Raw genomic sequence first — 288,358 nt, 5'->3', positions numbered from 1 at the left:
AAGTCACAGCAGAGGTAATTGGAGCATAGACAGTGATGGTCCCTTTGGGCAAAGAAAAGAGTGAATGGCATTTGTGTTTACTGAAGTGGTTGGAGTTATCATTTGACTTATTATTATAAATATAGTAACATATAAGTATATGAAACAACACTAATATATTATAAGATTTGATATATATTAAACATAAGCAAAATTTTATTAGAAATGTATTTCTAAATGAAATGAAAATTTTTTTCAATGATTTATAAGTAGAATCATTCCTCTGCCTACTTTTAAGTTTTATGAGCTGTAAGTTAAAAAAATAAAAATCTAATTTAAACAATAAAAATCTAGAATTCGAAGACTTTTTAAAAATTTCAATGCCATTTATTTTATTTTATTTTTTTATTTTTTTATTTTTTTAACGTTTATTTATTTTTTTTGGGACAGAGAGAGACAGAGCATGAACGGGGGAGGGTCAGAGAGAGAGGGAGACACAGAATCGGAAACAGGCTCCAGGCTCTGAGCCATCAGCCCAGAGCCTGACGCGGGGCTCGAACTCACGGACCGCGAGATCGTGACCTGGCTGAAGTCGGACGCTTAACCGACTGCGCCACCCAGGCGCCCCAATGCCATTTATTTTAACCTACATTCTAGACATTACATAGTGATCCATCACAAAAATATTTATTAATGATCTCAGCTGATGAGTGGTATGTGGAAAACAAGTGATTTTTATATATTAATCTTATATCCATCCACTTTCTAAACTTTCCTATTATTTCTAATAATTTATCCATAGTTTATTTGGATTTTCTATGTAAAGTGTTATATCATCAGCCAATTATGACAATTTTATTTTCACCTTTTCAATCCTTAAATATTAATGCTCTTGTCTTCTCCATTTTGAGCTCAAATACAATATTGAACAAAATTGATAATAGGAGTACTTTGTTTGTTTTAACTTTAAATGGAGTGCTACTTAAATTTCCCTATTTGGAATCATATTTGCTGTAAGTTTTTCATAACTTATTTTTATTAAGTTGAAGAAGTTGCCTCTTATTCCTAATTTATAAAAAAAATTATTTTAAATTTTAAGTGTACTTTTACGTATCAAATGCCTTTTGTATTTGTTGTTATGATTTAAACTATTAATGTTAATATGGAGCAATGTTTACATACCTGAGACAAACTGAAATTACCCATAATGTATTTTTTTACTATGCTGCTACATAAATAGAAAAAAAACTTACTAGATTAGCAAATATTTTCTTTAAGAGTTCTGCATCTATAATCACTAGATAAATAGATCTGTGAAGTTCCTTTTTTGTATTATCTCCTGATTGTTTTAAAGATTATACTGACCTCTTAGAATAAGGTGAGTAGTGTTCCTTCTTTCACCATTAATGAAAGAGTTTACATCTATGTTAGAACATCAGACCATCACTCAATGCCTCTAACAAAAAAGCTTACTTTACGCCTTATTGAAGTAACAGAGAAATATGTGACTACTACAGTGGTCAGATATCACATTAAAAAAAACCAAATGGCTGATTACATATGGCCTTTGGAGGAAGATCTGCTTTGGGTTATGATGGATATAGGGACAGGACAGGGGTGATATCAACATTACAGAAGCATGTTTTGTGTTGGTTACAGATGTGAGAGTGGGATAATAATGGTCTTAAAAGCATAGTTTGGAGTGCACTGAAAATTAGCTGTCTTTCACAAGGTGAGGCTGTCATTGGTTAGCTTTCAAAGGTATGGTCACAGAAATTGTCATTGATTAATTAAGCAGGTTTAAAAACCACTTCTTGTATCAATTCTCTGACACCAACTGGGTGGCCGACAATTCAATTCAATTCTAACACTAACTACTCAGAGGTGGCACAGATCACACAGGTGAAAGGGTTCAATCCCATAAGACTGCTTCCACTTCAGACACCAGTTCAAAGCCCTAGTTCCTTAAGCTACCTGCACTCCTGTCTGACTTGCTACAAATTTGGGAGATCCCACGACCCTCCTACCTTCAGATTTGATAATTTTCTAGAAAAACTCACAGAACTCAGGAAAGCTCTATACTTAAGATTGCAGTTTTGTTATAAAGGATACAGTTCAGGAGTTTCCAAATGGAAGTGAATCATAAGACAAGGTTGGGTAGGGGAAGGAAGATGAAGAATTTTCATGCTCTCTGTTCCTGGAATACAGACACACCACCCTCCCCAAATATCAATGTGTTCACCAACCTAGAAGCCCCATGAACCTCTTTATTCAAGAGTTTTTATTGAGGCCTCATTACATGGGTATGGATTAAATTATTGGCCATGTCATTACATTCAATCTCCAGTTCCTCTTCTCTCCTCGGAGGTTGGGAGGTGGGACTGAAAGTTCCAACCCTCTTATTATATGTTTGGCCAGAACCTCTGTTGAAACTTTCTATGTGCCCAACATGAGTCACCTTGCTGGGATAAACTCATTGTCAAGATGGGCTTGCTAAGAGTTAGAAAAGATACTTCCATCACTCAGGAAATTCCAAAGGTTTTTGAAGCTCTGTACCAGCTCTGTACAGGGCAAAACCCAAATATACATATTTTATTCCACACATGGCTATAGAAAAATCATCCATTTCTTAGTAGAGTGGGAGCTTATAAAATTCTCAGAGTCCCTCCCCCTCTTTTTTTCATCAACCAAAGCTGCCTATGAGACTATTGAAGACTCCAGCTTTCTACCACTTTTGTTGATTCCTCTTGAAAAATGCTCTTTTGTTTGGAGAAGTCTGATTGGATCTGGAGAAGTCAGCATGATTTTGTTCTGTTTTTGGCTTTGAGTCATTTGTTGTATCATCTATTGGGACAAAGGTTATGTAGAATCATTTAATATGCTGGACAATAGTTATTAGATAACATTAGACGACTATGAGGAAACAGGTATGTATAATTAAAATAATATTAAAAGGGATAGGGAGGCTCTCTGGAATATTTCCCAGGCCTGGTCATGGAAATAAAGTTACAGATGAGACATTAATTGGTCATATCCTTTGCTATCCTAGAAAAGATGTCTTTTTAGTGCTTGTTTACTAAAAAGGCCAATGTATCCTGAATATGATGGGTTGCTTCATGGAAGAGTTTGTCAAGTGCCAATTTGGAACTATCTAGTGTTATCTTAATCTCATGCATTTTACAACTTGGTTGTTTCCACAGTCTTTTCAGAATTTGGGGCCAAATCCTGAATATCTCCGTGGATTTTTTTTTTTTTTTTCCTCTATGAGGAGACCTTTCTTGAAGACTTCAGTCACTACGGCCTATTAAGATTAATGATCTGCTAGCATGTTTTTCCTAGCTCCCCTATGAAGCACTGTCTTATATGTTCAACACAAGACAATCCAGGGCAAAATAAAAACACATGAGACTAGACTTTGTACAAAGAGTCAAACAAAAGGGAAGAAAAGACAATCAGATTAACTGAAAAATAATTATCGGATGTTACAACAGAAAAATCTAATGACTTTGTACAAAGGCTTATATCTAATTTTCTTTACTATATGATGTCCCTCCAAACCAAAAAGCCTGTCATATACTATGACTTGGACCTTTGCCTGACATAAAAATCCATTGCTTATAAATGCTACTTTAAAAAAAAAAATGTTAGGAACAACAATGCTACAAAAAAAGGGAATGTTCATTTTTCATCAGGCTCACCTGGCAGCACATTTGAAGGACAAATGGTATTTGATCACAGTGTATCTGGTCAATATGCTTATTGGTTTGAGGGTCCCACAGAATGTTGCAAACTGAAGGGCTGTGGGAGTCACACATTGTCTAGTTGAGAAGAGTAAACTGCTGCCTACATAAGGTTCTGGCAAAGAGTTTGTTTTGTATTGTGTTGGGCGTAGGGGCAGAAGTGGATTGTTGTCGTTCTTAGAGCATGGTTTGTATTGGTTACAGAGACAGGAATGTGTTGCTATCAATCGTAGAAGTGTGTTTTCTATTAGTTACCTAAGTGTGCATTTTGTTGTTGCTGATCATTCAGGTAGAAGCAGATTAATGTGAGTTTTGGACCCATGACTTGTAGTGAGTTTGTTGCCAACTGACTGATATTCAAAGTGTAAGGCAGTCACTTACTGGTTAGCTTTCTGACAGATTGACTGGAGCTGTCATTGATCAACTAAATCCGGTTAAAGCCACTTTTGATGTTTACTTGTTATCATAGCTATACAACAGGCACTTTTATTCTAGGAGTATGGTCTTATAATTTTTACAAATTAGTGATTATCCAGGTTTTGAAAGTTTAATAAAATAGCCAATGAGATTAGTTATGCCTGAAGTTTTACTGGGGAGACATTTTTGTTTAACTACTACTTTTATTCTTTAGTAGTTCCAAGGTGATTCAAATTTTTAATTTCTTCTTAAATCTGATTTGGTAAGACATAGTTTGCAAAGTATTTGTACACTTTAAATAAATTTTCAAAATTGATATCCCATATTTGTTGAGGAATTGGTCTACGTATGGTGAAATTGCTTTCTCTGTGGGATGAAGGAAGGTCTGGGGCTTCCTACTCTGCCGTCTTGCTCACATGACCCCTACCCAATTGTAGTTTTTATCCTTTGTTGTATCTTTGCTTTAGATTTTATAATTTATGCTGTTTTCACTTTCTTTTTCTTTATACTATACTTATGCATATTTTGTTACTCATTTTCTAGGTTCATAAGTGAGATACTTAGCTCATTCATTTACAGCCTTTCTTATTTTTGAATATATACATTTGAAAGAATAATATTCCCTTAAATCATGGCTTATGCAGCCCTTTACATTTTGGGATGTGGTGTTTTATTATCATATACTTCCAGCTCTTTTAAATTTTCCATTTTTATTTCTTTCTAACTTCTGAGTTATTTGGCAATTTAAAAAAATTTCCAAGTACAAGTTAATTTTATTTATATTTTTTTATTATTAACTTCTAAATTTATTGCTTTGTGGTCAGAGCATATGTTCTCTATCATATCTGGAAAATAGAATAGAAAAAAGTAGAAAAGAGGTTTCAGTTCCAATTTCTACCGAAATGCTGAGCCAGCAGGGACTCCAGGATCCACTTCCCTTCCCCCTTATGCATTTCCAGATAGATTATCCAATAACCCCAGGGGAATATGATCTCACAGGCACACACAAAGAAGGAGAGAAGGATAAAAAGATTTGCAGATCACAACCATTTCAAAACTACAAGTAAATTGGGACTCATATTCCAGTGGAAGGAGAGAAAATAGAATAAATGACCAAATAAAGTAGCTTAGCATAATAACTAGAAGAGATAAGGAAAGTTATTTAAAATATGCAACATGGATAAGAAATCATAAGGAGAACCAAGAAGAAATGTGTGTGAAAGGTGTAATACATTAAACTAAGAATGTAATAATTGGTATAAATAAATAATGCATAAAGTACAGAAGTGGTAGTTTAGTTTTAGGAACATTCCAGAAGGAGTCAGAAAAGGATAAATAAATAGAAACTAAAAGAAGAGTTGAGTGATATGTGGGAGAAAAACATCAACGAAGCATTCTAAATAATATGTTTGGAAAGAAAGACAAAAATTGAGAAGAGAAAATACTTGAAGAATAATGAAGAAACATTTCTTAGAATTAATACAAGAATAAAATACAAGAACTAATATAAGAATACAAGAGAAATGGGTGGCTCAGTTGGTTGAGCGTCCGACTCTCAGTTTCAGCTCAGGTCGTGATCTCACATTTTGTGAGTTTGAGCCTCACGTGAGGCTCTAAACTGGCAGCATGGAGCCTGCTTGGGTTTCTTTCTCCCTGTCTCTCTGGCCCTCCCCTGCTTGTACTGTCTCTGTCTCTCTCAAAATAAGTAAATAAACTTAACAAAATTAAAAAAAAAATAAAAGAATAAAAACCTTAGATTGGAAGTGTCTATAATATGCCAAAGAGGAAAGATAAGGAAGAAAACCCGTGTCTGGATACTGTATAGTGAAATTTAAGAATATCAAAGTAAAAAAGAAAATTCTAAAAGCTTAGAAGAGAATATAGCGCTTACAAAGGAGTTAGAATATAGTTCACACTAACTCCAGAAACTCCACAGAGCTAGCAGAAGCCTTCCAGGTGAGTCTTCAAAATATTTAGAACTTCATTAAGAGTAGAAGTAAGAAGGGATAATAACTTTTCAGTGAGCTCGGAAAAGAGAGGTTTGTATCTGTATCTGTAACTAAACAACTTAGATAAAGTTAAACCCTTGAAATTGTTTTCATTTTAATAAATATATTTCAACTACTGATAGGATTTGTTTGTGATTTGGCCCTAACCTTTCCAATTTGCCAGAGGTTCTCACAACACCCTACCTTAGACCTCAGACTTTGTCAGTGCGACTTACACTCCTGTTATTAGCTGCCTAACCCCTCTAGGCCTTTCCATTTAAACCCCTACAATGATTATGATCACGGATGCTGAAGTCAGGCGCTTCGATTCTAACCCATGTTCTGTCACTCACTGTGTAATTTAAGACAAATAACTTAACTCCCCTTATGTTTTGGTCTTCATATCCATAAAATGAGACAACTACAGTACCTGCCCCCTGGTGTTGTTAGAAGGTGATGTTGAGTGTATGTGAAGCACATTGAACAGTGTCTGGCATACAGTAAGCCAGATATTGGCTACTGTTACTATTATTATTGATATCAGACAATCCAAGGAAGACTAAATTGCAGTGTTCTACTACTGAAAGAAGACACCTGCAAGAACCAAAGAGTCAAAGCATTCTGCCTGAGGTCAGAGACACATCAGATCTTGAATAGCATTCGAAACCGGCAGAAGTGATATCCTGATGAAATCTCCTCAGAAGTTGTGCCACACTCCCTCACGTGGTGCTGCGCCTGCCCCATAGCACAGCTTTCTGAGGTTCCATCAGAGACTGATGTGTGATTCTTGTTCCGCTTGGCTCCCTCTCCTCTCATCTTGTCCCAGAGTAAAGAGCTTCCGCAGACTACTGCTTCGAGTTCTTTCTCTGATGTGCTCTCCCATGAGTTTTATTCATCTCAGCCTCCCTGTACTGCTGAAAACCAAGCAGAGCAGACATCTGAGCAACCTCTTTGAACATAATAAATTCACTTCCAAGTGAGTGGTAAAAGATTTAGCATGGTAAAAACAATATGGCACAAAGTGAACTTTGAAATGTCTGTTTGAAATGTTTGAAACTTTGGCTTCTTACCATCTTCTCTTGTTTTTCATTATAGGACTATCAAGAGAGGGCCTGAGGGAAAAACAAATTCTGCTGAATTGCTGAATCCTTAAGTCTGGATTGTTACTTCAAAAAATTTCCTATTGATAAATAGATAAGCAAGGTAGTGAATATGGGAGGAGTTCTTAAGGATATCCAGAAATGGATTAAATGTGTATGTGAGAGAAAAGAATCATGACTGACTACTAGATATTTTTTTTTAAATGTTTATTTATTTATTTTGAGAGAGAGAGAGAGAGAGAGAGAGAGAGAAAGAGAGAGAGATGTGGGGGAGGGGCAGAGAGCGAGAGGGAGAGAGAGAATCCCAAGCAGGCTCCGCACTGTGACACTGTCAGCACAAAGCATGACCCCGGGTTCAAACTCAGGAACTGTGAGATCATGACCTGAGTGGAAATCAAGAGTCTGATGCTTAACTGACTGAGTCACCCAAGCACCCTGACTACTACATTTTTAATTTAGCAACCAGAAGAAATGAATGATAGTGTTACTTAATAAGATGGCATAAACTTGTGAGGGGAACTAGCCAGGCCCATATAATGATTATTCTAAACTAGTAGACAAATGCTTGAGTTTTTAATTTACTGAATAATAATAACATTAAAAAGTACTCATTCTCTGTACTAGTATCAATTAAATTCATATCAAGAAATATTGATGTTTACTACAGCATTATTTACAATAACCAAGATATGGAAGCAACCCAAGTGTCCCAAGATGAATGGATAAAGAGGATGTGTGTGAATTTAAGAAACAAATCACATGAACAAACAAAGAAAAAAAGAAAGAAATGAAAAAAAAAAAACAGCCTCTTAAATACAGAAAATAAACTAGTGGTTACCAGAGGAGAGGTGGGTGGGGGGGATGGGTGAAATATGGGAAGGGGATTAAGAGTGCATTTATCGGGGCGCCTGGGTGGCGCAGTCGGTTAAGCGTCCGACTTCAGCCAGGTCACGATCTCGCGGTCCGGGAGTTCGAGCCCCACGTCAGGCTCTGGGCTGATGGCTCAGAGCCTGGAGCCTGCTTCCGATTCTGTGTCTCCCTCTCTCTCTGCCCCTCCCCCGTTCATGCTCTGTCTCTCTCTGTCCCAAAAATAAATAAACGTTTGAAAAAAAAAAAAAAATTAAAAAAAAAAAAAAGAGTGCATTTATCTTGATGAGCACTGAGTCATGTATAGAATTGTTGAATCATTATATTGTACACCTGAAACTAATAAAACACTGTATACTAATTGTACTTCAATTAAAAAAAATTAAAAGTACAAAAAATATCGGAAATCGAACTGGACCTGCATCTATAGTTGTCTACACTTGGGTGGCCTGGGTGGCTCAGTCGGTTAAGCATCCGACTTCAGCTCAGGTCATGATCTCACGGTTCAGGAGTTCGCGCCCCGCATCGGGCTCTGGGCTGACAGCTGAGAGCCTGGAGCCTGCTTCAGATTCTGTGTCTCCCTCTCTCTGCCCCTCCCCCCACTCACACTCTGTCTTTCTCTGTCTCTCCAAAATAAATAAATGTTAAAAAACAATTTATAGGGGCGCCTGGGTGGCACAGTCGGTTAAGCGTCCGACTTCAGCTCAGGTCACGATCTCGCGGTCCGTGAGTTCGAGCCCCGCGTCAGGCTCTGGGCTGATGGCTCGGAGCCTGGATCCTGTTTCGATTCTGTGTCTCCCTCTCTCTCTGCCCCTCCCCCATTCATGCTCTGTCTCTCTCCGTCCCAAAAATAAATAAACGTTGGAAAAAAAAAAAACAAAACAATTTATAGTTGTCTACCCTTAAATCTAATAACTGCAAATTAATTTATGTAAAACATCTCACTTGTCAAGTTAAATTAATGACCATTTATATAATGATGGTTTTATAGTTATATAGCACTAGAGTTCTTTTCACTTTTAGTTTTATACAAGTGAAGTATATAAAAAGAAATATCTATTTTAATTTGCAATTTGTAAGTAATTTTTTTTTAGAGTTAACATTTTTAGTATCCTATTAAACAAATAGTAGCCTACAAGTTGACTTATAAGGTCACTAAGATGTTATCCTATGTTTCATCTAAAAGAGCACTATGCAATAGAACTTTCTGTGATGATTAAAATGTCCTATTTCTGCACTGACAAATATAGTAGTTACTACCCACATATACTTATGCCGAGCTCTTGAACCGTTACTTGTGTGACTAAGGAATTGATTCTGAAAATTGTTTTTCAAAAATTGATGGCTAGTAGTTATTATGGGACAGCAACACTCTAAAAAGTAAGTACGTTTTCCTTTTCACATTTACATCTTTTGTCCACCTGGCACTGGCTTTTTTGTGTGTGACATGAAGTAAATGTCAAGATCCTTTTTCTGTTTGTAAATATTCAATTGGTGAAGCACATATTTTATAAGATCTTATGTTTCTCTACCCACTTACTACAAAGTTGTTGTTGTTATAAAGCAGAGGACTTTCATACGTGGGCTTTTATAGATTCTCTATTTTGTTTCTGCTAACACTCAGCTCTTTTTATAGTCGGTAAGGAGATAAATCTCCTGGTAGTTCTTACTGTAAATAGCCAGTTTTCACCAGTGCATGTTCCATTTTGTCATATTTTTGATTGCCTCAAACACTTTATTACATTATGTTTTCAATGTTTTCTTGATCAGTAAGGATAGAAATAATAAAAAGCCTGAAATACAAGCAATATCATTAATAAAATGACATCATTGATGTCATTAAGAAAGAATATCATTAACAAAAAAGACATATTTTGCTCAGGATTATAGAATTGTTTTGGTATGGGGAAAGGAGATATCAGACTTGGTAGAGAAATTCCCTAGTAAAAAGAAGAGATTGGAAGTTTTTGGAAGTTATGGTAATCCAAGAAATCTTCGATTTGACCTGGGTAATGTAGGTACCAGTGATTATGAAATGGGAACATTTATTTCTTTAAATATTCAATTAAATTCTTTGAAAATATTTAGCTATGATAACACCTGTTACAAGTCCTTTTTTAAATTTTAAAATGAAACCTCTGTGTAAGGGAGAGTTTGAAACAATAATCTCTATTAAGCTGAACCGCATAGAGAAGGCAAGTAAAATCCTAAGTTATTGGCAAAAGTACAAATTACTGATGTTCTGGACCATGGCAAAATTTTTGCCATTTTTGTTGTTTTGTTGTTGGCTATTTTCTTTTGGAGAGAAGTGTGAGGAATTAGATTTTTTCTTTATTTTTTTAAATATTCATTTATTTATTTTGAGAGAGAGAGGGAGTGGGTGATGGGCAGAGAAAGAGGGTGACAGAGAATCCCAAGCAGTCTCCACACTGTCAGCACAGAACCTGTTGCAGGGCCCAAACCTACAAACCGTGAGATCTGACCTGAGCTGAAATCAAGACTCAGACGCTTAACCGACTGAGCCCCTCAGGCGCCCCATATTGTTTCTTTAAATAAAAGTCACTTTGGAAAAGAGAGCTCTCTCTTATTTTCAGCAGACTGATTTCCTTTTGGGGACAGGCAGTATGCATATGTGAGAAAGTTTTATCAACAAGATCCTATACTTGATGAATAGTGACTAGAAATGCCAACAATGCACATTCCAGGAATGAAGCTGATAGGTAAATATTGATATATTCATCAATATTTTCCTTTTGTAATTAACATCATTACTGTTTTGATGGGTGCTATTTGAGTAAACCTACTAAAAAGATGACTGTATTTTCTTTATAAATTAATTTCTGCTTTAACATGCTTATTCATATCCAAAGTGGAGGTTTTGTAATGTTTCTTAGCAAATAAGCCATGCACAGCAGTGAGTCTTCCATCCAGTTGTTTAGGTTCTCATTTTTGGAAGGTATCAAGTAATTAAAAAACATAAATATAACCTTTTAAAATTATTTTTACCTAATGAGTTCTCATCATGTTTCTGGCTTCATTGCAAAAGAGGTAAAGTGCTTACACCATAGACTAAAAATAACCCACACTGTATTCATTTCCATAAAATGCCATGAGGGATGTGTATGCCTGTTTTCTTGGGTGTTTAAACACGCTGTAGTGGGAAAATACAGGACGAGGAGGCAGTAGACCTGGGTTTATCTCTATGGAGCCAGTATAAATTTGACACCAAAACACTTGAGTAAACAAATGCCACCTTCGTTTACTTCTCTAAATCAAATTAATGGTGCCAAAAGGTTTTCTACCCATCCGGCTATTAGGTGGTCTGATCTTAGTCATTAACAGGGCCCACACAGAGCCAAAACCCAGGGACAGACCGGGTCCCTGTGTCCTCAGGGCCACTGTGCGACTTGCCCAGTTAATTCCTCCCAAACAACTGTACTCCTTGTATCTTGGGTACCAGGATAACAGCAGCATTTTTTTTTCCAAAAAAAAAAAAAAATTAACCTGTGGTATACTTGATAAGGTCCAGAAAACTAACTTCTATTGGTTTGGTTTTCTTTTGTAAACATAGGTGTAAGGGCATGTCAGAATACGACCCTTCCTTTTCAATTGCACTGAGGTCCCATATATCACCTATCAATGTGTGAGGTAAATCTGCATATGAAAATTTTCATAAGAAATAACCAGGAAACTGACTCTCTTTACCTACTAGAAAATATCAGAAAGTCCAGAGTGTGAGTGAGACAGACAGAGACTCTGAACTAGATCCATCTCTTGTCCAGGAAATCTTGAGAACAATTGAAAGGCTGACAAACTGTGTGGAAAGACCTATGTGCAGGGGAAGGCTATATTCCCAGAATTTAATCCAGTTTCACTGGGCAAGCAATTCACAAGTATCTTCTCTATTCAGAAGTGAGCTATGCAAAGTGGAGGGGTAATTTGGGGTCCTGTTCAATAGGGCTGGAAGAGGAAAGAAATCTCAGCAGAAAGAGACTGGTTACTTCTAGATACCCAGGGATAACAAAGGAGTCCCAGTAGGCCAGTTAGGGGGGAAATAGACAAGTCTGTCAGGATGAGTAGGATCCTTCTAGATTCAGAAAAGAGTCTGTGGAAGCTCCACCAGAGAGAATCCATTGTAATACCTTCCAGGTTTAGAGAGTAGAAAGTCCCTCGGTGGGGAGTAAGACGTGTCCTACTACCCTTAACCTCCTTCTCTTCCCGACAACTTCAGATCCTGATATAAATGGAACAGTACAGTGGTGTGACAGAGCAGGTGAGGAAGGAGAAATCAGAAGCAGAAGGCTCATTCTTCTTTGTTGGCTGCTGGCAGAAGGCTGGCTTCAGCTGCAAAAGAGATTAAATGCTAGGTTAAATGTGGAGTGGCACTATTTACTAAACTGAGGCTGTACTTGCCACTTGTGGCCATGAGGCATCTTATTAAGTAGAAATGACCGGAAAAGCCTTGCAACTAACTCAAGTTTTCATTCTGGGATAGAGGAGCATTATTATCCACTGAATAAAATGTAAGGATCAAAGTGAGACAAAAGTATAATGCAGTTAAGCACATTGAGTATTCCAGTCATACAAATGATAACTTTCCGCCTATTTTGCATGGTTATTTTCATTTAAATAAGTTATTTGTGAAGGCTTTTTAAAAAATATCAAGCTCACTGTAAACTTGCTACCATTTGGAATGATTATTTGGGCTTACTGAAGATATTACTTTGTTGAATACCTATAACATGCAAGGGATTGACCAGTTTGTTTGTGTAGCTCACAGATTGTATGAGAGAAGGAAAAGGAAAATAAGACTGCAGTAGCAAGCTGAACAAGAATGGAGAGGAACTTTAAGTAGGATATCCAATGTAGGGAATAAAATAGGTGCTGAAATCAGAAAGAGCATGGTTAGAACTGTTTTAGGAAGATTATTCTGACAACAATTTGTAGAAATAATTGGAGCAAAGGAGATCCCAGAAATTTATATTCTTTTCAAGCTTACATTTTTTAAAATTTATTTTGAGAGTGTGTGCGCGCACACACACACACACACACACACACACACACACACACGAGCAAGTGGAAGAGGGGCAGAGAGAGAGGGAGAGAGAGAATCCCAAACAGGCTCTGTGATGCTGGTGCAGAGCCGGACTCGGAGCTCAGTCTCACAAACCGTGAAATCATGACCTGAGCCGAAATCAAGAGTCAAATGCTTACCCAACAAGCCACCTAGGCACCCCTCAAGTTCACATTTAATTAAATTTTTCTTTGAAACTTTTTCTGATTTTACCCCCATGGAGTGATTATTGATTTTTTTTTCATTCATCGTTTTAGATTAGTGGTTTAATGCATGTATATCTTTGCATTGTATTGCAAGTGGGTGTTTTCCAGTTTTCAACCGCAAGTTTTATAGAATTCTCTTTCTGTGAGTTTTGCCTTCAAAGAGGTTTGAAATAATATACACTAGATCCATCTGTTGAAGAATCCCCATACATAGTAAATTTCTCAATGTTCTCAGAAGTGCAGTTAAGAAAACCATTGATTTAAAGTTATCCAAATTTATTTTTTTTTGTATAGATTCATCTATTTTTTCCTCAGATTAGGAGACTTATGAAGACCGAGGCAACATTTTATTTAATCTATATGCCAGTTAAATATGAGAAGATAAAACTGTAACTTAATTCACAATTACATTCCAGAATGAATAGATAATATTAAAGGATAAGATGGCATTGTTCATCAGAGAATTCTGGAAGTTGGGATAAGCAAAGGTGAATGTCAAGCTGAGTTTGGAACAAGATTTTGGAAAGAGTTGAATTGCTCTAATAGAGTGATGGGTAATAGTGCTTCCTAGTGACAACTCATAAAGGGTGGTTCGAAGGAGGGGTGAATAACAGGCGGAGAAGTGAGAACTTGTGTGGGCAGAAGTAAAAACGGAAATGTTTAAGAGAAGAGATATGTAATACATTCTTTAAACACAATTATAGCCACTGTGATGTCAACCCCTCTACCTTTCTAAATTACCAAAACACATATAAAGTTCTGTGTGACTGTGGGGATTGTTGTGTGAGCAAAAAGGGAAAAGGACAAGTCTATTGCCTTTGCAGCTCCAAATTTGTTGATATATTAATGATATATGATGTGTTATTATAGTATAATGGGCTTATGCTACATATCCCAAGAAGATGTGAGTCAAAGGTTCACATGGGAAGTCAGCCCTATAAATTTGCATGCTAGGGCTTAGAGAGAGGGTTAGCTGTTCTGCAGAATTCAGAGTAGGACCTTAAGCTACCATTATCCAACATATTATATTGAGGGGCAGATTGACTTCAGCTGACATCTACTAACAGCAAAACCTAATCTTTTACTGGCATGATTATGTATAATTTATACAATATATACAAATAAATGTAAGTGAGGATTTAAAATATTAAAAGTTGGGGGAGGGAAATCACATATCTAATAACTTCTGTTTTCACAACAAATGAATGCACTCTCATTGGAAAAAAATTAATTACCTAAAGTTTCTCTCATATCAACATTTCTAACTGGGTACTTGTGGAAAAACCTTTTTATTTCTTATTTCTTTATACAGTTTGAGCCGTATGAAATTGCCTTCTTTGTCAATTAAAAGCAGATGAATATGGCTCAAACTACCATATTAATTTTGAGATTTTTTTATACTATTTATTCTACTATACTTATCTAAGGGAAATTGAGTTTTTCATCACTCAAATGTCTTTAAAAAACCTTTCTGTTATAGCTCATAAAAGATGTTTTGAAAGTAATGACTGAAATTCTGTAGTACAGAATTATTTCACCAGTCTCTCAATAATGACCTTTTAGGTCATGCTACTTTTATTGCTGTAGCTTTTTGTACATAATTCTTAGAACAAATGAGTGTTTCTAGGTAAATCCTAGAAGTAAATTGCTGGGTCTAAAAGAATGAGCATATTTTTACTAGATACTGCCAAATGTCAGTATTTGCTTACAATCCCAGAAAAACACGATTTCTCGAAATCTTAACACTTGATATTTTCACATTAATTTTTTTGTCATTTTTGAAACCAAAGAACTCTTTAATCGTTGTAATTTATGTTGCCCTTCTTACTAGTGAGAATAGGCATCTATACTGGCTATTTGAAATGAGTCTCCTGTAAATTGTTCAGGCTTTTCATATACATCAGAAATCTAATACTTTTAAATATGAGCATTTCCTAAATATCCAAAACACTTATGTGTAAGAAGGAAATGACTCTTATATGTAATGCCTTTACTTTTACAGATGATTTGAACTGCTAAATTTTTGGCAAAGGCTATTTCTAACCTTCCCTTCCCCCTTCTTCAAATCAGATCAGTTATAATTTATTAACTCAATAAGCAGTTGAGGTCTTAAATGTGTTTCCTAAAAATGAATGATTTCTCTTTTAAATCAGATATTTTCATCCTCATTCAGAATTTAATCATTGAATTTCACATCTGCCTAGCATTCATTTTAAAATAAGCCTTTTATGAATTTTGATAACTTCCTTAGAAATACGTTAATGTGGGAATGTAACACAAACCGTCTGTTTTGAAACCTCTGACTTTCACAGGCAGGTTTTCTTCTTCCTGAACTGGATGGGTGTGCTAACTAGTACCTCTTGGCTTCCCAAAAACTCTATCCTAAATGCATCTTTTTCTTGTGCAAAAATGGGTGTTTCATAGATTTTAATACCTGGGCTAAGGTTTCAAAACTAGACTAAGAAAATGGAGTAAGAGTGACCTTTAGTGGCCACTCAGAGTAATCACAAAGGGATGAAATTCCTGTCTCAAGAGGATAGATGGACAATCTGTTTGCAGGACTATTTAAAGCAGCAACATAGTAAGTTAGAAGCGGCTAACCATGACACTTCTTACATTATTACATTTTAACAGATCAAAACCCCATGAGTCACTGTTCAGACAGCTGAAAAGGTGCATTTTTATTGTAAATGGAAATCCAGTCACACCTATTAGTGTCAGTCAGGAACTTCAATGCCTAAATCCCCCATACAAATAAATTGGAAAAGTACCATTTAATTGAGGCAAAAATCCTTTGCTTTCCATACATTGGTAAAAGCCATCTGGTAATCTTTTGAACCTCAGAACTAAGCAGCAGGAGGAAGAGTTACTCATTAGCACCACCTTTGATCTTGGAAAACAGAGCCCTCTCCCACTTAGAATTAAATTACTACTTGATGACAATTAAATGCTCAAAATATACATGTTGTTGTTGTTGCTGCTGTTGTTATTGTTGAGGGACATAGTGTCTACTTCTATAATTCCACCATTAAATAGAATGTCTCCGTAATTAAGACGTTTTACTCATTTTCTACTTAGGTATGCTTTCTTAATAACTTGGTGTTTTTTTTTCCAATAGAAGTCTTCTTCTTCTTCTTTTTTTTTTTTTTGTCATAGATACATTTAAAAATTTTTGGTATACTTCTATTAAGATAATGTTGTAGTCTTTTTTTCCAAATGAGGACTTTCAGCATTATAAATAATATGCATAGGGGCACCTGGGTGGCTCAGTCTGTTAAGCATGTGACTCTTGATTTTGGCTCAGGTCATGATCTCACAGTCATGAGATTGAGCCCATGTTAGGCTCTGCACTGAGTGTGGAGCTTGCTTGGGGTTCTCTCTCTCTCTCTGTCTCTCTCTCTCTCTCTCTCTGTCCCTCCCTGTGTGCACGCAGCAACATGCACACACTCTCAAAATAAAGAAATAAAATTTAAAAAAATTTTAGAAAAATTTTAGAAAAAAATTTTATATATCCATATAAATGCTTTGCCAAACATTGATTTATTTAAATGAATTGTAATACTGCTTATGTTACTAAAATTAGTTTTTTCAAAAAGTTTTTTTCTGATAAAACGTCGTTTATGATGATAGATTTTTTTTAATAAGAAAGGGAAACCAAAAATGGTTAGTACTTTAAGACAGAATCAAGGTTTCTGAATCAGTGTCTTAGATTGGCCCATTCTAAAAATGCATGGCATTTATAAAACACAAAAGATGGGTAAAGCAATGAAGTTCAATAGAAAGGCCATCATATCAAGCATCAAGCATTGGGAGGCCAATTTTTTCTTTAATCTTAGTTGGCATACCGGTTTGATTCCAGGTATTTGCCAAATGAGAATACTGAGTAATTAAATATATAGCATGAGAGTGTCAGACTGCTTATATTGGTAGCTCAGGGTTCCAAGATGGAATGTTCCAAAAGATACATCTGTCATCAAAAAATTCTAGATTTGTAGTGAAGAGCAATGTGTTAAAAATATCTTTGGTTATTTTTAACCGACTACAAAGAGAAAACATTTATCTTTGACAAATTTTAGCTTTCCACAAAGCTGGAATGCCAAGAGCCTACTTCTACCTTTCTGTCAGAATTTACAAACTGGATAATGAACCAATTGACTATTTCCATTACTGCCAGAGACATTAAGACAGTGTGATGATAGAATGCAGTAAGATAAACCCATAGATAGTTGAAAAGTATAATTGGTCTTCAGGTATCTTTCTCATTATCTTTCCCCTGGATTCCAGATCTTCCAGGACCAAGCATCATTATATTACCCCCTGCCTTTTATGAGCTTCAAAAACCAAAGGCCAAAAAGCAACCATGCACTTTTGCTGCCATTTTTATGGCCATCATTAAATTCTTGCAACCAGTTAATTGAGCAATAGCATTGGAAATGTAACAATAGTAATACATGTTCCTTTATTGCCATAAGAGGAATTTTTGGGATTTGAGGAGCCAAAGAAATAATAACAATACTTTTTTTCCTCACCAATTGTGGAATGACTTATGATACAAATGTAAGAGTGGTACCGAGAAGATAAAAATTTTAGTTTTACTACTAATAAACCTAAGTTTAAAATGTGGCTAAGTTAAGCAAACAAATCAGGTTTCTCTCCTACATCCTTCTGAGTTGAGCTAATCTCTGGAACTTCAGGTCTTCTTGCTAAACTTGTTGCCTGCCAGAACCAACAGCAGTATGACCAAAGGACAGATATCAAAACTGGAGAAGGGCTGAGCCATGCAGTCCCCTCTCATTCATCAAGCGGGAAAATCACTCTGAGGAAAAATGAATGAGGTCCTAAAAATAAGTCACAAGTGTCAGTTTGGGGAATGGGTTTTCCTTCTAAGTTATTACTGGCAACTAAAATCTAAAACAACAGACACAGTTTACAAGTATCCAGTTTTAAGTTTCTCTCTTCATAGCGCACATTTGTTTTAAAAAGTAATTACTGTTGTATTCACTGTTAACTTGGAATCTTTATTCAAAAGACTTCACAACTGAGGTCAGAAAATTGGGAACGCATATCTTTTTTAAAAGTGTGTAATTCATTTTTAGATACTCATATCTCATAAAACGAGTGTAAGAGAAGAAATTATAAACAGGTAAATGTGGTCTTCATACACTGGTAAAAGAAACAATATTGGAAGAAGATATAATGGTTCATCATGATGACATATACCATAATACGGCTTCAAAATACAGAAAGCTACAAGTAAGAGAGATGGAAAAGAATTTGGAACACATTCCAAAACGTAAATGGCATACAGACCATGTTATTTGCCCATAATATAATAAAATTGGAACATAATAACAAAAAGGTAGCTAACAAAAATTAACATTTATGAAAATAAAAATCGTATATCCTTTAGATCAAAGGGGAAAAAATTTGGAAAATTGTGAAATATTTAGAACTGAAGGTAAAATGTGTATGACAGCTAAATGGTACTCAGAAGAAAATTTTTACCTGTACAAACATAAATATTTTTCAAGAAATAGGAATTAACTCAAAGAAATATAGAAAAAGGAGATAATAAAGAGTATTGTGAACAAGAACTTGTTAATAAATTTGGATTCTTAATTAAAGGGAATACATTATGGGGGGAAATATAAAATCCCCAAAAGGTACAAAAGAGAATAAAAAACCTAGGTTGAAACTGAAATGGTAATTACAGTCTTAGCCTCCCACCACTTCTCAAATTCAGATTGTTTTACATGTAATATTTCTCAACCTTTTAAGGAATAGGTATTTTCTGTATTACATATGTGTATCTAGACGATAGAGAACAGCAAAGCTTAGCTTATTCTCTAGGATTAGCATGATTTCGATTCTACAGCTAAGCAAGCAAGAACAGAAAAAGAGATAAGGACAGGTACTGAATCATTTATCTTAGAAATGTGAAGGAGAATATCCTAAACAAGATATTAACTAAGCAAACCAGTCAATATATCACAAAATAAACCCTAACGGAGTGTCATTTTTCATTCAAGTGAAAAGATGGTGAATAGCAAAAACCCTTTCAGTGCAAATATCTTAATAAACTGAGAGAGAAAATTCATATAAGTATCTTGAAAGGTGGAAAAATAACTTGAAAAACTGATAAAGTTTAACACATGTTTATAAAATATAATTGAAAAATCTAGGGAAAAAGGAAATCTTTCTTACTTTTGAAAAGTGCTCATATACTAAAGCATCGGTAACTATTATTCTTGGTGGGAAAACTTACGATGTATATCTTTTGACATTAGGGCTATGTATAAAACAAAGATGTCCCCTACCATTGGAGTGCTGAATGATTAATCTCATTGGAGTGCTTAACATTGGAGTGTTTACCAGAGGCAGAGGTTTCGGTCAATATTCAAACAACAACAAAAGAAATGAAAATAAAATCAGAGGTGTAAGTCTTGGAAGAAAAATAATTGTATCATGTTCATACATATGATCATCTATAATAAAGAAAAGCCGAAAAGAATCATTAGAAATAACTTAAAATAAGAGAATTCAATAAAGTTTCTAGGCCCAAGATAGACATAGGAAAAAACAAACAATAGCACTTACCTATTCCAGAAATAGGCAACTTAGAGATATAAAGTATTCTGGAATTTACCTAATAAAGAACATAAAAACTTTTATGAACAATTTTTTTTTAGTTTTAATATAATAATGGGCAATTGGTTTAAGAGACAATTTACAGATGAAGATTATAAAAGGTTAAAAAACTTGTGAAATATATCTTCAAACTCATTAGTAGTAACAAGTTATAGATATAAAATCATATTTATAGAAATAATCTATGTATCATTATATAGATGCAATATGTAAATATATATGTACAGATTATATTTATTTGTACCATCAGTTCAGCAAAATCTTAAATATTTTTAATGTTTATTTATTTTTTGAGAGAGAGAGAGAGACAGAGCGGAGAGGAGGAAGACAGAGAGAGAGAGAGAGACACAGACAGAATCTGAAGCAGGCTCCAGGCTCTGAGCTGTCAGCACAGAGCCCAATGCAGGGCTCGAACTCACAAACCATAAAATCATGACCAGAGTCCAAGTCGGACGTTTAACCAACTGAGCCACGCACATGCCCCATTTCAGCAAAATCTTGAAAGCTAAAAATATCAGTAGCTATGTAGGATTATAGGTACAGTCCATGCATTGCTGCTAGGAGTTTAGACTCCCACCTCTTACACAGCCATCCTGGAGAATAATCTACCATAGTTAGTTAAATGCAGAAAATGCATATTCTATGACACATCAATGTTACTTCCAGATTTATATTCAAGAGAACATGAAGGTAATATGTACAAATGGTCATATGTGCAAAAATTTCCAGAATTGTCAGAAATAATTTAGATATCCTTTACTTATAGAATGGTTAAGTAAAATATGGTGGGTATACACTTTAGAAAACTATAGCAGCACTTAGAGGCCTCAGGTTGCATATACAATTAGAATTTTAAAAAAAGTTGGGGGAGCCTGCATACAACTAGAAGCAAACATGTATAAATCCTAAAAGCACAGTGATGGGTGAAATAGGTAGAAAACATACATATATATATATATACATATACATATATATACACACATATATATGTATGTATTTATATAAATTAAAATATATGAACACAAAATAGTAATATATATTTTATGAGCACTTAAAAAACATGCTACATTAATAGGGTTAGAATTGCTGTTTATGATAGATAATAGGGCATAGAGATAAAAAGGTAAATAAATAATGTAAAATAGGGGACATCTTTCGACCAATGACAATTGTATCACAGAAGAGTGTGATTAACTCAAAGCTATGCAATGGAGGTCTAAGAGGGAAAAAAAAAAACTTTAGATAAGCAGTGAACCTCGATATGGTTAAATAACTACAATACTCTGAAAGCAATGAATGGAGACTGCCTATCTACCTCTGTAGGGTATGGATCCCCCGTTTTCTCTCGGGTGTGACATGTAACTATCTGGCACTCTGATAGAGTGAGGGCACCTGCATCAACCACATATTAAATATTACAACACTTTAGTACTTTATTATAATTCTGACACTCCAGTAGATCATCTTATTCACCCCTCACTTTGAAGACTACAGTTCTGAATAAATATCAGATAATATGAAGAAGTAATTTCCAAGATTTTGTTAAATGATTTTATATGTGGCTGTCTTAGGTGAATGTGTGTAAAACAATCATCTGCTGAATAATTTCATATTATAATTTTTAAAAGACATATTTAAAAAGTAATTCATAATTTTTTTGCAAATGTTATCTTAAAATATACAGTTATTGAGAAGTGTTTCAGAGATTCATAATGTGAAGGGGTATGTGAGAGACAGAGCCTGGATCAGTGAATCCAAGTTGTGATGGCCAGAACATTCTGGTGCTTTGTTTTGAAAGACAGACTTTCAGCTTGGACCATGCTATGAGGATAATTAAATTAGCATATTTATTTGGGAGGTTTTTGTATTATGGTGCTTTCCTTTTTGCTTAATGTCTTTTCTTTTTACTTTCAGAATTTTATAATAAGTTCAGGTTATCAACAAGATTAAAAAAAGATTCAGAAAGGCCTACAGGCACATGTATGCATGTGAACACACACACACGTATGAGATAATGTCTTGAAATATTTACCTTTGCATTATTTTTTTTATTTCTGCATCTTGCCAATCAGAACAAACACACTGCTTTGAATAGAATTAGGACTGTCATAGTAGAAATGGAAAACAAAAACAGTTAAAACACATTTTTTCTTCCAAAGCAGGCTCTTGAATCTCCAAAAGGTTGAACCTGAGCAGGGCAGGGCATGCGAAGAGGTTTTGCTTTAGCAAAAGATTTAAAAATGTATAGTGGGAGAAACAATCAATATTTGCATGAGACTTCACCAAGCTGTATCTAAACTGCTCCAAATGACATCCACATTTAGAGAACGAAGACAATTATAAGCCAACCCCGCTGAAATCCAGATGGGTGGGTGGTAGTGGTATAGGGACATGATTTTCTTCGTCCCTGTAATTGCATGGGACCTCACAGTTGTAAAAATCTGCCCTAGTGATATACTTAATTCATACTGATATGTGGACGAATATGTGTGTGTGGTGGTGGTGGGGGGGTCTGTGTGGTGCACAAGTAGCCCAACCTCCTTAAGGGGAGACCCCTTGATGGAACATTGTTTGGAGGAGACTTCAAGTAGATGCAGAGACTACATGGACTGCTCTCTCTTTCCCATCCTGATATGTCCTCCTGGGCTCCAGACTGATAATTAGGATCAACTCTCAGCATTAACCAACAGGGGAAGTACTGACCTGTCAAGTGAGGAGAGAGACCATACACCATGGACCTGAGTGTCATATATGCTTAGAAGGTCATCCTGAGGGTACTGAATTGAGGAGAGAAGAGTATAAAGCTAGAAAGTGAAAGTTTGGCCAATATATGGGCAGTTTCATAATTCAGAATTAACACTCTGGCAAAGGCCACAAAGGACAACAACTCATGTTGCCATAAGCGCCCAATACATACTAGGAGGCTTTGGGAAGCTTGGGAAAAGTAATGACCCACATTCAACAGAGGAGAGATGCCAGAATTATTGTGCTAAACTATGGAAGAAAGGACCCAAAGGCTCAAAGGAGTGGGCATGCTAGAAAGTACCTACTATAACACACCAGAATATCCACTAGCTGATTATGTTCCTTAGATGCCAGGAAGATTACTGTGTTTATCAAGTTAATAATTGAATGGGTTAGTGAGGAGGGCATTAGCTCAGAATCGGTTCTCCAGAATGGACAGTGGGAGACACTGTTAACAAAACTGTGCTCCTGAATAGTAGTAGGGGATGAGATCAAAGTACAGAAGAATCCACGCAGCAGCAGTTTGCAGAAGAAACAGGATGGAATTAAGTCACTATCTCACAGTTCCTGGGATCCAACCCTATGGTGGGCTTTGCACTGAATGTGGAGCCTACTTGAGATTCTCTCTCTCTCCCTCTGCCCCTCTCCCCTGCCATTGTACTCTCTCTTTCTCTGTCTCTCTCTCTCTCCCTCTCAAATTAAAAAAAAAATGGGTAGACAGAGGACTGAGGTCATCGATCCCAGGGGAAAAATCACAGTCGTTAGCCCAGTTGCCAGACTTTAGGTAGTTCTCAGACACATAAACTATCAACTATGAGAAAAGCCAGATATCCTTGAGGAAGGACGCTGTAACATCATACTATGTCCATATAATAGTGATTATGACAGCCTTTTATGAAAGAATCTCTGGTCATTTACTCAAGTAAATGCATAATAAAGCAAGGAGAGCCTAAATCTTTTGAGAACTGGTGGATTTCTGGGTTCGAGCTGCTGCTGATACTCGGCACTCCAATGTACTGTAGTGACATCTCTGTTAGAGGAGAGATATATGAGGGCCAGGTAATAAATGAAATTGTTATGCAGGTGCATCTTACACTGGAACTGTTGGGTTCACAGACCCACCTGCTGTACCTTCCCTGCTTTCTGAATGCATAATTGGAATGAATGTGCAAGGCCGATAGCAGAACCCTTACATTGCTCCCTTGACCTATATGGGAAGAGCCATTGTAATGGAAGAGGCCAAGTAGAAGCCCCCTGAAGCAGTTCGTCTTCTCTCACCAAGATAATAAATTAAAACCAGTAGCTCATTCCAGGAGAGAATGCCCAAACCAGTACCTCCTTCAAAAATTTAAAGGACTCAAAAGTTCCAGATCTTAAAGCATTTTGATTGGAGTGATTACTCAAGCAAAATACATTTGTCAAATCTCGTTGACTTGAGGTGTGTACATTTTATTGTATGTCAAATTTACGTTAGTAAAGTTGATTTTAAATAAAACAAAAACTCGGGTGCCTGGGTGACTCAGTTAAGCATCCCACCTCAGCTCAGGTCATGATCTTGTGGTTCACGAGTTCGAGCCCTGCCTCGGGCTCTGTACTGACAACTCAGAGCCTGGAGCCTGCTTCGGATTCTGTGTCTCTCTCTCGCTCTCTGCCCCTGCCTCACTCACGCTCTGTCTCTCTCTGTTTCTGAGAAATGAATAAATATTAAAAAAATAAAAAATAAATAAAACAAAAACTAACTCTATCCACTTGGTCAGCCTCTGTGAAATAAATCTCCCCTTCCAACACCCACTTTACATTAAACTGTTCTGTTCTGTTGCAATATTTTGTGTTTGTTCAATGTGCTTCAATAACTGTCACATTTTACAGAATTAAGCTATCTGTGGAAGCTGGCAGTATAAAGGAGGAGCTATGAAGGCATTCCCCGGGTTTAAAAAAAATCAAATGATCCAAAAATCTACCTCTCAGATCAGATTTTTAGTTTTTAGTAATACTGACCTCAATAAATGTCTTCCAGTAGCCACATCTACAAGGAAAAATCACAAATTCAGAGTTTAAGAATGCAAAAATCAACTGTGGACTTGGTTCTGGTTGCAAATATTTGTGGAGACTTATCTGTTCTGGTGTAATTACTGAGATTGTCGTTGTTGTTCAGTAATCATTTTACAACCTTATAGAGATTTGAGTGGTTTGCTTCCAACTTTAGTGCACATTAACTCTGTTAATTTTAGTGCAGTGTTTTGTTCAATGCAAATTTGTTTGTTTTTTTTTTTTTTTTAGGGATGTACATAGAGTTTGTAGCACAAAGATCTCTCTAAGATCTTTCAACATTTTTTTCTCCTCTTTCAGCACTAATCAATAGATCTTTAGTAGTGCTTAGTTTTAGTTTTGGTTGAGCAATTTATTAGTAGGTAAGTATTTTATAAAGTCATAGACATGCACTAATAAATATTTTAGTTGAATAAGCAAACTGAGAAAATCCGAGTCTCTATCAGTATCTGATCATCAGATGTCCTTCCGTAATAGTCAAAGAAAGATACTTATCCTGTGCTGATAACATGAGACTTTACATTTCTTTGCTCAGGGTCAGTATGGACTATAGCCATTTTATAATGCAGTGAAATTACACATGTGTTTTTCTGCACTTTGGTTTTTTTTTTTTTTTTAAATTAGGTTACTGCCTTCATAGTGATAGTATAATCTTTGAAAATTTTAAAGAGCAGAAAACTATATTAAAATATATGTTATTAAATATGCATTAAATGTGTATTAAAATATACAATGAATAAAGAACATGGTATATTCTATCCTTATTTTACTTATCACTGGTGTCTTTCAAGCAGGCAGGACTAAAATTAAAGAGCCACAATTAGGTTTTGTGTATAATCTTTTCACTATGGACTATCTTATTTTATTTCGTAGGCCTAATTTTTTTCCTAGTTGTAGACTGCATTGTGTACTGAGAATGAAAGGCAGCCTTGTGCTAGCAAGTTTTGTTCTCATGTCCTTTCACAATATGATGGATTTACACTGAATAGAAATGGAGCCAGGTGCTTCCCCCCACGCCCCACCATGCTTTCTTCCTCACAGTATAACCTGTTTTAACACAAGTCACAATTTGGGCCTACTGTGCGTCACAGTATTCCTTGATGTCAGCTCTTCACCACCAATAAAATGGTAGATCTTCTTTATGTCAGTAATTTTATTCTTTTTCTTCCATGAATTTTTGAAGTTTTGTCTAAAGAGCTGAGACACCCAACTTGCCACTGTTACACTGGTAGCATCTGGTCAAAAAAGTTCTCCCAAAAGAACAATACTTTTTAAAATATTTTTTGAAAGTTTATTTATTTATTTTGAGAGAGACAGAGACAGCGTGAGTGGGGGAGGGGCAGATAGAGAGGGAGAGAGAGAGAATCCCAAGCAGGTCCCATGCTGTCAGCGCAGAGCCTAACATGGGGCATGAACCCACAAAACTGTGAGATCATTACCTGAGCCGAAAGCAAGAGTCAGACGCAACCAAATGAGCCACTGAGCCACCCAGGCGCCCTATTAAAAGAAGAATATTGATGAAACCTAGCCTTTACCCCAAGACACAGCTCTAGTCTAGGACTTTTTTTTTCACAGACACACCCAACTTTACCACTTCTTTTCTTTCTTTAAATTTTTTTTTAACATTTTTTATTTATTTTTGAGAGACAGAGATGGAGCGTGTGTGGGAGAGGAACAGAAAGAGAGACGGAGACCCAGAATCTAAAGTAAGCTCCAGTCTCTGAGCTGTCAGCACAGAGTCTGACAAGGAGCTTGAACCCACGAACTGTGAGATCATGACCTAAGCCAATGTCGATGCTCAACCAGCTGAGCAACCCAAGCACTGAACCCCCCCCGCCAACTTTACCATTTCTTATTTGATACTTACATGCATTTTCTGGACACACTTTTGATGAAATATCCATTTGATTATTCGAAAGAAGTAAAGACTTAAAATGATTCTGGTAGCTCCATCATTCCATCATCATTTTTGCTCATCAGAGCTAATGCCCATTTTGAATTCAATAAATGCTGGTTTTGCAAAGACGTTTAATAAAGAGAACAAGTTTCAACTTTATTTCCTCCTTTAATGCAACCAGAGGTTATGTTTGTTTAGAGAACTAACATCCTATCCAGATTATGCACTCTCACCAGTGCCAGGCCAAAACACACAGGCCCCAAACCACTCATTCCCGAACTCCCTCATTTTCTGACCTATGGCTGTTATTGTAGGAACAGGATCTATTAAGAAATTGCCTCTGGTGCAGTCAGAGAATATCATGGCACCTTGTGCAATAATTTGCAAACAGTGGCTTGAGAGAAGCGGTATGCAAAAGAATACATCCCAAACCTTGACCTTTCTACATTGTCACAACGAATGTTTGGCTGGGCTTGCTTCCAAAAAAATACAAAAAGTATATCTGAGACCTAGGTGAGGTTGGAAAAACATGCTCAGCAGCTAAAGATGGCATCATGGGAGGCCGTGAGGGGCTTTACCTTTGGTCTCAGGCATCAAGAACACTTGAGGTTGGGGCGCCTGGGTCGCTCAGTCGGTTGAGCGTCCGACTTTGGCTCAGGTTATAGTCTCACAGTTCGTGGGTTTGAGCCCCGTGTTGGACTCTGTGTTGACAGCTCAGAGCCTGGAGCCTGGTTAGGATTCTATGTCTCCCTCTCTCTCTGCCCCTCCCCCACTTGTGCTCTGTCTCTTTCTCTCTCTCAAATATAAATAAGCGTTAAAAATTTTTAAAGAAAAAAAAGAACACTTGAGGTTAAGGCCTACTTCATATTTAGCATGTGACCTTATGCAAAATATTATACTCTTTAAAACTCAGTGTCTCCATCCATACAATGAGAAAAACAATAGTAATTGTCTCATTACGTCCTCAGTAAGTGTTTGTTTTCTTGCTGAATAATGTTTTAATAATGAAAGAGTTTATATAGTGTACATATACGAACTAGCAAAGTGCTTGACACATGCTTAATTTTTTTTTATTGTTTTTATTGTTATTGATTTTTGTGAAGTTTTACGTGGTCTCAGGGCAAAACGACCAAGAAGTGGAGATCTTATTTCAGCGACAGTCAGTTCTTCACAGTAGAAGTAGCCATTGTTACTTAAACTAAAAATCAGGATGTAAGAAAATATCTTCTTAGATCATTCAGAAGATTCTCTCAAAGTTCAAATGGCTGGGGAAACTCACCCTAGTTTTGATCTTCCTCCTGGAACAGTCAACTAGAAGATGAGGATTGGTTCACATGAGTTTATTTTAACTTGAGGTCCTCTGAAGGACATTTAAGAAAACGAGACATAAACTTCCATAGAGTGTCCATGTTAGCCTGCTCAGCAAAGATTTTAATATGACCAAGCACTTGCATGGTAGATGTCCTGATGGTCCCTGAAGGACTGTATATATGTGGGACTTATGGTTGCTAATAAAATATTCAACATATTCAACTATATTTAATATTTTCATAAAATATGTGACATTGTTTTCAAAAAGGGCATCCAAAAGTCTAAGCAAAAGTCTTAGATATCATAGGCCATAAAAATAGATTAACTGTGCAAATTTTGAAGACATAGCCCTTTGAGATTATTGCATATGTGTATATATATATGTGTGTATATATATATCAGAGTCTTTAAATGACAAGACATTGTAATAAAATGAAAATAAGAATAAAAATGAAAGCAATAATAATTATAATGGACTGAATTTTTATTATAAGACATTTGATTAACCCAATTCAAATACTCAAATTCATCTTTAAAATTTTTTTATAAGACATGCAAAATAAAGCATTTTTATTACAGATAGCCTAATGAGATAGAGGATGAGTTTCTTATCTTCTTTGACAAAATACCTTCTTGATTTGTTTCTGTTACAGTTCAAAGATATATTTATGTAAAGTTTTTTCCTGACTTAGTTCTATGGATTTCATCAACATTATTTGCTCAGGGTGGAAGAGGCAAAAGCAGAGGCAGTGTCACTTGGTAAACTCACTTTCCGAGTTCATTGGCAAGTCAAATGGGATTTCAGCCCGAGGACATTGACTCCTGTTCTTCTGTGTAACCACTAGATCATTCTTTTCTCTTTAAAACATTTAAAAAATATATACTCATGCCCACAACACTTGACTACCTTAATATTGTTTTATTGCTTCGTTTCTCTTCCCACGCTCTCCTCTCTCTTAACAATCATTCATGATATTTGGAAAATGATTCAAAGAGAACACTTCAAAGTTTTGTTTTGTGGCTCAGCAGAACAATGTCTCCCTGTCTTTTCATCTTTGGCTATCTTTGACATAAGTGCCAGACAATGTAGAGATTCACATACACATAATTACCTTTACGATAATCTTTAAGACCTCATTTATTCTTCCTTTCCATAAAAACATTTAAATTTACCTAAACATGACAGAAGTATTTTTTTTTTCTGTCTTTAGCCTTCATCTTTAATGAAAAGGAAAGAAACATTAAAGATTTTAAATATTGTGATGGTAAGAAACAGATGACATTTCATTTTCATAAAAACTTGACTTCAGCCAAGCTTTTTAGAAATAAGACAGAAGAGTACCTCAGTATTACTGCTTATGAGATATTTTGAAGGCAATCCACACACACACACTAAATGTATGCACAGGTAGTTTTCAGACTTTTACTTTTGAACTGAATCTTGTATGAAACAAAGTTGATAGATACCAAATAGAAGTTAAGTATACATGACATATAAATAGGCTATTACAACAGCAGAAGAAAGAATATGCTAGAATCATTTGAGAGTGCTATGGGATTTGAGTATTCAGAATGGATTTATGGATGTCAAAACTTGTCAAGATTAGAGGTAAAATATCTTGGGTCTGGTAAAAATTTTTTTACTTAATGACAACATAGATGAATTGGATGTGGAGAATAGAAGAAGAGATACAAGGACTCACTAAATTCAAGTGAAGAGTAACAGCTACCAGATCTTTTATGCCAGAAATAACCTGGTGGGTTTTTTTTTTTTTTTTTTTTGAGGGGAGGTTGACTTTTTAGTAAAGTTGTGCTCTTATGTTTATATAGAATCCATGTGGATATACTCAAAACACAGAATTCCTAAAATGATCTGCTTCGGTTTTCCTTCCATTCTGTATAAAAATTTCCATTCTTCATATAATTCATAGAGCATTATCTTCTCTTCTGTACTGATTTTCTGCAGAAGAGTAGATAATGCTCTATGAATTATATGAAGAATTGGAACAAACTGGCACATCTGAGAAACAAGGAGCTCAGTGTGGTTCGTGCTGAGTGAGGAAAAGAAGGAGTGGAAGAAAACAAAATTGAGGAGTAGCCCTGTTGAAAGGCCAAGGGGGAATCTTAGAAGCCATGGAAAGCTTACTTTTTTATTTGGAGTAGGATAGAAAGCCTTAAGATGTGTTGAGAAAAGTGTGTAACAAGACCTAATATATAATTTTAAATTATTACTTCATCTACCACATGGAAGATTTATTGAAGGATGGAGGGTAGGAGAAAGGAGGCCTGTGAGAGGCTATTTTAATAGTCTAGTGAGAAATGAGGGATGGCTTGGATTAGAGTATGTGATTATGGAGATAATTCACTGATAACTCCCACAATTTTAGTTGGTTGTGTACACTAAGATAGGGAAGTCTAGGGACAGGAGTTTGTCTAAGGGGAGTTCAAGATTTTGAATTAAAACAGGTTTTATACTGGTACATGTATTATGATTAAAACATGCTTAGTCCCGGTAATACAGGTGTATTACAGAGAATGTAGATTTAGTAGACAAGAATATATGGAAACTATCCTTTGTGAAGGATTCATCTAAATTATTAGGGAAAAGATACATTACTTAATTGGTTTCAGAAGAGCTTACTAGTTAAAGTGTCATCTCTAACACATCCATTATGACACAAGAAATTACGGATCAAACATACAAACAGATACAATAAAACCATAAAAGTACTTGAGAAAACATAGGTGATTTTTTTTAACCTGTGGCAGAGTGTCAGCAAAAATGGCTGCTAATTATTCTTACCATCCCTGTATTTTGCATACCCCCTTGCCATCCAGAGGTGGAATATCCTTCCTCTCCCTTTAATTCTGGACTGGTCTTGTGGCTTTCTTTGATCAATATGATGGGGGTGAGTGAAGCTATGCCAGTTCTGACTTAGTCCTCAAGAGTCTAGGAGCTTAAGGTTTCTATCCTCTCGATGTTCTGGGAATCACATAAGAAGTCGGGTCACTTTGCAAGGGAGAATGGCTCTGCCAATCTTTAGACATTCTGACCATCCCAAATGAAGCAGCAGAAATAAGAACGAGGATTGGATATTCCCGCCCTCAGTGAGCTCCTAGTGGAATTTAACCAAGTAATTCCATGGAGGCAATGCAGGGAGGTCATTATGGATGCTACACGCACAGTGGGTTTATAAAATCTCAAAATCTCAATCTTAGAGAATTCAAATCTTTTATACTTAGCTGCAAGAAAAATCTGACCTTTCCTATGTAAGGAGATGTTACCTTTATCATTGAGACTGTAATTGAATCTTCCCTCTGCCTGGTAAAAATTCACAATTTCTAATTCCAAAGCTATTTACTATGCAAACACCCTTGAAAAGACAGTCTGGGACCAAAGCAGCCAATGCGTCTGTTCACAAACTACCCAGCAACACAAGACAACTATGGGGAATTGCTTCTCATCAAATTCAGGATCTGGAACTAAATAATTCCACCTATGCTACCTCTGCTATCCTGTATCTTGTGTGAATTAATGAATCCCTTTGCCTCTCAGTTTTCTCATATATAAAATGATTTTAATAATAGTACTATTAAGGATTGAATTGGGGTGCTGGCTGGCTCACTTGCTAGAGAATGTGACTATTGATTTCAGGGTTGTGAATTCAAGCCCCACTCTGAATGTAGAGATTACTTCAAAATAAAATATTAAAAAAAAAAGAGTTGGTTAAAACATTAAATCAATGCCAATGCCAGAGTGAAACTAAGTGGTAAAAAGTATTGGCTACTATTATAATTGTGATATATTTATAAAACTGACTCTTCTTTATCCATTATAAGTGAATGAAACAATGAAACACTTCTGTGGAATGATAGCCAAGATATGTTTTAAGATATATATGTATATGTATATATATATATATATATATATATATATATATATATAAATATATATATATATATATATATATACATATATATATACACACACATATACACATATACAGAACCACATACATAAATACTTGTTGGATATTCCAGGCTATCCTTAAAATATTCAAGTACTGGTAATTGGGATTGTTTCCAATGAGAAGAGCCATGACTAGGCAAGAGTGTGGAAGGAAAGCATATTTTTCTCTTTATACTGTTTGGCAACTTTAGAACATTGTATTATGTGACTGTATTAACTATTTCCAAAGAATTAACAAAATAATTTAACTGAGTTGAATATGTGCTTGTTTATGAAGAAAACTCATAATGAGTCTCTCTCTCTCTCTCTCTCTCTCTATATATATATATATTAACACAGATATACTTTATTAAAACACTAAGTTATCGTTTTAACTTTTTTAATGTTTATTTTTGAAGAGAGAGAGAGAGAAAGCATGGGTGAGAAGGAGCAGAGAGAGAGGGAGACACAGAACCCCAGGTAGTCTCCAGGCTCAGAGCTGTCAGCACAGAACCCAACGCAGGGCTTGAACTCACGAACAGTGAGATCATGATCTGAGCAGAAGTTGGACACTTAACCAACTGAGCCACCCAGGTATCCCAATGCTAAGTTATTTTAATAATGTAGCATTTTTAATTGGCTATATAATGGTTAAATAAAGATCTTTAACATCAGGGGAATGCAAATCAAAACTACAATGAGCTATCACCTGTTAGAATAGCTCTTTTCAAAAAGATAAGAGATAAAAATTTTGGTGAGAATGTGTACAAAAGGGAACCCTTATGCACTGTTGGTGCGATTACATTTGGTGGAGGCACTGTGAAAAACAGTGTGGAGATTCCTCAAAAAATTACAAATAGAACTGCCATATGATCCAGCAATCCCACTTGGTTATGTATCCAGAGGAAATTAAATCACTATCTAAAAGAGATAGATGTTTATTGCAGCATTATTTATAATAAAGACATGGAACCAACCTTGTGTCCATCAACAGGTGAATGGATAAAGAAAATATAGTCTGTATAGAAAGTGGAATATTATTTAAGCGCAAAGAAGAAGGAAATCCTGTCATTTGTGACAACATGGATGAACGTTGAGGGCGTTATGCTAAGTGAAATGAGTCAGACAGAGAAAGACAAATACCGTATGATGTTACTTACATATGGAATCTAAAAGAACTGAACTCATAGAAATGGAGTGCAGATTGGTGGTTTCCGGAGCTGGGGGTGGCAGGGGGAGATGTTGGTCAAAGGTCACAAACTTTCAGTTAAGAGGAATAAATTTTGGGATGTAATAAACAGCATGGTGGCTATAGTTAACAATAATGTACACCTGAAAGTTGCTAAGAGAATAAATCTTAAATGTTCTCACAACAACAGAAAGCAATTATGTGAGGTGATGGATATGTTAACTAACCTTATCATGGTGGTCATTTTTCAATATATATGTGCATCAAATCATCACATTGCACATCTTAAACTTACACAATGTTATGTGTCAATTATATCTCAATAAAGCTAAAAATAAAAGATGATCTTCAATATCAATACCAGTGAAAAGTAGAATCATGATTGTGTTTGGTAATTTCAAGTTGGATGAATGTGGTTGAATTGATTCAGTAATTTTGCCTTCTTGTGGATTTAACTCATTAAGCTTCCTTTGAAATTTCAGTTTTGCACTACTCCAGACTGCAAAATCTATATGCCAAAAGAAAAAAGAAAAAAGAAAAAAGAAAAAAAAAAGAACCAGAACCTTTTTTTAAAGCTCTATTGAATTTTTCTGTGCACTTCTGAAGGTCTGTGGTTTTTATCATCAAACCACAAAAAAAGCAGGATTAAGACATGTGGGCCTTACAGTGATGGTGAAAACTTCACATTAATTATGGATGAAAGTTTCAGCAGAGCCAAACAAGTTCAGATTAAGTTTGGCAAATTTATTGTTATTTTCCAGAAAACTAGCCAAGTATTACAGGGGGGAATACCCATCCTCTCTCCCTCCACCACCACATGTTCCCTTTTGTATCAATTGTGACATTGAGATTTTGGCAATTTTGCTCTGGATTTATGAGAATTGGAAAGAAGTCTAACAAGCAGCAAACTCTCGGGCTTTCTTTGTGGACATCCATCCCAAAGAAGTTCACATTTGGAAATCTGCTATTGCTGATATCTGCCTCTTGTACTAAATCTCACCCTTAAAATGTCCCAGATCTTCTTGTGATATGGCTAGCTCTCAGAAAAATATTGCTGTTGCCAGACAGCTGAGAACCCTTAATACTGATATAATACTTTCTTAACAATCATTGCTTATTCTCAAATATTGTAAAAATACATTTTGTTATATGTAGGTTTTCAATATCAAGTATCCACTCTAGGTCAATCTTTCTCTACCGACTTACATGGTGGCATCTATGGATATTGGCATTTGAAAACTTGGGTTCAGATCTGAATTTTACCCTCCCTTACATGCTGTGCAAGCTTGAAAAATGACTTCACCTCTGAACATCCCTTTCTCTAGAAGAAATAGGGCTTTTAATCCAGTATAATGCATTTCCCATGCCCATAATGGACCTGGAAGGAAAAAAAGTTGGCACATTCAATGGGGTTGATGGAAGAGAGTTTAATGAAGGGACTATAGACTTGTGGGTGGGGTTAATGGGAAACCAGCAAGGGGGTGAAAAAGCACCACCTGGAAACTATTACTATCTTTACACTTGAAGGGGTGAGGAGAGGGAGTGGTTACCAGAAGCCCCAAGAACTGCAGCTATAGGTCAAGGCTACCCAGTAGGAGCTGGAGATGTAAAGTGTCTAGGGGAAAAAGAAAAAAAAAAAAAAACTAGCATAGGACCATCTATATTTACTTTAAAAATAAATAAAATAGTTATAGATGGAAAGAGTGAGTTTTGTGAACATATCAACAGTTGGAAACTGGTGATAATACTCACAGCTTTTTTCCTTACTAAGAAGAAATAACAAAAGACACATTCCCTGGGATTTATTAAAATAGAAATTTCAAATTTACAAAAAGTGTGATATGACAAACCAATGGAAAAGAATTGATAATTCTGAAACAAAGCTAAATACATAAAAGGAGTCCCAATATGAGAAAAAACTATCAGGGGGAAGATGGTTTCTCAGTAAATATTGATTGGAAATTGGTCAATAGCTTTGAAAAAAATTGGATGCTTGTCCTTCTTTTTTTTTTTTTTTGGAGGGGTTTCTTATAAATACTGATGGGATTGTGTTAAAAATCTCTGAGTAAGATGAGAAATCAGTTAGTTTCTTCTTGAAAGTCTGCCTTCAAGATGTATATTTATTCAGCTTTAATAATCAAGATGTGTATCAACCAATTTTTTTTGTCCTTCCAGTGTATCCGAGGTAAGAGGTTTCCCCTTTATAGTTGATTGGAAAGAAGAGGATGTGGAACACAGCCATACACAACCCATGAAAGGTATAAGTGAGAGAGAGAATTAATCATTTGTTGTTGTAACTTGTTATTGCTGTGTATTTTAGTGTAAACTATCTGATCTAGTTTATAAATTTTAACAAATATTTTTAGAAAACCTAAAAGCTGCTCAACATCTTTACCATCCTACAAATAATACAAAAATTTAGAATGATCTATATGCCACTTTTTTTTTTTTTTTTCAACGTTTATTTATTTTTGGGACAGAGAGAGACAGAGCATGAACGGGGGAGGAGCAGAGAGAGAGGGAGACACAGAATCGGAAACAGGCTCCAGGCTCCGAGCCATCAGCCCAGAGCCCGACGCGGGGCTCGAACTCACGGACCGCGAGATCGTGACCTGGCTGAAGTCGGACGCTTAACCGACTGCGCCACCCAGGCGCCCCATATATGCCACTTTTTACTTTTACTTTAGTTTTTTTAATCCTCAAAGGAAAAAAAAGATTATTTTACACCATTAGTATTTTTTAAATCCATAATAATTTTTTATTGAAGTAGAAATATAATTAACATGCCATGTTATATTAGTTTCAAGGGTACAATATAATGATTCAATAGTTCCAGACATTGCAGTTTCCATCAAGATAAGTGTACTCTTAATCCCCTTTATCTATTTCACCCATCCCCGCAACTACCTCCCCTCTGGCAACCACCACTTTGTTCTCTGTATTTAAGAGTCTGTTTTTTGTTGTTGTTGTTTGTTTCTTTGTCTCTTTTTTGTTTGTTTGTTTGCTTTGTTTCTCAAATTCCATATAGCTGAAATCATTTGCTATTCATCTTTCTCAGTCTGTCTTATTTTACTTAGGTAATCCGTCTATATTGTTACATGAAAAGATCTCATTCTTTTTTTATGGCTCTATATACTACATCTTCTTCATTAATGTTTGTTTAAATTTACTCACATATGTAATCTTTTATCTACTCACCATTGCTTTTTTTTCATCTTAGTCTTCCGGGATTGTTCTCCTACTACCTCAAGTGCATTATTTAAATTCTAGAGTCTAGAGGTTCCTTTAGAGAAGTGTGTGCTGATAAACTTGCACAGCTTTAACTTCTTTGAATATGTCTTTATATAACTTTCATGTTAATAAATAGTTCCACTGTCCACACCATTTCAGTTTCACAGTCTTTCTATATTGTACATTGAAAATGTACCACAGGGAGTTTTATTGTTTTTTGCTGAAGAATCAGCAGTTAGTCCAATAGATGTTCTTTCACAGTTGATCTCTTTTTTGCCCTAGCTGCTTTTAAGTTCCAGTCTTTGTTTTTCTTCTATTATTTAATTATGATATGCTTGGGTGCATCTTATTTATTATGTTGGAAGTCATTGTGCTTCCTGACTTTGAGGTCGTAATTCTTTCATAATTTTTGGAAAATTATCAACCGTTAGGTCTGAATACTTTGTTTCCCTAATCTCTGTATCATCTCCTTCTGGTAGTCCAATAATCATTTATTAGAACTTTTCAGTCTTCCTTCCATGTGTCTTCATAGATATTTTTTTTTTAATAACTTTCATTACAGAGGGAAAACAATGGTAATTTTTCCTACTTATGTCCTGCTTCTAATTATACTGAGTGAGTCATAGATGATAAACCTGTTAGATGACAGCCATCTAGTTTAGGGACTAGAAAATCCTTTTTACATTCAGAATTAACTTATAAAATTCCTTCTTTTAAACTATTTATAAAAAATTAATTTTTATTCAATTAACCTATTCAAGAGAGAGTAAGCTCACTGCAAAAATTTTCAGAAACTACAAGGAAAACTATCAACAAAATGAAAAGGCAAACTACTGAATGAGAGAAAATACTTGCAAATATTTACAAATCATATATCTATTATATATTTACATATATACACACACATATATGAAAATTCATACAACTCAATAGCAAAAAAAATTATGTGATTTATAAATGTGCAGAGAATCTAAATGGACATTTTCCCGAAGAAGACAAACAGGTGGCTAATAGGTACATGAAAAGATGCTCAACATCACTAATCATCAGGGACTGCAAATCAAAACCACAAGAGATATCACTTCACACCTGTTAGAATAGCTATTTTCAAAAAAAGGTGTGTGATAACAAGTGTTGGTGAGGATGTGCAGAAAAGTGAACCCTTGTGCACTGTTGGTGAGAATGTAAATTGGTGTGGCCACTGTGGAAAACAGTATTGGGATTCCTCAAAAAATTAAAAATTGAACTACCATATGACTCAGCAATTAGCAAGTTCTGGAAATTTACCCAAAGGAAATGAAAACAGGTGGAATGTTATTCAGACATTAAAAAAAAGAATGAAATATTATCATTTGTGACAGCATAGATGAATCTTGAGGTGTTATGTTAAATTAAACAAATCAGACAGAGAAGGACAAGTACCATATAATTTCACTTCTACGTGAAATCTAAAAAGCAAAACCAACCTCACAGATATAGAGAATAGACTGGTGATCAGCAGGGGCTGGGAGTAAGGGTTGAGTTAAATAAATGAAGAGTCAAAAGGTGTAAGTTTTCATTTATAAAATAAATAAATCATGGAGATATAAGGTAGAGCATGGTGACTATAGTTAATAATGCTGTATTGCATATTTGAAAAATTTTTAATGTTTATTTATTTTTGAGAGAGAGAGACAGAGACAGAGACAGAGACAGAGCATGAGTGGAGAAGAGGCAGAGAGAAAGGGAGACACAGAATTCGAAGCAGGCTGTAGGCTCCGAGGTGTCAGCACAGAGCCCATCGTGGGGCTCGAACTCATGAACCTGGAGATCATGACTTGAGCCCAAGTTGGCCGCTTAACAGACTGAGCCACCCAGGTGCCCCTATATTGCATATTTGCAAGTTGATAAGAGAATAGATCTTAGAAGTTCTCATCACAAGAAAAAAAAAGATCTGTGACTCTGTATGATGACAGATGTTGACTAGAATCATTGTGGTGGTCATTTACAAGATATACAAATATGAAACATGTACGGCTGAAACTAACATAATGTTGTATGTCAATTATACTTCAAAGATAATTCATAGGAATTATATTTGCCTTCAAATGTTTTAATGAACCTCAGGATTTGACATGATTTATTTACTATCTTGAACTACGTCTTTCACAATTGCTGTTCCGTATTTGGATTCATGTAATTTTTTTTTTTTTTATTCTAGATAATTTAACTTATTAGAAAGGAGTTGGGGCACCTGGGTGGCTCAGTCATTTAAATGTCTGACTTCGGCTCAGGTCATGATCTCGTGGTTTATGGGTTCAAGCCTGTGTCAGGCTCCGTGCTGACAGCTCAGAGGCTGGAGCCTGCTTCAGATACTGTGTCTCCCTCTCTCTCTGCTTCTCCCTGACTCATGCTCTGTCTCTGTCTCTCTCAAAAATACATGAATATAAAAAAAATTATAAAAAAACAAATGAGTTAATGATTAAAACCCCTACTGTAAATATATTTAAGGTTTGATTTCTTAATTTTAGTATTATCAATATTTGATCAGAAAACACACAACACAGGATGGGGAGAGTACTGAGACTGGCATATAGTTCTTTCCAAAGGTATATTGTCTTTTAAAAGCCCTAAATAATATTTTTAATGTATCAGGTTATTCCTTTTAATAGAATAAATGAAATTTCCAAGTCATTTTTACTAACATATGCAAAATCCAGAAATAGACTAAAATTCAAACCTCAAAAGATAATTATGGGATAAGTATCTGGAGAACTTTCTGACCATAAATTCAGTAATGAATAATTTCAGGACTGTATATTATACAGGTGTTGGAGAATTAGGGAAGTAATGATACAGAGATTTAAAGAATTTAAAGATAACTGATATTTAAGTGTGTTAGTTCAGAGGAGAATGAATCAATAATTTTGAGAAGAGTCATAGTAACACATAAAATTCAAAAGACCAGCATATTTATTTCAAAATAATATTTTGAGAAGCTGAGAGTAAATAAATTTTCAAGTGTATGAATTACTTGCTCTTTGAAGTTAAAGGCTTGACAAGGTTTATATGGGATTTGACCAATTAAAAATCATAGAAAACCAGTATTTGAGATGAGAGACATAAAAATGTGACCTACTTTAGTCAGGGGACATTGTATAGTTGAAGATAAGTTGCAAATATTTATAAAATAATTTAGGAAAAGAAAAACAGTAAAGAAACTATATAAAACTAAAACAGTGTAGTACTTAATATAAGCTTTAAAAGAAGATTTCCTGGATTCAAATTTCTGGTTCCACCACAGCTAATACTGTTAGACTTTGACTTTGGGAAACTTATGCTCTCTTTGTTTCATTTTACTAAAAATTGGAGATAATGGGATCTACCTTATAAGATTTTTTTTTTTAAACAAATAGATAATTCCAAAATGCTTAGTACAGTGACTAGCACATAAAGTGCTGAATGCATGTGAGATATTATTGGCATATAATATTGCTATTATAATAATGGTTAGGAAACACTTCCATGACATTACCTTATTATCCTGCCCTTCCCTAAAGCTGATTATATACATATACATATGTATATGTATATGCATATATATATATATATATATATATATGCAAATAAGGATCATGTGTGTGTCTGCGGGTGTTAATTTTCACTAACTTGTGATTCAATGAAGTCAATAAGCAAATTTGTATTTTGAGGTCCAGTTATAAATCAATACTAAGAAGTCAATATAGCCGAATGGTTAAGAAGACAGATGCCTCTTGAAAGTAGACTGCCATTGGGGCGCCTAGGTGGCTCAGCAGCATGGAGCCTGCTTGGGATTCTCTCTCTCCCTCTCTCTCAACTCCTCCCCTGCTTATGCTCTCTCTCTCTCTCTCTCTCTCTCAAAGTAAATAAATAAACATAAAAAAAGTAAACTGCCATTTACTAGCTGTATGACCCATGGAAAGTTACTTTATCTTTACTGGTTTTAGCTTTGTCATCTATAAAATGGTAATAATAATAGTATTTTATTCCTGGGTTTCTTCTGAGTATTAAGTGAGTTAATATGTGTAAAATACTTAGAATAGTGTTGACACAGTAATCATTTAGTTATATTGCTATGTATTATTTAATGATTGTTTATTTTAATTACATTCATGCCCTCTTTAATATTTTATTGTACAAACAAAATGATAATGTAGTCACATGTACTCATGGGTATATTTAAAATGTCAGAAAACTAAACTCTGCTTTATGTATTAGGACTTATGTATAATTAGGACTCAGTTAAGCTCAATTGATTAGCTTTTGAAATAGATGAAGAAACCACATGGGTAGATTTTCTATGTTCTTACCCACTGCAAATGCCTCCCAGTTATAATATTTAGTCATTTCTCTTTTTCCTTTCCTTCTTCTGCCTTCTTCTAAATCCAAGTGAAATATATATACTGTTCTTTTTAAAACAATGGTCATTTCAACCATAAATAAATTATGTACTTAGTATAGTTTTGAAATGTTACCCATTAAATCTTTTTCAACTACATTCCCACATCAATTTTTAACTTTGAGATTTGGAAGACATATATATAAATAAAAGAGAGCAAAATTGAATTATTTCTTTAAAAATGTTTCCTTAAAGTATGCCAAAGTTATAAATGGCAACTTGTCAGATTATGTTTTGCTTGACAAAATATAAAAAAATTTCAGCTATGAGTTTCGAGACTGCCTGTGGGTAATGAACATACCATTAAAATATGATTTGTCCATAGCAAACTGTTAATTAGTAACAAGGTTTTAAAACTTTGTATGCAATGACTAAAATTAGCTATATTCTTAGATAGAAGACTCATAGCAAAATAATAGAATTTGATAAACAAAGTAAGGAATAGTTTTGTGTATGCATTGCTACAACTCAAGTACCTATCTGTATAATCAACTGACCAAAAATCAAAGAAAATTTTAATGTGATATTTAGAGTTAAAAATATTTTATAATGTCTTCAGGTGAAAAATGCTTTTTCCAAAAAAAAGCCTCTTTGCTCATAGAGTAAATATAATAGCAAACTTAACTGTTTAAAACATGTTTTTACACATACTATTTCTTCTGATGGAGAACAATCCTGTAATGCTTATTTTCATTGACAGGTGACAGATGAGGGATATGAGCTTAAGATTAAGCATTTCAGTGTACAATTTCTGACTTTAAGTCTGGGGTCTTTAAGACCCCAGACTTAAAGTTGTTGTTGTTGTTGTTGTTGTTGTTGTTGTTGTTGTTGTTTACTTATTTATTTTGAGAGAGAGCAATAGAGCACAAGCAGGGGAGGGGCTGAGAGAGGAGGAGAGAGAATCCCAAGTAGGCTCTACTCTGTCAGCCCAGAGCCTGCTGTGAGGCTTGATCCAATGACCTGTGAGATCATGACCTGAGTTGAAACCAAGAGTCAGATGCTTAACCAACTGTGCCACCCAGATGCCTCTAAGTCCTGGGTCTTTTGACTTCACTCCTCTGAATATTGAGAAGAGGTCAATGCTTTGAAATGTGGAAATTATAAACCATTCTTTCAAATCAACTTAAGCACATCCTTTTTTTTCTTTTTGTCTGTAGTGCATGAATAAACTTTTAGAATTTTGTTATGCTACAGTATATAGCAATGACAAATATTTGGTGGGTACTTTAAGAGATGATGACTATAAAGTTACTACATTTCCTTAAGTATTCATAGTCACAGGAATCTTTGCCATGGTGAAAAGGGAAGAAGGGAAGATTGACTTGAAGACAACCTCTCTGACCAAGGCAATAGTGAGGCTCAAAAGGCAAATGCCCCCAAATTTTACAAGCAAGCAAAAACGACAAAACCATTTAAGTAAGTCCTGTCTTCAGTTCACAAGTGGTTGGTTACATGGGAACTTGGTTGGGCCCATTACTGAGCATTTAGTGAACTGCTGCATTGACAGGATACAGCCTCAGTTTTGCCATCAAGATTTTTTTTTTCTGATTTTGATCAGTTTTCCCAGAGGCAGTAGCTCAGGTTCCTTTTTAGAAGGTTCTATTTTTTTTTATGTTTATTTATTTTTGAGAGAGAGAGTGAGACAGAGTACAAGTGGGGGAGGGGCAGAGAGAAAGAGGGAGACACAGATTCTGAAACAGGCTCTAGGCTCTGAGCTGTCAGCACAGAGCCTGATGCGGGCTCCAACTCAGGAACAGGGAACTCAGGAACACGGAGATCATGACCTAGGCCGAAGTCGGATGCTCAACCAACTGAGCCACCCAGGCACCCCAGAAGGCTCTGACTATTTGATTTCTACACTCTCTAGGCTAAAAGCCATTTCAAGCTCAAATACGTTGGCTCAAGTCTCAGTAGAAATGTTATTTACCAAAGAGAGTAAGATTGCCTGATTGTTTTATCCATCCTCTATCAAATAATGCATGTGCTCAGATGATGACCTACTGGTGGTAAGAGCTGGGTTGATCTTAATGATTCATAATGTAAATCACAAATGTAGAGACAAAGGGACGCTGTCAGCTTTACTCTAGTGACAGTTGGTAATGCCAGAAAGAAAGAGGGCAAAACTTAAAAATTATTTACATTTGTTTCAGGGAAGAAGATGGGGGAATGACAAATCTGTATTATTACATCATTGGAAAAAAATGCAAATAAAGATTGAATGACAGTGAAATCATCTCTTTTCTTGTGCTTTTTGCCAAATTGCCACCAGAAGATTGTTTTCATATTAAAAAGAAAAAAACTAAAGTATGGGGAGTTAAAGATCTTGCTGCTCTGGTACAAATGACAAGAGAGAATACACAATTGGGTAAAACTTAAACGGCTGTATACAAAATGCCTTGTAACGATTAACAAAATAATGTTAATTATGAGTGCATTCAAGAGATGTGCGATTGTGTTTTGTCAGTCCCTATGAATACTTGCCCTCATTCAGTAAAATGAAGTTATATAAATAAATTTCACTCATTGCTGGCTGTGGAAAAAGAAAGCAAAATAAATAAATAAACACATACATACATACATACATAGTTTTAAGGTATTCTTCCCCAAATACACATCTTGCTGAATGATTTGAGAGATAATAATGTTTAAGGAAACAGTCTCATTTTTGCCTTTGGGAAATGTCAGGGGTATAGAAATTTTTCCAAGAAAGAATGGGGAGGGTCTATTTGCCTCAGGCCAATAGAGCGTATTTGATTAGAGGTAAAAGAAACCAACAACAAAAACAGACTTTAGATAGATTTCCTGGAGTGTTGACTACCCTTACTAATCATCAACACCTCACTGCACACCATTGCTGGGAGAGGAGAAAACATCCCTCTCTTTCATTTTTTTTTTTTTTTTTTCCTTTAAAAGGCCAAACATGCTGTCTTTGGATAGATTTCAATCCTGCTTTAATTCATTAAAAAGTGAAACAAAATCACCATTTACATCCCTGACAGCTGGCAGGTGTTGTGTGTTCTTGCTACTCCTGCCAAGTTGCAAAGGTTTCATTCAACTCAGTCACGGGTCCTTGGAGAGCCGCGAATGTGGAGCCCATCAAAACACCCTGGTAACAATGGGGCTGGGACCTGCAGGCATGGGGGTATTGTGCCAATGCACCGGTGTGTAGGAAGTCATAACTTCTCAAAACTTCAAAAAGAAGCCTGCAACAAAAGCTTTGAGAGGGTTCAGATCATGGGACGTTTCAGTGCCACTTGGGGTAGAAATGTATCAAAATGTTGTCCATTATCTTTAATATTCTTTCTAGATATCTGCAGTAAGAAATGTATTTTTAAGAGAACATAAATAGTAAAAAAAAATTGGGAATTTAACTACCTTCCATTAAAAAAAATATAGAACAGTGGAACTTGTCGTGGGTGAATGCAAATACAACTAAATTTGGGAACATAGCAGCATTCTTGGAAATTAAAACACACATTTTCTTTGATTAAAAAAATACAAATTTCCTATGAGGATGGGGTGTGTTATGAGTAGGGTGGTGATAAAATAATGAATTATGAGCTTCTTTATGTGATTTACTTGTAGAAACAAAAAAAAATACTGAATTAAAACATGGCCATAAGAAATGGCTAGTTGTAAATTAATTAATTATGGTAAAGTTTAGATTTCTCTAATTGTAATTTTCTGTCGGCTTGGTTGATTATAATTATCACTAGCCTGGCAGTGAGAGATAATGCAGGAATAAAGTAACTAAGTGTTAATTGCATTTCTTGACCAAGATTAATTTATAAAGATACCACAAGATACCATAGGAGTCCATGTAGACTAGTGTTTTCAAATCTACTTTTGAAGTCTGAGTCCCTGAATTCCTACCATTTTTGCCATAGATGTGTGACTTTGGGCAAGTTACTTAATCTTTCTAATCTTCAATACCTTTACTTATAAGGAATAAAATAACAGTATCTACTTTAGAGAATAAAGAAAAAATAAGAGATTAAGATGAAATGTTTAATCAAGTTACATTATAATCACATTATAAGCATTCAAAATGTTAATTCTAGTTATTACTATAATTTAAGATATATATTTAATTTGATAGTTTCCAGAAGTACCAGCATAAATAATGTATTCAAACACTATACTAATGAAGTAGGACTGTCATCTTGGACATGAAAGTCAAATGATTTGCAGACTGGACATGGATGTGACTGCTCAGTTTTGTTCTTAGCGCTTTAAAGTAGAATCAGAATTTTAATATAGATCCCTAATTTTGATTTATAATCAAGACTTTCTGACCAAATGAAGGGGGGGGGGAATAAACCTAGAATAAAATGGAGAGAGCATATATTTTGCTTATATTGTGATTCATGCATTTATATTTTAACACTGTAAATAAATGTTTTCTTTAATCAATTAACATGAACATGTGTGTGTGTGTGTGTGTCTGTGTGTGTGTGTGTGTGTGTGTGTGTGTGTGTGTGTGTAAGTATTCAACCTTTGAGGACATCATCACATTACCACGGGCACCTGGAAAAGATCCAGAGCCACTTTCATAACTGAGTCTCAATACAGCCCAGGAGTATGGATAAATAAATATGACTGGATTTATTAAATTAAACAACAGCTTTAGGCATAAGAAACTATTTATCAATCTTCAATGTATTATAAAAAATAGCTGTTTTGTCAATCATAGATTGTTTCTATAACTTGGCTGGGTCAGTTTCATGTTGTTTCAGTTAGTTATATTTATATGCCTGTTATTTTCTGATCTCTACTCCTTATCTCTGGTAGGAAGAATGACTCAGAGCTGCAACTACAGACCAGAAAGAGGATTACTTTTGGCTCTAAAACAAAAAACCCAGAGGCACTGACTTTTCCGGCAAAATGTAATCATTATGGCATGTGTTCAGCCTTAGGTTGTTTCATTTATTAAGCCAAAAAATTCTTAAAACAAGGACTTGCTTTTAGAAAACCATCTTGTTGCTTTTTGCCTGTGCAAGATTTTTTTTTTTTTTTTTTTTTTGCAGATTTAAAAAAATCTAATCCCTAGGCTAATGCCTGACACTGAAATTAATTTGCAGAATAACATGAAGTAACTTCCGGTCATTATTATTTTCTTTCTTTCAGTGTGGGAAGCTGAGAGACATGTTTGTTCCAACCAGACCTTATAGTGAGAAGTGTACTTGGTAATGAGCTTTGGAATACATTTTTAGATAGCAGGCAAGACCAAGAACTTTTTATCTACAGGTCTATAGGGCTTCTACTATATAAGTACTGAAGTTTCTGGACTAGTATAGAATTACAAACTTCAACATATGTGGAAGATATTGGAAAGACAGAGTTACAAATATGTCATAGCAATTCTTTTTTGGTGAACTGTTAAATTTCTGTAATAAATTTAGCTACAATTTTAAAGTCCATTAATTTGAGGGCAAGCATGCTTCAAGCAAAAGAGAAGAGTTATGATGAAGACTTTTGTTCCAAAAGAAAAATATTTTCTTTCTTTAATGTTTATTTATTTATTTTGAGAGAGAGAGAGAGGGAGTGCTAACAGGGGAGGAGCAGGGACTGATAGAGAATCCCAGGCAGGCTCCGCGATGTCAGCACTCAGCTGGATGCAGGCCTTGAACTCACGAACCGTGAGATCATAACCTGAGCCAAAACCAAGGGTGGAATGCTTAACCAACTGAACCACCCAGGTGCCCCAAGAAAATTATTTTCGACATCTCAAAGGCACAATATTTAAAGGTGAAATTTTACTGCATGAAATATTCCTTCTTTGTAATGACACCATTTTTTATAAGCTATTACAGTATAATTCCTAAAATGTAAAATAAGACTCTTATACAAACATAAAATGAGCACATATCAACAACTGTATTCAATTCATTAATTAACAGTAGAACCAGTCAGATGCTAAGACTAGTTCAAAGGGCTTCTTAGAAGCTGAGTATCTAAAAAAATTTAATAAGGACAGTTTGAATAAGACTGCAATGTTAGATGCAATGCTAGTGAATCTCCTAAAAGGCAAAGAAACATAATCTTTGGGGTTATCTCTTATTTGGACACAAATTATTTGCGTATCTACCAGACAAAATCTACAGGTGAACATGTAACTTCCGCAAGTCTGAGACTTTAATCAGTTACAAACAGGGAGTTGGAGAAAAGCGTATATTCTCAAAAGTACTTAAGTCATTTTTGGATGGATCTGTGCTACTCTCATCTGTCATTGACAAGACATACCACTTCCTTTTTTTTTTTTTTTCATCTTTTAGATAATTTTCAACTTTTAATTTTTCTTAACAAAATAAAAAACATGACTTTCCATGGCTAAGAATATTGTACTTCTCTACTCTCACTCAGGTTGTTTACTGAATCCTGTTGATACTTTTTTCACAGTATCTCCAACATTATATTCCTAAAGCACATTCCATGAGACATGTGGGATCCATGGGCAAACACATTTAGAGATATTGACATATTCTTTTTCCCATTACCAATGGAGTTACAACTGGATATCGGATAAAATTAGAATTAGTATGGAATAGTGGAAAGTCACCTGTTCCATGTACAGTCTTAGAAAAAGCTATGATACAAGTAAAGAACAAGAAGAGCCACCATGTTGGAATGGAATTTCACTTATAGACAGCTGAGAGAGTAAAGTTCCCTTCTTTTGCAAAAGGTGTTATGTATGTATGTGTGTAATGTCTTTTTTTTAAGCTTATTTATTTATTTTGAGAGATGGATAATGAACACATAAGCAGGGGAGTGGCAGAGACAGAAGAGGAGAGAAAGAATCCCAAGCAGGCTCTGCATTGCCAGTGCAGAGCCCAACATGGGGCTCAAACGCATGAGCAGTGATATCATGACCCACACTGAAGTCAAGAGTGGGGCGCATAATGGTCTGAGCCACCCAGGCACCCCTTTAATGTCTTTCTTTCTTTGACATTAGAGAGCAATAAAATGGATAGATTCAATCATACTTGGAAGTAGGAGATACTTTTTAACTCCAGTCTCTTACAAGGTGGAGCTGAAATCAGGAGAAAGCCTGAGGATAAAGAAAACAACTGTAAAGATATCTCAGCTTATGTTAATTTATGGATCAAAATATGAATCTAGGTCTTCCAAATTTACCCAAAAGTCTTTTCATGTAACATTAGAGAAGAAATTCTGGTGACCAAAAACCAAACAACTAGGACAACCTCAGCATTTCCTTGAATATGTGGGAGTAATTCTTTGATGTATCTGGACCAGAATAAGCTATTAATCAACTTCAGAGTAGCTTTGTTATTAAATACAAATAATAATGAGCACCTGGTATGTGTGAGGATTTCTATCCACTCATTCATTATAACTATTTTTCTGTATCTCAGCTTTGATTCATAAACCTGTCATATGTAGCTGTTTGATTTTTCTTAGGAAAAAGTTCTCATAAAAAAATTGGATTCATTTTCCCACAGATTGCATGTAAGTGTTGATGATTTTGCAATTGTTTGAGTTGGCTATTAATAAAGCTTTTGAAAATCAGTTATGTCTCAAGAGTTCCATCCTTGGGAAAATAAACCAATAAAAGCTGAAATTGCATGAAGAAAGTATAACATTGAAACACTAAGAAAATTTATTTCTAACTTCTGAAATGTATTTCAAACAGGAGAAGTGCTGGAAAACTCACTTTTAGTAATACTTTATGTGGTATATGCTTAATCACCAAGGTAATATGTTCCTGTCCTTTTAGATGATTTGGTCTTGTCAAAATCACAAATCGACCATGTCTTTAGATTCTTGTGATATCGATCCTGCATCAGTTTTCTAGGGCTATCCTCACAAAATACCACTGACTGAGTGACATAAACAATAGTAATTTATTTTCTCACAATTTTGGGGGCTAGAAATCTGAGCTCAAGATGCCAGCAACGTTAGTTTCTTCTGAGGCCTCGCTCTTTGGCTTGTAGCTTTGGCCTTCTCCCTGTGTCTTCATATGGTCTTCTTTCTGTACATGTCTGTGTCCTAATTTTCTTTTATTATAAGGGTACCAGTCAGATCAAATTAGGACCCACTCTAATGACCTCATTATACCTAGTTACCTTTGTTTTTTTCTTGTTTATTTACTTATTTTGAGAGAGAGAGAGAGCGCAAGCAGGGGAGGAACAGAGATGGAGGGAGACAGAAAGAATCACAAGCAGGCCCCCAAGCTGTCAGTGCAGAGCCTGATGCGGGGCTCAAACTCACAATTGATGAGATCAAGACCTGAGCTGAAATCTAGAGTCTGATGCTAGACCTACTGACACACCCAGTTGTCCCTGACTTAGTTAGCTTTTTTTTTTTAAATATGAAATTTATTGTCAAATTGTTTTCCATACAACACTCAGTGTTCATCCCAACAGGTGCCCTCCTCAATACCCATCACCCACCCTCCCCTCCCTCCCACCTCCCATCAACCCTCAGTTTGTTCTCAGTTTTTAAGAGTCTCTTATGGTTTGGCTCCCTCCCTCTCTAAACTTTTTTTTTTTCCTTCCCCTCCCCCATGGTCTTCTGTTAAGTTTCTCAGGATCCACATAAGAGTGAAAACATATGGTATCTGTCTTTCTATGACTTATTTCACTTAGCATAACACTCTCCAGTTCCATCCACGTTGCTACAAAAGGCCATATTTCATTCTTTCTCATTGTCACGTAGTATTCCATTGTGTATATAAACCACAATTTCTTTATCCATTCATCAGTTGATGGACATTTAGGCTCTTTCCATAATTTGGCTATTGTTGAAAGTGCTGCTATAAACATTGGGGTACAAGTGCCCCTATTGTACCCCAATATTTAGTTACCTTTTTAAAGACGTGATCTGGGGGCGCCTGGCTGGCTCAGTCGGTTGAGCGTCCAACTTCGGCTCAGGTCATGATCTCACGGTGTGTGGGTTCGAGCCTCATGTCGGGCTCTGTGCTGACAGCTTTATTTATTACAAGTGGGGCGCCTGGGTGGCTCAGTAAGTTAAGTATCCAACTTCAGCTCAGGTCATGATCTCACAGTCTGTGAGTTTGAGCCCCGCATCGGGCTCTGTGCTGACAGCTCAGAGCCTGGAGCCTGCTTCGGATTCTGTGTCTCCCTCTCTCTCTGCCCCTCCCCTGCTCATGCTCTCTCTCTCTCTCTCTCTCTCTCTCTCTCTCTCTCTCTGTCAAAAATAAATAAACATTAAAAAAAATTTAAAGACACTTGATCTAATAGAAAAAATATATATGTTGGTCCCTTCCCTGTCCTCCCCCTTGTAATTTCCTGGGTGATAGGAGTGTGTTTTGTTCTAATGAGGTGATTCTGGGTGGGCTTCTGGATGGTTCTGGTCATCTCTGGTCCCCAGAGAGAGCAAGCCATAATTGGAAGCTTGGGATTTTCAGCCCGCCTCTCAATTGTCTTGAGAAGGAAGAAGGGCTGGAAATGGAGTTTATGATCAATTATGCTTACGTGATGAAGACTCCATAAAAATCCCAAAAGTGCAGGGTTCAGAGAGCTTTTAGGTGGGTGAAAACACCATCTCCAGGTAGATAGAGTCAGCACTGAGTTAAGTTGTAGAACACTCAGCAAGTGTCTGAGAATTGCTTGATGGGGGAATCCTCACACACCTGGAGTCAGAAGTGTTGTGAGTGCGAGGTAGTGGTGTGAGATCAGAGGAGACACGCAGGAAGAAGGACGGGGTTTTCCCTATTCACAAACAAAAAATTGTTTTGTCTTTTTTTTTTTCTACTTAAGACACTGTCTTCAAATGTAGTCACAATCTGAAATCTTGGGAATCAGGACTTCAACATATGGTAAGCTATATAATTCAGCCTATAGCTGACCTCAACCCTGCCCAGTAACAAATTTCATTCTTAAATAGTTGCGACTGAACCAGATTTGGCAAGAAAGAACCCAATTCATATTTTCCAGGCACCTAAGTGTTTAAATATGTCTTGCATATGTGTTCCTGATCACCTGTTCTCTTTCCCTGGTATGCGTTAGTTTTAGATGTCCCTTTTTTGATTTCCAAAAATTCTCTACCCAGTTCCGACATTAACTCTAATGAAGAAGTTAAAAAAAATCATCCTTGTTAATGCCTCTCTGTTTAGAATTTAACCACTGAATTTGCACAAGATTATTTGAATATTTTTTTATCTAAATATACTGAAACACATAGAAATCAGTGAGTATTAACAAAAATGTCAATTTTTCTGTTTACTGTTGATTTTCTTGGTGAAAGAAGACACAGGATAATGAATTTTCAGGAACAGAGGCCTCAGTCTGATAAATACAGGATACAGAATTTGACCCTTTAAGAAGGTGTATGAAACCCTAAGTGGAGCAAACAAAAAGTCAGAAGCCAAAAGTTCTAAGTATCTCATAATCTAAAGTTAGTTGTTGATAAACTGATGACATTCTTTTCCCTCCCCTATTACTGGCCAGTTCTAAAGTAGGAAGGGAGCCCGGCCGGTTCTTTTACTTCCCTTTCCTGCCCTTTACCTTAGAGCATGGGTGTATGTGTGCAGAGCACAACTTAGTTACATGGTACTTGGCTCCCTGTACCTTGTGTGAAATTTGTTTCCTGTTGTCTAGGGTCAGGGAGAAGGAGTTCAAGAAAAGGGCATGTGATTCATGTCTATTCTGTGGCTGTGCTGAAATTCTGGATTCCTCTTGGGGAGGATGTGTGAGTTCAGAGAACCCAGTAAGAAATTCCGTCTTCCAGACACACACGCACACACACACACACACACACACACACACACACACAGCACAATTCCCAGACAAGGGAAATCAGCCTTCAGCTTAGATGCCTTTCAGCTCCTATAAGCACATGATCCTGCTGGTAGATTCATCTGTTCTTTCTTCTTAATTTCTTTTGCCCTCGCAAAGAATACCCTAGCATCCTTCTTAGAGTTCAGGTAAGATGGCTAAAATCCATCCACCTTCTACAGTATTTGCCTATCCCACTGAAAATGCATGCATTTTTGCCATGGCAAATGGTGGGGGTGCATAGCATTCTGCTTCTGCCTGCTTTCTCCACCATAAAATCAGTCTAATTTATAAGATTTTAAGAAAATTTTGGAGTAACCCCTCAGCTTCGTTTAGTGATCTCTCTACAGGCTGAATCATTCTTCCAACGCTTCCTACAGGTGATGGTGATATAAACAAAGAAAAGGGGAGTGGAGTTTGATCTGCTGACTTGTGGCCAGGGAGGAGGGAAGTTTCGTGTGGCTTTCTTTATCTTGTGGGGTACTTAGAAAATTTTGTCTCCAGTTCATTTCTAACTCAGGTACTCAATACTTGATTATCTTAGCACAAGATTCATTCACCTAGAAAGCAACAATAGTGAAAATGATCAAGCTGCAAGACACTGAATTCTGACCAACTGCCTTGGGATTTCCTTGGGAATCTAATTTTTTAAAAAATAGGAAAGAGAGTTGAAGAGTGATCATTCAAAACATATTTTCTCAATTCTTGGAAGTTCTAAACATAAGCTTATTTGTATGGCAGATCTACATAGATTTTTATGACACACAGTACGCTAGGCTTATATCCTTGTTCTTAAATATAATTTGTGTACTATAATTATTTTCTATTTATATCATAGCATTTTTAAATTAAAAAAGGCAAAATGGGTATATAATTGTTTAATAAACTGAAAAATGCTAAAAAAATATGGAGTAGTATTTTGGCAGGGTGGTCCTACTTATTTTGAAACTCATTTGGGTATAAAACTGACTCTGCAAGGGAGAAGAGAGACTTTGGGAGGAATAAAAGCAAATCACCCAACCCCACTCTTTTTTCTCTTAGAACTGTTCACTGAAACAATAATGACCATCACTTAGACCCTAAATGGGAGGGGAGCAGACTCCTTTGTTGTGGCCTCAAGCCACCTGATGTAAATGGGAGGAGCTACTAGCTTCTGAGCTGGAACTAAGATCTGATCTGCAGGTCGATTTCCTGCAGGAGGTAGTGGTTCAGAATAATAAATCTATATTTGGATAGTACTCAGTTGCCTTTTCACTCACATACAGTGTGATCTTGGTCAAGTTGCTTACATGTAAGTGAGAATAATGATATTACTACGTTGGGTAGATGAAAAAACTTGTAGTATGTTGGCCAACAATATTGTCCACACTATTACACATTATTAGCTCTTGCTGTGCATTAGCATTACCTGAAGTGCTTTACATACATCATGTCTGTAGTTCTAAGTGCTTTAAAAATGTAATGTGAATTACGTGTACTGTATACTTTTTTAGCTATAAATAGTTGTTCGGTGCAAGACAGGCTAGCAAAAGCAACATTTTTCTAGTTCTCCAGAAAACTTCTGTGCTTCCAACCATGCAGTTGGAAAGCCTGGCAGTATTGGGGCAGTAAGCAGAGAGCGGGAAGGGCTGTAGACCACAGAATCAGGGTTTTCCCTCTGGCCACATAATTACTGGTATCTAGAGGCACAGTCTTTTGTGTGGGTACCTTGGATGCATGCTGCATTACTATTTCAACTGATCCCTTTTCAATATTCTTCTACTGGACATGAAGTGTGCTCATTTCACTCTCAATATCTAATTTCAAGATGGAAGAGCCACAATCTCGTGGACAGAATGGAAGATATACTTGCTGTCTCTGAACAGATTATGTAAGAATGTCTCTTGATGAACTTCTTTAAACCTCATATTTTTAACATGCTAGACCTTGAAAAGATATTAGGCATAACTGAGACTTGTATTTTTCAGAGTGTTCTGCGGAATCTAAATATATATGTTCTGAGCAAAAAAAGGTTCTGTGGTCAGAATAATTTGTAATATATTGGTATACATAAATCAAACATGTTTCTTTACCCAAAAAACTTTTTAGAATCTGTACTACTCTAATGTGCTTTCTAAATCTGCAAGAAGGGTACAGTCCTGGGTTTCCTTCGTACCGTGGTCTTACTTACGTGTGTATTAGCATAATGGTACTGGTACATTGGGTGGATGAAGAAACGTGCAGTATGTTGGTGCACAATATTATCCACAGTATATATCCATATCATAGAGAATGTAATGTGTGCCTACTTGCTGAAGAACAGTTTTTCATAAAGACTCGCTTAGGAATAATATGCCCTGGAACATACTCTGGGAAGTGATTATCTAAGCCCACCATCCTCATTTTTCAGATGAGACAACTGAGGCTTGGAAAGATGACCCTGAAAGCAACTGGAGGCTTAATTTGAGCCTGCCTGAAAATTGCTCCCCTCCCCTCACCACATCAAAGCAAACCTCGAAGTGTCCCATTTGAAACATAACTGGCAGTTCCAATTTGAGTAGGTGGACCAGTTCATGAGACGTCCTTTCAGAGTAAACCACCGTCTCTCATGCCCTCAGTTTTTCCTTATTTTTTCACTGTGGTGAGAAAATCACATTTCAATGTTTTTGTCTGATGTTGTATTTCTAAACTTAATATAGATGTTATCTGCTCTGTAGATAGAAGCCTTTTATTCCTAAATTCGTCCATCTGGCACCCAGCCGCAAAATTCATTTTAAAAGCCATCTATGAATCTAAGAAATAGAATCTCTTTTGAATGTCATTTGGTTTAGTTTAGCCAAATCAAAGATTAATGGCTGGGGGTGGGAGGTGGGGTAGAGCATTTCTAATAATTAGATCTCAACCAAGGGGTGCAGTTCTGCTCAAAGGGAGTATTTGGTCTGAATTAGCAGTGTCTGTTACAAATAGCTTGCCACAGCTCCCTATCACTTTTGAAGTCTGATAGTCTAGTTTGCTTCTTTCTCTGAGTATAACTCCTTTTGGGCACTTGTCTCCCTTTGTGTATGTTTCTTCCTCACACTCTTGACTTTGAGGGAATGTGACTAACACGGAGACTAAGAAACAAATTTTACATACTATTTATTTATCCCCTAACACTCTTTCTCAAAATACCATCCAAGTTATTCTGGTATTGAAATGATATCAAGGATTCATCATCTATGGAGGGTTCTCTCGAAAGGACAAAGATCCTCAAACCCCAGAGACTTCCTGGAAGTTTGCATGTTAGGTCACATGTAGAAGCACCATATCCTCTTGCAGAAGCTCTTGTGACTTTTTGGGGGGTTTTTTTGTATCACTTTATTCATCACAATATAGTGACAGAAATGTGTCATCTGTGACTTGGACAGTATTTCTAAATAGTGTTACATCAGCTTTACATCTCCAAGAAAAAGCTTCCCATAATGCTCTCTGATTACCATCACCTCGGCTGATTTAATAGTTCTAGCATTCTTTCCTCACTCACCTTTTCATTCCGTTTTATTTTTAATTTCTTTTTTGGTTTCCTCTTCCTTTTTCATTATCTTGACAATCATTTGGAGACTTCGTGAGCCCACACAATCTGAATTTAAGGACTAGAGACCGCATGTACAGTTCTGTTTGTTCAGTGCACATAAGCTCCTTTATTTAATTGCATGAACCACATAAGACATGTTACTTGACACTAACTTGTTCTTAGTGCAATATAAATTACTTTAAATAAGCTAGAAAGTCTTAAAAAATCATGGAAGAGTTATAATTGGACATGTATACTTGTTGTATAGAGATACATGGCAACATTTTTATTGTATAGCTTCTTGATTTAGGTCAGTGGTTCCCAGAGAAGGGTGAATTTACCCCAAGAGGATATTTGACAATTTCTAGAGACATTTTGGGTTGTCTAAGCGGGAGATGCTACTGGCATCTAGAGGCCAGGGATGATGCTAAATATCCTGCAGTGAACAGGAATAGTGTCCTACAACAAAAAATTATCCATCCCCAAATGTCAATAATGCCTCTGCTGAGAAACTCTGAGTTACATAATGAAAGCACATTGCAAGTTTTCTAGCTATAGGGAACACTCGTTATCATATTACCTTTGTAAAATATATTCCACAGCTGAATGGAAAGTCGTGGGAGACTAGTTTGATACAAATAAAGTAATCTTTCTTTTACTTTTTATTCATATTTTCATATGCAATCTTTGTTTTTTTGACATTTCCTACTTTCTTCAGAATGAAATGGTTTGGCCTTTTGTCTATGACTCATTTGTTCTTAGACACCATTTTTTTTTAATTTAAAAACCATCTCCAACTTTCCAATCTCAAGCCAATTGTATTGGCAGGTCTTTCCAATGCCTTTAGATAATCCATGGTACAGACAGCATATTTTCTTTTAAAGCCTTAAATCCTGGGTTATAAAGTATAAATGAATGTTTTCCTTGTGGTGGAAAAAATGTCTTATTTAAAAATTGTTTAATAGTCTGCCACTGTCAGAGGATAACATTTAGACACTCAGCCAAGATATTGGTGTTGATGCTAATTCCCTTCTGCTTTTTATAGCTCATGCATGACTCTCACACACTCAATATTTTAGTTGTGTGCTACAGACTTTCAAGTGAAGCAATTCTTGGAAACAACATGATATCATGAGTCTGTTACAGCTATTAAGTTATGGCAGCTAGAGTGGAAATGAATACAACAAAAACAATTTATATAGGAATATGTTTCTCAGTGGATCAGTTTCAATACTGCTCCCTGTGGTTGAAGCAAGTTTATCCTAAAGGGCAGTCTTGCAGTCATAGTCCACACAGACATAAATAACGCAGTGATGACAGCAATTTTATTTCCTTCAGTCTTAGGTTTGATATAAGTGCATATCTGAAACTTACTTGACAATAAATAATACTATAAGAGAAGTTGGGAAGGTTAATGTTATGTACCATTATCTCCCAGAAGGTCATTCTCATTTCTTGTTCTTTTCTTCTGGTGATTTCTATCCTTGAGGAACCTCCTGTCATTCTGAAATACATGTTTGAACATAAACTTTAAAGTTTGATTCTCTAATGCTTATACAGCCATGCTGTCCTGCTCTTCAGATGACTTTGCACGGCTCTCACACCCCATCTGGAGTGCTCAAAACTTTAGGAATCTGCAGAGAGCTATTGAAGGTATTGATGTCTCATACAGACAACTGTTTTTTCTACTTCCTGTCCAAGTAGTTGCCCAAGTATCTACTAAATCCTCATTTTTCTTTCCACTGTGCAAACTTCAGTGTTTATGAGGCATTAACAACCTCTTCCATGTAGAAGACAAAAGGTTCTGTACACTTGAACTTTTTTTTTTGTTTTTTGTTTTTTTTTTTTACTTGGGTGGAATTCAGTTGACTCTGTCACAGAAATATAATTTTGCCACACATATCTGCATTGATTATAGTGTGTCTTGGAGTGTCAGCAGGGTAAAAAGGGATTGGGGAGTGATGATAATAAGGAACTTGTAACTTTTCAACAAGAGCTGTCGGAGGCAGTGTCCAGAAACAGAAAGGCAGTGTGTGTTTACTTTGTGATATTTTTTTACATGAAGGAAAAGAGAAAAATATGACAGAAAAAAATAAGTAGAAAGCTCTAACCTTACTTTCAAAAGTGCATTTTGAAGTCACATTCCTTCTGCTTAATAAAGTATCATGCTAACAATGAAACTTCTTTATCAGATGAGATTAGGTTTCCTAATTGGTTGATTCATAGGAAAATTCAGCCCACTGTAGTAATCTCTAAAAAAAAAAAAGACTTAGTTGTTTTAAAAGTTTAATTTTTGCCGTAGGCATAAAATGTATTATAATTTATCAATTTTTAAAAAAAAAATTTTTTTTTCAACATTTATTTATTTTTGGGACAGAGAGAGACAGAGCATGAACGGGGGAGGGGCAGAGAGAGAGGGAGACACAGAACTGGAAACAGGCTCCAGGCTCTGAGCCATCAGCCCAGAGCCCGACGCGGGGCTCGAACTCACGGACCGCGAGATCGTGACCTGGCTGAAGTCGGACGCTTAACCGACTGCGCCACCCAGGCGCCCCGATTTATCAATTTTTTGATGAGAAGAGTTCTTTTTTTCCTGAGCAAAGACCTCTTCTGTGTCATTCTTTTTGAATCATCATCAACATCATCATTTCCACAACTTGAAAGTAATTGTTAGATCTTGTCCTTCAGCAAAACTAAAATACATCCAAAATCCAACCGTTCCTCAACCCTTAATATTTACCATTTTATTCCCCAAAGCATGAGCCTCCTAACTAGCTTTGCCCCTTCTTTTCTACCCAGCAGCCAATATGATTCTTTAAAAGGAAGTCAGATCTGGCCACTCTGTTCAAACTTTCCGATGGCTTTCCCTCACACAGAAAAATACTGAATTCCTCATCACATTCTGCCAAGTTAGGTCTGATCTGGACCTCTGTCTGGCTCTCGGACTTTACCTGCTCAGGCTCTCATCTCTCCCCCTGCTCCCTAGTCACATGGCCTCCCTGGGTTCCCAAACTGGCCCTTTGTGTTTGCTACCCCTTCCCTGTGGGAGGCTCTGCTGTCACAGAGCCACATGCTGTCCCCTCTTCCTTTAGGTGTTTGCTCATGTGCCCTCTTAACAGGTCATCACTGAGCACCCCTTGTAAACAGCACTTCCTCACAGTCACTCTGTTGCTGCACATTGATTCATACACAATCCTTAAATATATATTTAGGGGTTCGTGGTCAATCTTTGCTACTCAAGCTTTATGAGGACAAGAATTTGTACTGTTTTGTTTGTTGTTGATTCCCGACTTACTCCCTGACACGATCACAATGGTCATAAATGTTTGCTGAATGAACAAAACTGTGAACGAATGAACAAATTCATCAACAAATATTACAAATGTTAGTTTTGTTAACTATATCAGGAACATGAAAATGGTAGAAAGGCAATCTGAAAGAACATTCTTTCCAGATTTTGATTATCCCCCACCTCAATTTTTTATTGTTATCTTGGTTGTATGTATTGTGTCAGCTTTTTAATTATAGTTCTCATTAACACTTTGGGGCACAGAAATCATTTGACTCTTGGTAAGCATGTGTCTTACCAAACGCAAGTTGTAACATAGAGGCATAACACAGAGAGGCCAAGAGCAAGCATTCAGTGAATGCTGATAGTGAAATACATGCTACATTTCCTCATATATGATTCTGTGTGCACCCATAGGGAAAGGACTAGGATCATTTATATTAACATTTAAAGTTTATTTTTTTAAGTAATCTCTATATCCAACACGGGGCTCAAACTCACAACCCTAAGATCAAAAGTCATATGCTCTTCTTCCTGAGCCAGCCAGGCACCCCCATACTAACCTTTAAATGTTCATTTTATTAAGTGATCATATTATAGGAGATTTTTTGGTTTGGGTCTCCTTTGTGCTTTCAACATTTTTTCCCATTCTGAATACAGTTGGAAAAAATAAAAATAACATTTTTTGTGCAGTCTATGAATTTTCAAAGAGACATTTACCTGCCCTAACAGAGATACTTTTGTTAACGTGGCTATTTCATCAATTTTTGTTCCATTTTCTTTTGAAAACAATGAATACTGGCAAAACATAAGAAGTTAGAGGAAGGTGCTTATATTACACTCATGTTTGGCTTTTCAATTTTCATTTAAAAATTAGAATTATGTTTGAGAACCTATTGATTTTTCACTATACATTATTTTGAATTAGCTACTTTTATATGACAGCTTACTCACCTATATTCATTACGTTTTTATTTATTATTAACATCCAAAAATTAGTGGGTCTAGATACGAAACTTACCAGGTGTCTTCATGTGTGTGTGTTAAATAGGAACCATGAAGGGAAAAATACAATCTTTATTATTCACAAATATGAGGGACACAAGTAGGGAAAAATATAAGGGAGTAAAAAGCAAGTAAAGAAAACACAACTGTGTGTCTGTCTATGAAAATGAAAGTTGACCCTGAATAAACATGAAAGCTTGATTTCTGAGGACGCTGAGAAAGAATCTAGCATGAATGAGGGGCACGGGCAGGTGACAGTGATTGGGTGTAACTACGTCAGTGAGCAGGGCTTCAGGCTGGAAGTGTATCTATTGCTGGAATTCCCCCTGAATAAGCCCCCTGGTGGCACATTGATATTGGCACGACGATGTTTCTGTGTCAGTTCCATAGGGCACAGTGAAAATGTAAGTCTTCTCTCAGCTGTTGTTGGGTGCAAGCACCACACGGAGAGTCTCCTGCCAGAACAGTGTCTGTCATCCGGTGCTAATGGATGAAACTGAGGTTCACTAAAGACTGTGAGGACAGGGCCTGACATTGGGACTCAATGAAAACAGTCAAGCTCGCTAAACTGGTTAGTGAATGTCCTATGAACCAGGATAGACAGATTTGCAATTGGAAACAGTACCACAAGTACGACACTGCTCACCTTAGGAACAAAACTCTGTTTTCAGTTAATCTCTTCTTACACGGAACATGCAACTTCTCTTTTACAAAGATTCAATACAGTGGTACTACTAATGCTACTATTAACATTCTTAGGTACTTAGTATGGACCAGGTATATTATCTTATACATAATTTAGCAATCTAGTGAGTTTATTACCATTATTATTCCCATTTTTCAGACAAAGAAACTGAAGCTCAGAGCTTTGGAGTAACTAGTGCCAAGACCCAAAGCAAGTAAATAGTGGAGCAGAAATTTAAACCCAGGGAGCCTTGATCCAGAGCTCATGCCCTTAAGGTATATGGCCCTGCAGTGTCATATTATTGGAAAGAGTGGGGTCTGGAATCAAGCTGCTGGGGCTCAAATGTTAGCTAAAGTTTTCATCCTGTAACCTAGACAATTTACTTAACCCCCTGGAACTTTGTTTCCTTGAACATAAAATCAGCTTAAAAATAAACATAAAATCAGATTAAAATAATACTAAAAGTATCATAAGTTGTATAATGATTAAATAAAATAACAAATTTAAAGTGCTTGGAAGAGTCCTTGACATAAAATTAGCATTCACTAAACATTAGCTTTCTCTGTCTCTCTGTCTCTCTCTGTCTCTCTGTCTCTGTCACACACACACACACACACACACACACACACACACACACACACACACTGTTTGTCTTTTAGCTTTTAAGTATGACCATGAGTAGGTGTCTCCATTAAGGCACTTTTATAATCCCTTGTAACCTTGAGATGATATGACGGTATGTTTCCTATGTTTTTAGATATCATTGCCTTTTCTTCTTAATGGCATCTATTTCATTTTCTTTTCTTTTTCATATTTCAGCTCTCTTGAGACAGTGTTTATCCAAAGCTGTGGAATTTACTCCTCTTTTTGTTATTTGTTTTGTTTATATTTTGAAATCTATTTTTACCACTATTCTTGACATTTTTACTTTTTATCATAAAACGTTTTCGTGTAACTAGGCTTATATTCTCAAATAAATTTTAAACTCCTCTAGTTGGGACCATTTCACTGAGAACTATTCTGGTTCCGGACACACAGTTGCCACTCACAAGATATTCATTAAAATTGGTGATTTGATGAAAAATGACTGTTGTTTCTTTTCTAGAACAGAGTCTCACATTTTACAGCTCTTAGAGATAAAGTGAAAGTATATATTTATAGAAAACACCATAATCACAGCTAAATAATTTTTAGTTACTCATAAAAAGAATATTGTAATTTTTGTTTTTAAGTTTGAAAAAAGAAATTAAAAAATTTTGAAAAAAGAAATTTAAAAACGTTGAAGATGGTTAAATTATTGGCTTTTGTTTGAATGGTTCCATTGAAAATCACGTTGAAAAGGCAATTATTCCATATCCATGAAAGTAATTTCCTATGAGTTACCTTGCTAAATGTTAGTATAAAATACATAGAGAGTCCTGTGACATCTAACGTGTTAACTAAGAAATAATTGTAAATTTATGACTTCTGCCTTTTTGAGTTAATTAGATGGTAAATCACTTTCTAATCAGTGATTCTGAGCCTATAATAGCTACATTATTAAATTAAAACTTCAATTGGTACACCAATTTTAATTTAAAAAATTTTTTAAAATATTTATTTAGTTTTGAGAGAGATGCAGAACATGAGCAGGGAAGGGCAGAGAGAGAGGGAGACACGGAATCCGAAGCAGGCTCCAGTCTCTGAGCTGTCAGCACAGAGTTCGAAGCAGGGCTCGAACTCACAAATAGGAAATCATGACCTGAGCTGAAGTCTGACACTTAACTGACAGAGCCACCCAGGCACCCGCACACCAATTTTAATTTAAATTAACATGTCTTATGGGAGCCACCTGTGATAATCTTTTTTTGACATCCTTTATGACTGCCTTCCTCCATGTGGATGTTAGTCTATTACAAATTGAAGTATTTGTCTCTTTGTCTTTAAAGTGTTTCACTTAGTCAGTGACATGAAAAATACCCTTGCAGCTTGAAATAGAATTTTCAGTACCACATGATTTAGTAGTAAAAAGTTATGCAGAAAAAAAAAAAAAAAGAATGACTTTTGGGTTCATCAACTTTTGACTCAGGATTTTAAAAATTATGTTTGCCTATCTCTAGACCATTGAATGAAAATGCAATATAATAGAGGCATTTTTCATTGTATGAAAAATATAATGTTCCTGAATAACTTATTAGCTTCATGTTATATCTTGTATCTATCCTGTTAATTATTTTCTTGTAATGAGTCTTCTCCATAATTATAATTATAGTACTGTGAGTTTTGCTTAAAGGGCAATAAAACATCATTTCTTCTTTCTTCTTTCCACCATTTGTCTTTTAAGAACTATTCTAAATCATTCTCTTTTTCAGCTTCTCATTTTCACTTTTGGACCGTTGCTCCATATTAATGGTTTAAATTTTCCTTTAATTTACTTAATTTCAGATAATAAATCTTAACCTTTTAATAAAATCATAGCCATTTTTTAAAGTTTATTTATTTGTTTTAGGAGAGAGAGAGACAAAGAGAGAGTGTGAGCAGGGGAGGGGCAGAGAGAGAGAGAGAGAGAGAGAGAGAGAGAGAGAATCCCCAGCAGGCTCTGTGTTGTAAGCATGGAGCCCGATGCGGGGCTCGATCTCAAGAACTGTGAGATCATGACCTGAGCCAAAATCAAGAGTCCGTTTCTTAACTGACTGAGCCAACCAGGCGCCTCAACAGCCATTTATTTTTAAAAGCAAGAAACCAAAGCATATTTAGAAGTGTAAAAGTAAAGCTTTATTTGAAAATGTGTTCAATAATCTAATTCCCCTTTAATATACAAAAAGAAAACTAATACATTAGATAGAAATATATTATAATTTATTTTTAAAATCAGCATCTGAGCTTTAATGAAGTATAAAAAGTTTAACTGTGTATGAAAACTTATGAAACCATTTTCTTTTTTCTGAGTTTATAAATGGCTTAGGGAAGTCAGTCTATTAGATAGTGTGGTCATAAGTTCTAAGGTTTAATTGACCCACTGCATGCTACCTCTTCTACTAAAATGCAATGAAGAAGTCTTGGGATTTAATGATGGAAGAAATGATGCATATGAAATGATAAATACTGAAATAAAACCATCAGCAAAATAAAAAGGCAGCCTTCTAAATAGGGGAAATATTTGCAAAACACATATCTGATAAGAGGTTAATATCCAAAATAGTTAAAGAACTCATACAACTCAACAATAAAAAAAAAATCCAATTTAAAAATGTGCAGAGGATCTGAATAGACATTTTTGCGAAGAGGAGATACAGATGGCCAACGGGTACGTGAAAAGATGCTCAACAACACTAATCATTAGGGAAATGAAAATCAAAACCAAAATGAGATACTACCTCACATCTGTTAGAATGGCCAGAATAAAAAAGATAAGAAATAACAAGTTTTGGAGAGGATGTAGAAAAAAAGTAACCCTTGTGTACCATCAGTGGGAATGTAAATTGGTATAGCCACTATGAAAAATGGTATAGAGGTTCCTCAAATAATTAAAAATAGAACTACTATACAATCTAACAATTCCATTTCTGGGTATTTATTCTAAGAAAATGAAGATACTAACTTGAAAAGATATATATACCCCCATGTTCATTACAACATTATTTACAATAGCCAAGACATGGAAACAGGTGTCTATCAATGGATGGACGGATAAAAAAATGTGATCTACCTACCTACCTACCTACCTACCTATCTCCATATATTGGACAATTAGGTATCTATTAAAAAAGAATGCAATCTTGGCACTTGCAACAACATAGATAGACCTTGAAGGCATTATGCTAAGTAAAATAAGTCAGAGACATACCGTATAATCTTACTTATATGTAGAGCCTAAAAAAATAACAAACAAACAAACAAACAAACAAACAAAAAACAACAACCCCATGGACACACAGGGGTGTGTGTGGGGGAATGGGCAAAATGGCTAAAGAGAACCAAAGGTACAAGTTTCTATAAAATAAGTAAGTCATGGTGATGTAATGTACAACATGGCAACTATAGTTAATACTACTGTGTTGCATATAGGAGAGTTGCTAAGAGAGCAAATTTTAGAAGTTCTCATCACAAGGAAAACATCTGTAACTATATACAGTGATGGATGTTAACTAGATTTATTATGGTGATCATTTTGCAATGTATACAAATATCAAATTATTATATTACACACCTAAAACTATTTTAATGTTGTGTGTCAATTATAGCTCAATCAAAAAAGACTACAAAATATTCTGAGAAATTTCAAGAACAAGTCACACTTTAATGTTACAAAATTACCTTTATCTTTCATACCGAAAAGCAACATTGCCTTCCTGTTTGGGTGCATCCATGTCTTTGCTTACACGCTAAAAATGCTTTCCCTCTTTTCTTCCTGCCCCCAGTTCTCCCCCTTTTGCTGCAATTTTCTTTGCAGTTTGGTAGGGAACCGATACTTGAGGAAGAAACAATAATGCCTTTTGACTTTCTTTCAGGAAGACATTTCTCACTCCATGCTCAACAAGAACGCTAGCTAGACAGGGCAATCTAAACACAGACTGCCTCTTTATATGAGACTTCTCCATTTCTTTTTTTCAGACCAAGCTCTATTCAAAAGGCACTTTGAAATGATGAGCATAGCAGTTGGCCAAAAGAAGTATAGTTCTTATGTCATGAATATCCACTCAACCACTTCACTCTACCATAGTGTCACTGAAAAAAGGAAAATGGCTATTTTTGTACCTCCTATGGAGAATGAATCCTGGGAAAATAGCAGCATCTGACTAGCCACTCTTCAGTGCTTAGACAGCGCTCAATCATGCTGTTTTTAGCGTTCAGACAAGCTTCCAAAATGCAACAATCCACACCTCGAACAATCTTTTTGAGAATGGCAGGACCTCAGGAAGGCAGAGAAATAGGGATCTCAAAGAAGAGTCTCCCTGTGGAAAAGAATGGCATGATTTATCTTCACTTACACACCTTTTTCCTTTTATGTGAAAGCTGCTGAAGGGGAATGTGGTCTTATTTCCAGACATTTATCCATGCTAACTCTCTTTTTCAACATCTTATTCCCATATCCATATCCAATCAATCTTCTCTTTCAATGATTCTGTCAGCTTGCTCTACATCCTTTCCCAACGTTGTTAGAGGTCAAGCGTCAGTACCCTTTTTGAACTTTATAATTCCCAATCATCTGGATGGTTTCCTAGCAATAGCTAGGATTTGTTTGATCCCTCTCCCTCAGCTCTTATCTCTGACTGCTAAATTGTCTGTTCTTTCACTAGGACCCTATGCAAGGATCACACTTGCTTGGTCTGTTTATTTTCCCCCCCAATAACATCAATAATAATTTAGGCTGAAAAGAAGCAAAATGGCTTGCCACTTTTAGATTCAGCCCCTTTGATTCTGTACATGAACAGACCTACAACATTATTTTGAGAAATCTTGCTGTCGAGAGATTTAGTTTGACTGCTATTTATCATGTTGCATTTTTTCTATTGTTTACCTATGCCATGGACATTTGGAGATGGAAATGGGAATGATCTGACATAGTTTCACTTGAACTTAGGAAGTGAAAATCACTCAAAATCCTACTCTGTTGCAGAGTAACAGCAAACTGTCTGAAGGAGTATGAGAGAAGGGTAGGGATTCCTGGACACTGAAGAAGGCATTTAAACTTAAGAGGAAGAAAAATCATGTTCTGTACCCTCCTACTCTGTGAGAAGACCTCCGAAGCCTGGAGGTGGCTTAGGGATACAATAGGTTGTTCAGAAACTTTCCTACCGTTGTCGTTACTCCATGAGCATGGGCCAGGACAGGGATTTCCATTTTCAATCCAGCCTCACAAAGACAGAATAAACATGTCATGTTAACAGCACAAATAGTTGTTTCGTTGGTTGAAGGATTTGTGGATTACCTTGAGTTTATCAACCTGAGTTTCTATATAATAGAAACATAAAAGCTAATTTGATATTGTTTTTGTTTAATTTTCATATTCAAATAAAGCTCAAATTGAAATAATATGTGATAGTATAAGTAAGGTAAATTACACTTTTACTTGTAAGTAAGGTAAATTCACTTATTATATGGAAGGCCCTGGTGTGTGTGTGTGTGTGCGTGTGTGTGTGTGTGTGTGTGTGTGTGTGTGTGTGTGTTTTCAGGATATAAAAAAGAAAGGCAATATAATGTATTGGTTGCTCTAAGAGGCAGACTTTATGTTTGTGTGAAAGCAAACTGAAGGAAATTATGAAATTCCTTTCCCAGGAGATCTTTAACAGTATCATGGGTTGCATCTGCTGGGATCTGACAAATTCTGCCTGCAGGCAGGGTAATGGATTTTGAAGACATTTCATGGAATTTTATACCCCCAAGAGAATGTGAAATTGAGTTCAGAAGTTGAGAGGCACAGGATTCAAAAAGTCTATTCCCTTCAAGTAATTTAGTTTTCTGACCTTGGATTTCAGTTTCTTCATCTGTAAAGTTATTAGTGTTAGAATAGATCAGTGATTCTTAACATTTTTTGTTGTGTAATACAATCGTGCGGCAGGGAGGGGGGGTCATGGATTTTCTGAAGCCTGTTCATTAACTCTCTGGGATCCACGGGCCTTATGTTAAATACTACAATTAATGATTTCTAGGGTAGCATACAGTTTGATTCCTATGTTTTGAGAGTATTAAACAAATGGGGGCATCTGTAACCTAGGAAAGAGACTATCTCACGTGGAAGACAGAGTGTGCAACACAACAGGAAAGACATAGGGATGCTTCCATGTGGTGGGTGTATCACCAGCTTGAAGGCACTTTGCTCATAGGAAAACCCTGAGAACAGACACATGGAGTCAGAAAGAGTTAAGCAATACATGTAGATGAAAGTCATGGAGAAACTTTATTTCAGGTAGAGGCAAGGAAGAATAGGGAAGTGAACAGTCAAAAATTCAGAAATACTGTAAGAAATGTCAGGCACTTTTTCTTTCTTTTTTTTACTTAAGGGAAACTGTATTTAGTTTTCTCTTTAAAACAATCTGGTCTAAAAACGAGTTGAAGTTAAAAGAGTAGAGCACGAATCTTCTAACAGTCAGACATAGACCCGAAGGCAGAATGGGCACTGGTCAGGAACTTCCATGTCAGATCTTGTCCATCTTGGAAACGGGGTCATCGCAGATTCTGGTCAGTTCATTGTTTCTTTAAGTCTTCTGCTCAGTGGCCTTCTCCAGCAAGGGGATGTGCACCTACCTGCTTCTTCCTTAGGCTCGTCTGGAAGGCCACTTAACCCTTACTCCGTATGTGGTTGATCTTCCCATCTATCGGCTTGCATTTCTTTTCTGCATGGGCCTTCGGTGCTTGCTATCTTTGGCCTTCCTTTCCAACTGTTACTATGCAATCAACGTGCTTCTTCAGCGATCCTTCATTGGTTAGGAAGCATTCATTAGTAGCCTTTGATCAACTTTTTTAGTGGCTCAGCTTTGAGAGGTCAGAGAAAATGGAAAAATCTTCCATGGAGTTCAGGTCTGTTGCAAATTGGTCTTTTTCTTTCCGAACCTTCTGGATCTCGGCTTTGGCAGGTTGCTTCTGTCTCTGGGCCTCCTTCCTCGCCCCGTACACGATCCCCTCAAACCCATCCACGATCTTTCCCATCTGCAGGCGCTTTATGCAGAGCGCATCGTGCTCTTCAGCACCAGGCTCTCCTTTTGTGTCACTTCCGGGCTGGGTCCTGGTTCCTGGGGTGTACGGCAGCATGTCCACGATGGGCGGCAAGGGCAGTGGCACAGAAATCCACCGGTGGTCCCAGAAAATCAGCTTCCTCCCCACCAGCCTCAGGCGGACTTCCCAGGAAGGTGCAGCCCGAAGTGCACTGCTCGTCTCAGGGGAGCACAAGCGAGTCTCTGAGGGCTGCCCTTTGGGAGCAGGTGAACTTGAGGGAAGCGGGCTGTTTCCTCAGGGTCGACTTTCCAAACAGGAAATCCTAAACCGCTCCACCCCGGCGGTGTACCTAGAACCTCAGCTTGTCCCGGAAGTACTCACGCCCTCGGGTCCCGGGCGGCCGCGGCGGGCAGGCTGAGCGGAAGCGGCGCGGAGGCAGGGGACCAGGCGGTGGGCCCCCTGATCCGCCTGCGGGTGGGAGCCCAAGTGCGCGAAGAAGCCGCGGTTCCCTCCTCGCCCATCGCCCCTTCGGCCCCTGCGGGGGCTGTACCCCAGGCGTGCCATCCGCCGAGGCTGAAAGCTCCTGCCTGCTCGGAGGTGAGTTGTTTGTGGCTGCCCAGTACCTAGGAGCTGAGCGAAGGCCGGGCCGGCCGGCTATGGGGGCCTTACGGGAACCGGCCTCCCTGCCCCCTGCCCTAACCGAGGTTGGAAGACCCTGGGGAGGGGGAATGGGACCCTCGCCCGCCTTCTGGGGTGGGTTGGGGCTTTCCTTCTCACCTGAGGTCTCCTTGACAGAGGTCTGAGGCCGGGTGTCTTCCCCAGTTTCCTTGTGCTGGCGGCTTCGTCCCAGTCAAATCCTAGCCTGATGGGCCACTCCTCACAGAGTTGACCATTGAAGAGGTCACTGGCCTCTTTCTTCTGGGGACTTAGGGACAAGGCCTGTCCAGCCTTCTGAGGGCTGGTCGGGTGGTGGATTTAGGACGAGAAGTGTCCTCTTGGCAGGCTGGGGCTTTGCTGGACAGGTCAACAAGGGACACTTCTCTGTGTTTTCTTAAAGCAAGAAGCCATATTAAAGAAGAAAGAGAACACGTTTTTGAAATTCCTTAAAGATTGGCAGAGCGGTGTAATTTAATTGCCTGGCAGTGAAGTACACTATTAATTTCAGCCTTGCAAGGACGTGATTTTGGGAAATACTTTTGGAAAAGATAATTCTGAATATACATGAAATGAATGAGGACAACATACTATGTAAAAATCTTCTTGGGCACCTGGGTGGCTCAGTTGGTTAAGCCTCCTCTTGATTTCAGCTCAGGTCATAATCTCACAGTTGGTGAGGTTGAACCAATTTTAAGGCTCTGTGCTGACAAAGGGGAGGGTTTAGGATCAGGGTCTTTTCTCTCACTCTCTCTCTCTCTCTCTCTCTCTCTCTCTCTCTGCCCCTCCCCCATTTGTGCACGGGTGTGTGCTCTCTCTCTCTCTCAAATAAATAAACATTTAAAAAATCTCCTTTAATCATCAAGGGGAAAGTGATATAATGCCATACTGAACAGTGATTGTGCCTACAGAACTAGCAAAAACTGATCTAAAAATATTATTAAAAATAATGGAAGAAATGTAGTGATGCATTAGAGAAAGTGAAAAAGGTAAAAACCAACATAAACCTGATATGCCTGTAATTCACAATTATGGGAGGAGCCTTGAAGATGATGAGGATGTTAGATTCAGGTGACCCACGTGTGACTTGGGAATCTGGCCTCAGCTTTTGAAGTGGTGACCTCTGGAGTATTGATGTGTTAATTGGGCATTCCACTAGTGCACTCTTGAAGCAAATGGCATAGAAGTGAGAAGCCTGAGATGATTCAACACAGAGTCAAGAAACTTTTATCTGCCAGAAACTGATACTATGGCTCTGACATAATTATTTAGAATTTATTTTAGTGTTTAAATATTTGCCCTGTAAAACAGATACTGTTTTTCTAGAAATGAAGATTGGTTCTTCAGTCAGTTATTACCTTCTTCTAAAGTCTTAGAAAAATAGGTAGACATACTCGTAATGGGAATCCCTTCAATTTATACTATTTTGCAAAATAAAAATAAATAAGCTTTTTTCTTCTAGTGAAAGTGTTAAGGTACATAAAATATTATTAGGAGAAACTTTACCAATCCTTAAAGCAAGAGAGTTCATTTTCCATATTGATTTTTTTTTCACATCAATTATAAATGGGCAAATCCTGCCCTATGATATTAATATCTAGTTTCTGATATAAATTGGATATAACTTTGAGAGCAAGGACATTCTTCAGGCACTAGTTATTCTGCTTAAGCATGTGTTGAAAATATCCACATTTATATATATTACATATAATGTATATATATATATATATACACATACACACATAGTATATATAATAAAATAATATGTTTCTCAAAAACTTAATTCTCAATGTCTTGACAGCAGTCTTCAGAGCCTTCTTGAAGGGAAAGGTTGGATAAATTACATGTGATAAATACACTCCCATGGGTATAGTTCCCTGAGTGTGTAGATTCTTTCTTCACACCATTCCAAGGAATTTTTGACATCTCCGGTTTTTTTGTAGTGCAGATCACTGCTGAGTCCAGGTTTCCATTAAAACCACCAGGCAAACAAGTTAGAACCACTTCCCTTTGCTTGAGCGTGTGTACTGAATTCAGACACTCTGGTAAATGCACATGTGTATTGATAAACTCAGCTTAGTCTAAAATTATCTTTTTCCCTCTTTTGTATAGTTTCTTGATAATGTATTTCCATATGCATCTTTCAGATTTTTCTGTTTATAAAAATTATGTATATAATACATATTAATACAATGTAATAATATAATAAGGTAATGATATATAAAAGCATATACATATATAATTACAAAATCTGACAGTTTTAGAGGTATAAGCCCATATACCCTCCTTTCTGAGTTGACTTTGTAATTGGCCCTCAGGGCATTCTGGATACTGTTAAAGGCCTAGATGAACTTGAGTGTTTCATATTGGCCAGAGATGCTTGGGGGTGTTAATGTATTAAATTTGGTACCAGATTTCAGCGGAGAGACCAGAATCCCCAAGTGTCAGAGGCTAAGTAATGGGGCAGAGACCTTAGTTACTGAGGTAAGGAGGGAAAGCTTATCTTAATAGGCACATGACTGGATGATAAGCCAAAGGTGTGATCTTGTGAGATATTTGGCAATGGTCACTTGATCACCGCATCCTTAAGTCCATGTCAATGAGTACCCTTTAAAATTCAAACTGATATGTGTAAACACAAATCTAAGTGTCTATTCCTTATTTCATGTCTTTCCTCAAATGTCACCCACTGTCTGAGACCGTCCCTGCTATCCTATTTTGTATGTACATATCCCTACCCAGAACTTTATATTCTCTAGGCTACATGTTATATTAGTCTCCCTTAATATAATAGTTGCTCCTGGAAACAGGCAGTTGAATATCCCTGAGAATGGACTTAAAGCAGAACCAGCATTAGTGAGGCATTCTTCAAGGGCACAGAGTAGGGGGACACTAAAAAACTCAGTAATCAAGATAGAAAATATTTTAATGCAGTAATCAGAAAAACATCCTTAATGTCAAACAACCCATGATGAATAAAATCAATATTTTAAATTAAGACAGCATTCATAACAATACCCTGCTGAGCCATATATTGGAAACTGAGGCAAGAGGAAAAAATCAGTAACACTGATCTAGTAGTCTGGGATTTTCACAGTAAAGGGTGAATTGGCTGTACCTTATTCTCATATCACTAAGAAAGAAGCACAATGTTTTCATTACATCTTTAGATTTTGGAGGGGACATATACCTCATTTGGGTGAATATCTCTGATCCATTTACTGGATTGCTATCAAAGCTACCAACTTTCAGTCAAGCTCAGAGAAAGAGAAGTTTTCCTACCTGGTTTTGGCTGTTGATGCTCCTTATGTCTTGAGGAATTGTTACTAATGGGTTTGTGGCAAATTAAGATCTCCAGGGAGTTTGCCTCAAACCCCGATAAAAGAATAGCTGTAGAGCCTCTGAAATTTTGCTCATTTTTTGCCAAATAATTATTCTCTCACTCTCTCTGAATTTTGGCAATGTTCATCTCCTACTTTAGTAACAGAAACTCTGTATACAGTCTCTTCCAGCCTTATGCAGAATTAGGATGTGTGCACATGAATTAGGATCTGTCGGTCAGATACTCTGGCCCCAAACTTTGATTTAGGATCTACTCTGGCCCCAAACTTTGATTTCGGATCTAATGACTGAAAGAAGTAGGTGCCATGAAAAACTCATTTTGCTATGGGAAGAGGAAAGTCTTTAGTTTCCAGGGCCAATAGTAGCTGAACTTCTAAAGGCAATGCAAGGGTGTGTTCGGTGACAGCAATGATGGCTTCGCTAGATGGTTCTGTATTATGATGTCAATTCCAATTACATACATAGCCTCCAGACCTAGTTCTCTGGCCTTCCTAGAAATTGTGTGAGTTTGTTAGTCACAAAAAGCCTTGACTTATATACCTATGTCTGGATCCTCCCACCCCATGAGGAATAAATGTCAGTTTTAACCTTCTGTAAAGTCGTTTGGCCTATAAGACTGTAATATATTTATTCCCTTAAATACTGCCTGGAAACTTACTCATGCATTTCTTAACCTGTTTCTTACTATGCATGGTGAGTGACTTGCACATGTAGTATGAGTGACATAAATATGTTGGTTGAATTAACAATATGGTTCTGACTCATGCCATTAAATGAATCATCTGTTTTAATATATCTCAGATCCTTAACTTATCACCCATTCAATACAAACAAAAAAGGAGTAGTGAGTATTTGAGCAAAGTTAGAATGGTAGTTATAGCACTGAGTAGTAACCTGAGACAGGTGAGCATGTATAAAACAAAAGAAACTTACTTCCTTGAAGGAGCAGACCATATTTTCAATTGTGGTCTAGAATCCAGTGGACCTTTTGAAGCAATAACCAAGCCCTCAAGAGTTGGACTTCTCTGAGAAATTGACAGTTGTTCCACAGTTCCCTGTGGTTCACTAGGTATGAAGAAGCTTTGCAAGCACCTGGGATGAAATTGAGGTCATGAGTCCCTATTTAGCCACAGATGCCCTTTTCTTCTACCTACCTTTAGCAGATCCCTGGGGGCTTCCTCAGTGACTGAATCTGCCTGGCCTGGCATTCCAAGGATGGTGTGATTAAAAGGGATAGATGCCAAGAAGAATAAAGAATACCACATGGGTGATGAAGACAAAGGCAACTTCCTCAGTCTCATTTGAGTGAATCCGTGTGCCTTCTGCCTCAGCGGTATATGCGTTTTGTAATGAGCGAGAAAGTTGTTTGGGGAATATCCTAAAAATCTTAGTCAAGACAGTATATTGATTTCTGTTTGCTCCTTTATGTTTAGCTATGGGTTTTGGTAGCAACAAAACTTCAGAGGTTGTAGAAACTGATTAGTTAAGTTGCTGCTGCAGTATGCCAAGGAAAATAAAAGCACACAGATCGTCAATAGAGATGTTCATGGAGCTTATAATGTGTCTCTCCTTCAGCATTCTGTTTCTTTCCAGGGGATGAAACACTTGGTGCCATGAAACTAGGACCAGAGGAGAGTGTCTTTCTTTCCCCTCTGGGCAAGAAGAAACTAAAGTTCTGTTAATGCCGCAAACACTTCAGTAGGCTCTGAACTTTAGATAAGTAGGATCTATCCCCTAGTGGGAAGGGCTTTTAGCCAGCAGTTTTAAGAGCAGAGTTATACACTGTGAGGATGATAACATAAGTGGTACATTCACAGGTGTGACAAGCATGATAAAAGCATCTTTTCTGAAATTTGCCCCCAAAAATAATAGGCCTGAGGGTGGCTCTGGCCTGCTTCTGACAGAAAAAACTTTTCCTTTACACATGCAAGTGGCCAGCTTTAATCAGCAGTGGTTTCTTTTGGTGATGTTTCTGCGATTGCCAACCCAAGCCACCTCTATCTCATCATTGACATCAGGTCAACAGTGTACAGGATAATCATTGGAATTCAAAACTGGCATCCGAGCTGGGAGATCTCCTTATGTATCCCCTTTTCTTTGCCAAAGCAATCAAATTAGTTCTGTTAACAGCTTGCCAAATCAGCCAGCCTAGTAAACTCTTCCCTCTTAGAAAGGAAATATAGACATTCATTTTGGTTCATATTGTTTTTCTCCCTTAGTGTGATCTTGGGAACCTTGCCAAGGGGTCTGATGGCTGTCGTCTGATGATGCCATGAGAAGTCTTTAATAAGCTGACATTTCCTGTTGCTAAGCTGCCATGTCTGAAAGCCAAACCAAATAGTGTTTGGACTCTCTGGATCCCAGACTCTGTTTTTGTCTCTTTCTCTTCCTTCTCCTGACTCAGTTCTCAGCTCTGCCCACCTTGTTTCTCCATCCAGCCTGTGTAGATGTGCAGTACAAAGGTCAGATGGCAGGAGTCCCTCCCAGCCAGACTGAACCTACTGAAAAACCCTTGAGAGCAGAGCTGCCTAGGCTGGGACGCTGGCTTCGTTAGGAGACAAGGAGGGAATGTTGGCTGAAAGTGTTTCCAGTGAGAGGGAGAAACCGTTTTCTGAGAAGGCAAATGGGAGCTTGTCAGTTGGGTTAGAGGAGGAGGCAATAAGCTTTTCTGTTTCAAAGCTCTTGTGACTGTTAGTTGAAACAGATGAGTAAAGAATAAAAATGCTGAAGCTAAGGAAATAAAAATTGGGCGTAGGAAATTAGAAAGGAGCATTGCCAGCTCAACTGGTCTAAACTCTTATTTGCAGTGTCTCTTACTGTATTGCACAGTGACAGATTATACCCTGAGACCTAAAAATGAAAGTCCTATAGAAGAATTTCAGTTTGATTTTGTTTCTTAAGAGTATGGGTTAATTCACACTGGCAAGGCAGATTGATGATTGCTTACTTTTAGGGCGGCCAATGGGACATGTAGAGTTGGGCAGGCATGACCTGCACAGTTGTCTGTGGCAACCTAGTACTTGGGCACTTGAGGGTCAAGCTGGGTGGTATCTTATGTGATGTTGACATCCGGGAAAATGCTTTGCTCTGTGTGTGGTTGAGGGGTAGAATGAGGTGAAATGTGAAATACAGGGAGAATCTAGGGTCTGATTTCCTTCCAAGATTTGATGGTAACACTTACTATGTAAACTCTTAGCCAAGGTATCATAACCCTAAACTGCAAGCAACTATTTATCATTTCCCTCAACACTTTTTACTAAAGTACCCCTAAAAAGCGGATATTTAGATTCTTCCAATTCCCTTGTTTTGTTTCCACTTTTATAGTGCTTTCTCAAGTGTCAGGAGGTACATTTATTTTTATTGCAGTGAGTAATTAGCATTTCTTTGAGGATAACTATTTTTCCAGAACTAATTGAATCGGATTCCTCCATCTGTGTGGCTTCATTGAGAAATCAGATTTTGCTCAATGCAGCAGCATCAACTGAGTTACTGAATAACTCAAATACTAATAAAGCTGGATAGTTTTCTCTAAATTTATAGTCTCGTCTGCAGTGGTTTTTTTTTTTTTGTTTTTTTTGTTTTTTTTTTTTGGTAAGCATTTGTTTTGTTGGAGTAGCAAACCAAAATCCAAAATGCCTACAGGATCCAAGCAAGTAAGTTAGTGAAATAAGTTACACAAAAAAGACAATGATCATTCAACAATGGGGATTGTAAACAGGAGGGACTAGATTTGATGATAGTTTAATTTAAGCTATATTGACTTTGAAGTGTCTGTGGGATGTGTATGAAACACAGATCTGGGTAACTGTTTTTTCTTCTTTCTGTTCCTCTTCATTTTCTATTTTTTAAATAATTAAATGTTCGGGGCACCTGGGTGGCTCAGTCGGTTAAGCGTCCGACTTCAGCTCAGGTCACGATCTCGCGGTCCGTGAGTTCGAGCCCCGCGTCGGGCTCTGGGCTGATGGCTCAGAGCCTGGAGCCTGCTTCCGATTCTGTGTCTCTCTCTCTTTCTGCCCCTCCCTCGTTCATGCTCTGTCTCTCTCTGTCTCAAAAATAAATAAAACGTTAAAAAAATTAAAAAAAAATTAAATGTTCTCCTAAAATTCAGTTTTAAAATAAGACAGCCAATCTAATAAATAAAACAAGTCACAGTCATTACAAACAAACATATGAAAGAGGGCTTCAATTAAAAGCAGTAAGCTACCACTAGGCACTTATCGGAGTAGCTAAGATGAAAATTGCAAAGATGAAAAAAGAGAACACGGAGCAATATGTATGTTTATACACTGTTGGTGGGAATGTAGATTGGTAAAAACCACTTTACCAATCCATTGCATGGCAGTGTTCTCTAAGCTGAATGTATATATGCATGCCTTAGGACCTAGAAGTTCTACTCTAGATACACACACAAGAGAAATTCACAAAAATATGTATTAAAGACAGCTAAAATGTCCACCAACAATAGAATGGGTAAATAAATTGTGGAATATTATACAGCAATGAGAGTAACAAAATTACTGTTATATTTCATATATCAATGAACCTCAAAAACATAATAATAAGTGAAAGAAATTCAGATGCAAAAAGAGTCTATCCTGTATGATTTTACTTATGTACATTTCAAAACCAGATAAAACGATTCTGTTGTGTTAGATCAGTAATTACTCTTCAAACATGGGTTGGGTAGTGATTAGAAGGGGGCTCAAGGGGACTTTCTAAGATACTGATAGCATTCTGTTTGTATCTCACTGCTTGTTAATGGGAATGTTTACCTTGTGAAAGTTCATTGAGCTTCATACTTTTAATTATTATTCTATCTTTATTTCCTTCAGTAAAAAGCTGTAGGAAGTATCATTTAAAAGACAAATAAATGAATACAGGCATACATTTTAATAAAACAGAGAACTTCTTCAAGGAACCTAGTAAAAAAGTTTCTTGCTTTTAGACTATATTTTCTTAGTATTTAATTCGATTTATGTTATACAGTTTTGTCCTCACTGATTTATTTTCTTACATGTATGTTATACCACAGGCCTTTCAAGAGCCTGAATGTGATCTTTTGTATTTTTCACCATGCATTTTAGAATGGGAGAAGCGCCTATTGAATAGCTGACAAATTACTTAAAGCATCTGCTCTTCTCTATACCATATTACCTAGAAAGGGGGAATTTTATAACCCATTAACATTTTGGTACCCATCTAATATAATTATGAAATCTGCATTCACAAGGATCTTGTCACTGAGATGTTTTCACTGATATAAAAAGGTGAATTATTGTAAAAATAAAGAAATGTTTTAGCTTGGGTTACTTTTATGACAATATTGTATTAATATTACTGAACAAATTGGTGATATTACTGAACAAATTAGAATATATATCATGTCATTTTTGTCACTATTTTTTCCCTATGTATTAAAATAAGAAATGACATGTCAATAAATAATCAGTGTGGTATGTATCAAGAAATGAAGAATGTGGATCATTAAAGTCATTGTGTATAGAACACACTTAAGAAGTAACTACTCTGAACTGGAGCTGATCAATTTGAAGTTAATACATGTGCAATTCTAAGTATAAAAATGGAAAAAAAATAAAGAAAAACTACTTGCATCTAAGTTGGAGAGGAAGAAATCCTATGCAATTGTACCCTTCTTAGGGAAAGAGTGAATTTCTGGGAGTTGTCAATGAAAACCTTACTTTGAAAAGATATTTTTCTTATTAAATAAGAATATATTTGTCCCTGTTCCTAACAATAAACTTTAAAAATATATGAGGAGAACTTAGCCTGAAAATTACTGTATAAAGCATAAAAAGTCAGATATAAGTACTGAGAAATTTTGAAGACTTTAGCAACAGATAGGGATCAAATCCTACTTGTTGCGTAAATCATGTTTTATTTGTAGAACTTTGTAAAACGTTCATAACAAAATCTGAGACTCACCTGGTTCCAGTTTCAAATAAACCTGAGACTCAGGGAGGTTCAACAAAAGTTTTGCCAAGGTTCATGAACTTTCATCAAATGCGTGTGTGTATGTGTGTGTGTGTGTGTGTTTTGGAAGTTGGACCAGTTGATAATTTTCACCACGTTTAGACTAGATTTCCTTAAAAAATGAAAACTTTCAGATTAACGTCAAAGGAAACTAAAATTAAAATGCAAACAATCTTATTCTCACTTTGTATCAACATGATGCAAGTTTTTTCTCAATTTTTTTAGGTTGCTAAGTTAATTTTGGCAGGGCAAAAAATTCCTTAGTTTGCTTTTCTATTTTTTCTGCATACAAAACTCACAAGAGTTAATATTACCTTTGATCACGCTTTCTGTGAAAAACCACTAGAAGTGAACATAAGTACATTTGTCCAGTAATAATGATACCAATATTTATTACTCAGTTACTGTTTTAAATGCCTTACAGGTATTATATACTTTAATTCCTATTGCAGTTCCCTAAGGAGACAGAGAAAAGACAGAGAAAAGATTCGGAGAGAGGTTAAATAATTTATCCAATGTCATGCCACTAATAAGTTGCAGAACAAAAAATTTAACTCAGAGGAAATAATTACAGAAATGGAACTCTTAACTGCTATACTATCATGATGATTACTGTTAGCTACCTACCCCAAATCTATTTTCCTCCTTTTTTTTTTTTAAGATGTCAGCAGCAATGATGGCTGAGCATAAAAACAGAAAGACCCTGAGCCTTTGATTACTTTGTTGATCCCTACTACTAGTTCTTCCTACTTACAGACTTCTTATTAATTGAGAAAAATAAATGCCTTTACTTATTTGAGTTTTGTATTTATTTCTACAGGGGATAATGCTACTGCTTTTCACACTGACCTATCATAATTATAGGTGTAAAGAAGATAGTCATTCAATATCCAACACAAAAGGATCTAAAGGAACTGCTTGCTGAATCAGGCAGAGTTGTACTCTTCATGCACGGTCTTTCTGAGAAAGCAGAGAGCTTATTTTACGTAGGGGCTTGGAAAGCTTGGTGTTCAAGGATTGATGGGCTTTCAGAAGCAAGAGTAGAATTTAGGGACTGGTTTATTATTATTATTATTATTATTATTAGTTACAAAACTGATTATTTGGACAAGACTATCGCTGACTACTTAACTTGTATAAATATATGCACTTCAGTGAGGCTGCTGCTAATTCTGACTTCAGAAACAGCTGCTTGTCACTGATTGGCTGGCTGTTAGAGGCTTGGTAACAGAAGGAGTGTTTTATTTATTTCATGGAGTATTTGAGAACTTGGTTCTGGTGGTCACTTGTTGCTATGAAAAAGGGCAATCAGCCCTTTCCTAAGAGGATGTGATTGTTCCTCAATGAGATTGGTACGAATAGGAGGAATCCCACTTAGAAGTTACAGTCATCCAGGGGTTAGTAGACTAGATTTTGAGTATCTTTATTCTTATATTTCAAACTCATGATAAAGGTTAAGGGGCATCCGTATTGTTTGGTTTGGTTTTTAGAATGGAACGTGCTTATTCTCATTTTATCCTGATATAAATGATCTTGTTATGTAAATAGAAAACAAGTGCAGGGACCCTGGGGAGAAAAGATGTTCAAAAGTTTTTGTAAAAAATTGAGTTTCAACCAACTGAATTACTTTTATTTCAAAAAAAAATCTCAGATATTTCTTAACCCCCTACTCTATTTTTTCAAATCTTCAAAAGAATGAAATTTTTGTTAATTACTTTAAGGCTAGAATAAATAGGAACTCTGATATGTAATCTAAATGGAATTTGGAGATATTTAAGATGATTCAAAAGACAAAATAAGTAACTCATCAAAATTTAGCTCTGATATTCAGTTGTTTATAAAGTAGGCATGCATACGTATTTTCACTTAAATCTGTCAACATATGTACAATAAATATGTAATCTGCCTTTTTAGAATAACTAAATTTCATGTACAAAATTAGCCTAGAAGAAATAATTTTCCACAATAGACTATAGTATAACATTTCAGTTTATGGCATATTTTGTCCCTGGAGGTTACTTGGATATGTATATTTGCTTTCAGAAAAAAGAATTTTGAATTGAGTAAAAGAATTTTGTTTGAATGTTCAATAAAAGCAAACACTTTATATAACGTACTCATTTTCCCAGAGTACTAAACGAAGTAAAAACTTGGGCAAAAAACTTAAGAGGTATATATTCTCTAATAAAATAATACTTCTACATTTACAATCTTTTGAAATAATAAATTGATTCTGAGTTAAACATTAGTAGTCTACATACAACACATTACTTTGAGTCTTCACTATGATATCCCACACTATTTCTGAAGTTAAGTTGACTTAATGAGTAGCTCAGGCAATATGAGGCCATCTACCTATTTTGGTCCTTCGAAAGGGATATGTATTTCTAGGTCAGATGTTCCATTTTCAACTAACTTTTCTTCTATTTCAGATTGTAGAGAAAGATAATTGTTCATTATTCTCATGACCTGCGAGAATGACTAAAATACAACATGGAGAAAATCATAGTACTAGTCCATCACTGGACTCTTCCTGAGTAAATCTTTGAATAAGTCTGAATAAATCCTGAATAAATCTTTGAATTGACGGAAATTTGTATGAAGAGAAACTTGAGCTATTAACACACATAATTTGTTAATTGAAGGCACAAATTATTTCTTGAAATGCTCTCGTATTTATGATAAAGAGGCCCTAGGCTTGAGTGCTATCTGCATGATACATGAAATTTGTCATAATTACAAAAATATTTAATAAGCAACTTAATAATTTTGTTCAAATTCAGTTTTCTAATTAAGGTGCAAGCAAACACCTGAGATAACACATACATGAGTATTTGCATACACGTTTTGTACATGAAAAAAAATTACAAGTTAGAAAAAAAAGATATACTGTTTTGATTCAGACTCACTCCTCTCTTTTGGGCAGTGTTCATCAATAGGAGGTATATAAAGACATATGTGCCATTTTAAAATCCTATCCTGTTGTCATTGACCTTTCAATTCCACGTTACTGATGGGAATATTCAAGAATACTATATGCAAAGTTGAATGACCTTAAATTTTATTTTTCAGAAAAATTATTGGATATTTAAAGATGATTCAAAATCAAGCTAAGGACAAGTGTTCACAATCTTAGAACAGCAGACTCTTGTGACTGCCTTCAGATTTGAGTTTTGAAGCTTGAACATTATGTTAATAGTCGTGTTGTTGGAACTTTTTCTATGGCCATGAAAATTTAGAATAGAAAGCATATTAGGGGCGCCTGGGTGGCTCAGTCGGTTGAGCGTCCGACTTCAGCTCAGGTCATGATCTCATGGTCCGTGGGTTCGCGCCCCGCGTCGTGCTCTGTGCTGACAGCTCAGAGCCTGGAGCCCATTTCAGATTCTGTGTCTCCCTCTCTCTCTGCCCCTCCCCTGTTCATGCTCTGTCTCTCTCTGTCTCAAAAATAAATAAACGTTAAAAAATTAAAAAAAAAAAAGAAAGCATATTAAATGGTTAATAAGCCATCCCTCAGTGGAGCAGCTACAGAAATTCACAGCTGCCTGGACATGAGTTCAATAAGGTTTATAATAAGAAAATTATAGTTATTTACTCAGGAAATGAAACTAGCCAAGTGGCAGGATAGATCTCTAAAACAGATGCATCATTTTAGTCTGCTATTTATTGCATGCATATTCCCATTTATCATGGTTTCCTAGCTGCTTTGTAGTTCAACCCTGACAGCTGTAAATCAACAGAAAAGATGAGACATAATGATAAATCAAAGTGAAGAACAATTACTTAAATAAGTGGAAAACACGCCTGGTATTGTGGTTACAATAACAGGAAAGTAGTATAGCTTCTGATTGTGACAAGAGTATAACCAGTAGCATTTTCAAAATTATAATACTATTTTGTTATTTGGCATAACTACATAGAAGGATAATTAATGTATGGAAACTATCAATTGCATTGTGCCTATTAGTGAGAAGGCTTTTTAAATGAAACTCCTTAATCTTTGAAGTTATTTCTCATTCATTCACTTAAATAATTCCTGGTTTTGGTAGAGAATTCATTTTTTTTTTTTTTTTTTTTTTTTACTGGTCAGTCCTATCACAGTATCTTGGGTTTCATTTGGAATCCTAAACTTGGGTAGAACGCTCATCAAAACGAAAAACATTCTGTTCTTGATACTGATCCAATTGCTTAGCTTCAATCCTAGAGGATTTGTATTAAATATGACACTGTTGTGCACCATGAAATTTCTCTTGGTTTAAACGACACTTGAAGCATATTCTGTTTGTAATATACCAAAGGTAAATGGAGGTCAGTCACATGTTCTTGAAGACTGCAGGTCTGTCAGTTTTCAATTTGATCATATTTCGTATCTGTACTTGCTTTGTTTTTACACAAAAGAAGTGTTCTGAGAATACTGCTGGCTCCGTAAAGCTACAGGATGTACTATGTGGCTTATATCTCAAATATGTTGCATCATTAATATTCATCAAAACTAGGAAAAAGTAGTTTTGAATCCTATTATAAAATGTGTTCCCTTTAGGTCCTGAATTTTATAACACTTGGTTTGAGACCAAGCCAAACTGTTGTTTTGACCTGTCATGAGTATCCAGCACATGTTGTCCTTCCAGGATTTTCCATGTTATTTGACAGCCTTTTTTTATACTTTGTTTGAAAAATATAAGCTTTGCAATAATACATGTGAAATGAAATCAGTGCAAATACCATCTATATAAACTTTACAAATTCAGTTTATGCAAAAGGCTGAAATGTCAAGGTGTTGGTCAGAAGGTTACAACACTTTCCTGCTATAATAATAATAATTATTATTTTATCTCTCGTAGCAACAGATTATGGCTTGTATAAGCTAAGTAATTCTTTAGGAGGCTGACATTGAGATTATTTAATGCATAATAGGGCTTGTTCTTGTTAAACTATAAGGAATTAATCCCACTAGATTTCACAAATAGCACCTGTTCAAGCTTGCTAGAGTTGTCTGTCTATATGAATGCATGAAGCAAACATTGGCAGAACCAAAAGACTGAATTATCAAAAACTTGAATGTTTGCTCTAAAATAAACCTGCTTTCTTTTTGCCTCTGAGTATTTGTTTAGAAATTAACCCTGAATTATCCAATCAAATAACTAAGTAATTACAACATGATTTTAAAACTGTGAGACATACAATAAGTAGTACTAAGTGCTGTAATAAGAATTTCCTAAAATATCTGTTAAGAGTGATTCAGAGTCTTCTAGAGTAACCATGATACAGTAACAAGTGCATCAGGTATAGATGCACTTGTAACGAAATCTTAGTCAAATTGTTATAAGGAATTTTACAGGTTTAATAAGAAGCTTTTTTCAGTCCATGTGGTAGATTGAGCTTTCTTTGATGCAAAGTCTCTCAGGTCTCTTCTTATAAGGGCACTAATCCCATCGTGATGGCTCCGGCCTTATAACGTCATCTAATTCTAATTACTTCCCCATGCGCCATTTCTAAATACCATTGCAATGGGCATTAGATTTTCTACATAAGACCTTGGGGGGTGTGGAGACGCAAACATTCAGTTCATAGTAATGCGTGTGTGTAAATATTTGATGGGAATATAAGGATTAGCTATAACAATTTATCAAGGAGAATAGGCTTTCAAAAATGCTAATCTTCAGGGTGTTTAATAAGAGTCTTGATGTTAGAGCATTTTTCTTATTTTTTTCATATTTCTTATTATATAAGTGGCATTATTTTTCTTTGAAGTAAATATTGTTCCTTTTTCCCCTAAATCTTTGTACAAATACTTATAGTGGTATTTGTTAGTAGTATTTTCAGGGCAAATGATCTAGTTCCTGTAATACTAGAATCAAAGATTTCTCTCTAAAAAGTATTATTTTTCTGTAGTTTATTCCTTGTTTCCTTTCTAGACTCAGAAAAAAATTCATGTGTTGTTATTCAAGAATGGCTAATATCTTCATTTTCATTTTATTTAATTCTTCTTATGAAAGAGGTTAGAAAAGGTGTTGAACCTTTGCTAGACACTCTGTAAAGTCTGCACTGTCTTTGGCATGAAGTGTAATTAGCATGTGACAAGATATTGGGACTGGGCACTTCTAAAAAAATTTTTTTTTTAATGTTTATTCATTTTTGAGAGACAGAGAGAGACAGAGTGCAAGTGGGGGAGGGGCAGAGAGAGAGGGAGACAGAATCTGAAGCAGGCTCCAGGCTCTGAGCTGTCAGCATAGAGCCTGATGCAGGGTTTGAACCCACAGACCACGAGATCATGACCTGAGCTGAAGTCGCCGCTTAACTGACTGAGCCACCCAGGCACCCCCGGGACTGAGCACTTATAATAGGTTGAACTGCTTTCTGGTAATTTAGTGAACCATATGGTAAATAGTTGCATGTTATGTGAGAGGGAAAGTTTGCAATGATTTTAGTGTTAAACATAAAGATGATTTGTTAATGTGTGGTATAAAAAAAATCCGGTGTCTAAATATATTATGGCAACTAAAAATTTGAAGAAAAAAAACTGTATTATGACAAGTCCCTTAATAAATGAAATTTCTTAAAAGTATGGAAATATAAAGTTATTATCATAGAAACAGCTTCTTTGGCTTATTCTATATAAACATTGATGATTAGTTATTAGATTCAGTTTTTTTGTATCTATAATTTATCTAATTCCATATATTTAAGCTTTGGCATATATTTTAGGATATTATCAACTTGTGCATGAGAGAAATTGTGGGTTCCTGAAAAAGAAAACAAAATAAAATGTACAAGAACTAGCCTCACCATGAAAGCACATCCTTGGAATATATTCCTCATAAGTAAGTTGTATCAATCAGGAAACACCATGGGATATGCTATCTCCATCCCACTTATGCTATCCAAGAGCACTATAATATATCTAGGAGAAGAATAATTTAGGTAATTTAAAAGAAAAAAATAATGGATATATAATTCATACATCATAAAATTCAGTGTGTTAAAGTATATATTTCAGAGATTTTTAGTATATTCACAAACTTGTACAAACATTGCTATTACCTATTTCCAGAACATTTCCTCTCCCATAAATGGAACTCCATACATACTAGCAGTCATTCCTCATACCTCCTTCTTCAAAACCCCTGGTACCCACTAATCTACTTTGTGTGTCTATGGATTTGCTTACTCTGGACATTTCCTATGAATAGAATAATACAAAATGTGTCCTTTTTTGTCTGGTTTCTTTCATTTAGCATGTTTTCAGAGTTCACTTATGCTTTACCATGTATCAGTACTTCATTCCTTTTTATGGCTGAATAGTATTTATTGTGCAGATATACCACATTTTGCTTATCCATTTCATTAGTTGATGGCCATTTGGATTGTTTCCATTTGAGGAAACATGAATAATGCTGCTGTGAACATTTATGTACAAGTTTTTGTCTGGCCCTATGCTTTCAGTTGGCTCAGATATATGCCTAGAATTGGAATTACTGGGTCGTAAAGTAACATGTTAAGCTTTTTGAGGAGACTCAAACTGTTTTCAAGTGACTACACTAATATGATGACATCACTGATGAGGCAAATTAAAGAATTCCAGAATGTTATACCTCCACAAAAGCACCTAATAAGCTAGCATAAATGTTCATAATCAACTTTTTTAAAACTCTGGAAACTTCTCAAAAAGTTATCATAACCAGGGGAAACTTAATGAAGAAAGAAGTTGCTACATTTCAGTAAGAGAGTGCTCTGGCATTTTAAGTTCCTGCTCATTGCCCCCACTCCTAGATCAGTAGTGCTGTGAAGATAGCAGCCTGAAATGCTGGTTCAGGTTTCTAGGGCCCAAGGGAGCAATATGGACCTTATTCTCAAATAATCGTGGCTGTGGGTTTCAACCTGTTTGGCAGGTCCTTTGAAGGACCAGTGCAAGGGCTTGCCATTGTTTTGCCTGATTTGGAATATTCCCAGGGATAGGGTAGCCTCCTGGGTGGTGTTTGCAGAAAGTACCCAAAATCAAAAGTACTGGCCACAGCAGCCTGGGGCAAGGGTTTATAGTCAAGACAAACAATGGACAGATCAAAAAGGCCAGAAAGCCAGAGGTTGGGAAAGAAGATAGGTGGAGGAATAAGAGCTTTTAAAAGTTCCTGTATGTATCAGATTATCAAAGAGGCCCCATACATGCCCAGAGCTCGACACATGCTCAGAAAAGGCCTAAGAGAACCATAAGCTGTTATCTTTGGCTCATCTTCAAGCTTCACATAAGCACAAGTGAAGGTCAAGGCAGAGTTGTAAATAGTCTGGTTAATTGAAGGAGTGCCCCCAAACAGAGACAATGTGTAAAAACAGAGGAAGTCTTTTCCCTTTTTCTTCTCTGTCTCTCTTTTTTAAAATATATTTTCATTTATTTATTTCTTTTTTTTTAATTTTTGCTTCAAGGGTTTAAGGGAACTCTGTTAAAACACTAGCTGACCACAAAGCTGGCAGAACACCGATTTCAGTGGTCACACATAACAAAGAATATAGACTTTACAAAACAGTTTAGAAAAGTCACTAAATAAACAATAAATAACCCACGACAAACAGCAACAACCCTGGGGAGTGAGAATAATCTGATTTCCAGAGCTGTTACATTATAATATTCAGAATGTCCAGTTTTCAACAACAACAAAAAAAATTGGAAGACATGCAAAGAAAAAAAAATGTGGCCTATTCCCGGGGGGGGGGCGGGGGGAGACATTAGTAGAAAGTGTCCCTGGAGTATCCTGGGCATTGGACTTACTAGATAAAAATTTTAAGTCACTATTTTAAATATGCTCAAAGAGCTAAATGAAGCAGCAGACACAGAATGAAAGGAAACCAGGAGAATAATGTCTTACAAAATACAAAATGTTAATAAACAGGTAGAAAATTTTTTTAAAACAAAGCCGAATAAACATTTGGGGCCTAAATGTATAATAACTAAAATGAAAGGTTCACTAGAGGATTTCAGCAGATTTGAGCAGAAAAAAGAAAGAATCAGTGAAATTGAAGGTAGATCAATTTAAGTTATCCAGTCTGAGAAGCCAAAAGAGAGGAGAGTGAAGAAAAATGAGCAGAATCTAAGAGATCTATGGGACACCATCAAATGGACCGACATGGGCATATGAGAGTCCCAGTGTTGGAGGCGAGAAAGGAGCAGAGAGAATGTTTGAAAAAATAATGGTCAAAACATTTCCTCATTTGATGAAATATGTACATCTACACATACAAGAAGCTCAAAGAACTCCAAGCGGGATAAATTTAAAGAGATCCACACAAAGACATGTTATATAGTCAAATTATCAAAACCCAAAATGACCGCATCATTTTACCTTACCACCAGTGATTTATGAGTGTTCTCATTTTTGTACATTTTCGTTGACAGTTGTTAATTGTCCCTGTCTTCTATTATAGCACAATACTGAATGTAGAGTGATATCTCATTTTTAAAATGGCATTCCTCAATTGACATTGAGCATTTTTTCATGTGCTTATTAAGATAGCTTCTCAACCTGCTAGTTGAAACGACCTATCAGCCTTTGATCAAGCTGATGTGAGATGATTCAAGTCACATTTGATAGGACAGATTCATTTAGACCAAGTACAGTCAAGGATAATTCTCACTTCTATCCTGCTGGCAAAAGTGGACCTAAGAAATTCTGTTTTTATGTGAATACCAGTTGATGAAAAACAAACAAATCTGTGAAGAGAACCTATGAAGAAATTCTACAGAAGAAAGGAAACATCATCCAAAGATCCAAGGGAAAGCATATTTCTGGGGGGGGGGGGGGGGAAGATTTACTACAAAATCAGTGTAACATTTTGGAAGCTGTTCTGCATTTTCAATATGATATGAGAGGGCCTGGACTCTATAAAGTAAGAATCAAAGACTATAATTTGACAACCAGTTGAAAATGTGGAGAAAATGAAGATGATCTCTATTTGAATAATAAAAAGGCTCAAGTGGCGCAATGGGAAATTGGCAAGGTGGAGTACAAACCTGAGAAACTCTCTTTGAATTAACTGAAAAGTGACAAAGATATGAAATGATAAGATAGTTTGTGGAGATTAAAAAAAAAGGCAGGAACCAACAGAAAAATTATAGGTATAACTAAAGAAGAAACTTAACCTCTTAGAAGACACAGTTCAGATAATACTAACATCTCTTAAGTCACAACACCCCCAGTTCTTGAGAATTTTAGTTTCTGGGTTATCATCATTCTCTTTGATACTACTTCTCTTGTGATTCTTGATTCTTTGTCAGTAATTCTTCAACTACTTTACCTCTAAACAATGGAGTGATTCAGACACTCAAGCTTTGAACTTATTTGCACTGATTTCAATCCACTAGTATGCCCTAAAAATTATCTTCATGTTGCCCATCCCTAAACTCCAAGCTCAGTGGTAACTCAAATTTTGCAAACTGACATACTTATTTAGTTTCACTCAAAATCCACATCTCCTGCAGTCTTCCTCTTATACCATGAGTTGCTCAGACAATGTAGTAATATAATCAAATTTGGATTTAAAAAAAAACACACTATTAACATCATGGATTAAAGGAGAATGAGGGCATATTTGAGGATATCATTAACAAAGCTAAGGAAGACATGTGAAACCAATGAGAAATAATATATTATTCAAAAGAAAATGTTTGGAAACATTTTTTTTTTAAAGATCATGTTAGATCCTTACATCACTATACAACAAAACACATCTCAAATATATTTAACAATAAAATGGAAAAATAGAATTAAAAACACTTTTGTTAAAAGTCTGCTGCATTTGGGACACCTAAGTGGCTCAGTCAGTGAAGGAAGCACCTGACTCTTGATTTTGGCTGAGGTCATGATCTCAAGTTTGTGAATTCGAGTGCTGCATTGGACTCTGTGCTGACAGCGTGGAACCTGCTTGGGATTCTCTCTGTTTCCCTCTCTCTCTTCCTCTTTATCTGCCCCTCCGCTGCTTGCACACTATCTCTTTCTTTCAAAATACATAAATAAACATTGAAAAAAAGTACAGCATCCAAGAAATGTTTTTTATATTCATTTAAAATTATATTTTCTAAGAATATTTAACAACATAGAAATAGCATGATAACTAAAAATGAAAAATGCAAAATTGTATATTGCACATGTATCAATCCAATATTTTCATTTTTTTCTTAAAAATGCATCAAAATATAAATTAAAATTTTGCCTCCAGGTGGGGTGCTTTGGTTTAAACACTTTTTTTCCTCACTATTCTTTGACAGATTTTCTATTTTGAATTTGTATTAATTTTAAGATAGAAAGTTTGCATTATTTCTTATAAGGGAAACAATTTTTAGAGAAGGATTTTTTAAAAGGCAGATTAAATAGAAATATAATGAGCGTTATTGACAGAATATTCCATAATAATGATCAAATTCCCAGCATTCCTCTAGTTAGGCCAATGTGATAAGCAGGCTGTTTTGTTTTAACTGGCACCAAAGGAACTGAGGGATGCACAGGGAAGATTTATAATCAGTGAATTAAAGTCATTGGAAGTCCCTGAATAGGATGCCTATTAATTTTAGAATTAACTTTTGTAGAAGATAATGAATTTCCTCAAATGATTCTATGAATGAGAGGTATAAACAAATGAATATAGTAAGGAAAAAAAAATTTCCCTGCCTGTAAGAGGGCTAAATAAAACCAAAAGCAGTAATTTAAATTCATGTTCCATTTGGAACAAAGGTCAGTAGTCATTATATTTTGGATTCATGGAAATTAAAGATAGGTTATTTTTGAGAATAAGGTGATAAGGAAAATTCTGAAGATTAGGAGGCTGAACATAGCTCTCTATGGGTCAGGATGGAGAGAAATTCAATGGGTTTACTTCAGGTAATTCATTTCTGAAACAGTATTTTGTCTTTACAGTGCAAACTTCAAGGTACACTATCTCCTATATGTCCAAGACATTATGAAGAAAGTAGACAGATATAATTTAGCAACCAATTATGACTAGCAGAAAATAGCAGATCAATTTTATTTTCTTCATCCTGAAGAAAAAAGACAATAGTCTGTGATCATTATTTATTCAAATACAACTTTTGATTCTGTCCACCATAAAATTTCATTGGTAAACCACTAACACAGAGCTCTTTAAGGTAGGGGTTATGTATTATTACTCTCGAATCCATATTGTTTGATACAGATTTTATAACATACCCTAGATTTCTACTTAACAATGTGGAAATAGCTTATTTTCCTAAAAATAGAAATAAATCTACTGTGTTACAATCTATTGAAATTTACTCATTCTGTGCATTCCAGTTTACCTAGTTCTGTCATAAGTGAGCAGTTGAACATCAAATAGGTTATCTGCCCCAATAGCAATAAACTATTAAGTGCACCTAGGAGAATTCCCCTGTCCATCCATATGTGTTCTGATTACATCTCTCTCTCACTGCCCAGGCCCAACCCCTTCCAAAGAAACAGAACCAGATTGTTTAGGGAAAACATACCCTCATGGTACTGCCAGGGCCTGAGGAAATCACACTTTCTAAATCTATGACATAGTCTCCTTTCTTTCCTTCCCTCCCCCTGCCTCCCTATAGCAAGAGTATAAATAATTTAGTACATTACGTACTGATTTTAAGTTAATGTCTGTTTATAGATCTCATCATCATGGGGATAGGTGTCTTGGAAATTAAGAGACTGTTGCCAGATGCACTCTTTACCCCTCCTCTTTTCCCCGCCCCCACAGATCATTTGTAGTGCCAACAACGTATCTTAGCACTTGTCTCTAAGCATAACACATGTCCTGACAATTACCATGAATGCTCCTTGCACATTGACTGATCAGTTGGATGAATTAAAAAAGCTTCCTGATCCCAGGAATTCCAGTTTTCAAAGTAAGATTTCAAACGGGATCTCCAGAAATATAAGTTACTTGAAACTGCTGAATATGTTTTATTCCATGAAATACGCCGTGGCCACAATTAGTTAAATGTGCTTTCATTGGGAATATTTTTTTATTGTGAACTTCAGATCAGAATAACTTTAGATCAAGACTTTTGATCAGGAAAGACTTTTCACTATTATCCATCCACATAGAATAGAATGCCCTAAAATTATTTAAAAGTAACTGCAGTAATACCACCAACAACAAAAAACCTGTGATTTTTTTTTTTTTTTTAAAGCTAGCCCCATTTCTAAGGAGCATGAAGAACTTTAGGCGACAACATAAAATCAACACTTTAAAAAATGAAAGTAAACAAATGGGAAAAAAAGGAGAAGAAAAATTCTCAAACTTCCACAATTTGAGAAATTATTGACTTAGTCTTCCTTAAGTGCTGTCTTGACCTAAAGTACATCCTGTGACTCATATTCCAATTACTGTTACGGTCTTTCTGGTCCAAATTGCTGGGAGGAAGGGAAGTACTGCATAGACAAAGTGGTTAAATAACCTAGTGTACAGAACCTTATAAAAGCTGCACCCTAAGAAAGATGTAGTGTTTCTCATTTCTTTGTTCCTGTTTCACTTTTATGATCCCTTCTTGGAAGAAAGGTACATTCTGTCTCTATTTAAAAAAGATCTAAGTAACAATAACATTACCAGTGTTGAAAATGTGTTATAGTTGTTTTTCCATACACTCACCATGAGTCTGGCTTATTTTTAATTGTCCTGGGTCCTTATTCAATATACTGTACATTAACATTTCTTTGCAAGCAGGTGGGAATAACCCTCTTGAATGTCCATTCCAGTATGAGAAGTCTGTCATCAAGCATGCTGAGTAAATAAAGGCTGGTTCATCTGCTGTAACAGTAGGAAATTTCCTATCACCCTGGCCTTAACAAGGGTGAAATCTCTGAATGTATTCAGTGTGCACAGACCTGGAAATACTCTCCTCTTAGGAATGAGCTGGAGATAGGCGAGTGTATGTTGGGGGTTGGGGACAGTGTAATAGAATTTAGAAAGTTTAGAAAGAACAGGAGAGTTGGATGGAGGGGAGGGGACTCCCTTATTTGTGGGAGATTCAACAAACATTTAGTGGATTCAGCAGTCATTTTCTTAGGCCCTTCCATTAGGTCTACCATTAGGAAGAAAGCATTTTGAGGACTATCAGGTGGAAGTTGGAGCTACCCATAGATAGGAAAACCACATCAACTTGAAAATGTCATCTGTGAAATAAGATGGAGAATTCTATGAGATAAAAGTCCAAAGAGGTTTTTTCCAGCCATTTTCAATTTTAGATAGCCCTATTCTAATCACTTCATTGATGGGTTACAGTTGTCACAACATGGGTTTTACCCCATTTTTCTTATACAACTTGTAAGTGTGTTTTGCTTTAAAAAATTCTGTCAGAAAATTATCACAGGAAATGACAAAGTAATGGCAACAAGAAAGCTTTTTATTTTAATAAGAGTTCAATATAGTTCTTTAAATAGGTATAGCATTTAAATATTCAAATTTTGAAAGTTCATTTTATATGCAGCTGTTTAGCAAGGTAATTTTTGCATGGCTTAATGTACACCTTAGTCCTTTAAACTGTATCTCTTCCATAAGAGTAGCTTGAATTTAGCATTTTAAAGGAACATTTTGAAAATAATATGTTCCATCTCTTTTTCAAAGCAACTATTCTATTACTGAGAAACACTGTTCTCTTTTAAACATCATCTTGAATATTTTTTCCTCACATCTACTAGGTTATTTCTAACTGATTTCATTAAGTCACCCAGTAGCTGTCTGGAGTAGATTATTCTTATCAAGCAGCAATATGTGGGTTACCACTACTAAAATGATTTTGGGATTAGAGAGAAATATTTAGCCAGCAGTAAAGAGTTACAATGTTTTTATTTTTTGTTTTTGTTGGTGGTTTAAGTTGCGAGTTTGTAGAAATTGAAGAATCAGGAAAGTGTGTGTGTGTGTGTGTGTGTGTGTGTATCCATCTATATCTATATCTATTTATATCTATATCTAATCTATATATATCTATATCTATATCTGTATCATCTATATCTATATCATCTATCTATATCTATATATCTATATCTATATATCATTTTACCATTTTTGTGTTAAGACAACTTTCTTAAACTGGAGGCCAATTCTATAACTGCTGTTCTGTTTTCACCCAAGGAGTCACAATCCAAGGAAAGAAAACCAGATCAAGGATTAGTTGCTGTTGTGCTCATGGAGTTTTATAGGCTTATCCTAGACATAAGGAGATATGTAATTTCCATTTTGTCTGAATCAAAACCAGTTTGGTCATAACCTTTGTTGACTGTGTAGCAATAATGAGGACTTGATTACCTTATTTATTTTTTAATAAGTATAAATGCAGCAAAAATATAAACCAGTTTTAGGTCATCATTTTAAAAAATCCTGAAGACACATATTTACATGATTTGTTCAAGTAGAATTTCCTTGCCAATATCTCTGGGATATTCCTAACTATTGGCAACGCTTTTAATAAACAGTTTTTAAGGGGAAACCGCACACAATTTTGCAGGCTTTGTGCTGCCCCACAGAAATTATTCTGCCTTAGATTCTGAGCCAGGCCACCCCCCAAATGTCCATTCCAGTATGAGAAGTCTGTCATCAAGCATGCTGAGTAAATAAAGGCTGGTTCATCTGCTGTAACAGTGGGAAATTTCCTATCATCCTGGCCTTAAAAAGGGTGAAGTCTTCTCTGAATATATTCAGGGTGCCCAGGCCTGGAAATACTATCTCTGTTTAGGAATGAGCTGGAGATAGGTCAGTGTATGTTGGGGGTTGGGGACAGTATAATAGAATTTAGAAAGTTTAGAAAAGAACAGGAGAGTTGGGTGGATGGGACTATAAACAAAGCCATTGGTTTTACACACATCAATGTAGGAAGTGATGATTCTCTAACCTCCAAAGCTTTACATGAAAATAACTCCATTTGTGAGAAGATAAGGGGGGTTTTGTTATATCTTGCCAGTATGTAATCAAAATGATCTCCTCCAAACATATTTGAGGTTCATTATAGAAGATTCACATAAGTTATGATAAAATGTTATATTGGTAGGCATTGGATTTTCTAACTTCCTTGGGACTTAGGGTTAACTTTAAACAAGACTCAGCAACTTCAAGTGTAGTTCTTAATTTTAAGTAGGCCATTGGCCAGGTTGTGAAACTCAGCAAAGTAGCATGTACTTTTTCCTTCTGCTCCTTATTTTGTTTTTGTTTTCCTTGTTACTACTTCAAATCATCCCATGTCATGTCACAGCTTGTTAAGGGTTTAAAGCTAGTTGGTAGGTGCTATATAAATTCAAAAGATTGATGTCTAACCACAGGAGCTTGTCCAACAAACTCCAAAAAGATCATACTATTCATTAGCTGTCAGCTGGTGTGTGTATATATAATATTATTTTATATATATATTTATAAATGTAATATTTCTGTATATATGTAACATGCATAATAATTTTGTAATACATAATAATATTTCTATATTCTGTCTAGTGTAGACCTGACAGTGTTTGTTTTTAATTGATTACTTTTTACTAATAACTATGTTCATCTTAGAGGAAGCATATTAACTAATTTAATATTCACAGTAGTCCTATGGGGTAAGTTCCACTAATATCTCTGTTTATTTATTAATTTTTAAAGTTTTTAAAAATTTTTTTAATTTTTAAAATTTTTTTAACTTGTTTTATTTTTTATTTTTTTTTTGAAATTTACATCCAAATTAGCATATAGTACAACAGTGATTTCAGGAGTAGATTCCTTAGTGCCCCTTACCCATTTAGCCCATCCCCCCTCCGACACCCCCTCCAGTAACCCTCAGTTTGTTCTCCATATTTATGAGTCTCTTCTGTTTTGTCCCCCTCCCTGTTTTTATCTTATTTTTGTTTCCCTTCCCTTATGTCCACCTGTCTTGTCTCTTTAAGTCCTCATATGAGTGAAATCATAGGATATTTGTCTTTTCTCTGACTGACTAGTTTCACTTAGCATAATACCTGCCAGTTCCATCCACGTAGTTGCAAATGGCAAGATTTCATTTTTTTTTTTTTTTTTTTTTGATTGCCGAATAACACTCCATTGTATATATATAGCACCTCTTCTTTATCCATTCATTAGTCGATGGACATTTGGGCTCTTTCCACACTTTGGCTATTGTTGATAGTGCTGCTATAAACATGGGGGTGCATGTGTCCCTTCGAAACAGCACACCTGTATCCCTTGGATGAATGCCTAGTAGAGCAATTGCTGGGTCATAGGGTAGTTCTATTTTTAGTGTTCTGAGGAACCTCCATACTGTTTTCCAGAGTGGCTGCACCAGCTTGCATTCCCATAATATCTCTGTTTTAAAATGGAGAAATGAGGTACATAGAAATTCAATAACTTTTCAAAGTCACACAGCTAATAAGAAGCAGAGTTGGAGTGTAATCAGGAATTTGTCTTGAGTCTATTGTTTTAACCACTATACTGTATGTTGATCAAAAGCCATAGCAGTTATATCCTCAGCTCAAATTAGGATCTTCCCTAAAATCTCCTGTGTTTACTTCCATTAACATTTTTTTCTCATGTTAGTGGCTGTGTCTTTATTTCTGTATTTCCAGTTCTAATAAAGTTCTTATCCATTAAACAATCCATAAATATCTATGAAAACTATACACATGATATATGTGATATGATTGTCAAAATAATATTTATTCATTGAGAAAAATAGCCCTTAAAATGGTGCTGCAGTGAATTATCTAGAATTCTTATGGAGGAAAATTACTGAATTGTTACAGTGAAATTTTTTTTAATGACCCATTTTCCAGTCAGTGGTTCTCTTCTTGCTTGTTGTACCTGGATTCTGTATCCCTTTGGGCAGGAAGTGTTCAGGAATTCCATTGCCATTGTGAAATTTGGCTCAATCATGGATTCAGAAAATTAGCAGCATCCACCACAGGATGCTGAGACCAAATAGCAAGTTCAGAAGGAATCCCTTCTCTAGGAGGTTGTTTTGCTTTCCTAATAAATACTTCTTCACTTCCTGTTGAGGGATAACTTTAAAAGCAAAAATTTAAAAATTTCACAAGACTCACAGGATAAACTCTCTTCTAAATAAATCACTTCAGACAATAAGCAGTGAGAAAGCTTTAGCAAGGCCAGTTTTAAAGACCTAAGACTTTAAGATAGTTTAGATAAAGTTTGAATAAGCAGCCAAATGTTCTGAACCAAAATTCCAAGCCTGTTAGTAATGATAATATTATTTAGCACTTAGATAATTCTTTGCAGGCAGTAACCATTAATCATTGGTATCCCACTGTGTACTATGCAAGTTTTAAGATTATCAGTTTATAGAGGCAAATACTGAAGTTGAGAGGTGAAGAGTGTGTTTAAGGTCATAACCAGGGTTATTGCTTGAGCCAGAATTTTACATGTACATTTTCTGACACTTTTTTTTCCTGTCGTATTCCACGAGCTATTACCTTATTTTGTGCCCAATTTTTTTTAATGCAACTACCTGAATGTACAAAGTCAAAGTATGCTTGCAATACCCAGGTTGTTTATAGGAGACAATGGAAAGGAATTACAAGACATAGATTAGACTTCTTAATCAAACATGTACTGACTATGGAATCTCGAGAAAAATTTCCAATTTTTTTTTGAGCTTTGTTTTTCTTATCTGCCAAATAGGAGTAATATTTTTTACCTTATGGGGATTTCTGACAGATAAATATAATAATATATATAAATAATTATTGATAACTGTTATGTTTTGAGTGTCCACTGTATGTAAGTTATTTTAGTTCAACTTCTCAGAAGCCAATTTATTTTTAATCTGATTATATGGATTTGTTCATTTATCTATTCAACAGATATTTTATTGGATGCCTACCAGTGTTTTATTTTATTGGATGCCTAGACAGTGTACATACACTGTCTCATAAACTAACAATCAGAACTAATAATCAGAACAACCTTCCAGGTCTCACAGAACTCACAATCTTTGGAAGAGGTGGTTTACAATAAACTAAAAAATACATATAAATGTGAGGTGTAAATTCCATATAGATAAATTATGTGATAAATTCTATGAAGAAACATAAATAAGAGTAAAGGAGAGTGATTTGAATGGGGTGTTATTTTATAGAGAGTGGCTAGAAAAGTTTACTTGTAAACGTATCTGGGGAAAGATGTGAAGGAACTGTAAGAGATGGCCTTCTGATATTGGGTGGAGAGTGCTTTCCAGATAGAACTGCAAATGCATGTTCCCTGGGCTTTTACAGCTTTTTTAGGACCAGCAGGGAAACCAGCTGGAAAGAAGCTAGCAAGGAAGAGAATAGAAAGGGTAGAAGGATAGTAGATTTCAGATCATTTAGGACTTTGTAAGTCATGAGAAAAATTTGGGGTTTTATTCTTAAGACTTTTAGAGAGCTCAGGCAAAAGAGTGACATGATTTGGTTTATATTTTTGAAGATTTGGGTAAAGGCAAGAACACGGTGTAGAAAGATGGTGGTCTGAAACAGGTGTCAGTAATGGAGGTCAGATTGAAGATATATTTTGGCATGATTGACAGATAATAAAAATCCAATAGATAAGGTTAGAAGTGAAGGTATAGGTTTACAAGTTGTCAGCATGCAGATATATTTAAAGTCATGGGATTGGATGTGATCACCCAGGGAGGATCCATAAAGAGAGTAGTCCATGGAAAAAGCTGTTGAGTACTGCAGCTTGTTAGGGGGGATAGGAAGAACCAGTCAAGGAGACTGGGAAGGAGAAAAATGAAGCACGGGTGGAAGAATATTTTAAAAAGAAAAGGAGTGATCAATTGTGTCAAATGCTGTTGAACAGTTAGATAAAGTGAGTAATATTTGACCATGTGATTAGTGAATGTGGGGGTCACCGATGACCTTAAAAAGAGTTCTGACAGAGATGTAGAGACTAAAGCCCTAGTGGGCTCTCCTCTGCACTAGTGCATTAGCCTTCACTTTATCTCTATTCCATTCTCCATTTTGCAGTCAGTCTTACTTTTTCAAAACACAATTCTAATAATGTCTCTACGGGTTTTTTAAATGTTTTTAATTTTTATTTATTTTTGAGAGAGACAGAGAGACAGCGTGCGAGTGGGGGCGGGGCAGAGAGAGAGAGAGCGAGAGACAGAATCCGAAGCAGGCTCCAGGCTCTGAACTATCAGCATGGAGCCTGACATGGGGCTGGAACCCACCAACCGTGAGATCATGACTTGAGCTGAAGTAGGATGCTTAACCGACTGAGCCACCCAGGCACCCCATGTTTTTGCTGTTTTAAAAATCCTAGTGGCTTTAGAACGCCTGGGTGGCTCAGTCGGTTGAGTGGCCAACTTTGGCTCAGGTCATGATCTCATAGCTCCAAGGCTCATGAGTTCGAGCCCCATGTCGGGTTCTGTGCTGACAGCTCAGAGCCTGGACCCTGCTTTGGATTCTGTGTCTCCTCTTTCTGCCCTCCCCTGCTGATGCTCTGTCTGTCTCTCAAAAAAAGTAAAATAAACATTAAAAGATAATTTAAAAATCCCAATGGCTTTCTGTCTCTTTCAGGTTAATTATGCAAATCTTCCACCTATTTTCTAAAGCTCTGCTTTCTGGGATTCAGTCACAGTGTGTTTATTTTAGTTCCTTACACTTCTGTCTCCTCAAGGTCTTTGGGCAAGAGGGTCCTAATTTCCCTTCCTTCTTTTTCTAGTTACTTCAGACATTAGCCCAGTGTTAAGTTTTTCAAAGAATCCTTTTCTGACCATACTATGTTAAAAGCCCTTTGTTACAGACTCATATAGGACTGCATAACCTAGCACTCCCTCAGAGTATTTCACAGAGTTGCGATTTTATATTTCTGTATGATCATGTAATTAATGAGTACTTCCTTAATTGATCAAAAGCTCCATAAGGACAAGAACTCAGCATGATTACTTTGCTTAACATGCATTTCCAGCACTAAAGTCATAGTGCAATGTAGGTTGGTACTCCATAAATATTTGTTGAGTAAGTGAATGAACTCAACCCAAGTTTCATGATTCTTTTTTATCTAGGGATTATATACCTTCTTTTAGGATCCTGAGGATAATGGCTATTGGATGGGACTATAGACCATGTACTGTAATTGTCTACTAAATGTCCATATTCTAATTATATTGGCATAATTTAAAAGTATCTTAGGGAATAACAGAAACATCTGATTTTTCTTTCAATTGTAGAGTAAAACATTAGAAAGTGATCCAAGAAAAGTGAGCCCTCATGAATACTAACTTTAGACATGATCATTGATAATGCTCACAACATAATGACTTCCATATAGCAGAACTGGTTGTTAGCAGAAAATTTAGCTAAGAAAATGCCTTTCTTTCCTTACAGCTTTCTCAGGATAGCTTACCAAATCCCCAGGCCAGCCTCACAGTAGGGTTCTCCTCTATTAGATTTTTTTCAATAATTAAACTTTCTATTTAGCTGAAAGAAAATGTGAAGCATTTAAACAGACATATTTGTTAAGTATATTGTAGTAGATTAATATAGCCCCTTTCTCATGAAGCTTTTTAAATACTCTTCAATTGCATAAATGTTGATAATATCATAGTCTCCATTTTAAAGAACAAGTGTCTTATTAAAAAGGTAGCAACAAAACTAAATTATAAAAAGAAGCTATGAGTGCCTATCTAGTATTGTATATTTCTCTAGACCAGTTTCTTTAGAAAATAGTTATCTATGATGTTTACCCACTTTAACCCCTCCACTTAAGGTTCTTTGTGCAGAATTGGGTGGGAAGTCATAGAATATTAAACTGCTGCAGAAATGGGATCAAAGTATTAGACAGTTTTTCCAGAATTAAACATTCATATAAAAAGACAAAGTTTGTTTAGTCTTTTCAGCAAATCTCTGAGGATATCTAATTTATTTATTTTTTTACTCATAAATATCATATCCCATATGGGGTTTGGGGAGAAGGGAGAAAGAATTCAGATGCTTGAAGACAAACGTCTTAGATAATGTTCCAAAAGAAACCACATACCTCAGTCTACTCAGAAACAGAAGTATTTTGCAGTGAATATGCTACAAAAGAATTTGTTAAAGTAATCACCTTTACTATTCAGTGATTTCCATAGCAACCCCACACTGACTCATATACAGAATCAAGCTTTAATGAAAGGAACAGCCAGCTTTCTGTGCCAGATTATTATATATCCCTGTCTTCTTTCCATGTAGAATTAAAGCCAGATACTGTATATAACTATGTTCTATAGACTGTTTAATAAGCATTTCATGGTTATTTCATTTAGTCTTCCCGTCAGCCATTATTACCTCCATTATATGAATCAGGAAAGATTAAGAGAATTTGAATAATTTGACCAGTGACACCACCCATATATATTAAAACATGGATTCCAGATCTGCTTAGATCTCCAGGTTTTTTTTTTTTTTTTTCTCACTATTTCATGCTGAGGAAAGCCTATCCAAGAAGAGGTTGTTTCTGATTATTCTAGTTTAAATATCACATTTTTAAAGTCACAGTAGAACTAGATCTTATTTTAGAAAACAGCGTCCAAGTAATAAGGGAACTGGAGGACTTTGGTGGGCATTTCCTTATTGTCTATCATCATATGGACTGGTAACCCAGGCAATGACATGCACAGTCCAGAGCCACTGAATATGGTTGTTTCTCCTGTGTCCTGCCCAGGGGCATTTAGCCAGGCGAGTGTGATGTGCTGAAACCCAGGGAGCACACTGCTTGCCATCTATCCAGTCTGGGAAACTGCCTTAGGTCAGAAGAAAGGAAAGTATACTTTTTCTAATTGATCTGCTCAGAGGGGGCAACTTTTACAATGTTTTCCATCTGTGCCACAGAAAAGAGCCCCTTTCTAGTTTGCACAATGCCCTTCCATTTTTAGCAGCAACGACAGTATAACCTGATACTTTTTGCATGTTAGCATTCTTAAGAGCATGGAATATTGCACTAATATGAGTCCCTTGCTTATACGGATGCCATGAGATTAGAAAAAGCTTACTAACAAACAGCAGAAAGGTGATAATAAAGTGCAGCAAAGGATAAAAAAAAATTCTTAATATCTGAAGACCATTATGACATGACTGCATCATATATTAGGAAGATAAAACTAAAGGTCCTGATATTGCTGTTAATGAAAGTTCCATTCTATTTTAGATGTTTTATAATGAGAATTACTCAAAATTACATTAAACCTTGTTTTATGCACCTCAGTTGCTTTCAAAGGACAATTAAATTAAAAACTTTTGTTGGAAACATATTTTATATCAAATCATACTGTTTGGAGAAATTTTAATTTGAAAACTAAGCATATGCACTCTAGATAAATATACTACATAGCTTAATATATTGGGTATGTTTCCTATTATTAGATGTATATCAATTTGTCAAAAAGTAAACATAAAGCAATACAAAAGTCAAAGTTTGATTTGCAATTAACCTAGAATTATATATTTTTAGAAGTATCAGAAATGCTTATTGTCTAAATTAGGCCTTTTGTTTTGAGTTTTTACTATTATTATTGTCTTTAGTTTGTAATAAGGCAGGAGAAATTAAAGGCTTGAGGAGATAAAATCTAAGAATATAGAGATAAGTTGGTTGCTTCTTCAAAATATATGTATTTTTCTCATCAGATGACCAAATTTGATTTCCTTGAAGTGGGCATTTAAAACCCTTTTGAGGAGGGAATTATTCCTTTGAGAGACTCATGCCTTTGATGCTCTTACCAGGCTTGGCCTACCATATTGGAAAAAATTAGGACCACAGCCTTGGTGAAGTTTGCTACAAGTAACTGATCTTTTCCCTAGTGGTATTCTGTGACCTGTGCTGATTTCTGTTAAGCTAAAAAAATATGCCATTGAAAGTTTCAGATGATTTCTGCTGATTCAAGGTCATGGTAATATAAATCATATGTCATAAAGCAAACACATAAATAGAATTCATAGAGAAAATCAAAGTGATTCAGATGCCCATGATAGGCATACTTCCACCAGAGTCCAAAGCTCTCACTGTTTGACAGGCATCATGGATATTTGCAGCTACACTTTTCCAGATCAACTGACTTTGAATGATTTTCAGAACTCTGAGCCATTGCTAAATGCCAAGGAAAGAAATTAAGCAAAGAAAAATTGGACAGACTTTCAGGAAAAGTTTCCTAATTGTGAAATCTATTAAAATGTGGAATAAATATTCTCTCAGGGAAAGGATGGGTGCCCATCTCTGAGGCTTTAAAAATAGGGCTAGACTAACTCTTAGAAAAGAATTGAGGGCAGAATTCATTACTGGCAAGGAAGTGAGCTGGATGACATAATAGGTCTTTTCCCTCTGTCATACAAATGTTCCTTTGATGTTTTCATTTAGGCGGTAATTTAGTTTCAAAAGCAGATTTTTGAAAGCCAAGAGTAGACTAAGGTTTTGGGGAACATTTCACCAGAGAAAGTCCGGGATCCACGCTACCACTGAGCATGTATTGGGCTTACTTTTATATTTGATCACGGAAGACCACTGGTCAACCACCTAGTGCATTTCTTGGCACAGTCCTGTTGGGGTTAGTCTTCTGTATCTGTATGACTATCTTGTTCAGTGTAGGTTTCTGCTTGTCAGAAAAATAGAAATATCTTTCTGTGCTTGTTAAAGCTAACCACAGTGTATGCAACTGTACCCTTTGCATTTATCCAGACTGCCAGTCTTTTCTTTTTCCTGCCTGCCCTGTGTGATTACTAATAAATCCGATGTAGCTGGGTTGAAGGAACATACAAGCAATTCTTTAGCATTAAGAATGTGATCAGAGAGATCGAGGTAGATTTGAACTGTCACCATCAATCAAAGCCAGTGAAAGGCAGCTTTCCAGGTTGTACAGTGACTTCTTTTTGCTGATAACTGTTTTCCTCCTTTCATCAGGTATCTAGTGAGAGAAAGTGTGAAGGATTTACAGGAGACATTCCCACCTGAATCTTGAGTGAATAAAAATGTTGTAAGTGGATTTTATTGAATGTAAAGACCTATCCTCTTTTAAAAAGTTGTATTTATTTATTTTAATCTCAGCAGTCTTGAACTTATAGACCACTTCATGTGATTTCTTGTCTTCAGTCAGCTGTAGGTAATGTTCTCGAACATTCAGTTATCTGTCACTTATTCTTTTCTGAATAAATATAGGAATAAAGTAGTGTAAAGACATGAACCTCAGTATATACTGTCTTAATTATTCACGGGGCGCCTGGGTGGCGCAGTCGGTTAAGCGTCCGACTTCAGCCAGGTCACGATCTCACGATCCGTGAGTTCGAGCCCCGCGTCAGGCTCTGGGCTGATGGCTCAGAGCCTGGACCCTGTTTCTGATTCTGTGTCTCCCTCTCTCTCTGCCCCTCCCCCGTTCATGCTCTGTCTCTCTCTGTCCCCCCAAAAAATAAATAAACGTTAAAAAAAATTTAAAAAAAAAAAATTATTCAATAATTAAAATTAGGATTTTAGCAAAAACACTTTGGATATTTCTGGCTAGTTGATATAAAATTAACACAAAGGCCTTTATAATTGAATCACATAAAGGTATGGTTTTTTTGCTTATTTTTATATCTGGGAGAATCATAACACTTGTTTGTTTCTATTGTCACTTGTGCCTTAACAGAACCCTGTACTGTACATACATTTTTTTCTGGAATTTATGAAACGAGCAACTGCTTATCTCATATTCCCTTTCTTAAAGTTCCAGGATCAGAAAAGCATCTATCACAGAGCAATACAAATAACTGTTAGCACATAACATATACATTTATGCAAAGAAATTAACTATTTTATATGGTAACAGTCTGAATATACAATGTGGCTCTCTAATTTGGAGTAAAGTGAAATATATAAAATCTATATATTCTTCCAGATCTTTCCATAAAACCAACAAGATTTTCATATCCCTAATACTAAGATAGAAAATACATTTTTTTCCCTAGAGATTAGTGTTACTTCAGAGTACATCTTTAAGTGCAGATTACTTCAGACCCCTATAGATCTGATCTGCCGTTGGGACAAGAACCAGCCAAAACACTTTATCTTGACAACTTCAGGGTTGAAGTTCATGATAGAAATGTAAATCTGTTCAGACATACCAAGGAACAAATAAATCACAGTGAAAAGATAGAGAATGGAGCTGCCAGGAGGACCAAATGAAAAGGCAGATGCTAAGCAAAGGCGCAGAAAGAAAGAAAAAAAAAACAAACAAACAAACCCAGATTAATTGGGGCAGTGTGTACTATTTAGACATGGAGGAACTCTCAGGTTATAAATTTCTTGGAAAATTATTGTAGTATCCTGACATAATAGAAAAAAGTAACATATCTGAGTTCAAGTCCTGACCCTGTCTTTCACTAGTTGTAGGATGTTGGGTAAGTTACTTCTCTGCTCCAGCCCTCCAATTCTGCATCTGTGAATTAAAAAAATTGAAGTGGACACTCAAGTCCACTTTAGCTTTCAGTTTTAATCTGCATTACCAAACTGATGGGTTGTAATTATAAGAGTCAACAGGGAGTAATACAGTAAGACCATTTGCGTTAAAGTGTAGTCATTGGTATGGGTCTTATTTTTAACAATTTCATGAGAACATAGAATATGAATGGCACAATTGTGGACTGTGAGGACAAGACTCAGGGTGTGAGGCAAGATCTTGATTTTCAAATAGGAACCTGAATGTTGCTTTTTGATTAAACTCCTGGTGTACAGAGATCATTAGTTTTAGCGTCATGAGCTTTAGCATACAGGTGAAGCACTGAATTGGAAAGAAATAGACTTTGGACTGAGTGAGGGAAATACTAAAATGGTAGCCTAATAATGCTTTCCAGGACTATTTAATTTGACTAATCCAATGAAAATATTGGCAGTTATGAGTATCATAGGAGTTAAAAACAGCTAAGTTTTCTCCTTAACATATTATTTATTATGTTTTGTTTTAGTTGATCTTTAAAACCAAGAAATGTTTCCAATATAATTAATTATTGCAAAAGGCAGAAATAGGATTGGTTATCCTCACTCATTTTTCAAGCAAGAGATTTTGCAACTATATACACCTGTGTACATAGATGCACCAAAATTAGCAAATTAAAATTTTTCTGAAAAGAAGTCCAGGTGTCCTAGCTTGCTGTCAGTAATTTTTAGAAGTTTTCCCAGCGGTTTACCTGAGCGGGTTAGAACCTGGTATATTAGAGCCCAAATTTGTGTTCAGTTCCTCTGAATTTCCCAGTTGAAGTACTTCATATACTACTATCCTACCAGGGTGATGACAAAATGTTATGAATGATTGTTCCCCTACGGGGAGGTGGGGACAGTGGTCTAAGTTAGCTGTTTTGAGAAGTTTAGTCATATGAACATAAGCTTTAATAGATATGTTTTGATTCTAGCTGTGGTTCTTCAGCATCTTCTTTTAGAACTTGGCTCAGATGCACACTTCAAAAAGAGTTAAGGTGAATACAGAGCTTTTTTGAGATAAAACTTGACATCTATTGTGGTGACATTGAGCTAGGATTTGTTATATTCCTTTTACAATTCATAGTCTCAACAATTCTTTTGAAAATTCTCTGGCCTCCTTTCTTTAGTTAGAAACATTTTCCAGCTGGAATATATATATATATATATACATATATACACATATATATATATATATATACGTATATGTATATATATATATATGTGTGTATATATATATATATACGTATATGTATATATATATATGTGTGTGTATACACACACACACACACACACACACACACACACACACACACACACATATAGTGACTTTTGCATGTCACCCTGCTGTTTCCAAATGTAAAGGTCTGGCTGATGTCTATGATATCGTTTATTTATTAGTCTTTTTCTTTGAATTCATATCTTGTTTTGTGCCTGTCTTGCTTCCTAGCTCAGTTGAAGAAAAAATGTTCTGGCAAGCTGCCATCTAGTGAAACAGCTGCTTTTGGCTCTGGGAACCTGTGAGTGGGACTGGGTACTAAACATGGCACGTACCACCTCTAGGACTTGAACACTGCTTTTACTATCAGTAGGTCAAATGGGTTTTAATTGAGGCAAACTAAGTTAAATGTCTTTGTTTGTTTGTTTGTTTGTTTGTTTTTACATTCCTTATCTTTGTAAGGAATCATTGCTCCATTTGACACTGTTGACCCAGCTCTCCTTAAAATTATTTTTCTTTGGCTTTTTATAGCTTTACTCCTGCCCGACTTACTGATGTTTATTTTTGTGGGTTCTCCTAACCAGTTCTCCTTAAAATGTGCTGTTCTTTGTATTTTTACCCTTCTTCTTTGGTCGTTTATATAGCTTCATCCTCTATACTTTAATCCAGTGGTTCTCAAACTTAAAGCTAGTGACTTTCAAATTTGGCTGCATATCAGAATCATTTTTGAGACTTTGTTGATACTAAGATGTCTGTGCTACTGCTCTGAAAATTCTGAGTCAATTTTTTTTCAGGTAGGGACCAACATCTATTTTTTTTAATTGCTTCACAGATGCTTCTTAATGAACTTTAGGTTTGAAAATCCCTACCTTCATGAATTATCTATACTCCCAGCCAAATAGGCCAATGATTTCTCAGTCTTTATTTTGATCCTTGGCTGCATATGGAGCTTCATACTTCAAATCTCCTAAGAAACATTTTCACATTAATTATACACAGATATTTCAAGTTCTGTATACTTAATCAAACCAATTACTCAACCCCATCTCTTCCTTCACAGTCTACCTCTTCTTTTTCTCTTACTTCTGATAATGCCAACTTTTGGAACAGGGGCAAACCTTATTTATCCTCAGCGTCTTGCTTTCCTCATTCTTACCCTTTCCATCAATCTTCATTACATACCTGTGGTGGTTAATTTTACGTGAGTCATGGTGCCCAGGTATGTGGTCAAACATTATTCTGGATGTTTCTGTGACAGTGCTTTGGAAGAGATTAACATTTAAATTGGTGGACTTTGACTAAAGAAGATTACCTTCTGTAATACGGATGAGCCTTATCCAGTTAGTTCAAGGCCTGAATAGAACAAAATATGTGACGTTGCAAACAAAGGATAATTTGATCAGCAGATAGCTTTTGGACTTAAACTGCAGCATAGGGTTTTTATTGCATTTCCAGCTTGTTGATCTATCCTGCAGAATTTAGACTTTTCAGCCTCCATAATTACATGAAAATACTTAAAATAATTAAAGTAACAGTATATCTATGTATCTACACATCCTATTGGTTCTGTTTTCTCTGGAGAGCCCTCACCTTTCCACCTAGATTTTTCTCTAAATCTCTAAATCTCTATCTCTTCCTTTCATTTTCGGTTTCATCTTAGTTTTGTTTTTTTATCAGCTTTGGCCTGGGATGATAAAAAACTGGTGTCTCGCTGTTACCATTCTCATTTCATCCATTGATTCTCCACACTGCCTTGAACATGATCTTTTTATATCAGTAAGTCTGGTTATATTTTTATCTTACTACTTAGAAACCTTGGGTGTTTTACGGAAGGACTAAACTCCAAATCCTGTGCACGCAACCCATCTCATAGCATTTCACATCTGTGTTTGAGCACTAGTTCTACTCAATTCCCAATCTCTCTTTTCTTATACCAGCATACATGCGTGCTTGTGCATGTATGTGCATGTGTATGTGAATACAGACACACATGCACACAAACACACACTCACACACTTCTCCAGTCAGGAAACTATTTGCATTCCCTTAATTTGCCATGCTTCCTCTCACCTCGGTGACTTTGTGAATATATTTTCATCTCCCTAGAATGTGCTTCCCTTACCTTCAGTATTCACAATGAACTCTATTTCTTTCAAACCTAGTGCAGATATCACATTTCCTTCGACCTCCACTTCCTGGAGTTAACCAGACATGAATTAACCTTTTTATATCTGAGCTCCTGTAGCACATATATGAGCATGATTGAGCTCAATGGCTGTTATTTATTGAGCCTTTACTATGAGTGAGACAATGCAATATCTCAGTTAATCTTCATTATTATCTTTCTTTAGGGAAAAAGATGTTTGGAGATATATAGCAACTTGATCAAAATCACAGTTAGTAGATGGCAGACACAGGGATTGAGGGAATACAAAATCTGTGTTCTTAATCACTATACTAAACTGCCTCCACTGTATCACTCTATACTGTAAGTACTCTGTACTGCTTATAATTTTTTATAGCATGTCTTCTGATTGAATGACAGGATTCCTCCTATATCACCATGTGTCTTGCAGAATAAATAATTGGATTGATGGTAATCTGTGGTAGAATTGACATGTTTCTATAATCTCTATGAAAAATTTAATGTATTTAACTTGCTTTATAAATTGCTCAAATTTTAAGAGTTCTGTCAAATAGCGAATATAAATACATTGTTAGATAGCCAAAATCAAACTTGTTATTCAGTTTAAGATGTGATATTGTCCCTTTAAAGTGAAAGACCCTTCAGGGTGCCTGGATGGCTCAGTCTGTTAAGCATCTGACTTTGACTCAGGTCCTGATCTCACAGCTCCTGGGTTTGAGCCCCGAGGCGGGCTCAGTGCTGACAGCTCAGAGCCTGGAGCCTGCTTTGGATTATGTCTCTCTCTCCGCCCCTCCCCTGCTCATGCTCTGTCTGAAAAATAAACATTAAAACAAATTTTTTTAAAAATAAAATGAGAGACTCTTCTAATTTCAGCATGTTTGCTAAATGGATACCTGCTAGGAAAACAATTCCCACTTCCACTCAAGGGATCAGCCACCTACTGTTAAAAACCCTCCAACTTGCCACAGTGACAGAAAACAAAGCCTCATGTCATACTTCAGTCCATGATGCTCCAACTAAAGTAACTCCAGTTCCTTCTTTAAGCTTTAAACTTCAGTCTACCTTCCAATGAAAATCCATAAAATCTTTTCCTTCCAAAAATACCAATCACACCTATCTAATCGTTCTGATCATTCCAGCTGTGGAATTCTGTCAATTTCCTATAGCATTGACATTTACTCTGCAGAAAGTAGAGGGAAGAGATGGTAATTGCTTGATGAAGAAACCCAAACATTGGAAAGTTTACCAATTTGTATATTGACTACAGCCATCTCTAAGCTTCAGGTATTTATAAGGGATGGATAGACCTGTCAAACTGGAGGCTGAAAAAGCACATTTCTTTCTCACTTTTTCTTTTGATTTAAAAACTTCAAGACATACAAAGGATTTTCCTGGGCTCAAAGCAAAACCCAAGGGAGAATGTTGATATTTAAAATACTCCTTTTTGTTTTTTTTCACCACACCATACACTATTTTATACAATATTTTCATCATCCATCTTGCAACTTATCAAAAAACATTACATATCTCTTTAATTCCAAGCCAACCATTTTGCTCTTCTGGGACACCAAACAAATGAAAGGTCTAGTTGTGTTTATTTATGCATTCATTTTGTTAAAAGAAAAACTGAGAAGGAACCTCTGAGTTATCCTTTCCCAGTTGTGATTAGAGAAAAATGAAAATCAAATGAAATTTACAGAATTGTAAATTAAGTTCCATTTTTAGAGTCTGAAAAATTATGGATATTAAGAAGTTGGGGGGCGCCTGGGTGGCGCAGTCGGTTAAGCGTCCGACTTCAGCCAGGTCACGATCTCACGGTCCGTGAGTTCGAGCCCCGCGTCAGGCTCTGGGCTGATGGCTCAGAGCCTGGAGCCTGTTTCCGATTCTGTGTCTTCCTCTTTCTCTGCCCCTCCCCCGTTCATGCTCTGTCTCTCTCTGTCCCAAAAATAAATAAACGTTGAAAAAAAAAAAAAAAAAAAGAAGTTGGATGAAGAAATGTTTATGACTCTTTCACATGGACATTCATTTAGTTGTTCTACTTATGTTATTGCAAAACTTCTGGGGGTGCCCTAATGGGTCACTCAGATGACTTTATGCTCACACATCACTTTGAGAGAGCAAAGATTAACAGCAACAGGTGTTGCTGGTGTGAGATATTGTGTAAGCTGAAAATGAGGTCCTATTTTAGGGGGAAATCTTTGACTCCTCAAAAAATACATGAAAAGCAGCCCCCACATGGTTCTGCATTCCAATTTGATTTGATTTTTGAATTGTTTATGTTATTAGGATTTATGAATACTGCTCCCCTGAACGAATGATATATTTTTTATTTTTCAGTGTGGACTTTAATAGAAATAGGGTGCTTTTTATGAAATAAAACCTCTCTGAAGTCCTGCCTAAGGCTGTTTCAAACCAGAATCTCTACATTGTGTCTGGAAAATCACTAACAGAGAAACAGAAAGGAAGCAAATCTGTTTTTTAAATTTTCTTTCTGAAACTTCCTGTGCAGCTTTCTTGCTAGGATTTTTATTCCATGGTAGTTGTAGGATAGCAGTGATTTGCATTTTGGAAAGTTATTCTGGGTGTTATTTATATACCATATCTCTGTTTCTGTTATGTATTCAACAGCTGCCTTCCACATGACTATTAAAGGAACTGTCAAAAGCAAGACCTTTTATAGATAAAGACTTATAAAACTGAAGACAAACCTTAATTACCCAGTGAAAGTCATGAAGTGGCTGATGTTTTTAAACAATGGATATTTATAAATATTTGACATTCATAAGCTACTATGATTTCACAGAAGATGGACCTTTAAAATTAACTTTAAATTAGGTAATTAAATGTAGCTAATATTCCCTGTATACAACCGTGGAAATGTAGGGTAGAAGGGTTTTATTGGATGGAATAACCTACAACATGCTACACCTGCAGGTAACAGAGATATTAGTGTTCCATAAAGATTTTCTTCATTTTCCTTTGGTTTAAAATAATTCATTTCAAATGCATATTATTATTAGGGCAAGGCAAATTCTGCTTACTGTATACATTTACATGTATTTACTGAGAGTCATAGAATCCTTTTTTTTTAAGCTTATCTATTTATTTATTTTGAGAGAGAGAGAGAGAGAGAGAGAGAGAGCGAGCATACACACAAGGGAGGGGCAGAGACAGAGAAAATCCCAAACAGTCCCCATTTTCTCAGCGTGGAGCCCAACATGGGGCTGGTACCATGAGATCATGACCTGAGCTGAAACCAAGAGTTGGATGCTCAACTGATTGAGCCACTCAGGCACCCTGAGAATCATAGAATCTTATATTTATTATAAATCTCTGTTAGAATTACCCCAATATGTTATCGGCCATCTCTGTTCTTCCCAGGGATGAGTTTACCAACTCATACCCTGACCATTCCCAAGAAGAATAATTTAACCTCAATCTGCTGTCATGGAAGGTTAAATTTATGGTATACAGGCCTAAAGAATATTTATTCTCAACCTTAGTTAAAAATAAATGCTAATAATAGTTGAATTAGGTATAGCTCTTATTTTTTACATTATAGTGGTCTGTATTTTTTACACTTTATATAACATCATATACAACTTAAAATATTAGCTAAGTCCCATAAAGTAATTTATACAAAATTGTAGAATTATTATTTCGAAATATAGTTGTCTTTTTTCCCCTTTTACCCTCATATAAATGATTACTATACTGTTTTATAATAGTATATACCACATAAAGGGCAATTTGAAGCAAAGCATACCATGTCAGTATTCTGTTTTGTGAATCAGTTGTCTCCAGTTTGCTTATAAAATGAGAAGTTTGGTTTAGAATCTTATTATTTTCTTAATTTCATCTTGCCCTCACCAAACAAATTGGGAATTTTGCTTTAAAAACTCTTTCCTCTCTCTACTTTCCCTAGTCTTAACACCAAATTACCTTTCTTTATTTTACTTTAGTGAATTCAAGGTTTTTCTTTCTCAGCTAAAAATAACAATCATCATTAGTTGAATGTACTGTGTATTAATTTCTGTTATGTACTAGGAATCTAAGATATCTAGGTTTAGCAAGCCAGAAGTTTTCCCAAATCAATGCCTAACAAATCAGAGAATGCACTTGAGTGAGACAAAGGAAATACACACATATTGCATTCTACATCCAACTTAGAACCATGGCCTTTCCTTTTTAACTCTCTTAGCTTGAAGTCATTAAAATTGAAATGAAGATATATAATTAAATGGCAGAATATTTTAAAACTTAAAATGTACATTTCCATGATTTTTCATTTATTTACATGTATAATATATCTAAGGGGAAACAGTGATATAATTATTTACTTTCTACAAATTATGAGACACAGGAAAAGTATACATATCCTGGTGAAAAAGAATTTTAATGGAAAACTTTGCTTGAAGTATAAGTGGACTTTTTTTAAAGTTTATTTATTTTGAGAGAGAGAGAGAGAGAGCAGGGGAGGGACAGGGAGAGAGGAGGAGAGAGAGAGAGAGAGAGAGAGAGAGAGAGAGAGAGAGAGTCCCAAGCAGGCTCTGCACTGTCAGTGCAGAACCTGATGCGGGACTCAAACTCACAAACTGTAAGATCAGGACGTGAGCTAAAACCAAGAGTCGGACACTTAACCGACTGAGCCACCCAGGTGCCCTGAAGTATAAATGAACTTTTAGTGTAATTGTTTTTTCACATGTAGCGGGGTTTCATATGTATAGTTCCCCAAAAGGTATGACCACATCTTAATCCCTGGAACCTCTGAATGTTCCAGGAAGAAGTGTCATTGCAGTGTAATTAAGTTAAGGAACTTGAGCTGAGATTATCTTGGTGGCCCTAAATTTAATCACAAGTGTCCTCATAAGAGAAAAGCAGAAGGAGATTTATGACAGACAGAAAAGGAAAAGGCACAGACATGGGAAAATGATGTGAAGCTGAGGCAGAAAAAAGGGACGTGGCCACAAGCCAAGGAATGGCAACTGCCAGCAGAAGCTGAAAAAGGCAAAGAACAGATTTTCCCCTAGAGTCTCCAAATGGGGTGTGGCCCTGCTGACACCTTGATTTTGGACTTCTGGCATCCAGAGTGTGAGAAAGTAAAGGTTTATTGTTTTAAGCCACCAATTTGTGATAACTTCTTATAGCAGTCACTGAAAGCTCATACATCATGAGTTCAATAATACCAATGTGTGTTCCAACTTACTAACTACAAATTCTAAGACTGTGTTGATTGCTGTGTTTTGCACAACTAGCCTAGTGAAGCGGAGTGCTTGGGAGGCAGAATATCTCTGCACATGCCTGATAAGAAGAAAATGACCATTTCCCACTCTCCCTTGCAACTGGATGTGGCCTAGCAACTATTTGTGTCAAAGGGGTAAATGCACAGTAAACGGTAACTACAAGGATGTGCCCTTAGTGGAAGGGAGCATCATAATGGATGAGAAGGAACTACCAATTTGCCAATTTATAAAAAGAGATACATGTTTTGGTGCCAGATGAAGTGAAATTAAGAATAGAGGCAGTGCCTAGAGGAACTATACCACAAAAGTGCTGTACAACTCCGAATGCCTACACAGACTTTTCTCTAAAGAACGGTAAAAGAGTAGTCCTGCTCTTTTTAATTTATGCTAAGGGTAGGGTGGCATTCTGTCACAACAAAACTTAAGCCTAACTAATACACTAGATAATTGGCCCATAATATTTGTTGAATGGGTGAATGGGTTTATATAATTATTCAACATAAGTATTTTTTATCAGGTGACAGTTTCTTGGAGAAAATGAATTTACTTAAAATATTCATCAACTGAAATAAAATTGTATTTCATCTCCCACTCACTGCATTTCAAAATGTGAGAAATTATCCATTTTGAAGAACTTAACGGAGGGGCACCTGGGTGGCCCAGTCGGTTAAGCATCAACTCTTGATTTTGGCTCAAGTCATGATCTCATGGTTTGTGGGATTGAGCCTTGGGTTGGGCTCTGTGCTGACAAGCCCTTCATCCTTCTCTGATCACATGAGTGTTCACATGCACTCTCTCTCAAAATAAATAAACATTTAAAACAATTTTTAATAGAAATGTATACATTGTATGTACATTTCTCTACCTCCTACATGCAAGCCATGAAATATTTTTATTGATTGCTTTTAATTGTTGATTTCAAATTCATAAGAGCCAAGTACAATTTTAATTCCTCATTAGTTATACTACTAAATTGTAGATTTTTGCTACAAAGAACTGTAATTACATCAGTGCTTATCATTTCAACTCTAGAACTAAACTTTTCCTACACTAGTTATCCATAAACCTACTTATTAAAGCATATTTGAAAAAAAAAAATTAAAGATGTCTTGTTGAAGCATCCAGAATAGGTATCTACTACCTCCATAAAAAGTTGACTCTTTAGAATTAAATTTTTGATTCTTTACTCTTAGCTTTATGATGCTCAGTTAATATGTGCTACCTTGATTTTTATATCTCAACTCCTACAGAGAACTTTCTCCCTGCAATACCGGGTGATTGTACACTTTCTGGAATTTAAATAAATTCTATGACTTGCAGTTCATCTTGTTGCTTTTTTGAAATGCCAGATTAATGCATTTCTGGTAGATGGGGTTTTATCCTGCATTTTCATAGATCTATGGAAGACCTTCCTTTCAGTAGTCTATTCTTCAGGTGATTTTGTCCAGATAAATGCCAGAAGCCAGTTAATTGAGATCGGTTAGTGAATGTTTTGTGGGAAGTTCTGGTACATAAATAATCAAGAAAGTTTTTTCCCTCTCTCTCACCTTTTTTTTCTCTCCATGTAAGACTCATGATAATATTCTTATCTTTAAGATTCGGATCAGTTTTCTCTCACTGAAGAATTTCCTGACCTATACAAGCCGAATTAATCATTTCTCTTTTGTTTCACCACAAAATTTAGTAGTAGCACCATTTGTATAAGTTTTATTTTTGTTTGGGAAATTGAAAAAGAACATTTACGAGTGTTCTGATGCATGGTAATTTCTAGACACTACTGATATTTTGGAAAAACTTCCTTTAACAGGGTTCTTTGGTGCCAGATGAGGTAAATAGAGCCAAAGGAAGATTGCTGAGTGCTGAGGGAAAAGAGATGCTTGAAGAATGAGGATGAGGTTTGGAGCAATAGCCCCAGACTGCCCTGACAGGGAGAACTGGCACAATGTCCAACACATGTGCTTAGATGGCCAGTCTCTGATTAGACCTAGTGCGGGTTAACTTCTTACAAATATTCAGTTACACAAGAAAAAAAATTGAGAGCTCAAAATAACTGAATCATCATAGAAAAATCACCCTTGATGGACTCACTTATTGTGAGTAAGTTCAGGAAAGACGGAATATCAACTTCTCCATCCGAGGATGTTCAAAGCAGATAAAAATAGTAAAGAAGTTTCAACACGTGCAGAACATTAGAGCCCTTTACATCAGACTAGAGAGCACTACAGTGAGGCATGCACTGTTTTGCTCTCCATATTGGTTACAGTTACAAGGTCGATATTAAGAATGGCAGTGCTTAAAGTATGGCCTTGAATTCTGTGATTTATTCCTTTTTTAGATCTTTTTTTCAGGAGTTTTCATGTGTGCAATCAGTGTACTTGCCACTTTATGAAATATATTAAGACAGTGTCCTTGTCTGATTTCAGCAATCTGTCTGACACAATTAGCAGTCATTTTCATTTCCCATTATAGAGCCATGGATTATTTTTCCACATCAGTCTCTAACTGAACCAGACCTTAAAAACTGATTCTTGTCGAGCCACACAAAGCAATATTGGGAGTTATTCTGCAGCAAAGCACTGGTGATGTTAACCTTATTTATTGCTCAGTCACCTTAATGTAAAATTCCGTATGGTCAGTTTCATAAAAATCAGAGCAAGAGCTGTAGACAGACTACTTGATTCACTCCTGACCATGAGAAATGGACATGAGTTTTCAATTCCAACTAAGCATTTAACATCTGCATGTTATGGCCTTTCCAAAAACCTGACAGAAATGTCATCAATGAAATTGAGAAGAAAATATTTCTGACAGACTTTTTTCTTTGGCTTTGCTGATATTCCATTTGCCAAATTTATAAATAAAAATTTTTGCTCTCCTGTACTTTCCAGATATTTACTTTAAAATAAAATGGGGAAATCTTGGATCAGTGGCAGAAGATGGGGTTGCAAAATGAACTGCTGTAACGATAAGAACTAAAGAGTAAGTTATATTCTTGGCCACTAAAATCACCTAGGGTACTGACTTGGCTCTGAAATAATGAGAAGTGAGGTGGAGGGTCTTTAATAACATCTACAATTCTCTAAACTACCTGACAGTTTAAAATGCCAAGCCTGTATCTTTCAGAATAAAAGTTTAAGTAATGTATATGTGTGTGTGTGTATTTGTGTGTATATATATATATATATTTAAATATATATGTGTTTAAATATATATTTAAATATATATATATTTGTATATATTTGTATATATATAATGTATATGTATATATATATATATTTAAATACAGGATATAGCATTTAAAAATTATTCATCTTAATGAGATGGACCTGGTTCTTTTTAAAAGGGAAATTCTGGTTTCCTGTTATATACAGTGTCTAGGCCCTTAGGGTAAAAGTTATTTATTGGTTTAACCACATAACCACATAACTGCATTACCCTCCAGTTTCTGCCATGAGGCAGCTGCCACACAGCTATTAAGTTTCAAAGCTAGGATGTGAACCCAAGTCTTATTTAACTCCAGAATCCTTCTGTATGATGGCTGCATTATCCTGATCTATAGGAAAAAGTGAAATGCTTGTGCTAAGGTGTAATGTGAGCAGGGGATTATGTGTATTGATTAATTAATAGTCTATCAACTAAGTCTCCCACATCTTCTCTGCCACCCTTCCCATTTACCTAGGCTCTTTCCAATCCATTTTTTTACACTAGAGCAAAGAATGGGCTTGTAAATGGGCACAAAAAATTATGTCATCCTTCTGTTTATTTTGTAATCATTTACTATGAAAATTTCAACCATATTCAAAATAAAAAATTATGTAATGAATTCCCAGTTACATAGCTTTCATAACTACCAAGTCATGGCCAATTTTTCCTCCATATTATTTTGAAATGAATCTCAAGCAACAAATTATTTTATCCATAAATATTTCAAATTCTATCACTAAAGACTTAAGAAAACACAACCACAATAATATTAATATTAACCTAAATAAATGAATGAATTAATGCTTAACTGATGAGCTATTCAGGCACCTCAAGTAAAATATCTTGTATAGTCTTCTCCTAACTAGTTTTCCAACTTTAATGCTACCATGATCCTGCTTATTCTCTACTCCAACCATACTGTCCTCTTTAACTCCTCAAAATGCCATGTTATCTCTCTACACTGTTCATGTTAGACAGCTCTCCATCTCCTCTACCTGTGTCTGATACTAATCATTCAGAGCTTAGCTTAAAGGTTACTACTTTAAGGCAGTATACTTGACCCTAGGGTGAACCAGATTCATTTTTAATTCACTCCTATGAAACCATGTTCTTTTTCTTCATATAACTCAGTTCAGTTTCTAATTATATACCCTATTTGTGATTACCTACCTCCCACTCATAAATTCCATGAAGAACAGTAATCTTATATGATTTTGTATAGTTTTATATCCCTAGGATCTTTTCAGTCTAGAACATACTTAATAAGTATTTCCCACATGAATTAATAAATGGGTATAGCATAAAAATGATTGCACTTTGACTCTGGTAACCTCTTGTCATCAAAAGTACTTTCTCATTACCTTGATGCTAAAGTGTCTGTAATAACAGATTCAGGTTTTTTTAGTAGTGTTTTCATGGTATTTATTCTTTGAACTAATACTTATTGAGTAACTACTATATATAATGGATCTGGAATTGCAGTGGCTAGACCCACTTTTTATTGTCAAGAAATTTATAACGTGTATAATACACAGAGTGTACTGCAAAGAATTATGCAGACATTTAAAATTATTTGAAATAAATGCTAGGCACATGCAGAATACTCTGAAAGTACTACCCTGGGTTAGACATGAAGGATAGGTGAGTGCTGCTGAATAAGATCTCAAGAATATGAGCTTGTTTGGAGGTTCTAGCAGGGGAGCACAGCTATTCATGTACCCTTCACTGAAGAACGGTTCTCCTCTATCAGGGAAGGTTTTCCTCTTTGACCGAGCGTGTAGCTTCAGGAGAGATGCACATGGAGTGGTGAGGGAAGGAGGGGACACCCATCTAGCCAGATGGATCAGCTGCATCAACCCTGGCGATCAATGGGGTGACAGATGTCGCAGCCAGATCGCCCTCACATCTGGGTCTCAAGAATATGAAGGAATTAGCTGCATAAGAGGAAGAAAGGTATTACAAACATGAGGTAGTAAAAAAAAGGCACATTGTACTTTTAGAAAAGACTTAGAAGTACACCATTTATTATATGAGATAAGAAATTTGAATGAAAATTAAGCAGGGGCTTTCTTAATCACAGAGGGACTTTGAAATTTTAATCTGTGCTAGCTAATGAGCTTGGTGTGAAAGCTTACATTAAACGCTTCTAGAATATGTATATGTTTTGGGTCCAAAAATCTTACACTATGACACAACCAAACTTACAAAACTTCAGCTGTCCATGTGTCTTATTCCCACATTACTTTCACCACCCCCTTACTGATACACCAGAGGGAAAAGTTAAATAAAAGATTGATTTAATGGTTGTGTTATTTCAGGTCTAGACAAACTGCTTTCAGGACCATGTCCTCCTTGGAGAAGAAACCATAACAGATCTCAGCTTTAGAACAGAACAGGTATGGTGTGAGGTAGCATTCTATGAGTCTTTTACTGTAGAGCATCCAGCTTTAACCTGTTAGAAGACTCCATGGCCCATTTTTATCACCTTTACTTAACTCTGGTGGCAATAGTATTGGCAAGATAGGGCAAAATTTTTGATTGTGACCACATATACTGTTGATAAGACTATGAGAAAACAACACATACATTTTAGGTAAGAATACAAAAAAAGGTAAAACATCTGGAAATATAAAATTACGTATGCTTTTACCCTTTAATACAGAAATCCTACTTTTAAGAGTAAGCAACAGTGGAGACTTCCTATTAATCCTAGAACAACCAGATCAATCATTATCCTGAAACAGAAGAGGACTTCTAACACTTTGAAAGATATAGAGAGAACTTCCCTAATTTTAAATGGGAGGAGTATAATGAACATATATACTTTTTAGGAAAGATGTTTTAACAGCAGAATGGAAAAGAGGTTGAAGAGAGTCAATTTAGACCAGAGTCATCAAAATTTTTCTGTAGAGGGCCTGCTAGTAAATCTTTTTGTTTTTGTGTGACATATTGTCCTTAACACAGTTGCTCAACTCTGTTGTTATAGTGTGAAAGCCGACATGTACAGTAAGTAAATGAAGGGTGTAGGTGTGTTCCAGTAAAACTTTGCTTACACAAATGCACAGTAAACTGAATTTTGCCCATAAGCTGTAGTTTGGTAACTCCTGGTTTAAAGGTAGGGACAACAGTTAGGACATTCCTGAATTTACCTAAGTGAGAGATTCTGGTGGCATGAACAGTAATGGTAGCCATGGGAGTGGAAAGAAATGACACATATAAGTGGCTGGATCAAAATGAGTTGGTAGTTTATTGACGTGGGATATAAGGGAGAGATAGGAGGCAAGTATAACCACTAGGTTTTATATTTGGCAAATTTTGAAGGTCAATTATGCCCTAATCAAAGTAAGGAATGAAAAAGGAATAGTTCATTTTGACTGGTCATATATTGAAGTCCATTTAGTACATGTTGAATTTGAAGTGTCTGTGGCATGTAAAACCGGCTGTCTAGTGGGCAAATGGACACATAGGTGTGTACTCCAGAGATAGTTCTGAGCTGAAGAAAAATACTGAAAATCATTATTCTTTGAAAGTGAAAGCTAAGGGGGATGTATATGGCCACCAGGAAAAGCCTGAATTAGGAGCATCTCTTTGTGTTCCCATGATACCTGGTACTTCATTCAATTTAACACTCAAATATAATTGTTTTGGCTCCATATAATTGTCTTTTCTGTATTTACCATTAGACTGAAATCACCATGAGGGAAGAAACTTTCTGTGTCTCATTTATTGTCATTTAATATTGACCTCATAAGTATTTTTGAATGAATAAATAGTAAGATAACTGGTAGGGAATTCAGAGGGTGCTACTAACGTCAGACTCAAAGAAGGGAGAGTAAATGAAAACATCAAATGTTGTAGATGAGAAGAGGAGGACAAATCTTTCCCTTGATGTTAGCAGTAGTGAGGTCATTGGTGACCTTAGTGAGAGTACTTTTAGCTGGTAATAGTAGAGGGAATAAGATTATAGCATTGGTAGGAATGAATGGATGAAAAACAAACTGAATTACATATATTTTTTAATAAAGGAGAAGACAATTAAAAAAATAAAAGAAGGCAATAATTAAAAGTGTATATGAGCACAAAGGATTTTATTATTCCTATTGTCTATTTTTATTGGTTTAGGTTTTTCTTTTGTTAGTTTTTAATGACAGGAGAGACATGAAGAGAAAGAGCCAATAGGGTGGAGGCAAGTACAAGCCTTCAAGGGTCCAGAGAATAGCAGATGATTTGGTCAGAGTGACAAGGCAAAGGGAAATGTATCCAAGGAGACAATCAGGAAGGAGGCATGGGCAGACTTAGATGTGGATCACTTTATGGGTGGGAGAATAAAGTTTTTCAACTTAGGCACCTCTCTCTTTCTCTTCCCAAAGAGAAGGCAAAGCCTGTTTCAAAAGGAAAGCAAAGTTCAGGGGAATAACCACTGGAAAGTATCCAAGCATGCTATTGAATTTATTTTGGATGATACCCAAGACATTACAGTAGTGAACTCTGTTTAATATTTGGAAAACAGATAGTAGAAGCTTAGCAGTTTGCAGAATTAGGAGTTATTTTTTATTGTGCATTAGGATTCAGTTCCTCCATTAACTACCTTTGTGATAATGCATGGGTTATTAGCTTTCTCAGCCTCAGTATCTTTTGTTGTAGTCTATCTCCCTCATTGGTTTGTTGGAGGAATTAAATAAAAATAAGTAAAGCACTTTTGTCTGCACTTTTGGTATATAGCAGGTGCTGTGTAATACAAGTATTTTTACCTTGAAATACCTCTAGAAGGAAATTCTGGAAAGGAAGGTGTAGTCATGAGTACCATGATTGTTTTGGTTCAATTTTAATTTGAATATCATACCTTAGTCAAGAGTTTTAGAAAATGAACGGTAATGGAGAAAGATTCCAAAAGCCCAGCCCAGTAAGGTTAACACCTGAGTTTTAAAAAGCTCAGAATCATTTGAATCTAGGACTGCAGGACCAAGTAAGCTATAAGGTCTTGTGATTCACTTAAGGCAACACGGAAATACTGAAACATGTAGAATGTAAAAATTCCGTTTTGTAATTCTTGGAGCATTTCATTGTGTCACTGAGTTCCTACTGAAAGGAAATATGCATGTGAAGAAGAAATGTTAGCAGTAGGTCGCATTCATAAAAAAAAAAAAAAAAAATCTGGTCCACAGAGAAATATCCTGTTATTACTAGACCATTGCACAAGTTCTCCAAATGTAAGTTTGCATCTGTTGGAGGGAATGAGGCAGGTTTTCCACTGACCTTGACCCTGTGGTCTTCAGTCAGCTATGCAGGATGCACAGCTGTAGGCTCATACTCCAAGTTTTTAATTTTCTGCTGATTTTTTTGCCAAAATAAGATGCAATCTTGATAATTTATCAGCCTGTAACAACAGCCAGAAAACACTATGACAATAAGAAAAAAAAATCTCACTTTTAACAAATTTCATCCACCCATTCAAAATAACTTGGATTTCTTGTGACCAGTGGCATAGCTATATTAGTTAAATTACAACCATGACTTATAATTTATCCTAGGCAAGAAAATACAAATGTGATTTCACCAAACTATAGTATTTTTAATTGGAAGACACAAAAGACATTCCACTCTACTTTAAAGAGTGTGGGCTTTGGAGACAGAAGACCTGCATTAGGGATTTGACTTGGTACTTTGCTAGCATTATGATCTTGGGCAAGAAGCTTGACCTTTCCAAGCTTTTTATGTCCTCATGGGCAAAACTGGGAAGATAGTAAACACATTTCAAGGCTTTATGACATTCACAAAAAAAGTCAAAGTACTTTGAAAAGAGTAAATGCTCCCATATGCAATCTAACCATTTAATTATTTACTACTATTAGGAATGTGGTAGGGAATGGTAAACTTAGAACTAATATATTGAGGAATAAAATGTATTCTTTTTTTAGACATTATGTAACTATGAATGTATTAGTAACACCTGATTAAAAGTGGACATTTTATTATATTTTAACAGAATTAAGAATAAATTTATATTTACTAAATATAAGCTTGTATCACTTTTAGGAGCAAATAAATATTTATTTCCAGAAACTGATAGAAACTTCTAAAAAATTATAATAACAGGGCTGTAGAGAGGAGTGGGTGCTGCCTGGGGACTTCCTGCAGGCGTCTGCATTAAACAATAAGCGGCCGTCACCTATTTCAGGAGCCTACGAAGTCCAGCATCAAGGTTCTGGCAGATTTGGTGTCTGATTCCACCTACACCTGCCTAAATAACCCAGAAAACCGCCAGAGGATTAGCAGAACGGAGTCGCCGGAGCCAAGCGCAGACGAGAGGCCCACGGAAGAGGGTAGGAAGGGCGGCGAGGCGGTGCGCGCTCCACGGACTGGCGGGAGGGAGCCGGGGCGGAGGGGCGGCTCGCCGGCCAAGCAGAGCCCCCGAGTCTAGCTTGCAAAAAGCGGAGGGGCCTGACGGACTGTGTTCCGACAGCAAGCGCGACTTAGCGTCTGGGAGGTCATAAGTTAACAGCTCTGCTCAGAAAGCGGGAAGGCTGGAGGACAAAGGGAAGGAGAGCTGCTGAGCCCCCGGAAGACAGAGCTCAGTTTGGTGGGGAACAAAGGCGCTCGCCAGCGCCATCTCCCCCGCCCATCCCCCAGCCAAAATCCCAAAGAGAACCAGTTCCTGCCAGGGAACTTGCTCGCTCCGCGCAAACACCCAACTCTGCGCTTCTGCGGAGCCAAACCCCCGGCAGCGGATCTGACTCACTCCTGCTGCCACAGGGCCCCTCCTGAAGTGGATCACCTAAGGAGAAGCAAGCTAAGCCTGCCCCTCCTGCCCCTGTGCACCTTGCCTACCCACCCCAGCTAAGACGACAGATCCCCAGCATCACAAGCCTGGCAGTGTGCAAGTAGCCCAGACAGGCCACCCCACCCCACAGTGAATCCCGCCCCTAGGAGAAGGGAAGAGAAGGCACACACCAGTCTGACTGTGGCCCCAGCGGTGGGCTGGGGGCAGACATCAGGTCTGACTGCGGCTCCGCCCACCAACTCCAGTTATACACCACAGCACAGGGGAAGTGCCCTGCAGGTCCTCACCACGCCAGGGACTATCCAAAATGACCAAGCGGAAGAATTCCCCTCAGAAGAATCTCCAGGAAATAACAACAGCTAATGAGCTGATCAAAAAGGATTTAAATAATATAACAGAAAGTGAATTTAGAATACTAGTCATAAAATTAATCGCTGGGCTTGAAAACAGTATAGCTGACAGCAGAGAATCTCTTGCTACAGAGATCAAGGGACTAAGGAACAGTCACGAGGAGCTGAAAAACGCTTTAAACGAAATGCATAACAAAATGGAAACCACCACGGCTCGGATTGAAGAGGCAGAGGAGAGAATAGGTGAACTAGAAGATAAAGTTATGGAAAAAGAGGAAGCTGAGAAAAAGACAGATAAAAAAATCCAGGAGTATGAGGGGAAAATTAGAGAACTAAGTGATACACTAAAAAGAAATAATCTACGCATAATTGGTATCCCAGAGGAGGAAGAGAGAGGGAAAGGTGCTGAAGGGGTACTTGAAGAAATAATAGCTGAGAACTTCCCTGAAGTGGGGAAGGAAAAAGGCATTGAAATCCAAGAGGCACAGAGAACTCCCTTCAGACGTAACTTGAATCGATCTTCTGCACGACATATCATAGTGAAACTGGCAAAATACAAGGATAAAGAGAAAATTCTGAAAGCAGCAAGGGGTAAACGTGCCCTCACATATAAAGGGAGACCTATAAGACTCCTGACTGATCTCTCTTTTGAAACTTGGCAGGCCAGAAAGAATTGGCACGAGATTTTCAGTGTGCTAGACAGAAAAAATATGCAGCCGAGAATCCTTTATCCAGCAAGTCTGTCATTTAGAATAGAAGGAGAGATAAAGGTCTTCCCAAACAAACAAAAACTGAAGGAATTTGTCACCACTAAACCAGCCCTACAAGAGATCCTAAGGGGGACCCTGTGAGACAAAGTACCAGAGACATCACTACAAGCATAAAATATACAGACATCACAATGACTCTAAACCCATATCTTTCTATAATAACACTGAATGTAAATGGACTAAATGCGCCAACCAAAAGACATAGGGTATCAGAATGGATAAAAAAAACAAGACCCATCTATTTGCTGTCTACAAGAGACTCATTTTAGACCTGAGGACACCTTTAGATTGAGAGTGAGGGGATGGAGAACTATTTATCATGCTACTGGAAGCCAAAAGAAAGCTGGAGTAGCCATCCTTATATCAGACAAACTAGACTTTCAATTAAAGGCTGTAACAAGAGATGAAGAAGGACATTATATAATAGTGACAGGGTCTATCCATCAGGAAGAGCTAACAATTATAAATGTCTATGCGCCGAATACCAGAGCGCCCAAATATATAAAACAATTACTCATAAACATAAGCAACCTTATTGAGAAGAATGTGGTAATTGCAGGGGACTTTAACACCCCACTTACAGAAATGGATAGATCATCTAGACACACGGTCAATAAAGAAACAAGGGCCCTGAATGAGACATTGGATCAGATGGACTTGACAGATATATTTAGAACTCTGCATCCCAAAGCAACAGAATATACTTTCTTCTCGAGTGCACATGGAACATTCTCCAAGATAGATCATATACTGGGTCACAAAACAGCCCTTCATAAGTTTACAAGAATTGAAATCATACCATGCATACTTTTAGACCACAATGCTATGAAGCTGGAAATCAACCCCAGAAAAAAGTCTGGAAAACCTCCAAAAGCATGGAGGTTAAAGAACACCCTACTAACGAATGAGTGGGTCAACCAGGCAATTAGAGAAGAAATTAAAAAATATATGGAAACAAACGAAAATGAAAATACAACATTCCAAACGCTTTGGGACGCAGCGAAGGCAGTCCTGAGAGGAAAATACATTGCAATCCAGGCCTATCTCAAGAAACAAGAAAAATCCCAAATACAAAATCTAACAGCACACCTAAAGGAACTGGAAGCAGAACAGCAAAGGCAGCCTAAGCCCAGCAGAAGAAGAGAAATAATAAAGATCAGAGCAGAAATAAACAATATAGAATCTAAAAAAACTGTAGAGCAGATCAACGAAACCAAGAGTTGGTTTTTTGAAAAAATAAACGAAATTGACAAACCTCTAGCCAGGCTTCTCAAAAAGAAAAGGGAGATGACCCAAATAGATAAAATCATGAATGAAAATGGAATTATTACAACCAATCCCTCAGAGATACAAACAATTATCAGGGAATACTATGAAAAATTATATGCCAACAAATTGGACAACCTGGAAGAAATGGACAAATTCCTGAACGCCCACACTCTTCCAAAACTCAATCAGGAGGAAATAGAAAGCTTGAACAGACCCATCACCAGCGAAGAAATTGAATCGGTTATCAAAAATCTCCCAACAAATAAGAGTCCAGGACCAGATGGCTTCCCAGGGGAGTTCTACCAGACGTTTAAAGCAGAGATAATACCTATCCTTCTCAAGCTATTCCAAGAAATAGAAAGGGAAGGAAAACTTCCAGACTCATTCTATGAAGCCAGTATTACTTTGATTCCTAAACCAGACAGAGACCCAGTAAAAAAAGAGAACTACAGGCCAATATCCCTGATGAATATGGATGCAAAAATTCTCAATAAGATACTAGCAAATCGAATTCAACGGCATATAAAAGGAATTATTCACCATGATCAAGTGGGATTCATTCCTGGGATGCAGGGCTGGTTCAACATTCGCAAATCAATCAACGTGATACATCACATTAACAAAAAAAAAGAGAAGAACCATATGATCCTGTCAATCGATGCAGAAAAGGCCTTTGACAAAATCCAGCACCCTTTCTTAATAAAAACCCTTAAGAAAGTCGGGATAGAAGGAACATACTTAAAGATCATAAAAGCCATTTATGAAAAGCCCACAGCTAACATCATCCTCAACGGGGAAAAACTGAGAGCTTTTTCCCTGAGATCAGGAACACGACAGGGATGCCCACTCTCACCGCTGTTGTTTAACATAGTGCTGGAAGTTCTAGCATCAGCAATCAGACAACAAAAGGAAATCAAAGGCATCAAAATTGGCAAAGATGAAGTCAAGCTTTCGCTTTTTGCAGATGACATGATATTATACATGGAAAATCCGATAGACTCCACCAAAAGTCTACTAGAACTGATACATGAATTCAGCAAAGTTGCAGGATACAAAATCAATGTACAGAAATCAGTTGCATTCTTATACACTAACAATGAAGCAACAGAAAGACAAGTAAAGAAACTGATCCCATTCACAATTGCACCAAGAAGCATAAAATACCTAGGAATAAATCTAACCAAAGATGTAAAGGATCTGTATGCTGAAAACTATAGAAAGCTTATGAAGGTAATTGAAGAAGATTTAAAGAAATGGAAAGACATTCCCTGCTCATGGATTGGAAGAATAAATATTGTCAAAATGTCAATACTACCCAAAGCTATCTACACATTCAATGCAATCCCAATCAAAATTGCACCAGCATTCTTCTCGAAACTAGAACAAGCAATCCTAAAATTCATATGGAACCACAAAAGGCCCCGAATAGCCAAAGTAATTTTGAAGAAGAAGACCAAAGCAGGAGGCATCACAATCCCAGACTTTAGCCTCTACTACAAAGCTGTCATCATCCAGACAGCATGGTATTGGCACAAAAACAGACACATAGACCAATGGAATAGAATAGAAACCCCAGAACTAGACCCACAAATGTATGGCCAACTCATCTTTGACAAAGCAGGAAAGAACATCCAATGGAAAAAAGACAGTCTCTTTAACAAATGGTGCTGGGAGAACTGGACAGCAACATGCAGAAGGTTGAAACTAGACCACTTTCTCACACCATTCACAAAAATAAACTCAAAATGGATAAAGGACCTGAATGTGAGACAGGAAACCCTCAAAACCTTAGAGGAGAAAGCAGGAAAAGACCTCTCTGACCTCAGCCGTAGCAATCTCTTACTCGACACATCCCCAAAGGCAAGGGAATTAAAAGCAAAAGTGAATTACTGGGACCTTATGAAGATAAAAAGCTTCTGCACAGCAAAGGAAACAACCAACAAAACTAAAAGGCAACCAACGGAATGGGAAAAGATATTTGCAAATGACATATCGGACAAAGGGCTAGTATCCAAAATCTATAAAGAGCTCACCAAACTCCACACCCGAAAAGCAAATAACCCAGTGAAGAAATGGGCAGAAAACATGAATAGACACTTCTCTAAAGAAGACATCTGGATGGCCAACAGGCATATGAAAAGATGTTCAGCGTCGCTCCTTATCAGGGAAATACAAATCAAAACCACACTCAGGTATCACCTCATGCCAGTCAGAGTGGCCAAAATGAACAAATCAGGAGACTATAGATGCTGGAGAGGATGTGGAGAAACGGGAACCCTCTTGCACTGTTGGTGGGAATGCAAATTGGTGCAGCCGCTCTGGAAAGCAGTGTGGAGGTTCCTCAGAAAATTAAAAATAGACCTACCCTATGACCCAGCAATAGCACTGTTAGGAATTTATCCAAGGGACACAGGAGTACTGATGCATAGGGGCACTTGTACCCCAATGTTCATAGCAGCACTCTCAACAATAGCCAAATTATGGAAAGAGCCTAAATGTCCATCAACTGATGAATGGATAAAGAAATTGTGGTTTATATACACTATGGAATACTACGTGGCAATGGGAAAAAGTGAAATATGGCCTTTTGTAGCAACGTGGATGGAACTGGAGAGTGTGATGCTAAGTGAAATAAGCCATACAGAGAAAGACAGATACCATATGGTATCACTCTTATGTGGATCCTGAGAAACTTGACAGGAACCCATGGGGGAGGGGAAGGAAAAAAAAAGAGGTTAGAGTGGGAGAGAGCCAAAGCATAAGAGACTGTTGAGAACTGAGAGCAAACTGAGGGTTGATGGGGGGTGGGAGGGAGGAGAGGGTGGGTGATGGGTATTGAGGAGGGCACCTTTTGGGATGAGCACTGGGTGTTGTATGGAAACCAATTTGACAATAAATTTCATATATAAATAAAAAAAAATAAAGATCTGGAGATCGTAAAAAAAAAAAAATTATAATAACAATAAACGGGAACTTTTATTGGCACTTTTTAATAGGCACTTTCAGTGCCCCCCAAATCACAAAAAATTAAATGTGGAAAAGTATTTTGTTTTATCATTTAAAAATGTGTCATGGGGCTACATCAGTTAAGTGTCCGACTCAGGTCATGATCCTACGGTTGTGAGATCGAGCCCCCTTTTGAGCTCTGTGCTGGACGTGGAGCCTGCTTAGGATTCTCGCTCTCCCTCTCCCTCTGCCCCTCCCCTGCTCATGCTCTCTCTCTCTCTCAAAAAAAAAAAAAAAAAACAAAAAAAACAAAACAAAAAAAAAAAAAAACTGTGTCATGTAACATGATCCAGCAGATTGTGACATGATGAGGGAAATCTGCCCTACTGTATGCAACATACAGAAATGTCAGATAAAACATATCCAAATTTTAAGAAAATACCCACTTAAACTGGAAGTTAAGGACATAAAAGTCCTAGATTACAGACAGAAAAGGGAGAATAAAAACCAAACAATTAAAAATATTTAAAGATATTGAAATCAGGTATTCAAAGTTACAGTCTTGGCAGTGCCACAAATGTAAGTTCTGGCTCTTGAACTGTGGAAGGTAATAGTCTTGATTTGAGAGTTAATGTATATATTCAGCCTAGTGATAATGCTTTTACCCAGTGTCTAAACAGGAGCTAAATCTGAGTACCCTACATAAAGGTAGGAGCCTTTTTTCCATGAAACAGCAGTCAGAAAATCTTCACCCGGTAGTATAAAGATGCTGCAAGAAATAGGAAGGGAGTTAGTTTACTTTGTATTCAGGGCATAGCTGGAAAGAATCACTCCTCCAGAGAGAAATTGGACTCATAGCCCAGACTATTCATGTAATACAGTAATCTAAAATGAGTAATTAACATCAATAACCATTAAAATCCCACTTTTCCCAAAATAAAATATGTTCAGTCTTGAAAAGGGTGATTGTAAAACCACATCATAGGAGTTCCTTCCTGTTCTAGAGAACCTATAAATCCCACTGTAAACTCTCTGAAGATGAGCTCAGTAAAAATTTATGAATAGCCAAGATAATAAAAGTAGATACAAAAATGATAGGATTCATGCACTGAGAATACAGATAATAGAGACATTCTGAAAGAAATACTTAAAGTAAATATCTACAGATTTTTCATTAGGCAAAAGATGGACATTATGGAAAAAGAACAGGTGGGTCTGTACAAGGATAAAAATAAATGTACAATAATGTAAGATATGGTCATTAAAGCAAATTAGATATTAAAATAGAGCACAAGAGAGAATTGGAAAATAGATGTCTGAAGAGATGAATCCAACACATCATACAGAGATGGAAAATAAGAAAGACAAATTAAGATACACAGAGGATAAAAGTGGGTTGACCAATACATAGTTAATTGAAGTTCCAATGTAGACACAAGAGAAAAAGAAAAGGCAGTAGTTGAAAAAATAATGACCAGTAATACATATCTTTTTTCCTTTCTTTTCCCCCTACCCCCTTCCTTCCGCCCGCCCTCCCTCCTTTTCTTTCTCCCTTCCTTCCTAAAAATTTCTTTGACTTTCCTTGCCAATTTTTCTACTAAATCTTTTATTTCAGATATCATATTTTTAATTTTTACTATTTTTTGACTCTCTGAAAAGTATTTTATCAAAAGTCTGTCTCTCTTATGTATTCAGTATCATTCTGCATCTAAATAGAATTTTAAAATATTTTTGTGTTTTCTGAAATATCATTTTGCCTTGGGACCAGTTTTTTTTCCCAACCCTTATCCTTCTGTGTGTGTGTGTGTGTGTGTGTGTGTGTGTGTGTGTGTGTGTGTGTGGTGTTGGTTTCCTTAAATGTCTAGGATCCTCATGAGTAGGCTGATTAATTCATAGGTTTCTCACACCGAAATCCTTTCTCTGACTTGAGAGGTCTTACTGTATGATTTGGGTATATATGTACAGGATACTTATACTGATAGTCATCACTTGGGTGTGTTTTCACAGTATGCAGGCATCCTAGGTCACCCCATATCACAAATGCCAAAATAAATCTCTCCTTCATCTAGACAGGAATAATGCATAAAGTCACCCTGGCTTCTTTGAGACAGTTTTATTCCAATTCTCTAGAGAGTGATTCTCTAGTAGGATCCTAGGAACATAATTTTATGTGTTAACTTGGTGGTCTTGTAGTTCAATTCCCAGCCCCCAAAAATCCATTGAAAAGACAAAGACAAAGACAATATGAGAAATACACCTAGGGGCTTAAATTTGTGATTTGAAACCCATAGAAATTGTTTTTTGCATTTTTTTTTTGTCTGTAGAGTGAACATTTATCTTTCTGTTTTTTAACCTGAATTAAATTTGTACTGTATATTATGGTATCCTCCATTTGAAAAATAATGGGTATAGGTGGCATATAGTTAGAATCAAATATGTTACTCCTTCATTTGAGACAAATACACTTTATAATCTTACTTCAGATGATGAGCATTGATGATATATATGAACAGTAAACAACTATTTGTTAACAAATAGTTATGTTAACTATTTAACATATAGTGATCAGTAAACAACTATTTGTTAACATTATGGTTAAAAATGGCCTTGAAGTGTGTATAAATTGTGTAACATTTTGGCATCTCTGACTCTATTAGTAATATGATTTATCACCTCAGCCAAGTATCCTCATGTTCAATAGATATTTACTAGAGATCTACAAGTTGTAGGATCCTTTTTCTAAGTCCTAAGTATGCATTAAACAAGATAATCTCTTTACCTATGGGTCTTTTATGGCTTAGTATTGATAGGACATGATTACATGTCCTATACACTTATCAGAAAAAGAGAAGTGAGCTAAAATTTATTTTCAGAGGCTTTTTTTTTCGTGGGGAAGAGATAAAGTGTTTTTTCCAGACACCGTATGTTCTGATACTAAGGATTTTTTTATACTCAGCTTTTTTTTTATTAAGCCATCTCGATTTAAAATGTGAAATTCTTAAATTTTTAAACAGTTGTGAAATTATAATTCTGGGAATATATAGCGCTGCTTAACAGATCCCCTCTGAGAATACAAAACATATTATTATCAACTTTTCTTAAAAAATGTTAATAATGTCCACATGGTACTGATATGATGGCTTTCATTGCTACAAACCTTATATTATTACTACTTATTCTACAAGTTGAACCTGTTTGGAAAACAATATGAAATCAATTCTAACTATAAATATATATTTTAAAAAATTCTTCAGTTCTTTGGATTCATCATAATACGCTGCTGGTTTATATTAATAAATGAAAGATTGCATTCTTTAAATGTCTGTCACAGATAGTGTTGAATTAAGAGGATGATTTGCCTGCAATGTGTTTGTGTGTTTATGTATATGGTAGAAGGACTTGCCCTTTACCAAAATGTCCTCATCCTCTTATACTTTCTACTTCAAAAAAAAAAAAAAAAAAAAAAGGAAAAAGAAAAAAGATTTCTTGAACATTGTCGCATTTTGAAAACTTTGATTTCTGTTGTTTACTAACAGGGATTATCTATTATATAAACTCAGTCAGTTGTTTGTGGCTGCCTTATAAAGACAACGGATGCAGTGTCAAAGTTTATTGGAAAAACAAAATGTCCCTAGATACATTGGGATGTTTCTTCATGCCCATAAGGAGGGAATTGTCTTTGTTATAATTGATTGACCATGTTTAATATTCTCAGGTACTGGCACCAAAATTATCATGCTTAAAGGCAAAGGGAATAATTAGAGAAAAGGGAAGTAGAAACATTACTTTTCCATCAAGGGTTATCATTCTGGAATCTGCTTAGCCCTTTCGCTCGTTGAATATGGTGAACAATGACTGGACACTGCATGAAAGAGAGAAGATCATTAGCTTTCTTCCACAGAACTAGAAGAAAAATGATGCCACATGGACAGTATGAATCATAACCCTTCCCTCTTTAAAAAAGAAAAAACAACTAATAATCACAAAATGAAGATCTCTTTTGATTTATAACTTTTAGTATGCCATTATTACTACATGACATTTGTTTATTGGGAAAAAAAGTAGAACTAAACAGTCATGGCTAGTTCTCAGTCCCCTCTTAATCATGTTATTAACGTTTGATTTCAGTGTTAATATTTGTTGAATACTTGCTGTGTGTCAAGCAGCATGCTAGATGCTTTGCTTGTGTTATTTAGTTGTCACGGTAAGTGTAGATGACAGATACTACTGTCTGTCAGTTTTATAGATCAAGAATCCAAAGGCTAGACAATTTAAGTAAATTACCCAAGGCCACATAGCTAGTAAAATAACGAAATGCAACTTTACCTCATACTATTAATCATTGTTTATAGTGATTTTCATCATATTTTTAAAGTATGAGGTTAAATGTATTGATTTAGAAATGAAAAATTTATCAATCTAGAAATATTATATGCAGGAATTTTATTTTTTATTTTTTTATTTTTTTAATGTTTGTTTATTTTTGAGAGAGTGAGAGACAGAGCACACGCGGGGGAGGAGCAAAGAGAGAGGGAGACACAGAATGTGAAACAGGCTCCAGGCTCTGAGCTTAACTGACCCAGAGGCCCCATATGCAGGAGTTTAGATTGTTAGATTACATTGTATCCATTAAACAAATGTTTGTATCACAAGATTCTCCTATTAATATGTACCATGGGAAAGAGGGTTACACAACTGACTTAACCTGAATGAGAGTTATACCTCAAATTGGGACAAGATGAGAAAGTGGTCCAAGGGATCAAAAGTGACTCTGGAGAGCCAAGGAAATGAGGAAGAAAAATGCATATGCCAATTAGTGAAGGGAAGTAGAATCCCTTTCTTTCATTCTAAACTCACCAGGCGTTTTATAAATACTATTTCCAAACTTTACAGTTGATTACATTTTATATTTTACGATAAAAATGTCTGTAGCATTTAAGTAATTTGTGCAAGTTTGCAAAGCAAATAAGTAGCAAAACAGAGATTTAAATCTAGCTGATGAGCCCAAGGCTTGTGCTCCTCAGCTGTGCCACGTTGCCATATTGGGACTACCAGTCCTCTCTGTCCATCTAGAGGAAAGAACTAAGGGGTGGCCTTTATGTGAACCTTAGGTCTCTGGCAACCTCAGAAATCTAGGTGCTGCACGGAGATAAGTATAGAATATCAGAGTGTAAGAACTCAAACAGAATCAGTGAAGGCAGGCAGCTGGGGCTCATCTGGAGTTTCCTGACCAGCATCAGATCTTAGATCCTGAGAAGACAAATTTAACATTGAGGCAATCCCCATTTTTCATTCCAAGTAGAAGCTCCCTCAGTCCCCTTAATTTCCCTCTCACCCCTATAACGCAGTTTTCATTTCCACTTTGCTTTTTAAAGCTATTTGTGGTTTATTGCTGAGTAATCTTCACAGTCTATAAAAAGTCATCTCTCAGTGGTATTTGATATTAACCACTCATTGCTTCTTATGACATCTTCTGGGTTTCGACAAATCACATTTTACTGCTCTCTTCTAGGGGACTGTTCTTTAATCACCTCCTTTACTGTTATATTTTTCTCCATTTAGTCATCAAAATAGGGCATCCTGTAAAATTTGGCTCTATCACCTCAAATCTGATATTTCCCACCTCATACCCCATGTTCCTTCTTATTTGCCACTATCTAGAGGAAAACCATAGGTTTGAGAGGGGATTGTGGATTTCCTCCATAGAAATTTACATACTTAAGTCTCCAATATATTCCTTTCCCTCTTGTCTTGAGATCCTGAGAATACAAAGAGTCCAAAGGTTCAGAGTCTTGATTTTTTATTTTCTACAGCATTTATTATATTACTAAATTATATTAGGCTGCTCAGCTGATATAAAAAAATATCACAGACTGGGTGGCTTAAACAACAAAACTCTTTTCTTCCAGTTCTGGAGGTTAGAAGTCCATGATCAAGGTGCTGGCAAATTCGATTGTTAGTGAGAGCTCTCTTCCTGACTTGGAAACTGTCACCTTCTCACTGTGCCCTCACAAAATCTTTCCTTGGTACATGAGTGCAGAGAAAGACAGAGTGATCTCTCTAGTGTCTTCTTAAAATGACACTAATGCTATTTGATCAAGGCCCACCCTCATTGCCTTATTTGACCTTAATTGTCTCCTCAAAGGCTTTCTCTCCAAATAGAGGTACACTGGGGGTTGAGGCTTCATTCAAATTGGGAGGAGGGTGGACACATACATTTGGTCTATAACACTAATTTATCACATTGCTCATACTAATTAGAATTTTTTTTTTTTTTATATGCTCTTGTCCTATCTTCTCAACTAGACTAGGAGGTCCTCATGGCCTAAAATAGTATCTTTTCCTTATAAATAGGAACATATTTCAGATGAAAGAAAACATTTTCATGAAAACAAAAGTAAAATTCTCAATTCTTTTTCAATTTTATTTCCTTCTTACTCTTATGTGGCACATACACACTGAGGAGGAGAGAATTACAAAATAAATTCAGAGAATGAGAAGAAGCATGATTATGCTCAGGAATAAAGTAAATATAAAGGTTTATAAAGAGGTAGAATTTGGAGAAAGATGAGAACTGGGCATGGCAAAGGGGAAAAAAAAGGCTAGATGGGAATCTGGATTTATATATGTTAATATATTAAAAACAAAGTCGTTGTTTTCTTTAGTAACATATTAAGTAAGCCCTGGAACATGACAATAGGGTATTTCTGTACTATGCATGTTTTCCATTTTCAGAAAAATGCAATTAAAGAATAGTACATTAAGTAATACAGTATTCTACCACATGTCTGAGTTTAATATAAGAAAAAAAAGAATGATTTTTTTCTACCTACCCAAATATGGCAGACTTGGGCAAGTCTGTCATTTGAATGGGCATTGGAGGGTAGCACAGAGCAACCAGATGTCAGACTGAGTCTTGGATATGAAGAAGTAATAATGTGATGACTCAAAAAAAAAAAAAATTAACAATTTTACCTAGAGCAGAAATTCAGTAATCATATAATTATTGGAATTTTCAGTATAATTTCTAGATATATATTATCTTCAATATACTTTTGAAGCAAAAAGAAGATATAATGCAAAACCAAAAAATAAGTAAGTAAATAAATGAAAAATAGGCTAAATGACAATAACCACCTACTTTGAAAACTAAGCAGAACTGAGTTTAGTGTGCCTAAAACTTGCAGAAATATTTCTTTTGGGAAATAAAAGTCCTTAGATAAATAATTCAGAAAGATGACAAACCTTAAAATAGTTCATGTTTAGAGTATTAGACAACCAATAAATATAATGTAAATAGAAGGTAAATTTGCAAAAATGAACTATTGGGACCTTATGAAGATAAAAGCTTCTGCACTGCAAAGGAAACATTCAACAAAACTAAAAGGCAACCAACGGAATGGGAAAAGATATTTGCAAATGACATATCGGACAAAGGGCTAGTATCCAAAGTCTATAAAGAACTCACCAAACTCCACACCCGAAAAAGCAAATAATCCAGTGAAGAAATGGGCAGAATACATGAATAGACACTTCTGTAAAGAAGACATCCAGATGGCCAACAGGCACATGAAAAGATGCTCAACGTCGCTCCTCATCAGGGAAATACAAATCAAAACCACACTCAGATATCACCTCACGCCAGTCAGAGTGGCTAAAATGAAGAAATCAGGAGACTATAGATGCTGGAGAGGATGTGGAAAAACAGGAACCCTCTTCCACTGTTGGTGGGACTGCAAACTGGTGCAGCCACTCTGGAAAACAGTGTGGAGGTTCCTCAAAAAATTAAAAATAGATGTATCCTATGACCCAGCAATAGCACTGCGAAGAATTTACCCAAGGGATACTGGAGTGCTGATGCATGGGGGCACTTGTACCCCAATGTTTACAGCAGCACTCTCAACAATAGCCAAATTATGGAAAGAGCCTAAATGTCCATCAACTGATGAATGGATAAAGAAATTGTGGTTTATGTACACAATGGAATACTATGTGGCAATGAGAAAGAATTAAATATGGCTCTTTGTAGCAACGTGGATGGAACTGGAGAGTGTTATGCTAAGTGAAATAAGCCATACAGAGAAAGATAGATACCATATGGTTTCACTCTTATGTGGATCCTGAGAAACTTAACAGAAACCCATGGGGGAGGGGAAGGAAAAAAAAAAAAAAAAGAGGTTAGAGTGGAAGAGAGCCAAAGCATAAGAGACTCTTAAAAACTGAGAACAAACTGAGGGTTGTTGGGGGGGGGGGGGAGGGGAGAGTAGGTGATGGGCATTGAAGAGGGCATCTTTTGGAATGAGCACTGGGTGTTGTATGGAAAGCAATTTGACAATAAATTTCATATTAAAAAAAGAATTTCAATAAGTAAATAAATAAATAAATAAATAAATAAATAAATAAATAAAAGGTAAATTTTAAAGATTGTTGTTGGAATACAGAGAGTGCTGGTTACAAAGATCATCAACATAAGCGTTAGGAAGTAGAATACCAGAATGACAGAGGGAGGAACATGCCACATGTGCCCCAGAGAACAAGCAAACCTTAGTAAAAGATGCTCCCAAGAATGGAAGTAACAATAATTTTAGGGCACAGCTGGCGGGGATGAATGCAATGCTCATTTTCATAATTTCTTGAGTACTTACTTATTAATTGTCTTTGTGAGAGCACCTAGGAAAACCATTTAGCCAGTTTGAAGGATTATAGCTAAATTGGAATGAGTAAGATTTAAACAGGGCAGATAAAGTATGAAAAGCATTCCAGGTAAGGGCAGGTATTGTGTTTTGTGTTTTGTGTTGTGTGTTGTGTGTGTGTGTGTGTGTGCGTGCGTGTGTGTGTGTGTGTGTGCACGTGTGCTTGCATGGTTGACCTACATACAAATACCAATAAAATACTTTTCATTAATGCTACAGTTTATGATTCCTATGATATAATTAGAAATTCATTCTCTTCCTTAAATATTTCTGATTCTTAACAGGGGATAGCAACTCTAAAATATTTACTAATCAGTTCCTATTTGTCTAAAATTCAGAGGGGTAGAGCTTAAGACTTATCCTCTGAAACCAGCCTCACAGCCTTAGTACTGTTGGCGACCTTGCTTGCTTGTGTGCAGCTTTCCAAGTATAAGAACTCACTGATGGTGGTGGAGCCAGCAACGTTCTTTGGCTGCTAGGTAGTTCTTTGTTCTTTCTTCTGGTCCACTGCAGGCCACCTTGGTTTTCACAAGGTAAAAATGTTTCTGAAGTAGGGAGGGACAGAACAAGCTTCATTCTCAGTTCCTCTTACTCCCACAGTCTCAGGGTTTCAGCTTTACTGGCCTAATGCCCAGCATTTTCCCTAAGCTGCACTGATGTCACTTTGGTGGGGTGCTATGTTTGGATGGGGTTCTACCCTCAGACCCACCTCTGGATGAGAGTTGGCATTGCCCACAGAACTGTGGTGAAGAAAGAGGCTCTCTGATGTAGTCTATTTTGCTTGTGAAGAGTTTCTTTTCAGAGCTTTTCAAGCCTGTGCAAATGAACAGAAGTCAGTCTGTGGAAGGAGATGCACTACTCAGCTAAACTTTGCAATAGTAAGTTTCAAAATCCAATGTACATAAGATTTTGAATCCAAGCCACATAGTCTATACTATTGCAAATGAAAATGGACACGCTCGGGAAGGCAGAGAATGCTGAAATACAATGGTATATAAGCAAAACTAGAGGCAGTGTGGTTTTATTACATAGTGAAGTATAGGGCAGGGAATAGTAGAAGGTGAAACTGGAGAACTAGGTAGAGATCAGATGATAGAAGCCTTCATATGCTATGTAAAGCCACCTGAATTTTATGCTGTAAATAATGCAGAGTCATTAAAGCAGAATATACATAGATTAATATTTTAGCAGGTCTCTCCATTTATAATGTAGATTATGGATATAAGGAAGGGATTGATAGCACATTCTAGGCGGGAGATTCTTTATAGCACAAAGCCATATTCATGACTTGAATTAGTGCCATAAGAGTTGAGGTAATTTTTATGGAAATGAAATGACAGGACTGATAAATACTTAGTATGTAAAACTTTCAGGATTTAACAATTGATCGGATGTGGGGGGTGGTGAAAGAAAAGAAATTTTGAATGGCCCCCATGTTTCTGGCTTGAGTATCTGGTTGCCTGTGGATCATCTAAGAATAGCAGGATTTAAAAATGACAGTTTGAAGTCAAAGAAGAATAACTTCTTTGGATACATATTCAGTAATCATTATTTCAAGACTAGATAAGATCATCCAAGAACATGAAAAAAAACATGAAAAGTAGAGGAGCAAGGATAGAACTCTTATTCCCAAATCTGCTAACCCAATAGCAACTCAGCTGACCCCCGATGTTCCCTAATTATTTCTAGAATCCCCAATGAATGTTTCCCTGCTTCCACACATTATCTCAGTGTCCTGAGGCCATGGGTCATCTTTCAACAAGTTATCCATACTCTAGGCTTCAGGGTCACTTGAGCTGTTTTATTACTCAGCTGCCTCTGGAAGCTGTCTTTCTGGCCCAATTTGCTCCTGCTAACACTCAGCTCCAGGTTAGATGTCCCTGAGTGGTCTTCCACAATGGAAAGAAAGGGTTGGTCAACTTTCACAAATGAAAAAAGAAAAAATAAAACCCAGTTCTACCAACACATATCCCAACACACAATTATATCCTAAGACTACTTAATAGTATTTGGACTGAGTATTTGGTCTGTTTTTAAAGTCTGGTATCTCCCCAAGACAATGAGTACATATTTTTTACTGTGTTTTTCTGTAACTTCTATGTATCCAAAGAAGGCCTTTATGTCATATTTTTTGAAACAAAGAATTTTTCCACTGAGCTGACTTCCTGCCTTTCAAAGTTTTACTACATTTGAATGAAGATATATCTTAAAATATGAAACTAAGGAAAATAAAATTTTGGCACAGTTAGCACCTGATGAGAGAGCTACTAGGAACAACAACTTATAAGAGGCAGTTTGAGGGAAATCTCACTAGGAGGGAAAGAGAGAAAGAAACAGTAAGACACAGGGAAGAGAAAGAATGAGGAAAAAGCACTGTCAAGGAATTCTGTATAGAGGATGATTTTCAGAAAGTAAAGAGAAAATACTTTGTAGTATGTGTGTATATGTGTGTTGTAGATGGTGGGGGGAGGGCAGGAGTAACAAAAATGAAAGGGAATAATTAACTTAATTGTGGTGCAAGATGAGTATAAGAACAATAGATCCAAGACAATTCCATTTGTTATGAAGTATCTTCTGTCAGAAACCTTATTCTCATCCCAGTGGATAGTTTTCTCACATCTGAAGGCTTGAAAAAATTTCAGAGGAACATTAAAATAACTAAACACTAGTAATGAAATGGAACACTGGAAAGGAGAATATCTCTAGACTTTTATTACAAGTTAATTTAGATTTAGGGAAAAAATACTTAGAAATCATCTTTGATTTTAAAATATAAAGCACAATATTTAGTTCAGAACCCAAGATTTTTGAACCATAGCTTTGGTACCATTCGAATCTCTATAGTAAAAGTTGGAATACCCATAATAAAATATTATCATGTCAGTAATTTGTGAATCTAATCACAATTATTGCCCAATGCAATATATTTACATATTGAATAAAAGCAAGATATATTTACAAGCTAACTTTAGTGTCATATCAAATCTGGACTACTTTTTTTAAATTAAAAAACTTTACTTCTTAGAGAAGTTTTAGGTTCACAGCAAAAATGAGAGGAAAGTACATAAAATGTTCCTATACCTTCCCCCCCACCCCCCTCCAAACACACACATTATGACCTCTGGCACTGGAGTGGTACATTTGTTACAATCAGTGAACATACATTGACACATTATTATCACTCAAAGTCTATAGTCTACTTTAGGGTTTACTCTTGATGTTATAGATTCTATGGGTTTTGTCAAATGTATAATGACATGTATCCATCATGGTAGTATCATACAGAATAGTTTCATTGCCCTAAAAATCTTCTGCGCTCTGTACCCAGTATTCTTTTTACTAACTCCATTGTTTTGCCTTTTCCATAATGTCATATGGTCTGAATCATACAATATGTAGACTTTTTTAAGTTGGCTTCTTTCACTTAGTAATATACATTTAAGTTTTTTTCAGGTCTTTTCATTGCTTGGTACCTCATATCTTTTTTAGTGCTGAATACTATTCCATTGTCTGGATGTACCATAGGTTATTTATGCATTCATCACTGAAGGACATTTTTGTTGCCCCCAAATTTTGTCAGTCATGAATAAAGCTGCTGTAAACATCCATGTTTGTACACATACAGGTTTTTGTGTAGATGTGAATTTCCAATTCATTTGGGTAAATACTGAGGTCTGTGATTGCTGGATCATATGGTAAGAATTTTTGTACAAAACTGCTACACTGTCCTCCAGAGTGGTTGTACTATTTTTTATTCCCACAAGCAAAGAATAAGAGTTCCTGTCGCTCCATATCCTCAGCAGCATTTGGTGTTTTCAGTATTTTGGATATTGGTCATTCTAATAGTGTACTAGGATCTCATTGTTTTAATTTGTAATTCCCTAGTGACATACAATGTTGAACATCTTTTCATATACTTATTTCTCATCTGTGTATCTTCTTTGGTTCTTGATCAATTTTGAAATATCAATTAATAAATCAATTTATTAGAACTGGATTGTGGGGATATTCATGTAAGATTGAGTGTCAGACACATTTTACTAAAACTGCAATCACTGTAATAACAATTGTTGCTATGTTAGTCTCAAGTCTACTCAAAATAGAGAATATTTAACATCCTCTAAAATATAAAGGGTAATATGAATAATTTATATTCTCCCTATTATTTCTGTCTACTCCAGAAGACTAATGACAAGCCCTTCTTTTTGATTTAAGGAAAAGTTAACATAGAGGAAATTTTAAAATACTATCAGATCTTACCTTCTGTCATTCTCCTCAGCAAAACTGTGGAGGTGATGAGCAAGAATATTTTGGTTAAATGGCTAACTAGGTTAGTTATTCATTTTCACAGGGGATTTATTAAGTACATTTATGAGGGGGGATTTATGTTCACAAAGAAAGGGCCTGTAGAATACTCATTCCATATTTTTTCTGAAAAGGATTATTAAATCTGGCAAATATTTGCTATTTTTTTCTTTTAGATATTAAAATGTATTCATATATCAGTTGAAAACAGGGAATGGTTAGACATTCCACTTGATACCTGTATTTATGTGTTTCAAACTATGTTTCTAGTTTGTGTTTTAAATTAAATTAGGAATACAATGGGTAAAGTTTATTTCTCATTTCTAATTTGATTTAACTGTTTATGGTGATAATAATGATAATATTCACCATGGCATTAATTTCAAAGAAAATAACTCCTCAGGTTCTTACCATGTTTATCTAAAAGAAAATGCCATAGATCTACATTAGAGATTCAGTATAAAGTTCATCCTCAGCTCTGTCATTCATTAAAATACACATCTCATTTTCAAAGTTACATTTCATGGACAAATTTAACTTGTTTAACAACATGCCCAATTATATCACTGTGTAGTCATTGTATGGTATAGTTGATTTAAATTTAAACATAAATCAGTTTTAAGAGGATAACTAAAACTTCACTGTCATGAGAGGCAGATGGTTACTGAGGCAATTGAATCAAGAAGAAAGGAGACATTGGTCTTGTGGCTACACCATCCTTTGTCTCCAGTAACCCTTCTAATTCTGTTCTATTGGTTTGAATAATCAGGTTTCAGGAGCACAAGATTATCTTGGTTGAAATGGAGCCAGTTAAATTGAATGATGGCAGTATTTGCTTCGTGCCTATTAAGAATACTAAGAGTGAGTGGGTATGGATTTGTTTATTCCAGCAAAAATATTTATTGGGCATGCAGGAAACTGCAAGTTCCTACAAGTTCACCAGTGTAAGATCACTGGAAGATCACCAAGATTAAAATGGGAAAGGATCCATGTCTTGAATAGGCATATCATATCTCCATCAGAGAAGCAGAACCACTATGACACACAGAGAACAAGGAACTAATTTTAGGGATTAGACCTTGCATAGACCTCTTAACAAACTCCCATACTTGTGTGTTTCTTATGCTTCTAAATTGGGTTACATGGTGACCTGAAGGGGATGCTGGTTCATTGGTCATGAAGATACACATGGACCTGGCTCAAGACTTGAGAAATTGAAGGAGCTGAAGAACTGACTACTACCGCCTGTCAACAAGATGAGCCAACAAATCAGCAACGGTATGGGTGAGCTATGGTCATGCTTGGCCCTTCACCAATTTTCAGAGGAAAAATGACTTCTGTACAATTTTAATCTGGACACATTCAGAGAAGGGGATTCTGGGAAATGTGGTTCCAGCTTAGTTAATGTCCCACAGTACAAAACCACTACAATGATTACATAGTTCTCAGTGATACTAATCAAGCACTTAAATATGAAGTATAACTGGTTCAAGTCTGATGGAAAACAGGTATAAAATGCCTTGAGATAAAAGGAGTTGAAAATTCAGAGAAGTTAAAAGAAGAAAAAAGCTTGAACTCTCATCTGAAGGATAAGAAAACTTTACCAAGCAAACTTAGAAATGAAGTCACTTTTTAAAAAGTAGAATGAGTACGTGCAAATGCCTGATGAGAGGTCTACAGTACCTGGCTCAATCTATAGATGGAAGTTAATCTGGACTTTGAAATAGTCTCTGAAATAAAGTTCTTTATCTAACTTTAGCTATGTAACTACATGTAAATGTAGTTACAGACGTCCATGTATGATATATAATTATAGATAAATATTTATAGAAATATTGAAATCATTCAATTTATAGACAAATTGAAAGGTATTCAAAGAGAGGAATAAATATATATCCCTCTATTAGGAGTTCCTATCTTCAGAGTCTGTATGTGCAGTGGATAATTAGAAGCAGCTCTGGATTCAGACCCTTTAAGGTCTACCCTGCCACTTACTAGCTATGTGAACTTATTCAAAGTACTTCACTTTTCTTTCCCAGTTTATAATATATAGAAAGAAAATGACAATGTCTGTCTCTTAGGGATGTTGAAAGAATTAAATTCTATAACACATATAAAGTGTTTAGAGTAGTACCTCAAATACATCAAATATTCTGTCCTCTTATTACTTGTCTCCTGGGGTTTGGGTCCTACCTTGTTTTTATCATTTATCACATGGGACCTGGAGAAATACAAAAATAGGATGAACCACTGATATAGAGTGTTGTAAAACATTAAAAAAGAAAAATAGAGAAAAAACAAAGAAAACACAAAAGTGCCTTTCTAGAAAAAAAAAAAAAAAAGCAGATTGTTTTATTGTCATAGGGAAAGAAATGAATTCCCAGAACTGCTTTTCTATCGGTCTAATAAACCAATAATCATTCTATAGCCATGGTAACAAGTAAAACTCAAAACTGGATTTAAATCTATATAATTGAGCAATGAAAACTTGCTTCAGTGAACATACTTCTGAAAGCCAATCACTTACTAATAGCTTTATGTCTTGAAAGTCATGCAGTTGACAGTCAAGTCACTCCAGTGATCATGCTTCTAAGACTGACATTTAATCACTGAGTCTGCAATCAACACAAATCAAGCTTCTGTAACTAACACAAAATATGGTTCTATGGCTGATGTCAATTCATTCTTGTTCCCATAAAAATGTGACTTGAAACACTCTCCTCCCCAAAGACCTATATAAAATTAGTAATTTACATTAATCTGATCAGTATAGCCCTCTTTACTTAAGTCAGCACTAAACCAAATCAAACTCTTTGGTTTAAGAGTTTGAGTTGAAGTTTCATTCTTTTACAATTATGTAGATTTCTCCAAAATAGTTTTGAAGAACTTTACTTGACAAGGTGACCTAGGATCTTTAGACCAACAAATATACCCGGGGTTTTGTACCCAAATTCCATTTGTCCTCTGGATTTGCTGCCAGGTACAACTATTTCAACAATGATCTGAGCTTTTGTTTCACTCATCTCTCATTGCTAAATTTATGTTTTTATCCTAGAATTTGTTTCTAAGTAGTTTTATTTTATAAAACTACTAAATGTTTTGGTTTGATGGTGCACTGTTTTTTAAATACTTGTACCACTAATATACTCAGCAATTGCTTTTAATTTTTTTCTTTCTCTTCATAAAAAAAGACCTATCTCATGGTTTTTATTTTTTATGGATTGTCTTATGTAAATTGAATCAATGGGTGCTTCATAGGGAATGGTTAGAGATACCAGCTGGGTAAACCTCCAGTATAATCTAAATCAGCCTCGAAGAATAACAATTAGAGGTCCATTAGACTATAGGGTTAAATTGGGCTAAGATGACTGGTCAAATCCTGCCTTCACTGCCCTCAAACTCGTGAGTTCACTTGCTATTTTGTCAATTTGTGGAAAAATGTCACTTTAATTCATATTCCCTGGTCAGTGATTATTGCATCATTATTTGCAGGTCTCTTCCTACCCTTTGCTTGGGGTTGGGTAACATAGAATATCATTTATAAACAAACACATGTAACAGATTTTAGAGGTTCTCTCTTGTATATATGGGTTTGTGTACATCAAAGCTGCCACAACTTTCTGGCATTATTCATGCATCTTTCTTAAACTCCCACTATATTCCCAGATACTGTATTTTCCTTGGTAAAAGGTTTAGATATTAGAAACAAAAAATAATTTTGAGGAATTTTAATGTTTCACAATTATTATACTTTTGAAGAAAGCCAGAAAATTAAAAGTAATGCCAAATATTTAGAGGTCACCTCTTTAATTGATATCCGAAGCCTCAAAACCACTCAATAGACTGTTTTAAAACTTTCCAAATCTTCTGAAACTTCTCTTGCATCTTTCTCTACTTTACCTTCATAATCCACTTACATCTTTTCTCCTGCCTCTAACCTCTTAAATGGGCTGCCTTTTCCTTACCACTTTTCTCATAAAAAGAGCAGCCATGTTGTACCGTATCCCCTTAAAACTGCTGGAAGGAAAGAAGGCTCATTTACAGAAGCAGATAACTCTGATCTAGACACAATTTGAGGTCCATCAATACATTTTCTCTTTTTTTAACCTCATGAATTTAGGCAGAAGTTTTCTGAAAAATTGAGAATTGTCTTAGGTACTTATCATCCTGAACTACCAGATATGTACCAGCAAGTACTTAATTGTCAGCCTTTCATATGAGGAAACATAGGTAGAGGTAGGAAGATGGGAAAGACTAGGAGGAAACCCTACTAACCCAGTTGTGCATGTTTTAAAAATATCCATGAAAGACCAAGGGAATAATATGAAATTCACTTCATAAAGCCATTTCAGAATTTTTTCTCTTACAGTACATGGAACAAAAAATTCAAAGTTGCAAACAAAATAGAGGTAAATCAGTAAGAGATTTTAAAATTAGACTAGTTTTCAAAAGAGATTCTGTAGTAGATACATGAGAAAAAATAAATGGAAACCTTTTCTGTCCTTTGTAACTAAGCTTACACCTAAAATTATAATAGGACAATCAAAATTGCACCAACATTCTTCTCAAAGCTAGAACAAGCAATCCTAAAATTTGTATGGAACCACAAAGACCCGAATAGCTAAAGTAATTTTGAAGAAGACCAAAGTGGGAGGCATCACAATCCCAGACTTTAGCCTCTACAACAAAGCTGTAATCATCAAGACAGCATGGTATTGGCACAAAAACAGACACATAGACCGATGGAATAGAATAGAAACCCCAGAACTAGATCCACAAACGTATGGCCAACTAATCTTTGACGAAGCAGGAAAGAATATCCAATGGAAAAAAGACAGTCACTTTAACAAATGGTGCTGGGAGAACTGGACAGCAACATGCAGAAGAATGAAACTAGACCATTTTCTTACACCATTCACAAAAATAAACTCAAAATGGATAAAGAACCTGAATGTGAGACAGGAAACCATCAAAACCCTAGGGAGAAAACGGGAAAAAACCTCTCTGACCTTAGCTGCAGCAATTTCTTACTTGACACATCCCCAAAGGCAAGGGAATTAAAAGCAAAAATGAACTGTTGGAACCTCATGAAGATAAAAAGCTTCTGCACAGCAAAGGAAACAATCAACAAAACTAAAAGGCAATCAATGGAATGGGAAAAGATATTTGCAAATGACATACCGGACAAAGGACTAGTATCCAAAATCTATAAAGAGCTCACCAAATTCCACACCCGAGAAAGCAAATAATCCAGTGAAGAAATGGGCAGAATACATGAATAGACACTTCTCTAAAGAAGACATCCGGATGGCCAACAGGCACATGAAAAGATGCTCATCGTCGCTCCTCATCAGGGAAATACAAATCAAAACCACACTCAGATACCAGCTCACGCCAGTCAGAGTGGCCAAAATGAACAAATCAGGAGACTATAGATGCTGGAGAGGATGTGGAGAAACGGGAACCCTCTTGGCACTGTTGGTGGGACTGCAAACTGGTGCAGCCACTCTGGAAAACAGTGTGGAGGTTCCTCAAAAAATTAAAAATAGATGTACCCTATGACCCAGCAATAGCACTGCTAAGAATTTACCCAAGGGATACAGGAGTACTGATGCATAGGGGCACTTGTACCCCAATGTTTACAGCAGCACTCTCAACAATAGCCAAATTATGGAAAGAGCCTAAATTCCATCAGCTGATGAATGGATAAAGACATTGTGGTTTATATACACAATGGAATACTATGTGGCAATGAGAAAGAATGAAATATGGCCTTTTGTAGCAACGTGGATGGAACTGGAGAGAGTGATGCTAAGTGAAATAAGCCATACAGAGAAAGACAGATACCATGTGGTTTCATTCTTATGTGGATCCTGAGAAACTTAACAGAAACCCATGGGGGAGGGGAAGGAAAAAAAAAAAGAGGTTAGAGTGGAAGAGAGCCAAAGCATAAGAGACTCTTAAAAACTGAGAACAAACTGAGGGTTGATGGTGGGGTGGGAGGGAGGGGAGGGTGGGTGATGGGTATTGAGGAGGGCACCTTTTGGGATGAGCACTGGGTGTTGTATGGAAACCAATCTGACAATAAATTTCATATTAAAAAAATAAAATTATAATAGGAAATTGCTAGATGCTCTCTCAGATTTGGCTATAGCATTTTTTTTCAATAGCCTCAGAAAGTAAATTAGCCAAAATTAAAAACACTTAAGGTTCTCCAGATAAACTGTCGACCTTCAAAATAAAAACAAGACCAAAAGGTCCTCTGATTTCTTAGAATTGAGAGCCTATGGAGAGACATAGATTTTACAAACAGAAGAGTCATTGGAAGAAACAACCTCCCACACTTGGTAAGAAGCAGAAGGGTGGGTATCCAAACTGTGTCTGTGATTTCACTCATAAGAGAGACTGGTTTTCAACAATTCTGTTTCCTCTGTAGGCTCCCAAGAAGAATTACCTATAAATGTAAATGGCCATTAATATCTTCTTGAAAATATGTGTGTCATTACATATTTTATTAATTTCACCACCGTAGAACATCAGTTCCTACAGAGAAAAGTTTCATATTATCTACAAATGATGAAATAAAGCAAATTGAATGGTAGTAAGTATGAAAGAGAGGAAAAGGTATTTTTGCTTGTAGTAAAAACGTCTGGTGGAGCCAGAAGATAATAAAAGACAGCGCTGAATGTATACATTCTGTAGTACAAGTCTTCAGGAGAAGTGAACATATTTTGCCATTATTTACTAAAACCATTTAAGTAGTGGACATTTCTACAATCCTAAATCTTTTAGTGCCAACCTGTAATTGTACTTTGAGATTATTATTATAAGCACACCACTTGATTCTCTGTTACATGACTCCTGACTATTTAATAAATAAATAGGAATCCACTTTCTAACAGGGCTACCAGATAAAATTTACCACAGAAGGATTATTTTTAGAAGGTCTGTAATATAGCTGATATGGACATCAATATGCATAATTCAAGAAGTAACCTATAATCCCAGGGCAAAAGGCAATGAGAAGAAATGAGTCTGCAGGAATTCAGATGAGTCTTTCCTGATTATCTTAAACTTTTTTTTCTGCATGTACATGAACATGTTAGGCATGATTTAGGACTATCAAGTAAAAAACTTAGCACAAACTAAAGACATATGCTTATTATAGACCATATCTTGATCCAGTAACCATTGTTTATTTTCATTTGCCTCAGAGAATCTGCAGCCTCAACTAAACCATCAAAACATTATCAGATTTTAAATGAAGACTACCTTTAAATATGAGAGTTCTACATACAGTACACTCTGTGTTGCTAAATGAAAACAGCAAACTAGTTTATTACCTATTGTGAAGTCTAGTTTTCTCATCTTACCATCAAATTAACATTTTCGATACACTAAGTCTCTTAGTCCTCACTAGTAAAGGAGAAGCCCAGATTGTTTTTCTCAAGTTTAAGGAAATATCCATAAACAGAATGGATATTTTGGATAATCCCCTGACAAGTCCTGGTTTAATAGTGTTCATTGATGGGTCTTATTTTTAAAATAAAAAGGGACAATAGTAGGCAGAATATTCAGTAACTACTTCAGACTCTCTTGTACCATCCAGTCTCCTATCAAAAATCAAATAGTCTCAAGTGTCCAACTTTGTGGTCTTCTCTAGAGCATAACTTGTTCTTGTAAAAGGTGGACAATACCAGTAATAAAATGATCACTTTCTAGACAGCTTTCTTTAATAAAACAAAAAGATAAGTCCATGGAGAGATTCAAGAATTCCAATCATAGGATAATAAATTTGGCCCTCAATTCTGAAAAGAAAAAATGGTAACAATCTGGGTATAAAATACATAAGAAGAAATATCCAGTAATGTTAAAATGCCTGCCATTAAATAACTTCAAAAAGACAATCTGCAAAAATTCTCTTTGAGACAGTCCATCAGAGTATCTCTTAAATTTGAACAACTTAGTTTTTTTATAGTAGCATGATGACTGAGTTAACTAAAACAAGCTCCACTTGGGAAGTATGAAGCATAAACAAGAATTTTTTTTTAGATTTATTAAAAATTAATGCAACAAAAGAAAATTAATGCAATGAGAGGACTTCTACTTCTTTTTTGTAATGGAGTAAAAGGTAGTGTGCTTGCCATCCTGCCATAAATAACTAGAAAGTAAACAAAATATATGAAATAACTGCATTATGATAATTACTTGTATTAGAAAAAAGAAAACAGCAGCTCCTGGGTGGCTCAGTCATTTAAGCGTTCTACTTTGGCTCAGGTCATGATCTCAGGGTTTGGCTTGTGAGTTCGAGCCTGGAGTCGAGTTCTGTGCTGACAGCTCAGAGCCTGGAGCCTGCTTTGGATTCTGTGTCTTCATCTCTCTCTGTCCCTCCCCCCCTCTCAAAAATAAACATTTAAAAAAAAGAAAAAAAAAGAACAACATAAACATAAGATTACAGGTTAAATAATGAGGAAAAAAGAAGTATAAAGTAATCTCAGAATATGTACAGAAAGTAATAAAGAGCAGCAATTAACTAAAACATGGAGAAGGAATAGAGAAACTAAACCCAAAAGTAGTTCTTTACAAAGATGGACAAAATTGATCAATCTTTATGTAGACCAATTTTGAGGAGTGAAAACATGACAACAATACAGATTTCAGAAACTTTAAAAAAATAGTAAGCAGATATATTATAATCACTCTTCAGAAGAAGTATGGATACTATACAAAATTTGGTTCAGATGTCAAGACTGATGATGCCATATGCATGCCAAGAAGATACGAAAATGTTTATTACTTGCATGATGAAGCTTTTGGGGAGAGCAGAGAAGGAACCGAAGCTATTTGAAAATGGTTTGAGAGAGCACGAAAAGGAGACTGACTTGATTTTTGTTTTTAATTGTGGTGATGGGATGGGGTTGGGATGAGGGTCCCCTGTGTAGGTAAGGGCTTGCATGGTTTGAAATTCCCGTTGCTATCAAAGGAAGGAGCATACAGGCTCATTATGAGGCAAGCGGGAAACGCAACGGGCTGAGGTTTAAAAGCTGTCAGGACTCATACGTCAACAAATAGAGTCAGTCTTTTTTATTATAGAACATTATGAACAAATTTATGGCAATTTTATAACTTGAAATAGATAAATGATAGATTCAAATGATCAAAACTTGAAAAAGAAGCAATAGAAACTCAGTAATAGTGTATATGTGTGGGTGCGTATGTATTTGTATGGAATCAACTTCACAATTAGTATCTTCTTAGAAAGAACATAGCTTCACTGTTGAATTCTTTTAGGAAAAATTAGTGGCAATCTTATGCAAACGTGATTAAAAACAAAAGAGAAAACAATATTTACCAACTAATTTTGGGGGGTCAGCACTGTCATAATTCCAGAAACAGACCAAGACATGACAGGAAAGCAAAAAACTTTGAAAATCTTAGGGATATTGACACACAGTCCTTAACAACATTTTAGCAAATTAAATTAAATGCTTTGTAAAAAGCATACTACATCATGACCAAGTAGGAATATTCCAAGGATGCATATTTGGCTTAACATTCAAAATCAGTCAGTATAATTCATAATATGAACAGAAAAAAGGAGAAAACTAAGACCATCTCAGTAGATGGCAAAAAGGCATTTGCCAACATTCAGTACCTATTCATTATTAAACAAAACAAAACAAAAGAAAAACAAAAACTCTCAGCGAGCTTGAAATGAAGGAAGCTTCCTAAATCTGATACAGGTCACCTACAAAAAAAAACCTGCACCAGACATCATATTTTGTGAAGTATTAAATGTTTTCTCCTAAGCAAAATGAGAGTTATGTTCACTGGGATCATATCTATTCGTTATTGAACTAAAGGGCCTCGCCAATGTAGTGTACAAGAATAAGAAACAATAGGATTCAATAAGAATCTGTAAGAAACAAAGAAACAGTAAGAAACAAAAAGAGATTGAAAAGGAAAAATAACCTGTCATGATATCTAGACATTAAAAATCCTAAGAAATAGGGGCACCTGGGTGGCTCAGTTGGTTAAGTGTCCAATTTCAGCTCAGCTAATGATCTCGTGGCTTGCGAGTTCAAGCCCTGTGTCGCGCTTGTGCTGACAGCTCAGAGCCTGGAGCCTGCTGTGGTTCTGTGTCTTCCTCTCTCTCTGCCCCTCCTCCACTCATGCTCTGTTTCCCAAAAATAAACATTAAAAAAAATTGTAAGAAAAGAAAATCTTAAAAAATATATTAAAAAGCTTTTAGAAATAAGTAAATTTAAAACAATCAAAGGTACCAGGTCAACACAGAAGAAGCAATTATATTAAGTATGAATATTCTAACTATTCATGAATGAAATGTAAAAATAAATATGCCCTTTTTTAAACAAATTTTATTCTTTTTTTTTTTTTTTGATTATTTTTGAGAGAGAGAGAGAGTGTGTGTGTGAGCAGGTAGGGCAGAGAGAGAGAGAGAGAGAGAGAGAGACGGAGACACAGAATCCAAAGCAGTCTCCAAGCTGTTAGTACAGAGCCTGATGTGGGGCTTGAACTCATGAGGCATGAGATCATGACCTGAGCTGAAGTCAGATGCTTAACTAACTAAGCCACCCAGGCAGTCCTAAATATGCCCTCATAAAAGCATGAAAGAAAATGAAATATTTAGTCTAATTTAATAAAAATATATGCAAGACATGTACATTGCAACCTAAAATACATTGGTTGAAATCAATTAAAGAATTCTATATATATGGAGAGATAAGTCATGTTCATTAATTAGGAGACTCAGGGCTATTAAGATTTCAGTTTCCCTGAAAGTGAATCTACAAAATCTCAATTTAAATCCTTCTAGATTTTTTATTTTTAAACTTACAAGCTGATTTTAAAATTATAAGGAACTATAATAAACTTAACGAAGCCAGGATAATTTTGAAAATCAACAGTGTTGGGGGATTTACATTAACTGCTTTTAAAAATTACTATAAAGAAGCTTTCTTAACCTGGACACAGTTGATATTTTGGGTTAAATAATTCTTGCCTGGAACTTTCTTGTGCATTGTGGGATGCTTATCAGTGTCTTTGGCCTCTAGTAGCATCTTCTACTTCCTGTAGTTGGTGTGTGTGTGTGTGTATGTGTTTTAAGTTTATTTATTTTGAGAGATAAAGAGAGCAGGGGAAGGGCAGAGAGAGAGGGGGAGAGAGAGAGAGAGAGAGAGAGAGAGAGAGAGAATCAAGCAGGTTCCTCACTGCCAGCGCAGAGCCTGATATGGGGCTTGAACCCATGGACCTGGAGATCGTGACCTGAGCCGAAATCCAGAGTCAGACACTCACAGAAGTAAGCCACCCAGGCACTCGTCCTACCCTCTGTATTTGTGACAACAAAAAATGTTTCCAGACATTGCCAAATGTCCCCTGCAGTCCAGATCATTCCCAGTTGGGAACTACTGCTATAAAGTTGTGTAAGTAAGACAGTGTTGGTATTGGCCATGGGATCAAAATAAAGTTCGTTGGAACAAAATAGATATTGTAGAAATAGACCAACATATAGTCTCTTGATGTTTTTTACAAGGTGCCAAAATAATTGAAAGAGAAGAGGTAGTCTTCTCAACAAATGGTTTCAGAACAACTGGATATCCAGAAGGAGAGCAATACATGTCAACTCTTACTTCACAACCTACATAAAAATTAATTCAAAATAGATCACATTCCTAAATGTAACACCTAAAACTCTAAACCTGCAGGAAGAAAACAGTATTTATGACAATGGAGTAAGTGAATATTTTTTAGATCAGATCACTGATCTGATCATAAACCCGAGTGCATAAATATTAAATAAGAAGAACTCCGTAAACTGTACTTTATCAGAATTAATAATTTCTGTTCTTTTAAAGACAGTTAAGAAAATGAGAAACCATGTTACCAGACTGGGAGAAAATACTTCTGATATTTGCAAATGACAAGGAATGTCAAATCATTCTGCTTTCTGCTTGATACAAATTGTTATCAAAAATGTATAAAAAAGCAATAATACCTACGAATATGTAAAAGAATCTATAAAGAACTCCTATAGTTGAACACAAAAATAAGTAGCCACCTTCCCAAAAAGAGGCAAATGATTTGAACACTTCGTAAAAGAAGCTGAACAAATGGTCAAAATAAAAAGATATTTTTTAGATGTTTAATATCATTGATCAAGGAATAATATTATAAATGCAATGAAATGTCACTACACACATCATAGAAAGGCTGAAATTAAAACGACTGACAATATCCACTGTTTGTGAGACTGTGGGCCAACTGGAGTTCTAATGCATTGCTGGTGGTAATGAGAACTAGTACAAGTATTTTAAAAAAACAATTGCTCAGTTTCTAATAAAGTTAATGAGCACCTTCCATAGTACCCAGTGATTGTACTTGTAGGTATTTACCCAAAAGATATAAAAATTTATATCCAGCCAAAGAGTTGTACATAAATATTCTTGGAAGCTTGGTTTATAATATTCCAAAACCGAAATGACCCAAATGTTCAACAGGTAGAAAGATAAGCAAATTGTGGTATATCCATTTAAAGGAATATTCCTCAGCCATAAGTAGGAGCATGATATCTATCTTATGCATGTCTTAAAAACACTGTGCTTAGAGAAAGAAACCGATCACACACACACACACAAAGTGTATATTGCATGATCCCATTTATATAAATTGCATTACCATAAATCTATTAAAGAGGCATGTAAGAAACTTTTGGGGTGATAGAAATGTTCTACAAGGTTATTTGTGCATTCTTTAGTTGGGTGAATCTTTTATGGGACCACATCCTTTTAAAATGTGTATTTTTATGTATGTAAATTATACATCAATAAAGCTATGATACAAAGAATTAAATAGAAATAAAAATAATTTTTTCCCCAAAATTTACATGTAACACCTTTAAGAGTAAGTTGTCTAGGATGTAGCCCCAAAATGGGGATTTTCTTTCTTCTTTTTCTTGTTCCCTCGTTTCTGATCCTTCACAGATGATACAAAATGAAAGAGGAACTTAAAACGATAATTCCTAGGGGCACCTGAGTGGCTCAGTCATTTAAGCTTCCGACTCTTGATCTCGGCTCAGGTCATGATCTCATGGTTCGCATTGGGCTCTGCACTGACAGAGATTCTGCTTGGGATTCTCTCTGTCTCCCCTCTCTCTTCCTGTCTCTGCCCCTCCCCTGCTTGTGCACTCTTTCCCTCAAAATAAATAAACTTAAAAGAATTCCTAAAGGGAGGCATGCTTATTTTGAATTTTAAACTTTATGTAACTACTTATATATCTATTTTACTAACATGAACATTCTTATCTACTTACTTGATGAAAACAACCACTTTCATTATTCTTATTGTAATTGAAATAATTTGGCTTCTTTAGACAGGAACTCAATTCTTACTGAGTTTTACAGCCTCAAGCTGGATATATATTAAATTTTTTGTTTAGGTAACTGTTTTGAAAAATGCTATACCAAAATATTTATTATAATAATAGCTATAATAGCAATAGCTAATTTCTAATTACTCACTGAAGGTACACATGCATATATTTATTTACACATGAGTTTTTATATAAACTAGACAAGTTAAGAAATCTATGCAATAATAATTATGCAGAAACAAACTGTGCAGAGCTTATACTGGGATACTATTTTCATTCCCAGAGTTCTACTGCCCTCTGCTGATTACTATAGCCTATATTAATGGGGAATTAGAATCCATAGGAACTGTGTAGCTCCTGTCAAATACATGAAGACTGAACATAAAAGTAATAACCTCAGAATTATCTCCATCGGTTGATCTCAATTCTATGGTGTATTATATCCACTAAAGAAGAAACGTGAACCTATATAGAGTTAGAATTGCATGGAGTGTAGCCCTTTAAAAGGTGAGGTGACCTTGGAAAGGAGATACCTTCTCATTTTATTGAAGTCAAATTTGAGGCTCTCAAAATTGAAGTGACTTTATCCAATTTAATTCAATGATTCAGTGGTGAATCCAGGAATAAAATATAGAGCTTGTCTCTATTCAAACACACCCTAGCCAAAATACACCCTGTTGAACACATAATCACACAGATTTCAAATTATTTATAAAAACCAGATAGCAGAGAGTATTATGAAAAATAATTGTATGTAGTAACTTTTTTTTTTCCCCAGGTACCCTTAAACACTATATACAAAGAGCTTCCTTCCTTCCTTTCTCCCTTCCTTCTTTTCTCCCTCCCTCGCTGCCCCGCCTCTCTGCTCAATCTTTCTGTGTCTTTTTCTTTTCCTCTCTGTCCCTCTCTTTTCCTTCCTCTTCATTTTTCCCTTTGAATGTCAGAACACTAATTACTGAAGACACTGACAATGACTGATAAGAACAGGATGAGGCCAAGATAAAGAGCCACATAATTGTTCATTTCCAGTATACATTCATATCAGTATCAGTAAATCTAATATTGTTAACCCTGTATCCCCAAAAGAAAAATTTATCAAATGGAGTGTAGTGTTATGTCCAAATCTTTTGCCTTAAGCCTTTCAGACTTTGTTCATATCCAAAGTTACTTAGCAACTTTTCTTCCCATTCCCTTCAGTGAGATTGTTTATAATACAATTGTTTTTATATTGTATATATAATCATTTATAATACTGTTATATTCTCCTTTCACAGTCTGGATTCCATCCCAGCCTCCCCAAACCTATTAAATGATTTTTTTAATTTTCATACATTAAGGTTTACTCTTCGTATTTTAAAGATCCATGGGTTTTCATTAATGCTTAATGTCATGTATCTAACTATTATGGTATTATGCAGAATAGTTTTGCCACCCTAAATATCTTCTTTGTTTTACCCACTCAGCCCTCTCCCCGAACTCCTGACAACCCCCATCTTTTTCTTTAAATTTTATTTACTTAGACATACAGTGCAATATTGATTTCAGGGGTAGAGTTCATTGATTCATCACTTACCTACAACACCCAGTGCTCAAAACAAGTGCCCTTAATACACATCATCCATCTAGCCTATCTCCCACCCACCACCCTCCGTCAACCCTCAGTTTTTTCTCTGTCTTTAAGAGTCTCTGGTATTGTTTTCCTCTCTCCTCTTTTCCAACCCTCCTTCCCTCTCCTCTTTCCCTTCTCCTTCACTTATATTCATGTTTTTTTTCTTAAATTTCACATTTTAGTGAAATCATATGGTATTTGTCTTTCTCAGATTGACTTATTTTGCTTAGCATTATACATTTTAGCTCCATCCACATCATTGCAAATGGCAAGATTTCATTCTTTGTGATGGCTAAGTAATATTTCATTATATATCTTTTCATATCTTCTTTATCAATTCATCGGTCGATGGACATTTGTGCTCTCTTTAGAGTTGATATTGCTGTTGTTGATAATGCTGCTATAAACATTGAGGTGCATGTACCCCATTTGGATCTGTATTTTTGTATCCTTTGGGTAAATACCTAATAGTGTAATTGTTGGATCGTAGGGTAGTTTTATTTTCAGTTTTTTGAGGAACGTTTATACTTCTCTAGAGTGGTTGTACCAGTTACCACTATCTGTTTACTGTCTCTATTGTTTTGCCTTTTCCAGAATGTCATATAATTGAATATGCAGTATATAGCCTTTCTAGACTTGTTTCTTTCACTTAGCAATATACATTTAAGGTTCCTTTATATCTTTTTTTACGGCCTGATAGCTCATTTCTTTTTTATCACTGAATGATATTCCGTTATAGGTTGTATCACAGTTTTTTTTAACCATTTATGTACTGAAGGTCATCTTGGTTACTCACACTGTTTAGTGATTATGAATAAAGCTGCTATAAACATTCACCAGCAATGAATGAAAGTTACTGATGCTTCACATACTAATAAGTATTTGGTTTTATCATTTTTTTAATATTAGACATTCTAACATGTGTATAGTGGTTTTAATTTGTAATTTCCTAATGACTAATGATGTTGCATATTTTTTCATGTACTTGTTTGTCATCTGTGTATCTGTGTATCTTTAGTGAGTTATCTGTTGGGATTCATTGTCCATTTTTAAATTAGGTTGCTTTGTTTACTTATTGAATTTTAAGTATTTTTTCTTTTTTTTTTTTTAAATTTTTTTTTTCAACGTTTATTTATTTTTGGGACAGAGAGAGACAGAGCATGAACAGGGGAGGGGCAGAGAGAGGGAGACACAGAATCGGAAGCAGGCTCCAGGCTCTGAGCCATCAGCCCAGAGCCTGACGCGGGGCTCGAACTCCCGGACCGCGAGATCGTGACCTGGCTGAAGTCGGACGCTTAACCGACTGCGCCACCCAGGCGCCCCTTAAGTATTTTTTCTATATTTTGGATACAAGTCCTTTGTCAAATATGTGGTTTGCAAATATTTCCCAGCTAGTGGTTTGTTTTATCTTTCTATTGTCTCGTTCTGTCTTGCAGAGCAGATATTTTTTATCTTAATAAAATCCAAATTAATTTTTTCTTTTGTAGATCATGCTTTTGGAGTCGTATCAAAAAACTCATTACCAAACCAAGGCCATATAGATTTTCTCCTTTGTTTTTTTCTGTAATTTTTAGAGTTTTGGATTTTACTTGTAGGTCTGTAGTTCATTTTGAGTTAATTTTTGTGAAAGGTCTGCATTTTTTTTTTATTTTTGCATTTTTTAAATTATTTATTTATTTATTTATTTGAATAGTGATTATTATTATTCCAATACTATTTGTTGAAAAGACTATCATTTCTCCACTGAATTTCCTCTGCTCCTTTGTCAAAGAGCAGGTGGCTATATTCGTGTGTGTTTTTCTGAACTCCGTTCTGTTCCATTTATTTATGTGTCTATTCATTTGCCAATATCAGGAACCATCTGGGTTATAGTAAGTACAGTATACTATACATGGCCATCTTACATATAGTAAGTCTTGAAATCAGGTAGCATGAGTCTTTCAAACTTGTTCTTTTTTTTTTTCATTATTGTGTTGACTATTTTGGTCTTTTGCCTTTCCATATAAAGAATAGTTTGCTGATATTTTAATTGAGATTGTGTTGAATCTATATATCAAGTTGGTAAAAAGAGAAGTGACACATTAATAAGTCTTCCAGTTACAAACATGGCATGTTTCTCCATTTACTTTGATTTTGGTTTCTTTTATCAGAGATTTTACAATTTTTCACATGTAGATCATGTATACCTATAGTTAGATTTATGTTTTAAATAGTATCTTTACAAATTTCAAATTTTGTCCTGTGACCTATAACCACTTATTAGTTTCAGAATTTATTTATTTATTTTTTTTGGTCAATTCTTTGGAATTTTTTACATAGATTATCATGTCATCTGTAGCATTGTTTATTTTTCTTCATTACTTTTTTTTCTTTTCATCAAACTGGGTAATTTCAATTGACTTGTCTTCAAGTTTGCTAATTTTTCTACCAGTTCAAATCTGCTATTGAGGCACTCCAGTAATTTTTTTTTTTCATTTCTTTTGTTATAATTTTTAACTCCAGGATTTTTGTTGTGTTCTTTTTTTTTTTTTTTTTTTTTTTTTTTTTTTTTTTTTTTTGTAAGCTTAGATCTTTGTTGATATCCTTTATTTGGTGAAACATAATTGTCATACTTTAATTTTTAAGTTCTTTGAGAATATTTTTTAAGAGCCAAATTAATGTTTTTTCTACCAAGTCCAGCATCTGGGTTCCCTGAGTGATATTTTGTGTTGGCTGTTTTTATTCTGTATATGCATTATAGTTTCATCTTTCTTTGCATGTCTCATAATTCTTGTTGAAAACTGGGCATTTTATATAAGATATTGTAACAACTTTATATCAGAGTTTGTTGTTTTTGTTGCTATTTGTTGTTACTGTTGTTCTCGTTGCTACATATTTGTTCAGTGACTTTACTGTTCTAATTCTTTAGATTGTTTTATTCACTGAGGTATACTACCATGACTCCTGTGAAATGTAACATAAAATGGAGTCACTTATGTCAAGGATTTTTAAAATGGAGCTGGGAGGCCATTAAGAAGGTGGGACTTATGCACGCTCTCAGCTACTGGAACCATGGACTCTTGATCTGGGCCAAATGACGAGTATTCCAAGGAGTATATAAGAACAACATCTGCAACTTGTTACGGTAATGGACTTTTGCTTAGTCATAGACTTAGAAACCATTACATTCAGCCAAGATTAGTTTTTTGCCATCAACCTCAATCAAACTTCTTTTTAAACAGTGTATGCAAGCATTCCCCTTTTTCTTTAAAAAACCCTGACTTTTTGTTCCTCAGGAGGACACGATTCAAGTCGCTACCTCAATCTGTTCTCCCTGATTTACAATCTGAGACTCCACATAAGTGTTTTTGTCTTATTTCAGTTCTTCCTCTTTTGTCAATCAACATCCTTCTTCTAGCTTTCTTCTGTGTTTAAATTCTAGGTTTTATGTTTAAATATGGTTTCTATAAGTCATCTCTGGGTCAGTATAATTTGCTGATCATGAGTGATCAATGAGAAGTTTCCTAAATGCCTGAGCCACTCGTTTCAAGGAGAACTGTGGATGAAGTCACCTTTAAACTTCAGGCAGCTTACAAGTCAGCTTTAGCTTTTACTTCCTGCCTGAAGAGGGTCTCCTGTCAGCTAGAGAGAGTAACAGGGCCTTGCTGTCTCCTGGACCTCTCTCTCTTGGGTGTATACAGACCTTCACCTATATGCAGACTTTTAAATCCCCCAAATATGTGATGGCTTTTCAGAGTTCCCTATGGTTGTCCCTTTCTTCAGGTTTTCCTTTCAGTGTTTTGTCAGGTTCTTGTTTGTCTCAACTAAAATTACAGCCTGAGCAGCTGCAGTGTTACCAGCAAACTGTTGTTATTTTTAGCTTTTCAGTAATGTGCTGAAGGTGGCGGTTTCGTTGTTTTGTTTTTTGCTTTATTTTTGCAGAGTTGAGCTCAGAGTCCAATAAAATAATGACAAAACTGTGGGCACGAAAATTTTCAAGAAGTTGCTAGTTTGTTCAGACTATTGACTGCTCTAGGGATACAGCTATGAATAGAGTCCAAAAAGGGGTCTTAAGGTTGGCTATGAGACTAACCGCGTTTCTTTTTTTTTTTTTTTTTTTTCTAACCGCGTTTCTTAATCACCATGCCATCTAGCTGAGGAGGAAAGGGGGATAGGTACAGACCCAATTAAAACACCACAGACTCCACTGTTCTTACTGAGGTTCTGGAGTTTTTTGTAAATAAACACTTCAGTTTGTTCCGTTCCTTTCGTGAATTTCTAGATTTCTAGAATGGTTGAGTTTAATTGCTTAGTCAGTATTTTCATTGGTGTTTGTCACAGTGGGTTCCTTGAATGCTTTACCATTCCAGAAGTCAATATTTCTGAAATGTATCTAAACTGTATCATATTATACACAGTTTTTTGAGTCTTATCTCTGGCTCGTCGTTAAGGCTGTGAAAGTTATCCGTGTTCTCTATAGCAATTGCTTGTTCTTTATTTTAGTGTGCTGGTCCATTTTATGAATATACCATCACTTATTTATTCTATTGTTAATGGACATTTGTGATAGTTCCAATGGGTGGTTATATTATGAAAATTCTTATGGTTTTGGCAGATTGTTAAGCATATACCCAGAAGCGGAAATCCTGTGTCATAAAGTAGGAATAGATTTAGCAGTGGATATTGCCAAACACCGTTATGAGTTATTGTAAGAATTTGTCTCCCATCAGTAACTTATGATTATATTTATACTATTTTAATAATTATCATTCATTTTGAACATAAACATTTCAGTATAAGTTTACTAAACAAAGCTTATAGCAATTCAGTATATTTATCCTTTTCTTGAAAATGACAAGACCTTATAATGCTTTCTCAGTTAAGCTGTTCCCCATTTTGTTATTTAATGTTGTAGATTTGCCTTTTTATTTTTTTTGACAGTCACACACACAAATACTATTTTTGATAGTCAATGGTAAATTAATTTGCTAATAGATTTTTCACTTTTTTGTTGTAATTTTTTGTTTATATCCTCTGTGCTTTTGGTTTCCCTATTCTTTGCCGAAGTACATCTTTAAGGAGATATTTTAATTAAAGTCTGTGGGTCACAAATTGTCACCATCTTTATTACCCTAAAATGTCTTAATTTTGCTTTCACTCTTTAATGGTAATTTGACCTACTTTATTATTCTTGAACAAAAATTATATTCCCTCAGCATTTTAAATACATTTCTTCATTTTCTGATGGCATCTATTATTACCACTTACAGTAATAGTGCTTGCTGTTAGTCTAAGTACTTAAAAAAAGTTTTTTTAATATTCTTTTACTTTTGAGAGAGAGAGAGAGAGAGCAAGCCAGGGAGGGGCAGCAAGCGAGGGAGACATAGACTCTGAAGCAGGCTCTAGGCTCTGAGCTGTCAGCACAGAGCCCCATACGAGGCTCGAACCCACGAACCGTGAGATCATGACTGGAGCAGAAGTCAGACGACGCTTTACCGACTGAGCCACCCAGGCGCCCCTAACCAATTACTTTTTAAGTGGTCTGTCTTTTCTTTCTGTTAGCTTTTAAAACATTTCCTTTTGTTTTCAACGATTTTCAGATTTACTATGATGTGTCTATATTTTTCATTCTACTTAATAATCAGAATATGCTTCTTTTTTATTTTTTAAAGAAGCAGGCACCTTGGGGAAAGGTGTCTGCAACTCTTTTTTTTAAGCATATTTATTTATTTTGAGAGAGACAGAGAGAGAGAGAGAGCATGTACAAGTGGGGAAGGGGCAGAGAGGGAAGGAGAGAGAGAGAATTCCAAGCAGGCTTCACACTGTCAACACTGAGCCTCATGCAGGGCTCAGTCCCACAAACCATGAGGTCATGACCTGTGCCAAAATCAAAGTCAGATGCTCAACCTCCTGAGCAACCCAGCATCATTTTTAATAGTCATACTTTTCCTTAATTCTAGATACATTTAAAATATTATCCTTTCCCTGCTTTCTTTTTTCTTGAAATGCCAATTAATTCAAGCTTTTCAATCTACCTCCTATGTATCACGACCAATTATTTTTATATCTTTACACATCTGTATGTTTTTTTTGAGTGGTTTCCTCATTGTCATCATTCACAAATTTTCTCTTCTGTTGTGAGCTGTCTAGAGTATGTTCTTTATTATGTGTGTATACATCTATTTCAGTAATTGTGTTCACTATCAGGATTTTACATTGATATGTTTTTTTGCTTCATTTCTACCTTAATTTTTCATAATACTTTATTTTTTTATAAGATATTAAAGGTGGAAAGGTGGAATGAATTCCTTTATTTGTCCCTTTGAGGACCTAAATATGCTTCTTAAAAATTTAGTCTATTTCATATAATTATTTTATATGAACTTAATTAATATTCTGATTGTAGAATTTTGCCAGCTGTATTTATTAGAATTCTATGTTTTTTTACATCTTGAAATTTTGGTTTGCAGCTTCATTTTGACAGAGAAATATTTTTTGTTTGTTCATATTCTTTCTTCACCCTTCTGTATAGCAATTAGACCCCCAAATGAGAACCAGGACTTATAGTTAATAATATTTGAGTGTTTCTGTTTGTAGTTATGTCAAAGATGACATCAAATGAGTGGGTGGTTTAATTCAGTTCTGTATAGGAGGCTGTGTCTGCTTCTCCCTGCCCCCATAGGCTTATAACTTGCTAAAACTATGACTTCAGGTAGTGGTCAGCAGCAGTTTCTTTGATTGTTTCCATGAGAGGGATTGAGGATGCTCCTTCTACAGCTAGATTCTCTCTGAGCTTGGACTCAGAAACTCTGTCATGAGGAGCACTGAGTTCTCAGTACCTGCAAGAGCTGAGTTGCCTGTATTGACTTGTAGTTGGGCACCACGCTTGGCTTTGCATATTAATTCTATTTCTTGTGAAAGGAATTATTTGCCTTATTTTTTGACACTATGTTTTATTTTGTTTTAATTATGCTATATAGTGTTTCTGTAGAGTAGATGTTGCCATGTATTGTCCTAATGTATTAGTTGCTCTAATACCTTGCACCTAGTAAGCTTGATTCTACCTTTGAGTCAATTTCCAAATTTCAAGTCATTTTTCGTCCTTGTCTGCTTGCTTTAGTTTTTCATTAAACAAACATTTCTCCTAATTATTAACAAATTAGTTGTCATACAGACTGTGTGTTGCAAGATATGAAAACTACAGTGGCTTATTACATAAGACACAGTTTAGGTGTCTCCCAAGTAATAGTCCTACAGTAGGCAAGAGGATGGAGCATGGTGGGTAGCTTTGCTATCCTCAACATTTGACTTCCACTCATAGATTATCTTCTAGCCAGCCAAAAGTGGCTATGTTTTCTGTATCTGAAAATGATATAGATCATTTTTGCTCAAATCCATAGGCCAGACGCTTCTCACATGGCCACATTTAGGTCGATGCTGGGAAATGTAGGATTTGGTTGTGTAGATCTGCATCGTGTTAAAAATATATTATTATAGGAAGAGAAAAGGATACTGGGAGACTATTCGTAATGTGCCATAGTCAACCTCTCTAATCATGGAAATATTCATATTTATCCTTCTCTTCATTCATTCACCATTTCCTAAGGAAGATTCACAAAATCCCTAGCCAGTTATTATTCAGCTCATTTCACATTATTTGGGTTATACTCAGAATTCTTCACCAGGTCTGGATATGGATCTAATAATGTATAAAACAATAGATAATTGCCAATAATCCTTGCCTTCCATATTCAGTAGTAGATAAGAAATAAGATAGCTACAAATTCCTATTTTGAAAAGGAAAAATATAGAGAAAAGCATAGCTATAACAATAACGAGCCCTTGAGAAGCAACTTGTGAAGATTCTCTGTCAAGCCATAGAATAAACTTTTTTGGTTAGCACCTGTTTCTGCTCTCCGGGAAGAACTCCTTTGTTCATTGTTCTCCATAAGAGCTAGGGACTCTTGCTTTTTCATTATTGCCTCTGGCCACATCCAAAGATTGCAGTGGGAGTATGCATGCTTGGGGGCTGCACAATCTCTTTTTGTAGGTTAGAGGAATTTCTTTAGGAATAGAGCAACTATAAACTTTTATAATATAGGCTTGCACTATCTTTGTCAATACACATACCTCAAAGCTTGTCTCTTTACTTGTAGTCAGTTTCATGTGAAGTAGCTACAGTCATGGGTCTTATCTAGTCATAGTGTTTTTAAACCTGCCCAAATCCTTTTTAGTTACTGGCCTCTGGAGCTGGCCCGTCTCTCTCCCTCCATTTAATAGCAACTACCTTGAGGCTATCTGAAACAATAGGGATTCGAAAGCAGCACCTTCAGTCTAATCTGATCTAGGTCAGGTTCCATCTTCTGGCCAAGATCGCTTGGGTCAGAGCCCTCTAAAAAGGCTGAGGCCTCAGTCTTCATTTTGTTTAGGTTTAGCAAACTTGGCTTTCCCACACTAATGGGGTCAAAATTATTTGCCTCCCCTCATAGTTTGTTTGGATTGCAGGCTGCAGGCAGAGTCTCCGTTATAAAAACATGTTTTCTATCATTTCTGCTTGAAACTACTCTTCATCAGAGTTTCTCTGTTTCTCCTGTTACTTGTCGAAAAGCTTCAAACCATGAGTTAATATACACCAATATTTTGAATTTTTTCTGATGCATTAACGGAAGTACGACTCTAATGGCATTTGATTTTCTTTCTAAATTATCTGACAAAACACTTTCAACAAATTTGGACAATAGCTATAATGTAATAAGAATAAATGGATTTCTAGTCAGCTGTTTTTATATTCTCAGTACCTGTGCTTGCCTGCTAAACCAATTGTACTCATTTACCTTTACATTCCTTCGGCACCCACCTTGTTGCATAAATCTTTAATTAAACATCCATAACATACAATGATATTTTAAAAAGAGAGAGAGAGAGAGAGAGAGATTAAGATTTACTTCCCTCTTACACAGTGGCTTAGATGTAGGCAGTTGATTCAGGGTGGGTAGTCATCTCTCCCATCCTCAACAAAGAGCTTTTATTGATGGAATTAAGGCAGCTGCACTGGTTCTCACTGACTTCCAGCCAGTAGGAAAGCAGGAAAAAACAACAAAGTGCACATACAGTTGTTTCAAGGGCAAGATTCAAAAGAAGCACAAATTTCTTTTAACCACATCCTATTGGCCAGAGTGTAGTCACATTACTACAACTAACCACAAGGAAGACTGAGGAATTTCTTCTTAGCAATGTGGCCGTGTGCAAATTTATAACTCTATTACCATGAAGAAAGGGGAAAACAAATACTCAGGGTTAATCAAGAGCATTACACAGGGAGGCACCATTGCGTATATAAAAAACACAAAAAGTTTGGCACTAGGAAGCTCTGGTTTGATGTCAGGCATTTCACTTAGATAAAAGGAAACTATAAGGATTCCTTTCCACTATATGCTCCTTCTAAGAATAAAATTTGTATCATAGCTCCAAAAATATCATCTGATCCTCGCCTCTTACAACCTTTTTTTGGATCAGGCTTACCTAGTTGGACAAATAGGATTACTTTTTTCAGAACTAGAAAATTGAAACAAGCCCAAAAAAGTGAACCAAGCAAATTTTTTCTTCCAGAATAGGAAACAGAAAATGTGCAAAAATATGATTATGCAGAGAAATCATGGCTGCTGATAGAACTGAATTGATTAAAGGGACAAAGACAAGAGCCCATGCATATCATAGAGGAGAGGGTGAAGAAGAGAATGATTGATGACTAATCTCCAATTTTTCTGAGTCCTGATTCTGTAATCTGGGCTTTGTTTTTGTGATATTCTTCTATATCATGCAATGAACAATTTTTTCCCTTGAGCAATTTGATTTTTCCCCTTATCAGCAAATATTCTCTTATTTAATATTTCAATTCAGTATCACTGTAATTTCAAGATCTCTCCTTCTAACTCAGAGAAATACACAAATAAATATTGTAGTTCAGCCACTTAACACAGTGCCACCAGAGAGGGAGAGATTTGTCTCAGAAGATCAGAGAAACTTGGTGTTGAAGGTAAGTGAGATTTTATCACTCAGAATAGGAAAGGCAAGAGGGCCCAGGGTAGGGCAGAATTTTTTAGGTGAGAGCATATTTATAGAGAAGAGAGTAATTACATGTGTTCAGAGTTTTATCTGTTCTGTAAATGTCAGTAAACACTGAGAAGTACTCTTTAAATTTTTTTTTAATGTTCATTCATTTTGAGAGAGAGACAGAGCATGGCGGGAGGGAGGGGCAGAGAGGGAGGCACAGTATCTGAAGCAGGCTCCAGGCTCTTAGCTGTCAGTATGGAGCCCTATGCGGGGCTTGAACTCATGAGCTGTGAGATCATGACCTGAGCTGAAGTAGGACACTTAACACGCTGAGCCACCCAGGTGCCTGGAGAAGTACTCTTTTTAAGCTCAGAATTTGACATAGTATGGGTTTCAGATTTCTGTCCCAAGATATTTAGTTACTGGAAGTATTAGAAATGCCTTTATTAGTATACAATATAGTGCTGTATAATTATATTAATCTACAATACAATATAGGATGATGATTAAGGGAGTGTTACATGATTTATGTAAAGTTCTACAAGTCTCTAGTCCTCTTTGTTTTATTTTGCTTTGTGTAATATTAACCGAGATATTAAATATGAAGAAAGAAAAAAGTATCCTTGTTTTTCCCCTAAAAAAAAAATTCCTCTCTGAGTTTATTCTACATCTTTGACCATGTTACTACTTGTAAAACTGTGTGGCAAATAATGTACATGTTAAAAAAAATGTTTTGTGATATCAGTAGTTTTGTTTCCCTTAATTAGGAAGACTAGAGGTTCATTTTGGAAGTCAGAATGACTTCTGCTTCAAACAGACAAATCTCATCACTAATTGGCAGGCTGTAGTCAATTAATATCCTATATGACAGACAGACAGATCCTGGGATAAATTTCAAAAGAAAGTACACAAAAGAAAGTAAATATGTACCTTCCCATCTGGCAGACTGAAGGATTTGGAAGAAGTGCCACACTGGTTATTGGCTTATTGTTAGATAGAAGATCATGGCTGTTTAATGTACTATATTAACTACAGTTGTGTTCAGTTTGATTGTCTTCAAAGATGAAACTTGGAACATTCATATGATAATTAAATCTCAGTTTCTGATAACTACTAGGGAAATAGAGTTTGTTACCTAAATACCAAAGAAAATGAAAACATGTTTCAACTTCTTCAAAGTTTGCTTTCAAAAAGATACTTGTTCTTTAGCTGGAAAGACACTGGAATACCTTTCTTCTGAGCTTGCTGCTGATATATGCAATAGCCTACTTGGTATCTCCATTTGTCTCTCTCACTTAACATGTTCAAGACTGTGCTTTCAATCTTACTACCTAAGTGCACTTTTGATCTTACTTACCTACAGCTGATCCAATATTTTCCTTATTTCAGTGAATGGTTCCTCTATGTGCCTAGGTGCATAAACCAAAAGCCTACAAATAATCCTTGATACTGGTCCCTCTCTTATATGCACATCCATTTCACCTCCAAAACCTAGACAGTCTATTCTACTTACAAAGAATTTTTCAAAAATCTGCACTTTTTTCCTTGCTCATTGTCACCATTTTATTGTAAGCTTTACCTCTTTCCTGGATGATTGAAATAACTTCTCAATTCTCTCTGCTTCCATTATTTCTAATATCAGTCTGATCTATATATGGTTGTCAGAGTGTCTCTGAAATATTTTTAGATTAGTTTTATCTTTTAATCAATCTCTTAGGTTGTCATCTTATTACACTAGGAAAGAAGACACAATTCTTCGTCCTGTGTGTTCTGTTCCTTGCTGGCTCCTCTAAACTCTTCTCATTACACTGTTCTCCTTCCACTCAAGAGTAAACTTAGGGTGGAGGAGAGTGATGGGGTTTTAAAAGCATTTATTGAACAAATCGTTTATAACTGGAATTTATATGAGCAACCCCCTTATCGCCTCAACACCTCCCCATTATGCATATTTATAGATTCCCAGATAATTTTGCTATGTTAACTGAAAATTTTGGCACTAGCTGAAATATTTATTTTTCTGCTTATTTATTAGGAAATATCACTATTCTTGTGGATTTTCCATATACTATTTGTTTTTATATTTCTTGACTTTAAGAACTTCAATAAGTACTATGGATCTTCTTGTACCCATAGCTATTTGATAAAATTTTATCATGTGGAAATTTCTCACACATTAATTCTTAAATTTAAATATCCCCATAATTCCTTCTAAGGTGGTATTTTAATACCACCCTTTCTTTTATTACTGTTTTACAGATCTAATTAAGTTCTCCAATTTATAATGCCTTCATTTTCTCCTATTTGTAAGCCCTGTTTCACCATCCTCTTTCTTCACTAACACTGAATTTCGTTTACAAAGTTTAAAAATCTTTTTCACAAGACCTTCAGTATTCAGGGAAACAAAATTATGGACACATGTCTTCTCTGTTAAGCTCTATGATTTTGACAAGTTATTTGATACTTATTTCATAGTTTAGCTTCGAATCTCTGCTTGGAATGCTTGTTACAAGTGGGAGAAAATCACTACTAAAAATGCTTAGTCAAAAACCTAAGCTAAACCATCCAATACCTAACCTAGCCTTGTCCAGTTAGTCTTTTCAGGAACCATTCTACATATTCACCATTTTCTCCAATTTTCTCACTGTCTTTCATCTCTCTATACTCTCATAAGGTAATATTACCATTTTTTGTTTTTTTGTTTTTCACTTCTAGAGCCTTGCCCCACCCCCCAAGTGGTATCTAGTAGAAAATCAAAAAAAATTGTTTAATTCAGGAATTTTCAATGCTGTGGGTACATTAGAATCATCTGGGAGTTTTTAAAAATACTGATGTTAGTACTCTATCTCAGACAAAATTAACTCTGAAGATGGTGTTCTAACATGGGTATTTTGATGAAACTCCCGAGTTCTAATGTGTAACAGGAATTAAAAACCTTTGGTCACTGAATACCTAGTTAAAATTAGGTCTTCTGATTATGTGAAATATCAGAATAAGTCAATAACAGTGGCAAACAGGTGTTTAAATATCCATCTTATCCATCCAGCTCGTAAGTCCTTGTGAACTACCAAATACTCTAAGTGAATTAAGATGTTCTCCATAGAGAATTGGTGTTGCAGACACACATAAAGAGTTGATCATCAAAGCGGTATCTGTAAAACTACTGAGAAATGCCTTTTCTATATCTTCCCTGAGGCTTCAGGAAGCTGCACTTACATCTTCCTTGAATAAACCTGTTGAAGGTGAGCAGATTGGCAAGGAGCTTCTTTTAAATGTTGGTATTTGAACTTGGCCTAGGCAAGCACCTCTTGTAATTTACTTTAAAGTTGGCTGAAAGAAGGTGATTTTATACCTGGGCTAGGGATGAAGGGAGCTTCTGTTTCCCTCTGGGTACCTATGAAGGAGGAGAACATTTTCTGGGCATGCTTTTTTCTCTCCTTCCCTTTTAAACAAATAAAGCCACATTGTGCTGTTGCTCCACTCAGTTCAGGTGCCCAATGCCAAGTAAGCTGTATTTGCTCCATTTATCCTGTTGCTTGATGCTTGGAATAAAAAAGTATTATAAAAAGCTTGATTTGTTTCTGATAACCCAATGATGGCATGTAACTAACAACGGATTTTACTCTAATAGTCCTAAATTCAAGAATATCATATTTATCTCACATTACCTACATACCTTCAATAGAGAATTGAATCTTAGTTTACTGGGACTTCAGATAAAATAATATAGGCATTGTATCTAAGTTATGTGTTGTTTAAAAAATCCCTAGTGCAGGGGCGCCTGGGTAGCTCGGTGAGTTAAGTGTCTAACTTCAGCTCAGGTCATGATCTCCTGGTCAGTGAGTTTCAGCCCCGCGTCGGGTTCTGTGCTGACAGCTTGGAGCCTGGAGCCTGCTTTGGATTCTGTGTCTCCCTCTCTCTCTGCCCATCTCCTGGTCTTGCTCTGTTTCTCTCTCTCTCTCAAAAATAAATAAACATTAATTTTTTTTTTTTAAATCCCTAGTGCTTAGTAAATCTGTGTACCAAATATCACAAAGAAATGTAGAAAAAAATGTGAGGAGGGGGCCAGTATTGTAACCATCAATAGAGAATGCGTTTTAAGGAATAGCCTAAGGAAAAAAAGTCAACTTGTGTAGCTAAGGAAACTCATCAACTTTTATTTTAACTTTCTGAATAGTTTGAATAGCTAAATAGAGTTGTTTAAGGAAGTAAGAAAATAGCATTTTGGCTTTTTTGTCGTTATTGTTGTTTAACATATCAGGTTACATTTTGGAAAAATGTTATAACCAATTTGAAAATGTCCAAGAACAGTGATATGTAAGTACAACCACAGACATAATGTAATTATATTGCTGAGAAAGGTACATTAATATATAAATCCCTTCAAACATTTTATTTTTATCAGACAATTTTAATAGTTACTGTTTTATTAAATGGTACTTTATAAGATAATATTCAAATCCTTTTGATATAAATAATATCATATAATATTTTTTATTTTATTTGAGATCTTTTGTGATATATATACTTAGATAAATATTAAAATATTTTATGATTGATATTTGAAATGAATTTAATTATTTGAAAGGAATTCAATTAATATTTGAAAATGAACCAGTTTGGGCTCTATACACTTCTCTGTTATTTTGTTGGCTGGATTGTGTGCACACTATGCTAAGTATGATGCTAGCCTGTAGTAGACAACAAGAAAATGCTTTAGATTGATTGTTTAATATCATTAATATAACCTATGTTTTAACTTATAATATTCTCAATAGTAATTTTTACTTTGGCTATGTCTTTATATCTTAATTATTATCTACAATAAAATAAGATAGAAAAATGGCAAGTAAAAGGTATAAGTTCATTATTAGCAATTAATTTCTGAATTTATACTTTCCATACCTTTTACGTTTCATTCCTAACTGACAGAACTTTTACGAGTATAAATTTTAAAGCGGTAAAGGGGGAGTATAAATAAAAAGAGAAAATTTAAGTAATGAGGAAGTAAGTTAAAGGAAAAAGAAGAAAATATTTAAGAAGGACCTGGAATGGTAACTTCTAACTCATGGATATATTTTATCTTATGGCATTTTGATTTGTTTCCTTAGTTACACACTCTGAATTAAATGGAAATTTTGTCCTATGGTTTTCAGTGAGTGGTAATTATACATTGAGGTAACACTAAAAATGTCATAAGGTACCAAACATTTTGGAAACTGAAAGAAGACAAGGTCTGAGCTCATCGTCCAGAGTGACACTGTATGCGGCAGCTTATCTGAGTTTTGGGTAGAGTTTGTGTGTGACACATGTGAATGAGGTGTATGTGCTGGGCCCTGCTTCATGCCTGAGGCTGCCTTTCTTCTAGAGTGTGAGGCTATGCTCCATAGGCCTTAGTGGGGTTTTCTTTGTTGGTTTGTTCATTTGTTATAAGAAATTATTTTACTTTTACCAAATAAATAAAATCTAATTGATTTCTCCCCCTTTGGAGGAATCAAGACAGGGCAAACTTAATCCACCATCCCGAAGCCTAAAAATACTTGCTTCAGCACAATATATTTGAAATGTGAACTCAATTCAGTATTCTGAAATGTGAATTTCTTTTTTTCTTGGATTGTGTAGAGGAAATTCAATGAAAACCACATGTTGATTTTGTAAGGGAGGAAAACATTTCCCTTCTTACCTTCTAGGTTCTTTGGCTGGCCTCATAATTAAATTGACATAAGACAGATTAACAGAAGAGAAACAAATTTAATTTCATATGTATGGGAGCTAATGAAAATATGAGACTCAAGTGACCAAAGCAGGCAGCTTTTGTACCTTTTAAACAAAGAAACAATACATTTGTGAAGAATTGACAAGATAAAGAAGTTTGGGCGTGGGTGGTAAATTAGTAAAGAAGGTAACAGGGTTTGTTCATAAAGCCTTCTCAGCCCTGAATTTCCTATCTCTGGTGATGATGATGTCTCATTGAATATTTATGAAGATGGGAGATTTATTTCCTACTTTCAGGGAGACAAAGGAGGGTCAGAGTGTTCTTGCATTGGCTGTTTCTTAAGTAACTTTAATTCAAGGTCATCATTATGCAAAAGTGGCATATTCTGGAGCATCCTGCCCTGAATTCTGCCAATTTCAATATAAATTTCATGGCATAGAAATGAATCCAGAAGTAACAAGAGAAACTTTAGATTGAAATCAGAAGACCTCCCTTGTGGACCTGCCTGCTAGTCCTGTCCAAAAGGGTCCTAGAATTTATACGGAGTGAGGGAAAGTCTAAATTGAAAGGAATCAAGTTTCTGACATCTCAGAATGACATTTTTTCATAATGAAGGTAAATGTGGACTTCAATTTACTTGAGTAATTGAAAAAAACAAGGCTACATTTCTTTCACATCTAAATGTGCAGGCTGAAATTTTGTTCATGACAGATTTTTTTCTTTCCTTCCTCCCCGCTCCCTTCCTTTTCCTCTTCCATCCTCTCCCCTCCCTTCCCTTCTTTCTCTTCCCCTCTCCTCCCCTCCTCTCCCCTGTGTCCTCTCCTCTCTCTTCTCTCCTCTCCTCTCCTTTCCACTAGAGAGATTTTGGCAAGTGTGTTGGGTCGTTTCTTAAGGACCTTTCCCTAAATAATTACATTTTGTAGATTTTTGCTTTAATGTTTATAAAATTATCAATACAATTTTAAAAAATAACTTTATAAATCTTTATCTTTCTCACTTTTAATATCAAGGAGATTAATGGCATCACAGATAGCACATATATCAACAAGTTGAGAAATTAACTGAAGGATTTCAAAGAAATGTATGTATTCCTCTTCTCTTCAGGTGATCCACAGAGAAGTACAATTTTCTTTTAACCTTTCCTTCCAATATGTTTGCTTCTGGTGCTCTTGCCTAAGTGCAGTGAGTTTCAGAGAGTTCATGCTATTTAATGAATAGGGTTTAGAATCATAATTTTGTCCTTGAAAATACCTATAATTAAACATAAATTAGGGGCACCTGGGTGGCTCAGTCGGTTAGGTGTCTGACACTTGATTTCAGCTCAGGTCATGATCTCATGGTTCCTGAGTTTGAACCTTGCATTGGACTCTGCACTGACAGTGAGGAGCCTGCTTGAGATTTTCTCTCTCTCTCCCCACCCCCACTCTCTATTCCCCTCCCCTGCTTGTGCTTTCTCTCTTTCTCTCTCAAAATAAATAAATAAAACATTAAAAAATAAACAGAAATTATTAGTATTATCTTGTGTTTGAGAAGAAAATAGAACAAAGTTTTGAACAACTGTTTTTAATTGTATTTCTCATCTGACATTCTCTCATGATTGGCTGTGGAGACTTTCACAATTTATTGCACGTTTTTTGCCTTTGGGTTCATTACCTATCAAATAAATAATGGATTAGAGGCCTATTTAAGATCTGTGAAGGTACTACATGATTTACCAAATTTGGTGGATCCTTTTCTTTTTTAATTCTCTAATCACAAGAAATATAATTTGTAAATAAAATGTGATAGGTCATTATTTCCTTGTGCACAGAGAATAAGGATAATAAGGAGACGTATCAAAGTTTAAAACTAAAATAGTGTTTAATTAAAAATTTTGTATATCATCTATAAATGACATAGAGGATAAAGTCTTACTACTTGAAACTTAAACAATTCCATTTTTAAATAAATCCATTCTAACTAATGTCAATGGGATTTAAAGCCTATGAGAGTATGAGTACTATTCCTACAATTAAAAATAAAATTAAAGTATCTGCTTCAAACAATCATTATTGTTATTCCTGTGATTAAGTTACAAGGATAGAAGTTGTCTTGAAAATTCCCAGGAGGCAGCAACACCTGAATAAGTTATTTAAATTTAATACCAGTGTTTTAAAAATAAGTCCCAGTTGACACTTTAAAGCTGTTTAGCTCAGTTCTCCTTTTCATCTACAGTTCACCCTAAATCAAAGAAAGGAAAGTCTGAAGCCACAGCCTGGAAATTCCTGGTGGACTTTGAACATTTGTTTCCATACATTTTCATTGTTATGTATACCTCTGAGACAAAATCCACTAAGAGCATCTTCAGGTTTAAGCTCATGTAAGAATAATATAATCAGTTCCCTTCTCTTTATGCAACCCTGTTCCCCAAACCAAAAGTCTCTATAATACAGTTTATACTCATGCCTTTTCTTCTAATATTGTCTCCATAAAATCTTACTAGAGAAATCTCATTTATTCATCCTGTAAATCACTTATAATCACTCTCACTGAGGGAATGGTCTATGTACAATTCTTGCTTCCATCTCTTCATATCTTATTCACATAACCTGCTACAATTTTATTTCTGCCTCCTCCACTTCATGGAAATGCCTCCCTACAATAGACAGAGCCTAATTACCAAATATGGTGGTCAGTTCTTCATTTTTGTTTAAGATCGTCAACATTACAGTGCTGCTCAAGATATGATTTCTTCTTTCTTTGACATCATTACATCATCTTCTCAGGCTTTTTTCTCTAAGTTTGCTGAAAACCTCCGTCAAGTTATCATCAGCTATTCAACTATTGAAATAAGTACCTAGGGTCTACCATTTTCAAAATCAACTTTTTTTTTCCCTTCCCTTCACTCTGCATAACATACTGCCTTTCTATTCCTTAGTTCTGTGTCTAATTCTTAAAGTCAGAATACAGGATGCCAAATGTCATTCTTTACTACAGTAAATACCTTACTATGTCTTTTTATTTCTAAATATTTCTTGATAACTAGTCAATTCAAAAAATTATTACTTATTATTGGACTATTGAGATTACCATATGTTTTTTTTTCTCAATCTCATATTCTATTATCCATTTTGCAAATTTATCCATTAAAAACTTGAGTTATCTTTGGTCACCTGGGTGGCTCTCGGTTAAGCACCAGACTTTGGCTCAGGTCATGATCTCACGGTTTGTGAGTTCGAGCTCCGTGTCGGGCTCTGTGCTGACAGCTCAGAGACTGGAGCCTGCTTCAGATTCTATGTCTCCCTCTCTCTCTGCCCATCCCCAACTCGTGCTTTCTCAATCTGTCTCAAAAATAAATTTAAAAAATGATTTATATTTTTATTATTGTGTTGCAATCATTATCTAAATATTCCTTTATCAGATATATGTGTTGTGAGCATTATCTTCCAACCAGTGGCTTACATTTCATTTTCTTAATGGTGTCATTGAGAGATTTTGTTTAATTTGCAAAAGTTTAATTTTTCATATTTTTATAATTAGTGCTTTTCGTAGTCTAAGAGATTATCTCCTCCAGTCTCAAAGATTTCCTTTATATTTTCTTCTAGAAGGTTTACAGTTACATTTAGATCTGTGATCGGTTTTGAGTTAATTTTAGTAAGTAATATGAAGTAAGGGTGTGGGTCTGTTTATGGACTTTCTGCTCTTTTCCATGGATCTGTATAGCTATCATTTCACTGATATCAAACTTTCCTAATGACTGCAGCTGTATAGTAAGCCTTGAAATCAGGTGTAGAAACTTCTTTAACTTTGTTCTTTTAAAACATTGCTTTGTTTTTATAGTTTATTTGTATTTCCATAAAAATTTACAATTTACTAGCAATGTCTACAAAAACATAAGGACAGTTGGGATTTTTATTAGGATTGCATTAAATCTGTAGGCCAATTTAAGGGAGAATTGCCTTTTTAATTAGTAGTCAGTGTTTCAGTCCATAAATAATGATATAGCTTTCCATTTATTTAGGACTAATTTATTTTTCTCAGAAATGCTTTATAGTTTTTAGTAGAGATTTCCTATAATTTCTTAAAAATAATATGCAGTAGTACACAGTTCGATAACCAAGCACATGGGGAGACAGGAAAAATGAAGCAAGAGCCAGAAGAATGAGAAGAACCATAGAATTTTGCAGAGACAATATTGGGAAGAAAACTAGGGACTACTTTTTTGAATACAAACCCCTAGAGACTATACATAATGGCATTACCAGATAAACAGTATATAAGAACTATATTTCGTGTCTTCAAAGTAGTAACATTCAAGCTTGAAAATTTCAACAGATATTGTTTGACAACTATAAAAGGTGATATAATAGATTGAAATTGAACCAAATATAAATTCTAAAACTAAAATGTACAGTACCATATTTAAAATGTAAGGAGAGGTTTAGCAACAGGTCAGATGTTCCTTTTTGGGTGAAGATGAATTAATGACCTAGAAATTAGATCAAAAGAAAATACCCTGCATTAAGAAAAGGTAGGAAATAACAACAACAACCAAAAAAGTGTGAAATATAGAGCTAATACATTAAAGGTCTAAAATAGACATGTATTTTTTTTTTTTTTTCTGAAAGGAGAAGAGGAAAGAAAGGACAAAAGCAATGTTGAAAAATACTGTGGATAATGAGTGCTTGGGTGGCTGAGTTGGTTAAGCAGCTGACTTCGGCTCAGGTCATGATCTCATGGTCCATGAGTTCGAGCCCTGCGTCGGCCTCTGTGCTGACAGCTCAGAGTGTGGAGCCTGCTTTGGATTCTGTGTCTGTCTCTCTCTCTGCTCCTCCCCTGCTTATGCTCTCCCTCTGTCTCTCAAAAATAAATAAATGTTAAAAATTTTTTTTTAAATAAAAAAAGAAAAAAAATACTGTGGATGAGAAGTTTTGAAAAACTATGAAAAACATTAAGCCACAGATCCAATAAGTCCTATGGCCCCAAGCAGAAAGAATAAAAAATACTTGAGAAAACAAAAAATAAAACAAAACAAAAATTCCCTCACTGAGACAAAAATGATAACAATCTTAAAAAGTGAAAGAAAAAAAGATACTTTCTTTCAAAGTTCAAAATTTATATAAACAGATGTTGTCTTCGTTGCAATAATATAATCCCTATATATGTCCCAGAAAACTCTGGGAGAGAATTTTCAATATACCACAAAGATGAATTACCACTGTAGAATCTGTACTCAACAAAAATATCCTTCAGGAATGTGGATGAAATAAATGTATTTTAGACACACAAAAATTGAGCAACTTTCAAGCAACAGATGTTCTTCAAATGATATTTTTTAAATAAGAGAAATGTACAAAATAAAAACACGGTGCTGCAGAAAGAATTAAGAACACAATAGAGTAAAATATATGGGTAAATATAAATGCATATTAATGTATAGAACAACAACAACAATATCTTGGAAGATTTAAAAATCTATTTCTATATGTAGTTAAAATATGTAATAATAGCATGTGTGTTTGGAATTACTGTTACAAAACTTTTCAAGTTTCAAAAAGAAAGATAAAAATTTCAGTTAATATCTACAGTCATTTCTAGGGTAACCACTCTAACAATAGATGTATAGTATAAAACTTTTGTGGAAATGGAAAGATATGAATACTATATGAATTCAAGAAGAGTGAAACCAGATAACGTAGAAGGTACATAGTAAAAAGGCAGCCATAATCCCAAAATACATTGCCAAATGTATTAACGTGGAATAAACTATGTTATGACAAACTAAATTATGACAGGTAAAAACAAAAAGTACCTGATCAGATTAAAAAATCCTAACTAGCTGTAGATAGGTGGTAGTGGCCTTACGTGCTGGTGCAGGAATATAAAATATGTACAACGAGTGAAACATGGAACACAGAAAAGTTGAAAAAGAAGTTAAAATTTTTATGCAAAAACTAAAAAGGAAAAAAAAAATCATAGTAGTTATATTGATATCAGACAAAATAGATTTTAAGGTGTAAGGCATTATTATAAGAAAAGAGTGCCACTGTATGGTGCTAATAAATTGAGTTTAGTGCTTAGGTATAACTATTCTAATGCACGACTTCAACATATAAAGATAGATAGATCTAGAAGGAAGATTAGATTATCCTAAGTCAGAATGGATTATTTTCATAAAATTCTCTTACTAACTGATGGAACAATCAAAGTATAATGGAGGATATAGAAGACGTGTGCAATACAATTAACAAATGTGATAAATATATCCCCTTGACTAAAGAATACATATTTTTTTCTTGTGGATAGGAAACATTGAAAAATTGACCATATATGGGGTAATAAAGTAAATTTTAGTACATTTTTAAAGTTGAAGTCATGTAAATAACATTCTCCGATTACATATATTCCAGAAAGCAATAACAGGAAGGTAAATAAAAATCTCAACTTTTTAAAATTAAGAAATGCTTTATTTATTTATTTTTTTAAATTTTTTTTTTTTCAACGTTTATTTATTTTTGGGACAGAGAGAGACAGAGCATGAACAGGGGAGGGGCAGAGAGAGAGGGAGACACAGAATCGGAAACAGGCTCCAGGCTCTGAGCCATCAGCCCAGAGCCCGACGCGGGGCTCGAACTCACGGACCGCGAGATCGTGACCTGGCTGAAGTCGGACGCTTAACCGACTGCGCCACCCAGGCGCCCCTTATTTATTTTTTTAAATTGTACTGTTTTATATTAGAATTTTTTATAATTGACTCCAGTGTTACTAGTTACAAGTGCACAGTATAGTGATTCAACAATTCTATCCATTACTCAGTGCTCATCACAATAAGAAAGAAAGACATTTTGAAATAACCCATATATCTAAAAAGAGATCACAAAGGAAATTAGAAAATAATTTGACTAAATGATGTTTAAACATTCTAGTTCAGTACTTGTGGGATAAAGCCAAAGCCGTTTTTAGTGGAAGTATATATTCTTAAATGTATGTAATAGAAAAGGCTAATATTTAATGATGTACACATTTATCTCAAGGACTTAGAAAAATAATAGTAACTTAAACCAAGAAGAGAATGTTGTAAAGAAGAAAATAATGAAGATAAAATTGAGAAAAAACAATACATTGGACAATACAGACACACAGACACAATAAAGATAGTAAAACCAACTATTTTCTTTGAATAAACTATAAAATTGGCAAATTCCTGGTGATACTGATGAAGAAGTAAGAGTTGAGACAAATTACCAATATCATGAATTTTTACCTATGAATCCTTATGATACAAAATGTTATAAAATGATATTTTAAACAATTTATAGCAATGAGTTAAAAAACTTAGATGAAATGGCAAAGTTCCTAGAAAAGCACTTCTTATTACCACTTAGTTTTCTAGCATAAGTAGAAGTAAAAAGTCTAAATAGTCTCATAACTAAGATGCTAAATGTGTAATTGAAACTTTCCCATAAGAAACTTTCAAGTGTGGGTAGTTTTCCAAGGGAGCCTTACTAAATATTTAAGAAAGAAAAATTGCCAATTTCACACATTGTTTTTCCAGAAAATTATATATGACCTAGATACCAAACCTGACATGTTATAATTAATTTAAACATTGTTACATAGCTAGTACATAGTTAAGGAATGATTCATTATCAAGGTTTTCTGATTTCAAAGCTCTTAATCTCTTTGCTGTAGTCTCCCTTAGACTATAATGTGGATCCATGGAGACATATATAGATGCCCTGTTTTTAAATGTAATCTTATTTCCAATTTAGTCTTATTTGAAAAAAGTAGAAGGCCAGTGGACTTCCAACTCCACTAAATGTATTGGCTCCTCAAGATGGGCTGTAGAATATCTTGGAAATAAGCACAGAGGCTTGTCTCATAGAAACTACATGTGTTTAATCCATCATCTGTCACTGTCTAAAGTCATGAGTGGTTAAGGGACTTAGCCCTTAAGTAGCAGCTTCAATGTTTCTTACTAACTAGGTCCTAAAGTATTCTTTCAACACTAAAATCTACATCATAATGAAACCACACACCTGGGAAATCTTGAAATCTAGGGGAGAGTCATGGGAAGAAAACCATTTCCATGGGCTTTTGCTCAAAAAAAAAAAAAAATCTTATCTCAGGTACATTAACAGTTAGAATCATTTATGATGAAAACTGTTCTTTCTATATATGTCCAGCTCCCTTTCATATGTAGCCATCACTCAACAATTAGTCTCTTTAGGGAAGTAAGTAGCTCCTCTGGTCTGACTGGAATGAGGCAGAGTAATGCTGAACTCTGTTGCTACATGTTGCAGATTCTGGAGTGCTGACGTTGTTCAGATTTGATGATTTGGGCTGACATAAGCACTTTCAACTACTTATAAACTTTTAAGCAGAAATAATGGGTTTGAAGTGTTTTATAAAGGCTGTTGCAAGTGTCTGTGAAGTGGGGGAAAAGAAGGAGAGGAAAGAAAGTTAAAAGTGGATTAGAAGTTATTTTTGTCCCACCAGGAGAATGGGGAGTGAAAGAACTAATACGATTAATAAAGGTACGTGGCTCTCTGAAAACATTTTACAGGTTTTCAGAAAACAAAGGAAAAAAAATATATTCACCAAAATCAGAAAATGTAGAGCCTCTGTTCATAATAGCTCAGAATATTTCTCATGATCACATAATGCTTCTCTTTGCAGCCTCATGTCCTACAGCTGCATAAGTCCTGGAAACAGGCTATTCCTAACCATCATGCCATTGCTGTAGCACTCTGTCTCACCAAATGCCTTTTCTCCTGAACTCATCAGTCTATTATTTGCATCTACTTCAGATCCTGTCTCAGACTGCTCAGTGTTTCTTGACTGCCTCAAGATGGGTTAGATACCCTCCCTCTATTCTGGAAGTTATTATTGTCTTTCTCTTACCTCAATGAGTATAATGCTCAGTTCAGAGGTCTCTACTTTGGGATATTATCTTATTTATCTTTCCATCTTACGTTCCTGGCACAGGGCCTTACACATACTATCTACTCAATAAATATATGCTAAATCAGTGAATTTTACTTGAGGGGTAAAAAACAATTCATTTTCATTTCTTTAAGCATTTACTTTCTTATCTGTAAAATGAAGAAGTCGGTATCCTTTTTAACTTCCCCTTCACCAATAAATTCCTATATATCCTGGAACGGGTGTAGGCTTCTCAGTTTGATGTTGCAAGGAGGCTCTTAGTATGAAACTTCACATCAGAAAAACAATAAAATAAAATGGGGTGTGCCTTATAGTTGTGGGCCTCACATTCATTGGAGACACCCATAAAAGGAGACTTTAATAAACATGCATGCTTTGAATATTGTAGCCTTTCTGCATCCTGATGTCAATAGTATATTTTCAGTATTTTTTTCTTTTGTATATATGGCTCTATATCTGTGATCTGGTTTTTCTTTAATGGAAAATGAAGTCAAGGGAGGAGGATTTCCCAGTTTTCCTGTTTTATGTTAGATTTTATGCTTTTACATACAAATTCCATTATAAAACTGGAATTAGAAAATCAAAAGCTCAGAGAGGTGCTGAGGTTTTGTCTGGAAACAAGAGATGCCTGTTGTTACAAGATTTCATTAAATGTAACTACAATTAAAGACAAAAGTATTTTATTTGTTTTTACAGATTTATGCCTAATGGGTAGATCCGTATTGAGATTGAGAATAGTTTTAACTAGACCCCCTGAAAAGATCATTGCAAAAATTAACTTATGTCTTAATACATTTCTATCCCAAAGGAATTGAATTTCTTATAAACTCATGAGTTATGAAACCAGCTTTTCATGAAGCATGAAGAGCTGTGCTTTTAATCTTAATTAAAAAGTGAATGAACATAAGAAAAACAGGTTACTTTACTATGGTTACTTCACTATGGTTACCTCAACAATACCTTCAGGGGTTGGTACCAGTAAAATCATGCATTGGATGTTTGGTATCTGACATTAGCAGCCAAAGTGCCCTGCCTAAGGCTATATTTAATAACTGGGCTATATTTAATAACTCACTTTTGTGGCAGAGGGTATGAAGATTCTGAATGCTCCAATATGACTGTGTTAATTATTCCCAGGTAGGTTCAAAGGAAGAAATATATATATAGTAGAGCCGATAGATTTTCAGAAAAAGTGTAAAGGTGGTGAAATGTGATGGAAAAGTAGGCATTTTTCTCCATTTATAGTGGTGATTAGATGGAACTCTAGGTGACAAATAATGTCACATCTGATATTCAGTGTCGATCACCCATCCAGGAGTAGCTCAGTGAGCGTGCTGCATTGAACTGCAGGCAGAGAGTCGGGACTGGATTCTCCATTTTCTATTTATACCTGTAGTTCAGCTCTATGCCTTAAGTACCAGAAGCTCAATGAACCAGGAAAATTTTTCAAATGATGAAGAAATAGGCAGAGCAGGGAAATACCAATGAGTTATAAGTGGGATATTCCAGTGTAATTTCTCAGGCTAAAATCCCATGTAGTTTGCATTTAAATTAGTAACATTTGAAAACTAAAAAGACCTGTTCAATCAGATGATACAGACACTTGAGTCTTTTTCAGAAGCAGGTGTTTTATCTTCCAGTTTGACTTTTCAAATAGGAAACCTTGTTATTTAAAATATCAAAATGTCCATTAGCGAAATGGTGATTTCCTAAGAAGACAGAGACACTTGATAGCAGATTGTGCACGTGATCAAAGAACTGCTTTTCTCAAACCATTATCTTCTCTCAGAAGTAAACAAAGGTTACCATGAAAAAGATCAAATATGTCAAACACAGTGTTGTCTTGGATTTCTATAACAAATTACCATACAATAGGTAACAGACAACAAACATTTATTTTTCACAGTTTTGGAGTCTGGGAAGTCCAAGATCAAGGTGCAGGCAGATTAGGTTTCTAAGGAGATGTCTTTTTCTATTTGCAGACGACCGTCTTCTGATGGTAATTTTCCAGGGCTGACAGAGAGAGCTCTAGTCTCTTTCTCTTCTTATAAGGAAAGTAATCCCATCATGGTGCTCCACCTTCATGACATAGTTGGATCCCAAAGACCCCATCTCCACATACCATCATACTAGGGTTTAGAGTTTCAACATATAAATTGTGGGGTGACACAAATACAGTATATAACAGATATTTAATTTTATTATAAGTACCAAATGTTCTGAAAACATATGCAAATATATTTTTCAAGTGGAGAACATGTTTAATATGTACAAAGAATATATGCCCAAACTTTCTTGAATCCTCAAATTCTCCCATGTCTCAATTGAATATAATGTACTTTATTAAATACAGTATGACTTAAAATTATAAGTATCTATTCTGATCTTAATTAAAGTTAATGCCTACCAGGCCCCAGATGATGGGAGAGCATCTAGTTTCATTTACTGAAAAAAATATTGCATATCAATCAGTCATGCAGCCAGTGATTTATATTCACATATCATGGACCTATGAGCTCATCTCCAGTATTCCAGCTGTAAATGTGAAATCTTTAAAATAGTAGGCTGCACTGTGCTTCTATATTACCAAAGAAGGACATTTACACTCTGGAATAGATATCTGTACTGGGCCTCCCAAACTCAATACCGTTCTCTCACAAAAAGAGATGCCTTCATTGTTCTTGGGTACATCTTTCAACACGTATTTCTGATCAGCCTGGCAAGCCTGAAGAAACCTTACAAGAGGGGAGAGACTCACCAGTTCCTGTTTAAATACTTACACCAAGACACTTTCTGCCTGAGAGTTCTACGTGAATGGAAATGCAAGCAGTTTGCTCTTAAGTATGGTGGTGATAGGTATGCTATCTCCCTCCCCCTGCCATCCTTCTTCCCTCCTTCTCTGGTCTCTTGTTCCAACCTCCAGGCTCATTCTGCTGTATTTACAAATCTCAGAAATAAAGAAGCAGTGAATCTAGTTCATAAATCAGCCTCCACAGGGGAGAGGACTTAGCTGCATGCTGACTGGAAACAAACAGACCAGCGGAAACCTTAGTGCCAGAAATTTAAACCCACAAAGAACCCCGGATGTCATGTAGACGAAACCATCATGTTACAAACCATAAAAGTGGAGTTCAAAAAAAGTTGAGTGATGTAAGACCACACAAATTGTAGGAGCAGAGCTAGGTTGAGAACACCCTTTCCTAGACTTATATCATGAGGTTTATCTAGGTTTGTGCCAGAACTAAAGTTTTACTCAGAGATTTGTGCATTGTCACAGCTTTAGAGGAAAGGCAAATAGATCCAGTGTCCAGTGTAAATGCTTTGGTCATGTGATAATACTTTGGGCAAGTATTTATTGAGTACTTTACAAGTTGTTCCTTTTAGCTGCTACTTGATTGATTTTTAAAGTGTAACACAAGGTTTTGCCAACAGAGCCAAGTGGAGAACCAGGATTGACAGCAGCAATTTATTTAGCAATTTCATTGATATACAAATAAATTAAGAGGAAAGGAGAGATGTGTCAACATTTTGGGGTACAAACATTTATACATAAACATTTTGAGATACGCTTTGTTTATGAAGTACATTTACATGTCAACTAGGATTAAGGGTTATTTTTTTTTCTCTTTTTTTCTTTTAACATCTTAACAGTTGATGTCCAGCCAATGTATTTATACTTTAAAATGGCAAGAGTAGGGTGCCTGGTTGGCTCAGTCGGTTAAGCATCCGACTACAGCCCAGGTCATGATCTCACTGTTCATGAGTTCGAGGCCCACGTTGGGCTCTGTACTGACAGCTCAGAGCCTTGAGCCTGCTTTGGATTCTGTGTCTCTCTCTGTCTCTGCTCCTCTCCCACTTGCACTCTGTCTCTCTCTTTCTCAAAAATAATAAATAAAACATAAAAAAATACATAAAATGGCAAGAGTTACATGAGTCAGTCAAATTTTAATTAGTTAACATTTATTAGTAAAATGCCAATTTATTGATCTTACTTGTAAACAGAGTGTAAAACAGAGTGAAGGATTGATTCTTACTTTAATTAAATTTATGGGAGTTAAAAACTAAAACCCCTTTATAAGGAACACATGCATAGAATACATAATGTCTTATTGGGAAATATGTCAGGAAACTCAAATAAGAAAATTGTCTAGCCACAGGAACAGCGAAGAGTGAGAACAGGCTACTGTATTGCCTGTTTGTTTAGTTAAGTGATATATGTGAATATGCTCAATATTTTCAGACAAGGAAAATGGAGAAAAAATAGAAAGAAACACACGTAGTTTGATGACTCTGGCACCACTTTAAAGCACACAAAATAAAGGAAGCATTTGCTCACATCAGAAGAGGAATTCATTGGACACCACTCAGAATGTTCTTACTTAGGAGAGAAACTTTCCCACACTCACATCCTCTGACCTTCAACATGTGGCAAGCAAAACCCCAAATCTGGGAGGGTTGGTTAGCTTAAGCCTTCAATAATTTGGAAACTGAGCCAAAATATCTAAAAGCTTGCCCAGCTGGGCAGGAACATTTGTTAAGCAGACTTCCTTAGAAGATTTCCTGATCTTTGTGGGAATTTTCTTTACTTTTTTAATGTCTGCTCACTGCAGTATCTTTTACCAGATAACTAGAGAGTTGACTCTTGCTTGTCATTTAGGTATTTTCTAAAATGATTGACTTCCTTAGGGGTGCCTAGGTGGCTCAGTCAGTTGACACTTCAGGTCATGGTCTCGTGGTTCCTGAGTTCGAGCCCCTTGTTGCATTCTGTGCTGGCAGCTCAGAGCCTGGAACCTGCTTTGTGTTCTGTATCTCCCTCTCTCTCTGCCCCTCACGTGCTCACACTCTTCCTCTCTCAAAAATAAACATTAAAGTAACTTTTAAAATAAAATAAAATAAAATAAAATAAAATAAAATAAAATAAAATAAGATAAAATAAAATAAAATACGTGATTAGTCCTGAAGGATGTTCCTTAATCGCTTTATCTAAAATAAGAATGCCCACCCCCACCAGTCACTCTTTATTTCTTGCCCTAGTTTATTTTTATGTAATACTTATTACTATGCCATTACTATAAATATTTTATTATTTTTCCTTTTATTTGCTTACTTATTACTGTCTGTTTCTTCCTCTTTAGTAAATATTCTATAAAAGTAGCAACTTATTCTGTCCTGCATACTAATGAAAAATTAACATGTAGAAGGTGAGTAATAAAAAAAGAATAAATTACTAAAGAGAGACCTTGACTGGAAAATGAGCTTTAAGCATTTCGCCTCTAAAATCACATTCCATTCTATCCTTTTGTTTTACTTTTTTCATTGCATTCTCATTCTCTAAAATTATTGTGTAAATTTGTTCTTTTATATGTTTCTCCCAGTTAGAATTTAAAATTTACCACTCATGATGGCAGTGACATTTTAGTACTTGGACTAGGTCTTAGCACATAGTAAGTAGTTGATAAGTATTTTTGGAATTAATATTTTAATAATGTTCTACATCACTATCCTTATGTTTAAGTGAATACTATTCAAAGTTAATAAATATAACTAAAAGATACCCATTGATAACTTACTTAAAAAGATTCATAAAGTCTGTATTATAATTCTGATTTTCCATGTTAAGGAAGCTGAGGTTGAATTCTCACCCTACTATATTTACCACATCATGCACAAATTAGTAAAATTTATAGCAGAATGTTGTAGGAAAAGTACAGGGAGTTCTAAAGGTCCAAGTGAGAGAGTGAGATCACATCCTACCAAAGGTATTATGTTGCAGGTATTGCTAGAGAGGTGGAGGAACAGGATGAGGCAGGATAGCATTGCAGAGAACTTTGGGAATATTCAAGGAAGCATAAACAGTCTAATTTGGTAGAAATAGTATGCATATTGAGAAACAGTTATAGGTGACAATGCAAGAGTAATTTATTTATTTATTTATTTTTTGTTTTGTTTTGTTTTTGTTTTCTTCATTTTTTCTTTTTTCCTTTTTTTTTTTTTTTTTTTACAAACCCTTGTGTCGAGGGCTGACTTTCAATAGATCGCAGCGAGGGAGCTGCTCTGCTACGTACGAAACCCCGACCCAGAAGCAGGTCGTCTACGAATGGTTTAGCACCAGGTTCCCCACGAACGTGCGTTGCGTGACGGGCGAGGGGGCGGCAAGAGTAATTTAAATCCATGTTAGAGAGCCTAAATGTCAACTTGGCAAGAATGTACATAGATATGGAGAAAATAGGAGCCCTGCAAACTTTCAGACAGTGACATGACATAACTTAAACTCTTTAAAAGTATTTAGAACATAAAGACTACGCTTGGTAGATTCGAAAAGAAAGGTTTGGAACTAATCTAGAAGAGAGGGATTGGAAGTTAAAGGTCTCACATATTTCCCTTAGTAAGTGTGGGATATACTGTGTGAAAGCAAGCATTAACAATGGTGATTTACATTTAGGCCACCATTTTGGGAAGCATCCTGTCTGGCCTTGGGAAAAGTACACACTGACCTAATTCACTTAGACACTTCCCCTTACTGTAGCACCACTTTCTTTCCATCTGGTTCCTGTTTCTGAAATGTACTACCTTGTGCCCTTACAGTTAGGCTTTTCAATGGGAACATGTCCACTGCGGTCATCCTTTTAGAACTGACTATTCTTTTTGCATTATAGCATTTTACCTCAGCTGAGTCTTGGTGCTCTTTCCTATCCGGAGCTTTTCCACATCATTCCTTGGGGAGGATGCAGATTCACATGCACTCACTTCTGAGGGAATTGGAGATAGGATCATTTAAAAGAGAGAACATAGATCAGCTCATAGAACAAGAGTGTGCCTGATAAGAATTTATCAGCAATTACTAACTTAGTGGTTATCAGAACTTCAGCATGCATCACAATCCCCTGGACGACTTGTTAAAACACAAATTGCTGGGTGCTATCCCCATTGTTTCTGATCTTACTTAGTGGTGGGACTGATCCTGCTTGTTTGGGGACCACATTTTGAGAACCATTGCTTTAACATAGACTGAACTACATCCTCAAAGCTTGTCTTTATTGTCTCTTGGATTTAGTAGTGGAGAGCTCAAAGATACATATTGTTTTTCAATGGCTATAGATGGTATGAATGGACAAATTGTCAGCCAAAAGCTATATTGAATGAGAGTTCATGGTTTTTAGGAAATACATCTTTGAATTCATAATTTCAAGAGGTAATGGGACTAATTGTTACATGTCCTTCTTAAATAAAAATTGAACTGTAGCTAACATTTGGGAATAAGACTACAAATTCACGAGTTAAAACTGTGATTATAATTACATATTCAGAGCTTTCTTAGGTTTAAAGGAATTATATTTTATGAATGTTAACAATGAAAATGTTGGCTGAGGCTTTATTACCACTTTCTTACTACTGTGAATCTAAGATGTCATTAGCATTCAAATAGCTTACTTTTATTCATTAACAATAATGACTTTATTAATATTAGGTCCAGAGTGGTTAGCTTTCATAGTATAAACACAACCACAATGAAATGAAATCATCAACTAATCACTCTTTCCTGCTATGTATGGTGGGACAATTGACTCTTCAGATTGATTCTGACAACATTGTTTTTTATATATAAAGAGAAAAAGAGCTATTTATAAAGAGAAGCAATAAGCAGGTCTTAGTTGAAGAAAAAATACATATGAAATGTCCCAGTACTCCTCCACTTACTAGCAAAGGGGAAAAAAAAATCACTATATGTCATACAATATCTAGAACAGTTTCACATTAGATTATAAGCACTGCATGTATTTTTCACATATTTTAATTAACAACTATATGGGTTACTCTAGATCCTTTTTCCTGTTTTATTTCCTTCTTATAATTAGAAGATACTCAGATACTCAGAATTTTTTTTTTTTAATCTTTAATGGGGAGCTCCAGTGAAATAAAACAATAAAATACTTCTTTAAAAGGGTATGGAAATTGGCAGTTCTGTTTTGGTTTTGCCTGATAGCAAGCTGACAGAAGATCCCTTCCCTTCTGTGGATTAGTCAGAAGGATAAGATATAGTATAGGGCCAAGAGAAGAACTGTTTCTTAATTCATCCTGACTATAATTCTATAATTCTCAGTTCATCCTCGTACAGTCCCCCCAGTTTAAGTGAATTACAGGTGCATTAGCCTAGAGTCTATACAAATGACAGTGTAAAAATATATCCCAAGGGAAGTCAATTATATATCTTTATCTGAAAAAGATGAACTGACTTTTTCTTCACACCATATAGAAAAAATTAAATCAACATGAATCATGAGCTAAATCTAAAAGTTAAATTATAACACTCATAGATGAAAACATTGAAGAAATTTGTCAAGAATTTGTGTTAGGTAAACAGTTCTTAGATACAACAAAACCAAGAGCCACAAAGGTCCAAAAAAATTGCAATAAATTGGATTTTATTAAAACTATTTGTGCTTTGAAAAAACACAAATAAAATAGAAAGATATAAAATCAATTGGGATAAAATATTTGCAAATAATATATGTGAAAAAGCAACTTATATTCAGAATATATAAAGAATTCTTACAACTCAGTGACAAGAAGACAAATAATAATTTAATAATGGGCAAAACTTTAATAAATATTCACCAGTGAAGATAGGTTGAAAGTTAATAAGCATATGAAAAGTAGTCAATTTATTCGTCACTGAGGAAATACAAAATAAAGTCACCATCAGACTCCTACATACATATTAGAATGGTCCTAATCGAAAAGACAGACAATATCAAGTGTTAGCAAAGATAAAGAAAAACTGGCACTCTCATACACTGTAGGTGAAAATGTAAAATGACACACTTTAGAAAACAGTTTGACAATTTCTTAAATAGTTAAACGTAAACTTATCATTTTATCCAGCAATTCCACTCCTAGGAATCTACCCAAAAGAAATGAAATCATATGTCTGTGCAGACTTGCAGGTGAATGTTCATAACAGCATTACTTGTAATAGACCTAACTTGAAAATTATCCACACGCTTGCCAATCAACTGGTGAATGACTAAAAATTGTATATTTCTCTGCTGCTATATTGTTCTCCAAAAAAGTTGGGTAATACTAAAATGTGATGCAACACAATCTTCAAAAATGTTATGATAAGTGGCACCTGGGTCTCAGTCAGTTAGGCATCCAACTTCGTTCGGGTCAGGTCATAATCTCACTGTTGGTGGTTTCAAGCCCTGCATTGAGCTCTGTGCTGACAGCTCAGAGCCTGGAACCTGCTTTGGATTCTGTGTCTCCCTCTCTCTTTGCCCCTCCCCTGCTCTCTCTCTCTCTGTGTCTCTTTCTCTCAAAAATAAATAAACATTTAGAAAATTGAAAAAAAAATATGATAAGTGGAAGAAGACAGATGAAGAAGATTACATGTTGTATGATTTCATTTACATGAAATACTTAGACAAAGTGAACCTATAAAGACAGAAAGCAGACTGATTGTTTGGGGCTGGGAGTGAAAAGTGAGATTGACTTCAAAGATGAGGGGTAAATTTTTTAGCACAAGGAAAAGTTCTAACATTGTTATTTTGTGATGGTTACACAATTCTAAACCTTTACTAAAAATTAATTGAATTTTCAGTAATTCAATGAATTTCACTTATAATGAAATAATTTATATGTAAATTATACCACAGTAAAACTGTAAAAAGTAAACTGCAAGATCAGTAAAAAATGTATGATTAACCGCAATTTTTGTGAAGTCACAACTCTGTGTTTATGTACTTTATCAAATGTTTAGCATAATCACATTGTTTGACTCCTGATATACACCTTCTTAATTGTGGAGGAAGAAAATTTCTGAATTTATTTTTTTTATATATAATTGGCTGGGAAAATGACCAAGTGAGTGATCCATACATTTTTATAAGTTTTTTTGTTGGTTCATTTGTTTGTTTTTAATATTGTATGTGTGCTTGGGAAGTCTTGCGTATAGTGGCATAACTTCAATTAATATTTACTAAAATATTAGTATTATTTATTAAGACAAATAAAAGGGCATTTCTGTATTAACACACTTTATATTTAACTAATATATTTTTTTTTATGCACTTAATCCACTCAGGCTGTGATAACAAAATACCATAGACCGTGTGGCTTATATACAACAGAAATTTATTTCTCACAGTTCTAGATGCTGAAGTCCAAGATCAGGGTGTTAGCTTGGTTTGGTGAGGGCCCTTTTCCATGTTGCAGACTTTTCATTGTATCCTAACATAGTAGAAAGGGGCTAGGGAGCTCTGTGGTGGCTCTTTTTTATAAGAGTACTAGTCCCATTCATGAGGGCTCCACGTGACCTAGTCACATCCCAAAAGTCTACACCCAAATAGCATCATAGTGGGGATTAGATTTTCAACATAAAATTTTGGCAGGATGCAAAATTCAGACTATAGCACACACTATATACAAATCACTTTAGAAATTGTGTTCATATAAAAATTTCTCAAATACACTTATCTTGGCCCTTCTTAATTGTAGTTCTTTTGTGTATGTGAGTATGATTAGACTTAACTCAGATTGAAAACATGGTTGCATTCATGATCTAACACACCTAAAATGTCCTGGTCTAATTATACATGATAGGTCATAGGACAAAAGGTTCTCTGCATACCTTCTCCCTCTATTAAATATTAAAAGTGAACTCACAGGCTAAGTGGTTATGGGTGCCTTGAATGCATCACATAAACAGATAAACCACACTTAATTAGCTGCCAGTTTATTAGGGAGATAAATATTTCCAGGATAGTTACTGGCAGCACAACAGTCGCACATTCCATGTTAGAATTTTTTGACCAAGGTGGAACGGAAAAAATAGAGGAAAAAACAAGTGCCAATTATTTCCTCATCCAATTAGTAAACATTCTTTTTGAGTCCCTGGCTCAACCTCTTCTCATACTTTCAAAATGAAGAGACTGATTTTCTTGGCGCTAATTTCAATAAGTTCAATTATGCTATTTCTTTACTATAGACTATCTAATTAGGATATTAAATATCTTCTACTGGCCAAATTTTTTTTTCTAAATTGGGTCACTTACCTCCAATTATTTCCCCACAGTCAAAGTTATAAAGTAATGAATTATGTCATACTCTGAGTCCATTATCATTTTTTGTAGTTATATATGTTAGGTTAACTCATATTTAAAATTCTTTTAATGTTTATTTTTTGAGAGAGAAAGCATGAGCAGGGAAGGGGCAGAGAGAGGAAGACACAGAATCCAAAGCAGGCTCCAGGCTCTGAGCTGTCAACACAGAGCCGACACGGGGCTTGAACTCACGAGTTGTGAGATCATGACCTGAGCCGAAGTTGGATGCTTAATCAATGAGCCACCCAGGCACCCCTTAACTCAATAAACCAGCCAACCAGCTAAACCCCCAATGTGTCATTTGCTAGTTCAAAACTAAAAGTATAAAGCATTTGTCATCAGGCACCTGGGTGGTTCAGTCAGTTGAGTGTCCAACTATTGATTTCGGCTTAGGTCATAACCTCACAGTTGGTGATTGAGCCCCACGTAGGGCTCTCTCTATAGGGCTCTCTCTCTCTCTCTCTCTCTCTGTTCCTTTCCTACTCATGCTTTCTCTCTCAAGATATATAAATAAACTTACAAAAAAGCATTTTTTCAGAATATCATTACAAACATATCTTTATTAATATATATAAATACTGTATATATGAATATATATGCATGCACATATACAAGTTTATGTTTGTGAATATAGATATATATGGATATACATATAAATATAGGTACAGATATATTCATGTCCATGTGTGATCCCTTCCCCTTGAGTATAGATGGACTCATAGCTTGCTTCTGACCAACAAAGTAAAGCAAAGGTGATGGAATATGTGTGATTACAAGCACATGATAATATGATTTTGTTATGTAAGATTGTAGTTCCTGTCAGAATGGAGTCTCTCTCTCTCTGTCTTTCTCTTGCTGGCTTTAAGGGAGGAACATTTCATGTGGCAAGGAACTGCATGTGGCCTCTAGGAGCTGAGAAGGGTCTCCAGCCAACAACCATCAAGAAATGGGTTTCTTCAGTCTTACCACCAAAAAGAAATGAATTCTTCCAACAACTTGAGTGAACTTGGAATCAAATTCTTTCCCAGTAGAACCTCAGGTAGATCCCAGCCCTGCCAACACGTTGATTGCAGCTAAAGCATTTCCATCAACGCGTTGCATTATAGTTTGGAACCAGCTAAGCCATGTCCAGATTTCTGATACATGGACACTGAGATAATAGATGTGTATGATCTTAAGCTGCTAAATTTGAGGATATTGTCATGTAGCAATAAGTAACTCATACAAATTTTAGGAACTGGAAGTGTGATGCTGCTGGGCTCAGCTGAAATAAAAAAAAAAAATGCGGGAGTTGTTTGGAACCAGACAATAGGTGGATGCTGAAAGAATTTTTGAGAACCATGATAGAGAAAGCTTAAATATCCTCCTACAAACTGTTAGTAGAAATCTGGACTTAAAGGGCACTGCTGGTGGGAGCACTTCAAAATTTTCTAATCTGTGATACCAAGATGAATACATTCAGTTACTCTGCCATGAAGTTAAAATCAGCCTTTTGAGACTACTTATTATTAAAGTGTTCTTTTTTTTTTCAAAGATAACTAAAATGTTTTTTGTAGTTCAAGAATGACTGAAAAGGATAGCTTTCTGCCCTTGGGCAAGGCAAACCGGAATAAACTGTAGTTAGGTTTTCATCTGTAAATTGAAGTAGTGGTTATCTAAAGCAGTCATTTTCAAAAATTTCTGGCAGCTGATTTCTCTTTACAAATGAAAGCTGGTGTATAATGCAGTAAGTGTTGAGGAAGCACTGGGCAGCTCATATCCCTTCCCACTTAGCTCCTTTCTCCCTATCCAGTGGCATCATGGCCCATCTTTAGGGTTTCCAAGGAGACCAGATTAACAACACAGTTAGGAAACCTTTAAACTGCATAATCCAAAGTCAGGTAAATGTCAACTAACTCATTAATATCTGGATGCAGAGGATAAACAACATGTACACACACACACATACCCACCATGTATGGATCATTTAATTCCTAAGTCAAATGGTCATGGAAAAATTATATTTTTTTATCTGTTTACAAATAGCTAATTTATACACAACCTGGAACAGCTTGAGAAAACATAATTTACAAATGTTTGCAAATGATGTATCATAAGAGATACTCAGATCAAATGACAATTCAGAGTAGTTTTGAACCCATGAAGTCAGTCAAATCCTGAATTCTTACCTTAAAAACTTGATCAACAATTCTGGTGAAAATACCTTTTTCTAGGTCTAGAATATCAATATTATCATCACATTATGTGTCTTAAAGAAATTCTGACAGGTTTATGTTTGACACGAAAGTCACCTGTAAAGTGGCAAGTCTATAATTCTATGCTTTGTAGTCAGCTGCTCCCTTCAGGCAATCTGTGCTCAAAATTAATCAAGAAATTCTTCTCCAGGGAACCTCTTGCTCTCATAAACTACTAACCCGCTAGATAACGGAATTAAATATTTTGTTGTATTACTACCAACTTTACTTAAAAAAAAAAAAAAAAAAAAGCCCCTTCTACGTCCAGAGGAAAGCCATATGGCTGGGGCCAATATATACTCCTATAAACCTTGCTTAATAGTTGGTGAATAGGAAAGAAAAAACAATCCTGAAACTCTCCTTTATTTTTTACCCCTGCCTTGTCATTTATGGTGATGAGCAGGTAGCTAGGTACTTGGCATGGATTCTATTGCTTAGTCCTCATAGTTATACTGCATGAAACCATTATTATTATTATTATAAATATTATAATATTATAAATTAGTTTTGCACAGAGGAAACTGAATCTCAGAGAAACAAAAAAAACCTTGGTTAAAGTCACATAGCTAGTATATGACAGAGCTAAGTTTTTAATTACTCAGAGTGAAGAAAACAGCAAATAGAAAAAGGAAAAAGCAGTCTTGAGTGTGTGTGTGTGGTATACTGATACCTATGGCTGAGACTGTGGCTGGTTTGATTTATATAATACCTATGGTTGAAAATCTTACTAGGTATCATAGAAGATTATATAGCTGCTCTAGCAATTCATTCATTCATTCATTCATATATTCATTCACTTGATAAGGATTTAATAGAGCTATATGCCTTATTAAATGCTTGGGATTCCTTGGTGAAAAAGGTGTGGTTCTTGTCTTCATGTAACTTAGGTTTTGGTTAGAGAGAGGAAAAAAAAAGTAAACCATATTAGTCATGGTAAGGTGGTAAAGTTACTGTGATAACCAGTGTATAAGATTCTTCAAGACATAGGCATGGCCACTTGAACTTGTTTCAGCATAATGTGCTTATGATAATCACGTTGTTTCACATGTAAGCACAGGTGCGTACATCCCTAAGTATCTAACAGTTTTCTGTTTTTGATATTTGAAGTGAGAATACATCTCATTGTAGGAAAATTACTCCATTAGATTCCTAATGACTTTAGGTAAGTGCCCTACAAATATGTGTGAGGTGACCAGAGATAGCCACTGTCAGTATTAAAGGATGTTTACCTTGCAGCCATCTACTTGCTTTGTATGTACTTCTGGGATTCCCTTATTCACTGTGAATGTGAGATCTCACTGAGAGTGACTTAGGAAACTTCAAGGTCACTTTGCATCTGTTCTTAAGCAACCCAAGAATGCCCAAGGCTCAAGGTGATCCTTTCAACTATTTCCCCTGAGAGACATTCTCCCTGACAACAGTTACATGGGGATATTCTGGCCCCAGGACAACTGTCTTCTCTGAAAGGATAATTTCCTCACTTCTGTATTATTTGTTCTCCTAGGTATTCGTGGATTATTAGATTATTATGTTTTCTTCCCACCTAAAGCTCTTTATCATCAGCTGACCACTGCTTGTTGTTAACAAAAACATGGTGTCCTCTCAACCTTGGATCCTCTCTCTAGACCCACCTCAGGACTCCATAGCCCTTTCTCCTTGGTGGATCCTCTCAGAGGTCTCGCATGCCCTTTGCAGTTTTTGTTAACTTTGCACCTTCAAGTCTTCAGACTTCAGATACAGTCTACCTGTGTCTCAGCTCAACTTGGGATGTGGTCCTAGTTCTTTTCCCAAGAGATTATTTTTCAGCTCCCATGTAAAACCAGTATATGTAAGCAAATAGAAATAGGAAAAGGATAGAGGGAAAAAAAAGGCAGAAGGTTGTGTATGTTTGGAGAGAGAACACAATAGACAGAGAGAGACAGAACATCTTAGGCAAGATACTTTGATAACCTATGGTTATCAGGATACGCCTTGCAAATAAGATTTCTCATTGTGATAGAAATTAATGAGAACCTCAACGTCAAAGAGTGATGTTTCTTCATATGGGTATTAAAATCCTTCACATATAATATTGTTAAGTTGCAAAAAGAAGGTGGAAACCCCGAGCTTGGAGAGATGAGGTGCCAGGGTGTTGCGGAGGGTTGTAAACTACTGGCTTGTCAAAGGGTAATTCCTAGAAAACAAGGAGAAGGAAAAGAAAAGAAAAAAAAGTAAAGAAAAGAGAGAAAGAAAGAAAGAAAGAAAGAAAGAAAGAAAGAAAGAAAGAGAAAGAGAAAGAAAAAGAAATGAGAAAATAAAAGGAAAAGAAAAGAAAGAAAAGGAAAGAAAGAAAAGAAAAAAAAAACCACAACAACCAGCAGGAGGTCACGGTAGAATCTATGGTCAGAAATGAAGAGGACAGGAAATGTCTATTTTCTCACAGCCCAGAGAGGAGAATTAGAACCTGCCAGGCCCCACATGCTTGAGAACTTCTTATCTCTCTTGACTTCAGGAACCATCTCTCTCTCTCTCTCTCTCTCTCTCTTTCTTGCTCACTGTACTCCAGCATGGTGACTTCCTTATTCTTCCTCAGACATGTCAGGAGTGTTTCTTCCTCCGAACTTTTGGATAGAATGCTTTCCCCTTCCATATTTGCATGTCTAACTCTCCTACCTCTTCCAAGGCTCCGTTTAATTGCCTTTAATTGAGAATTGTTTATTCTCAATAAGTCTTGCCAGGACACCTTCAAAAAACTTTGTCTGTTCTCCTAGCACCCCAGTACCCCATACCTTACATTTTCCATGGTGTGTATCACCCTCTAACATGCAAAATAATAGACTATTATTTCTGTTGTTTATATCAGAAGTTCCCCAAGTGCAGGGATACTCGTTCCCATTTCCCTTCCCACATCCTGAGTCTAAAACAGAGAACGGACTGCCCATTCAATATCTGGTGAATGAATAATGAATTTCTGGGGGAAGAAGTCAGATGCACTTTTATAGGTACAATGAGAAGACTTGGGATGCTAAGATGACAGAGTCAGAGCCAGTTTTCTTGACAGATGACTGCGAAGTAAGTTTCCCTAGTTTTTGTTGGTAGGACTTAGAGAGGAAATATGAATATATAATTGTGGACTCTGATATTTACTTGTCTCCCAGCAAAGACCCCAGTGGTAAGGTCAACAGGTCAAATTTTCTTGATAGATTTGGGGAATTTGAAAGTGAAGTGGATCTGTTTTGACAGAGACAAATGATACATGGTCATCAGACTAGTTTCTTCTTCTTCCAGGGCACATGTCTAGTTTCTAACTCCCTTTTATGTCGGTGGGGATTATTGATTAGTTCTCACCAATGGAGTGTGAGTACAAGTGGTGTGTATCATCTTCAGGCCTTCTCCCTGAGTGACTGACACCCAGGGTCCTTCCTGCTCACCTCTTCCTTCACCTCTTAGAAACTTAATTACAAAGTTTCCAAAAGAGACCTCCACTGGATGGAAGGAATCCATATGCCTGAATGACTGTGTGGAATAGAGGCCCTCAATGTACATAGGATTGTGATGTGAAACAGAAACAACATGTTTTTATTGTGTTACTAGCCTGGTTTTGTGGGATTATTATTCAGAGTAATGCATCTGTTCCATGTAACCTGGAGGAAGTGTCAAGCCTTCAAAACATAACTTGCATTATGGCACATCAAATTTTATAGGTCCCAAGGCCTGACATTAAGTAAGATAAAAATGTGCTTATAAAATGGAGAGATATTATAGAACAATAAAATGGCACTTCTAAATATTTTGAGTTCCTAGGCTAAGAATATTGTAGTTATTTCATAGTTCTTAGATACTTTGGCTTAGATAAGTCTACATCTGTCTCTTCACAACTATGGTTGCCCTTTTTATGCTCATGTGTAACAGAAATGGAAATCCATCATTAGAAAACAGTCAGCTTTGCCTAGAGGACCCTTTATTTGGTGAAGTGCAGTCTTTCTTAGACAAATCAGCCTTCAGGCCATATATATAGACCATCCTTAAAGAAAGAGAAAAACATAATTTATTAAGTAGTAAGATCATTTTTTTTTTAAAATTTTTTTTTCAACGTTTATTTATTTTTGGGACAGAGAGAGACAGAGCATGAACGGGGGAGGGGCAGAGAGAGAGGGAGACACAGAATCAGAAGCAGGCTCCAGGCTCTGAGCCATCAGCCCAGAGCCCGACGCGGGGCTCGAACTCACGGACCGCGAGATCGTGACCTGGCTGAAGTCGGACGCTTAACCGACTGCGCCACCCAGGCGCCCCTAAGTAGTAAGATCATTGATTTACTCTCATCAAAAATTACAATTTAAGAAAAAGAGGGGAGGGGCTCCTGGGTGGTTCAATCAGTTGGACAACTGATTCTTGATTTCAGCTCAGGTCATGATCCCAGGGTCATGGAATTGAGCCCCACTTTAGCCTCTGCACTGAGCATAGAGCCAGCTTAAGATTCTCTCTCCCTCTGCCCTACTCCCCTGCTCATGTGCTCTCTCTCTCTCTCTCTCTCTCTCTCTCTCTCCTATAAATAAATAAATAAATAAATAAATAAATAAATAAATAAAGGAGGGGGGCGTGATGGTGGAGTAGGAGGATCCTAGGCTCCCCTCATCTCACAAATACAACTAGATAACTATCACGTCATCTAAAAATTGAAGAAAGTAGGAAGTGTGGAGACACCATTTGGGAGAGAAACAGATCATGGCCACTGCGGAGGGGAGGGAGCTATGGTCACAGAGAAGGGTGAGAGACAAACTAGCACACGGGAGCACATGAGGAAAACGAATTCCCATAGCAGTTGGCTTGGAAAGCAAGAGGGGCAGAATTCCATGAGTTCTCACAACCAGTAGGGCTTAAATATTAGAGTTCTAAAGATCAGCAGGTTTTGCTCAGGGATAGCTTGGAGGCATTGGGGCTGCTCTTGGAGAGAAGGCAGTGCAAAATGCCCAAGGACATACACGGTGGAAACACTGATCTGAAGAGTGCCTGAGGCATACAGTAGGGAGGTTATTTGCTCACCTTGGAGCATGTCCCAGAGAGGCAGCCCTCATGGAGATACCCCACTAGGAACAAAAGAACTGGCAGGCATGATTTCCTTCAGCATAAGCACAGGGCCACCAGGGTAGTATGGATACTTGCTGCTTAAGTTGCATATACCAAGTGAAACTGCCCTTCACAGTCACACTTGCTTCAGTCCCCCTTGCCCCAAAGACAGGCCCTAACACCTGCCAACACTAAATTTCCCATCCCTAGAGTTTTTCAGGGCTTTGGTTTTGGCATCAGTGGCTACACGTCTTATTTCAGAAACAGAGCAGAGCACACTTAGTGAAAATTTACCTAATTCAGGCGAGGGGCCCAACACTACCCACGACAGACAAAGAGAACCTCTGCAGATGACTGGTCTAAAGGATAAAGCAGACTACATGCAGCACACATTAAAGACACTCCCTTAAATACCAGTCCTTGGGGAACAGGGGCCACTATATTGCAGGACATTATAAGACCTCTTCTTCATAAGGTCACTACCTTCAAGTATAGGAGATGTAGTTGACTTTCCTGACATACACAGAAGCAAAGAAAATGAGAAAACAGAGGAATTTTTCCCAAATAAAAGAATAGGACAAGTCCTCAGCCAGAGATCTAAATGAAACAGATATAAGTAGCATGTCTGATAGAGATAAAAAGTAATGATCATTCATGAAGATACTGACTGGACTTAAGAAAAGAGTGGAGGACATGAGTGAGACCATTTACACAGAGATAAGGAATAGCATAGTAGAGATAAAGGGCTCATTAAAATCAGAAACACGCTTGACAGAATGAATAGCAGGCTGGAAAAAGCAGAGGAATTAATTAATGACCTAAAAGATGAGTAATGGAAAGTAATCAAGCTGAACACAAGAGAGAAAAAGAATTCTGCAAAATGAGAATAAACAGGGAATTCAGTGACTCCATCAAATGTAACAACATACATATTATAGGAGTCCCAGAAGAAAAGGAGAGAAAAGTTGGCAGAGAATGTATATGAAGAAATAATAACTAAAAACTTCAATAATCTGGGGCGGTGGGAACGGATATCCAGATCCAGGAGGCACAGAGAACCCCACAACAAAATCAACAAAAGCAGATGCACTCCAAAACATATTGTAACTAAAATGGCAAAATATAATGATAAAGAAAAAAATATTAAAAGCATCAAAAGAATACAGTTACATCCAAGGGAAAACCCATTAGGCTATAGTGGATATTTCAGCAGAAACTTTCCAAGCCAGAAGGGAGTGGCATGATATATTCAATGTGCTGAATGGGAAAAATATACAGCCAAGAATACTCAAGGTATCATTCAGAATAGGAGAATAGGAATTTCCCAGACAAACAAAAATTGAAGAAGTTCATGACCACTAACCAGCCCTACAAGAAATATTAAAGGGAGCTCTTTGAGTAGAAAGAAAAGACCAAAAATGACAGTATGAAGGTAGGAAACACAAAACTTTCAGTAAAAATAAATATTTCTGTAAAAAATCAGTCAGGGAACTCACAAAATGAAAGGATGTAAAATATGACACCGTATACCTAATGTGGGGAGGAGAGGAGTAAAGATGGGTTCAAACGTAAACGACCTTTGACTTAATAGAGACTGCTATATGCAGAAGATATGATATGCAAACCTAATGGTAACCACAAATCCAAACCACTAATAAATATGCAAAATATAAAGAGAAATAAATCCAAATATATCACTAAAGAAAACCAGCAAAACATGAAGGAGAAAAAGACAAAAAAAGACCAGAGAAAATCTTCAGAAACAACCACAAAACAAGTAATAATATGGCCAAAATGCTTATCTATTTGAATATAAATGGACTAAATGCTCCAATCAAAAGACCTAGGGGACAGAATAAAAAAAAAAAAAAAAAAAAAAAAAAAAAGATACAACTATATGCTGCCTAAAAGAGACTCATTTCAGACCTAAAGACCCGAAAGTAAGGGGATGGAAAAACATCTATATCATGCAAATGGATTTCAAAAGAAAGCTGATGTAGCAATACTTAGACAAAACAGAATGTAAAACAAAGAATGTTACAAGAGACAAGGGCAACAAGAAGATACAACAATTGTAAATATTTATGAACCCAATGTAGGAGCACTCAAATACATAAAACAGTTCATAACAAACATGAAGTATTTAATTGATAATACCATGATAGTAGGGGACTTTATTTTTTTTTTTTATTTATTTTTTAATATGAATTTTATTGTCAAATTGGTTTCCATACAACACCTAGTGCTCATCCCTACAGGTGCCTTCCTCAATACCCATCACCCACCCTCCCCTCCCTCCCACCCCCTATCAGCCCTCAGTTTGTTCTCAGTTTTTTTTTTTTTTTTATTTATATATGAAATTTATTGTCAAATTGGTTTCCATACAACACCCAGTGCTCATCCCAAAAGGTGCCCTCCTCAATAGCCATCACCCACCCTCTCCTCCCTCCCACCCCCCATCAACCGTCAGTTTGCTCTCAGTTCTCAACAGTCTCTTATGCTTTGGCTCTCTCCCACTCTAACCTCTTTTTTTTTTTTTTTTTTTTCCTTCCCCTCCCCCATGGGTTCCTGTTAAGTTTCTCAGGATCCACATAAGAGTGAAACCATATGGTATCTGTCTTTCTCTGTATGGCTTACTTCACTTAGCATCACACTCTCCAGTTCCATCCACGTTGCTACAAAAGGCCATATTTCATTTTTTCTCATTGCCACGTAGTATTCCATTGTGTATATAAACCACAATTTCTTTATCCATTCATCAGTTGATGGACATTTAGGCTCTTTCCATAATTTGGCTATTGTTGAGAGTGCTGCTATGAACATTGGGGTACAAGTGCCCCTATGCATCAGTACTCCTGTGTCCCTTGGGTAAATTCCTAGCAGTGCTATTGCTGGGTCATAGGGTAGGTCTATTTTTAATTTTCTGAGGAACCTCCACACTGCTTTCCAGAGCGGCTGCACCAGTTTGCATTCCCACCAACAGTGCAAGAGGGTTCCTGTTTCTCCACATCCTCTCCAGCATCTATAGTCTCCTGATTTGTTCATTTTGGCCACTCTGACTGGCGTGAGGTGATACCTGAGTGTGGTTTTGATTTGTATTTCCCTGATAAGGAGCGACGCTGAACATCTTTTCATGTGCCTGTTGGCCATCTGGATGTCTTCTTTAGAGAAGTGTCTATTCATGTTTTCTGCCCATTTCTTCACTGGGTTATTTGCTTTTCGGGTGTGGAGTTTGGTGAGCTCTTTATAGATTTTGGATACTAGCCCTTTGTCCGATATGTCATTTGCAAATATGTTTTCCCATTCCGTTGGTTGCCTTTTAGTTTTGTTGGTTGTTTCCTTTGCTGTGCAGAAGCTTTTTATCTTCATAAGGTCCCAGTAATTCACTTTTGCTTTTAATTCCCTTGCCTTTGGGGATGTGTCGAGTAAGAGATTGCTACGGCTGAGGTCAGAGAGGTCTTTTCCTGCTTTCTCCTCTAAGGTTTTGATGGTTTCCTGTCTCACATTCAGGTCCTTTATCCATTTTGAGTTTATTTTTGTGAATGGTGTGAGAAAGTGGTCTAGTTTCAACCTTCTGCATGTTGCTGTCCAGTTCTCCCAGCACCATTTGTTAAAGAGACTGTCTTTTTTCCATTGGATGTTCTTTCCTGCTTTGTCAAAGATTAGTTGGCCATACGTTTGTGGGTCTAGTTCTGGGGTTTCTATTGTATTCCATTGGTCTATGTGTCTGTTTTTGTGCCAATACCATGCAGTCTTGATGATGACAGCTTTGTAGTAGAGGCTAAAGTCTGGGATTGTGATGCCTCCTGCTTTGGTCTTCTTCTTCAAAATTACTTTGGCTATTCGGGGCCTTTTGTGGTTCCATATGAATTTTAGGATTGCTTGTTCTAGTTTCGAGAAGAATGCTGGTGCAATTTTGATTGGGATTGCATTGAATGTGTAGATAGCTTTGGGTAGTATTGACATTTTGATAATATTTATTCTTCCAATCCATGAGCAGGGAATGTCTTTCCATTTCTTTAAATCTTCTTCAATTACCTTCATAAGCTTTCTATAGTTTTCAGCATACAGATCCTTTACATCTTTGGTTAGATTTATTCCTAGGTATTTTATGCTTCTTGGTGCAATTGTGAATGGGATCCGTTTCTTTATTTGTCTTTCTGTTGCTTCATTGTTAGTGTATAAGAATGCAACTGATTTCTGTACATTGATTTTGTATCCTGCAACTTTGCTGAATTCATGTATCAGTTCTAGCAGACTTTTGGTGGAGTCTGTTGGAATTTTCACGTATAATATCATGTCATCTGCAAAAAGCGAAAGCTTGACTTCATCTTTGCCAATTTTGATGCCTTTGATTTCCTTTTGTTGTCTGATTGCTGATGCTAGAACTTCCAGCACTATGTTAAACAACAGCGGTGAGAGTGGGCATCCCTGTCGTGTTCCTGATCTCAGGGAAAAAGCTCTCAGTTTTTCCCCGTTGAGGATGATGTTAGCTGTGGGCTTTTCATAAATGGCTTTTATGATCTTTAAGTATGTTCCTTCTATCCCGACTTTCTCAAGGGTTTTTATTAAGAAAGGGTGCTGGATTTTGTCAAAGGCCTTTTCTGCATCGATTGACAGGATCATATGGTTTTTCTCTTTTTTTTTTGTTAATGTGATGTATCACGTTGATTGATCTGCGAATGTTGAACCAGCCCTGCATCCCAGGAATGAATCCCACTTGATCATGGCGAATAATTCTTTTTATATGCTGTTGAATTCGATTTGCTAGTATCTTATTGAGAATTTTTGCATCCATATTCATCAGGGATATTGGCCTGTAGTTCTCTTCTTTTACTGGGTCTCTGTCTGCTTTAGGAATCAAAGTAATACTGGCTTCATAGAATGAGTCTGGAAGTTTTCCTTCCCTTTCTATTTCTTGGAATAGCTTGAGAAGGATAGGTATTATCTCTGCTTTAAACGTCTGGTAGAACTCCCCTGGGAAGCCATCTGGTCCTGGACTCTTATTTGTTGGGAGATTTTTGATAACCGATTCAATTTCTTCGCTGGTGATGGGTCTGTTCAAGCTTTCTATTTCCTCCTGATTGAGTTTTGGAAGAGTGTGGGTGTTCAGGAATTTGTCCATTTCTTCCAGGTTGTCCAATTTGTTGGCATATAATTTTTCATAGTATTCCCTGATAATTGTTTGTATCTCTGAGGGATTGGTTGTAATAATTCCATTTTCATTCATGATTTTATCTATTTGGGTCAGCTTCTTTTTGAGAAGCCTGGCTAGAGGTTTGTCAATTTTGTTTATTTTTTCAAAAAACCAACTCTTGGTTTCGTTGATCTGCTCTACAGTTTTTTTAGATTCTATATTGTTTATTTCTGCTCTGATCTTTATTATTTCTCTTCTTCTGCTGGGCTTAGGCTGCCTTTGCTGTTCTGCTTCTATTTCCTTTAGGTGTGCTGTTAGATTTTGTAATTGGGATTTTTCTTGTTTCTTGAGATAGGCCTGGATTGCAATGTATTTTCCTCTCAGGACTGCCTTCGCTGCGTCCCAAAGCGTTTGGATTGTTCTATTTTCATTTTCGTTTGTTTCCATGTATTTTTTAATTTCTTCTCTAATTGCCTGGTTGACCCACTCATTCGTTAGTAGGGTGTTGTTTAACCTCCATGCTTTTGGAAGTTTTCCAGACTTTTTTCTGTGGTTGATTTCAAGCTTCATAGCATTGTGGTCTGAAAGTATGCATGATATGATTTCAATTCTTGTAAACTTATGAAGGGCTGTTTTGTGACCCAGTATATGATCTATCTTGGAGAATGTTCCATGTGCACTCGAGAAGAAAGTATATTCTGTTGCTTTGGGATGCAGAGTTCTAAATATATCTGTCAAGTCCATCTGATCCAATGTCTCATTCAGGGCCCTTGTTTCTTTATTGACCGTGTGTCTAGATGATCTATCCATTTCTGTAAGTGGGGTGTTAAAGTCCCCTGCAATTACCACATTCTTATCAATAAGGTTGCTTGTGTTTATGAGTAATTGTTTTATATATTTGGGCGCTCCGGTATTCGGCGCATAGACATTTATAATTGTTAGCTCTTCCTGATGGATAGACCCTGTCACTATTATATAATGTCCTTCTTCATCTCTTGTTACAGCCTTTAATTTAAGGTCTAGTTTGTCTGATATAAGTATGGCTACTCCAGCTTTCTTTTGGCTTCCAGTAGCATGATAAATAGTTCTCCATCCCCTCACTCTCAATCTAAAGGTGTCCTCAGGTCTAATTTGAGTCTCTTGTAGACAGCAAATAGATGGGTCTTGTTTTTTTATCCATTCTGATACCCTATGTCTTTTGGTTGGCGCATTTAATCCATTTACATTCAGTGTTATTATAGAAAGATATGGGTTTAGAGTCATTGTGATGTCTGTATGTTTTATGCTTGTAGTGATGTCTCTGGTACTTTGTCTCACAGGGTCCCCCTTAGGATCTCTTGGAGGGCTGGTTTAGTGGTGACAAATTCCTTCAGTTTTTATTTGTTTGGGAAGACCTTTATCTCTCCTTCTATTCTAAATGACAGACTTGCTGGATAAAGGATTCTCGGCTGCATATTTTTTCTGTCTAGCACACTGAAAATCTCGTGCCAATTCTTTCTGGCCTGCCAAGTTTCAAAAGAGAGATCAGTCACGAGTCTTATAGGTCTCCCTTTATATGTGAGGGCACGTTTACCCCTTGCTGCTTTCAGAATTTTCTCTTTATCCTTGTATTTTGCCAGTTTCACTAGGATATGTCGTGCAGAAGATCGATTCAAGTTACGTCTGAAGGGAGTTCTCTGTGCCTCTTGGATTTCAGTGCCTTTTTCCTTCCCCAGTTCAGGGAAGTTCTCAGCTATTATTTCTTCAAGTACCCCTTCAGCACCTTTCCCTCTCTCTTCCTCCTCTGGGATGCCAATTATGCGTAGATTATTTCTTTTTAGTGTATCACTTAGTTCTCTAATTTTCCCCTCATACTCCTGGATTTTTTTATCTGTCTTTTTCTCAGCTTCCTCTTTTTCCATAACTTTATCTTCTAGTTCACCTATTCTCTCCTCTGCCTCTTCAATCCGAGCCGTGGTGGTTTCCATTTTGTTATGCATTTCGTTTAAAGCGTTTTTCAGCTCCTCGTGACTGTTCCTTAGTCCCTTGATCTCTGTAGCAAGAGATTCTCTGCTGTCAGCTATACTGTTTTCAAGCCCAGCGATTAATTTTATGACTATTATTCTAAATTCACTTTCTGTTGTATTATTTAAATCCTTTTTGATCAGCTCATTAGCTGTTGTTATTTCCTGGAGATTCTTCTGAGGGGAATTCTTCCGCTTGGTCATTTTGGATAGTCCCTGGCGTGGTGAGGACCTGCAGGGCACTTCCCCTGTGCTGTGGTGTATAACTGGAGTTGGTGGGCGGAGCCGCAGTCAGACCTGATGTCTGCCCCGAGCCCACCGCTGCGGCCACAGTCAGACTGGTGCGTGCCTTCTCTTCCCCTCTCCTAGGGGCGGGATTCACTGTGGGGTGGGGTGGCCTGTCTGGGCTACTTGCACACTGCCAGGCTTGTGATGCTGGGGATCTGGCGTCTTAGCTGGGGTGGGTAGGCAAGGTGCACAGGGGCAGGAGGGGCAGGCTTAGCTTGCTTCTCCTTAGGTGATCCACTTCAGGAGGAGCCCTGTGGCAGCAGGAGGGAGTCAGATCCGCTGCCGGAGGTTTGGCTCCGCAGAAGCGCAGAGTTGGGTGTTTGCGCGCGGAGGGAGCAAGTTCCCTGGCAGGAACTGGTTCTCTTTGGGATTTTGGCTGGGGGATGGGCGGGGGAGATGGCGCTGGCGAGAGCCTTTGTTCCCCACCAAACTGAGCTCTGTCGTCAGGGGGCTCAGCAGCTCTCCTTCCCTTTGTCCTCCAGCCTTCCCGCTTTCTGAGCAGAGCTGTTAACTTATGACCTCCCAGACGCTAAGTCGCGCTTGCTGTCGGAACACAGTCCGTCAGGCCCCTCCGCTTTTTGCAAGCCAGACTCAGGGGCTCTGCTTGGCCGGCGAGCCGCCCCTCCGCCCCGGCTCCCTCCCGCCAGTCCGTGGAGCGCGCACCGCCTCGCCGCCCTTCCTACCCTCTTCCGTGGGCCTCTCGTCTGCACTTGGCTCTGGCGACTCCATTCTGCTAATCCTCTGGCGGTTTTCTGGGTTATTTAGGCAGGTGTTGGTGGAATCTAAGTGATCAGCAGGACGCGTGGTGAGCCCAGCGTCCTCCTACACCGCCATCTTCCCTGGATAGTAGGGGACTTTAAACTCCCCACTTATGTCAATGGAAGATTATCTAAACAGAAAATCAACAACGAAACAGTGGCTTTGAGTAACACCCTAGACCAGATTGATTTAACAGATATATTCAGAACATTCCATCCTAAAACAGCAGAGTTCACATTCCTTTCAAGTGCATATGGAACACTGTCCAGAACAGATCATATATTAGGTCACAAAACAGGCATCAACAATTCAAAATGATCAAAATCATACTATGCATCTTTTCTGATCATAATGCTATGAAACGAGAAGTCAACCATAAGAAAAAGTCTGGAAAGATCACAAATATATGGAATTAAATGACATGTTACTAAACAATGAAAATATAAACCAGGAAATCAAAGAAGAAATTTAAAAAACACATGGAAAGAAATAAAAATGAAAATACAACAATTCAAAACATTTTGGACATAGCAAAAGCATTCTAAGAGGGAAGTTTCTAGCAATACAGGCCTGAAACAAGAAGCAAGAAAAATCTCAAATAAACAGCCAAACCTTACACCCAAAGGAGCTAGAAAACAAAAACAAAAACAAAAACAAACAAACAAAACCTATAACCCACAGAAGGAAGGAAATAATAAAGATTAAAGCAAAAATAAATGATATAAAAACTAAAAAGCAAAATAAACAAAAAAACACCCAGTAGAGCAGATCAAAGAAACCAGGAGCTGGTTCTTTGAAAAAAAAAAAAAAAATCAATAAAATTGATAAACCTTTAGCCATATTTATCCAGAAACAAAGAGAAATGGCTCAAATAAAATCACAAATGAGAGAAGAGAAATAACAACTATCACCACAGAAATACAAATAATTTTAAATGAATATTATGAAAACTATATAGCAACAAATTGGACAACCTGGAAAAAATGGATAAATTCTTAGAAACATATAATCTATTGAAACTGAAACAGGAAGAAATAGATAATTAGAACAGAATGATCACCAGCAAAGAAATCAACTCAGTAAAAAAAAAAAAAAACAAAAAAAAACAAAAACAAAAACAAAAAAAAACAAAAAACTCCCAACAAACAGAAGTCCAAGACCAGATGGCTTCACAGATGACTTCTACCAAACATTTAAAAAAACAGTTCATACCTATTCTTCTCAAATTATTTCCAAAAAATAGGAAAGGAAGGAAAACTTCCATGTTGATTTTATGAGGCCAACATTACTCTGATACCAAAACCAGATAAAGACACCACAAAAAAGAGAACCACAGGCCAATATCTCTAATGAACATATGTGCAAAAATTCTTAACAGAATATTAGCAAACAGAATCCAACCATTTTAAAAAATCATTCACCACGATCAAGTGAGATTAATTCCTGTGTTTACGAGGGTGGTCAATATTTGCAAATCAATGTGATACACCACAATAATAAAAGAAAGGGTAAGAACCATATGATCTTTTCAATAGATGCAGAAGAAGCATTTGATAAAGTACAACATCTATTCATTGTAAAAACCCTCAACAAAGTAGGTATAGAGGGAACATACTTCAGCATAATAAAGGCTATATATGAAAAATCAACAGCTAACATCATTCTTAATGAGGAAAAACACAACTTTTCCCCAAAGGTCAGGAATAAGACAAGGATGTCCACTCTTATCACTTTTATACAACATAGTATTGGATATTCTAGCCAAAGCAATCAGACAACAGAAAGAAATAAAAGGCATCCAAATTGGTAAGGAAGAAGCAAAATTTTCACTATTTGCAGATGACACAATACTATATATAGAAAACCTGAAAGACTTGGCCAAAAAACTCCTAGAACTGATAAGTGAATTCAGTAAGTTGCAGGATACAAAATCAACATACAGAAATCTGTTGCATTTCTATACACCCATAATGAAATAGCAGAAAGAGAAATTAAGGAATCAGTTCCATTTACAACTGCACCAAAAATAAGATACTTAGGAATAAACGTAACCAAAAAGGTGAAAGACATGTACTCTGAAAACTATAAAACACTGATGAAAGAAATTGAAGATGATGCAAATAAATTGGAAAACCTTCCATGCTCATGGATTGGAAGAACACTATTGTTAAAATGTGTATACTACCCAAAGCAATCTACACATTCAGTGCAATCCCTATCAAAATACCAACAGCATTTTTCACAGAACTAGAACTAACAACCCAAAATTTGTCTGCAACTACAAAAGATCCTGAATAGCCAAGCAATCTTGAAAAATAAAAGCAAAGCTGGAGGCACCACAATTCCAGACCTCAAGTTATATTACAAAGCCATAGTGATCAAAGAGTATGGTACTGGCACAAAAGTAGACATATGTATCAATAAAACAGAATAGAAAATCCCGAAATAAACCCACAGCTGTATGGTCAATTAGTTTTGGACAAAGTAGGAAAGAATATACAATGGGAAAAAGTCTCTTCAACAAATAGTGTTAGGAAAACTGCACAGCAACATGCAAAAGAATGAAGCTGGGCCACTTTCTTACATCATACACCCCAAAAAATTCAAAATGGATTAAGTACTTGGGGCGTCTGATGCCTCAGTCAGTTTAGCTTCTGACTCTTGATTTTGGCTCAGGTAATGATCTCAGGACCATGGGAGTGAGCCCTGCGTCAGGCTTCATGTTTAGTTTGGAGCCTGCTTGGGATTCTCTCTCTTTCCCTGTTGCCCCTCTCTCCCACTCATGCTCTCTGTCTCTAAAATTAGGGAAAAAAAAAAATGGATTAAGTACCTAAATGTGAGACCTGAAACTATAAAAATCCTGGAAAAGAGCATGGATGGTAATTTATCTGACATCAACAGTAGCAACTTTTTTCTAGATAGGTTCCCTGACACGAAGAAAACAAAAGCAAAAACTATTGGAATTACATCAAAATAAAAAGCTTCTGCACATTGAAGGAAACAATCAACAAAACTAAAAGGCAGCCTACTGAATGGGAGAGATATTTGCAAATGACATATCCATTAAAGGGTTAGTATCCAAAATACATAAGGAACCTGTAAAACTCAACACCCAAAAAACAAATAATCCAATTAAAAATGGGCAGAAGACATGAATAGACATTTCTCCAAAGAAGAAATTTGGATGGCCAACAGACACATGAAAAGATACTCATCATCACTCAACAGCAGAGAAATGCATATCAAAACTACAATGAGATGTCTCCTCACACCTGCCATAATGGCTAAAATTAGAACATAAGAAATAAAAGGTATTGGGGAGGATGTGGAAAGAAAGGAACACTCCTGCACTGTTGGTGGAAATTAAAAAAGGTGCAGCCACTCTGGCAAACAGTATGGAGGTTCTTCACAGAGTTAAAAATAGAACTACCCTATGATCCAACAATTACACTACTGGATATATGCCCAAAGAGTACAAAAATACTAATTCAAAGGGATAAATGCACTCTGATGTTTATATCAGCATTATTTACAATAGCCAACATATGGGGCGCCTGGGTGGCGCAGTCAGTTGGGCGTCCGACTTCAGCCAGGTCATGATCTCGCTGTCCGTGAGTTCGAGCCCCGCGTCGGGCTCTGGGCTGATGGCTCGGAGCCTGGAGCCTATTTCCGATTCTGTGTCTCCCTCTCTCTCTGCCCCTCCCCCGTTCATGCTTTGTCTCTCTCTGTTCCAAAAATAAATAAAAAACGTTGAAAAAAAAAATTAAAAAAAAAAAAAAAAACAATAGCCAACATATGGAAGCAGCCCAAATGTCCATCAATTGATAAATTCATAACGAATATATATATATGTATATAAAATGGAATTTTATTCAGCCTTAAAAAGAATGAAATTTTTCCATTTTCAGTGGCATGGATGGAGCTAGAAAGTAAACTGCTGTGTGACATAAGACAGAGAAGGACAAATACCATATGGTCTCACTCATATGTGGAACACTCATATGTGGAAATTTAAGAAACAAAACAAATGAGCAAAGGGGGAAAAAAGAGAGAGGCAAACCAAGAAACATACTCTTGAACTATAGAGAACATCCTGATGGTTACCAGAAGAGAGGTGGGGTGGGGTGATGCATTAAATGGGAGATGGGAATTAAGAAGTGCACCTGTCATGATGAGCATGGAGTGAAGTATGGAATGTTGAATCACCACATTGTACACTTGAAATAAGGGGCGCCTGGGTGGCGCAGTCGGTTAAGCGTCCGACTTCAGCCAGGTCACGATCTCGCGGTCTGTGAGTTCAAGCCCCGCGTCGGGCTCTGGGCTGATGGCCCAGAGCCTGGAGCCTGTTTCCGATTCTGTGTCTCCCTCTCTCTCTGCCCCTCCCCCGTTCATGCTCTGTCTCTCTCTGTCCCAAAAATAAATAAACGTTGAAAAAAAAAATTAAAAAAAAAAGAAACTAATATAACACCATAAGTTAACTAACTGGAATTAAAATAAAAATTTAAAGAATGATTATAACTTAAGCCCCAGAATAGGAACATAGAACACAAGACTTAACAATGCTTAATCTAAATGTAAAAAAAAAAAAAAAAAAAAAAAAGGCAAACTTGAAATCTATAGCAAGTCAAGATTAGAAGATTCTAGAGAAGAGAGCTTCTGTTAGTACTCGTCTACTCTTCTTGATGCTATGATAATGTTAGTTGTCTGTGTAAGTGAGTAGAGGACTGCACTGCAACACCGCATCGTGTATTCTACTTGTGCTCCAGCCTTGTCTGACTTATTAACACTGTCTCCTGCAACTAGGTTTGACATTTTGTTAATTGCCTCTCTAGAGCCCAGTTCAGCAAATACAGCCTGAGGGCTAATTCCAGTGTGTTTTTATAAATAAAGTTATATGGGAACACAGCCACACCCATTTGTTTATATATCGTGTACGGCTGTTTTCACAGTACTGCAGCAATGTCCAACAGTTGCACAAATCCTAAAATATTTGCTGTCTGTTCCTTTACCCAAAAGTTATGCCAACCCATACTGCACTGTATGTTATCTGCACATTTCTTGCTATCCCACTCTATTTAGTGCAATAATAGTGTTTTTATTTGTCTTATCCCTTGGGTTGATTTTAAGCTGTTGATATTTGCAATCTGTCTACTTATATGTGTGTCCTTTTTAATGTCTTTCTCCGGAAGAAAAGCAATAACTATTTGTTGAGTAAAGTTAAACTGAAAGTAAATCAAAATAAAATCTTGCAATTTTACTTAAGGAGAGCTATAATAAGGCCCTTATGTATTTTGGACCCAATATGTGTCTAACATTTTTACAAAGTTCATGCAATCACTTTTTCTGGCATTTTGTATTCTTAATCAAATAAATTATTTTATGTTTTAACATTTTTATTACTCTGGCAGCTATAGACAGCTATCCATTACAATGCTCACTTCACCTCTCAAGTATAGAGTTGTTGGCAAGGGGCTATTGGGGAGGAAGAACTTCCTCTGATCTTCAAGGTCCTTCTCTCTGGAATAAGAATCAAACTGACATGAGACAGATCAACAGGAGAAAATCAAATTTCATATTGTCTGTATGGGGAATTCACACGGACCTGAAATTCCAAAGACAGTGAGGCAATATGAAGCTTATATGGGCTGAGTGAGTAGGGTCTGAGGATACAAAGGGTAGAAAGACTATTAGCAGGAAGGTGAGAGGAGATGTTTGGAAAACAAAGGCCCTATTATGTGGACAAGTAGGTAAAGAGGAATCTCTGATAATAGCTCTTTTCCTGATACACGTAAGAGAAGTTGAGGGAGAGGTAAAGAGATTTTCCTGATCTGCTAGGTTTTGGTTGCTTTTTTTTAGTTTACTTTTTAAAAGTTTTTAGATTTATTTTGAGAGAGAGAGGGAGAGAGAGGGAGAAGGGGAGGAGCAGAGAGAGAGGGAGAGACAGAATCCCAAGCAGACTCGAGGCTCTAAGCTGTCAACACAGGACTCAAACCCACAAACCATGAGATCATGACCTGAGCTGAAGTCAGACGCTTAACCAACTTAGCCACCCAGGCGCCCCTTTTAGTTTATATTTTTGTTCATAGTTGCTTCTGACTCAAAATAATGTTTATGCCAAAGTGGTTCATCTTGGGGTGGCCTGCCCTTGACCCCTGCAGGGCCATCCAGGACACTTTGCTGTTTATGTGACCGTGTGACAAGGTGTTGCCACTAAATGCCACGTCCAGAGAAAGCATTTATAAGAAGTTGGTATACTATCTCCACTCTGTCTTTTTCCTTCTGCCACCAGAGTTCAGTGGATCCCAAGACCCTGGAGGGATGGCAAAGCCACAAGGTGGAAAGAGCCTAACCAAGATACTTCCACTAGGTGGTTACATGCCTGAGGAATAAGTCACTATTAAGCTCATCCTGTGAAACGTGGAGGTTTATTTGTTTCAGAGGCTAAGCTACATTAATGAATAATGTTACTTTACACAATATTTTCTTCAAGTTTTCCCAACAATTGACTATCCTCTGAGATATAACATGCATTACTTCATTAACAGGCCAGATACTATTCCCTTCAAGTAACATCTTATGTCTCTGGATTAATTTAAGATTCATATGAGATCTGCACAAGAGAAGCAGAGCATAAGCACTTCAAGCCCCTGAAGTATGGCCTAAGGAATTGTCCACATTAAGACAATGTCCTGTATCCCTCCAACCCCCACTACTCATGTGTTGTCGTTCCCATTACATAGGACAGGTTCTCGCCAACATGTCTCTACATGCATAGGTATTTATGTAAGTCAGTCCTCCCCTGAACCTTCTGAAACAGCCAGGCCCAGTGTCAGGCCTATGAGCACATTGTTTGACTGCTTCTTAAATCTCATCAAGTCAGAGGCTATGACAACAGAATTGCTGAAATAACAAATTTAATTAAACAAGTTTACTTTTTTATAGGATAGCTGCAATCCAGTTTTAATTTTTTGACATAAACTTGTGATTTTATGTTTGCCAAATTAATCAGATTAAGTCACTTTTTTGCCATTGGTGAAAATTGAATTATTATTTTCACATATACCATATTATTTTTGTTCAGCCTATATTTGATAACAGACATCCAATGTCTTTTTTTAGCAATAAATCTTTGTTAAAATGAAAGGGATTGCCCAGCATGAGGAGGGATGAATGTCTATACATTCTGGTTGAAATAAGAGAGTGAATACAGTCAGACCTTTTTCCTGCTGTCTGGGCAAAGGCCTCACACGGGTCTTCATAGAATCCCCAGTACTTTGTAGGGGACAGTTTTAAATCTATTGGAGTTGAGAATTAATTCACATAAGTGAAATTTCTATTGGAGAGTTGCATATATTTCTTTGGTTCAGTGTCTGGTGTTTTACAGTTTTTAAAAAATTGGCAGGGCTTTCTTCAGCTTTGGGAAATTAAAAATTTTTTTAAGTACCATTTACCAGAAAATCCAAACCATTACTCACCTTACCACTGCTTATGGATATAATCAAGATATTTCATTTTATGGTGCTTAACCTTTTAAAAGGCTGTATTTCTAAAAACCCAAGTAATTCCTTTAGTCAATGAGGGAAACAGAAAGTTCGCTGAATGGTAATATGACCCAGAAATAGCATCATCCCCTTCACATATTGGTTTGGCACATGCTTTCACCTTAGAGTAGAAACAGAAACGAAGGTGTTTGTATCCATTTTTGAGCCTGCAGTCACAGTTAAGATTATTTAAGTTTATTAAAGTTTCTTTTTCAGTTATATAAAATAGGAATACCTATATGAGTAGTATTTTTTTTCTCATTGACCTTATCACCATGATTATACCATAAACTATTCATTTTATCATAATTTATTTGTGTTTATGTGCTTACAGTCATAAAACAAATCATAAAAAGGTACATGGCAGGTTTTCAGTAGATGATAACTTTTGCTGTTCTTGTTCTTTAAATAACTTAATAGAGCATTAGAAGTCTAGAATTTGAAAAGAAATGGAGCAACACAATATGCTGTACATGAAAGGAACAGCCATTGGGGGCCTTTTTCATAGAAGTAAAAATGGAGGACTGCTCTGCCATCTAGTGGACACAATGAGAAATGGAAAAGTTTTGTTTTGTTTTTTATTATTTCAAATAGAGTTGTATTAAATTTCACCAAAATGCTGAATTTTTTTTTTTTTTTTTTACTGAGCAAAGTAGCACCTGCTCTTTTTATTGCTTTTGGCAGATATTGTGAGGATTTCTGCATGGATGGGATAAGATCATTTTTAGAAAGTAGTTTAGAAAAAATGGGATTTGGGGATTCCAGGTTAGAAGCTTAAAAGGCTACAGTGCTGGATAAATGTTTTCACGTGTGGCATATTACAAAGCGAGAACATGAGAGCGTGAAAGAAAGGAAGGAGAGAGAAAATGATATTTTTATTGAATTGTTTAAAAGGGGGAATGAATAAAAAAGAAGCATTGTTTAGCAAATTTTGAAAGCCTAAAACTGGAGTCCCCAGGGTTCAAGGAATAATTCTTTAGTCTAACATATGGAAAGTTTGGCGGAGAGGGAAAATGTCTTTTGGAAGAAGTTCCAGTGTCTGGGAAGAAACGGGCAGATGAAGAGCAGCTGCGGAAAGAAAGTGCAGCTTGTCAGGAATTCTGCAGCCTTGCAGCCGGTGAGAACGGTGCTTGCTTGGTGGCAATTTTCCTTTACTTCACCTAAAAGTTCCTGGGTTGTAGTGGGAGAGAAACCGGGAGAGAAGAGTATCGTTAAAGGAGACCTTTCAATAAGCCGGACGCTTAACTCTTTGTATTACCTCGTTAAAATGAAGCACTATCATAGAAAAGAAGACTGTCAAATCACACGACGTGGAGAGTCATTCTCCGAGTGTAAGCCCGTACCCTCTGCCAGCCCAGTCGTTGCGAGGCCTGCAACTTGGGAAGCTTTGGATGGACCTGACGGGGCTGTACTATCACGAATAACGAAGAGAGAAGGAAAAACAGGCAGTTGGATATTTTAAAACTTGCGATGGCCAAATCCATCGTACTAATGATTCTCAGTGCATTAGAATGGTTTGCAGTGTGTCAGATACAAAGGAAGCTCTCCTGTGACCTTAGTTGGGGACAACATTCCTGTCGCTGGCTCTGGCCAGTGCCGAGGACAGGTTGGGTTCTGACCCAATTCATTTGCAATAGCGTGAAAGTCTTAGACAAGGGTATGATAAATAGGGAAGACAATAAAATTGGGACTACTACATTGCTTTATGAAATGGAGAGAACATTTTCTGAGATCTATTGGAATGGTGTCCTACTGGCAGGAAAAAGATAGCCCTCACATCTCCTTCTCCAATTTATAGCCTTTTGAAGGGGGGAAAATTCATGGAGCATGGAGCTGACAGGATGGAAGAACTTACAGTAGCACAGGGATTTGGGGCCCATCCAGAGTATGGTGCGTTCTGTAGATAGTGGTGGGGGCCTAGATATACTGGGCAGGATAGGAGACTTCCAGCTACTGAGCTACTGAGACTTCACTGAGAGGGGTGAGTATAGAGGAAACCCAGAAACTTCTCTGTGACAACCTTACATTGTGTGACAGTGATGTGGCCCTGAGTGTTGTATTTCTGTATTTTTTGGATACAGCTCACTGGGTCAGATGTGGAGCTAAGCAATATTGAACCCATCAGATTCTTTCTTTCAGAAACTTAGAGTTGGGACCACTTCCAACTTGGACCTGAGGCTGCAAGAAGCTAGACCTTCCACATAGAAACAGGAAAATTGTGCTTCATCCATGGTTTGCTTGTGGAAAAAGGAGCAGAAAAATCTAGTGTACAGAGAGACAAAGGGAAGTGAATGCAAAGTGAGAAGCAGAGATGAGAAATATTGAAAGAAATATCTGAAAAGTTTTTAAATTCTTTGTTCTCATCTCTTTCTACAGCCAGCTATATTTCTGCTCTTGGGTTTCAGTTAGATACCTCTCCATTCTAATAATACATACCCATTTTGCTTAAGAAAGCCTAAATATCTGTTATTTGCACAAAGATTCTTAACCATATGGTGATTTTGCACCCCCACTGTCCAAATTCAGCCATTTGAGCCAGAAAGAGGAAATTTGAAAAGTTGGGCTTCCATCCGTCCCTTCAACTCCAGGAAATAGGGACTTTCATCTGAGCATGGCCTAAGAAACCTGACCTTTTTAGTTCTTCTTCAAACATTTTAGATCTGCTTCCATTGTTTGGGACCGGCAGGAACCTGCAGTACAGTTTAGGAGGGGCACCCTGGTCCTGGTCTCTCTTTCTCCCCTTGAAGAACCTACTTTCTAGGACTTTCAGTTGCCCCACACACTTTGAGGCAGTCGTTTTCCTGGAAGAGCTTCAATATGAATCCTTATGGGGTTCCTTTGGAAGCCCATGGCTGGGTCTCCGTTCCAGGAGGGTGGCCTGGCAACTAGATGTATAATAGTGGTTGGTGGAGGGCATGCACTCAGGCACCTTGAAGGAAATAAATAATATCTTGCTGGAATTTGAAGCTTCATTGGGACTACCCAAATGATTTGATTTAGTTTCTCCTAGTTAGAGGGTTCAGCCAAGTAAAAAAAGCCAGAGAAAAGAGAGAACTGCGTGCTTTCAAATACATGAAAGATTTTAATATTGACAGGGAGAAAAAAGATAGGAAAAGAATGAATAGGAATAGGGTAAGATACTGCCAGAATTCATAATACGGAGGGTCTAAAAAAATTGGACTCTATCGTCAAGTCAATGGGAAGGTATTGAAAACAACTCATAATTCGTGTTGTAAGCAGTTGCTCTGGTCGCAGAGCAAATGCAGGAGAGTAAGTAGACAGCTTTTCAAAGGTGGTAGCCATGAAGATGAGGAGAGATGATTGACTCTGAGGTATGTAAGACATGGAAGTGGTGTCGATTGGATGAAAATGTGAGAAAGAGAGAGTTGCCAGTGCCGACCTGCAGGTAGGCTGCACCATTTCCTGGAAGTGGAGGTAGGGATGGCTTAACGGGAAGAGGAGAAGTTGAGGGCACGTGGAGTGTTGGATGCCCGAGGGGCTTCCCAAGGGGACACGTACAGTAGGAAGTTGGAGGCACGTGATTAGAACACTTATGATGAAATTGGCCTGTTCTCCTACTGGCAAAGCCCTGTTGTTTGTTGCTTTTTCAAATGGAGAGCAGAGTGTTGAGCCTGGACACATGCTTTCCTCTCTTCAGAAATGGCTTTCAAATGCAAAAGAGTACACGCGCTGAAGTAGCTGATCTAGACCAGAGAAAACGCTCACTTACTTCACACATTGACTTTGCCCCAGGCTGTGTCTCCAAACGTAATTCAGAAACTTCACCCATGCTGAGGCTAGAAGTTTTACACAAGAGTGTTTCCTCTCGCATTGACAGGAAAAATACATAACCTTGCCCTTTGTAAGCCATGGTCTGTCTCCAATGGTTACACATTAGCTTCCCTAACAGGACTAGAAATGGTTCCTTATCATCATAATAGGCAGCCTGTTTATAGAAAAGAACATGTCTCTTATCCATAATATGAACTTCAAGGTAGCTATTTAGCTATGCAAATAACCACATAGAAGTGCCAGTACAAAATTTATGTATTTTTGAATTTATTGAAATATTTTCCCACTTCCAGATGTCTTCTGTATTTTTGGTTTGACTATCCAAAGTAAGGAAATCAATGTATTTATTCTCCATGCTGAGAAAAACATTGGCCTGAAGAAAATGTGAGAGGGTAGCTTAAAAAGAAGGATTTCCTTAGAAACTGTGCATTACCAACCTGATCAAAAAAAGAGTATTCAAGTTTTAGTTTTCCTTCTGAGATTTTTTTTAAATGATATTTTGCAAATTTAAGTTACTTTAAAACTATAATGGATCTTCACAAATGTGAAACAGTGTGGTTGATACAGCAGTTTAACTCGCCTGGAAAGCATATGTTCAGATTATCTTTTATGTGACCAGGCATACAAGAGGGAACTTCATTCCCATTTATTTAATGGTCTTCACACTTTGATACTTTCAAGGTATAAAAAAAAATTCTCTTGGCCAAAAACCTAATGCTGAGAATTCTAGTTGTAGATACTATGTTTACAGTGCTTTATCTTGGACTTGGTGTGTCTGTGAAAGAATAAAATGTGAACTGGAATGCTTCTGTATGTCACAATTGTTCCAACTCAAACTCACACTTAAGATAGGAGGGAACTAATATTTATGAAACTCACTGTGTTCCAAGGACTTTTGTATACTTGTGTTTATTATAGTAATACACTGAGTGGGGGATTTCTCATCTCATTTTTTGATAAGGAAACTGACTCTCAGAAGGGATATTTGGGTGATTCACCCTGCTAAGTAAAGGATGGAAACAAAAGGCTGATTTTTTTGCCCAACATTCATGCAATTTCCACTCTGCCAGAGGTTTCTAAATTGAGTTCCATTGATTCCAGGGCCATGAGAGGCACTGTGGGAGCCACCTCGTGGGGAGAATGTAGGGGGAAGAAGGCTGTCTGACTAGAGCATGGTTCCCTGTGCTCATTTGAAGCAGAGCGGTTCTTTTAGTTGTCTTACTTATTGGGTTCACTTAAAATTATTACTTAGGAAAGTGGCTTCTACTACTTAAAACTTATTAATGAACTATTGCACCATAAAATTAACTCTGATGAAGCTAATCAGTGATAAAACTAGGGAGTTATAGGTAAAAATAACATCAAATTTGTGGTATAGTAAACTCCACATGCCACTAATTCTATTTAAAATTGTTTTGTGTCTTTTTCTCTAATGTTTCCTGAGAAATGACCAGTCAGGTATTACTTTTCTGTCTGTGTTTTTAGGATGAATACACAGGATTCTGGAATACTGAAGGAGAGGTTTCTAGGTATGCCTAAGAGAGCTAATGGTAAAGACTACTATGGAGTATAGAAAACATGGAGCCCTTTTCCAGCAAAAGATTAGAAAATTGTAGGTTGTAACCTTGGTTCAAGGAATGCATTGAAAGAGATCATGATTCTGATTAAGAGCAACTCTCAGGGGCGCCTGGGTGGCTCAGTCGGTTAAGCGGCTGACTTCGGCTCAGGTCATGATCTCACGGTTCGTGAGTTCGAGCCCTGCGTCGGGCTCTGTGCTGACAGCTCAGAGCCTGGAGTCTGTTTCAGATTCTGTGTCTCGCTCTCTCTGACCCTCCCCTATTCATGCTCTGTCTCTCCCTGTCTCAAAAATAAATAAAAACATTAAAAAAAAAAAAAAAAAGAGCAACTCTCAGTGGAAGCCTAGGCCTGGAAAGGAATTATTGGCTTTATTCTAACATTTAATTTTGAATCAGCTTTATTGAGGTATAATTTGCTTGATGCTTTGTTATTCTGACTTCTATGTCCAAAAAAAGAAAAAAAAAAAACTGCTTGTTTTATATCCACTGAAGAGGGACACAACCTAAATTATTTCTTTAGTAAAAGATGAGCACTATTTGCTTTGGGGCAATTTTTTTATTGTTTACTTATTTATTTTGAGAGAGAAAGAGAGAGAGAGAGAATGAGTGGGGGAGGGGCAGAGAGAGAGAGAGAGAGAGAGAGAGAGAATCCCAAGCAGGCTCCACACTGTCAGCACAGAGCCCAACGGAGGGCTTAGGGCTGGATCTCACAAAGATCTCAGGAATGGTGAGATCATGACCTGAGCCAAAATAAAAAATCAGATGCTTAAGCAACTGAGCCACCTAGACACCCCACTTTGGGGCAGATTTTTAGAAATAAGTCCCTGGAACAACAGTATCAGCATCACCTGGGGACCTTTTATAAACACAAATACTCAGTTCCGCCATCCCTGGCCGAGGTCTACTGACCGGAAACTGTGTGGATGGGGCCCGGTAATCTGTGTTTTTATAAGCCCCCCAGGTGACCCTGATGCACAGTAAAGTTTGAGAACCCCTGCCCTGGCAGGTGCCCTCTGACCAAACAGAGTCAATCTAGAGACTGGCCGGAGGAAGGCAGGATTGCCAAACTTGTCCCAGAAGTAATTCTAATGAGCGAAATAATACCTTCCTGAATCAGAATGAGAAAACTGGAAGAAATTAACCAGCTGTTAGCAGAAAGAGGTAGAGAAGACACTTAAATAGAAGCAGAGACTGAAAGTTATTAGAATCCTGTCAACGGCAGGCTGCTAAAATTCCTCTTGGTGAAGGGATGAGGTTTGTGTTTCTCACTTCTACATGTATTTTTACAATAATCTTTCATCATGTGAGGTATCTCACAACCAAAATGGCTTCAATCATTTTGTTCCCTGAACTCAACAGTCTACATGGAAGGGAAAAATTAACAGAGTAATTGAGCCAAGAAGATGGGGAAGGGGACAAAGAAGCAGTCTTCCTTTAAAAGGAATCAGACGAACACAGTCTCTGATAAGACATCTCTTTCAGACAACAAATGCCTTCTGCAGAGCTGGTGACTTAATAACTGTGCGGGCTCAGTTGTGCACTCAGTTGTGCAGGATGCTGTTTTGTACATGTATGTGTGTACATCTATGTATATATTATATATGCAGATTCGCTTAAGTCACATGCTAACCAACCATGTTTGTACTATTACTGTATTTGTTTTGTAGAGTTATGTATAATAACATTAAGGTAGAGGGAAATTAATTAGCTTTCCCAGAGACATACACATCATCTGTTATGGAAAGAGGATTTGCATCCCGGCAACCTGGCACCACAGCCTACACTATCAACTACGATGCTATATTGCTTGTTGATGGAAGTTATTAAAATTAATCCTCTAGGTTTGTGATTCTGTAAGTTGCTTGTTTGTCTCTACGGCAACCATATTCTAAGCCATGTGCTTCTAGACTCTCATTTGAAATCTCCACTAACCATAAGAACCACATGGCTCCTGTGTGTCCCACCAAACATGTGCATATGATTACACTTTATATATGACTCCTAACATCTTCATCATATAAATGTTCTATATTGTGAACTCTGGTTTTAGTTTATATATGAATTGTTTATGTTTGATTTACTGGTTGTAATCCTGAACAAAAGAGGAAGAGAAGTAGGTACTGTTCTCCCCTTTCGCGATCATGAATATATTCAAAAGATTTGTGGTGGACCAGTTTGAAACCTTAGATGTTTTTGTTTGTTTCTTTCTTTCTTTGCTTGCTTATTTATCTATTTTTTTGAGTTTATTTGTTTATTTTTGAAAGAGAGAGCATGAACAGGGGAGGGGTGGGGCAGGGAAAGAGCGAGAGAGAGAATTCCAAGCAGGCTCAAACCCACAAGGGCTCTGGGAGAGTAGACTGCCTGCATCCTCTGCCTTCCCAGAGCCTCAATGGCAACAGCCTGATAACTCCTGCCACCTGGAAGCCTTTGTCGGGTGAGGACCTCAACCCAGTTCCGGAAATGGATAAGGAATGCTCTCACAAGGTGTAACATCCTCCACCTATCACTAGCCTCCACCCTTGGTTCCCTAGAATGTTCTTTCCATCAATCCATCTCTGGTATGAGTTAAAAGGCGGAGTATATTCTACTTGTAATCACAAAACCTAGGAAAACAGTGTGTATGTGTATATGTGTGTGTGCATGTCCCTATGCATGCATGTGGGTTGGTGAGTGAGTGGAGGGGATATCGGATAGGGAAGTGAAGCAATTTCAAGTACAGATAAAAGGAACTGAGCATGAGTTTCTGGCTTCTGGCTCAAGATATGGTTCTCAGAAGTTTTGTAGTATTTAGAAGCCTTCCCTGACATATCGGGTAACCCACATTTTCCCACTGGTCTGACCTAGTGGAAATGGAATGTGCATTTTCATAATCTACTCAACCTGAATCCCTAAGTATCTTTTATCTGGTGAGCAAAATATATGATCATTTCAGAAATCCTAATTGACATTTAAGAAGTGCTTTTTTTAATCTAAGTATGACCCAGTGTAATTACAGCTTTTCAAATAAAACATAAGATATTCTGCTGAAATTAGGTGTCTCAAAGAGCAACCATTTGCAAATAAAAAAACTGTACAAAGCTTATAACCATGATCATTGCTTTGTATAATTTATATATATTATAGAATCCTTAGATTCATTTCCTTTGACATATTAGAAATTATACACAGTGGTTAATGGACTCCCTTTTTAGAAAATGCTATCACATACACCTCTCCACTTCTTGCCATTAAAAAAAATGATCCCACTTTCTTTCCATTTAGCATAAATCAAATAAAAATATGATATTAAACACTATAGCATTAAGGTCAAATAATTGGAAAAATGATGGAAACAGTAACTGTTGAATAATACTACTTTAAACAGAACATAGTTATTATTGTATAATTTTATTCAAACTATTTAAATTTAAAAAAATAATGCCATGAACAGAAAGCTAAATGCTAGCTTTAAAACCATAATACCATCTGGGGGAGATGCCACTAGATGGAGCCCATGGTTTCTAAGATTTAAGGTCAGTCTCCTGCATTCTTGGGATAAGTGTTTTCGAGCTGTTGAACCACAGCATTGTTAGGGAGGGTCAGCAGGCTGGTATATTGTACAATCCTTTGGCTACCACAATTGGGAAATAGAGCAATTTGAGAACAGGGTAGTCCATTGTTCTTTCTGTACAAGTACATAAAAAAATTGAAATATAATCTACCTATTTCTGGAAGTTAACAGTAATTTACACTGACCACCCCGAAAAGAATTGTCAATAATTTGAGAACCTAATAGCAAAGAAAGTCAGCTATGGAATGGATTTATTAAAATGCAGGTTCTTTTCTTATAAGTGGGCATCCAGGGTCCACTTTAAACAGTTTACTACATGAAAAGTATAATAGAAACACACTGTACAGTGTATTAGTTGGTCATATGACAAATAAAAAAACCCATTGGGACACATTATTTAGATTGCTTTCATTAAGCAATTACAATGTGTTAAGTACACTCTGGGAAAAATGTAAATGCAATACAGCTATACTCTAGTAACTGTTCTAAGATAGCAAGTGAACAGCTTTCCATACTGTTGATACATGCTTAAGCCTATTAAAAAGGATTTTAAATTACTGACTTAACAGTCATTCTTTTTGAATTTATTTTTTTAAAAAAATTAAAAGTTTTATTGAAGTGTAATTGACTTAAATAGACTATATGTATATTTATTTTTATTTAAAATTTTTTTTAATGTTTATTCATTTTTGAGAGACCGAGTACAAGTGGGGGTGGGGCAGAGAGAGACACACACACAGAATCTGAAGCAGGCTCCAGGCTCTGAGCTGCACAGAGCCCAATGCTGGGCTCGAACTCATGAACCGTGAGATCATGACCTGAGCCAAAGTCGGATGCTTAACTGACTGAGCCACCCAGGTGCCCCACCTTTTTTTTAAATTATATACCTCGATAGATTTTCACATACACACACATACACACAAAATCACCACCACAAAGATTGTGAACATATTCATCTCCCTTGAAAGTTTTTTTTTTGTGTTTTTTTGTCATCCCTTCCTCTCTCCTCTCCTTGTTCTCCCCCTCCCCACCCAGGTCACCACTAATCTGTGTTCCATCATTATAGGTCAGTTTATATTTTCAGTATGGATTTATACACCATGAACACTTTTTTGGGGGGTTGGTAGTCTGGCTTCTTTCACTTAGAATAATTATTTTGAGATTCATCCACATTGTTGCATGTGTTATATTCATTTATTTTTATTGCTAAGTAATATTCCCAGGTTTGGATATTCCACAATGTGTGGAATGTGTTTATCCATTCATCTGTTTATCCAACAGATGAATGTGTTTATCCGTTCATCTGTTGATGGACATTTGGGCTTTGGGTTTTTTCCCCCCCACAGTTTAGAGTTATTAGAAATAAAGTTTCTATGATCATTCGTGCACCAATTTTGTACAGACACACATTCCCTTTTCTCTTGGCGTGGGCAAACATAGTATCTGCTTAGCTTTTTACGAAACAGTTGAGCTCTTTTCCAAAATGGCTGTCACATGTCTTCTTTCATATATAATTAAGCACAAATATCCATTTTATGGATATCAATAAAAGCAATGAATATCATGAGTTACTTAATTTAAATTAGGAGACAAAAGACATTTTGCTTTTCTGTTTAATACTACACTGTCCTGTACCACAATATTGAATCTGTCTCTGTACTGTGCAGGGACAGAAATAAATCCATCATCACTACCTTTACTTGACTACAATAAATAATTTAAACACCATTGGACAATTTATGGGAAAAATAAAGGAACAAATAGGATTTTTATTTCACCAAAATACAAATGTGATGAAACACCCTAGATTGTAAGCTGTGTGCAGAGTCTCATAATTCTGTCACTTTAGGTTTATGATGAATATACATCTTAAAATAAGAGAGCAGTTTCTGTTTCGATGTCTTATCTTAAACCCAGGCCATGTGTTCCTATTCCTTACTGCAGAAAATTCAATCACTGTATTCCCAGCAGAAAACTTTCTCATGAAACTTCTCCAGCAAATTAACTTTTCCAGTAACAAGAGACCCTGGCACACTTGGGGCATGTCCTGGTCTTTATTCAAATAAGTTATGCTGTCCACCGTTTAAGGTGCACTTTATTGGGAAAATAGCTTTGTGTTCTTAAATTAATGAAAGTACATTGTAAGAAAGAAGGTATCAGTTAAATATTTTGAAAATATTCCCTTACTTACCAGTTCTGTGATCTTATATAAACTACTTAGTTGTCTATTTTGTCATCTGTAAAATGGGAATGATATTTTTGTATGCATTTTTGAGTATTAAGAAAGTTAAAACATATGAAGTACTTAGAAAAAGTACTAGTCATACAGTGAGTACTCAACAAGTATTAGTTTATGTTATTTTTAAGGTCTCCAAATACATATGATAGTGGTACATCAACTTGTATTATAAAGAACAAAAATGTATACAAAGAAACATATTTAGAAACCCTCCCTTGCTTTCTTCTTTGTGGACACCTATAAAGACCATTCCTGTACTGCCCTTCAAATACAATTAGATATTGGGGCACCTGGGTGACTCAGTTGGTTAAGCATCCAACTTCGGCTCAGGTCATGATTTCAGTTTGTGAGTTCAAGCCGTGCATCGGGCTCTGTGCTGACAGCTCAGAGCCTAGGGCCAGCTTCAGATTCAGTGTTTTCCTCTCTGTCTGCCCCTCTTCTCTTGTACACACACTCTCCCTCTCTCTCAGCTCTCTTTCAAAATAAATAAGTAAATATTAAAAAAAAACAAATACAGTTAGATCTTTTATACATCTCTAGATTCCCAATGACTAGAACGTTTTCTTAGTTTCTTTAAGTTCTGTGATTTTTTTAATGATTTTTGTGTCAAATGTGTTTCTTGATCCACTGTGATGAGTTTATTAAGCATAGTGTTTGCTAATCTCTAAAATATGAAGGTTATGTATATTAAAATTAACATCATTTAAATATGTTTAATTTAGGAGCTATTTTAATGTGCCACAATGTATTACTTTGGTTGGAAAGATGTTAGATACTCTTTTTTTTTTTTTTTTTTTTTTAATTTTTTTTTTTCAACATTTATTTATTTTTGGGACAAAGAGAGACAGAGCATGAACGGGGGAGGGGCAGAGAGAGAGGGAGACACAGAATCGGAAACAGGCTCCAGGCTCCGAGCCATCAGCCCAGAGCCTGACGCGGGGCTCGAACTCACGGACCGTGAGATCGTGACCTGGCTGAAGTCGGACGCTCAACCGACTGCGCCACCCAGGCGCCCCTAGATACTCTTTTTCAAAGGCAGAATAAGCCCATGCATACTAATTCTTTTTAGTTTCAAACTATTGGATTGCTAGATATTTGTTTAAATACTAATAATTAAATACATGAATAAAAATATCCAAAACAAATGAAAAGTCTCCTGGCCCAGGAACAGACAGGAATTATAAGCAGTTTTTGTAGCTAGGAAACCTCATGGTGAGGTGGGACTACATGTCTGTGGCCACAAAAGGTTAATTCTGGATGAGAGGGAAGGCTGGGACCTCAGACTGACTCCCTGACTGAAGCTCCTGGGCCGTCAGCATCCCAAGCCCTACAGTGTTTCAAATATAAAATAACCCAATATTACTACATTATTTTTGCAACTGCAGATGAAGTCAATTTTATGATGATGTCAGAATAAGGTGAACCACCAAATTAAGAGCATTCTGTATCGTGAGAAAGGCAGCCTAGTGTGGGGTTAAAGAACACAAACTGGAAAGCCAGAGTATTGAGGACTGAATCCCAGTCCTGTTGCTTCTAGTGTGTGACTCCCAGCCTCAGTTTCCTCTTCTGAAAATGAGTAATAACGGTGCCTACAGCACTCTTGTGTGAGGATGAAATGAGGAAGTACTTAGAATTCAGCCCATAGCAAAAACTATGTAAGGTTTGTTATTATTGGTGAGAAAAATGCACTCACCCTGTATATGCAAAGCATCTTACACAGATCAGACGTTTGGGAAATTGATTATTATACAAAATACTTCCTTGGCTACTTTTGCATTCAGTATTAAATATCCTCCCCCATAATTTTTTAGACTTCTATTCTTATGTTTGAACACCTATGTGAAGTGATGATGCTGGATTGAAGTCTCCGCAAAAATAAACATCACCTTTCAATATTCAGAGAGAGAGTTTATGCATAGTTCTTCACCTCTAGAAAATAGATTTCTCTTAGATGGAATTCATTACCTCCAGAACGTTGTGAGAAGTTGAGTTCAAGTTCCTAAGTGCGCATTGTTCTCTCTAAAACTCGCTCTGCCTACAGTCTATATTCTTTTACAGGAAGGATCATCACTCACCTAGTTTCTCAAGCTGAAGATCCCGGCATTTTCCTTGTAGCTTTCCTCACTGTGTCCCCACCTCATATACAATCACCCATTCTAAACCCTGCCCATCTGATTTCTAAATATTTTTTAACTTTGAGCCCTCTTTTTCAGATTAGCACTATCCTCAAAGAGTTTCTCATCATTCCTCAAATGGTCAGGGTCCCCAGCCACCTAACTGGGCTCTCTGCCAGCTGACCCGACCCATGGATCCATCTGCCTCCCAGCTGCTAGAAAGAGCTCTCCAAAACAAAAGCCTGCCAGTGGCTTTGCATTGCCGCTGTAGGATACAGTTTCATCTCTGTCATAGCTCCCAGACTCCCTTTCCAGCTTCACGTGGGCTGCTCTTACATCTACCGGAAGCCAAAGCTGCCCACTCTCTATGGTTTTCCTCACGTTATGTGCCTTTTCTCATTCTGTCAATCTGCCCGCCATGCCCTCCTCTCATCCGTCACACTTCCGCCGTGGTCACCCTGTCACCACAATGCCTAGCTGATCACTACAGGTCTTACAGGATTTATTTCAGGCAGTACTCTTCATAAAAAAAGCTCTCCCCGAAGCTCCAAAACGACTTTAGGTGCCCTTCCTCTAGGTCCTAGAATTCTTGGGCATTTGTGTTTTCCCTGTCTGAATAATTTTTTTTCTGGTAAAGTGGGTTCTAGACTGAACTATTTTTGATCTTTCTCGATAAATTAGGCTTAGTTACTAGAATATAATATGCAGGACTTTGATGTTTAATGATAAAACACAGTGCATTTTAGCATTTAAATAAAAGCCTTTAACATGTATAAATGAGAGTTCAAAATATGTAAGGAATTTACATGTAAACACTGTCATCATATTTTTTTTTAATGTTTTTTAACGTTTATTTATTTTTGAGACAGAGAGGGACAGAGCATGAACAGGGGAGGGTCAGAGAGAGAGGGAGACACAGAATCTGAAACAGGCTCCAGGCTCTGAGCTGTCAGCACAGAGCCCGACGCAGGGCTCAAACTCACGGACCACGAGATCATGACCTGAGCCGAAGTCGGCCGCTTAACCGACTGAGCCACCCAGACGCCCCATTGCCATCATATTTTAAATGAAAAAAAATGTATGGCATAAAGAGCAGTATGATAGTATGACACTACTAGTTGTGTTTTGGTTTTTGTTGTTGTTTTGTGGGCACTGGGTAATAAGGAGCTGCACCAAACCGTAGGACTAAAACTGTGGAAATTGTTTTTGGCTCTGTTCCCCTTTCCACCAGTTTCTACCCCCATCAGCAGCTGCGGAGAGGGTTAGGCAGAACTCCTTGGTTCAGCCACCATTATACATATCACATTACAAACTAATAAAAACCAACGTCCCACACCCTGTGCTCTCCCGATCAGCCTTTTTCCTGTGTTATTATCTGTGGAGATGTTCTTATCTGTGGAGTAGAGTGATTTCAAACCAAGGAGATGGTGGGGTTTATGATGTCTTAAGAGGGGCACTGGAAAATTTTCTTCAGTGTGTCAGCTAGCAAAAATATATAAAGTACATGTAATTAAGCATGCTTTGTTATTTAAGATTAATTTGAAGAGAAGTTCTAAAATTGCTCTCTGTTTGCCTCATTCTCCTACACAAATAACACTGACATTTACCATGTGACATTCTGTTTTCACTATTTATCTTTCTTTTATTGACAGCAGAAGCCAGATGACTATTTTGTTTCCTCAGTGCTTTGTGTTGTGCTTGCACATAGGGTGTACTCAGTGTGATTGTTGAGTGAATTAAATTAACAAATTAAATAAATGCAGGAGTGATTGAATAATTCAACTGATTTCTCACTTCTTTAATAAGAACATAAAGGGCCAAATGCTATATTGGTATTTACACCAGACAGCAAATTAAATGAAGAAATGTCAAAAGTATATTCAAAATTATCCTGTTGGAGTTTCTCTTCATAGTCTAATTTGTTTTTAGTAATCTTTAACTCAAACAACTAATCATTATTTTTATATTTTGAGTAAAATGTGTGAGTTTGAAACCTCAGGAGCTTCCCGGGTATAATCTAAAATCAGACCCTATAGGGGCGCCTGGGTGGCTCAGTCGGTTGAGCGTTCGACTTTGGCTCAGGTCACGATCTCGCAGTCCGTGAGTTCGAGCCCCGCCTCAGGCTCTGGGCTGATGGCTCAGAGCCTGGAGCCTGCTTCCGATTCTGTGTCTCCCTCTCTCTCTGCCCCTCCCCCGTTCATGCTCTGTCTCTCTCTGTCTCAAAAATAAATAAACATTAAAAAAAAGTTAAAAAAAAAATAAATAAAATCAGACCCTGTATGTGGAGGGCAGGGAGAAACCAAAGAAAGAGGCAGGCCATTCCAGATTGGTAGGTGGCAGATTCGCCTGCCAGAATCTTAAAAGTTTATACAGAGGCCTTAATGGTGTTTAGTCACATATACCGTCTAGATGGTCTCATACCATATTACCGTCTCAAGGCTATGACCTTGGGACAACTTTTGGGAGTAGGGGAGGCAAGGAGAATGCACATTCCAAGATAGGGGGAGGGGGTTGGTGAAGAACTTTGATTGCCTGGCTCCAGCTCATGGGGTCAACTGGTGGTCACATCTTCTTAATGATCTCTCCCAACCAAATGAGAAAGAAAATGACGTTCATTTCTACTGTCAATTACTGATTTTTTTTTAGAAAGTTACTTTTTTGCCTAAATAAAAGCTGTTATAAGGAGACACAATAGCCTGGGGGAACTTGAGAGCTTCGAAATTCAAAGCGAATTTAAAGTGCACTCAATCAAAACTTACATGTTGAATACAAACTACAAATAGCTCATTTCAACATAAGATAGACTATAATTTCAATAGATCGTTGTCTGGTTTTTAAAAAATAATGGAAAGTTGTTTCACCTGTGACACCATTTCTTTGTTTCTGCGTAACTGAAACAATTATTAACTGAGGAATTTATGAGAATTTTTAAAAACTGCACACATTTGCAATATATATTTTTTTCTTATTGACTGTTAGATGATTACTTTTGTTCCCCCTCCCCCTACATTATCACTCACTGATCTGGTTGGAATATAGAAAGATTTAGTAAAAACAGTTGAAGTGCTATGAATGACATGGTATATTTTGAATTATTTTACTTCTCAAGATGTTTACAGAAATTATACACACTCATGGAACTTCCAAAATTTGGGGTTTTTTTTTTCTTGTTGTTAAGAAGGAAATTGTGTTATTGGATATATTGAAAAAGTTTTTTGTGTTCTCTTTCTTTGAGAGATTGGAGGGCTTATTTTAGTCAGTACAACAATTAATAACATATATGTTTCTCTTATACCTAAACATAGTACTACGAATGACTAGAAATTTGCATTTTGTTTATAACTTCAAAGAAAATTTTACGTTTTAAGTAATTGAAATAAGTGAAGGAAGACCAAAAAAATAGAAAACAAATACAAAAACAAAAAAATCTTTTACTCTTTCAAAATATTTAATTTACCCAAGAATTACATCATTTGTTTCCAAATATATCCTCATATCCTAGATTAGGGCTACAGTAGTGTTAAATGATCATTAATGTCCTGTCAAATCCTTGGATTCTAACAATTTAGAGCACTATGTCTGGAAAATTCTAAGTAAAATAAATTCAGGCAAGACAGACATATATGGAGTTTTTATTCAGTTATTTCATATTTTTTTAAGTGGGAGATAAAGCTATTTTTAAAATTTATTTATTTTAGAGAGAAAGAGAGAACAGATGGGGTGTTGGGGGGGAGAGAGAGAGAGAGAGAGAATGAATCCCAAGCAGGCTTCACCCTCAGTGTGGAGCCCAACTTAGGGCTTGATCCCACGACCCTGGGATCATGACCTGAGCTGAAATCAACAGCCAATGCCCAACCAACTGAGCCACCCAGGTGCCTCTCAGTTATTCCATACTTCTAATTAAACACTTTTTCCATGTTTAAATACTATTTTTTTTTATGAATTTTGAATTTCTTGTCTTCTTGCAAGTAACAGGAAATCCTACAAATAGTAGCAGAAATAATCCAGAGGTAGACGTACTAGAACGGCTGTGCTTATTCCATAGTTACATTCCTTCTGTCTCTCTAATCTGCTCTCCTTATGTGTTCGTTTGTCCCTTTCCTACAAAACCTCATATCTCCACCCTTTATTACTGTCTACTACTGATTACCTCTAGCTATACTGAATAATTTTGAAATCTTTGGTCAGGATAGTCATACCTCCAATCCTCTGTTCCCCTCACTCCTGTCTGGCAAATTCTAGTAATCTTGCAGATCTCAGCTGAGACAGTGCTTCCTCCAGGAAGTCTTTCCTGATTACCAAATTCTGGATTCAGTGCCCTTCTGAAGTGCTCCTCTTCATCTTTCATAAATGAATTTATGTATTTCTATTGTCTTATCACTTGTCTCTTTCCCATGTTGAGCTGCTTGTTCTATGAAGATAGAGATTGTGCTAATCTTATTCACTGCTATGTTTCCACCCATTAACCAAGTAATAACACATACTTAGATTTTGTTTAAACATATTGTGCTTTGTAAAATTTGGAATAAATTCTAAATAGGGACTCAATAATTCTGAAGTCCAGTGGTTTTGATTCACTCAATCATTCATTCTTCATATAAATATGTATTGTGTCCTGTCATGTAACAAGAAGTGTGTGTTTTCTAATTTTTATTTTCTTAGAGAGTGCACGCATGCACTTGTGGGTGGAGAAAGGGCAGAGAGAGAAAGAGAGAGAGAGGAAGAATCTTAAGCAGTTTCCACACTCAGCACAGAGCCCAACATGGAGCTCAGTCTCAAAACCGTGAGATCATGACCTGAGCTGAAATGAAGAGTTGGACACTCAACCGACTGAGACACCTAGGCACCCCAAGAGGTCTGTTTAATATTGGCATTCATGGGTTGTGCATTATGAATGCACTAATAGAGACAGATACGAAACTAATAGAGACAGATACGAAACTAATAGAGACAGATACGAAATGCTGGAAGTGTTCTAAATAAATAATCAGTAGCTGTACTTGAGGAACTCAAGGATAACTCTCCAGAGTAAGTAGGATTTTTAGATCATGAGGGCAAAAATTTTCCTATCTTCTTCATCACAGAATCCCCAGTAAATAGAATAATGTTTATCTTATAATCTTTGTTAAATAAAAGAATAATCCATTCAAGAGTAAGAGAGAAAGTGGGATGATTGGCACATTAAAACATAAATTTCTTTATAAATATAAATCTCTGAAAAATTTAGGTTAAAATGTATTTAAGTTAATTATATGGATATTTGAGGCAGAGATATGTCTTCAGATTGAGATACCTGGATAATTCTCTAGCCCACCTATGACACAACCAGCTTTTCTTGCCTGATTCCAGATTATGGATCTGATATGTTAATAAAAAAATAATGATCATAGTTATGCCTAATAATATTGATGTTGTTTTCCGTATTTGATTTGGAATCTCTAATAAGAAAAACATTTGTAAGGTCCTATTGATCAAAACATTCCTTGTGTTAATTACTGCCATAAAAGAATTATTAGGTTAACATAAATAGTGTTAAGGGTCAAGTTGAGGTATTATAAGCAGTGAGTCTTAGAAGATTGGTTTGTAAAAAGAAAACTAGAGTAAAGAGCATCCAGGGCAACTGAACACACATGTATGCTCACTTTTCTGCACACAAATACATCCAGATTTATGTTTCAGGACATAGAATTTAATAGGCAATACTTATTTTCAACGGTACAAACTCATACCACTTGGGTGAAGCACAGGGTCTAAATGACTTCTCCATGGTTATGTATTTAGTGAGTGGCAGAGATATTTTACTTTTAGATTTTGAGTTCTACATTATTTTTAATACAATCTGCATTCCCCAGGTTCCTGAGGAACTCACTGTGTATACCTTCCTTGTATATTCAAGGTGGAGAGCACTCAACTGTATTTCAAGTTGCAATCTGGTGAGTTTTTCTATACCTCTGTATTGAGATCCAACCTCTCTAGTGCTGAAGGAGAGAAAGAGTTCTCAGCTCCAAGGTAAGCTTAAAAAGTTCAGGAATTAGGGTTCTTGGTCAGTGAACAGTAGGATGGAAAGGCAAAACAGTTGGGTATAGGGATTGGCAAAAATTCAAGACCTTTTGCATTTTTTTCCTTCCCTAGTCCCTACTCCAAACTGCCCCACTGTTAATACGTTTTAAAGCTGTTTAAGCAGTCATTAAATCTTGCTGGGAGATTTCTGGGTACTCTAAATTTACAAATAAAAGTTCAGAACTGGGAGCCATTGAATACTTTCTGGCACAACAATTCATTGCTTTTTGTCCTGAGCATAAGCTTGGCTCAGGGAGAGAAGATGGGAGGCTCTCTTCCCTCCATGCTTGAGAATTCATATTCCCTGATGTGAAGAGAGAAAAGAGTAATATATGAGGGAGAGAGTGTAATAGCACATTCTTTTATTAAATATAAGTTAGAGTTAGGGGATATAATGTGTGGGGTTTGTTTCAGTGTTTTGAAGTGGGCCCTGAATAAGTACAGTTTTATTCTAATGATACACATATGTTTGTACTTGGTATATTGAAAATATTATTTAGAACGTTTGGTTCAAGGGACTGAGGTCCTCAGGAAGACAGCAAGAAGTCCAAATGGACATTGGATAATTACAGTAGGTGCTTTGTTGAATGAGTCTTTATTTACACAAGTTTCATGAGATAGTTGAAAGTACACAAAGCCTTCCCAAGTGCATTTTCTCAAGATTTCTTGAGATCAAATTCCGAACAGCATTTCCTATATTAATGTCCCTTTTCAAGTTAACTTTCCAGGTGTTTCAGCTGTTTTCCAGGAAGTATAATTCATGTGGGGATGTGTGTGAACTCTTCCTTAGCTATTTTATGTTTAATATATGCTAGGGCTTATTTATTTATTATTTCCCCATTGTTTTTATTAATTTTCTAATAGTGTATTTGGGAAAATAGTGTGTCTATTTTTCTTTCTACAAGCAAATCCGGTTTGTGAGTAATTTCCAAGTCATTTTCTCATATTATTCAATAAATTATGTTTTAACATGAGACACAACATTGGAGGAGACTTCTTTCCAAAAAATAATATAATGGAAAGAAAGAGAATCTTGAGGCTCTAAAGCTTAGATTTTTAATATTTTTATTAAAAAATTTTTAATGTTTTTATTTATTTTGGAGAGAGAGAAAGAGAGAGGCAGAGCTCAAGCAGAGGAGGAGCAGAGAGAGAGGGAGCCACAGAATCCGAAGCAGGCTCCAGGCTCCATGCTGTCAGCACAGAGCCTGACATGGGGCTCAAACTCATGAACTGTGAGATCATGACCTGAGCCGAAGTTGGACACTCAATTGACTGAGCCACCCAGGCACCCCAAGATTTTTAATTTCTTATTAGTTTATCATATAATAACTACTTTTGTATTTTTAACTACTAGGCCTGTGGGAAGACATGATAATTCCTAAATATTATGAGAATATTTTCAATATTAAACTGAATATGTCAATTACTAAGCATCAAGTAATTTTTGAAAACAGAAATAAGCATGCGAATTGAGCTTTTTTTTGGGGTAGGGTATGCTATCTTAGGAACTTATTTTAAGTGCTAGGAATGTTTTTTAACTAACAATAAAAGAGTTTACAACTAAAGATAGAAAGAAACCCTGTCTGCATGCAGTGAATATTTTTGGATTCTAGGTTACAATCTCTTTTCTCAGCTATTTACATAACTGGCAAAATAGCTTAATGTAGGATTGAAATAAAAACATCAAAGTATTGTATGAAAAGCGTACTATTTGCTAGGCACTGTCAATTATACTAGCTCAATTCCTACTTCGAAATCTTTATTATGGCTTTCAAATTATTGTTTCACTGACTGCTGTTACCATTCTTTCCTTTTTATTAACTTCACATTTTCCAAGCCCACTGTCTTCTCTCCAGTGTCTTCAGTGTTATTCAATGACATCATGGTCTTTGCTCCATATTCATAATTCTTTTTATTCCTAACTCACCACCATCTTCTCCTGACCTCATCTTAAATGACTTTTGTGCCACTATTAATAAGATACTTATCATTATAAGTACACATCAACTTGATAGTAAACTGAACTACAATCCCCAAACCACATCCTAATCCTTGTTATCACTTCTGGAAAAAAGAAAATAGGAAGTCTTTACTATATGATCTTAGCAGTGGCGTGTGCTGGTAAATGTTTAACAATCAGCTCTCTGGGAAAAAAAAAAAAAAAAAAAAAAAAAACAGAAAAGAGAGGGTCTGATTTGTACTTGTTCCTGATTATCATGGTGTAAACACTTCCACTGTGGCTGATTTCGAGTTACCACCGTGATTCCCTTGAACACACAGTTGGGAAGAAATGCTTACAATCTGCTCTCTGTAGCTGGAACTGGCTGCCACACACCACTGGATCATAGATTCTTATTTCTACATTCTTCATGCCTTTTTCCCCTATTTTTCTAATTTCGAGTGTCTTAGCTATTGCTGTCCTCACTCAGTTGATCATCCTAACTTTCTTGTCTTCCGTGTTAAAGCTTATTGGCAATCCCTTCAAACACAACTCCCGAAGGGGAAGGAAAAAAAAAGAAAGAGGTTGGAGTGGGAGAGAGCCAAAGCATAAGAGACTCTTAAAAACTGAGAACAAACTGAGGGCTGATGGGGGGTGGGAGGGAGGGGAGGGTGGGTGATGGGTATTGAAGAGGGCATCTTTCGGGATGAGCACTGGGTGTTGTATGGAAACCAATTTGACAATAAATTTCATATATTAAAAAAAAAACAAAAAAACAAAAAAAACCCCCCAAAGAATCGCATGTTCCAAGCCTTTCCATTGCACTAGACACACCCATCAAAACTAAGCCAGGATCAACCAAAGTCTTTTCCTTTTTCTTTTTTATCCATTTCTCCCACTTCTTTTTCCTGAAAGTGAAAGGGCTGAGAGAAGATTGTGTATCTGTGTGTTAGGATTGTGTTTTAATGCAAATCTATAAATTCTGGGGAGTCTTTTGTGCCTTTGTTATGCCTTTTAATTATTTCAATCAGTTCCTCCAATTACGCCTCATAACAGCTCTTACAACCCTTCATCACTCATTTTAGGTCTTGCTTTAGTTCTATTATTTTAGCAAAATCCGCCTCCAAGAACAGAGAGCTCACGAATGATGTTATATATACTCCTCCCACCTTGACCTTTGTTTCTGCTCATCCCTCACTACTTCCACATCCCTCTTTTTTTCTAAAACTTAACCTTTACCTTTGCTTTTTTGAGGGAATCTCATTTTATTTTCTTTATGTGGCTCAATCCATCGTTACTCCAATTTCCCCAGACTGTTTTTCACACTCTCTTTCTATTCTTAGCCTCCACTTTGCTTGAAATCGGATGGAAACATTTCCTGCCTTGAAACTAAAACAAACAAGATCCTTTTCTCAGCATCTTCTCATAAAACCACCAAACGTTACTTCTTTCTTTTATTGCTACCCTTACCCTATAAAGAGTTTTTGTACTTTGGGTTTTTATTTTCCATATTACCCATTTTTTCCTTCCTTAATGGGAATATAACTTCTGTATGTTTGTAGGACCATAAACTTCAGAACGCTAACAGTATATCTTGTTCATAGCACTTTGCAATATGTCTAGGCAATCAATAAATATTCAGTGAATAAATACAAGCCATCACCACTCCTAAAACTGTCTCCACTTAGTGACTTCTTGCAATTGTCAAAATGATGATTGATTGATTGATTGATTACCACCTGTAAGACTTTCTGTAGCATGAAGCCCTCCTGGAAATTTTTTCTTCTCATAGCCCTTTCATTTCTTGATTTCCATGTTATAACTTTCTTTTCATTTTCTTCTTGTCCTTTAGAATACCCTTTATTTTCTTTGGTAACTTGCTCCATAAAGTTTGATGAGCTCCAGTGTCCTTTCTTTTCTCAGTTTTATTTCTTCCCAGAGTGGTTTTCTCTTGGCACATATGAAGAATATATGTGTATTAACTTATCTATACATCAATGGACAAGTCTACATTTTTAAAAATTATATTAATAAAGATAGTGTGAAATTGATATAAGGATAGACAGCTCAGTGGAACAGAACAGAGAGTACACAAATAGATTCACCTATACAAGGCTGAATAACTTTTGACAAAGGAACCAATGCAATAGAGTGGGCAATCCTTTTAAGAAATAATGTTGTATCAACTGGATAATTACATGAGAAAAAAAGCATTAGCTCTAACTTCTTCATTAGAACAGACAAGCTATTAACTCGAGATACATTTTAAATCTAAATGGAAAAGGCAAATGATTATTTATGCAAACCTTCAAAGTTCCTAAACATAAAAGAAAAAAATTAATTGGATTTCATAACAGTTAAAAACATCTGCTCATCAGAATATATAACTAAGAAAATGGGAAAGTCTACAGACTGTGAGCAAATTTCTCAATACATATATTCAACAAAGGATTCCTATAAAACAGTAGCTAAAAAACAATTAAAAATGGCTAAATGACAGATTATTTCAAAAAGTAAGTATATGAATGGCCAATAAGCACCTGAAAAAGTGCTCAACACCGTTAGTCATCAGAAATGCAAAGTAAAATCACAATGAGCTATTTCTACACACTCGGTAGAATGGCTAAAATTTGAAAGGTGAACAGTAAGCACTATTATGTTGAAGAGTATGTAAAGCAACAGAACCTCTCATCCATGGTTTTTCTGAGGGTAATAGGGTGCAACCCCATTTGGAAAATATGTTGGCGGCCACTTACAAAGTTGAACATGTTCCTACATTATTATGCAGCAATTCCATCTTAGGCATCTACACATAAAGAATGACAAAATTTGTCTCTCCCCCCAAAAAAACTTGTGTAAGAATATTCACTGAAGTTTTACTTATAATAGCAAAATATTAGAAAAAACCTGAATATCCATCCGGAGAACTGACAAATAGATTGTAGCATATTCACGCAATGGAATATTACTCAGCAATACATTAATTTAAAGAATGAGCTTCTAATGCACATGATTAAATGTCAAAAATTACACATTGAGTGAAAAAAGCCAGACCCCAAAAGTTTACATGATCCCATTTATATGAAGTTCAAAGCCAGACAAACTAATTGATGGAGATAGAAATTGAAATAGCTATTGACCTAGGAGGAAGGCGATCTTCTTGAAGAGGTAATTGGACCTTTCAAGGTGGTTAACAGTGTTCTGCATCTTGCTTGATTGGGATATTGGTAAGACAGTTGTATAAATTGTCAACACTCTTGAACTCTATTCTTAGAGCTATGTATTTTACTCTATTTAATTATACCTCAAGTAAAATTAATTAAAATATCAATATTTTCATCCCTCATCTTGCTCTCAAAATCCAAACCTTTATTACTATTGATTGAATGTCTGCACCTGCAAAGTTCTATTTCAAATGCAATGTATTAAATAGTAGAACCAAGTATTTTTTTTTTTTTTTTCCAAATTCTCAACTTTTCTTCTCTTCCTGGCTTCACTCTTTGGTTGATCGCATCGCCATAACTTCAATTAGTCACAGCTCAGAATGTTGAGCCATCTGTCTTCTTCTCACCTATTTCTTCTCTTCTCTTTCTATTCTGGGTGTCCTATGGTTTCCACTTCTAAACCATACCTTGTATCTTATCATCTGCATGGTTCTGCTGGCACCCACAATGCTATGCTGCTCTTATCTCAATTATGATCTAATCCTCTTGCTTTGAGTATCAATTCTTTCTATCTTTTATACAGTATTGGTCATTTTTCTACCATTCATATAGCCTGTGCAAACATGATATCATGTCAACACCTGTATATAGGCCCCAGTGTCTTTATTGTCTACAGTAGACTTTGCAAACTATTGACCCCAAACTGGATTTAGTCAACAAACATGTTTGGCACTTATGAATTGAACCTTAGAATTTGTGGATAACTCTTGACAAGCTGTAAGACCTCTCATAAAAATCTGAATTGCCAGCTTTTATGAACAAAATCAGAAGGTCTGACAATGCTGTGCTTCAATTCTTACAGATCACCAATTGTCTCATGCTGAGTTAGTCACTCTCCTCCTTTAGATGGGGGCATGCATTAGCTGCTCTCCATCATCCTCTTTACTCCCCCTGACAGGTTGTCCTGCACTTAATCACTGTACTTGCCTGGTGTTTGGGCTTTAGTAAGACATGACAAATAATAATCTTCACAAATTGGCCTCAGTTTTCTTTTTCGAATATATTCACATGATCCTTGAAAGTTCACAGGTTTCTGTGATTACTTTCTTCCCTTTCTGGAATTCTCATCTTTTTTTCTTTATATAACTCCATCTTTCTTCCTATATACCGGTTTCTACTCTAGCAAAACTACAACTCCTACATATTCTGCAAAGATTAGTTAAAATTTAAATTTTCTCTTATCCCTCCCTGAACATTTTTACTTTTTATGTTTTATATGTTCCTGAAATAACTTATGTCACGGAATAATTTTGGCCCACATTTCTGGTTTCTCTGCCAAACTCTGAGCACAAGGTGAAGAATCATATAATACTTATTCTTAGATCTCCAGGAACTGGCATCTGGTGTGTGCACTATGAACTAGCCTTCACAATAATCCTTGAAGTTGTGTATTACTGTCCCTATTATAGTTGTGGAAACTGAAGCTCAGGTCATGCATCTGGCCAGTAAAGGGGGTAGTGGTCTCTCTGACTTGAGTTCATGTATTTGTTCCATGAAACCAAACTGTCATTTTGAAGTCTTAATAAAAGACATTAATACAATAATTTTATTCAAGAGAATCTTAGGGACAAATTTTAATAATCATATTTATTTAAGTAAATACATTTCTATATAATGAAAATTATTTGAAAGCATGTCAGAAATAAAAACCGAAAATAAATTTGATAGAATGTGGGCCATTTCTTGTAAAGGAATTATAAATTATCAATACATTGAAATGTTTATCAATATCTTAATTACAATATAATTAAATTGCTTTTCTATTTAAAAAAAGTGTGGACAAATTTTAACTTCACCTAAAGATACCATTAATGCAGAATTGAGTGGAAATAAAGATGATAATACTATCTTCAGAATGGTAGAGAAAAAAGAAGTCAATAAAAGGTGTGTCACAAATTTCATGATGATTTGGCCATTCATTGCATTTTGCTGCAGTAGAGCAAAACAAAGCAAAAAAACAAAAACAAAAACAAAAACAAAACTATCTTATTGTGATGTTAAAAATAATTGAAGAGAAGAAAATGTACGATTGTTAAATCAGTAAATACATAGTGACTTTTATTTCAAGTTTTCCCTCTATAGTTGAAAAAGAAACAACAAAATTAGTCACATTAAATTAAAATTCATGTCAAATAAAAAAATTTTCAACAACATTTAACAGAACCTGAGAGTGTAACTTTGGACAGATTTAAAATGGCCTAGATTCTTGTAGACTCAAAGAAGATAAGATTTTTTAGATAGAAAGATGTTTAAAAAAATCCATAATTTCAGTGAAGGATGTTTTGCAATGGAATTATGAGATATATTATTAACAACTGTCTTACCAAAGAAATCTTTCTAAAAATATTAAATATCATTTGATTCAAAGTTCAAAAATTTGCAAGATTTTCTTTTTTAACCTTAAATTAGTCATGTGGTATAAAAGGTACTGCCCAGTGGATACTTTGGGTGCATTTTGTGTCAGAAGACTTCCACACTTATAAAGAAAGTCAGCCCACAGCCCAAAATATCAGATGTAGAGTATAGATTTTTAGATTTTCTATTACTGTCAAAGAAGAATTTCAGCATGATATGGAAAAATTGGTTTTTATCATGACAATTTTGCATTTTACATTTAGCTCTATGATCCATTTTTGAGTTAATTTTTGTGAAGGATGTAAAATCTGGGTCTAGGTTGATTTTTTTTTTTTTTGCATTTGTATATCCAGTGTTTCCAACACCATGTGTTTAAAAGAATCTTTTTATCCATTGCACTACCTTTTGTTCCTTTTCAAAGATAAGTTGAATATATTTATGTGAGTTTATTTCTGGGTGCTCTGTTCAGTTTCATTGATTTATTTGTCTTTCTATTTTTGCCAATATCATACTATCTTGATTGCTATAGTTTTATTTTTTTAATGTTTAGTTATTTATTTTGAGAGAGAGAGAGAGACAGCATGAGTGAGGGTGGGGCAGATAGAAAACGAGAGAGAGAATCCCAAACAGGCTCTGTACTGTCAGTGCAGAGCCCCATGCGGGGCTCAGTCACATGAACCATGAGATCATGACCTGAGCCAAAATCAAGAGTTGGATGCCTAACTGACTGAACCAGGCTGCCCCTACTTTAGGTTTATAGTAAGTCTTGAAATCAGATAGTGCCAGTTCTCTGACTTTGTTCTCCTTCAATACTGTAGTGACTATTCTGAATCTTTTGCCTCTCCATGTAAATTTTAGAATTAGTTTGTTGATATCCACAAAATAACTTGCTGGATTAAAAACTTTGGATCTGGATTGCATTGAATTTATAGATCAAGTTGGAAAGAACTGACTGACATTTGACAATATTGAGTCTTCTTATCCATGAGCATGGACTACATCTTCATTTATTTAATTATTCTTTGATTTCTTTCATCAGTGTTTTGTAGTTATTTTCATGTAGATTTTGTACATACTTTGTTAGATTTATACTTAAGTATTTCACTCTGTGTGTGTGCTAATGTAAATGGCATTGTGATTTTCATATCAAATTCCACTTGTTCATTGTGTATATAGGAAAGTGGTTGACTTTTCCATATTGTATTTTTGCAACCTTGCTGTGATTACTTATTAGTTCCTGAAGTTTTTGCTGGTTCTTTTGGATTTTCTACACAAGTGATCATGTCATCTCTGAACAAAGACAATTTTATGTCTTCCTTCCTAATCAGTGTATTTTTCATTTCCTTCTCTTGTCTTACTGATTGACCAGGACTTCCAGTATGATGTTGAAAAGGAGTGTGAGAGAGGCCATCCTTGCCTTGTTCCTAATCTTAGTGGGAAAGTTTTGTTTCTTACCATTAAGTATGATGTTAACTGTAGTTATGTGGAAGGTATTCTTCATCAAGTTGAGAAAATTTCCCTCTATTTCTAGGTTCCTACATGTTTTTATCATAAATGGGTATTGGCTTTTGTCAGATGCTTTTTCTGCATTTATTGTTATCTCCATGTGATTTTTCTTACTCAGCCTGTTGCTATAATAGATTACATTAATTGATTTCCAAATATTGAACCAGCCTTGCATATCCAGCATAAATCCCATTTGATTATGATGTATAATTATTTTTATATGATTTTGGATTTGACTTTCTAATATTTTTTCTGAGGATTTATGTTCATGAGAGATACTGGTTTGTACTTTTCTTGTGATGACTTTGATGTTGGTATTAGAGGAATGCTGGCCTCAGAAAATAGTTAGGAAGTATTCTATTTCAGTAATCTGGAAGAGATTGTAGAGAATTCATATAATTTCTTCCTCAAATATTTGACAAAATTCACCAGTGAACCTGTCTGGGCCTGGTGCTTTCTTTTTTGGAAGATTATTAACTATTAGTTAAATTTAATAGATATAGTCTTATTCAGATTATTTCTTCTCAAGGGAATTTTGAAGATTGTTTCTTTTAAGAAATCCCTTTTGTTTAGGTTATAAAATTTATGGGCATAAAGTTTCTCATAATATTCCTTTATTACCATTTTAATGTCTATGCAAAGTTTAATGATGTCCTCTATTTCATTTTTGGTAATAGTAATTTGTATCTTCTCTCTTTTTCTTAGCTTGTCCAAATACTCATTGTTTGAATCTTTTTAAATGGTTAGCTTTCGGCTTTATTGATTTTCTTTATTGCTTTCTTTTTTTAAATTCCATTGATTTCTGCTCTAATGTTTATTATTTCTTTTCTTGTAATTACTTTGGGCTTAATTTGCTTTATTTTTCTAGTTTCTTAAGGTCAAAGCTTACTCCTCCAGTGCTCTTCCTTTTTGCTATAGATCCAAATTGCTAACCTATATCATTTTCCTTCTTTCTGAAGAACTTCTTTTGATGTTTGTTACAAGGAAAGAAAGTCTTTCTACATGAGAAGTTATTTATTTCTCCTTCACCCCTGCTCTGAGTCTGATTCTGATGCTTTCTTAGTCTCCTGAAATTGTATTTTTTGTCTTTTAGTATGCTTTGTAATTTTTTGTTGAAAGCTATACATAATGTAGTAGTAGGTAAATGGAACTCTAGTAAATAGACTTTTAATGGTGTGCTGCTAAAATGTGAAGTAAGTGGGAGTGTTGTACAGTACTATGATTATGTCAGTCTTTTAGTGAGCCTGGACCCCTGTTTTGTGAATGTTGCAAACATATTCACAGGTTTCAAAGTTTAAGATACAGGCATCTTGGGATGGGGGACATCCTTCTGTCTACACCTTGAAATGCTCTTGTTTTAAAAGTAAATTAAAAATAAATAAATAAATAAAATGACAGGGGCACCTGGGTGGCTCAGTTGGTTAAGCATTCAATTTCGGCTCAGGTCCTGATCTCACAGCGTGAGTTCGAGGCCTGCATTGGGCTCTGTGCTGACAGCTCACAGCCTGGAGCCTGCTTCAGATTCTGTGTCTCCCTTTCTCTCTGTCCCTTCCCCACTCTCATTCTATCTGTCTCTCTCTCAAAAACAAATAAAACATTAAAAAAAATTAAGGGCAAATCAATCCATGCAAGAATATGATCCAGCTTTAACAATATGCATATGTAAATAATTTGGTTGTGAGAGGAGGCTACGATCAGTATTTGAAAACATGCAAGTTATTTTTGGAACGACTTGAGTATGTGAATTTATTACTTCAAATATGTATTTTATGAAATCTAAATACAACTCAATATTTCTACTGAAAATTTAGCACCCAAAAGAGATGTGGTGTAAGCATAAAATATATACTTTATTAGAAAGATTTTGTATGAAAAAAGTAAAATATTTCATTATAATGTTGTATTAATTATATTTTGAAGTTATTGGGCAAATTTGGGGCTAAATAAAATATATTATTGAAATTTATTTTATTTGTTTTATTTACTTTTTTCTTTTGAAAAATTTTAAAGTTTATTCATTTATTTTGAGAGAAAGGGAGAGAGAGAGAGATAAAGAGAGAGAAAGCAGGAGAGGGGCAGAGAGAGGGACTGAGAAAGAACCCCAGGCAGGCTCTGCACTGTCAGCACGGAGTCTGATGCAGGGCTTAAACTCAGGAACCGCGAGATCATGACCTGAGCTGAAACCAGGAGTTGGATGCTCAACCTCCTGGCCACGCAGGTGTCCCCCCCCTTTTCCTTTTTCTAGTGTGGCACTAAGAAAGCACATATGCACCTTGCGTTTTAGTTCTACTGGACAAAGCTGACATAAGACCATCATGGTACACATTTTGTTTATATTGTTACTTGACCTTCTCCATACTAATTCCATTTATTATGTAAAAGAACTGGGTGAAGCTCAGGCTGTAGTGTATGAACGTGCAGGGTGCAGCTGGCACAAATGCTATTGGCTGCTCTTAAGGAAGGAATGTTAGACACAGGACACAAAACTCATCAAGTCTACCCCGTGTGATAGCTATTGCCTGTTGGCTGCCAGAATCTATATCCAGTGTCTTTACTATTTCTTTTATATTCCATAGATTAAAAGATTGGAAAGCAAATTTGCCAGTCTCCTTCTCCATCAGAGTGTGATTGAGCTTCTGCCAATGAGACAGCAACTGCATGAGTTTTTGGAAGGCAGGAAGAAGGTAGGAGCCACCCCTTTCCTTTGTCAGTGGTTTTTGGGGAGGTTGTATTCTACATTGAATTCCCTAGTCACCAGCTTTCTGGGCAGTGGTGGCCATTAAATTGACAGCAGTTCCCTGCTATTCAATCCCTGATCTCTGGCTGGCGTCTGTGGTCCTGTGACACAGAGTGACAGCCCTCTGATCTTTCAAGCTCTTAAACAAGGTACATGCATTTAATGATCTATTAAAGAACTTTTTTAAAATGCAAGCAATTCAGTTGTGATTATCATTTTAGTTTCCTTATCACACAGGTTATTATAAATACTAAGATAATATGTATTAAATTTTTTGAAAAAATATAAGAAGTTAATAAATGCTCATGCTTTTTTTTATGTTGTGAATATGAGAAAGAAATAAATGCAGTACTCATCCTTAGGAATTAAGATGGGTGCCTGGGTAGCTCAGTCAGTTGAACATCCGACTCTTGGTTTTAGCTCAGGTCATGGTCTCATGGTTTGTGGAATCGAACCTCATGTCCGGCTCTGTGCTGAGTGTGGAGCCTGCTTGGGATTCTCTCTCTCCCTCTCTTTCTGCCCCTCCCCATTCATGCTGTCGCTCTCACTCCTAAATAAATAAACTTAAAAAGAAAGAAAAAGAAATTAAGACAACACATGAAATTCATTAGTCACTGGGAAGTATTTGTATGCAATATAGCTCATAGAAATCATATCACATTCAGTGGTAAGAAGACATTGTAATTCCTTTATGTTCAAAGGCAAATTATGTTCAAAAGACAAATTTCATCCTTCGAAAATGGATGATTCACAATTTATTTTAGTGTAAAAGTTCCTTAAAAGCCTATTGTTAGCCAGCTTACCCTCAATTAGATGTTATTAAATTTTTAAAAATGCAATTTACTGTATGCTGGTACAAGTTTTCATAATATTGATTCTGACTGCCAGAACTGCAAGGAGTACAAGGAGTAAAAGATCTTATTTACTTACTCAATATGTACCTGGAAGCTTCTAAAGTGTTTTTGAAGAAGAAATGACATTATTAGAAATGCCATCATATGGAGCAGCTATTGAAGTGTAGAGACTGGAACATTTAAGAGCAAACAACAGACAATTGCAGAGGTTCAAACAAATTGTCTCAAGTATTTAAACAAATATGGAGAAATGTGAATGAAAAGGAATCACTGGTGAGTGAAATTTGCAATAAAAAAATTAACAGAAATTGGGGCTTACTAAACTTGAACCACTGGGGAAGGACCATGGTGAGTTTGAATTTCCAGGGTTCATATTTGTTCAGATGACTTTAGTTAGTAGGAGAGGGAAGAACAAGAATTTTACAATTTTAAGAGTGGCAGATGAATTAGGTTTATAAGATTCTTAAGAGAATATGCATATAGAGATTCTTGGCAAGAGCTGAGAGAGAACACATAGAACAGAGAAGAATTGATCCTGAGGATCTTAGGTGGTTCTCAAGAGTAAGCTATTTCTCAAGAAAAAAGAAATAAGGGAATATGAGCAAAGACACAATTTTAGTGTCTTATTCGCATTTTGGAATCCAGGTAAAGAAAAGAACTTGAAAAGGAGGTGAAGAGAGAGGCACTATATAAAGATGAGAAAATAAGATCAGTTATTAAATCTTAAAAGCAGAGGAGATAAAATAAGTGTTCAATAAAGTGAGATCCTACAGAGAAATGAAGAAACGGGACTCCAGAAACGCTAATCAGTTTGGCAATAAAATGGTGAATTTCTTTTGAATTATGAGAGTAGAAACCTAAATCTAAGGATAAAAGCAAACGTCAGTGGTGACTAGAGGCACTACATCCAGACATTTCTTATTTTAGCATTTTCAATAAATTATACATTATAACTTTATGGATACTGACAATATTATGCATTACACATCTGGATATCATAATTACATATGTCTCATTAAGGTATATTTTTTATTTGTTCACAAATTGCCTGCTAACAGTCACAATGTTAAAATTTTTGTGCTTCTTCAAACTTTAACTATAGTCAGGCCTTCATAAAAAGGAAAAAAGAAAAATTTGGTTACTTTTTTGAAATGCCATGTGAGCCCATATTTGATTTCTGAATTCTAAGATAATGTGTCAACACTAACAGTTTTCTTTTTTTTTAAGTTTATTTATTTGCTTTTAAGAGAGAGAGAGAGAGAGAGCACAAGCAAGGAGTGGCAGAGAGAGAGAGAGAGAGGGAGACAGAGAATCTAAAGCAGGCTCCAGGCTCTGAGCTATCAGCACAGAGCCTGACGTGGGGCTTGAACTCACAAACTGTGAGATCATGACCTGAGCTGAAGTCAGATGCTTAATTTATTGAGCCACCCAGGTGCCCCAACACTAACAATTTCTAAGCTGATTTAAATTGTAATATTGTCCTTAAAATAAATAAATAAATAAATAAATAAATAAATAAATAAATAAATAAATAAGGCTATACAGCTCTATAGCATCCAGAAAGTAGTCATAGGAAAAAAAAAAAAAAAAGTCCAATATATCCTAATGCTTCTACCTGAAGGAGAGTTATTTGTTTGATGTGGGGTTTTGGAAGGAGGGGATAAAAAATAAAAAGCAGTAACATAAGACTAATAGAACTTATTTATTTACCATTGCATTTGCTAGGGACACAGCTTCATAGTTTAAGTCATGCCATCTTGTCATATTATGTTCATTTCTACCTGAGCCTTAGGCAAAGCTACCAAATACAGGAGGCTCATATATCACTATTTAAATATATCTCTTTGAGATAGGAGCAAGAAACAAAGACTGCAATGATACCTTTCTCAATTTTCAGACAAAATATTGAGATTACTTTTTTTGTTTGAAAATTTTTATTTTGTCTGAAAATATCTGGTCAAGGTTATTTTTCTTAAAAATGGAAATGATAAGCAAACATTTCCATATATTTTCATTTATATAACTCATCAATATACTTACTCTTGATATAGTTACATGACATTTCAAAAACATGATTTCATGAGATGTAAATAATTAAAATAAATATTAAATATTATATAAACTGAGCTTATCATATTTCTTAAATTAGGCATCTACATTGTTGTATTTGAAGGCAGCTACAGAACATTTGAATGATCATTAAGATATAGAACGTACTGGGGCGCCTGGGTGAGCGCAGTCCGACTTCAGCCAGGTCACGATATACCATACAATTTCACTTATACATGCAATTAAAAAAAAGAAGTTTATGGATACAGAGAACAGATTGGTGGTTGCCAGAGGTGTTGGTAGTGGGAGCGGGCAAAATGAGTGAAGGAGAACAAAATGTACAAACTTCCAGTTATTAAGGAACTCATGAGGATGTAATATATGGCTGTTGCATATTTAAAAGTTTCTAGAAAACTAGATCTTAAATTTCCTCATCATACACAAAAATGTTATTATGTTTGGTGACATATGTCAACTAGACACTGTGGTGATCATTTTGCAATATATAGAAATATTGAATCATGTCGTGTAACTCAAACTAACACAATATTATATGTCAATTAAAAATAAAATTCAAAGATGGGAAAGCAAAGAAATTATAAAGATGATGACAGAAATCAGTAAAATAGAAAATAGATATTCAAAAAAGAAAATCAATAGAGCCAAAAGATGATCCTGGAAAGAACAATAAAATTGATTAAGCTGTAAGTAAGACTGATCAAAGTATAAGCCGAGAACAAAAGGTTACCAATATCAAGAAGGCAGATTCTACAGATAACTAAAATATAACAAGAAAAATATTATGAACAACTTTATGTGATTAAATTTAATTTAGATAAAATTGACACTTTTTTTTCAAAAAATACAATTTACCAATGTTGGTTGAACGATAAATAGAAAATATGAATATTATTCTTTCTGCTAAAGTAATCAAACCATTTTTATACCTTCCCACAATGAAAAACCCATGGTTTTGTATGGTTTTTGCCTGTGAAATCTTCCACAATTTTATGGGTGAATATAGACAAATTTTGAAAAATCTCCTCTATATAAGAAAAAGAGACAACCCTCCCTAACTATTTTAAGGGACTAGTTTAGCTCAATTCTAAAACTTGTGAAGAATCTTAAAAGAAAGGAATGACAGATCAGTCTCTGTCGATTAGAAAGGAACTTCCTTAATATCTACCAAAAACTTATAGCAAGCATTCTACTCAATGAGAAATATTGAAAATGTTCACCCTGAATTTGGAAAAATAAAAAGACAATTCACAATTGACTACTCTCACGATTTCCATTCATCATTATTTTGGAGATGCTGGCTATAACCGTAAGGCAAGTATAAGAAATGAACCATATAGATTAGAAAGAAAGAAATTGTCATTATCTGAAGGCAATCTTATTATGAACCTAGAAAATCTAGGGGAGGCTAGTAGAATTAACTAATAGAATTAATAAGAAAATTTAACTTTTTGTCTTATGTACAAGTCAAAATATAATATCTAATTGTTTTTTATGTACCATCAAAAATAAAAAAGGAAACAAAAATAAAAAACATAATTTACATAGAATAAAAATATCAAATAACCTGGGAATAAATATATCTCTAGATGCACAAGACTGCTACACTCAAATCTATGAAACATTATTAAAGGGCATGTTTTAAATGTATATAAATGGAAAGATATATCATATTCATTGATTGGAAGAAAATATGGCAATTCTCCATCAAATCAATGTATATATTTTTCTAAATTCTAGTGACAATTTCAGCTTTTTATGTGGCAGACAATGAGAAAATAGTTCTAAAATTTATACAGAAACCCAAAGAACAAAGAATAACAAAGCCAATTTTGAAGAATAAATGTGGAAGATTTACCAATACCAGAGGTGATGATGGTATGGTATTCGGCCAAGGTAGAAAAACTTAGCAATGGAGTAGAACAGTTAAGGAATAGAATATACAAAAGCAACACTGAAATACTATGAGAAAAATGATAGCTTGATCTTTTTAATAAGTGGTGCTCAGTTAACTCTTCATATAATAAAGGTATTTACATCTCTACCTCACATCATTTATGAAAAAAAAATCAACCCTAGTTGATTTGAAGACTTTTTTTTAAAAAAATAATAGGTAAATCATCATATGGGAATGGTAAAGATTTCTTAAAAATAACATAATATGTGCTTATCAAAAAGAAATTGTAGATTGAATTTTATTAATTTTAGAAATTCTATTAACCAAAAGACACCCATAAGAAAGTGAAAAGGAAGGCCACAACAGAGGGTAAAATGCAATACATGTATCTAACAAAGAATTTGGATTTAGAATACTGAATAAACTCTTAAAAGAATGTGAAAAAGATAGACTCTAAAATAGAAATATAGGCCAAAGACATTTCACAAGAGGATGCCCAAATGTTGGTAAACATGAAAAGATGTTCATCATTATTTACCAAGACATGCAAATTTAAATCACACTGAGATAATACTACCTATCAAAATTGCTAGAATAACAAGATCTGAAAATACCAAGTATTTGTGAGCATGTAAGGAACCAAAACTCTACATTGTTAGTAAGAAGGTGATTTTGTATAATCTCTATGGGAAAATTGGCTGTTACAAGTATAAGATGTATATTTCCCGATAATCCAACAATTCTACTCTACTGTATATACCCTGAGGGATGAGAATACTCAGAAATAGACATGTGTTAGGATCCTTCTATTAGGATCTGTACCTAATAGCAAAAAACTACCAAAGTATCCACCAAGAGTAGAATGGGTAAATAAATTTTGGTTTATTCACACAATAAAATGCTATACAGTAAAGAAAATTAATGTTCAGAAATGCTACAATAATAAAAATGCATGTAACAGACTATGTTGGTTGAAAAAGAAATAAGGGACGCCTAGGTGGCTCAGCAGGTTAATATCTGACTTCAGCTCAGGTCATGATCTCGTAGTTCAGATCATGAACTCATGGTTTGTGGGTTTGAGCCCCGTGTTGGGCTGTGCTGACAGCTCAGAGCCTGGATCCTGCTTTGGATACCGTGTCTCCCTCTCACTCTGCCGCCCCCCGACCCGACCCCTGCTCGTGCCTCTCTCTCTCTCTCTCTCTCTCTCTCTCTGTCTTTCTCTCAAGAATAAACATTTAAAAATTTTTGAAAATTAAAATTAAAAAAAGGAAAAAGAAATAGAAAACACACATATTATTCTTTCTATTAAGGTAACTCAAATGATGTCATATTATTAAGAAAGTCAGTTCTAGGGGCGTCTGGGTGGCGCAGTCCGTTAAGCGTCCGACTTCAGCCAGGTCACGATCTCGCAGTCCGTGAGTTCGAGCCCCGCGTCGGGCTCTGGGCTGATGGCTCAGAGCCTGGAGCCTGTTTCCGATTCTGTGTCTCCCTCTCTCTCTGCCCCTCCCCCGCTCATGCTCTGTCTCTCTCTGTCCCAAAAATAAATAAACGTTGAAAAAAAAAAATTAAAAAAAAAAAAGTCAGTTCTAAATGGATCGCAAATATAATTGTAACAGAAAAAAATTAAGCCCTTTGGAAAATAACTTATCCTACTCTTAACCTTTGGATAAGAAAGGATTTCTTGGAAAGAAATTATAAATGTGAACAATAAAGAAACTTTTAAATTATTAACTACATGCAGTATAATTAAGATACATTAAATATATATATATATATATATATATATATATATATATATATTATCAAACGACAGCATAAAGAGAGTGAAAAGACAAGTTACACCTGGGAGAATAAATCTGCAATACATTCAGTTGACAAAATGTTTTATATTCAAAATAAAGAACTCACTATAAATAAGAAATAGAAAAATTAATAATGAAATTCACAGAAGACATCAATGTCTTCCTCAGAACAGGATATGCAAAATGTGTAGGAACATGAAGAGATGCCAAACTACATTAGATATTGGGTAACTACAAAGTAAAACCAAAATAAGGTATCACTTCATGTAGAACTGATTGGGACAAATTTTAAAGTTGGACAAAACCAAGTATCAGCAAGGACATGGATTAACATGAACTACCCATGGGGATCTACATTTTACCACCACTTTGGAAACAGTATCACATTACCTAGTAAAGTTGAATATGTACTTACCATATGGTCCCAGGATTCCATTCCTTTACATATTCTTGAAACACTAACAATAGATCTTTACAGCATTATTATAACATTATAGACATAGTAGCATGGTTTATGATGACAAAAACCAATCCATTTAACCTTTGAATACTAGTAGGGATAAATACATTTTGGAATACCCATATACTAGAATTATCATACCTCAATGAAAAAAATGTAAAACTCTAAGTTATATGGACCAATATGGATGAATCTCAAAAATAGGACTGAGAGAAAAGAGCTGCAAAATAATTCCTATTATTCTTCTTTTTAAAATTCAAAAATGACAGAACTTAACAATATATTATTTACAGATGCATACATATTTGATAAAATTATTTTTTAAAGTAGGTAAATGACACATATCAAAAAACTGCCTTAACAATTCCGAAAAAAAATAGCTAGATATTTTTACTTAAGTGTATACAATACACAGAGACATATTTCAGATATGTAAGGACCCCAAAATATAGTCCCCATGCACTCCTTTTTAATGAGTGATTAAAAGAAGTAGTAATGTAAACTAAGAGAAAGATAACCCAGGAGAATGGCGAAGAGAAAGAAGCTTTAGGGTGACCAGCAATCAGGTAGATTTCTAAAATATCCAGGGTAGTTTTTAGCTTAGGGACGAAGAACAAGCTCCAAGAAAATAAGAGACTTAGTAAATAGGTAATTTGAGAAGTGATTTGTTGATGATTATTGTTGGTGATTTGGTGGTGATTCCATACGGAGACATTAGAAATAAGAGAAAGGATGGCAGAAGGGAGAAGAAAGGGGGAGAGAGACAAGAGAAAAAGAAGGAACTGTTGACTTAAGGAAAACAAGTTTGTACAATTAAAAGTACAGTTCTTGGTGCTATAGTGAACAGTAGCATACAGTTATGATGATGTAAACACTGTTTAATTCAATAAATCAGTAGTTACATACTTATGTTGAGAGGGTGGGAAGAGACAGGTTGAAGAAAGAGGTCTGTCTCCATCTCGCTTCACAGAAGTCCATAGATAAAAATGCTAAATTGCTAATCACTAATAACAATGTAAGCATATTTTAGTTAGAAATGTGGAAATAATTACCAAGAAACAAAATTCTTGCCTCTGGAGAAGTTGTCTGAGTGATCAGACGACATATGGTTAGTGACCGCACTCTTTAATATAAGACTTTGATACATTAGAAAACAACTTTGCGTACCAACTTTTGATACTTAAAAAAAAAAAAAAATAGCTAAAACAATGAATGAAAATTGCCCCAATTATAAATTTTCAAGTTTCTACTTTTATTCTGCAAAATCTCACTAATGTTGATTGATCTGTTTGGTAAACAAGTAGTGTCTATCCTTGAGAATTTACACGACACACATACAAGGGAATGATTTTCTTAAGAAACTTACTTTGCAATGGGCAAGAAATTTAGAAAGCACTCTACCATCCAAGGTTAAATACTCCATACAGATGAAGTCAGTGGATGGTAGAACTCCAAAGGTCCTTCTGAATGAGAAATCTAAGCAAACGGTTAGTCTCTGCCAGAAAATAGCTGCTTTCTCTGAGATTCTTCTTCCACCCTGGGTTCCTTTGCTAGAGTACTTCCTTTCCATACAATTTTCCATACAATTTTGGTAGCTTGATGGGCTAAACACCCTAAAGAGTTATATCTACTATTGTTTATGTTTTGTTGACATGGTTACAGAAACAGCAACTATGGCAGGCAATTAAACTGACTTCATGGTGTGCCTTTGCTACAAGACTAAAGTCCTAATTTTCCAGTTGTACTTGGATCTGAAATTTGGCTCCATACGAGTGCAGTCTGTTCCAGGACAGAGTGAAGCCAAGTTTACATTGTGTATTAAATGCTCCAATGGTTGACACTTTTTTCAAACATGACATATACTTTATGGACTGGAATATAATAGTATGGTAGTAAAACCATAGAATTTATTTAAAAGCTTTTTTTTTCTTTTTGTCTTCTTTTATTCCAAACCCTTTCCTCTAATGTTAGATTTCCCTTAGTGTTTCTACTGCTATCTTTTATTTGATAAAGTAAATATATCTTAAACTTTGGAGACAAAAGACCAAAAATAAGAGCTAATCAATCTCTAAAAATTCTTTCCATTCATTTTGTTTACTCTCCTTTTAAGTTTTTCACTATGAGTCTCTGCAACTTTCAAATCAGAGTTTCGTTGACCTTGTATAAAGAACTACTGTTCGTTAACCACAGAAGCTTTAGATATAAGGCAGAAAGCTCTGAAGTTGACATAAGGAGCTAGATCTCCTACAGAGATGTGATTGCCATTTCTTACTCCAAGAATTACACACTAATTCCAGTCTTGTCTTAGAGGTAACTGCTTTCCTAACTTCCAAAGGGAAAAGTTGGTGAAACTACTAGGAACTAAAATCTAATCTTGAGGCATATTATGAGATTAGAGTCCAAATAGACAAATTTAGCAAATCTCTTATATTCAAATTCAATTTGAATTTATAAATGAAAACAAGGGACCCCAAGTTATTTGAAACAGTTTATAGATATTTATCACTATCATGATTGGTGACCTTGGAACTTCAATTGAAATTAAATCTGTACTTATGGCTGCTAAGTTATCTGGTGTTTTCAGAAAGAAAATAATACTAAATTCAATTTTTAAGAAAAGAAGAAAACCGAAATGCAAAACAGAAAAAAAAAAAATTCTCAGTTTGATTGTTTTAGACTTAGGATATCAAGTTTACCAGTATATCAAGTAATATTGTGTTGAGAGGAATGGAGTGATGAGTTTTCTTGTTTTAAATTCTTTTTAACATTTATTTATTTTTGAGAGAGAGAGAGAGAGAGAGAGACTGAGAGAATGAGCCATGAGCAGGAAGGGGCAGAGAGAGAGGGAGACACAGAATCCGAAGCAGGCTCCAGGCTTTGAGCTGTCAGCACAGAGCCCAACGTGGGGCTCAAACCCACGAACTGTGAGATCATGACCTGAGCTGAAGTCATAAGCTTAACCAACTTAGCCATCCAGGCACCCCAAGGAGTGATGAGTTTTCTGAAATATTTGCTTAGACACACCAGGTTTTACCTGATACTTTTGGGGGGAATGTCAGTACTCATGAATGACAAGCAGTTGTGTGCTTGTGTATCACACTCAATATTAGAATCCGATTCAGAATGAACAGTGCTTCAGAGATGATCGAAATGGCCACAACAGTCCTAAGTTGAACACTCTCTGTAAAATGAGGGGCTGGGGAATAGTGCCACTGGGAAGAGGTGAGGGAGCCCCCGTCACCACTACACTTTCTCATTAGTTCAATAAGCTCTGGTTAAACATAGGTTAATGTTTAGGTCAACATATTAACCAAACAAACTCATCATCTCAAAGAGGCATATTTCTGTTCCAGTGTTCCTTTTCACTGCAAAAGGGACCACCACCTCCAAGCTACTCAAACTTGATATCTGGAAGTAATCCTTGATTTTTCATTTTTCCTCATAGTCCATATCTAATCATTCATCAAGTTGTTCTTCATATCTCAGAAATACGTTCGGGATATTAATAATATTCCTTCTTACACCATCATTAATGAAATTCAAAGGCTTGCTTACCTCTGTGAAGGTTTTTGATCATTCACTCCGTGTCTATACTTGTCCTCTCTGATTCGTTCATTCTTGGCTCAGAAACCAGAGGAATCTTTGTGAAAATACAAATCCAACCTTGTCATTGCCATTCTTAAAATCATGAGGTAGCTTCATTTTGTCTTAAAATATCCAAAATCCCTACACAACTATCCACACTATATTTTTATACCTCCAAACTTATCTCATGTCATTTTATCTTTGATCTTTATGCTATATATCTTCTAACTTTATTTCAGATTTCAAGCATTATTTACAGAATTCATTGGGTTTTTTTGTTTTGTTTTGTTTTGTTTTGTTTTTGCAGGGAGATATATTTGTATGGGATCCTATCACTCCTTCATCCTTACCCTATTCTTATTTATCCTCTCATGTAAGACTCAGTTCTTTAAGGAAGCCTCTCATCACTAGACAAGTTTAATTCCTCATGATTTAATCTAATGACTTTGTACGCCGAACCTCTTCCTTCTTTTTTTTTATTTTTTAAATTTTTTAACGTTTATATCTTTTTCACAGAGACAGAGCATGAGCAGGGGAGGGGCAGAGAGACAGGGAGACACAGAATCTGAAGCAGAACTTCCTTCTCAATGTACTTCACACTTCACTTTCCAGGTCAGTGTCCACACTTGACTCTAAGCCCCATATCTACTGGGATATTATCTATCTTCTCTATGCTTGGCCTCCTTATTTGTGCTATAAATCCTGAAACATAGTAGAAATTTGATAAGTATTATTTAATCAAGTAGAATGAAGTATATAAAAATGATTTTTAAAAATGTGTAGCAGCTTCCTTTAAAATGCTCAAGACTAGAGATTTCAAAGCATTCTATCCATACTGTCATAATCCACATTTTACTTCTGTTTTGCATATTAGGATTGTCTGTGAGTATATGCATGTTGGGTGTTTGTGTGTAGGTCTGTGGTAGAGGGTGGAAAGTGTGGAGGGCGAAAAGAAACAAGGTATTATTGGCAAAGTCCAATTAATACGTATTTTGGCCAGTAGTATGGAAAGCACTATGGGAGATAATTTGTCTTTCTTTTATCAAAGACCTTGCCATATTCTGAAGTCTTTTCTAGTCTTCTTGGTATATATACTCTAGAGAATCCTATATACCAAAACAAAAATCTTATAAAATGCAAATAGAAATTCCCTTGAGAATAAATCATAGCATACCCTGATACCTTTGTCTTCCTTCAAAGATGTGAGGATATGAGGAATATATAAAACCTAATCCCTTCCTGTGGTTTTAAGAAAATATTGAGAACAAAATACATGCAACCCTCAGCACATATTTGCAGTCACTCCAAAGTAAATGTTTCTTTATACCTTGTGGAAAAAGCAATTTTGGGACTCCCTGCTTTTGAAAATGAGCTAGATTTTTTTTTTCAAAGACCACTTCATTGAGAGGCATATATACGTTAGAGGCAACACCCTTCTAAAATTTTGTACCTTTGAATGACATTTCCTTGAAATGTTTTAAGTTACAGAAGGAAATCCTACATCTTTTGGGGGTGGGTGGTTCATATCATATTGTATGATACAATTAAAAATTTTGAGAAGTATTGCCATAAATAAATTTGAGCAACATAGATTACCCTAGATTTTCTAAACATTTTATCATGCAACCAAACTGTGATGGTTATGTTTGTTTGTTTGAACACCTGTTAAAATCTGAGTCACTCAGAAAAAATTGGCAAAATTTAGGTGTAATGGGACAGAAAATTAGTTCCAAACTAGCAACCATATCCATCTCTTTTATCCCTCAAATAACCTAGCATCTCACAGCCTATCTTCATTTGTACAATGGCAATAATCACACCTATTACTTAGTGTAATGAGAATTTAATGAGAAATGCCAGATTCCCTATTCGAAAATCTCATTTTCTCTTCTAAGCTCTAAACCAGAGGAGAAAATTGTGACCAGCCATTTTGTATATAAAAAAATACGTAGCAGCATTTAGAAATAAATATTTCCTCTAAAGGGAAATAATCAAACCTGCATTATTATAAATGTAATATTTATGTAAATCTCTCAACTGCAATATTTTTTTTGCACTGGGGTAACTTCAAAGATGGAGGCTGTGAACAATTATGGCTGTTACCATCCTATGTCATGTAGTGGAATGGCAAACAGCATCATGCGTGTGCTTGGGGAGAACCTGACTGGTGCTACAATCAAAGTTCAGGGAGACACGCTTTACAGACTAACAAAGCAACTGCAGAAACAATAACCCTGAACCCTCTTTTACATTCAAATCACTCTCAGCATGTCTGCAAATCATAAAAGGACCTTAAAGAATGAAAAGTCAGAAATTCGAGCACAGAGTACATGGGTTTCTGGACAAGTCTAGGTATAGAATTGGAAATGAGTGAATATGAGTTCTGTATCAAAATTGTGCCTGCACAGAAACCTGACCTTTATTCCTTCACCATTCCCTGCCCTTCACCCGATGTCCTACATACTTGTGTTTGAGTAAAGGGAAATTCAAGCTAAGAAGAAACTTCAAACACCACAAAATAAACACTCACAGCATCCTCTGCCTAAAGAGTCACACTTCAGAGAGAACAAATGATTTTTTTTCTGAGAGAGAACTGCTGTTAGCAAATACATGACAGTTCACAGGCTTCCGCTCTAGTGAAGTTGACTGGAAATGGAAATCACTGAATCAGACTGGGAATGGAAATTGCCTGCGGGAGGCTCAGTTACTTAAATTTTCTTTTTTTTTTTTTAAATTTTTTTTTTCAACGTTTTTATTTATTTTTGGGACAGAGAGAGACAGAGCATGAACGGGGGAGGGGCAGAGAGAGGGGGAGACACAGAATCGGAAACAGGCTCCAGGCTCCGAGCCACCAGCCCAGAGCCCGACGCGGGGCTCGAACTCACGGACCGCGAGATCGTGACCTGGCTGAAGTCGGACGCTTAACCGACTGCGCCACCCAGGCGCCCCAGTTACTTAAATTTTCAATGATTGCCTCACGTACATTTTTCCTGAATTCATGTTTAAGAAACAAGAATGTTATAATGATTCCTCTTTTTAATTTTTTCTAAATGTTTTTATTTAAAGTTAAGAGAGAGAGAGAGAGAGAGCAAGCTAGGGAGGAGCAGAGAGACAGGGAGACACAGAATCCCAAGCAGACTCCAGGCTCCAAGCTGTCAGCACAGAGCCCGACGCTGGGCTTGAACTCACGGACCGTGAGATAATGACCTGAGCTGAAGTTGGACCCTTAACCAACTGAGCCACCCAGGCGCCCCATTATTTCTCTTTTTAAAAAGCAAGAAAATAATACTAAAGTTTAAACCTTTGAAATCATACATTGCTTTGTTTGATTAATTTCTGAGAGCCACATATCTGATTATATTGTATGTTTCTTCATTGTTTCTCAGAGGATAAGAACAGCAAGTTAATAAATAGCAAAGATGTGAATAGATCTTTGGAATGGGTGAAAACCCTTTCATTTGATATTAAGGTGAGAGGAAACATGAGGCATAGGAAACAGACTCCCAGACCGGGTGTATTGGAGGAGCAATTCATCTGGCAATGGGATATTTCAGCTTCTGAAGCTAACATTTGTCCATAGGAACGATCACAAGTTCGTTATCTAAGTTATATTTGACTTTTTGTATTGATTTTTCATATAGGACACACTGTCATCATTGGTCCAAGTGTGAGGCCTGCTTAGGCCTTTTTATAAGAGTGTATTTTAGTCAGTCCAATCTCTCCTCTTCCTTCACTTTCTACACAGAAATCTTCTCAGATTCTGTTTTCCAGAGAACCCAATCTTTGACATTATCCCTGGGCTTTTTTCAACAAATGATGCGGAAGCACTTGTACATCCATAAGCAAACAAATAAAAATAAACTACAACTTAAACCTCACACCTTATACAAAATGACCTCAAAATGGGTAAAAGAAATTAAGTGTAAAATATACAATCATGAAACTTTTAGAAAAAAATAGGACAGAATATCTGGCATATGAAGAGGTTTTCAACATCATTAGCCATTAGGAAAATGCAAATTAAAACCACAGTAAGATCTCTTTACACATCTATCAGAATGGCTAAAACAAGAAATAGTGACAATGACAAATACTGACAAGGATGCAGAGAAACTGATCACTCGTACACTGGTGGTGCGAGTGTGGAATTGTACACTGGCTTTGGAAAACGGTTTGACATCTTCTCATAATATTAAACATGTAATTACATGTAACACGGTTATTGAACACTTTGGCATTTATCCCAGAGAAATGGAAACTTACATTCATTCAAACAAACAAACAAACAAACAAACCCCTGTACATGAAGAATGGCTGCTTTATTCATAATAGCTGAAAACTAAAAACCACCCAGATGGCTTTCAGTGGGTGGGCAGTGGAACAAGATGTGGTACATCCATACCACGCAATACTACTCAGCAATAAAATGGAAAAATGACTGATCCAGGTGGTGGCAAGAGTGCATCAGCAGAGTTGTAATGAGAGAAAAAAGCCAGTCCCCAAATGTTACATACTGTAAAATCTCATTTATATAAGATTCTTGAAATAACAAAACTATGGAAATGTGGAACAGGTCAGTAGTTACCAGAGGTTAGGGATTATGTTGGGGAAGCGTGGTTATACAAGGGCACCCTGAGGGATCCTTAGGATAGAATGACTCTAGGGGCCCCTGGGTGGCTCAGTTGGTTAAGCGGCCGACTTCCACTCAGGTCATGATCTCGCAGTTCATGGGTTCGAGCCCTGCATTGGGCTCTGTGCTGACAGCTTGCAGCCTGGAGTCTGCTTGGGATTCTGTGTCTCTGTCTCTCTCTGCCCCTCTGCCGCTCCTGTGCTCGCTTGCTCTCTCTCTCTCTCTCTCTCTCTCTCTCTCTCTCTCTCTCTGTGTGTCTCAAAATTAAATAAACATTAAAAAACAATTTAAAAAAAGATAAAATTATATAACTGAGGAATCGATTCACAGACCTACACATATGATAGAGTTGCATAGAACTAAATATGCCCACAAAAATAAATACAAGGTAAACTTGGGAAATCTGAATAAGTTTGGTGGTTTGAGTCAATGTTAAAATCCTGGTTGTGGTAATATGCTATAGTTTTGCAAGATATTACCGTTGGGAGTAACTGCATAAAGGGTGCACAAGATTTCTCTGTATTGTTTCTTGCAATTGTATGTGAATCTACAATTATCTCAAAATAGAAAGTTTAATTTAAAAGTACAATGCTTGTTTTAGAGTTTTATTGTAGAGTACACTACAAATCGTCTTCCGGGACTTCTTTTTTTCTTTTCTTTTGGTTACTCCAGCTCATCCTATGTGACAGGTTAACTACCAGGAGATATACAGTTTCTTGCATGTAGATTTTTTTCATTCATTTTTACTGTTGTTTAATATTCCAATATGACTATAACGTGTGTATTCTCTTTGTTTTTTTTTTTTTTAATCTATTTATCTTGAGAGAGAGAGAGAGCGAGAGCGAGCAAGCAGGGAAGGGGCAGAGAGAGAGAGGGAGAGAGAATCCCAAGCAGGCTCTGCACTGTCAGCACAGAACCCTACATGGGCCTTGATCTCATGAACCATGATATTGTGACCTGAGCTGAAATCAGCATTCAAATGCTTAACTGACTGAGTCACCCAGGCACTTCTATATGTGTATATTCTTCTCCTGATTAGCATTTGTGCTCTTCACAGCTGTTGTTATTATAGACAGTGCTGTGAACAGTCTTGCCTTGAAACGCATGGTAAATGTGTGGAAGTGTTTCTAGTTCTCTGATCTGCTCCCATCGTTCTTTCTAATTTGGGATTTATTTGGCGTTCCTTTTATAAGTAAGTTCATTCTTTTCCAACTGTTTTTCTTTTCTAGTTTAAGATTTAAGGCTATGTATTTCTTTCTAAACATTGTTTCTGCATTTTGATGTACAGTGTGATTATTTTTTAGTTAGTTCTAAGTTATTTTAAATTTGCATCATGTCAACTTCTTTCACTATAAAGTGTTTAGATGAGTTTTTTTAAATTTTCAAATATATGAAAATATTTATTCATCTTGTGTTACTGTTGTTTCTTTTACATTTTTAACTGAAGTGTATTATCCTGAAAGAACATGATCTGTATGATATCTACAGTTTGATATTTATTGTTACCTTATCCGTAGCTGAGTGAAATGATAAATTTTGTAAATGTGCCTCTATGCACTCAAAAAAATGTGGTTACTCTAATTTGACAGCACAGAAACCTGTGTATCTCCATCAGAATAAACATATCATTTTTACTATTCAAATAATACCTTTAATTTTGGAGGGAGTTTCTATTTGCCTCTTCGGTGATTAATAGAAAGATATTGAACTCTCCCTCTATATTAGATTTACCTAAACTTGTCAGAAATTCTATACATTTTTTGATTTATATAATTCAAGGCTAGCTTATTAGAGACAAATGCAATCATAATTGTCATATCTTTGGGTGCATTTACACACTGATCTTTTATGTAGTGACCCTAAAAATGTATTTTGCCTTAATGTCTATTTTTTTCTGAAATCCTAATAGCTAAATTACATTTATTTTCTGTCCTGGTTTCCTAAAAAACTGAGCTAGTTACTATGAATGTAGAAAATTTTCTTTCATTCCTTCTAAGTGTAGAAAACAATAAACAATGAGTACCTTGGATTATACTGGGATTATCACTTATGATTAAAGATGAACCAAATTTAGTAAAAATTTTAAATTAAACTTAACTTTACATTATACTTTATTATTTTTAAATATTTATTTGTAATCATGATGCATTGAAAATGTTGATGTAATCATTTTAAATCATATATAATACAGCATAAGTCCCATTTTATTTCCTCTAATCAGCTTTTTAACATTTTTTAAAATTTTTATTTATTTTTGAGAGAGAGAGAGACACAGGGTGAGTGGGGGAGGGGCAGAGAGAGAGGGAGACACTGAAATGGGCTTCAGGCTCTGAGCTGAGAGCACAGAGCCTGACGTGAGGCTTGAACTGGGGAATGGCAAGATCATGACCTGAGCCGAAGTCGGATGCTTAACCTACTGAGCCACCCACATGCCCCCTCTAATCAATTTTTAATTACATGTGTGAAATCAAACAATATCCTCTCTTAAAAAAAAAAAAAAGTAAGAAAAATGCCCGTATTTACTTTAAATCTTCATATTTAGATTCTTACGAGAATGAAGAATCTCTTGAATAGGGAAAGTTAGGTAGAGTTGTGTACCATGTTACATTCTACATTCTGATAAGTCTGTCCCCATCTTTATAATGTCCCTTAAGTAAGCCTTATGCTGTCCTATATTGCCATGTTCATTTTAGGCAGATAAATATAGACATGGAGATATAACCAAGGTCATTTAGAAGAAAAGACAAGCAACACAATAAAAACTTAAATGGATAAGTATCCTAATGAATTAATAAGTAAAGAAATAAAATGGTCATCTTTTCTATTAAAATAAGTCAGATAGGTTAAAAGCATTCAAAACAGTGTTTTGGCCACTGGAAGCTATTTAGCTGATGTTATTAGAATCTATCCTAGCTGTAAAATACTGACCCTTTTCTGAGTAGCAAATTTTGTGCTTTTATCAAGTAATTAGAATATTTTGAAGCTTTCCACTTTGGCAAGGTTTGGGGAAAGTCTCTGCAAAAAGTAAGGTCATCGCTCTCCCTATTTGTGGAATTTTAAGGAGTAAATAAAATTTCTGAACTTGTTTTATTTGTGACTTTTTAAATTTGTTTAAATTGTTTAATTTTAGAAGAAACCTGATGGAAACAGAAGAGACATTGGCCACGGACACTTGTCTAGTTTAACCTGCACTTCCGGAGCAAGGTTGACAGCAATTACTATTCACAGCCTTTCAGCTTTGTCTCCAGACACGCAGCTCCCTCATCTATCTTTCAAAAGCACAGGTCTTACCATGTTACACCTCCCACCTCCTGTCTTAAAAAATGTAAGTGGTTATCTATTAATTTCAGATTTATATGGTCAAGTTTTGACAATCTTTCAAAGCCAGGTCATCTCCTAACCAGGTCAGAATTTACATTTACAAATTAATTTTACACTCTTTCCCTGCTTTCATTAACCCTATGCTGCTGTCAAACTCAGGGATGGTATATATTCTTTTAATCATGCTAGTTTCTCTCTTTGGCTGGTTCTTTACCTCACTCTTTACCAAGGATGGCTAACGTCCTTTATCGTTCTGCTCAGATAGGATTTCACCTCTTCAATGAGCTTTGGTTCAGACCCTTTGTAAGCTAAAAATATGCTCTCTTTCTTCTGAATTACATTATTATCATATTATGTGTAGAAAGTAGAAAATATGATTTCTGTGATAGTATATATTTATATGTCTTCAATTTCCCAGCAACCTTTTGGCATTTGATGAACTGAGTCACTGTGCTAAGAATGAGAAGAGAATGGTGACCCTAACATAGCATTCCATGTAGACAGAAGGTTCTTCAGCCAGGTGTGGGGAGACTAAATCTTGTTTAGACCAATATAGGATAGTTCCGAATTATGAATGATGAAACAATAGGCCGAATTACTAACAACCTGCTAGAGTTGGTATAAACGGAGAAAAAAATCTGTAATGTGAAACTGTTAACTCCCATTGTCCCTTTGGACTCTCCTCTTCTGGGCTGTTTTGCTGTTTGTGACATGAGACAGACTGTTGCCATGGCTTTCATCAAAGCAGAAGATAAGAAGGCAGCTGGAGCTGGCAAGGTCACCAAGTCTGCCCAGAAAGCTCAGATGGCTAAAAGAATATTGTCCCCAATGCCTGCCACCCCAGTCTTAGTCAGTAGTGGGAAAATGGTCTCAGAACTGTTTGTGTCAATTTAGCCATTTAAGTTGAATAGTATAAGACTTGTTAATGATAACAGTGCCATCCGAAAGTCATCAGAAGGGAAGGAGAATGTTTAGTGGACCATTTGTATGCGGTCTGTGTGGCAGTTTTAAGTTACTAGTTTTTAAAATCAGTATCTTTTAATGGAAACAACTTGACCAAAAATCTGGCGCAGAATTTGAGACCCTAAACAAAAGTTTTATGAAGAAAAACAAAACAAAACAAAACAAAACAAAACAAAACAAAACAAGGTTAAAGAGGTGCATACTCCAAGTAAAACCTCTTACAGTTTAGACTTTAGCTGAAGAATATTACAGTGTTGACAAAAGCTTTTTAATGAGGCAGACTTTCCTTCTAAAGCCGAAAAAAAGATGATGTATACACATATTTAGCAAATTATCCTCATGTGTTCAAAGGAGTTAAGATTAAAATTTGGGCTTCATTTTGTAAGCTAGTATATATCAAAGTCTGCTGATACATTCTCAGGTGTTTGGATTGTAAAGAGGTTTTTAAAAATTAACTTTTTACATTGGAAAAGTGTCTATTCATGTCTTCTGCTCGTTTCTTTACCAGATTTTTTTTTTTTGGGGGGGGGTTGAGTTTGGTAAGTTCGTAATAGATTTTGGACACTAACCCTTTATTTGATGTGTCATTTGCAAAGATCTTTTCCTATTCCGTCATTTGCCTTTTAGTTTTGTTGTTTGTTTTGCTCTGTAGAAGCTTTTTATCTTGATGAGGTCCCAGTAGTTCATTTTTGCTCTTATTTCCCTTATCTCTGGAGACATGTCAAGTAAGAAGTTGCTGTGACCAAGGTCAAGGTCAAAGTTGCTGCTGCCTGTTTGCTCCTGTAGGATTTTGATGGGTTTCCGGGCTCACATTTAGGTCTTTCATCCACTTTGAATTTATTTTTGTGTATGGTGTAAAAAAGTGGTCCAGGTTCATTCTTCTGCATGTGGCTATTCAGTTCTCCCAGCACCATTTGCTGAAGAGACTGTTTGTTTGTTTGTTTGTTTGTTTGTTTGTTTTATTAATTGGATACTCTTTCCTGCTATGTCAAAGATTAGTTGGCCATAAATTTGTGAGTCCATTTCTGGGTTCTCTATTCTATTCTATTGTTCTGTGTTTGTTTTTGTGCCAATACCATACAGTCTTGATAATTACAGCTTTGTAATACAGGTTAAAGTCCAGGATTGTGATGCCTCCAGCTTTGGTTTTCTTTTTCAACATTATTTTGGTTATTTGGGGTCTTTTGTGGTTCCATACAAATTTTAGGATTGTTTGTTCTAACTCTGTGAAGAATTCTGGTGCTATAGCAACAATAGTCAAATTATGGCAAGAGCTGAAATGTCCATCTACTGATGAATGGATTAAGAAGATATGGTAAATACATACAATAGAATCCTATTTGGCGATGAAAAAGAATGATATCTTGCCATTTGCATGCAACAACGTGCATGGAACTGGAGGGTACTATGCTAAGCAAAATAAGTCAGTCCAGAGAAAGACTTATGATTTCACTCATATGTGGGATTTGAGAAATTTAACAGATTAACAGAGGGGAAGGGAAGGAAAAATAAGATAAAAACAGAGAGGGAGGCAAAACATGAGACTCGTAAATATAGAGAACAAACTGAGGGTTGATGGAGTAGGTTAAATTGGTGATGGGTATTAAGGAGGGCATTTGTTGTCTCCCTCTCTCTCTGCCCCTTCCCCGTTCATGCTCTGTCTCTCTCTGTCTCAAAAAAAATAAATAAACGTTAAAAAAAAAATTAAAAAAAAAAAAAAAGGGGGCGCCTGGTGGCTCAGTCGGTTGAGCGTCCGACTTCAGCTCAGGTCACGATCTCGCGGTCCGTGAGTTCGAGCCCCGCGTCGGGCTCTGGGCTGATGGCTCAGAGCCTGGAGCCTGTTTCCCATTCTGTGTCTCCCTCTCTCTCTGCCCTCCCCCGTTCAAGCTCTGTCTCTCTCTGTCTCAAAAAAAATAAATAAACATTAAAAAAAAAAATTAAAAAAAAAAAAAGGAGGGCATTTGTTGGGATGAGCACTGGGTGTTATATGTGATGAATCACTGGATTCTACTCCTGAAGCCAAGACTACACTGTGTGTAAACTGAGGGGAAAAAAGGGAGAGAGAGAGAAATCACCAGCATCCAAAGGAAAAAAAATAACTTTTTACATTTATGTAATTACCTAAAATTAACAAAAAGATATTTTGACTCATTTAATCACCACTTAAAATGCTAACACAATTGCTAGCAGCCTACCTGTTTCTGTCCTACGACTTTTTCCTTTCCTTTCCTTTCCTTTCCTTTCCTTTCCTTTCCTTTCCTTTCCTTTCCTTTCCTTTCCTTTCCTTTCCTTTCCTTTCCTTCTCTCATGGGCTAAATCCTTTCTGTGTGCCTGGAATATCACCCTGTCTTGCTCCCCAAGGACTCCCCTACTGCAAGTAACTTTTTTCCCCAGATTCTACATTCACTGATTTCTTCCTTTCATTTTACTTATTTCCATCTGTACACAAATATGATGTTTTGTCTCTTATCTTATGAAATCCCACCCATGGCCCTTTATACCCCTCTACATATTGTACTCCCTCTGTTTACATTCTAGAAAAAAAAAATCTCCAATGATAATACCTAGTTCCTGTCTCCATTTTATCACTTCTCATTCTATTGTAAATATATTCTAATTGGTCTTCCATACTTCCATACTCATAATTCCATACTCATAATTCTACTATGACTGTTTTGTGAAAATCACCAATTACCTTTACATTACCAAAGTAACACTCTGTTCTTCACCTGATACAGACTTCCAACAGCAGACAGTAGAGTTGAAAAGTCACCCCATAGTGAAACGCTTTCTTCTCTTTGGAGACTGTATTCTCCAGACTTTCTCTTACAATAAGGGTCTCCTCATCTGCAAGAATTTAAATGTGAGTATTCCCTAGGGCTCACCTTCTCCTCTTCTCTTCTTTACTTTCCTCTCTTCCCTTCTCCTTCCTTATTCTTGTCTGTCTTCTCTGAAGTTCAGTTACTCCAGCCATATGTCTTTAACCATCATCCCTATGCTAATGACTCCCAGTAGTCCTTACATCTTCAATGAACTTTCATCCAAATGTCAACATGTCATTTTTACTTAAATGTCTAATAGTATTTCAAACTTAACATGTCTAAAACAGAACTCTAAATTTCCTTCCTCTCAAATCTATTCTTCCATACCCTTTTTCTGCATCGCTCATCCAGATTTGTGAGGCCTGTTTTTTCCCGTTTCCAAGTTTTTACATCCAGCCCATCAAAAGGTTCTATTAGTTGTACCTCCAAGATTTTTCCAGTTCTTTATACTTCCACTCTTTTTCTCATCTCTGAGAAACCAATTCATTTTCCTACTTCCTTCTTTATGCTTTCATTGAGGAGTTTACATCAATTTTCCACAGAGCAGTCAGAGTTATTTTATTTTTTATAAGGGCATCACCTCATATAACTCTCCATTTAAAACCCACTGATGATGGTCCCTTGTACCAGACTAATGTCTGTACTCTTCCTCGGTGCCTACAAGGCTCTCCAGAATCCCAGGAGAGCCCCAAATATGTTTCTCTTGTAATCTCACACCACTCTCCATCTAGAATGCTATTCTCTCACTTTGCTTGGGTGGCTGCTTCATGTTATCCATTTCTTGTTTGAGAGTCATCTCCTCAAAGAGATTTTGATCACTCATTTGAAATTAGAAGTGTCTGGCACTCTGTTTAAATTCTATCCCATCAGCCTATGCTTTATTTATAGTCTCTATGACCATCTAGAATTATATTACTCATTCTGCCCACGAATATATGAATTTGAGAAGAGTAGAGATTATACCAGTCTTGTTTCTGATATACTGTCTAAGACTACCACAGTGTCTGGTACATAGGAAATACCCAGTGAATTCAAAATCAAATGATGACATGAATTTGATACATTTCTCAAAATAGGGTCCTTAGACTTCAGGAGCCTATAGAAATATTCCTAGGGTTTGTGAGCTCCCAAGTTTGAAAAGCAGTCTTAGATCATAGGGATCTAACAAGAGCTTATAATTCGCAAGTATATTAATTTTCTAGGACTGTTATAACAAATTTTCATGAACTTGTGGCTTAACAACAACAAGAATTTTTGGCGCCTGCATGGCTAAGTCAGTTAAGGGTCTGCCTCTTGGTGTTGGCTTAGGTCATGATCTCACAGTTTGTGAGTTCAAGACCTGCATTAAGCTTTATGCTGATAGCACAGAGCCTGTTTGGGATTCTATCTCATCCTCTCTCTGCCCCTCCCCCGCTAACTGTCACACACTCTCTCTCTCTCTCTCAAAATAAATAAGTAAACTTAAAAATAAATAAATAAATAAATAAATAAATAAATAAATAAATAGCAGGAATTTATTTTTTTCACAATTCTACAGGCCAGAAGTCTGAAATCAAGGTGCTGGCAGGGGCACACTCCCTCTGAAGTCTCAGAGAAAATCCTTCCTTGCTTCTTCTAGCTTCTGGTAACTCCAAGCATTGTTTACTCATGGTTGCATAATTCCAGTCTCTGCTTCCATCTTTGCATGGCCTTTTTCTCTTCTCTGTATGTTTCTGTGTTTCTCTTATAAAGATTTTTGTCATTGGATTTAGGGACTACCTGGATAATCCAAGATTATGTCATCTCAAGATCCTTAATTACATTTGCCAAGAATCTTTTTTCCTAAATAATGTTACATTCATGGGTTCTGGGATGTAGTCATATCTCTTGCAGGACCTACCGTTCAACACACCATAGGACATATAATAGGCAGTTCAACCTGACCACAATGTGTAGTTGTCCTATCTGGGCGGTAAGTAATGACAGAGGCCACCAGACTATTGCAAAGTGGTAGGCAGTGATGCTCTGAAATAATTCTGTGACATAAAACAAGATGAAGAAAAGAGACTGACCTCAAGACACATTTATTAAGTAAAAAGCAACATAATTTGAGGATCCATCCACTTCATAAGTTTTATTTCCTTTGGAAATTTTTTTATTTTATAATTGGCACCCACTAATCCTTCACCCTGCTTTGAATGGCAGCAATGAGAGCAAACCTGGACAAGTGGACGGAATGTAAAAAGTTTAGAAAAGAGTATCAGACAACCAGCACCACCAAAACCAGTCCATATGTTTAGTCATAGAAAAAATGTTTAAGATTGATGTTTCTTCTCTAGTCTACCTTCAGGCTACACGTCCATTAGTATATATTCCTTGCATAAACCCACTGTTTCATTTGTTTTTACATAGCATCACTTTTTGCTGTTATGAAAGCCCCTCGTTTATATTGAAGAAAATTTCATGAATACCAAAAGGTTAAAAAGAAATAGCAGCATTAATATTACAGTCCCCAGAATGAACCAATATTTTTATTTATAAAAGTTAAAAGGAGGGGTATTTGAGTGGCTCAGTTGGTTAAGTGTCTGACTCTTGATTTTGGTTCAGGTCATGACCTAATGGTTCATGAATTTGAAGCCCACTTCAGACTCTGCACTGTCAGTTCAGCTTGGAATTCTCTCTTTCCCTCTCTCTCTGTCCCTCCCTGCTCACACTTTCTCTCTTTCTTTCAAAATAAATAAATAAACTTAAAAAAAAAAAAAAGGTAAGAAGGTAGTCATTCTCTGTCCGTTATCTCTATTATCACACCATGCAAAAATGGCTGTAGAAATGGCACCAAACTTTAACTATTAGGGCATGTGTGAAATACATTGTGAGCCCCTCATGGCTAGGCCTTACCCTTCGGAGGCAAAAACTCATATACAATGAGGATGCTACACATTGTCAACCAAGAGAGACACCATTCAGAAGCCATAGAGAGGGGCGCCTGGGTGGCTCAGTTGGTTAAGTGGCCGACTTCAGCCGAGGTCATGATCTCATGGTCCATGAGTTCGAGCCCTGCATCGGGCTCTGTGCTGATAGCTCAGAGCCTGGAGCCTGCTTCAGATTCCGTGTCTCCCTCTCTCTCTGCCCTTCCCTCACTCACGTTCTGTCTCTATCAAAAAAATGAATAAACGTTAAAAAAATTTAAAAAAGAAGCCATAGAGAAAATAAATATTTTATTTTTTTTTAATTTTATTGTAGAGAAAGAATGAGCAGGGAAGGAGGGAGAGAGAGAGAGAGAGAAAGAGAAAGAGAGAGAGAATCTTAAGTAGGCTTCACTCTCAGCACAGACCCCAGTGTGGAGCTCAATCCACGGCCCAGGATCATTACCTGAACCAAAATCAAGAGTCCGACACTCAACTGACTGAGCCACACAATCACCCCAAGAAAATAGATGTTTTTAAAACATTGCTTTAAAATACATTCTGCATTTAATTCACCTGCCTTTGAATATGGGCTGGACTTAGTTGCTAATTTCTAATGAATAGAGTGCAGAAAAGGAAAAATAATAACTTTATAGTAGAGAAACCTGAATGCATCACCTTAACCATTGCCAGTAGTAAGTCATGTTGACTCCATGTACTCCTTGATATCATGTAGTGAGCAGGGCACTTCTCCTCTGTAGAAGTCTTGCAACAAACAACAAACCTCAAAAACAAACGAAACAAAAAAGTAAATACCCTCAGTCTAATTATAAGGAAATACCACACAAACCTAAATTTAGAAACATTACAAAATGCCAGGACAGTGTTCTTCAAAAGTGTCAAGGTCATGAAAACCAGGAAAACATAGTACTGTCAAGACCGGAGTAGACAGAAGAAATACATTTAAAAAAAAAAAAAAATGCAACTAAGTGCAATATGGTATCCTGGACCAGAAAAAGGACATGGGGGGGGGTGGGGTGGGCAGGGACCTAATGAAATCCAAATAAAATATGTAGTTTATTTAAATAGTGTTTTACCAATAATTTCTTCCTTTTGATAAGCGTGCCATCATTACATAAGATGTCCATATTAGGGGGATCTAGATGTAGGGTATATAAGAATTATTTGTATCTCATCTAAAATTATATCAAAATAAAAAGTTTAAAAAATTACATGTTTTCCACTTCTGTGTACAAAAATAGGACCTCAGACTTGTGAGTGTACATTTTCAGTTGAGCTGTTTTTTTCTAATTGACTACTTAATGAAGTTTATATGCCAGGGTGACAAACTGTAGGAATTTTTAAATTTAAAATGTTTCTTGATTCATTAAGGCAATTCTGGACAGAATAACTTTTTTTAATGTTTTACTTACTTTTGAGAGAGAGAGAGAGAGAGAGTGCACAAATGGCGTGGGGGCCAGAGAGAGAGGGAGACACAGAATCCCAAGCAAGCTCCAGGCTCTGAGCTGTCAGCACAGAGCCTGACACAGGGCTTGAATCCATGAACCACAAGATCATGACCTGAGCCAAAGTAAGATGCCTCAGATACCTAACTGACTGGGCCAGCCAGATGCCCTCAGAATATTTATTTTGGATGTATCTCCTTTCATATCTATATTTATGTCTATCGATTTTTATCTTTCCATTGAGCATACTGAAAGTGTTTTCCATGTCATTAAATGTTCATACCATCTTGATAGCAGAAGAACATTCCACTGTTCATTAGATTATGATTATTTAATTCTGTTAACTTTGATGTATATTCATATTATTTCAGTTTGTGCTTGTCCTGGGAATTAGATGAAGTTTGTTTTTCTTTGTTATGATTTATTGGGAAGCAACAGTTTACAGAGAGGAGTGATGTTGCTGTTTTGGATGTAGAATCTTCAAGGGTTTATCAGCACTCAGACTCTGTAAAAGGAAATAACCAACTAAGTCACACGGGAATAGACATGACATTGTCACAGTTGTTACCATTTACACTTTATAGAGCAGAGACGTGATAATTTAGAAAAATAGGTCACAAGGGACTGGTGTATCTGCAGAGCGTCTTTGGCGAAACAGTAAAGGAAAGAATTCACTAATAATGAACCATAGTGTGAAACTCCATAATCTGCAAAGCATCCCTATACCTAATTTTAAAAACAACTATCATTCATATAGCTCTTTAGAATGTCTTCACATATCATTCATTTATTTTAAGTCAATATATATTCTTTAAAGAGAATCTTTAGGTTGAGAGAAAAATTGAATAGAAAGAATAGAAAGGTCTCAAATACCCCCTTCCTCCATTTCAAAGTATTACTGACATCCTGGGCAACTAATGTAGTACATTTGTTGCAATTTGTGAACCAATGTTGATACATTGTTATTAACTGGCATCCATAGTTTACATTAAAATTCACTCTTTGTGTTGCATAGTTCTATGGGTTTTGACAAATGTATTGTTCATTATCTGCCCCATAGAATAGAATAGAATAGAATAGAATAGAAGTCAAATGTGCTATCCACAAAGATAAAGATGCAGGAATACAAGACTGAAAAACTCCTTGAGCAGTTATGCAGTAGGATACAAGATAGAACTCTCTTAATTACAGAGCTAAAGAAGATTGAAAATCACAATATTACAGACTTTGCCTCTAAAGCAGTATTACTATGGCATCCAGGAAGTCTATGGACTTCATTCTTCATGGAATGACTCCAAAATGTAGATAATCTAGACAAATAATAAAGTAGGAATAACAGCAATTTTTAATTGATGAATCTATGAATTTAATATTATTAAAGAATAACTTTCCAATTCAGTGATTTAAGAACATGATTCCATAAATACTGGTCCAGTTGGTTCCATGTTAGTGTAAACAAAATCTTGGTAAAATGTTAATTTAAAAAAAAAATCAGTTTATTTTGCTACCTCATTCTATACAACCAAATAACTTCTGAATTGGTTAGAGAAGTTAATTATTAGAAGGTAGTTCAATTATAAAATAAGCTAACCAATTCTTTACAAACTCTTCCAAAAATAGAGGAATAGGGAACAGTTAGTTCCCAACTAATTGCATTAGTTGGTCAGTATTACCTTGATACCAAAGCCACATAATGCCATCACAAGAAAATTGAAGACCACTATCTCTTACAAATATTGATATAAAAATCCTCAACAAAATCCAGAAATATTAATACAGGTAGATAGTATAGTACACCATGACCAAATGAGTTTTGCTCTGATAGATTGGTTTAACATCTTGAACATCAATTAATGTGATACACCACATCAATAGAATAAAAGACAAAAATCACACGACTATATCAGGAAACACAAAAAAAACACTTGAAAAATTCAGCATCCTTCATGAAAAAAATAAACAGGCTATTATGCCATAAGGGAACTTTCTCACCTGGTAAACTGAATTCACAAAGACCCACAGGAGTTAATTTCAAACGAAATGATGAAAGACTGACTGTTTTTTCTCTAAGTGTCTCTCACAACATCTATACCACAATGTATTAGTAGTTCTAGTCAGGGCAGTTCAGCATAAAAATGAAATAAAAGGCATCCAGATTAGAAAGAAAAAAAACTTTCCTTATTTGCAAGTAATATGATCTTGCATTTTAAAAAGTCCAAAGGAATATTTTTTTTTTTAATTTTTTTTTCAACGTTTTTATTTATTTTTGGGACAGAGAGAGACAGAGCATGAACGGGGGAGGGGCAGAGAGAGAGGGAGACACAGAATCGGAAACAGGCTCCAGGCTCCGAGCCACCAGCCCAGAGCCCGACGCGGGGCTCGAACTCACGGACCGCGAGATCGTGACCTGGCTGAAGTCAGACGCTTAACCGACTGCGCCACCCAGGCGCCCCCAAAGGAATATATTTAAAAATTATTAGATATAATGAGGTTAGAAAGGTCACTAGAATATATAGTCAACAAAAACAGGAAAGAATTGAGATCCAGAAGGAAAACCCACACACTTAATAGTCCGTTGAATTTCTATAGGAGTATCCAGACAAATAAATGGAAAAAGAATGCTTTTTCAACAAATGGTATTGGAAAATAGATATCCACTATTGAAGGAATGATGCTTGAACCTCTACCTCACACCATCTACAAAACAAAACAACAAAAATGGCTTCAAAATGGATCAAAAGCCTAAATGTATAAAACCCTTAGTAGAAAATGTAGGCATAAATTTCCATAGTCCTAGATTAGACAGTTTCTTAGATAAGACAATAAAAGAACAAGCAACACAAGAAACAATCAAAAAGATATCATCAAAATAATTTTTTAATTTTATTTTTAATATTTATTTATTTATTTATTTATTTATTTATTTATTTATAAATATGAAATTTATTGTCAAGTTGGTTTCCATACAACACCCAGTGCTCATCCCAACAGGTGCCCTCCTCAGTACCCATCACCCATCCTCCCTTCCCTCCCACCCCCCATCAACCCTCAGTTTGTTCTCAGTTTTTAAGAGTCTCTTATGTTTTGGCTCCCTCCCTCTCTAACCTCTTTTTTTTTCCTTCCCCTCCCCCATGGTCTTCTGTTAAGTTTCTCAGGATCCACAGAAGAGTGAAAACATATGGTATCTGTCTTTCTCTGTATGACTTATTTCACTTAGCATAACACTCTCCAGTTCCATCCACATTGCTACAAAGGACCATATTTCATTTTTTCTCATTGCCACGTAGTATACCATTGTGTATATAAACCACAATGTCTTTATCCATTCATCAGTTGATGGACATTTAGACTCTTTCCATAATTTGGCTACTGTTGAAAGTGCTGCTGTAAACATTGGGGTACAAGTGCCCCTATGCATCAGCACTCCTGTATCCCTTGGGTAAATTCCTAGCAGTGCTATTGCTGGGTCATAGGGTAGATCTTTTTTTAATTTTTTGAGGAACCTCCACACTGTTTTCCAGAGTGGCTGCACCAATTTGCATTCCCACCAACAGTGCAAGAGGGTTCTCGTTTCTCCACATCCTCTCCAGCATCTATAGTCTCCTGATTTGTTCATTTTGGCCACACTGACTGGTGTGAGGTGGTATCTGAGTGTGGTTTTGATTTGTATTTCCCTGATGAAGAGCGACGTTGAGCATCTTTTCATGTGCCTATTGGCCATCTGGATGTCTTCTTTAGAGAAGTGTCTAGAGGAGAAAGCAAGAAAAAACCTCTCTGACCTCAGCTGCAGTAATTTCTTATTTGGCACATCCCCAAAGGCAAGGGAATTAAAAGCAAAAATGAGCTATTGGGACCTCATGAAGATAAAAAGCTTCTGCACTGCAAAGGAAACAACCAACAAAACTAAAAGGCAACCAACGGAATGGGAAAAGATATTTGCAAATGACATACTGGACAAAGGGCTAGTGTCCAAAATCTATAAAGAGCTCACCAAACCCCACACCCCCCCAAAAAAAAAAATCCAGTGAAGAAATGGGAAGAAATCATCAAGATAATTTTTAAAAGGCTTTGTTCTTCAGAAGACAACATCAAGAAAGTGAAAAGACAATGCCCAGAATGGAAGAAAATTTTTGGAAAGTATCTATCTGATAAGGGACTTGTATCTATAAATAAAGTACTTTCACAAGCCAGTAATAAAGGTAAGTAATCTAATAAGAAAGATAAACAAAAAAGGAGCAAGAAAGCATACTATGATTAAAATGTTCATAAAATGAAGTTCAGTATTATTAGCTATAAAGAATGCAAATCAGAATATCACTATGATATACTTTCAGATCCATTAAGGTGGCTATAGTAAAAAATACAGAGAATAAGAAGTGTTGGCAAGAATGTGGAAAAATTGGACCCTTTGCTCACTGATAGTGGGACTATAAAATGGTGCAGGTGCCTTGGAAAAACAGTCTGGATATTGCTTAAATGATTAAACATACAGTTACCATATGACTTAGTAATTCCACTCTGAGGTGTGTATCCAAGAGAACTGAAAACAAGCCATGTATATTTATAGAACTATAATTGTACATGGATGTTTATAGAACCGTTATTCATAACAGCTCAAAAAAGAAAACAATTCAGATACTCATCAACTGATGAATGGATAAGTAAAATGTGTGTTATTTATACGCATTGTGAAAAAATGCTCTAAGATTTTAAGCATTGAGGTGGGGTAGGAGGCTGGTTCATTTAGAACTAACTTTCCAAGTATTTTAAATGAAATGGACTTAATGCAGGGAGTTAGGTGCATATATAATGGTTACAAGGACTAGCGAAGCAAGTGTGAGGCACCTATTACTGGCTTTCAGTCACAGATGCAACTGTGATCCAGAAAATAGTGAAGTTACTGCCACTAGAGGTCAGGAAAATGCAAAAAATGACTGTTAGTGTCTGAGCTGCCCCCACACCCCCAAAGTGGGTGATTGAAATGGATTCAGACTGCCCTTGTAAGAACTCCTATCTGCCAGAGCCTTTGTGGCTTTCACCTCTGGCAAAGAAAAATTGGGCTCTATGTTTTATCTTTCAAGTTACATACAAGACCATATTATTGGTAGAATCTAAACCATATCCAGAAACATGGAAACATGCTATATCCATTAAATAAACACTAGATAGATAGATAGATAGATAGATAGATAGATAGATAGATAGACAGATAGACAGATAGACAGTTAGAGTAAATTAAATAAGGCACTTGTCTAAAGGCCAGGATAGCACAGATGCCAGCAGAACTGTATATGGTAATTTAATTCCAAATTGAACTAAGACTATATTCATTTGAGTTATTCACAGCCTTGTCAGAGGATTACAAGCTAATTTTTCTGGGGCACAAAAACCCTAGCTGCAATCTGGGAATGTCTTACTCCTGTTTTAGAAGAATGGATTTAAATGTCATTAATTTCCCCTGATGACTCAGAGTTGATTTTATTTAGGTCTCAGTTAGTGCTAAACAAACATCCACACTTTCCTCAAATCTGTTAGTCATGATTTGCATTGCTTTAAGTGGTGTTATCACCTGCAGTAAACTATTCTTTTTACTTCCTTGTGATGCCTGGGGGTGTTTGTGTCCCAGCTGCCATCTGGCAGCCATTGCTAAGCCGGTGGCCCCTTTTACTTTTCTTAGATTAGTCATCATAGGAAAGTGCAGTGTTCATATGAATGTCTGTTCTATAAATGAATGAAGAGGAGCCAGCTATGCTCAAAGTCAAAGATTTGAAAATAAATGAGATTATTTTCAGAAGAATTGAATAGGATTTGAATTGAAGAAGTTCTAGACTTACACATAACTTTCCAAGTTTTACGTAATCACCAGATTCCATGTGTGCTGTTTTATTTTCATTGCCTTTAGGTAATTCACTGGCTCTGAGTCACTTGATTCCTATTTACTTATTTCCTTTAATCACTTACCCCTCCACCCTCTGACCTCCCTTTTTTTATGTATCTCCTTCCTACTTGGGCACGTTTGGCTTGCCTATGTGGCTCTAATCTTCAGTAAGTGGATGATTTTCTCAATAGGATGCTTTTTAGTATTTCCCTGGCATTGTTTAGCATCCTATCCAGAGTGTCAGCTTGCATCCTCATAGCTCTAATACACAATAGAATATACTCTTGGGTGAAGTGGAAAGGAAACTCTTGTCTGGTAGGCAGAGACATAAATACCAGGGCAGACTTAAGGGTGGTTATGGAAGATAAGTAACTGGTGCGGCTTTTGATCCTACCTGTTTATATCAGGAGGATCTTAAGACAAAAGAATGAGCAGAAGGAAAGTCAGAGTGAACTTTGTTTGTGAAGAGGTGTTAATTAATGGTTTCCTGAGTAGAGAAGAGGCACGCAAAACTTTTGATCTTGGCAGATCCTAAGAGTGGCACTGTGAATTAAAGTTTCAGTTTGTAAGCATCTGAACAACAAGAGCTACATCTGTGCAACTGGCTTTGTACAGCCTTAGTAATGCAGTAAAGGGCTTCTGGTAGACTCTAAGACTGCATCCAATGAGACCAATATCTGTGATGATTAGACAATGTGCTAGGTTTCTCTCTTTCAACCTGGGAGCAGGTGATGCTGTTTATATTTATGTAAAAATTTACTTATAACCTTCAATATACTTAAATAATAAATAAAAAATAAATTTAAAAATTTTTATTTATGAGATTAACATTAATAGGAATGATTCAAGCTGTTGCCCACATCCCAGTGACTAAAAATATTAATGGTAATAAAGAAAACCAAGAGGGGTGCCTGGGCGGTTCAGTCGGTTAAGTGTCTGACTTCGGCTCAGGTCATGATCTCACGGTTTGTGGGTTCGAGCCCCACATCAGGCTCTGAGCTGACAGCCTAGAGCCTGCAGCCTGCTTCAGATTCTGTGTCTCCCTCTCTGTCTGCCCCTCCCCCACTTGTGCTCTGTCTCCCTCTGTCTCAAAAATAAATAAACATTAAAAAAAAAAAGAAAAAAGAAAACCAAGAAATTATTTGGGGATGGAAGTGGACCAAAATATTATGAGAAAAAGATTTTCCACTTGCTTATCCTATTCTTCCAACCCTGATTTATTTGTTCAGTGCCACATACTATTTTTGTTATGTACTTGCCAATCTCCCCTGCAAAACTGGAAACAACTCTACGTTGGAGGAAACTAGATCCAAATGCTACCATAATGACTAGGGCATTTTGACTAGAGTAGACTATTTTAAACATAACCTATGCCTAATACTAGTCGTGGGTCCACAGCAGGGAGCAGAACAGTGACAGGAATTTTGGATAGGACACATAGTTCATGAAGGGATTTGGTAACAGAGAAATCCACAGGAAACAGTCCCCAGTCTCTTTATCTTCATTTTTCTTCTGATTCTTACTTGCTTCAGCATTACTTCCAACATGCTGAACTCTTGAAGATAGGTCGTGAACAGTAGATAGGATTTTAACAGGCAGAAACAAAGCTGGAATGTTTTCAAGGGAACAGCCTGAATAAAATGAGGATTATGATTGGTGAAGTAGACTCAGTGAAGGAAAATATGCCTCTGACACAAAAATCATTTTGAGCTGAAGACAATAAGAAGGAAAAAATGCAGGGAAAGCTCTCTCTACCTTCCCCTTTCCTGCCTAAAAGCAGAATATAGTTTTTCTTTTTACTGGAGACAGACTCTTAGCAGCACAGAGGTACCAGAGGAATATGCAAACAAACTTTACTCCATTACTCCCCTCCCACAATTTGCTGCTCTTGGAAGCATGAAACTTTCTTTTCTGCTTTCTTTTCTTCTTTTCTGCTGTCATTTTCTACAAGTATGTTGTTTTTTTTTTGTTTTGTTTTTTTTGAAGATGCTATATAAGCTGGAGTTCTGACCACCACTCTGAGTTACTTTTGTCAAGATTTCTCCTGTGATTTGCATAGCATATATTAATAAACTGTTTTTCTCTTGTCAATCTTACTTTTTGTTAAAGAGCCCAGCTAAAAACCTAAGATGGGTAAAGTTTCCCTCCCTTAGAATGGTCGGAGTACAGAATATGTAAGCAAGAAGGGAAAGAGGTATAACCTTGGTAAAAGGTTGTGGGCTATGTTATGGGGAGGAAGTAAGTGATAGATTAAATTATCAGTTGAAGAGTTTAAGCTTAATTCAGTATGCAGTGAGAAATCATTAAAGGTTTTAATTGTAGGGAAGTGACTAGAAAGAGTTGTGCTTTAAGAAGTTTACTCTGGGGGCACCTGGGTGACTCAATTGGAGTCTTGATTTCAGCTCAGGTCATGATCTCACCATTTGTGGGATCAAGCCCCACATTGGGCTCTGTACTGACAGTGCAGAGCCTGCTTGGGATTCTCTCTTCCTCTCTCTCTGCTCTTCACCCACTCATTCTCTCTCTCTCTCTCCCTCCCTCTCTCTCTCTCTCTCTCTCAAAATAAATAAACTTAAAAAATTTTTTTTTTAAAGTGTACTGTGGTATTGGTGTTCACTCACATATATTTACTAGCCAATTATTTTCATAATAATGAAATATACATTAAATGCCATGAGAAATAAAAAGGATAGCATGATAAACCTTCTACTTCAACAAGCATACAATTTAGAGACCCATTATAAAATGTACATTGGAGCTGTGCTACCTAACACCAGTAATAAATATCTTAAATGTATGGAAGAAATTGAGAGGAGGGACAAACTGCTTCTGGCCATTGGAAAGATCAATAAGGAGGATAAAACAAGAGGCCAAGCAAGAGGAATTTGAAATTTTAAACCGCCAAATAAATTGCAGTCAGAATAGAGAGTGCATAGAGAAGGAATGCTGTAAAAGTACTCAAGAGACTTGGCCACCATTTTGATTAGTGAGGTAGTGGGAAGAAGAGTTAAAAATGACTGAATTTCTCAAGCTTAGATAAGCAGGATTCATCCATTCATTTTCTCATTCATTAATTTGGCACATATTTATATACCAAGGACCACGTGCCAGCATTTTTTTAGTTGTTCGGAGAGAGGGATGAACAAACTAGTCCTCATGGAACTTACTGTTTAGTAGGGGGATGATAACATGAACAGAGAAACAGTGTTGAATGATCAAAACTGGAAACTAGAAGAAGAGGTTGATTTGGAAGGAAATTTCATTTATAATATTTTGTGTTTGAAGAGCTGATGAGGTATGAGTTTAGAAAAAGGGGAGGGCCGGAGAGATAGATGGTTATTGATTTGTTCAGTGGAAATAGTTCCAACCTTAAGGATAAAAGGACTCATCAAAGCAAATCACAGAAAGCAAAAATAGTGTTTAGCGTAGAAACTTAGGAAATACCAATCCTTAGGACACTGAACACTTGAATAAGAGTCAATTAAAGAGACAAAAAGAGGGATGGAAATTTTGGCAGCGGCAGCACATGCCACAAATATCAAAGAAGAAATGAACAAACAAACAAAAACTAGGAGCTCACACTGTTCAGTTGAACAGGGAGTGTGAGAATATAGACTGTCTAACATGGCAATTACAATATAGTAGTCAGGGCAGAGGCCAGGTGGTAAGTCAGTCTTCTGTGTGAAAGGAAGCAGAGACTGGATAAGAACTTAAGAGAGGAGTAAATTATGAGAAAGTTGTTTTATGACTATTGGTCATGCATGGTCACAAATAAAGGAATAGGAATTTTTAGAGCCAGAAAGAAGGAGAAAGCAACATGAGAAAACAGGTACCAGTGAAGAAGGAAGTGTGAGAAAATGAGATCGAGTACGCACACAGGGCCTTGGCAAGGAAGACGGGAACCTCTTCCTCAGAAGTGTGTCAGGCATGCAGAGATGGTAAGTCTAAAGTACGGGTGCACTGAGAGGGAACTCTGAGGACACTGCTGTCAAATAGTCCTGATATTCTTGATAGCTTTGAGAGAGAGAGAGTGATTTGGAGGGTGTTGGATTAAGTCTAAACATGAAAAATAGAGACAGTTTGAAATAACTACAGTAGCAAATGAAATTATGACTCAATGAATGATGGATCAAAGGATTACTCCCTAGCCAAGACGATCAGTTGAAATTAGAGAGTGTTTGTGTGGAATGGACCAATGTATACAATTTTATGATTTCTTTCAGTAAGCATTGGCTGCCTAGTGGCAGAAAAAAAGGTCTGGGTGATCCTAATTCCCCTTTCTCATAGTCTACCAATCTTGCTATTGGCAGGGACTAGGGTGATCCATCTGGTGTCAGATGAGATACAAAGGGTTTTTCTCTTCATGTTCTCCATGGTTTGTTTTACTTCTTTGATGAAAAGACGCTGTATGCCAAAGTGAAGAAAGCAAAGTCACCAAAACATAAGCCCACTCATCTGTCACTGACAGTGTTTCAGACTTATTTAGCCCAGTTGTCGTGCTGATGAGTTGGGATAGAATTGCCAGAAACCTGAGGAGAAAAGTTCTCAGAAAGTTAAACCAAGTGGGAGTAATTCATTTTCTCAAACATGGAGTGAAATGTCTCTCCAGTAGCAGTAGGAGATCACACTCCACCTTCAGAAACTCTCTGTATTGCATAGCAGGAACCCCGAGTACTTTCTGTCGCATTTCTAACTCCTCCTGTGGGAGCCTGGAAGACTTGTTGCCAGTCAATGTAGCTGATCCTTATGGACGTTTCCACCTCCAGCATTCTGAAAATTTATATAATATAAAGATGTTGAGCTTTAATATGCATAATTGTGACTCACATCTTAAGCTCAACCTGAGAATCCAACTGGGAACAGGGTAAATATAGTTTCTGATCATCACAAGTGAATGAGTCAAAAATATGTAATGCACATAATAATAAAGACAGTAAAATAGCCCGGGAAAATAGTTTTGTTTTTTTTTTTTTAACTTTAAAGGAGACCATTTTGATAATACAGGCCTGAAGGGAGGCACATATTCATTGTAATCCATCCACTGAAAATTAGGAGAAATCTCTCACCAGAGAATTTTTAAACTACTCTAGTCTCTCTTTTCACAATTAATTTTGCTAATGGTCAAGTTCCTAAGTGAGGCAATATCATCCAAGTTCAGCTCTATTCTTTCCCAAGCAAAGGGTCTGTTGAAAGGATGCCGTAATAGAGCAAAGATAGGGCTTCTTTGTGCCTTTTGATGGAGTGAGACAGAATGGCATCAGATTGGGGATAACTTTAAGCACTATCACTGCTACATGAGGAGATAAAACAGAAAGCAGTCAGTGTCTCTGAGTTGTTTTGAAGCAGAAGCCCTGTACTTGAGCAAGGGATAGTTGTAACTAGAACCGGCTGTAGTCTGAACTAAGAACTGCTGTTGGCTGTGAGTAATGAATTCTGTGCCTGAGGTCTGTGTTATTACTTCTGTTATCCAATATCTTGCTTCCAAGGTATATGCTATTGGACTTGGGCACATTTATAAAAGAACAGCATAGTATAAATTTCTAGAACTGATGGAGACAAGGAAAAGGAAGGACTGCAGTATAAAGCACTCTCAGCGACTTCCTCGGAAGGGAGGAAAGGAAGCAATCTAATATGTATTAATGTCTTTTTATGTGGCTGGCTCTTTTTAATATATTATATCACGATCACTCAGCAACTTAAGGATATTAAGCTCATTTTTAAAATGACACTAAGGCTAAGTATTTAAGAACCTTGCTCACACAGCTGAACAGAACAAACCCAGTGATTAGACTTGTCAAATTTATCATTGCTTAGTGTGTCTCAAAGTATGGACTTTGGGCCAGCAACATTAGCATCACCTGGAAACTTATTGGAAATGAAAATTCTCAGGCCCCCCAAAAAACCCAAAAAACAAAAGAAATAAAATAAAATTCTCAGGCCTTATGCCAGACCTACTAAATCAGAAACCCTGAGAGTGAGGCTCAGCAGCCTGTGGTTTAACAAGCTCTCTAAGTGATTCGGATAAATACTGAAGTTTGAGATCCACTGAACTAGTAAAAAGTCAGAGTTCCCTCCCAGTTTGCCACTCTATCCCCACTACATGAGAATTTTAAAAATTGGGATATTAAACCGGTATGTGTCCATACTATGTGTCCATAGCTCCGTCATCCACTTGGATGCATTTACTTATGCACTCATTCATTCATTCATTCATTCCTTCAACAAGTACTATATAAAGTATTCAATACTGATAACAGATAAAGAAGTTAAGACAAATTATGTGGTGTTAGAGAAATATGGCGGGCACACATGAAACAGTTATATAACAACAAGAGGTAATATCCAGTAGCTGACAGAATGCAGAATTCAGAGAATTCCTCAAGATTTGGGATGAGAAGGATGTGATGGAACTGTCACAATAGACCTCATGGAGAATATAGGACTGCAGGATGATCTTGGGAGAATGAGAATATTAAAAGATAGTGGTGATGCTAGGGTGGTAGTGGGATATTTCATTGCTTAGAAAAATAATCTCTTTTCCTAGAAAAGTATTTTTCATAATTCCCAGAGCAATATCCTGTTCTCCTAGGTAAGGATAATTGCCACACTGTTTAAAGCATTCACAAGAGGAAGCTGAGGTATAAAGAGTCTTGGAACCTGAATGAAGAGACCTGGGTTCTATCCTCTCACAGCCAATGGCATTTGGCAAACCTTTCATTTCCTTATGTGTAAAACAGGAGTTTCTGCACAGCACTTGTTGACAGAATTGTTGTAAAGAGTAGAGGAGATAATACCCATCAGGGTTTCCCAGTGTGGCTTTTATGTATGTACTAGGAAAAAAAGTTCAATTTTCAAGTAAGTAATTTTGGAGAACAAGGAGTTAAATTATAAGTTCAAGAGATAATGACTCTCCTAGGGGAGAAATCGGTATGTGCTACACCCCAAACTAAGTGTTCTATAGAATTCCTTTATTTGAGGAGAACCTTTTAGCATCTTCTAGGTCAAATATTTCAGAGAGTATAGTCTGAAAAATGGTCACCCTTATGATAGTATCTGAGCACAGAGTGGTGATCCCTGAATGTTAATTTAACTAGATTTTATGCAGACCAGTTATAGTTCATCTTTGATCTCATCGTACAGTAACGGAAATGATGCAGGAATATGAACACACGGCCAGCCGTTCTAAAGTCCCGTGACTATAGGTCAGCATAGACTCTCTGTATCTTAAGACTTTTGCCAACTTAAATTTTACACAGAATATATCGGTATCTGAAAGTGTTCAGCCTTTTAATATTTTGAAGCCCGAAAGATGCGATGACATTGCCAAAAAGTACTTTTCATGGTTGATATAATTTATAAATGTAACCTGAAGGTTTTATATGTAATAAGTATTTACATAGAAAAATTATATGCATATGCAATTATACATATATATGTATACACACATAATATGTTTTATATGGGCAACTATATCCAAATAAGTGTTGTGATTGGTGTACATAAATAGGACAGAAGTTATATATTGTATTTTATAGTCATCACATATTTTCCATTCCCACTCGGTATGTCAAACAGTGGGCAGGTAAGTTTGAAAAGCATGACAGAACATTTCCCACAAGATATTCGTGAACTGGTGGATATTCGTGAACACAGCAATGCCCATGTGTACTGTAGTGCTAAGAGAGGGGCAAACATCCCATGGAAGTCAGAAGAGAAAACAATTAATTCTGTTGGGAAGGAGCAACAATGGGAAGTTTCATCAAGAAGGCAATTCTTGACCTGGGCCTCAAAGAATTATTTTAATATGTTCAGGACAGAAAAAGGGGTAGGTTCCAGGGAGAAAAAAAAATGGTAATAATTTGGAGAAAGTACAAGAGTATCAAAGTGCAAGTCCCATTCAGAAATAATAAATAAGTTGGTATAATGAGATAATAACATGAGAGTCAGCAGCAGGAGGCTTTGGCTGGGCATCCAGGTCAAAGCAAAATTGTGAGGATTGATAGCGACAAGTTCAGGAATTAAGATTTATTCTGAAGAACACAAGGTGGTATCAGAAAGATTTGTAACAAGAAAAATCTTTACTTTTAAAAGATAAGTCAGTCAGTTGAGCATCTGCCTCTTGATTTCAGCTCAGGTCCTGATCCCAGGGTTGTGGGATCGAGCCCTGCATCAGGCTTTGCACTGAACGTGGAACCTGCTCAAGATTCTCTCTGTCCTTCGCCCCTCTCCCTCACTCGTGTTCTCTCTCTTTCTCTCTCTTCCTATCTCTCTCTCTCTCTCTCAAATAAAAAATAAACAAATTAAAAAATAAAAAGGTGTTTCTGACTTCTCAGGGAAATATTCTAGGTGAATCCAATATTTAAATGTAAGGGATAATAATAGTAAAATACCTATCTAGAGAGCACTCGTAATATGCTGGGCATATCACATTACTCCATGTCAAGTATTTCATAAATTTCTTTCCTTTAATACTATCATAACAAAAGGTAGAAATTCTCTTCCTCATTTTAGACATAAAGTAATGTGCTTAAATTCACATGGTTTAAAATTAAAGAGCAGAACTGAAATCCAAATTTGTGCAAATCGGTGTCCTTAACAACTCTTCTATGTCTCGTTAAAAAAATAATAAAATAAGTAGAAGGAAATACAGTGAAAGTTTTTTTTAACTTCTTGAGTGTAAAAAAAGACTTTCTAAACTTATAACAAAGTCATAAAGATAAGTGATTAAGAAAAAAAATAAGAGATGTGATTATATAAACATTGATTCCTTTTACATAGAATAATTATAAAAAGGTAGAAACATAAGCAACAAACTAGGAAAATGCTTGCAACTTTTATGACAGAAAAATAATTTTATAATATATAAATATCAAGTATTTCTAAAACATAAGTAAGAAAAATATGGGCTCCCCTTACAGAAAAACAGGCAAGGACAAAAACATAAACAAGGAATACTTAGAGATAGAATGTGAGGAAATAAGCACATTCATGCAAAATTGGTTGGGGTATAACTTTTTCCTCTTTTTGGAATAAGGTTTGACAATGTGCATCATAATGTAAAATGCATATTCTTTGACCTGATAATTTCATTTCAAGATATTTTTCTTAAATAAAGAAGAAGATACAGTTAGATAAATAGAGACAAAATAAACTACTTGGGAGAAAAGAGACTTTGCAGGATTAAATAAAAATCTTATGGACGTGACATAGCAATCCTGTTCCAATTATGTTTTTTTCTTTTAAATGTACTGAACGGACTCTGTGGACCTCGTTTTTCTTCTGAAATGGAACAAACTTCCAAGGAGAAGATGGGTATTATAGAGAACAATAGTCTAATGAGGGACCTTTGTAAAATTTGGCTTGGAGACGGAATTCAAAGTCATGGCCCCCTTTTCATATGGGATATATTCTGCAACCCTCGACTACTCAAAATGTTGAAGACTGCTTGGGACTGTAAAACTGCATGCATTTTTAAAATACCATCCTCGCCTACATTCAATGTTATTAACCCAAGGTCAGAACTTTGAAATTCAGATTTTTGGATGCATTTGTTTTCATTTCACAATTTAATGTTACAAGCATTAAAACTTTCAGTATGAAACTATTCAATAGCAAATACCAGATACTCGGTACCTGGTTTCCCGAATTTCAGCAACCAACTTGCTACATGAGTAGATATCCATCTAGTCATGTCACCTAGCCATCACTGTGAAATTTCAAAACTCTCTGGTCTTTTCTCAAAGACACAACTAAACAAAAAGTGAAGTCAAGAGATCCAAAGTATTTGAACTTGAAAGGAGTTAGAGTTTACAACCCCTGTGGTGAAGGAGGTT

At 36.1% G+C, this 288,358-nt stretch overlaps 2 long non-coding RNA genes across 2 annotated transcripts; one reads left to right on the top strand and one right to left on the bottom strand.

Annotated features, from left to right (window-relative positions):
- Positions 1-121,267: 121,267 nt before the first annotated feature.
- LOC147581775 (uncharacterized) lies at positions 121,268-271,935 on the bottom strand. Its single transcript, XR_015250238.1, has 3 exons — positions 271,860-271,935; positions 256,531-256,615; positions 121,268-121,289 (listed from the first exon to the last, which is right to left on the bottom strand). It is a non-coding gene; the product is annotated as an uncharacterized LOC147581775 (long non-coding RNA).
- On the top strand, positions 233,924-257,172 carry LOC147581776 (uncharacterized). Its single transcript, XR_015250239.1, has 3 exons — positions 233,924-234,007; positions 245,735-245,842; positions 257,077-257,172. It is a non-coding gene; the product is annotated as an uncharacterized LOC147581776 (long non-coding RNA).
- Positions 271,936-288,358: the final 16,423 nt, after the last annotated feature.

The sequence above is a fragment of the Puma concolor genome, chromosome B1 (assembly GCF_028749965.1).
Source record: "Puma concolor isolate L17-30 chromosome B1, mPumCon1.1.hap2, whole genome shotgun sequence".
Classification (NCBI taxonomy): domain Eukaryota; kingdom Metazoa; phylum Chordata; class Mammalia; order Carnivora; family Felidae; genus Puma; species Puma concolor.
This window is presented reverse-complemented; position numbering and strand designations above follow the sequence as displayed.